At 44.8% G+C, this 288,358-nt stretch overlaps 9 protein-coding genes, 3 long non-coding RNA genes and 2 pseudogenes across 18 annotated transcripts; 4 read left to right on the top strand and 10 right to left on the bottom strand.

Annotated features, from left to right (window-relative positions):
* Positions 1-87,860: 87,860 nt before the first annotated feature.
* Positions 87,861-92,434, bottom strand: LOC108160048 (protein lap1). Its single transcript, XM_017293792.2, has 6 exons — positions 92,110-92,434; positions 91,815-91,986; positions 91,617-91,752; positions 91,264-91,553; positions 89,423-91,204; positions 87,861-89,358 (listed from the first exon to the last, which is right to left on the bottom strand). The coding sequence occupies exons 2-6, from the start codon at positions 91,926-91,928 to the stop codon at positions 89,182-89,184; spliced, it is 2,499 nt and encodes an 832-aa protein (XP_017149281.2). The 5' UTR covers positions 91,929-91,986; positions 92,110-92,434; the 3' UTR covers positions 87,861-89,181.
* Positions 92,435-108,515: 16,081 nt separating this feature from the next.
* On the top strand, positions 108,516-111,456 carry LOC117193810 (alkyldihydroxyacetonephosphate synthase-like). The gene is made up of 5 exons (XM_033398524.1): positions 108,516-108,986; positions 109,342-109,428; positions 109,490-110,660; positions 110,731-110,835; positions 110,900-111,456. Exons 1-5 carry the CDS (start codon positions 108,859-108,861, stop codon positions 111,296-111,298), a joined length of 1,890 nt encoding a protein of 629 aa, XP_033254415.1. The 5' UTR covers positions 108,516-108,858; the 3' UTR covers positions 111,299-111,456.
* A 1,789-nt stretch (positions 111,457-113,245) lies between these two features.
* On the top strand, positions 113,246-150,916 carry LOC117192204. 4 transcript variants are annotated; one of them, XM_033396875.1, is made up of 5 exons: positions 113,246-113,728; positions 114,522-115,056; positions 144,346-144,389; positions 149,609-149,652; positions 149,732-150,670. In XM_033396875.1, coding segments are annotated over exons 2-5 (402 nt in total). In that variant the 5' UTR covers positions 113,246-113,728; positions 114,522-115,054; the 3' UTR covers positions 150,044-150,670. The 4 variants fall into 4 exon arrangements, with proteins under 4 accessions (XP_033252766.1, XP_033252767.1, XP_033252768.1 ...); XM_033396876.1 differs by having other exon boundaries at positions 113,256-113,426; XM_033396877.1 differs by lacking the exons at positions 113,246-113,728; positions 114,522-115,056 and adding an exon at positions 139,597-139,892 and having other exon boundaries at positions 149,732-150,916.
* Positions 133,737-134,173, bottom strand: LOC117192205. Its single transcript, XR_004474247.1, has 2 exons — positions 133,898-134,173; positions 133,737-133,789 (listed from the first exon to the last, which is right to left on the bottom strand). It is a non-coding gene; the product is annotated as an uncharacterized LOC117192205 (long non-coding RNA).
* A 1,928-nt stretch (positions 150,917-152,844) lies between the features above and the next one.
* Positions 152,845-194,010, top strand: LOC117185687 (KN motif and ankyrin repeat domain-containing protein 1-like). 4 transcript variants are annotated; one of them, XM_033396868.1, is made up of 11 exons: positions 152,845-153,258; positions 154,817-154,860; positions 158,242-158,528; positions 158,623-159,127; positions 189,607-190,013; positions 190,075-191,459; positions 191,903-192,364; positions 192,420-192,666; positions 192,729-192,941; positions 193,041-193,241; positions 193,302-194,010. In XM_033396868.1, exons 1-11 carry the CDS (start codon positions 153,158-153,160, stop codon positions 193,467-193,469), a joined length of 4,020 nt encoding a protein of 1,339 aa, XP_033252759.1. In that variant the 5' UTR covers positions 152,845-153,157; the 3' UTR covers positions 193,470-194,010. The 4 variants fall into 4 exon arrangements, with proteins under 4 accessions (XP_033252759.1, XP_033252760.1, XP_033252761.1 ...); XM_033396869.1 differs by lacking the exons at positions 152,845-153,258; positions 154,817-154,860 and adding an exon at positions 157,476-157,590; XM_033396870.1 differs by lacking the exons at positions 152,845-153,258; positions 154,817-154,860; positions 158,242-158,528; positions 158,623-159,127 and adding an exon at positions 189,476-189,542.
* On the bottom strand, positions 193,549-215,191 carry LOC108159878 (probable cytochrome P450 317a1). The gene is given in 3 exon segments (XM_033396872.1): positions 193,549-194,075; positions 213,313-214,053; positions 214,055-215,191. Coding segments are annotated over 3 exon segments (1,752 nt in total). The 5' UTR covers positions 214,927-215,191; the 3' UTR covers positions 193,549-193,936.
* LOC117192206 lies at positions 197,935-198,356 on the bottom strand. Its single transcript, XR_004474248.1, has 2 exons — positions 198,290-198,356; positions 197,935-198,222 (listed from the first exon to the last, which is right to left on the bottom strand). It is a non-coding gene; the product is annotated as an uncharacterized LOC117192206 (long non-coding RNA).
* On the bottom strand, positions 206,510-208,284 carry LOC117192203. The gene is made up of 2 exons (XM_033396873.1): positions 206,813-208,284; positions 206,510-206,742 (listed from the first exon to the last, which is right to left on the bottom strand). The coding sequence occupies exons 1-2, from the start codon at positions 207,893-207,895 to the stop codon at positions 206,713-206,715; spliced, it is 1,113 nt and encodes a 370-aa protein (XP_033252764.1). The 5' UTR covers positions 207,896-208,284; the 3' UTR covers positions 206,510-206,712.
* LOC117192207 lies at positions 211,439-211,823 on the bottom strand. The gene is made up of 2 exons (XR_004474249.1): positions 211,787-211,823; positions 211,439-211,728 (listed from the first exon to the last, which is right to left on the bottom strand). It is a non-coding gene; the product is annotated as an uncharacterized LOC117192207 (long non-coding RNA).
* A 23,847-nt stretch (positions 215,192-239,038) lies between the features above and the next one.
* On the bottom strand, positions 239,039-244,816 carry LOC117193940 (annotated as a pseudogene).
* Positions 244,817-245,743: 927 nt separating this feature from the next.
* LOC108160594 (probable cytochrome P450 6a23) lies at positions 245,744-247,285 on the bottom strand. The gene is given in 2 exon segments (XM_033396878.1): positions 245,744-246,181; positions 246,235-247,285. Coding segments are annotated over 2 exon segments (1,473 nt in total). The 3' UTR covers positions 245,744-245,759.
* A 5,583-nt stretch (positions 247,286-252,868) lies between these two features.
* Positions 252,869-254,564, bottom strand: LOC117193381 (probable cytochrome P450 6a13). Its single transcript, XM_033398105.1, has one exon. It carries the CDS (start codon positions 254,526-254,528, stop codon positions 253,050-253,052), a length of 1,479 nt encoding a protein of 492 aa, XP_033253996.1. The 5' UTR covers positions 254,529-254,564; the 3' UTR covers positions 252,869-253,049.
* A 77-nt stretch (positions 254,565-254,641) lies between these two features.
* LOC117193382 lies at positions 254,642-256,442 on the bottom strand (annotated as a pseudogene).
* A 9,486-nt stretch (positions 256,443-265,928) lies between these two features.
* On the top strand, positions 265,929-281,778 carry LOC117193939 (proteoglycan 4-like). The gene is made up of 3 exons (XM_033398602.1): positions 265,929-266,183; positions 266,277-267,019; positions 281,763-281,778. Exons 1-3 carry the CDS (start codon positions 265,929-265,931, stop codon positions 281,776-281,778), a joined length of 1,014 nt encoding a protein of 337 aa, XP_033254493.1.
* Positions 281,779-288,358: the final 6,580 nt, after the last annotated feature.

Genomic DNA, 288,358 nt, shown 5'->3' with positions numbered 1-288,358 from the left:
CGAGGACATTACGGCAGCGCACTACCATAAGTGGCCCTCATGAGCTCGCGGTTTTCCTGGTGCTGGGGTCGTCGTCATCGTTGTCTTCGTTGTCTTCGCTGGTGAGTGTGTGCTCGTTGTCGTGGTAGGCCTTGCGGTCGGCTAGTCCGGCCGTTCGTCGTTGTCTTCCCGGATGCTTCTAGAGTCGTGCTATGGTGGGAGAAATAAATTTAATTACTTTGTAAGGCCCCTCATATTTGGGAGCCAGTTTGGCAGCGAAGTTGTCCGCCGCTTTGGACAGGTGATGTTGGCGTAGCATCACGAGCGTCCCGATCGTGGGTCTCCATTCGCGTCGACGTAGGTTGTAGGTCCTGCTCTGCGTCTGTGATGCCTGCTGGGTATTTTCTTGTACGATGGCGAATATTTCCTTGAGTCGCTTCCTCTTCGTACAAGGCTCCAGGCAACCGAGGTTCCCGGCCGAGTACGATGAATGCTGGGCTGAAGCCTGTGGTGTCCGATGTGCTGCTGTTGATGGCTAGGCTGAGTTCGGGCAGCAGCTCGTCCCATGTCCGCTGGTCTCCATCGATGTACTGGGCGATCATGGTTTTGATCGTCCTGTTGGCTCGTTCCGTGGGGTTTTGTTGTGGCGTATAGGGCGCCGTATACTCCAATTCCATGCCTGCTAGTTTGCAGAACTTTCGGAACGAGCGACTTGTGAATTGGGTCCCGTTGTCGCATACGAACTTCCGTGGGGTTCCGAATCGGCTCAGGATCCGTTCCCGGAAAGCGGTCTCCAGTAGTGCGGTGGTGGCCTTGCGTAGTGGGACCAACTCCACCCACTTGCTGAAGGCGTCGAAGAACACCAGCAACATAGTATTGCCGTGTTTGGATCGGGGCAATGGTCCAATGAAGTCGGCGCAGACGATGTCCAGTGGTTCTTGGGCTTGGCGGGGGGGCATCTTCCCTCCTGGTTTGGTTTGACTCACCCTGTAACGCTGGCCCTTGGTGCACTGCTGGATATATCGGGCGATATCTCGGTGCAGTTCGGGCCAGTAGTACCTCTGGGCTATTCGTGTCGCCGTCTTCCTGATTCCGAGGTGCCCTGCTGTCGGATGATTCGACGGCTTGCGTAGGCGATGACTCTTTCTGCTCCGTCGATCTGTTGTGTCAATACTGCTCCGAGGCCATACGAACTGGCGTCCGTTTGGAGTACGAATCGCTCGGCGAAGTCGGGGCATGCCAGGACTGGTGCTTGCGTGAGTCTATCCTTGAGAGTCTCGAACGCCTGATGTTGTTCCTCTGTCCACTCCCACTTTTGGTCCTTTTTGAGCAGGTTTGTCATGGGCTGGACCACCGTGGCGAAGTTGGGGACGAAACGTCGGTACCAGGATGCCATCCCGATGCAGCGTCGCAGTTCTTTCAGTGTGGTGGGCGGTGCTAGTTTCTGGACTGCGCTGACCTTGTCTGGGTCCGTGTGGATGCCTTGTTCGCTGATGACATGGCCGAGGTAGACTAAACTCTTCCTGAAGAAGCTACACTTGTTTCTGTTCAGTCGGAGGTTCGCCTCTCGCAGCCTCCTGAAAACCTCGCGAAGGTGGTCGATGTGTTCTTCTAGCGTGGCTCCGATGATGATGATATCGTCGAGATATGCGAACGCGTACGGCTCCATGGTGGGTCCGATGACGCTGTCCAACGCTCGCTGGAACGTCGCTGGGGCTGAGTGCAGGCCGAAAGGCATGACCTTCCACTGGAAGAGTCCTCTGCCGGGGACGGTAAATGCTGTTGCCTCTCTGCTGCCCTCGGCCACCGGGATCTGCCAGTATCCGTTTTTGAGGTCCAGCGTGGAGATGTAGCGAGCGTGGCGAAGTCTCTCGAGAATGTGGTTAATCCGTGGCAGCGGATATGCGTCCGGCACCGAGCGGGCATTTAGTTGGCGATAATCCACGCACATTCGCATTTCTCCGGTCTTCTTTCCTACCAAGACGATTGGGGCGCTGTGGGGACTGTGGGATAGCTCGATCCTTTCGTCCCTTAGCAGCTCGTCCACCTGCGCGTTGATGATCTTCTGCATGGCCGGGTTCTTCGGGAAATAGCGTTGCTTCACAGGCCTGTCGTCTCGCATTTTTATCGTGTGTTCGGCGATGTGGGAGACTCCAGCTAGTCCGTCGAATTTCGCCAGTTCTTCTTCCAGAAACTTGCCTGCCCACGGCGTGGGGGTGGTTCGGGGTCTGGGTCTTGCTGCCACGGCGATAGGTCCTCCAGTTCCCGGGCGGTAATGGCGGCCAAGATCTCGTTCTCGTCATCCGAGTCGGCTGGGCGAAACGGGTTTCGTTCCCGGGCTATTTCGGCGTCGGCTAATGGCTCCAGTTGGTAGTCCGTCGTCGAGGTCTCCCTGATCTCGTCCTGTGGTGTCGGGGTTCGTGGCTGGCGTGATGTCTGTCGTGCTGGGTTACTTCGTGGTGACTCCCGGTTCGATGAGCTGGCCCTGGAGTGGTCCCGCGGGGCCGCAGCTATCTTTGCTGGAGTATTCTGGTTATTCCTTGTTCCTGTTGCTGGCTCCCGGTTCGATGAGCTGGCCCTGGGTTGGTCCAGCGGCGCCGAAGCTATCTCTGCCGAAGTTTTCTGCTTTCTGCTGTGTCCTGTTGGTGACTCCTGGTTCAACGAGCTGGCCCTGGGTTGGTCCAGTGGAGCCGTAGCTGTCTCTGCCCAAGTCCTTTGTTTCCTGCTGTGTCCTGTTGGTGACTCCTGGTTCGACGAGCTGGCCCTGGATTAATCCAGTGGGGCCGTAGCAGTCTCTGCCAAAGTCCTTTGCTTCCTGCTGTGTCCTGTTGGTGACTCCTGGTTCGACGAGCTGGCCCTGGATTGATCCAGTGGGGCCGTAGCTGTCTCTGCCCAAGTCTTTTGCTTCCTGCTGTGTCCTGTCAGTGACTCCTGGTTCGACGATCTGGCCCTGGATGGATCCAGTGGAGCCGTAGCTGTCTCTGCCCAAGTCCTTTGCTTCCTGCTGTGTCCTGTCGGTGACTCCTGGTTCGACGAGCTGGCCCTGGACTGATCCAGTGGAGCCGTAGCTGTCTCTGCCCAAGTCCTTTGCTTCCTGCTGTGTCCTGTCGGTGACTCCTGGTTCGACGAGCTGGCCCTGGACTGATCCAGTGGAGCCGTAGCTGTCTCTGCCAAAGTCTTCGTTTTGTTGCGTTGTCCTGTTGGTGTCGGGGTTCGTGCTGGGGAACTGGCCATGGTTGGTTCCATCGGTGTCGCAGTTCTTTCCGTCGTAGCTTTCTTCGTGTCCTGTTGTGGTGGCGTAGTCCTGTGGTTGTTGCTTGATCTTGTCTGGTAGGGCTTTGTTGTCATTGCGGTTGGATAGTTCGTGGTTGGCTGTGGGGTGTTGGTCTGCGGCTGGTCTCGGATGGCAGTGGAGTCCGCAAACGTGACAGACCGTGGGCTTGGGGATGGTGCATGATGGTATCGTCCCGGCGGGTTTCTGCTGCAACTTCAGCTGTAGATATGCCCGTCCGCAGTGGATCCTTGCGCGGATGCCACAGAGGAAGTCGAGCCCCAAGATGAAGTCGTCTAATACCGTGGAGAGTATAAGAAGAGATACCTGTGTTTTTTGCTGATCCAGGCGCACTGTGACTGCTATCGCTTGGTTGATCTCCTTCCTGGTTCCATCTGCCAGGCGGATCCTGGTCCTCACCTCTCGCCTGTTCTCGGTCGTCCCTATCTCCTTCGCCAGCCGCTCACTGATGAAGGATCGTGTGGCTCCCGTGTCGAGGGTGGCCGCAAATGCTCTCCCATTGATGTCCACCAGGGCAGCGATCCTTCCTCCGGTCATGCTTAATGGGTGGGTTTCTCCTGTTCCGGGGTCCGCGCCTCCGTCCATGTCCCAGTTGGGCGGAGACCCGATCCGTTTCCCGATGCTGGCTTTCGGCAGCAGTTGATGGTCCGGACCCATCGGTGGCCACATTCCCAACAGAACAGCTTCTGTCGGTTTGTGCACGCACCACTGAAATGGCCGTTTCCCCCGCAGTTCCGGCAGGCTCGTTGTACATCGATCGCCTGCTCTTGCTCCTGGCCGATTCCTCGGTTGGTGATCTCGGTTTTCCCGGGTGTCTCGTGTGTGTTGCCTCGTTGTGGGTTGGTTCCATTGCCGGGATAGGCGGCACGGGGTCGATGGTTCTGCGTGGTCCCGATGCTGCGGAGTGCGTCTCGGTCCCGCGCGGTTTCGTAGGCCGAGACGAGCTGGGTCAATTCCGTGAGTGATCGGAAATCTTGTCTGCGCGTGTACATTTGATACTCCGGACGGAGATTTTCGTAGATCCGCTCGAGTTCCTGTTCCCGAGTATACTGGGCTCGCTGCATCATCAGACGCAACTCGATAAGGTAATCCCGAAAGGATTCCTTGGGCTTCTGTTCCCGACTTCGTATGGTGTCTTCCAGTCGCTGGAAGTATCTGGGGGGCAGGAAGAATTCTAGGAATTCTTTCCGAAAGTCTGTCCAATTCTGTCCCTGCATCTGAAAAGTTCGGAACCATCCTTCGGCCTTACCTGTAAGGAGACCGGAGATGGCTCGCGGCAACTGCTCGGGGCTCCCGCCGTATGATTCCACTCGCTGCTCGAGCCTTTCTTTGAACGCTAGTGGGTCCGCGTGGCCGTCGAAAGTAAATCCCCATTTCCGGAGTTTGTCCGCCAGTAACGAGTACGAGTCTGGTGGCTAGGCGTGGCCAGGGGTCCAGTGGTAGTAGGGTAGGGTAGGTAGGGCCATGGCTCGTGGTTCTTGCTGGACGCCTCTGGTCTGGTTCCTTGGAGTGGTCCTTGGGTAGCTCGTTGTGGTTGCTCGTCCTGGGCGGCCGGTGTCTCGGTTGCTGTCTCGCGGTATCCGTGGGTGGATCCTCCACCGTCCCGGTTTCTCCTAGTCCAAACTCCTTAGCCAGGCTCTGCAGCTCGTCCTTCCTGCGGGACGCTATCCAGCGGATGTTCATCCTGATCCTGTTCCACTAATCGGGCACCGGTGTGAGTCGTTATCAGCACGGTACTGGGTCAGGGCTCCTATACTAGGATACACGGCACTGAGGTGGGGGTCCTGTTCGAAGGAACCGCGGCACGGTACTCGATTGATGATCCTGTACTAGGATACACAGGACTGGGTGAGGGATCCTGTTCGAAGGGCACGTGGCACGGTACTCGAAAAAGGTTCTGTCTGACTGCTCGGTGGTAACTGTGTGACTGCTCGCTAACAACTACCTGACTGCCGGTAATGACTGTCTGACTGCTCGGTAACAACTGTCTGACTGCTCGGTAACAACTGTCCTGACCGGTGTTCCTGCTCCGCCTTATATTGGCCGTGGCCATGGCTTTGTGGCCGAGGGCTCCTCTGCCATGTAGCTGCTCCTCTGCGATCGCCGGCTGTCCCTCGCTGCTCCGTTGTTCTACCGCTGCTTCGCTGCTTGGCTGCTCTGTCACTGCTTGGCTGCTCTGTCACTGGCTCGCTGCTCAGTCACTGCCTCGCTGCTCTGTCACTGCTTGGCTGCTCTGTCACTGTCTCGCTGCTCTGTCACTGCCTCGCTGCTCTGTCACTGCCTCGCTGCTCTGTCGCTGCCACGTTGCTCTGTCGCTGCTGCTTCTCCGCTCTGCCGCTGCCTCGTTGCTCTGTCGCTGCTGCTTTGCTGCTCTGCCGCTGCGCCGCTGCTGCTGCTTTGCTACTCTGTCGCTGGTGCCGCTTTGTCGCCGTCGCGTGCCAAAGTTTTAGGCGCCGTCCGCGGCCATTTTCTCACGGCACGCGGTGCTGTGTCTTCGGCGTCTCTCCCCGTCTCTTTCTGTCGCGTAGGTGGCTGGCCGCGTGGTTTTTCGCGTCTCTCCCCGTCTCTTTCTGCCTCGTAGGTGGCTGGCTGCGTGGTTTTTTTTTTTTTTTCGCGTGGTTTTCGCCGGCGCGTCTGGGACACGTGCCGGCGGCTGTTGCTTGGGGGGTATTAGAGAAACCAGCCTCAGCTGTACATAAGTCGAGGGATCAAAGATTGGTGCTGGCTATTCGCCGGGACTCTGATTTTTGGCTGCTAATCACTGATTTTAAGTTTTCCTTCCTTTTCTCCTGCTGCTTTTCCTGATCCGTGGCTCCTAAGCATCGTTTGCTGTTTTGCTTTTGTTGGTCTTGCCTTTTAATTGTTGGCTGCTGCTTGGTTCCCTTTTCACTTCTAACTGCTTTTCACTTATTCCCTATGCTCACCGACTCTCCCCTCGTGTCCCTGCTCGGGCGCCATCTGTAAGGAAGTTCTCAGGCCGAGGTACAGCTTCTCAGTCTGTCCAGGGCCCGGTCCCTCCCCACAGCAAAATTTGTTGTGTGAGGACCTAAGGGGAGAGCCGTTCGCAGCGAAAGCGCACCCGTGGGGTGGATCGAGGCGCGGGTGAACCCGTGCTTGGGGAGCTGCCGAGACGTGTGCTGGGGGTCATGCGAGGCGGGAGGAGGGGGTTTGGGTCAGGGGTCGGAAGGGTAGGGGAGAGGGGAGCCCAGCTTAGCAGATGCCGCATGATCCACGACTCACATCTGCGTCGCCGGGTCCCCAGGGCGAGGTTGTAGGAGAGGGAACCCAGCTTTGCGGATGCCGCGTGAATCCACGACTCACATCCAGCATCGCCGGGTCCCCCAGGGCGAGGGTGTAGGAGAGGGAACCCAGCTTTGCGGATGCCGCGTGAATCCACGACTCACATCCAGCATCGCCGGGTCCCCAGGGGAGACAGGTATGGGGAAGGGAAGCCCAGCTTGGGGGATGCCGCATGATCCACGACTCACATCCCCTTCGCCGGGGCCCCAGGGAATAGTGAAGAGAGGGGGTGGGGCTGAGGGACTCCTACGGGCGAACGTTCTGAAACCGGTGGGTTGAGGTGGGTGTCTTTATTTTGGGGGAATAAATGACAAAAATTTACAACATTTTCGGGAAAACTTCTGGTTCCCTGCCTACTGCACCGATCTATCCCCCCCAGAGCTCACATACGTGAGGTGGCTCACCCTTGCTTTCCCTTCCTTGGGTCCGGCGGCCGGTCCTCGTCACGTCGGTGGCTTCCTTTGCACACCGCGGTCACAGCTGGTTTTTATTCACCGCGTCCGGCTTATTGCTTACACGGCGCGGTCACGGCTAGTTTTTAAATCTATTTTGGCTTCCGCCGCACAACCGGTCTGGCTCAGCCCTCCGAGATCACTCCCGAGCCTGGCCCGCGCTGGACCATGCCAGGCCTCTGCTTTTTCTTTTTGCAGCTTCTCCGCCGCTTCGTGGCTGCGCAGCTTTCGGCTGTCGGCCTCGGCTGCGTGGGCGATCGGCGGCTTCTCTGCCGCTTCGCTCTCTTGCATGCTGTTCCTTTGCCTTCGGCCGTTCTCTCTCTTGCTTTGGCTGCGTGGGCGTAAGAGCGACCGGCGAGTCTCTTCGTTTCCTTCTCTTCCATGTCGGCTCTCTTTGCTGCGTGGCCGTAGTAGGCGTCTCTCTTTCGTGTTGTCTCTTCGCTGCTAATAAGTAAAACGCCTCACTATTTTAGGGGTTTTCTTAGCCTGTTTCTTATTTTAATTGGGGAAACTAAGGATTCATTGTTCGTTGTCTAAGTTATACTAATTATAATAGAAGTAATAAGAATCGGATAAAAAGTGATAATGATATAATGAAATTAGATAACCAGCCGTCGGGGCGGTCCCTCCAGGGGATGGTGTCGTGGTTAGTGCTGTGGAGGCTTATGCCTTCACATATGTCACTGCTACAAATATATTTCAAAACTTCGCCCCGCCCACTTCCGCCCCCACAAAGGACGAAAATCTGTGGCATCCACAATTTTAAAGATATGAGAAAACCAAAAACGCAGAATCGTAGTGAATGACCATATCTTTTAGACTGCAGAATTTGAATTGGATCGTATTATTATTATAGCCAGCATCAAGAAAACAATTTCATTTTTTCTCGCCCTGTCTCTCTCTAACACACACGTAGCATAGGCGGCTTTGCTTAGAGTAAACCATTAGCGCCTAGATCTCAGAGACTACAAAAGCTAGAGCAACCAAATTTGGTATCCACACTCCTAATATATCGGACCGAGACGAGTTTGTTTCAAAATTTCGCCACACCCCCTTCCGCCTCGCAAAGGATGAAAATCTGGGGATATTCACAAATCTCAGAGACTATTAAGGCTAGAGTAACCAAATTTGGTATCCGCACTCCTGTTAGATCTCACTATAAAACATATATCTCAAAATTTCGCACCACCCCCTTCCGCCCCCACAAAGGACGAAAATCTGTTGCATCCACAATATTGAAGATATGAGCAAACTAAAAACGCAGAATTGTAGAGAATGACCATATCTTTAAGACTGCGGAATTTGAATTGGATCGTATTATTATTATAGCCAGCATCAAGAAATCGATTTCATTTTTTCTCGCCCTGTCTCTCTCTAACACACACGTAGCATAGGCGGCTTTGCTTAGAGTAAAACATTAGCGCCTAGATCTCAGAGACTACAAAAGCTAGAGCAACCAAATTTGGTATCCACACTCCTAATATATCGGACCGAGACGAGTTTGTTTCAAAATTTCGCCACACCCCCTTCCGCCCCGCAAAGGACTAAAATCTGGGGATATTCAAAAATCTCAGAGACTATTAAGGCTAGAGTAACCAAATTTGGTATCCGCACTCCTGTTAGATCTAACTATAAAACGTGTATCTCAAAATTTCGCCCCACCTCCTTCCGCCCACACAAAGGACGAAAATCTGTTGCATCCACAATATTGCACATTCGAGAAAACTAAAAACGCAGAATCATAGATAATGACCATACTGACTTAGTATCGGGTATAACCGTAGAGTTGCGGTGTCCGCAGCAACTCACAACGTTCCCCCTCGTTAATTATCTTATTATGTTTTATATACAATGTTAAAAGGAATTGTAAAACACTGACAATGGTTAAAATCTGGTTAACCAGAGTGCATTGAGATCATCCCTGTGGTCTATTATTTTGACATTATTGACCACATTGGCCGTATTGTCTTTGGTCTGACTATCGTCAGAACCGAACCAACCCATGGTGATGATTTTCTCTCAAAAATTGGTTTCTACAATGTTGGGGGGTTTTTTTTTTTAAATTATCTGCTATTCGTTTATTCTTTTCAATAATAAAAAAATTATAAAATTTTTTTTTTTTTTTAATATACATATCTATATACCCTTTCTTTTTTTTCTATACTCTTTAAAATTTTATCAATATAATTTTTTTTTTTTTATATATATATATATTTTTTTTAATATTTGACCAAAATGGAGGAAGGAAAAAAAAATGTTAAGGGACATGTGATCGATTTACAGGTTTTTCATTATATAATTCAACATCGATCATATGGTTTTAGTTTTTTATAGCCAATAGGAACAAATCAATTTGCAATGGCTACGCAGCGCCCGACGTCACGCTCAGACTAATTTTCTGTCTCTCTCGCACGCACTCTTTGTCGTGTCGTTTAATATTAGCGGCGTCTGCCGGAGGAGAGCCATACTGACTTAGTATCGGGTATTACCGTAGAGTTGCGGTGTCCGCAGCAACTCACAACGTTCCCCCTCGTTTTGTATTTATTTTTGCACACCCTAAGCTCCGGTTTGTTTCCTTTTTATCTCACTTTTTCTTATCTAATATCTCACATTCACTCCGCGTTTTTATATTGAAGGATTTATTCCATTAATTAATTGTCCTTCGGGTTTCGGCACGACGCAACACCAATTAATTGTTGAAGAATGACCATCTCTAGCAATGCACGCATGTATTGACAGACATATGAGTATGTAGACGTATGTATGAGTGAGAGACGTAACGAAGCGATGTTCTCTTATCTCCCTTTTTGTTCTCCCTTTCGTTCGGTCTCTATCTGCCTGCGAGCAGAGCATTTATTAGTCACAAATAAACCTTACATATGAATGGTTGCTTTTTTACTTTTCGGTACAAGAACTTCCCTTGCAACGGCAGCGAAATTCTGTCCAACAGGTTATGGGCCCAGGTTCGGATTTTGTAAATTAAAAGTAAAGTGATTGTTTAAGTTAAACGATAAACAGCAATGAGCGGGATGTATCAAATAGACAAATTAGAGGAGGGAAATTATGACTCCTGGTGTATTCAAATGCGGTCTGTGTTGGTGCACGCTGAATTGTGGAGTGTGGCATCTGGTGACCTGCTACCAACGAATGTTCCCGAAGGTGTGAATTGGCAGGCCAAGGATGAAAAGGCGCTGGCCATGATCACATTGAGTGTGAAAACTTCACAGTTGGGATACATTAAAAATTGCAGTAAGTCGTCCGAAGCATGGAACAAATTAAAGAGTGTTCATCAACCAAGTGGACCTGTACGAAAGGTTCAACTGTACAAGAAATTGCTAAGCAAGCGCATGGACCAAAGGCAAAGCGTTTCAAGCTACATTAATGAGTTCGTGGACATTCTTGATGGCCTTGGGTCAGTAGGAATCGAGCTAAATGATGAACTGCGCTCAATTGTTTTGTTGTCAAGCCTTCCAGAACAATTCGAAAATTTCGTTGTCGCCATAGAGACGCGCGACAGTCTGCCGACATTCGATGTTCTATGCGTAAAACTGAAGGAAGAAGGCGAACGAAAGGGAAACACAGAAGATCAAAAGGAATACGCAAAGGCATATACCGCAGTACATAAGCCGGCCGCGCACAGAGCGCTAAAGAAGAGAAACAATACAATGATATGTTTCAAGTGTGGTGAGCGCGGGCATATGAAGGCTCAGTGTAAGAAGGAGAGCGCAAATGTGGAAAGGGCAGCAAGAGTGGAGAACAAGCAGTGCAGTCTATTAAATGCGTTGGACGCAGATAATTTGAAAAAGAGTATGTGGTGTTTGGATAGTGGTGCCACAAGCCACATGTGTTGTGAGAAACAGTTATTCACAAAGTTCGAGAAACACACAGAAATGATTGGTCTGTCTGACTCCGGTTTCCTAAAAGCTGAAGGAAAAGGGGAAGTAGAGCTGAAGACAGAGATATGCACGCTGCTGTTAAAGAATGTTCTCTATGTGCCCGAAATGAATGGAAATTATTTCTCGGTGAGCAGCGCTGTACAGAATAAATGTGTCGTCACTTTTGGACAAGAATATGCACGAGTTATCCAAAATGGCGAATGCATTGTAAAGGCGAACAGAGTTGGAAACTTGTATATGTTTCGAGGAAAACAAAACAACTGTTTTGCGGCGGTTAAGGCTGATGGTGCCCTGTGGCATAAACGGTACGGCCACTTGAACATCAGTAGTATGAAAGATTTGATCAGCAAAGGAATGGTGCGCGGCATTGAAAATATGGTTTTCCCGGCGAATATGAATTGCAAAACATGTATGGTCAGCAAGATTCATGCGCAACCATTTCCTGTTGCAACCACCAGTAGAGCTCAAGATATATTGGAACTAGTTCATGCAGATGTGTGCGGGCCCTTTGGCACACAGTCGCTTGCTGGATCAAAGTATTTTCTAACCTTCATCGATGACAAATCAAGGCGTATATTTGTGTATTTCCTGCGGACAAAGGATGAAGTCTTCCAGAAGTTCGTCGAGTTCAAAACCCTGGTTGAACGGCAAACGGGAAAAAGTCTCAAATGTATCCGGAGCGACAATGGCGGTGAATTTGTCAACAAATCGTTTGATGAATTTCTGAAAACTAATGGGATTGAGAGGCAGCTGACAGTGGCGTACACTCCACAGCAAAACGGCGTTGCTGAGAGGGCAAACCGCACTCTGGTGGAAATGTCAAGATGTATGCTGGTCCAGTCAGGATTAGGCGAATCCTTGTGGGCTGAGGCAGTCAACGCAGCTGTGTATGTACGGAATCGATCACCGACCAAGGCGCTGACCAGTATGACGCCTATGGAAGCGTGGACTGGTAAGAAACCTTTTGTTGGTCATCTAAAGGTTTTTGGCTCCGTTGCAGTAGCTTTGGACAAGGGTCCAAGGAAGAGTAAACTTCAACCAAAAGGCAAAGAATATCGCATGATTGGATATTCAGTAGCGGCTAAGGGCTATCGACTGTATGACCCTGTGTCTCATCAGGTGATTGAGAGGCGAGATGTTCTCTTTGACGAGATCCAAGACGACAAGGATACAGTCACATTCGAACTTCCGAAGGCAGAAGTTAGCATGCAGTCAGGCGGAGATACTGATGACATTGACAGCAGCGGTGGAGACAGCAGCGTTGACGGGGAGAATCCCAGTAGCAGCGGTACTGATGGGTACGAGAGCGCAACAGAAAAGGTTGAGTCAGATGAGCCAGCTCCTCGCGCAGACCAAGGCTGATTCGGACCGGCAAACCTGGCCGTCCGAGAAAGGAGTACAACATTCTTGGTGCTCTGGTTGCCAGCGACGTAAAGATTCCAGTATCCTACGAGGAGGCGTTGATCAGTATTCATGCATCACATTGGTCCGAAGCGATGCAACGCGAATATGAGGCATTAATGGCAAACGAGACATGGCAGTTGGCAGACTTACCGGCAGGACAACGAGCAGTTGGATGCAAATGGGTATATAGCCTGAAACGCGACAAAGATGGTCAAATCGAACGATTCAAGGCGCGGCTGGTGGCAAAAGGTTGCTCCCAGCAGTACGGCATAAACTATGCGGAAACATTTTCTCCAGTCTGCAGACTGGAGAGCGTGCGATTTATTCTTGCGCTAGCAGCAGAATTGAAATTATATGTCAACCAAATGGATGTATGTACGGCATACCTCAACAGTGACCTGAGCGATACGGTGTACATGAAGCAACCACAAGGGTACATTGATCGAGCTTATCCAGCGAAGGCTATGCTGCTTAAAAAGGCAATATATGGATAGAAGCAGTCAGGAAGGGAATGGAATTCGAAGCTGAATGGCGTCCTGACTAATCTGGGTTTTGTTTCCTGTGACAACGAGCCGTGCCTCTACCAGCAGAGAGGGAAAGATAACTTATCGTTAATCTTGGTATATGTTGACGATTTACTTATAGCATGTCAGTCCAAAGAGGACATGCTCGGTATCAAATCGGCTATTTCAAATGCGTTCGAATGTATCGACAAAGGTGTTCCAGAGCTGTTTTTAAGCATGGAGGTGCACCGTGAAGGTGAGCTTGGGCCTATCACCATAGGCCACTCGCAATACATCAAGGAACTATTGCAAGCTCACGACATGGAGAAATGTAGACCAGTGGCTACTCCGTTGGATGCGGGGTTCCAGGTGGATTGTACTAATGAGCAGTGTCAAAAGGTTGATCCTGTCATGTATCAATCCATGATTGGTGAGCTGATGTGGCTGACACTCACAACCAGACCGGACATTTTGCATTCAGTTGCAAAGTTGGCCCAGAGGAACAAAGATCCGCACGCAGAGCATCTGGCTGGTGTGAAGCACGTTCTGAGGTACTTGGCAGCGACGATGAACTTCAAACTACACTACAAAGGGTGTCACCAGCCACTTACTGGATATGTGGATGCGGATTGGGGCGGCGATCGAACTAACCGGAAGTCGTATACGGGCTATGTTTATTTTTTGGCAGGTGGCCCAATTTCTTGGCGATCTGAGAAACAACGCAGCGTGGCACTTAGCAGCACGGAGGCAGAATACATGGCACTGTCGGCTGCGTGTAAGGAGTCCATATTCTTACGTCGCTTAATCATTGAAATTGGCTGTGGAGATGAAGCTACCTCAACTACCTTATATGGCGATAATCTGAGCGCACAAGAGCTGGCTAGGAACCCAGTGCATCACTCAAGGACCAAGCATATTGATATTAGATATCACTTTGTACGACAGATTGTAGAAGAAGGTCAAGTTAAGTTAAAGTATGCTAGTACAACAGATATGATTGCAGATATCTTGACCAAGAATCTCCCTAAGAGAAAGCATGTCGAATTTACAAAATTATTAAGTTTAAATTGAGTTAAATGGAAGCATGCACGCATTGAGGAAGGGTGTTGAAGAATGACCATCTCTAGCAATGCACGCATGTATTGACAGACATATGAGTATGTAGACGTATGTATGAGTGAGAGACGTAACGAAGCGACGTTATCTTATCTCCCTTTTTGTTCTCCCTTTCGTTCGGTCTCTATCTGCCTGCGAGCAGAGCATTTATTAGTCACAAATAAACCTTACATATGAATGGTTGCTTTTTTACTTTTCGGTACAAGAACTTCCCTTGCAACGGCAGCGAAATTCTGTCCAGCATTAATTGGGCGCCAATTAAATAACTGCGGTAGCGGATTGCGTTTTTAAAAAGTTTTTATTTAACTTCTAAGTTTACAGATATAGATTTAAGTTGAGGGTCACAAAGGATTCCGGACAAAGGGTTTGCGCGATCTTAGTTTTTAGCTCGACTTTTCGGTGTCGCTTCTGGATCAAGACTGACTTGAACTTTTTGATCTTTGCATCGTGGATCCCTTTCGGGAATAGTTTTTCTATAAACATCTCAATTGATTTCGCCATCCCGAGTATTGGATTTCGTCATCCAAAGAGAGAACTGTAAAATGCCCAAAATGCAGGATCTGCAGAAAGCCGTGTGTGAGATTGTTTATGGGAAGCCGGGTGTGGGCAAACATTGTTTTTCCATTTAGGCGAGTGTCAAAGATTGGGATTGTGGCGGGAGCCATTGAGATTGTACATCTTAGAAATCAATTAGGTGGTGGCCCAAGATTGAAATTGTTTTCGTTTTAGAAAGCCAAAGATTGTTTACAACTCGTATAAGAGCTCAATAGAATTGGGTACGTTAACTTGCATAGACACATATATGTATCTTCCCTCGCGCTCTCGCTGCCAACAGCGCTGAGCATATTCACACATATACATACTAACATATAAGAGATAAGAACACATAGTTCTGCCGCTCCGATGCCGGCGTCACTGGCAGCGCAGCTCCGCGGCTTTTGGCTTATGAAAGCCCAAACAAAATTGTTAAATTTAATCAACAAGAACCAACAAATCAGATCGGAGGGATAACTCCCGAAAGATCAAAATAAAGAAATACACATATATTTTTACAAAGAATTATACTTCTTTCCACATGGCGACCGTGACAGGACACTTTGTGAAAAATAAATTAGTGAAAAATTATAAATACGCAACCGGAAGGAGCACACGCCAATAACCATTCTTTAAATACAATGGAACAATTAACCAATGGACAATTAAAATTAAAAGTGAATTAAAAGTGCGACAAAAGAAAACGGAAGAAGATAAAGACCTCAAAAGGCACCGACAACGCTAGAAGTCACTTGAAGCACCTGTGCGATGACCAGCACCGGCACCGCCTGAGCTCATAGGCCTAAAAGAAGAAAATAAACTACAAACATAACATACAAATATATAACTTGACCTGTGCGATGACCGGCACCGGCACCGCCTGAGCCCATAGGCCCATGGAAAAGGAACCAATGAAAAATGCTGTTCCTATTGAACAAAGGGACGCACCGACGCTGAAAGAGGCGCTTGAGGTGTGTCCAGCTTATGGACCACGCCCACTCACAATAGCTGAGTACAGGGCAAGACACGAAAAAAGGCCAAGGAAGATAACAAAGAGGGGCGGCCCGATCAAACGGCTGCTTCAACAACGACATCTGGAGCGGGACATGGAAAAAACCTTCACAAATGAAGAGGACCGACAACGCTGCCAAGAGCGCATCAAGGAAATTAATAAACAACTTCGCCAATAAAAGAGCGAAGTAACGCAAATGAGCTGCAGAAATGCCATGCCTCATATTGCCAATAATTATAATTTTCTAACTCAAGTTGAAGCACCCTTAAAGTGCAACTTGAAAATACTAACCTCTGTTAGGCTATTACTAAAACCATATGATCGATGTTGAATTATATAATGAAAAACCTGTAAATCGATCACATGTCCCTTAACATTTTTTTTTCCTTCCTCCATTTTGGTCAAATATTAAACAAAAAAAAAATATATATATAAAAAAAAAACAATTATATTGATAAAATTTTAAAGAGTATAGAAAAAAAAGAAAGGGTATTTTGGTCAAATATTAAAAAAAAAAAAAATATATATATAAAAAAAAAAACAATTATATTGATAAAATTTTAAAGAGTAAAGAAAAAAAAGAAAGGGTATATAGATATGTATATTCAAAAAAAATTAAATTTAATAATTTTTTTATTATTGAAAAGAATAAACGAATAGCAGATAATTTAAAAAAAAAAACCCCCCAACATTGTAGAAACCAATTTTTGAGAGAAAATCATCACCATGGGTTGGTTCGGTTCTGACGATAGTCAGACCAAAGACAATACGGCCAATGTGGTCAATAATGTCAAAATAATAGACCACAGGGATGATCTCAATGCACTCTGGTTAACCAGATTTTAACCATTGTCAGTGTTTTACAATTCCTTTTAACATTGTATATAAAACATAATAAGATAATTAACGAGGGGGAACGTTGTGAGTTGCTGCGGACACCGCAACTCTACGGTTATACCCGATACTAAGTCAGTATGGTCATTATCTATGATTCTGCGTTTTTAGTTTTCTCGAATGTGCAATATTGTGGATGCAACAGATTTTCGTCCTTTGTGTGGGCGGAAGGGGGTGGGGCGAAATTTTGAGATACACGTTTTATAGTTAGATCTAACAGGAGTGCGGATACCAAATTTGGTTACTCTAGCCTTAGTAGTCTCTGAGATTTTTGTATATCCCCAGATTTTAGTCCTTTGCGGGGGCGGAAGGGGGTGTGGCGAAATTTTGAAACAAACTCGTCTCGGTCCGATATATTAGGAGTGTGGATACCAAATTTGGTTGCTCTAGCTTTTGTAGTCTCTGAGATCTAGGCGCTAATGTTTTACTCTAAGCAAAGCCGCCTATGCTACGTGTGTGTTAGAGAGAGACAGGGCGAGAAAAAATGAAATTGTTTTCTTGATGCTGGCTATAATAATAATACGATCCAATTCAGATTCCGCAGTCTTAAAGATATGGTCATTCTCTACAATTCTACGTTTTTGGTTTTCTCATATCTTTAAAATTGTAGATGCCACAGATTTTCGTCCTTTGTGGGGGCGGAAGTGGGCGGGGCGAAGTTTTGAAATATTTTTGTAGTAGTGACATATCACAGAAGTCTGGGTCCAAAACATCGTTGCTCTAGCTCTTATAGTCTTTGAGCACTAGGCGCTGAAGGGGACGGACAGACGGACGGACGGACGGACGGACGGACAGACAGACATGGCTCTATCGACTCGGCTATTGATGCTGATCAAGAATATATATATACTTTATGGGGTCGGAAACGATTCCTTCTGGACGTTACACACATCCACTTTTACCACAAATCTAATATACCCCAATACTCATTTTGAGTATCGGGTATAAAAAGAGATATATGAGTAGGGCAAACAATTTAGATAGAGTCTAAAAAATTGGTCTCAACGACCCCTAGGAGCATAATAGAGCTCGAATACATGTACATGGGTACATTTTAGGTAGAATTCCCGCCTTTAATATAGTGTTACAAAGCCAAAATAAAATGTCTTGTAGAACAGCAGCAGCCATTAGGGCTACCCACGATAAAAATGAAAATTTCGAATATAGAGCTAAAGCAATCTTAGCCGTATTCCCCAATCCAATTAGCATATACGAGTTCGAATACTCATATATGAACGAATATAATATACCTTTTTCTCCACTAATTCATTGTGATGCCACACAAAAGGGTATCGTATTATCAACCATACCCGGCATCCTCGTAAACAGCCAAATAATAGAAAATGAATTTCTAGGAAGAATTGTGGTTGCTAATGTTAGATTGTCTTCAAATCGGAATGGACAACATTAAAAAACACATATGGACTGGCTTACGATCTGCGCTAAAGTTTGCACTCTAAGAGCAGAATTCGATATGTCATATAAATGCTTAACGCAGAACAGATCTACTCAAAATAGTACGGTCATTAAACATAGAACTAATTTGGTAAACAAATATAATGAGGTCAGAGAAATTTTTCTAGAGAACAAACAAAGACTGATATACATTGGTTTCAAGCTACAGACATTTTCAAACGTCTAAGGGAACGATTAGTATTCGTTAGAGAAAAACTCAATCTAGACATACACATACAAAATCTTCTAAACACAGCTGCGACATATATACCAGCTGTAGAATCGGAATCAAGGCCAATAAGTCCCAGGCCCCCGAATGTAAAAAATATTATCATCATATCGGAAGACGATTCTCGATCAAATAGATCGAACCATCCCGTAAACGACGACAAACCGTCGACTAGTTCAGCAAACAGCGTGGTTGGGAAAGAACCAACCACAATGGCAGACGAAACAATTGCCCAACGGGCATATATCAAAGATATTTCGCACGCCATTCCGGAATTTAATGGACAAAAACTCCATTTACAAAGATTCATTACGGCAGTCAAATTGGTCAATCTAACGAAAGGACCATACGAAAATTTAGCTATAGAAGTAATTAAATCAAAAGTAATAGGAACTACATTGTATAAAATACAAGATGAAACCACCATTATCGCAATAATAAAGAAATTGCAAGACACTATTGTCGGTGAGTCATCAGATGTTATAAAGGCTAAAATGGCAAAAGTATGCCAAAAAGGCAAAACAGCCGCCCAATTCACAACAGAGATTGATGATATGAGAAAACTTCTAGAAGCATCATACATTGATGAGGGTCTGCCAGCGGAACACGCTGATAAGTTCAGCTGCAAAGAGGCCATTAGTACAATGGTTAAAAATTGCGAACACGGCAGACTAAAAACAATACTAGAAGCAGGCACATTCCCAACAATGAATGATGCCGTAACAAAATATATACAGCAGGCAAAAGTATGCCAAAAAGGCAAAACAGCCGCCCAATTCACAACAGAGATTAATGATATGAGAAAACTTCTAGAAGCATCATACATTGATGAGGGTCTGCTAGCGGAACACGCTGATAAGTTCAGCTGCAAAGAGGCCATTAGTACAATGGTTAAAAATTGCGAGCACGGCAGACTAAAAACAATACTAGAAGCAGGCACATTCCCAACAATGAATGATGCCGTAACAAAATATATACAGTGTAGTACAGAGATGACTGGTAGTGCAAGTTCAATATTGTACACCAGACAAGGACAATTCTGCCGCGGTAGTAACTTTCGAGGTAACTATCGTGGTAGCGGAAATGGTCGTGGTTACAACCACAACCATATTTACAACAAAAATAATTATAATAACAATAGAGGTCGTGGTGGCTATAGGGGAAATAACCGTAATAACGGTGGAACCTATAACAACCAAAGATACAATAGCAATGGAAACACACGACAGAACAATGTTCGTGTTACCCAGACAGCTTCGGGAAACTCCCAAGATCCTTTAGATACACAAAATTAAAAAATCCAGCGGTTCACGCAATCAACCTCAAACTCAATATATTCGTGGCATTCCTCAATTCTAAAACAGGAAAACAACTTACATTCCTTATAGATACAGGTGCCAACATATCACTATTAAAAGAAAATTCAGATGTCTTTAACGACATTCAAACAAAAAATACAATAGATATTCAAGGAATAGGGGAAGGTATAATAAAATCCCAAGGCCTTGCCCTAATAGAGCTACAGACAGATAAGTACATAATTCCACACAATTTCCATTTAGTTAATCAGCATTTTGCAATTCCGTGTGATGGAATAATAGGCATTGATTTCATAAAAGAATTAAACTGCCTAATAGACTTAAAACCTTGAGAGGATTGGTTAATAATACGACCAAATAATATAAGAATTAAAATTTATGTTCCAATAACATACAGTTCTGGTAACAATACAATTCTTCTACCAGCAAGATCACAAGTTGTCAGAAAAATAGAATTAACGTCCGAAACCATATTAATCCCAAACCCGGAAATTCAACCTGGTATTTATGTAGCAAATACAATAACTTAAAAAATAATACATTTGTCCGATTCATACAATATGAATCACTTTCGAATTACAAGGTAATTCAAACAACTCAAAAAATCCGAGAAAAAACTGTCATAGCTGAATGTACAATCCAGTACAATTCAAGAAGCAATTAACTAAACTATGCACCAATTTTAGTGACTTATTCGGGCTTGAAACCGAATCAATCACAAAAAATAATTTTTATAAACAGAAATTGAAATTGAGGGATGATGAACCTATATATATAAAGAACTATCGGATCCCGCATAGCCAAGTTGAGGAAATTAAAAAACAAGTAGGAAAATTAATAAACGACAATACTGTCGAACCGTATCATCCGTATCAGAATACAACAGCCCACTTCTACTTGTCCCAAAGAAAGCCCTTCCGGGTTCAGAACAAAAGAAATGGCGATTAGTAGTTGACTATCGTCAAATAAACAAAAAACTCCTGGCCGACAAATTTCCACTACCTAGAATTGATGACATTTTTTATGCATGAAGTGACCTTTCTTGGTCATAAATGCACAGATAAAGGAATCTTGCCCGATGACAAGAAATATGACGTCATCAAAAACTATCCAGTCCCACATGATGCGGACAGCGCTAGACGATTTATTGCATTTTGCAATTATTATAGACGTTTTATTAAAAACTTCGCCGACTATTCCCGGCACATAACTAGATTATGTAAAAAGTCCCCTTTGAGAGGTCAACTGAATGTCAAAATGCATTCCAATATTTAAAAGATAAACTTATGGAACCCACTCTGTTACAGTACCCAGATTTTCAGAAAGAATTTTGCATAATCACCGATGCTAGTAAACAAGCATGTGAAGCGGTTTTAACTCAAAACCATAACGGACTACAACTCCCATTAGCATATGCATCACGTTCATTCACAAAAGGTGAAAGTAACAAAAGTACTACAGAACAGGAATTAGCAGCAATTCATTGGGCAATTACCCATTTTCGACCATATATCTATGGTAAACACTTTACAGTAAAAACGGATCACAGACCACTAACATACCTATTTTCAATGGTCAATCCCAGCTCAAAACTCACACGCATGCGGCTCGAATTAGAAGAATACGACTTTACAGTCGAGTATCTAAAGGGTAAAGACAATCATATAGCAGATGCGTTATCAAGAATAACCATCACAGACCTGAAAAACATACAAACAACGAATAAAGTCCTGAAAGTCACTACCAGGCAACAGAGTAGACAGAACTCCTGCGCAGGAAAAGAACAAATAGAATTGCCTAGGCAATTGTAGTGGCGCCTGTCCAACCAAAAATATCGGATAACCGTCCCACGGTTTCTCCTTCCCTTAGACATGCACCTTGCACCTTTTGGGCAGTTACGCGCAAGAAAAAATGACATAAGTTAACAGCGGCTACTGTCAAGGTGTGGTGAGAAAAGGGGAATGAGAGAACCAAGGGCTCAAGCGGAAGGAGAGTGGCTTGGGCATGTTCTTTCCAATTTTACTCGCGATCCCAGACGGACGTCTGATGAAAATACTCAAGTAGTGCAGTGAAAGGAAAAAAACCTCGACCGTAAATACCGCGTGTCCATCGTGGCTAAGATCTAGTCAAAAGATCAGCCGACCATTCCTACGTTTATTAAGCGAAGGCCGAACCCATCGGGTGAGTGAAAATTGTTCCCCAACTGCCGGCCAACAGAAAATTAAAGTTCGTTTTTTTTCTTAAAAACCTAACCATAGGTTTGGCCGTACGTATTACCGTACGAAACGCCGGTCGTAGTGCCGTAAGCCGTACTCACTACCGTCTCGTCACCTTACCACACATATAAATACCCAGCGTCCCGATCGACTACAGTATGTGTTAGCCGTCTTCGACCCCAAATCTTCTTTCGGCTTGGCGTCTGCATACATGTGAGCATCACTGTATTTACCGCAGCGTGTACCGGCGTGGGTCCACACACATACAAGCATTGCTCGGCCTACACCAGTGAAAAACGGTCGATGGGCTTTTATCTACGCGTGCAGTGACATACATATGTACATATGTGTGAAATTGACTATTCCCTCTTCAGTGACTTTCGTCATTGTTAAGTCGCTTACGCCGCCTGCATACGAACAGTAACGCTAAAGGAGAAGACAATTACCGGTGCCGTAATACGGTTTGCGTTGCTGATGAAGTCATTCGGTGTCTCGATCATGATGGCTATGCCCATGCATTTCTTCATATTAGAATAATACTTTGGAACCCCACTATTGTACTGACCCTAGGATTAACATTAAAAGTTAATTTCGTGTGATTCGGTTTGTTTGGCTTATCATAAAGAAATGTGCAGCTAGAAGGAAAGGAACTAAAACTAATACTCGCGTATCGCCTATCTACTCTGACACACTGATATTTACAAGTTTTCAGCCACCCTCATCGACCACATGGAAGCGCTTTCATCGTTGGATTTGATCGTAATGTGAGTGATAACCTGTGAACGTCTGCTATATGTGAATTCAAAATTTTACGCAAGTCGAAGCTACATTAAAGATTCCATGCCTCGACCGTAAACTTCCGAGCCGTACTGTAACGCTGACCAATCCAAGTGTTCACGTGTTTGTTATACCCGATACTCAAAATGAGTATTGGGGTATATTAGATTTGTGGTAAAAGTGGATGTGTGTAACGTCCAGAAGGAATCGTTTCCGACCCCATAGGTTAGGTTAGGTTGAGGCGGCTGCCGGGCTCGCTCGGAACCCGTCACACTTAGGCCGGTTTCGGCCCGTTGTGATACCGCATAGGATCATTTCCTTCCTGCGTTGTGAGACTTCCTGTCAGCAATTATCCCATCCAGATGCTCTCACAAAGTTCGCTATCATCCTGGGACATAGTTTGGACATCTCTGAGATGTCGTGTAGAAAGGCTGAGCCCAGGTGCTGTAGCCTTCTTCTGCTGAGAGCTGGGCAGGAGCAGAACAGATGTTCCACTGTCTCCTCCTCTTCCTCGTCTCTACAGCTGCGACAAAAATCGTTATGTGGGGCCCCCCAGCCTGTTAGCGTGGGTGCCTATTAGCCAGTGTCCCGTGAGGGAACGTGTGACTACGCTGCACCTTTTCCTGTTTAACTTGAGGAGCTCGGAGGTGCGCTTCATGTCCATGGTCGGCCATGTTTGCCGAGTTGTGCGACATCGTGGCACTGTTTGCCACATATCGTTTTTTAGTCGCTTGTATTGCTCCCTTATAATGAGCTTACAGGTGGCCATTGGCATACAGATATCCTCCTTGTCTTGGAGAAGGGGGATTGTAGTGCCAGATCTGGCCAGCTCGTCCGCTATACAGTTGCCCTCGATGTCCCGGTGGCCCGGAGACCCAAATCAGGCTAATAGCAAATTGCTGAGCCATCTCGTGCAGAGATTTGCGGCAGTCTGCCACGGTGGCCGAGTTCGAGGAAATCGCGCTTAGCGATTTGATCGCAGCCTGGCTGTCGCTATAAATGTTTAGCTTGGTTGCCGTGACGGCAGCCGCTTGTAGGCAGTCTAGAGCCTCCCTGATTGCTATGACTTCCGCTTGAAAGGCACTGCAATGATCTGGGAGTCTGAAGGAATGCCTTATGCTTAGCTGTTCAGAGTAGATTCCCCATCCGACTCTGTCGTCCAGCTTTGATCCATCTGTGAAGATGTTTATGGCCCCATCTGGGCCTGGGAGTCCCTCGAGCCATTCGTCTCTGTGAGGGATGATTGTGTCGAAGGGAGTGTCTGTGTACTCTCTTGGAACTTGGTAGTCTGTTTTTGAGGGGACGGTACTGCTATTATTTGATCTGAGTCTCTTAGACGTATTGCTGCTGCTTCTGCCCGTTCCTTTCCTGCGAGGTCAAGGCTCTGTAGGCATAGGATGGCATTTAGCGCATCATTTGGGGTGGTGCGAAGAGCTCCGCTGATGCATAGGGCGGCAGTCCGCTGGACTTTGCCCAGTTGCTTGGTGATCGCCCTTTTTGATAGGGCCGGCCACCACACCGTAACTCCGTAGAGTAGTATTGGTCTAACTATAGCTTGATATATCCATTGGACTTTGCTTGGGATCATACCCCATCTTAGCCCAATAGCTTTTTTGCATGTGTAGAGTGCAGTCATTGCCTTCTTCACTCTGTCTTTGACAGAGGGTATTTCCCCCGACCCAAAGGCCACGACTTTGCAGCCCCCCCCTTCTAGGTCACATAGAATCTTGTTGACTGCTATGTTCCACAGAAGAGGAGACAGGACACCACCTTGCGGGGTGCCTCTGTTGACATACCTTGACTGGGCGGACGATCCCATCGATGGTGTCACCGTCCTGCATGTGAGCAATTGATCAATGAGCATCACCAAGTGACGGTCCACCCCCAGGTCAGTCAGGGCTTCTGTAATGGCGCCCGGTACAACGTTGTTGAAAGCTCCCTCAATATCGAGAAAGGCTATGAGTGAGTACTCTTTGTGATGCAGAGATTTCTCTACCGCTGAGATCACTTCATGAAGAGCCGTTTCCGTGGATTTTCCTTTCCGGTAGGCATGCTGTGCGCCTGACAGCAACTGAGGGTGTATAGTTGTCCTCAGTTGCAGCCCGACGAGTCTCTCAAAGGTTTTGAGGAGGAAGGACGATAGGCTGATTGGTCTAAAGTCTTTTGCAGCTGAGTGCGAGGCTTTCCCAGCTTTGGGAATGAAGACTATCTTTGCCTTAAGCCATGTTCGCGGGATTGTACCCACAGCCAGTATCTTCCTGAAGATACCTTGTAGCCAGTTGATGGCCGTATCCCCGGCCTTCTGAAGTTGGGCCGGGATTACCTGGTCTGGGCCTGGCGATTTGAACGGGTTGAAGCTGTTTATTGCCCAGCTTATGTTACGTTTTGTGAGGGTGTGATCCATCGAGGTTACCGGTCCCTCTCCTGGAAGATGTACCGTCTCGATGGTTGTGCACCCTGGAAAATGTGTGTCTAGTAGAATGTGCAGGGACTCCTCACTGGAGTTAGTCCACGTGCCGTAATTCCTTTTAAGATACCCTACCGAGGGGTTAGTTTTTGAGAGAATCTTGCGAAGCCTTGCGGCCTCTGACGTTTCCTCAATTTCCGAGCAAAATTTTTGCCAAGAGGCCCTTTTTGCTTTCTTTGTTTCCTTTTTATATAGTGACAGACTGATTTTGTAGTCTGCCCAGTGGCTCTCCTCGTTCGCGCTTTTGGCCCTGTTAAAGAGGGTCCTGCAGCTTTTACGTAGGATGTCTATTTGTTTTGACCACCAGGGGGTTTCTTTTTCCCCCTAGGTTTGCTAGAGGGGCACGCTGCCGCGAAGGCTTTGTTGCATGCCTCTGTGAACCTGTTCACTAGGCGATCTAGGTCGTCTTTTGTGTCAGGGCATGATGGTGCTTTGGAGGGGAGTAGGTCCTCCAGGGCTGAGCTATATTTTTCCCAGTTGGCTTTCCTGGGATTAATATAGTCCTTAGGTTTCGGACACTCGAGGGATAGTGTGGTCTCGATGTATCTGTGGTCAGAGAAAGAGTGGTCATCAAGGACTTGCCAACTCTTGACTATGTCTAACAGGTTGGAAGACACTAGGGTGATGTCAATAACCTCCTGTCGATTTTTAATTATATAAGTGGGGTCGTTGTCCCGACCCCATAAAGTATATATATTCTTGATCAGCATCAATAGTCGAGTCGATTGAGCCATGTCTGTCTGTCCGTCTGTCCGTCCGTCCGTTCAAAGACTATAAGAGCTAGAGCAACGATGTTTTGTATCCAGACTTCTGTGATATGTCACTGCTACAAATATATTTCAAAACTTCGCCCCGCCCACTGCCGCCCCCACAAAGAACGAAAATCTGTGGCATCCACAATTTGAAAGATACGATAAAACCAAAAACGCAGAATCGTAGAGGATGACTATATGTTTTAGAATGTAAGATCTCAACGAGATCGTATAGTTAGTATAGCCAGAATCAAGAAAACAATTTCATTCTTTCTCGCTCTGTCTCTCTCTAACACACAGGTTTCATGGTCGGTTTTGCCAATTGCAAAATATGAGTTCAAGGATCTCAGAACCTATAAGAGCCAGAGCAACCAAATTTGGTATCCACACTCCTGTGATATCGGACCTTGACCGTTTCGTGTCCAAATTTCGCCACACCCCCTTCCGCCCCCGCAAAGGACGAAAATCTGGGGCATCCACAAATCTCAGAGACTATTAAGGCTAGAGTAACCAAATTTGGTATCCGCACTTCTGTTAGATCTCACTATAAAACGTATATCTCAGAATTTCGCCCCACCCCCTTCCGCCACCACAAAAGACGAAAATCTGTTGCATCCACAATATTGCACATTCGAGAAAACTAAAAACGCTGAATCATTGATAATGACCATATCTATCAGATTGCTGAATCTGGATCAGATCGGATCATTTTTGTAGCCAAAAGGAACAAATCAATTTGCAGTGGCTACGCAGCCCCCGACGTCACGCTCAGACTGATTTTCTGTCTCTCTCGCACGCACTCTTTGTCGTGTCGTTCAATATTAGCGGCGTCTGCCGGAGGAGAGCCATACTGACTTAGTATCGGGTATATATGTAGAGTTGCGGTGTCCGCAGCAACTCACAACGTTCCACCTCGTTTTGTTCTGCTCTTTCGCAAGCCATGTAACTTTCTGCAATTCCAAAGCTATCGACAACCGAACTTATGATTGGGATTACCCCACAAGCAATTGCTGTGCACTTTAAAGATGCATCCATCCGTCCCTTGTTTTTGCATTTAAACTGAAAACCATTCGAATATATTTCTATTTGTGTAACGTAATTACCATTATTCCTAAATATACTCTTTATAATTAGTTGACCCTAGTCTAATAAGATCTTTCATCATGATATTTTTATATATATAATTAATCTTAATTGCAGCTTATTTGAACATATTATCCTTATTACTTTAATAGCCTTTATACATATATATCTACCCTCTTAGCAGCCATGAGAGCTTGTAGGAAAGTTTAATGAATAAACTGTTTGTAATGAATTCCCGTTAATTGTTGCCGTTATTAAGGATCACGTAACCTAGCAGAAGTAGAGCGTTTATTTTAGGGATCGTTACCCATTACTCAGCCTATTTGGACCGGTGCGATCAAGGAAGGGTGGGCATACCGAGTTGCAATGACACCGCAAGCAACTCCCGCTCGAATTAGTTCCGCTGACTCATCTCCCTACACTGTCATTTCTCTGTAAATTTCTTCCGTCCGAACCTTGAACCGCACGCGACTCTTATTTTTATTGTCTTTGCTCCTAATGCTCGAGCTCGTGACGCGATCTCTCCCTACCCCACCCCCACTCTACCCGACTAACCATGAGACCGGCAGCAACGCGTGCATGAATCTCGATCATACCCTCCATCTGCTCGTCTACCGTTTCAGATCCTAGCCTCCTGCTTCGCTATCTGTTACAGTATTAGCAATATATATTTATATATATAATAAATTTAAAAGAAAAATAAAAATAATTGGCGCACAACGTGGGGCCCGAGCTGTCACAGCCCCAGTAAATGTCCGAAAGACAGTCAACTACACCCGACTGGAAACTCCTTATCCTTCTTGGTTCAGACAACCTTGCTAACTTCCTCAATATCGGTTGTGAAGGTATAGTGTAGCGAGAGAGACTGTTGAAATCCTGATGTTTTCCATTAAGCTCTTGGTCCAGTCCACTTAAGCTGCATCTGACTTAACCACTGCTGGTATATCGATCGAGTGCAAGTAGATATTCCCTCCGTCGATCGAAATTGGGTTAATTTATGGCGACAAGCTATAACCTATCTCGCGGAGTTGAGAGTATACGCAAGGAAGTTTAATTGCAGCTTTTTCTATTTTCCATCATCCTCCCAACTATAAAGAGCGTCGTCGACTGTCGACATCCTGAAGCTTTTATACTAAGCTCTTGGTCCAGTTGATGCAAAGTAAGACCTACTTGGTCCATTTTTTTGGATAGGATTCAGCCGTTGATAGAAATCAGGTGTATGTATGGCAAAAAGCTATCGCCTGCCTCGCGGTAGAAAGAACCTGTCCGACTCAGTATCTTTGTTTTCTACACGAATTCGTCTCTTAGACAGTGAGATTAGATAGCGAACGAGATTCAGTCTATCTCTTATGTGCATCGAAGCAGAATCATGATCCTTTTATTTAAAAACATTTTGTCGTTTGTATTCCTTTGCCTTGATATATAAATTAGTCCGTATTTAGTGTCGTAATTATCTATAAAAGATCGTCGGGTAAGAGATTATGTACGATAATCATGCCCCTAAGTCGTAGTCCCGAGAATTTCGCTCAAATAGAGAATCAGGGAATAATTTGTGGCACGTGCGCCAAGGAAGTTGACTACCTAGCTCAGTTAATTACCACCAGCTGTGGACACCAATTCCACCGAGTCTGTTTTAACCGTAAGGCTGGAGCCAAAAAGATTTGTCCTGTCTGCCACGTTAGCTTGCATGCATCGGCTTTGAATTTAGCTGAGGAGATTGATGCAGTCCAGACTGCAAGCCAAGACCCCAGCACAACCATGCACCAGACTAGGTCCCCCTCATCCGATGGTCCGACCTGTGCGTAGCACTCAAGACTCAATTCAAAGACGGACGTACCGACTTGGATATCCGCTCAGCGATCACGCAGCGGAAACAGTAGCCAAATGAACCGTTTGATTTATTTTATGAAGCAATAGTCGCATTGGCAGACAAACTAGTACAGCCAACGACTGAGCCCTATCTGTTAGAAGCTCTTAAAGCCAATTTAGTTCCAGAAATTCAACACGAAATCTTGTATGTACCCATCAAGAGTATCGCAGAGCTACGTCATATAGTTCGTACTCGCGAGCGATTCTTGCAGAACTTGTCCAAATCTACGACGACGTTGCAGCGTGCTGCGTCTAAACGACATATTAATGAGATGCATCAAACGTTCAGTGAGACGGATGACGATGCTGATGGTGTAGATGATGCAAGTATTGATGCCATGACCCTTAACTGTTGGAATTGTGGGAAGTTAGGTCACCGTTACCAAGAATGTACTGGAGAGCGGAGGGTTTTTTGTTATGGGTGTGGGAAAGCTGACACTTACAAGCCCTCTTGTAGAAAATGCAATCCAAAAAACTTGGCAGCTCGTGCACCGTTGATCAGTGCACGCAGACAGATGGTATCGAAAGCCACCAATACGGAGTAACGAGCTCAAAAACAAACTCGCTACCACTTCAACCGGCCATGTCACAAATAACAGACTTACCAACCAGGACAGAGATAGAGAATGGTAGCCAACGCTCCCTACGAATGAAGTTGCGTAGATGTGCGTATAATGTAGCACGAAAGCAAGAACGAAAAGTTTTGTTATCCGCCGTAGTTGGGAATGCACAGGACATAAGACCGTATGCAGAGGTCCAACTATTGGGGAGAACAGTCACTGGTCTTTTGGATACAGGAGCAACAATCAGTTGTATAGGAGGGGAGTTAGCGTTGAAAGTTAGTCATGCGACCGTCAAAACCGTTAATGCATCTGTGCGAACTGCTGTTGGAGCTGCGCAGAAAATTGTAGGCAAGACTCCACTCCCGTGCTGTTTCGAAATGAAACTAAGCCCATAACATTGTATTTAGTACCATCACTCGCTCAAGAATTATCCCTTGGCATGGACTTTTGGGCTGCATTTAAATTGTTACCTCCAGGTGTAGTAACCCAGAATGCCAAGCCCGAAGTTGCTGCCTTAGCCAAGGATGACCATATGCATATAAGCCTAACGGATTCGCAACAGGCCATGTTGTCAGAGGCTATCCAAAAGTTCCCGTCATTCGCCAAAGAAGGTCTAGGTCGAACCAGCTGGATAAGTCACGATATCGATATAGGGGATGCAAAGCCAATTAAACAGCGGCACTATTCGGTATCTCCTGCCGTCGAAAAGGTCATGTTTGAGGAAGTAGATAGAATGATAGCGCTTGGCGTTATTGAGGAGCCCGATAGTCCATGGTCGTCACCAGTCGCTCTCGTTAGGAAACCTGGAAAGGTGAGAATATGTCTCGATAGCCGTAAGGTCAACGAAGTCACGGTAAAGAGCGCATATCCCATGCCTTTGATCGATGGAATATTAAGCCGACTACCAAAAGCTGAATATATTTCCAGCATCGACCTGAAGGATGCCTATTGGCAGATCCCATTGACTTCAGACGCTCGCGAAAAGACCGCGTTCACCGTCCCGGGGAGACCCCAGTATCAATACACAGTGATGCCATTTGGACTAACCAACGCTCAACAAACCATGTGTAAATTAATGGATAAAGTTATACCCTCTCAGTTACGACATGAAGTGTTCGTCTATCTAGATGATTTGCTCGTTGTATCTTCTACTTTCGAAATCCATGTGCGTGTGTTATCCGAGCTAGCATCTCGGTTAAAACAAGCTGGGTTAACAATTAATGTCGAAAAAAGTAAATTTTGTTTGAAGGAAGTAAGATACCTTGGCCATGTCATTGGGGATGGAACTATTAAAACCGATCCAGAAAAAGTTTCAGCCATTCGGGAATTCCCAACACCTCGTTCAGTCAAACAGGTACGAAGGTTTTTAGGAGTAACTGGCTGGTATCATAAATTCATTCGAAATTATGCCGGTCTGGCCGCTCCATTGTCGGACACGTTGAAACAGAAACGTACGTTTGAATGGACGAATGAGGCCGAACTTGCATTTGAAGACCTGAAAAGTAAACCTGGCAGTGCTCCCGTTTCGCATAGTCAAAATTTTCGGATTCCATTCGCTATTCACTGCGATGCGAGTCATACTGGCGTGGGCAGAGTACTTATGCAAAAAGATGTAGAAGGTAACGAGGTTCCGATCGCATATATGTCTAGAAAGCTTAATCAATGCCAACGAAATTACTCGGTTACAGACAAAGAGTGTTTAGCAGCTGTACTGTGTGTTAAAAAGTTTCGCGCCTACATCGAAGGGCATGAATTTGTCATTATTACCGATCATGCTTCGTTAAAATGGCTTATGAGTCAATCGGATTTGAGCTCTAGACTCGCCAGATGGTCGTTAAAATTACAAGGTTTTGACTTCCAAATTCATCACCGAAAAGGAGTCAACAACAAAGTGCCAGACGCCCTGTCCCGAGCCTATACTGAAGACCTGTCCGAGCTCCAAATGGACAGTCTGCTAGATCTCAGTTCACCACAGTTTCACTCAGTTGAGTGAAAATAACCGCCAACCAGACGAAAATGCCTGATGTCAAAGTAATTGATGGTTTCATTTATCGTCGTGCTGAACATACAGTAGGAGAAAAAGTATCTGATGACCTCTGCTGGAAGTTATGGGTACCATCCGCCCTAACGTCCGTTGTGCTGAGGCAAGCACACGAACATCCTCTCTCCTCACACGGTGGTATCCACAAAACGCTGGAGCGAATACGGCGATACTACTATTGGCCGAAGTTGGTCACCGATGTGAAGGCATATGTTAATCAGTGCGAGGTATGCAAATGTTCAAAACATCCAAGTTATTATTTACGACCTCCCATGGGAAAAACTCAGGGAACTAACAGATTCTTTCAGAAACTGTATGTAGATTTCTTGGGACCGTATCCGCGTAGTAAGTCAGGGAACATAGGCATCTTTATAGTCCTGGATCATTTCGCCAAATTCCCATTTCTCAAACCCGTAAAGAAGTTTACAGCAGATTCGATCATCCGATTTATCGAGGAAGAGTTGTTTCACTGCTTCGGCGTACCCGAGACGGTAGTATCGGATAATGGAGTTCAGTTTAAATCACAGGTATTCCAGAGCTTGCTGCAAAACTACGGTGTCAAACATATGTTTACAGCCGTGCATGCACCCCAAGCCAATGCGTCAGAACGTGTGAATCGTTCGGTCATTGCCGCGATAAAGGCCTATATAAAACCAGACCAGTCCAATTGGGATGAAAAGTTGAGCCATATTGCCTGTGCACTACGTTCGAGCACACATACCGCCATTAATTCAACCCCGTACAGAATAGCGTTTGGTCAACATATGGTTACCAATGGCTCTAGCTATCAGCTATTAAGACAGCTAGAAATGCTGGAGGATCGAACAGTACAGTTTTCGCGAGACGATTCGTTCAATATCATTCGGCAAAAAGCTATGCACTCAGCTCAACAGCAGCATAGTCGCAACGAAAAAGTATATAATTTGCGTAGTCGAGACGTCTCGTTTGTCGTTGGTCAGGAAGTGTATAAAAGAAACTTCCAGCAAAGTAACTTTAGCAGAGGCTTTAATGCCAAGCTGGCACCTACTTTCGTGAAAGCCCGGGTGAGAAAATGACTTGGTAATAGTTACTACGAACTCGAGGACCTACAAGGACGAATCCTAGGGAAATTCCATGCTAAAGATATAAAACAATGAGGTTTCAGGCATGGATCACTCTTTTCAGTGTATCACTGCCAAGTGTGATCTTGGTAGGGGGGTGTTGTAGTGGCGCCTGTCCAACGAAAAATATCGGATAACCGTCCCACGGTTTCTCCTTCCCTTAGACATGCACCTTGCACCTTTTGGGCAGTTACGCGCAAGAAAAAATGACATAAGTTAACAGCGGCTACTGTCAAGGTGTGGTGAGAAAAGGGGAATGAGAGAACCAAGGGCTCAAGCGGAAGGAGAGTGGCTTGGGCATGTTCTTTCCAATTTTACTCGCGATCCCAGACGGACGTCTGAGGAAAATACTCAAGTAGTGCAGTGACAGGAAAAATTCTAACCTCGACCGTAAATACCGCGTGTCCATCGTTGCTAAGATCTAGTCAAAAGATCAGCCGACCATTCCTACGTTTATTAAGCGAATGCCGAACCCATCGGGTGAGTGAAAATTGTACCCCAACTGCCGGCCAACAGAAAATGAAAGTTCGTTTTTTTTCTTAAAAACCTAACCATAGGTTTGGCCGTACGTAATACCGTACGAAACGCCGGTCGTAGTGCCGTAAGCCGTACTCACTACCGTCTCGTCACCTTACCACACATATAAATACCCAGCGTCCCGATCGACTACAGTATGTGTTAGCCGTCTTTGACCCCAAATCTTCTTTCGGCGTGGCGTCTGCATACATGTGAGCATCACTGTATTTACCGCAGCGTGTACCGGCGTGGGTCCACACACATACAAGCATTGCTCGGCCTACACCAGTGAAAAACGGTCGATGGGCTTTTATCTACGCGTGCAGTGACATACATATGTACATATGTGTGAAATTGACTATTCCCTCTTCAGTGACTTTCGTCATTGTTAAGTCGCTTACGCCGCCTGCATACGAACAGTAACGCTAAAGGAGAAGACAATTACCGGTGCCGTAATACGGTTTGCGTTGCTGATGAAGTCATTCGGTGTCTCGATCATGATGGCTATGCCCATGCATTTCTTCATATTAGAATAATACTTTGGAACCCCACTATTGTACTCACCCTAGGATTAACATTAAAAGTTAATTTCGTGTGATTCGTTTTGTTTGGCTTATCATAAGGAAATGTGCAGCTAGAAGGAAAGGAACTAAAACTAATACTCGCATATCGCCTATCTACACACTGATATTTACAAGTTTTCAGCCACCCTCATCGACCACATGGAAGCGCTTTCATCGTTGGATTTGATCGTAATGTGAGTGATAACCTGTGAACGTCTGCTATATGTGAATTCAAAATTTTACGCAAGTCGAAGCTACATTAAAGATTCCATGCCTCGACCGTAAACTTCCCAGCCGTACTGTAACGCTGACCAATCCAAGTGTTCACGTGTTTGTTTTGTTCTGCTCTTTCGCAAGCCATGTAACTTTCTGCAATTCCGAAGCTATCGACAACCGAACTTATGATTGGGATTACCCCACAAGCAATTGCTGTGCACTTTAAAGATGCATCCATCCGTCCCTTGTTTTTGCATTTAAACTGAAAACCATTCGAATATATTTCTATTTGTGTAACGTTATTACCATTATTCCTAAATATACTCTTTATAATTAGTTGACCCTAGTCTAATAAGATCTTTCATCATGATATTTTTATATATATAATTAATCTTAATTTCAGATTATTTGAACATATTATCCTTATTACTTTAATAGCCTTTATACATATATATCTACCCTCTTAGCAGCCATGAGAGCTTGTAGGAAAGTTTAATGAATAAACTGTTTGTAATGAATTCCCGTTAATTGTTGTCGTTATTAAAGATCATGTGGCGCCGAGATGACGTAACCTAGCAGAAGTAGAGCGTTTATTTTAGTGATCGTTACCCATTACTCAGCCTATTTGGACCGGTGCGATCAAGGAAGGGTGGGCATACCGGCAATAAAATATTACGAACAATAAGAGTAGCGCTACTCAACCCGGTGACCCTAATTCAAAATGAAAAAGAAAAAGAAGCAATACTGTCTACATTACATGATGATCTCATACAAGGAGGACATACAGGCATAACAAAAACCTTGGCCAAGCTCAAAAGACATTATTTTTGGAAAGGATACGATCGGTCCACTTCGTAAATCAGAACAAGGAAATGAATATGCAGTCACCTTAATATGTGACCTGACAAAATACCTTGTTGCCATACCTATTAGAAACAAAAGTCCGAATACAGTAGCTAAAGCTATTTTTGAAAATTTTATTCTAAAGTACGGTCCAATGAAGACGTTCATTACGGACATGGGAACAGAATATACAAATTCAATAATTGAAGACTTATGTAAAAATCTAAATATCAAAAACATAACTTCTACTGCACATCATCACCAGACTGTAGGAACCGTAGAGCGAAGTCACAGAACATTTAAAGAGTTCATACGCTCATACATCTCAGCTGACAAATCAGATTGGGATATATGGCTGCAATACTTCGTATATTGTTTTAATACAACCCCCTCTATGGCACATGATTACTGTCCATATGAGCTAGTTTTCGGTAAGACTTCAAACTTACCAGTTCAATTTAATACTATAGATAGAATAGCACCTCTATATAACATAGATGATTACTCTAAAGAGAGTAAATATAGATTAGAAATATCATATAAACGAGCAAGGATTATACTCGAGGAGCATAAAATTAAAAATAAACAGCTATATGATTTAAAGTTAAAAGATTTAAATTTTGCTGTAGGAGATAAAGTTTTATTGAAAAATGAAACAGGTCATAAGCTATATTTTATATATAAAGGACCATATAGAGTAGAAATTATCGGAGAAAGAGATAGCGTCATAATCTCCGATAATAAAAAAAAAACTCAGAAAGTCCATAAGGATAGGTTAAAGATATGCAATTCTTAATCATTTTTAGTATTGCCATACATAAATATAAACCATAAAAATATATTATTCTGCATTTATATTCAAATAACTTTTAAATTTTATCAATATTAATTCAGGTTCAATACTCTAATAATTAACTTAGAAAAAAAATATATATATAAATGTAGTAGTTTAAGTTGCTTGATGGCAACGAGTAACATTTATTTGATAAGTATGTTGGACTTAAAATTATAACAGCTCCAAGTTTTACAAGTATGTTTGTGAATAATTATATGCGTGTACGTCTGATGCGTGGCTGAACTGACAACTGACTGATCTCTCTCTCTTGCTATCGGCTCTCTCAGAGCCGATTACTGCTCTATCCCGACGACACGACGAAAACACGACCGCTTCGTGTCTCTCTCTTTCCTTCGTTTCCTACATTCGGCTGTCCTGACGGACCATTCGCCTCGGATGGGTCTAGCCAAGGTTTCATATATTCTGAAACTGTAGAGGTCTTATAGGGACCCTCAGTATCCCCAATCTTCTCGACTTCGTACCTTCCATGATTCTTTACCCTAACCACCTTATACGGCCCTAGATACTTTCCTTTTAGCTTTAATCCAGTACCATACTGAGTACGCTTGATAGCTACTAGCTCATTAACCTCATACTGTCTATCTAGTTTCCTTTTTAAGTCAAAACTCTTCTTGTTTTCCTGCTGTAACCGTGCAATTTTTTTAACTACTTCCTTTCTAATTTTTTCGCGGTCCTTGTTCAACTCTTCGATAAGTGATTCTTCCAATATTTCTTTTATTTTTGGATCCATTCCTATACGCATGTCTAGCCCAGTCAATATCTTGAAAGGTGTTACCTTGGTACTTCGCGGCTCAACACTGTTGATCATTTGCTGTACTTTTCCTAGATGCTTATACCAACTACCGGAATTACCCTGACACAATTTCGACAACATAGGCACCACTATCTTGTGCATCCTTTCGACTTGACCATTCCCACGTGGAACGCCTGTGGCAATCATTAAATGCTGTATTTTCTCTCTCTCACAATATTCACGAAACAAATTGGACATAAACGCTGCACCCCTATCCGTCACTATTCTGTTCGGATTACCAAAACTAGTCCCCTGAATTTCCAAACACTTAACGACCTCTTCAACACCTGTACTACGTGTAGAATATAACCAAACAAACTTAGAAAATCCATCAACGACAACCAGTATATAATTGTACTGTTTTTTAGTCATTTCCATTGGTCCAACGTGATCAATGTGATACGTTTGTAACGGCCTATCACCCTTGTCTATTGGTTGCAAATAACCCTCACGTTTTCCTGTCTTTTCATTGACAATGATACACTCGACACAACTATTTATTACGCGCCATACTTTGTCTTTTAACTTCGGAATATAATACGACTTTTCAATGATATCTTGTGTCTTTTTAACTGAAAAATGTCCTTGCTTATGTGCTATTGATATAATCTCATTTTCCAACTGAGCTGGTACTACGATAAGCTCCTTATCCGGATCCTTAAACAAAATCTGATTCTGAATATAATAATCCTCATATTCCTTGTCCTCCACAATACTTTTAACAGCCTTAACCCAATCGTCGGTTAGCTGAGCTTCTTTCAAACGATGAGCTATACTTTCGGTCACCATAAAACAAGATACACGACTCAACGCGTCAACGTGCCTCATCTTCGTTCCTGAGCGATGTTCTATAACATAATTAAAATCTTGTAGGTACATGGCCCAACGTGCTACTCTCAAAGGAACGTCTTTCTTTTTGATCGTCATTGTAAATGCATTACAATCTGTGACAATTTTGAACTTTATACCCAAAACGTATACACGCCATTTCGCTAAAGCTTCGATAATTGCCAGAACCTCAAGGTCATAAGCAGGATATTTCTCTTCACATGGCTTAGTCCTACGGCTCATATATTGAACTGGATGGAATTGGCTGTCTTCCAAACTCTTTTGCAGTAACACGGCTCCATACCCCCATTTTGATGCATCAGTATGGATTTCTGTCTCCAACTTCGGGTTGTACATTTCTAAAACAGGTCTACTAATCAATGCTACCTTTAGTTGTTCAAACGCAACCTGATGTATCTCCTTAAATTCAAATTTAACATCCTTCCGCAGCAGATCTGTCAATGGTTTTGCAATAACAGCATAACCCTCAATAAACTTTCGGAAATAAGAAGTCAATCCTATGAAACGCTGCACTGTTTTTTTATCAACTGGCGCTGGGAACTTTTCGACTGCCCTCGTCTTCTCATCACTTGGTCTTATCGTGTTCTTTTCTATTATATACCCCAGAAAATTAACCTTTTGTCGTAACAGCTGACACTTTCTCCAATTTATACGTAGCCCATTCATTTCCGCTATCTTCAGTACTTTTCTCAACTTTAACAAACCCTCTTCTATATCTTGACTACAAATAATAACGTCATCCATATAGACTGCTGCTTCATTATTCTTTACCAAATCTCTCAACACAGCCATTATAAATCTGGTAAACACCGCTGGAGAATTTGAAATTCCAAATGGTACATATAAAAATTCGAACTGACCATTCTGAGTCACAAAAGACGTATATTTTTGAGACTCGACTTCTACAGGCACATGGAAAAAACCATTCGTTAAATCCAACGTGGTGAAATACTTTGCACCCTGCAGTTTCTCCAACACTGTATCCATATGTGACATTGGAAAGTTATCGCGAACTATTTTCTCATTCAGCTTTCGGTAATCACAGCATAGTCTCTTGCTACCGTTCTTTTTCGGTACCAACACTACTGGTGATGCATACTCCGATGTACTTGGCTTTATAATCTTCTGAGCCAGCCACTCTTCCACTTGCTTGTCCACGATTTCCTGTTCACACAACGGTAATCGTCTGGAAAACTGGTATCTCATCCACTAATACAATTTTCATTTTTATCGGCGCATCTACATTTCTCTGAGGTTGGTACTTTCCTACCATACCCCTAACCTCTCTAGCATGTACTTCACTGAGATGACCAACATCAATTGAAAACTCCTTCTCAACTTCGTCAATACTTGACATGCAAATGCCTTTATATTCATTAAACAATTCCACGCATGAGGACGATGCTACCTGATCAAGTTTCTTATCTTTATCCTCGCCACAAACTCTACGAACAAATCTTGTTCCTGTCTTAGAAACTTGCATGTCCACATGATCCAGAATAGTCCTTCCTAAAATGGCTTCAAAACCAATATCCTCGTCTGGAATGACATGAAATTCTACCTCCATTCCAATCTCATCGATTTTCACTGGTATCGAAAAGCTACCAAAAGTTACAACTTGACTATCTCCAATACCTGTTAAACATTTCTCCTGGCCGATCAGTTCAAGATTTCCAAATTTCAAAAATACCCTCCTGCGAATTAAACACAAATCTGCTCCAGTATCAATCAAACCTTGGAATACCAAATTCGCCTACTTAATATCCTTTAATTCCAAACCTGATGGAGTGAAAATACCTGACGGCTTATTGACGACTTCCTTATCTCGAATAATGTTCGTATTCGATCTCTTTTCTTGTCTGGTTTCGACCTTGACATTACAGCTTGCAGCACGGTGTCCTGGTTGGCCACATTTGAAACAACAAAAATCATTTTTGGGACAATCTTTCCTCAAATGCGATTTGTCTCCACACTTAAAACATTTCCTAAAATTCTCTGCCATCGACCCTTTCACCGAACTCTCACTTTTATTACTCAGCGGCCAATTCTTACTCATCGGCTTGGATCCGCCTCTAGCTTTCTGGTAAACATCGATCTGAAATTTAAGCTCCTTTAAGTTTCTAGCTTGGTACAGCATTGCCTTACTTGCCCTAGCGTCTGGTATACCATCCACAAAATATTCGATTAAACTCTCATCATCTAGTTTAATTGGCTTGGCTATCTCCATTAACGCATACAAAAACTCATGCAACGACTCTCCTTTTTTCTGCTGGCGCTTTTGCAACATTCTATGTACTTCTACGGACGACAGTTTAACACTAAACTCATCCAACAGAGTTGCCTTCAACGAATTCCAGTTACGAATATCACGCAAACTACGAACGAAAGATTTTGCTGCGCCAACTAACAACTGCTTGGCATAAATGAATAATTGTAATTGACTCCATTGAACAGTAGCTGCGCATTCTTCTAATTCCTCTATCCATTGATTGATGTCGGGGTTATTAGAACCAGAAAATTGTGACACACTACCTTCCACGTCTTTTAGCGTAAACCAAGATTTATACTCTGCCTGTCGCGTACCTGGTTGAACTGCTACGGTATCATCCACTGCTGTTACTACGGACTCATTCTCTGACTCTTCTTCATCCTCAACTGGAAAGCCGTGATGTATTAATAGTCTATCTTGCAAATCGCGCTTTCGTCCCGTCGTCTGCAACGCAAGCTCTCTTAACTTCTCTCGCAAATGTGCGACTCTCAGTGTCATTATCTCTTCAACTTGCATCGTGACGATTTAAATACAAAATAATTGATATTAGCTTATATCTAAGAAAATGTAATTAAATCAACTTAAACAACCTTATTACTGCTGGCCTGTTAACAATTTTCCAGTTAACATCGACTCCGAAAACGCCTTTAAAGTCGTCACTGTTAACGATCGCTTCTCTGTTAACGCTCACCTTACTATGGGTTTACCCTTGTTAACTCTCGCTTCTGCGCAGAACTTTCCAGACTCCAAATTTGACGCACACACACCACCACATCCAGATCTCGCTTGCCTGTCGATGTCGCTGTTGCCGTCCTCTCTTTGTTGCCTTGCCTTGCTCTCGCCGTTCGCCGATAACTCGTTGTCGCTTCCCGAATCGTCGCTGCTTCTGCTGTTACAAAATGAACTGCTGCTTGTCTTTTCTTGTAGTTGTAGTCTCCGTCCGACGCAGTGCAACACAACAACAATCAATGTTCTTTGATTCTTGCTGTTTGCTGCCGTCGTTTTGTCGCTTCTGCTTCCTTTGGAACGAACGCACTCAGATTGTCGTCTCTGTGCCGCTTGTCTCCTTGTAGCTCTAGCCTCTCAGACGCAATGCACAACAACAACAACGAAGGTTTTGATTCTTGCTGTGTTTGCTGCCGTCTGCCGTGGTTTTGTCGCTTCTGCTCTCTTTGGAACGAACGCGCTCAGATTGTCGTCTCTGTGCCGCTTGTCTCCTTGTAGCTCTAGCCTCTCAGACGAAATGCACAACAACAACAACGAAGGTTTTGATTCTTGCTGTGTTTGCTGCCGTCTGCCGTCGTTTTGTCGCTTCTGCTCTCTTTGGAACGAACGCGCTCAGATTGTCGTCTCTGTGCCGCTTGTCTCCTTGTAGCTCTAGCCTCGTGTTCGCCAAAATTTCCAAATACACGCACAAATCTCACTTGCAAATGTTGTTGTCTTGGGCTTATTTTCGGACGAGCCCCCAATTTGTAGTAGTTTAAGTTGCTTGATGGCAACGAGTAACATTTATTTGATAAGTATGTTGGACTTAAAATTATAACAGCTCCAAGTTTTACAAGTATGTTTGTGAATAATTATATGCGTGTACGTCTGATGCGTGGCTGAACTGACAACTGACTGATCTCTCTCTCTTGCTATCGGCTCTCTCAGAGCCGATTACTGCTCTATCCCGACGACACGACGAAAACACGACCGCTTCGTGTCTCTCTCTTTCCTTCGTTTCCTACATAAATTTTCTTTTCAAGAATACATAACTACATACATAATCCCTGAATGGTTATGAATTAAAAAAATTTGATAAATTTGAACCAAAGGCCATTATTTTCTTATCCAAAGTCAAAAAATTTAATTTATTTTCAGTGTGTAAAGAGTTTCTTGACATACTGTATATACAAAAAGCTAAAAATAAAATAACTTCATTAGATTACGTTATTTTTTCAAAAGGAGGGAGATGTAGTATGCTCATATTAAATTAAATATAATATACACATTCACATAAAGTATTCATTATTTCGAATACCCACTGTACCGACGGTACTTAAAGAATACACACTGTAACACTTTGTTGCAGTGTTTACGTAACAATAAAGTCCCAGACATTCTGGGTGATCGTATTACGATTCACTCAAGAATGCCTCGAGCGACCCAAGTGCAGCGTCAGCATGTTCCCATGACTTGACGGCACTAATATACATGCATACACACATATATCTTTCCTCGCGCTCTCGCTGCCAACAGCGCGGAGCATATTCACACATATACATACTAACATATAAGAGATAAGAACACATAGTTCTGCCGCTCCGCTGCCGGCGTCACTGGCAGCGCAGCTCCGCGGCTTTTGGCTTATGAAAGCCCAAACACAATTGTTAAATTTAATCAACAAGAACCAACAAATCAGATCGGAGGGATAACTCCCGAAAGATCAAAATAAAGAAATACACATATATTTTTACAAAGAATTATACTTCTTTCCACACTAGTTTCGTTTTACGGGTCAACAGTGTAACGTGTAACGCTCGTCTACGTGAGACAAAGTGGAGGGGCGATCTGCAAAGGCGGGGCACGCTTTAAATGTTCCGGCTCAAGCTCGTCGGCTTTGGGGTGGTGGTTCTTGCTCGTGCAGATCGTCTCCACTTTTCAACGTTATCACACGACAATTTCAACGATTTTCTTGTTTTCCCAAGAATTGAGCGTGCTGCGACGATACAGTGCTAGAAAACTATCGGTAGAACGATTAAAAAGATAAAAAGGATTCGAAAAGGATAGGGCAGAGAGGGGAGGGGGAGAGGAGAGAGCGAGAGAGAGAGAAAGAGAGAGAAAAAAAGAGAGAAAGGAGAAAGAGGGTGAAGAGTGAGAGGAAAAGGAGGAGAGAGAAAAAGGGAGGAGATATCGGTTGCTATCCCACGGATGTCAGTGTGGTAGCCCATTTTGCCCACCCAACCTATGACCATCTTCCTCGAAACTGGAAGTTTCAGACGGCCCCTTTAGCTAGATCGCGGCTACACGCACGCCGGCACAGAGTTCATTCTACCTTATCTTTATCTGAATTTATTTATATATTTGTTCGAGAAACGGTTAAAACTAATATAATCGGAGATGGCATCATTTTCTAATGCTAGGTCTTTATATCTATATGCATGTGTATGAGAATTCTGAGGCGTATATAACGTGATATGGGGTGAAGTTAATGATTAAAGGTCGTCTTATTGTAAGCAGGGTATTCCTGGCATAATTTTCTAATTCTAGGTATTTTTATCGAGTATATGCACATGTATACGCATGTGTATGAAGATTCTGAGGCGTATATAACGTGAGATGGGGTGAAGTTAATGATTAAGGTTCGTCTTATTGTAAGCAGGGTATTCCTGGCATAATTTCATTTACATTTTTCGTTACTTCGGTCGTTTGTACACGACGGGTAATATGGGATATAGTGAGGAAAGTGTAAGGTGGTAGCTATTCATTAGCGATTTTATCTTATGTTCAAGTCTTATTTTCTTTTCTGAGAGATTAGGATCGGGCGCAACTACCAGAATCAAACGAAAGGCGCAGGATTGTACTCACGCAGTCATGCTCCTCCATCGGCGAAAGATCGATCTCCCGGCGACTCTGAAATAGAACATTATCCTTCCTTCCGTTTACATTATTATTTTTCGCAACCTTTGACTTTCCTCATACGGAGTTAGTCCTAGAACCATTAAATTTCTGTTTTTCCTTTTCTTCTCGGTACTTCTTAGGTTTCTCACAATTTCCTCTATCTATTTTCCATACTTTATATAAATTCTTAATACGAACGGGCCATACTAATAATTAAAGCTAAATATTAGGAACTTCATTGGTCTGTTTTGGAATTGATAATTGGGAAACTGGCATCTGGTCTCCAAAAAAACGTAACTATTAATTTTAATTATTCAGGGCATCTCTCGGGCCTTAGTTTTTTCCTCACCACCGGCTTTAATGCGCCATTTCTAACCACGGACCGAGATCTTTTTATATGTCGACGAAACTCTATTAATACAGGGCTCTATAAGCGGGAACGGTATATTGGCAGTGGCAGCGGAATCCGTGGATGTTCACAGATTAATCCAGCCTCTGGCGTTCCTCTGTGTTGGAACGCCCACAGAAGAGGTTGTTCCAGCAGAAACGGCTACACTTATACACCTTCCGGCACTGCACACACTTTTTACTTTAGGTAGTGTAATTCGTCGCGGATGGCAAACTTTTCACTGTTTAAAAAACACGTCTTGTTGGCTTGATTGTTGGCTTCTTCTTGGGCCGACGAAGTAGACGCGATTTGGTTGGCTTTTGAATAAAGCCCGAAACTGCCACAAAACCGCAAGAACGAACCGCACGTTGGTAGCGCCAATGGCACACTAAACAACATACAATATAAGCCAAAAGGAGGAACTGAGGAAAAACTAGTTGGCCGCCTGCCTTTTGGCTTTGGGCTCTTGGCTCTTGGCTTTTGGTCGAGTCGAATCGCGTCGCGGTCGCGTTTGTCGGCCTTTGCTGCTTCTGCTGCTGGAAAAGCATAAGAAAAGTGCATAGAGCTGAGAACTGAGTACAGTAGAGCCAGCAGACGACGCCGTATGGCGCCAAAACTGAGTTGATTTGTTGCCCCTAGCCCTGGGTGTGTGTATCCACTCCTCAATAGCCCCCCACTAGCGTCGTTGTTCGCATAAAAATAAACTTTGCGCCAAGTATGCAATGGTTTTTGCATTGCAATTGCCATGCCCATGCCCAGGCCCGTAGCCGTGCTTCTGGGCTCCAATTGAGCGGATATACCCCTATGTACGAGTATGTACATATTTTATTCTAGATGACAATTATATGGCCCAGGGGGATACATTTCCACTCAGTCGTTTCCAATCGTCGCAAATTTGTCGCATTTTGTTTTGTTCTCATGTCATAAATACACGCCGGAAATGCTAATGACTGATAGGATGGGGTAGGCAGGCTCAGGGCACGAGAGGGTTCGGAGGGAGGGGTACTGCCACATTCCGTGGCAGCAGCAGCAGCAGACGATGTGAAAGATGAGTTGGTGCCTCTGGCTGGCATTTCAATCGACCAGATCCGATATTGATAAATGTATTTGGGCCAGATTGTATAGGGAACTGAAAAGAAACTGGCAGCACATCATATGTCAAATCGAACCAAGGGTTCACAGTGGGGTAACAAAAACATATGCCATCTCCCCGTCAGAGTTGCAACACGCGAAGGTCACTGGCAAAGCGCCGTTTGGAGTCTCTCGCTGTTGTAGTTGAATGTTAACACTATCCAACGGCGCTGGTGGAGAGGGCGGGGTGTATGTGGCAACAGCAAAAAGACACCAACCCACACAGATAACGAAACATTTGACAAGGACAAGGCCCGACACCCACCGAGCAGATGATAGATGATACAGATAGTTTGAGTTTGAGTTTCCAAGTGCGGTCGTGTTTGCAAGCGAGCTCCGAGCTTTCTACAAACAAAATCCGTATCACGCCTGGAATCAAAACAGAAGACGGTTCAAGTCAGGCTTTCAGCGTCCCGTACTCACTGCGCATGGTGGCTGGCGGCGGAGACTTCCCAGTTGGTTGCAGGGGCAAACGCAGACGAGCAGATAGGCCAGGGGGGGGTGATCGTTGGTTTTGGCGCATTTCTCTATCCATCGTGTTGGTGGTAGGAAAAATAAAAACAACTTTCACTCAAATCGCTTCACTTGCCTCGATTTATATTCACGGATCAGCTGATCGAGCAGACGTGCTTACAGCACGGAGCTGCCGGACAGCGTAGGACAGTCATAGGGTTGCTAGATAGGGCCAACCAGTTTGAAAGTTGAGCGCCAACCGGAAAATCGCGCGGGCCCCAAAATTTTAAATTTTAAATTTTAAATTTCTAATTTCAAAATCGAGTATTTGGCAGTTACAAACAGGAAGAATGGAGGAGGAGGAAAAGCGGGTCTTTGAGAGGAGAACTAGCCTGCAGCGTTCCCCACCACAGTGGCAGACGCCCCGAGGCATTTGGCCCAGGGAGCAGGCAGTTGAGAAGCCGGCCCAGCTAAGCCTTGGTACCGGAACTCCACTTAAGGCGCCCCTTAGAGTGTGCCAGCACTGACTGTGTCTGCACCAGCAGAAGTCCCTGTCAATCCCTTTGACTTCAGCAGTGCTTCCACAGACAAAAGCGGTACAGGACCAAAGGCCGACGGAGATCTGCGGTCGATCCTGGCTTCGCTGGTAGAAAAGTCGACGGAATTGTCGAAGATGCTGAGGGACGCCCGTTATCTCAACAAGGAGATGAAAGAGTTGGCGCAGAACGTGGTGAGGATGCAAAAGTCCGCGCTTCACAGCTTCGACGCAAAGTTTCAGAGGAAGGAGAGGGTGGAGCGGAGTGATCAGGAGACGCAGTGCTCCCCTCAACACGATGCGCCGAAAAGGAAGCTGGACAAGCCGACGAGGAGCTCGCCGAAGCGGAGAAACAATATGAGTGGCCATCCCACGTTGCAGTCCCGCGAACAACCGGCAAGGAAGACCGAATCAGCTGCACCTACCGAACGTGAATGGGAGAAGGTGAAGAGCAGAGCGCACGCCCGGAAGCCAAGGCCCCGTCCGGATGTTATTATCATCGAGCCAAAAGGGGAAATGACTTACGCGGAGATCCTTAGCCTCGTCACCCGCAACCAGAGCGAGAAGATGAAGAAGGTCGGCGAGAGTGTGAGCAGAGTGAAGCGAACAGCCAAAGGTGCTCTTCTATTGGAGCTCAAAGACGCCTCGAAGGAGACCGCGCAGCTGCTTCGCGAGGACATAGGCACTGTCCTAGGAGACGAGGCTAGAGATGCTCGACTTGGATGAGATGGCTACCTCGGAGGACGTGAGGAAGGCCTTCAGCGAGCAAATGGGGATTACACTCGATGTGGACGCCATTAAGAGTTTGCGCCCAGGCTTTGGTGGTACCCAGCGGGCTATTATTTGCCTGCCGGCGACCCTTGCGACGAAGGCGCTATCCGTTGGTAAGGTTAAAGTGGCATGGTCCGTCTGCCGCATACGGGAGCGAAATCTGCCGTTAAAGTGCTTCAGGTGCCTTGAGATCGGCCACGTTGCACTTAATTGCAAAAGCTCTGTAGACAGAAGCGGGTGGTGCTTCCGCTGTGGGTCTGAGGAGCACAAGATAAGCGACTGCCACAATGAGGCAAAATGCTTCCTTTGTGTCGGAAAGGGCAAGCCCCACTCACACGTAGCTGGTAGCCACAGGTGCCCAATGGCACCCAAAGAGAAGGCAAGTCAAAACGCTGGACATGGTTAGGTTTTACCAAATAAACCTAAACCATTGCGAGGCTGCCACAGATCTGCTCTCTCAGTCGGTGCGTGAAATGAGATCGGACGTTGCAATAATTAGCGAACCATACATTTCCCCCGAGGATGGATTCTGGGTCCAAAGCTCCTCAGGAAAAGCAGCAATATGGGCTTGCGGTAAGCCTCCTCTGCGGCCCTCAGTGTGCGCTGAGTTCCGACATTTCGTCAGGGCAAAACTGGGGAACTTATGGATTTATAGCTGCTATCTCCCCCCAAGCTTGAGCCGTCATAGCTTCGCTGCGGCGATGGACGAATTGGCCGACGACGCCAGGCACCACAAACCAAATGTGATTGCTGGCGACTTCAATGCTTGGGCCCAGGAGTGGCGCAGTGACATCTCCAGAAGCAGCAGCTCGGACGCCATATACAAGGGACACGCACTGCTTGAGGCCTTCGCTGCGTTGGACGTAGCATTGTTGAATCAGGGGACCGCGAATACCTTCAACAGGGGTGGCTCTGGGTCAGTCATCGACCTTACATTCGCCTCTAGCAGCCTTTCCCCTCTGTCCACCTGGCGCATGGGGAACCACTATACGGCCAGCGACCACGAGGCAGTGGTGTTCTCGATAGGCGGAGAAGGTGGTTGCAGACTGACCAGGGCAACGCAGACAAGCCGGAGAGCAGCCTACAATCCCGAATCAATGCGGATTCCAAGGTTCTTGGAGGCGCTGAGGAATATGGAGGTCGGAGGCTCAGCTCAACAGATGGTCAACCAGCTTCTGGAGTCCCTACTGCTCGCATGCGATGCCAGTATTAATCGCAAGAGGCCATTCAAGGGTAAGCAATCGCCGACCTATTGGTGGAATGACGAGATCCAGGAGGCCAGACGCACTTGCCTGTCAGCTAGAAGGCGATATCAACGGGCTCGCAGAAGGAGTGGCACTAGCTGGGCAAGGCTACAGGCGGAGTACTGCGGAGCTAGAAAAGCCCTAAAGAACGCCATCAAGGAGAGCAAGAGGGAGTGCTTCCTGCAGCTTTGCGACTCAGCAGAGAAGGATCCGTGGGGACGTGCCTACAAGACGGTAATGAAGCGAATTCATGGCAGCAACGCGGGGTCGCCGTCTGACCCAGACCAGTTGCGGACGATTGTTGAGGCATTGTTCCCATTCGGGGCTCACGGTCTTGCCAGCAGTGCCGTCGCACACCAGCCTGCATACTCGGTCGAACCGGTCACGGAGGACGAAATCGTCGCCCTGGCCCAAAGCTTAAAGGCCAAGAAGGCTCCAGGCCCTGATGGAATCCCCAACCGTGCGGTAAAACTGGCGATGGCATACAACCCGCACGAGTTTGCTAAGGCATTCACGCAGTGCCTGCGGGAAGGACTATTTCCGCCGCAGTGGAAGTTGCAACACCTGGTGCTCTTGCCAAAGCCAGGAAAGCCGCCGGACGATCCCTCCTCGTTTCGACCGATTTGCTTAATCGACTCGCTGGGGAAGACTCTGGAACAGATAATCCGTAGAAGACTAGACAACGCCGTCGAGGATGCTGGGGGACTTTCACCAAACCAATACGGCTTCAGGAGTGGGAGGTCAACGGTGGACGCCATAGGCAGGGTAGTTGACATAGCCTCCAAGGCAGTGGAGCGTCGATGGAAGGGCGGCAAGAAGGAATACTGCCTGATTGTCACCCTTGACATCAGGAACGCCTTCAATACGGTGAAGTGGGAGTGCATCCTGGACTCACTTAACCGGCGCGGTGTACCCCAATTCCTTCAGGCAAACGGAAGGAGCTACTTCGCGGGGAGACTGCTGGAGGATAATACGGAGGCCGGCGCGCAGACTCACGGCATAACGGCAGGAGTTCCCCAAGGATCAGTGATGGGTCCCCTATTATGGAACATTGCCTACGATGGAGTCATGAGATTAGCTCTTCCAGGCGGATGTCAGCTAACCTGCTACGCAGATGATGTCGCCCTGACGGTGGTGGCCAAGCACCTGGACGTTGTCGAAGCAAATTGTGACACCGCAATCCAGCTGATTGCAGACTGGCTCCGCTCTGCGGGACTAGAGATAGCCGCTCATAAAACCGAGGCAGTATTGGTGAGCACCCGTTCGACTGTGGAGACCGCTCACATCAGGGTTGGCGACCAGAGACTATCGTCGAAACGAGCCATTCGGTATCTGGGCGTGATGATCGACACCAGGCTCAGTTTCCGTGAACACCTAAGCTACGTCCAGGAGAAAGCGGCAAACACGAGTCGGGCGCTGTTCCGAATACTGTTGAACACCCGTGGCCCGAAGCAGGAGAGGAGGATTCTGCTGACCAGTGTAGTCCGCTCAGAGCGCACGCCCGGAAGCCAAGGCCCCGTCCGGATGTTATTATCATCGAGCCAAAAGGGGAAATGACTTACGCGGAGATCCTTAACCTCGTCACCCGCAACCAGAGCGAGAAGATGAAGAAGGTCGGCGAGAGTGTGAGCAGAGTGAAGCGAACAGCCAAAGGTGCTCTTCTATTGGAGCTCAAAGACGCCTCGAAGGAGACCGCGCAGCTGCTTCGCGAGGCCATAGGCACTGTCCTAGGAGACGAGGCTAGAGATGCTCGACTTGGATGAGATGGCTACCTCGGAGGACGTGAGGAAGGCCTTCAGCGAGCAAATGGGGATTACACTCGATGTGGACGCCATTAAGAGTTTGCGCCCAGGCTTTGGTGGTACCCAGCGGGCTATTATTTGCCTGCCGGCGACCCTTGCGACGAAGGTGCTATCCGTTGGTAAGGTTAAAGTGGCATGGTCCGTCTGCCGCATACGGGAGCGAAATCTGCCGTTAAAGTGCTTCAGGTGCCTTGAGATCGGCCACGTTGCACTTAATTGCAAAAGCTCTGTAGACAGAAGCGGGTGGTGCTTCCGCTGTGGGTCTGAGGAGCACAAGATAAGCGACTGCCACAATGAGGCAAAATGCTTCCTTTGTGTCGGAAAGGGCAAGCCCCACTCACACGTAGCTGGTAGCCACAGGTGCCCCATGGCCCCCAAAGAGAAGGCAAGTCAAAACGCTGGACATGGTTAGGTTTTACCAAATAAACCTAAACCATTGCGAGGCTGCCACAGATCTGCTCTCTCAGTCGGTGCGTGAAATGAGATCGGACGTTGCAATAATTAGCGAACCATACATTTCCCCCGAGGATGGATTCTGGGTCCAAAGCTCCTCAGGAAAAGCAGCAATATGGGCTTGCTGAGTTCCGACATTTCGTCAGGGCAAAACTGGGGAACTTATGGGTTTACAGCTGCTATCTCCCCCCAAGCTTGAGCCGTCATAGCTTCGCTGCGGCGATGGACGAATTGGCCGACGACGCCAGGCACCACAAACCAAATGTGATTGCTGGCGACTTCAATGCTTGGGCCCAGGAGTGGGGCAGTGACATCTCCAGAAGCAGCAGCTCGGACGCCATATACAAGGGACACGCACTGCTTGAGGCCTTCGCTGCGTTGGACGTAGCATTGTTGAATCAGGGGACCGCGAATACCTTCAACAGGGGTGGCTCTGGGTCAGTCATCGACCTTACATTCGCCTCTAGCAGCCTTTCCCCTCTGTCCACCTGGCGCATGGGGAACCACTATACGGCCAGCGACCACGAGGCAGTGGTGTTCTCGATAGGCGGAGAAGGTGGTTTCAGACTGACCAGGGCAACGCAGACAAGCCGGAGAGCAGCCTACAATCCCGAATCAATGCGGATTCCAAGGTTCTTGGAGGCGCTGAGGAATATGGAGGTCGGAGGCTCAGCTCAACAGATGGTCAACCAGCTTCTGGAGTCCCTACTGCTCGCATGCGATGCCAGTATGAATCGCAAGAGGCCATTCAAGGGTAAGCAATCGCCGACCTATTGGTGGAATGACGAGATCCAGGAGGCCAGACGCACTTGCCTGTGCGATATCAACGGGCTCGCAGAAGGAGTGGCACTAGCTGGGCAAGGCTACAGGCGGAGTACTGCGGAGCTAGAAAAGCCCTAAAGAACGCCATCAAGGAGAGCAAGAGGGAGTGCTTTCTGCAGCTTTGCGACTCAGCCGAGAAGGATCCGTGGGGACGTGCCTACAAGACGGTAATGAAGCGAATTCATGGCAGCAACGCGGGGTCGCCGTCTGACCCAGACCAGTTGCGGACGATTGTTGAGGCATTGTTCCCATCCGGGGCTCACGGTCTTGCCAGCAGTGCCGTCGCACACCAGCCTGCATACTCGGTCGAACCGGTCACGGAGGACGAAATCGTCGCCCTGGCCCAAAGCCTAAAGGCCAAGGAAGGCTCCAGGCCCTGATGGAATCCCCAACCGTGCGGTAAAACTGGCGATGGCATACAACCCGCACGAGTTTGCTAAGGCATTCACGCAGTGCCTGCGGGAAGGACTATTTCCGCCGCAGTGGAAGTTGCAACACCTGGTGCTCTTGCCAAAGCCAGGAAAGCCGCCGGACGATCCCTCCTCGTTTCGACCGATTTGCTTAATCGACTCGCTGGGGAAGACTCTGGAACAGATAATCCGTAGAAGACTAGACAACGCCGTCGAGGATGCTGGGGGACTTTCACCAAACCAATACGGCTTCAGGAGTGGGAGGTCAACGGTGGACGCCATAGGCAGGGTAGTTGACATAGCCTCCAAGGCAGTGGAGGGAACTCGATGGAAGGGCGGCAAGAAGGAATACTGCCTGATTGTCACCCTTGACATCAGGAACGCCTTCAATACGGTGAAGTGGGAGTGCATCCTGGACTCACTTAACCGGCGCGGTGTACCCCAATACCTTCAGGCAATCGTAAGGAGCTACTTCGCGGGGAGACTGCTGGAGTATAATACGGAGGCCGGCGCGCAGACTCACGGCATAACGGCAGGAGTTCCCCAAGGATCAGTGATGGGTCCCCTATTATGGAACATTGCCTACGATGGAGTCATGAGAGTCAGCCATGACCTACGCAGCAGACGTATGGGCGGATGGAATTAAAGTTGCCAGCTACGCTAGGGGCGTAAAAGCCACTCATCGCCTCTGCGCGCTCCGGATCTGCTGCGGCTTTCGGACCATATCCGACGACGCTGCCCTAGTCCTGGCGGGTGTCCTTCCAATTGACCTTCTGGTGCTTGAGGAGAGGGCCGTGGCCGAGGCCATCCGGGCCGGCGCGGCAAGGAGAGACGCGCGCAAGCAGGCCCGTGAAGGAAGCCTCAGAGCATGGCAAAGCCGCTGGGACGGCTCTGATAAAGGACGGTGGACACACCGCCTGATTCCGGATGTCCGATATTGGATCAGCTTCTGAGCGGACACGGCTGCTTCAGCCATTACCTTTGGAGGTTCGGCCACGAGAACTCGCCGAACTGCTCGTGGTGCGGCGACGCCACTGAAGACGCTGAGCACATCATTTTTCAATGTGGGCGCTTCTCACTTATTAGGGAGGAGTTGTGGCGAGCCGCCGGCGGGCAGCTCAAGCCGAACAACCTGATCGAGAAGATTGTGGAAGACCCCATGGTATGGTCGGCCTGGAGCAACTTTGCAGCCGGCGCCATGAAGGAGCTGCGTAGGTGCGAGCGCCGAAGGAACGAGAGTGGCTAGGAGGAACCATGGTCCCTGCGAAGCAATGCTTTGCGGCCGTCCCGCAGAGACCCGGAACTTCTTGCCGGTCTCTCCAACTCAATACAGCTCCCTGTCTAGCTTTAGTTAAGTCCCAGACTTATAAAATTTAATAAAATTAAGAGTTAATACAGAAAAAAAAAAAAACACTCTATCATCCCGGAGCTCAAAGTGTCCGTGTGTGTCTGTGCCTCCTTCTCTCTCTCTCTCTGTGTGTGTGTGTGTAATTATTATTATTAGTGATATATAAAAGAAATGTGTATGTGTGCACACAGTCATCCTTTTTCCAGGCGCCCGCCAACGGCTTCTTCGACTCGATGCACAGTGGGTGCCGACAGAGTTTTTTGGAGTAAAATCTATGGATATCAGTCGTCGATAGGGAGATGAAGACTTGCTACAAAAGAGATTTTGAAAGCATCTTCCGACAAGGTTTGCTTATTGGATACTTTGGTGGTAATTGGTTTCCTTGAAAGTGTCTTTATTATTAGTTTAGATATTTGAAGTATTGGCCCAGCGAATAGTCTGCCAAAGTATCACTCATTTAACCTTTCGATCACACTGTACAATATTCGGATGCGCTTTTTCGTTGCCTACTTTCCAGTTGAATTTGCCACCGCGCTGTTTGCACAGTCTTTATGCAAATATATTCTCCAAAAGTGCTGCAACAGACAACATTCGTTGACGCTGATGATGTTGTTGTGGGCTGGGCACGTGGGGATTAGTGGTGTCCATACCCCATCTCGGAGTCCACTGCCGGATTGCGTGCCTCCCTGGGTGTCGGGCTGGCTGGCACACAACAAATGTCGCCGACAATTAATTTCCATAGATAATTGCCTGTCGATAACGACAGCGGCAGCCCGGGGACATCAATCATTAAGCCCGGCCGTTAAGTAGCTGGTTGTGTTCTTGGTCTTTTCCGGCTCTGTTGTCTGCCGGCGGCTCGATAAGATTTAATCAAAACTATGGCGAAATGACAAAGTGAAAGTTGTATTTCAGTGATTTGTTGTAACGCTCTTAAATCAAATTGAATTGGCAAAATGTGTGCGCTGGCTTAAGTTAGCTAGATTTGTATGCATGTAAGTTAACGTACCCAATTCTATTGAGCTCTTATACGAGTTGTAAACAATCTTTGGCTTTCCAAAACGAAAACAATTTCAATCTTGGGCCTCCGCCTAATTGATTTCTAAGATGTACAATCTCAAGGGCTCCCGCCGCAATCCCAATCTTTGACACTCGCCTAAATGGAAAACCAGTGTTTGCCCACACCCGGCTTCTCATAAACAATCTCACTCCCGGCTTTCTGCAGATCCTGCACTTTAGGCATTTTACAGTTCTCTCTTTGGATGACGAAATCCAATACTCGGGATGGCGAAATCAATTGAAATGTTTATAGAAAAACTATTCCCGAAAGGGATCAACGATGCAAAGACAAGAAAGTTCAAGTCAGTCTTGATCCAGAAGCGACACCGCAAAGTCGAGCTAAAAATTAAGATCGCGCAAACCCTTTGTCCGGAATCCTTTGTGACCCTCTACTTAAATCTATATCAGTGAAGTTAGAAGTAAAATAAAAACTTTTTAAAAACACAATCCGCTACCGCAGTTATTTAATTTGTATGTGTGTGTGGTGTGGGGTGTGGAGGTGTTTGGTGTTCTATATGCTAGAAGAAATGTTCTAGATGCTAGGCTTATCATAAAGAAATGTGCAGCTAGAAGGAAAAGAACTAAAACTAATACTCGCGTATCGCCTATCTACTCTGACACACTGATATTTACAAGTTTTCAGCCACCCTCATCGACCACATGGAAGCGCTTTCATCGTTGGATTTGATCGTAATGTGAGTGATAACCTGTTAACGTCTGCTATATGTGAATTCAAAATTTTACGCAAGTTGAAGCTACATTAAAGATTCCATGCCTCGACCGTAAACTTCCCAGCCGTACTGTAACGCTGACCAATCAAGTGTTCACGTGTTTGTTTTGTTCTGCTCTTTCGCAAGCCATGTAACTTTCTGCAATTCCGAAGCTATCGACAACCGAACTTATGATTGGGATTACCCCACAAGCAATTGCTGTGCAGTTTAAAGATGCATCCATCCGTCCCTTGTTTTTGCATTTAAACTGAAAACCATTCAAATATATTTCTATTTGTGTAACGTAATTACCATTATTCCTGAATATACTCTTTATAATTAGTTGACCCTAGTCTAATAAGATCTTTCATCATGATATTTTTATATATATAATTTATCTTAATTGCAGCTTATTTGAACATATTATCCTCATTACTTTAATAGCCTTTATACATACATATCTACCCTCTTAGCAGCCATGAGAGCTTGTAGGAAAGTTTAATGAATAAACTGTTTGTAATGAATTCCCGTGAATTGTTGCCGTTATTAAGGATCATGTGGCGCCGAGATGACGTAACCTAGCAGAAGTAGAGCGTTTATTTTAGGGATCGTTACCCATTACTAAGGCTATTTGGACCGGTGCGATCAAGGAAGGGTGGGCATACCGAGTTGCAATGACACCGCAAGCAACTCCCGCTCGAATTAGTTCCGCTGACTCATCTCCCTACACTCCCTACACTACATCTCATTTCTCTGTAAATTTCTTCGGTCTGAACCTTGAACCGCACGCGAAACTTATTTGTATTGTCTTTGCTCCTAATGCTCGAGCTCGTGACGCGATCTCTCCCTACCCCACCCCCACTCTACCCGACTAACCATGAGACCGGCAGCAACGCGTGCATGGATCTCGATCATACCCTCCATCTGCTCGTCTACCGTTTCAGATCCTAGCCTCCTGCTTCGTTATCTGTTACAGTATTAGCAATATATATTTATATATAAAATAAATTTAAAAGAAAAATAAAAATAATTGGCGCCCAACGTGGGGCCCGAGCTGTCACAGCCCAAGTAAATGTCCGAATGACAGTCAACTACACCCGACTGGAAATTCCTTATCCTTCTTGGTTCAACCTTGCTAACTTCCTCAATATCGGTTGTGAAGGTAAAGTGTAGCGAGAGAGACTGTTGAAATCCTGATGTTTTCCATTAAGCTCTTGGTCCAGTCCACTTAAGCTGCATCTGACTTAACCACTGCCGGTATATCGATCGAGTGCAAGTAGATATTCCAACCGTCGATCGAAATTGGGTTAATTAATGGCGACAAGCTATAACCTATCTCGCGGAGTTGAGAGTATACGCAAGGAAGTTTAGTTGCAGTTTTTTCTATTTTCTATCATCCTCCCAACTATAAAGAGCGTCGTCGACTGTCGAAATCCTGAAGCTTTTAGAGTAAGCTCTTGGTCCAGTTGATGCAAAGAAAGACCTACTTGGTCCAGTTTTTTGGATAGGATTCAGCCGTTGATAGAAATCAGGTGTATGTATGTAAGATTAATAATAATGTATCGTTTATTAATAGTGTTATTCGAAAAAGAGTACAAAGTGTATGATTTAAGATGTGCAATTAATGAGTCTGTTCTTCCGACTTTTTGCTAAACTTTCTGCTTCTACTTCCAACAACCGACTCCCATATCGATAACCCCTTATCGGTTAGGTCTTATCGATGGTATTTTAAGTTCAAATGTTAATTTAGATGGGATAGTGTTACTGCTTGATACACTGTCCTTTACATTCGGCCCTCCTGCTCATCTTCATCTGTCCCAGATGATAATATATCATCGTTCTCTGAGACAAAACGCCATAGCTTCATATTGTCACTGCTCGTTGCTGTGATATTTGGCCCCTCGACTTGAGCAACCTTTCTGACGTCGTAGCGACCGTTCCGCTTTACCTTGGTGACTTCATATGGGCCTAGATACTCGCTGGCCAACTTGCGTCCTGCGACGAACTGCGTCCTCTTGATCGCGACCATGTCTCCTAGTCTGTAGCCGTGCTCAGGTCGTCGTTTTTTATCATAATTGCGCCTTCTCAATGTTTTGTTTCGCTTGGTCACGCAGTTCTTGGCGCTCGTTTTTAAACTGCGTAACCAACTCCTCGTTGAGCACCTCCAATAGTCGACTTTCAGCTTGTCTGTGCATCTTTGTCCCAAACATGACCTCGAATGGCGACGACTTCAACGTAGAATGCACATGCGAATTAATCGCCATCTGGACCTGTGGCACATGCTTGTACCACTTCGTTGACTCCTGAGCTGAGAGCTTTGCGATGATACCCAAAATTGAACGGTTCACCCGCTCAATCTGACCGTTGCCTCTCGCCACACCTGTCGTTGTACACACATGTTCGACTTTGTTCTCGTTGAGAAACTCGCTGAATGCGTTGGATGTAAACGCTGCTCCTCTGTCGCTGACTATGCGCTTGGGAAAACCAAACACAAATGACCAATCGCTCAGCCTCTTCACAACTTCTTCGTGACCTGTTGACTTAGTTGGGAACAGCCACACAAACTTGGAGAATGCATCTACCACAGCAAAATGTACTTTTATTGCTTGGCTGTCGCATCCATTGGTCCCAAATGATCAACGTGCAGCGTGTATAGTGGTGTGTCACCCTTGTCAATGCAATGAAGATTGCCTTCTTGTTTGCCCAACTTTTTGCTGAAAATTATACAACTGATACAATTAGTAATCAACTTATTTACTTTCCGTTCAAGGTGCGGAATCCAGTATTGCTGCTGAACTGAGTGCATTGTCTTCGCTGTGGAGAAATGACCAACTTCATGCGATCCTTGAATGATTTCCCTTTCCATCAGCCTTGGAACCACCAATACGTCATTGCCATTTACAGATTTGAAGAGAAGACCTCCTTTAAGCTTGTAGTCTTGATATGGGTGCTGCTTTAGGATCTCAACTGTGGCTTTGATGAAATCGTCATCCTGCTGTGCTTTCTTTATCCGAGCTGTTAGCTCCGTCGTCACGAACATGCATGTCTGCGGAAAACGACTGAGACAGTCCACGTGTCTCATTCTGTCCCCTGGGCGGTGTACTGCTTTGAATGTAAAGTCCTCCATATACAGAATCCACTGGGAAACTTCTCTGGGTATATCTGCTTTCGTTGTTGTCTGCTTAAACGCCGCACAGTCAGTGGCAAGATCAAATTTGATCCCCAACAGGTAGTGACGAAACTTCTTGAGTGCGAGGTATGCAGCTTTGACCTCCAAATAGTAACTGTGACGTTTGGACTCGGCTTGTGTAGTCTTTTTACTCCAATAGTAAATCGGGTGGAAATTGTCATCAAACTGCTGCAACAAAACTGCTCCGAAACCTTCTTTGGATGCATCCGTGTGGGGTTCCGTTGGCGCTTCTCGTGAGTATAAATGTAATACAGGTGCGATTACATGCAGATTCTTTAAGGTTTGTAGCGACTGTTGCTCTGCTTCGCCAATGTTGAAAACTGCTTCCTTCCTGAGTAGATTCGTGAGCGGCCGGGCAATTTGTGCATAGCCAGGGATGAACTTTCTGAAAAAGCCTGTGAGTCCCAGAAATGCTTGAACTGCTTTAATGTCTTTGGGCGTAGCAAACCGACTGACAGCTGCTGTCTTCTCTTTGCCGGCCCAGATTCTCCCGTCCTCAATGATATGGCCCAGAAAGCTAATGCGTGGCTGCATGAAGCTACATTTCTTCCACTTGATCTTTAGGCCAAACTGCGCAGCTGTCTCCAGAACCAACTTCGTCTTCCTCATGCATACCTCGGGCGACGCGGCGTAAACAATTATGTCGTCCATATAAAGCTGCATAATGTCAGAGTTGATTAATTCTTGAAAAATATAGCTTACGAACCGAATGAACGCAGCTGGCGAATAATTAAAACTCGAATAATCCCTCCTTTGTGACGAAGGCCGTATACGACTTGCTTTGTTCTTCCATAGGCACATGGAAAAATCCGTTTTCAAGGTCCATTATGGTAAACCACTTAGCCGACTGCAGCTTTTCCAAGACTTCCTCCATGATCGGGACTGGGAAGCAGACCAGCAATACCATGCTGTTTAACTTCCTGTAGTCTACGCAAACTCTAAGTGTACCATCTTTTTTCTTCACGACGACAACTCTGCTCGCTACATTTGAAGACGACTTGCGCACGATTCCTTTCTCGATCCATTCTTCGACTTGCTTCTTTACGGCACTGGCTTCGTCTGATGAGTGATGAAACGGCTTGATTACTCCGTCGGGAACTATCTTCAGTTGGATTGGAGACTGCTTTGCAACTTCTGTGGGCATTTGGTAACTGTTTCTTATCATCTGTTCAACGTCTTTTCGATATTGCGGCGGAGCTACAAAGGATGACTCTTCAGTTACATTATATATAAGAGCATGCTCATCTGTTGGCACAGGATCTGCGTCATGCTTCAAAAACGTGTATCCTTGCATATCAGCGACGAAACGGAACTTTTTAATGAAATCATGCCCCAAAAGTGCGTCGAAATCAATCTGGCTACTGGGGACTACTAAAAACTTCTGTGTGGTCTGCAACTTATCCACGGTAACTTCTGCATTAAAGTATCCAACAGGCTTTGTTGATATCTGACCCAGATCGCGCAACATAGTTGTGCACTTCAAAAGTTTAACGTTTTTCATGGTCTTCAACATACTCTCTTTGATTATGGTTCCATCTGACCCTGTATCCACAAGACAGTCAACAACAATGCCGTTTATTTGAATTTTTTTCATGCGACTGCGATCCAAAATGACGCGAACTTTATCAACTTTATCAGCTTCATAAGGACAGTTACGCGAAATGTGACCATTCTGATTGCACTTAAAACACTTTGTTTCGGCTTTGCAGTCTTTGCGTTTGTGTTCTCCTGATCCACAGTTATAGCAATATTCTTTTTTACCGCTTTGCCCACTTTGCTGCTTGAAACTCGTTTTATGCTGTTCGTTATTGCCCTTCTTCTCCGATATGTTCAAACGATCATAGATATCGAACTCTTCTTTCAAGGCCCTGAAGGTCTTACAGCGATACATGGCATACTTATACTCGTTTCTTATGTCCAGACCGTTCACAATATGGCTTATAACAGCCGCGTGTTCAACATGTCCGACTGCTGCTATTTTTCTCATCTGCTCTTCCTCTTTCTTTCTTGCAGCAGCTTATGAATGTCTGCACTGTTATAGCTACATGTGAATTCATCCAATAATACGTTCTTGAGTTCCTCATAGGTGCACACGCATTCAGCTTCAAGGAAAAGCTTAGCTGCACCGGTCATTTTTCCTCTGGCCTGCACATACTTTTGCTTTTCAGTAAGCTCATATGCGTCGGCATTTTTTTCGAATATCTCAAACCATTTTTCTATGGGAACCGATTTTCCATCACAATCGCTCACAACTTTTGTAAAATTATCTGGAGCGATCTTCATTTCTCGTTGCTCATCGCAAAGCAGTTTCAAACTTAGCAACTTTATCATTTGATCAATCTTGTCATCAGTATTGTTTTCTGCATTTTCTAAATCTTCCATCTCGTTTGCACTCGGGCGCGACGTTCCTGGTACAGCTTCTTCCTTCTCTCTCTCTTTCCAGTGCAACGGCGGCGGTGTTTGCATCATTTTGCGGCTCTTTTCGACTTGTGTCTGTGTACCCGACGAGTGCTTGTCTTTTCTGTTTATAAGTGTGTATCACACACAACGTGTCTGTGCGTGTTTTTTCTGCTTGTGTACGTACTGCGCACGGACAAGGCGACGCTGCGGCGCGACAATGAATTTCACAATTTTCCAACCGAATTAAACGACCGATCTTTTATTAAACTCCGTTTCTACTGTTAGGCTCACAGAATTTGGATTGTTCAACTTAATGTTTATAGCCACCAACAACAACTTTACAACTTTATGTAGCTACAAACAACAACTTTAACAACTTTTCAACAATCCTCTTCTTGCATCAGCTTCTGCTTTCTTCTGTTTTTCTTTTTCACACACTCCGAGCTCTGTATTCGACGCGGACGAGCCCCCAAATGTAAGATTAATAATAATGTATCGTTTGTTAATAGTGTTATTCGAAAAAGAGTACAAAGTGTATGATTTAAGATGTGCAATTAATGAGTCTGTTCTTCCGACTTTTTGTTAAACTTTCTGCTTCTACTTCCAACAACCGACTCCCATATCGATAACCCCTTATCGGTTAGGTCTTATCGATGGTATTTTAAGTTCAAATGTTAATTTAGATGGGATAGTGTTAACTGCTTGATACACTGTCCTTTACATGTATGGCAAAAAGCTATCGCCTGCCTCGCGGTAGAAAGAACCTGTCCGACTCAGTATCTCTGTTTTCTACACGAATTCGTCTCTTAGACAGTGAGATTAGATAGCGAACGAGATTCAGTCTATCTCTTATGTGCATCGAAGCAGAATCATGATCCTTTTATTTAAAAACATTTTGTCGTTTGTATTCCTTTGCCTTGATATATAAATTAGTCCGTATTTAGTGTCGTTATTATCTATAAAAGATCGTTGGGTGACAGATTTTGTACGATAATCATGCCCCTAAGTCGTAGTCCCGAGAATTTCGCTCAAATAGAGAATCAGGGAATAATTTGTAGCACGTGCGCCAAGGAAGTTGACTACCTAGCTCAGTTAATTACCACCAGCTGTGGACACCAATTCCACCGAGTCTGTTTTAACCGTAAAGCTGGAGCCAAAAAGCTTTGTCCTGTCTGCCACGTTAGCTTGCATGGATCGGCTTTGAATTTAGCTGAGGAGATTGGCGCAGTCCAGACTGCAAGCCAAGACCCCAGCACAACCATGCACCAGACTAGGTCTAAAGGTGGGGCAACCGATCCCAACGCAGACGCCCCAAGCGGGTCAACTGTTAGTGAGACTAATTCGGAAGTACAAATGGAAGCAAATGCCGCTTCGAACAATGCAGGTCTACACCAGGTTATTGCCGATGCTTTGGCAGCTGCTTTGGCTCAAACCAACATATTAGCGCATACCATAGAAACTGGCCTGCAGAAATTATCGATTCAGCAAACGGCGTCCCGTGAAAGTATGGAAAGTATCACAACCAATCAATACACAAACCATCGACGAAGTAGAACAACAAACGTTTCAGCAACTGTTCGGGGGTAGTTCGGAAAGACAGACGGCCAGAGAGCCACCAGCTAGATATAGTCTAGGAGGGACCCCGCCAGTCTCAGAGCTACGAGCTGATAGAATAAGCCAAATCATTTCAAATTGGAAAATACGGTTTTCAGGTCATTCCTCCATTGGCGTGGACGACTTCGTTTATAGGGTAAATGCCATGACCAACCAATCCTTAAATGGAAATTTTGAACTGTTAGCCAGATATGCGAGCAACCTGTTTGAGGGCAGTGCCGTGTGTGGCGATACCACAAGAGTGTCCCCATAATCCGATGGTCCGACCTGTGCGTAGCACTCAAGACTCAATTCAAAGACGGACGTACCGACTTGGATATCCGCTCAGCGATCACGCAGCGGAAACAGAAGCCAAATGAACCGTTTGATTTATTTTATGAAGCAATAGTCGCATTGGCAGACAAACTAGTACAGCCAATGACTGAGCCCTATCTGTTAGAAGCCCTTAAAGCCAATTTAGTTCCAGAAATTCAACACGAAATCTTGTATGTACCCATCAAGAGTATCGCAGAGCTACGTCATATAGTTCGTACTCGCGAGCGATTCTTGCAGAACTTGTCCAAATCTACGACGACGTTGCAGCGTGCTGCGTCTAAGCGACATATTAATGAGATGCATCAAACGTTCAGTGAGACGGATGACGATGCTGATGGTGTAGATGATGCAAGTATTGATGCCGTGACCCTAAACTGTTGGAATTGTGGGAAGTTAGGTCACCGTTACCAAGAATGTACTGGAGAGCGGAGGGTTTTTTGTTATGGGTGTGGGAAAGCTGACACTTACAAGCCCTCTTGTAGAAAATGCAATCCAAACGAGGGGGAACGTTGTGAGTTGCTGCGGACACCGCAACTCTACTCTCCGGCAGACGCTGCTAATATTAAACGACACGACAAAGAGTACGTGCGATAGAGACAGAAAATCAGTCTGAGCGTGACGTCGGGCGCTGCGTAGCCAGTGCAAATTGATTTGTTCCTTTTGGCTATAAAAATTATCTGATCTGGTCCAGATTCAGCAATCTGATAGATATGGTCATTATCTATGATTCTGCGTTTTTAGTTTTCTCGAATGTGCAATATTGTGGATGCAACAGATTTTCGTCCTTTGTGGGGGCGGAAGGGGGTGTGGCGAAATTTGGACACAAAACGGTCAAGGTCCGAAATCCCAGGAGTGTGGATACCAAATTTGGTTGCTCTGGCTCTTATAGGTTCTGAGATCCTTGAACTCATATTTTGCAATTGGCAAAGCCGACCATGAAACCTGTGTGTTAGAGAGAGACAGAGCGAGAAAGAATGAAATTGTTTTCTTGAGATTTTACACTCTAGAACATATAGTCCTCCTCTACGATTCTGCGTTTTTGGTTTTATCGTATCTTTAAAAATGTGGATGCCACAGATTTTCGTCCTTTGTGGGGGCGGAAGTGGGCGGGGCGAAGTTTTGAAATATTTTTGTAGCAGTGACATATCACAGAAGCGTGGATACAAAACATCGTTGCTCTAGCTCTTATAGTCTTTGAGCACTAGGCGCTGAAGGGGACGGACAGACGGACGGACGGACAGACGGACAGACGGACAGACAGACATGGCTCAATCGACTCGGCTATTGATGCTGATCAAGAATATATATACTTTATGGGGTCGGAAACGATTCCTTCTGGACGTTACACACATCCACTTTTACCACAAATCTAATATACCCCAATACTCATTTTGAGTATCGGGTATAAAAACTTGGCAGCTCGTGCACCGTTGATCATTGTACGCAGACAGATGGTATCGAAAGCCACCAATACGGAGTAACGAGTTCAAAAACAAACTCGCTACCACTTCAACCGGCCATGTCACAAATACCAGACTTACCAACCAGGACAGAGATAGAGAATGGTAGCCAACGCTCCCTACGAATGAAGTTGCGTAGATGTGCGTATAATGTAGCACGAAAGCAAGAACGAAACGTTTTGTTATCCGCCGTAGTTGGGAATGCACAGGACATAAGACCGTATGCAGAGGTCTAACTATTGGGGAGAACAGTCACTGGTCTTTTGGATACAGGAGCAACAATCAGTTGTATAGGAGGGGAGTTAGCGTTGAAAGTTAGTCATGCGACCGTCAAAACCGTTAATGCATCTGTGCGAACTGCTGATGGAGCTGCGCAGAAAATTGTAGGCAAGATCTCCACTCCCTTGCTGTTTCGAAATGAAACTAAGCCCATAACATTGTATTTAGTACCATCACTCGCTCAAGAATTATACCTTGGCATGGACTTTTGGGCTGCATTTAAATTGTTACCTCCAGGTGTAGTAACCCAGAATGCCAAGCCCGAAGTTGCTGCCTTAGCCAAGGATGACCATATGCATATAAGCCTAACGGATTCGCAACAGGCCATGTTGTCAGAGGCTATCCAAAAGTTCCCGTCATTCGCCAAAGAAGGTCTAGGTCGAACCAGCTGGATAAGTCACGATATCGACATAGGGGATGCAAAGCCAATTAAACAGCGGCACTATTCGGTATCTCCTGCCGTCGAAAAGGTCATGTTTGAGGAAGTAGATAGAATGATAGCGCTTGGCGTTATTGAGGAGTCCGATAGTCCATGGTCGTCACCAGTCGCTCTCGTTAGGAAACCTGGAAAGGTGAGAATATGTCTCGATGTCAACGAAGTCACGGTAAAGAGCGCATATCCCATGCCTTTGATCGATGGAATATTAAGCCGACTACCAAAAGCTGAATATATTTCCAGCATCGACCTGAAGGATGCCTATTGGCAGATCCCATTGACTTCAGACGCTCGCGAAAAGACCGCGTTCACCGTCCCGGGGAGACCCCAGTATCAATACACAGTGATGCCATTTGGACTAACCAACGCTCAACAAACCATGTGTAAATTAATGGATAAAGTTATACCCTCTCAGTTACGACATGAAGTGTTCGTCTATCTAGATGATTTGCTCGTTGTATCTTCTACTTTCGAAATCCATGTGCGTGTGTTATCCGAGTTAGCATCTCGGTTAAAACAAGCTGGGTTAACAATTAATGTCGAAAAAAGTAAATTTTGTTTGAAGGAAGTAAGATACCTTGGCCATGTCATTGGGGATGGAACTATTAAAACCGATCCAGAAAAAGTTTCAGCCATTCGGGAATTCCCAACACCTCGTTCAGTCAAACAGGTACGAAGGTTTTTAGGAGTAACTGGCTGGTATCATAAATTCATTCGAAATTATGCCGGTCTGGCCGCTCCATTGTCGGACACGTTGAAACAGAAACGTACGTTTGAATGGACGAATGAGGCCGAACTTGCATTTGAAGACCTGAAAAGTAAACCTGGCAGTGCTCCCGTTTCGCATAGTCAAAATTTTCGGATTCCATTCGCTATTCACTGCGATGCGAGTCATACTGGCGTGGGCGGAGTACTTATGCAAAAAGATGTAGAAGGTAACGAGGTTCCGATCGCATATATGTCTAGAAAGCTAAATCAATGCCAACGAAATTACTCGGTTACAGAAAAAGAGTGTTTAGCAGCTGTACTGTGTGTTAAAAAGTTTCGCGCCTACATCGAAGGGCATGAATTTGTCATTATTACCGATCATGCTTCGTTAAAATGACGTATGAGTCAATCGGATTTGAGCTCTAGACTCGCCAGATGGTCGTTAAAATTACAAGGTTTTGACTTCCAAATTCATCACCGAAAAGGAGTCAACAACAAAGTGCCAGAGGCAACGGCCACCTCACACGGTGGTATCCACAAATCACTGGAGCGAATACGGCGATACTACTATTGGCCGAAGTTGGTCACCGATGTGAAGGCATATGTTAATCAGTGCGAGGTATGCAAATGTTCAAAACATCCAAGTTATTGTTTACGACCTCCCATGGGAAAAACTCAGGGAACTAACAGATTCTTTCAGAAACTGTATGTAGATTTCTTAAGACCGTATCCGCGTAGTAAGTCAGGGAACATAGGAATCTTTATAGTCCTGGATCATTTCGCCAAATTCCCATTTCTTAAACCCGTAAAGAAGTTTACAGCAGATTCGATCATCCGATTTATCGAGGAAGAGTTGTTTCACTGCTTCGCCGTACCCGAAACGGTAATATCGGATAATGGAGTTCAGTTTAAATCACAGGTATTCCAGAGCTTGCTGCAAAACTACGGTATCAAACATATTTTTACAGCCGTGCATGCACCACAAGCAAATGCGTCAGAACGTGTGAATCGTTCGGTCATTGCCGCGATAAAGGCCTATATAAAACCAGACCAGTCCAATTGGGATGAAAAGTTGAGCCATATTGCCTGTGCACTACGTTCGAGCACACATACCGCCATTAATTCAACCCCGTACAGAATAGCGTTTGGTCAACATATGGTTACCAATGGCTCTAGCTATCAGCTATTAAGACAGCTAGAAATGCTGGAGGATCGAACAGTACAGTTTTCGCGAGACGATTCGTTCAATATCATTCGGCAAAAAGCTATGCACTCAGCTCAACAGCAGCATAGTCGCAACGAAAAAGTATATAATTTGCGTAGTCGAGACGTCTCGTTTGTCGTTGGTCAGGAAGTGTATAAAAGAAACTTCCAGCAAAGTAACTTTAGCAGAGGCTTTAATGCCAAGCTGGCACCTACTTTCGTGAAAGCCCGGGTGAGAAAAAGTCTTGGTAATAGTTACTACGAACTCGAGGACCTACAAGGACGAATCCTAGGGAAATTCCATGCTAAAGATATGAAACAATGAGGTTTCAGGCATGGATCACTCTTTTCAGTGTATCACTGCCAAGTGTGATCTTGGTAGGGGGTGTTGTAGTGGCGCCTGTCCAACGAAAAATATCGGATAACCGTCCCACGGTTTCTCCTTCCCTTGGACATGCACCTTGCACCTTTTGGGCAGTTACGCGCAAGAAAAAATGACATAAGTTAACAGCGGCTACTGTCATGGTGTGGTGAGAAAAGGGGAATGAGAGAACCAAGGGCTCAAGCGGAAGGAGAGTGGCTTGGGCATGTTTTTTCCAATTTTACTCGCGATCCCAGACGGACGTCTGAGGAAAATACTCAAGTAGTGCAGTGAAAGGAAAAATTCTAACCTCGACCGTAAATACCGCGTGTCCATCGTGGCTAAGATCTAGTCAAAAGATCAGCCGACCATTCCTACGTTTATTAGGCGAAGGCCGAACCCATCGGTTGAGTGAAAATTGTACCCCAACTGCCGGCCAACAGAAAATTAAAGTTCGTTTTTTTTTTTAAAAACCTAACCATAGGTTTGGCCGTACGTAATACCGTACGAAACGCCGGTCGTAGTGCCGTAAGCCGTACTCACTACCGTCTTGTCACCTTACCACACATATAAATACCCAGCGTCCCGATCGACTACAGTATGTGTTAGCCGTCTTCGACCCCAAATCTTCTTTCGGCGTGGCGTCTGCATACATGTGAGCATCACTGTATTTACCGCAGCGTGTACCGGCGTGGGTCCACACACATACAAGCCTTGCTCGTCCTACACCAGTGAAAAACGGTCGATGGGCTTTTATCTACGCGTGCAGGGACATACATATGTACATATGTGTGAAATTGACTATTCCCTCTTCAGTGACTTTCGTCATTGTTAAGTCGCTTACGCCGCCTGCATACGAACAGTAACGCTAAAGGAGAAGACAATTACCGGTGCCGTAATACGGTTTGCGTTGCTGATGAAGTCATTCGGTGTCTCGATCATGATGGCTATGCCCATGCATTTCTTCATATTAGAATAATACTTTGGAACCCCACTATTGTACTGACCCTAGGATTAACATTAAAAGTTAATTTCGTGTGATTCGGTTTGTTTGGCTTATCATAAAGAAATGTGCAGCTAGAAGGAAATGAACTAAAACTAATACTCGCGTATCGCCTATCTACTCTGACACACTGATATTAACAAGTTTTCAGCCACCCTCATCGACCACATGGAAGCGCTTTCATCGTTGGATTTGATCGTAATGTGAGTGATAACCTGTGACCGTCTGCTATATGTGAATTCAAAATTTTACGCAAGTCGAAGCTACATTAAAGATTCCATGCCTCTTTGGACGTTGACATGCAATGACTGCATCTTTCAAGAGGCGATGCAGTTATTGCACCGTCAAGTGGCCCGTGTGACACCAGCAGAAGGCTGTTACGCGCGGATCCCAGGCAAAACGCAGCCCTCCTCCCGCCCAACCGACCGAGGGGCGCTGCCGCATGACGCGCGGTGCGTAGCCGAACCAAACGCGAACATGCAAGAAAGATACCTATTAGACTAACATTCGAGGAAAATTAGTACTAAACTTACTAAGAAACTAAGCATGCAATCAAAGTACAAATACCACTACAGTTACTAATTAATAGAAAGGTGTGTAAGGATTAATAATTTAATAAGAGGAAGAGAATTAGTGGTGGATATAATATGGTAGAGGGAATTATAATCCGAGCATAAGACCCTAAACGGTTCATGCAAGGAATAATTCGATCTACAAAGTGGAAGGAACAACGGTATAAAATTTCTAGTCAGTCTAATAGGAATCGTGAAGTTTATGCGGCTCAACAGATCAGGGCTGTCTATGTCACCCCTGATCAAGTTGTGCATAAATATCACACCAAGCATTTTTCTACGGTTAACTAAGGATGGGAGGTTTACTAATAGTAGTCTACTAGAGTAAGATGGGAGTCTTACACCCGCATCCCAGTTAAGGCCCCGCAGAGCAAAGAGTAAAAAGTTTTTCTGTACTGATTCTATACGGTCCTGGTGTACTTTGTACTGAGGGCACCATACACAGGAGCCGTATTCTAAGATCGGACGAACAAGCGAGGTATAGAGAGTCTTTGTTATATAGGGGTCGTCAAATTCCTTTGACCACCTCTTTATAAGCCCAAGCACGCCCATGGCCTTATTTACCATGTGTGTTCGGAAAACTTTAACTTGGGGTCTAACTTAACACCCAGATCATCCACCAGGGTAATTCTCTCAAGAGAACCACCAAATAGGGTGTAGGGAGCCAACAAAGGGCTAGAACGATGAAATGTCATAACTTTGCATTTCGAGGCATTAAGGTGTAACAAGCTTGCACAACACCATGACTGAAAGTTATTGAGATCGGATTGCAAGCGAGAATGAAATGAAATGTCCTTGTACTGGACACAGAGTTTAACATCATCCGCATACATAAGTACTCGAGAGTATGTTAATACTGAAGGTAAGTCATTAATAAAGAGTGTGAAGAGTAAGGGCCTAGATGGCTGCCTTGTGGTACTCCCGAAGAAACCTTTACTGGTAAAGAGAGGGAGTTTTTGAAGAGGACTCTTTGAGACCTAGAACAAAGATAGCTAGAAATCCATCTCAGCAGGTTGGGCGGAAACCCTAAAATGTCAAGTTTATGCGCTAAAAGGGAATGGTTTACAGAGTCGAATGCTTTACTAAAGTCGGTGTAAATAACATCCGTCTGTAAGTCGGATGCCTCGACCGTAAACTTCCCAGCCGTACTGTAACGCTGACCAATCCAAGTGTTCACGTGTTTGTTTTGTTCTCCTCTTTCGCAAGCCATGTAACTTTCTGCAATTCCGGAGCTACCGACAACCGAACTTATGATTGGGATTACCCCACAAGCAATTGCTGTGCACTTTAAAGATGCATCCATCCGTCCCTTGTTTTTGCATTTAAACTGAAAACCATTCGAATATATTTCTATTTGTGTAACGTAATTACCATTATTCCTGAATATCCCCTTTATAATTAGTTGACCCTAGTCTAATAAGATTATTCATCATGATATTTTTATATATATAATTTATCTTAATTGCAGCTTATTTGAACATATTATCCTTATTACTTTAATAGCCTTTATACATATATATCTACCCTCTTAGCAGCCATGAGAGCTTGTAGGAAAGTTTAATGAATAAACTGTTTGTAATGAATTCCCGTGAATTGTTGCCGTTATTAAGGATCATGTGGCGCCGAGATGACGTAACCTAGCAGAAGTAGAGCGTTTATTTTAGCGATCGTTACCCATTACTCAGCCTATTTGGACCGGTGCGATCAAGGAAGGGTGGGCATACCGAGTTGCAATGACACCGCAAGCAACTCCCGCTCGAATTAGTTCCGCTGACCATCTCCCTACACCGTCATTTCTCTGTAAATTTCTTCCGTCTGAAACTTGAACCGCACGCGAAACTTATTTTTATTGTCTTTGCTCCTAATGCTCGAGCTCGTGACGCGATCTCTCCCTACCCCACCCCCACTCTACCCGACTAACCATGAGACCGGCAGCAACGCGTGCATGAATCTCGATCATACCCTCCATCTGCTCGTCTACCGTTTCAGATCCTAGCCTCCTGCTTCGCTATCTGTTACAGTATTAGCAATATATATTTATATATATAATAAATTTAAAAGAAAAATAAAAATAATTGGCGCACAACGTGGGGCCCGAGCTGTCACAGCCCCAGTAAATGTCCGAAAGACAGTCAACTACACCCGACTGGAAACTCCTTATCCTTCTTGGTTCAGACAACCTTGCTAACTTCCTCAATATCGGTTGTGAAGGTATAGTGTAGCGAGAGAGACTGTTGAAATCCTGATGTTTTCCATTAAGCTCTTGGTCCAGTCCACTTAAGCTGCATCTGACTTAACCACTGCTGGTATATCGATCGAGTGCAAGTAGATATTCCCTCCGTCGATCGAAATTGGGTTAATTTATGGCGACAAGCTATAACCTATCTCGCGGAGTTGAGAGTATACGCAAGGAAGTTTAATTGCAGCTTTTTCTATTTTCCATCATCCTCCCAACTATAAAGAGCGTCGTCGACTGTCGTCGTCCTGAAGCTTTTATACTAAGCTCTTGGTCCAGATGATGCAAAGTAAGACCTACTTGGTCCATTTTTTTGGATAGGATTCAGCCGTTGATAGAAATCAGGTGTATGTATGGCAAAAAGCTATCGCCTGCCTCGCGGTAGAAAGAACCTGTCCGACTCAGTATCTTTGTTTTCTACACGAATTCGTCTCTTAGACAGTGAGATTAGATAGCGAACGAGATTCAGTCTATCTCTTATGTGCATCGAAGCAGAATCATGATCCTTTTATTTAAAAACATTTTGTCGTTTGTATTCCTTTGCCTTGATATATAAATTAGTCCGTATTTAGTGTCGTAATTATCTATAAAAGATCGTCGGGTAAGAGATTATGTACGATAATCATGCCCCTAAGTCGTAGTCCCGAGAATTTCGCTCAAATAGAGAATCAGGGAATAATTTGTGGCACGTGCGCCAAGGAAGTTGACTACCTAGCTCAGTTAATTACCACCAGCTGTGGACACCAATTCCACCGAGTCTGTTTTAACCGTAAGGCTGGAGCCAAAAAGATTTGTCCTGTCTGCCACGTTAGCTTGCATGCATCGGCTTTGAATTTAGCTGAGGAGATTGATGCAGTCCAGACTGCAAGCCAAGACCCCAGCACAACCATGCACCAGACTAGGTCCCCCTCATCCGATGGTCCGACCTGTGCGTAGCACTCAAGACTCAATTCAAAGACGGACGTACCGACTTGGATATCCGCTCAGCGATCACGCAGCGGAAACAGTAGCCAAATGAACCGTTTGATTTATTTTATGAAGCAATAGTCGCATTGGCAGACAAACTAGTACAGCCAACGACTGAGCCCTATCTGTTAGAAGCTCTTAAAGCCAATTTAGTTCCAGAAATTCAACACGAAATCTTGTATGTACCCATCAAGAGTATCGCAGAGCTACGTCATATAGTTCGTACTCGCGAGCGATTCTTGCAGAACTTGTCCAAATCTACGACGACGTTGCAGCGTGCTGCGTCTAAACGACATATTAATGAGATGCATCAAACGTTCAGTGAGACGGATGACGATGCTGATGGTGTAGATGATGCAAGTATTGATGCCATGACCCTTAACTGTTGGAATTGTGGGAAGTTAGGTCACCCCAATACTTATTTTGAGTATCGGGTATAAAAATCCAGCGGTTCACACAATCAACCTCAATCTCAATATATTCGTGGCATTGCTCAATTCTAAAACAGGAAAACAACTTTCATTCCTTATAGATACAGGAGCCAATATATCACTTTTAAAAGAAAATTAAGATGTCTTTAACGACATTCAAACAAAAAAACGAGGGGGAACGTTGTGAGTTGCTGCGGACACCGCAACTCTACGGTTATACCCGATACTAAGTCAGTATGGCTCTCCTCCGGCAGACGCCGCTAATATTAAACGACACGACAAAGAGTGCGTGCGAGAGAGACAGTAAATCGGGCGGGTGACATATCACAGAAGTCTGGGTCCAAAACATCGTTGCTCTAGCTCTTTTCAGATTTTCGTCCTTTGTGGGGGCGGAAGGGGTGTGGTGAAATTTTGAGATACACGTTTCATAGTAAGATCTAACAGGAGTGCGGATACCAAATTTGGTTACTCTAGCCTTAATAGTCTCTGAGATTTTTGAATATCCCCAGATTTTCGTCCTTTGCGGTGGCGGAAGGGGGTGTGGCGAAATTTTGAAACAAACTCGTCTCGGTCCGATATATTAGGAGTGTGGATACCAAATTTGGTTGCTCTAGCTTTTGTAGTCTCTGAGATCTTGGCGCTAATGTTTTACTCTAAGCAAAGCCGCCTATGCTACGTGTGTGTTAGAGAGAGACAGGGCGAGAAAAAATGAAATTGTTTTCTTGATGCTGGCTATAATAATAATACGATCCAATTCAGATTCCCCAGTCTTAAAGATATGGTCATTCTCTACAATTCTACGTTTTTGGTTTTCTCATATCTTTAAAATTGTGGATGCCACAGATTTTCGTCCTTTGTGGGGGCGGAAGTGGGCGGGGCGAAGTTTTGAGATATTTTTGTAGCAGTGACATATCACAGAAGTCTGGATCCAAAACATCGTTGCTCTAGCTCTTATAGTCTTTGAGCACTAGGCGCTGAAGGGGACGGACAGACGGACAGACGGACGGACGGACAGACGGACAGACAGACATGGCTCAATCGACTCGGCTATTGATGCTGATCAAGAATATATATACTTTATGGGGTCGGAAACGATTCCTTCTGGACGTTACACACATCCACTTTTACCACAAATCTAATATACCCCAATACTCATTTTGAGTATCGGGTATAAAAAAGAAAAAGAAGCAATACTGTATACATTACATGATGATCCCATACAAGGAGGACATACAGGCATAACAAAAACCTTGGCCGAGGTCAAAAGACATTATTTTTGGAAAGGTATGACTAAAGAAATAACCAATTACATACAAAAATGTCCAAAACATGCACACAATAACTCCATTGACCATTACAGAAACACCATACATACATGGCTTTTGATAGGGTAATAGTGGATACGATCGGTCCACTTCGTAAATCAGAACAAGGAAATGAATATGCAGTCACCTTAATATGTGACCTGACAAAATACCTTGTTGCCATACCTATTAGAAACAAAAGGCCGAATACAGTAGCTAAAGCTATTTTTGAAAATTTTATTCTAAAGTACGGTCCAATGAAGACGTTCATTACGGACATGGGAACAGAATATACAAATTCAATAATTGAAGACTTATGTAAAAATCTAAATATCAAAAACATAACTTCTACTGCACATCATCACCAGACTGTAGGAACCGTAGAGCGAAGCCACAGAACATTTAACGAGTTCATACGCTCATACATCTCAGCTGACAAATCAGATTGGGATATATGGCTGCAATACTTCGTATATTGTTTTAAGACAACCCCCTCTATGGCACATTATTACTGTCCATATGAGCTAGTTTTCGGTAAGACTTCAAACTTACCAGTTCAATTTAATACTATAGATAGAATAGCACCTCTATATAACATAGATGATTACTCTAAAGAGAGTAAATATAGATTAGAAATATCATATAAACGAGCAAGGATTATGCTCGAGGAGCATAAAATTAAAAATAAACAGCTATATGATTTAAAGTTAAAAGATTTAAATTTAGCTGTAGGAGATAAAGTTTTATTGAAAAATGAAACAGGTCATAAGCTTTATTTTATATATATAGGACCATATAGAGTAGAAAGTATCGGAGAAAGAGATAGCGTCATAATCTCCGATAATAAAAACAAAACTCAGAAAGTCCATAAGGATAGGTTAAAGATATGCAATTCTTAATCATTTTTAGTATGGCCATACATAAATATAAACCATAAAAATATATTATTCTGCATTTATATTCAAATAACTTTTAAATTTTATCAATATTAATTCAAGTTCAATACTCTAATAATTAACTTAGAAAAAAACGAGGGGGAACGTTGTGAGTTGCTGCGGAGACCGCAACTCTACAGTTATACCCGATACTAAGTCAGTATGGCTCTCCTCCGGCAGACGCCGCTAATATTAAACGACACGACAAAGAGTGCGTGCGAGAGTGACAGAAAATCAGTCTGAGCGTGACGTCGGCCGCTGCGTAGCCAGTGCAAATTGATTTGTTCCTTTTGGCTATAAAAATGATCTGATCTGATCCAGATTCAGCAATCTGATAGATATTATCTATTATTATCTATGATTCTGCGTTTTTAGTTTTCTCGAATGTGCAATATTGTGGATGCAACAGATTTTCGTCCTTTGTGGGGGCGGAAAAGGGTGGGGCGAAGTTCTGAGATATACGTTTTATAGTGAGATCTAACAGAAGTTCGGATACCAAATTTGGTTACTCTAGCCTTAATAGTCTTTGAGATTTGTGGATGCCCCAGATTTTCGTCCTTTGCGGGGGCGGAAGGGGGTGTGGCGAAATTTTGAAACAAACTCGTCTCGGTCCGATATATTAGGAGTGTGGATACCAAATTTGGTTGCTCTGGCTCTTATAGGTTCTGAGATCCTTGAACTCATATTTTGCAATTGGCAAAGCCGACCATGAAACCTGTGTGTTAGAGAGAGACAGAGCGAGAAAGAATGAAATTGTTTTCTTGATTCTGGCTATAATAATTATACGATCTGATTGAGATTTTACACTCTAGAACATATAGTCATCCTCTACGATTCTGCGTTTTTGGTTTTATCGTATCTTTAAAATGTGGATGCCACAGATTTTCGTCCTTTGTGGGGGCGGATGAGGGCGGGGCGAAGTTTTGAAATATTTTTGTAGCAGTGACATATCACAGAAGTCTGGATCCAAAACATCGTTGCTCTAGCTCTTATAGTCTTTGAGCACTAGGCGCTGAAGGGGACGGACAGACGGACGGACGGACAGACGGACAGACGGACGGACGGACAGACGGACAGACGGACAGACAGACATGGCTCAATCGACTCGGCTATTGATGCTGATCAAGAATATATATACTTTATGGGGTCGGAAACGATTCCTTCTGGACGTTACACACATCCACTTTTACCACAAATCTAATATACCCCAATACTCATTTTGAGTATCGGGTATAAAAACTTGGCAGCTCGTGCACCGTTGATCAGTGTACGCAGACAGATGGTATCGAAAGCCACCAATACGGAGTAACGAGTTCAAAAACAAACTCGCTACCACTTCAACCGGCCATGTCACAAATACCAGACTTACCAGTTAGTTAGTCATGCGACCGTCAAAACCGTTAATGCATCTGTGCGAACTGCTGATGGAGCTGCGCAGAAAATTGTAGGCAAGATCTCCACTCCCGTGCTGTTTCGAAATGAAACTAAACCCATAACATTGTATTTAGTACCATCACTCGCTCAAGAATTATACCTTGGAATGGACTTTTGGGCTGCATTTAAATTGTTACCTCCAGGTGTAGTAACCCAGAATGCCAAGCCCGAAGTTGCTGCCTTAGCCAAGGATGACCATATGCATATAAGCCTAACGGTTTCGCAACAGGCCATGTTGTCAGAGGCTATCCAAAAGTTCCCGTCATTCGCCAAAGAAGGTCTAGGTCGAACCAGCTGGATAAGTCACGATATCGATATAGGGGATGCAAAGCCAATTAAACAGCGGCACTATTCGGTATCTCCTGCCGTCGAAAAGGTCATGTTTGAGGAAGTAGATAGAATGATAGCGCTTGGAGTTATTGAGGAGTCCGATAGTCCATGGTCGTCGCCAGTCGCTCTCGTTAGGAAACCTGGAAAGGTGAGAATATGTCTCGATGTCATCGAAGTCACGGTAAAGAGCGCATATCCCATGCCTTTGATCGATGGAATATTAAGCCGACTACCAAAAGCTGAATATATTTCCAGCATCGACCTGAAGGATGCCTATTGGCAGATCCCATTGACTTCAGACGCTCGCGAAAAGACCGCGTTCACCGTCCCGGGGAGACCCCTGTATCAATACACAGTGATGCCATTTGGACTACCAACGCTCCACAAACCATGTGTAAATTAATGGATAAAGTTATACCCTCTCAGTTACGACATGAAGTGTTCGTCTATCTAGATGATTTGCTCGTTGTATCTTCTACTTTCGAAATCCATGTGCGTGTGTTATCCGAGTTAGCATCTCGGTTAAAACAAGCTGGGTTAACAATTAATGTCGAAAAAAGTAAATTTTGTTTGAAGGAAGTAAGATACCTTGGCCATGTCATTGGGGATGGAACTATTAAAACCGATCCAGAAAAAGTTTCAGCCATTCGGGAATTCCCAACACCTCGTTCAGTCAAACAGGTATGAAGGTTTTTAGGAGTAACTGGCTGGTATCATAAATTCATTCGAAATTATGCCGGTCTGGCCGCTCCATTGTCGGACACGTTGAAACAGAAACGTAAGTTTGAATGGACGAATGAGGCCCAACTTGCATTTGAAGGCCTGAAAAGTAAACTTTGCTCCCGTTTTGCGTAGTCCAAATTTTCGGATTCCATTCGCTATTCACTTCGATGCGAGTCATACTGGCGTGGGCGGATGCAAAAAGATGTAGAAGGTAACGAGGCTCCGATCGCATATATGTCTAGAAAGCTAAACCAATGACAACGAAATTACTCGGTTACAGAAAAAGAGTGTTTAACAGCTGTACTGTGTGTTAAGAAGTTTCGCGCCTACATCGAAGGGCATGAATTTGTCATTATTACCGATCATGCTTCGTTAAAATGGCTTATGAGTCAATCGGATTTGAGCTCTAGACTCGCCAGATGGTCGTTAAAATTACAAGGTTTTGACTTCCAAATTCATCACCGAAAAGGAGTCAACAACAAAGTGCCAGACGCCCTGTCCCGAGCCTATACTGAAGACCTGTCCGAGCTCCAAATGGATAGTCTGCTAGATCTCAGTTCACCACAGTTTCACTCAGTTGAGTATGAGGATCTAAAAACCAAAAAACCCGCCAACCAGAGGAAAATGCCTGATGTCAAAGTAATTGATGGTTTTATTTATCGCCGTGCTGAACATGCAGTAGGAGAAAAAGTATCCGATGACCTCTGCTGGAAGTTATGGGTACCATCCGCCCTAACGTCCGTTGTGCTGAGGCAAGCACACGAACATCCTCTCTCCTCACACGGTGGTATCCACAAAACGCTGGAGCGAATACGGCGATACTACTATTGGCCGAATTTGGTCACCGATGTGAAGGCATATGTTAATCAGTGCGAGGTATGCAAATGTTCAAAACATCCAAGTTATTGTTTACGACCTCCCATGGGAAAAACTCAGGGAACTAACAGATTCTTTCAGAAACTGTATGTAGATTTCTTGGGACCATATTCGCGTAGTAAGTCAGGGAACATAGGAATCTGTATAGTCCTGGATCATTTCGTAGTCGAGACGTCTCGTTTGTCGTTGGTCAGGAAGTGTATAAAAGAAACTTCCAGCAAAGTAACTTTAGCAGAGGCTTGAATGCCAAGCTGGCACCTACTTTCGTGAAAGCCCGGGTGAGAAAAAGACTTGGTAATAGTTACTACGAACTCGAGGACCTACAAGGACGAATCCTAGGGAAATTCCATGCTAAAGATATGAAACAATGAGGTTTCAGGCATGGATCACTCTTTTCAGTGTATCACTGCCAAGTGTGATCTTGGTAGGGGGTGTTGTAGTGGCGCCTGTCCAACGAAAAATATCGGATAACCGTCCCACGGTTTCTCCTTCCCTTAGACATGCACCTTGCACCTTTTGGGCAGTTACGCGCAAGAAAAAATGACATAAGTTAACAGCGGCTACTGTCAAGGTGTGGTGAGAAAAGGGGAATGAGAGAACCAAGGGCTCAAGCGGAAGGAGAGTGGCTTGGGCATGTTTTTTCCAATTTTACTCGCGATCCCAGACGGACGTCTGAGGAAAATACTCAAGTAGTGCAGTGAAAGGAAAAATTCTAACCTCGACCGTAAATACCGCGTGTCCATCGTGGCTAAGATCTAGTCAAAAGATCAGCCGACCATTCCTACGTTTATTAGGCGAAGGCCGAACCCATCGGTTGAGTGAAAATTGTACCCCAACTGCCGGCCAACAGAAAATTAAAGTTCGTTTTTTTTTTTAAAAACCTAACCATAGGTTTGGCCGTACGTAATACCGTACGAAACGCCGGTCGTAGTGCCGTAAGCCGTACTCACTACCGTCTTGTCACCTTACCACACATATAAATACCCAGCGTCCCGATCGACTACAGTATGTGTTAGCCGTCTTCGACCCCAAATCTTCTTTCGGCGTGGCGTCTGCATACATGTGAGCATCACTGTATTTACCGCAGCGTGTACCGGCGTGGGTCCACACACATACAAGCCTTGCTCGGCCTACACCAGTGAAAAACGGTCGATGGGCTTTTATCTACGCGTGCAGTGACATACATATGTACATATGACCTATGCAGCAGACGTATGGGCGGATGGAATTAAAGTTGCCAGCTACGCTAGGGGCGTAAAAGCCACTCATCGCCTCTGCGCGCTCCGGATCTGCTGCGGCTTTCGGACCATATCCGACGACGCTGCCCTAGTCCTGGCGGGTGTCCTTCCAATTGACCTTCTGGTGCTTGAGGAGAGGGCCGTGGCCGAGGCCATCCGGGCCGGCGCGGCAAGGAGAGACGCGCGCAAGCAGGCCCGTGAAGGAAGCCTCAGAGCATGGCAAAGCCGCTGGGACGGCTCTGATAAAGGACGGTGGACACACCGCCTGATTCCGGATGTCCGATATTGGATCGGCAGGCGACACGGTGTGGTCAATTTCCATTCCACACAGCTTCTGAGCGGACACGGCTGCTTCAGCCATTACCTTTGGAGGTTCGGCCACGAGAACTCGCCGAACTGCTCGTGGTGCGGCGACGCCACTGAAGACGCTGAGCACATCATTTTTCAATGCGGGCGCTTCTCACTTATTAGGGAGGAGTTGTGGCGAGCCGCCGGCGGGCAGCTCACGCCGAACAACCTGATCGAGAAGATTGTGGAAGACCCCATGGTATGGTCGGCCTGGAGCAACTTTGCAGCCGGCGCCATGAAGGAGCTGCGTAGGTGCGAGCGCCGTAGGAACGAGAGTGGCTAGGAGGAACCATGGTCCCTGCGAAGCAATGCTTTGCGGCCGTCCCGCAGAGACCCGGAACTTCCTGCCGGTCTCTCCAACTCAATACAGCTCCCTGTCTAGCTTTAGTTAAGTCCCAGGCTTATAAAATTTAATAAAATTAAGAGTTAATACAGAAAAAAAAAAAAAAACATATGTACATATGTGTGAAATTGACTATTCCCTCTTCAGTGACTTTCGTCATTGTTAAGTCGCTTACGACGCCTGCATACGAACAGTAACGCTAAAGGAGAAGACAATTACCGGTGCCGTAATACGGTTTGCGTTGCTGATGAAGTCATTCGGTGTCTCGATCATGATGGCTATGCCCATGCATTTCTTCATATTAGAATAATACTTTGGAACCCCACTATTGTACTGACCCTAGGATTAACATTAAAAGTTAATTTCGTGTGATTCGGTTTGTTTGGCTTATCATAAAGAAATGTGCAGCTAGAAGGAAATGAACTAAAACTAATACTCGCGTATCGCCTATCTAATCTGACACACTGATATTAACAAGTTTTCAGCCACCCTCATCGACCACATGGAAGCGCTTTCATCGTTGGATTTGATCGTAATGTGAGTGATAACCTGTGACCGTCTGCTATATGTGAATTCAAAATTTTACGCAAGTCGAAGCTACATTAAAGATTCCATGCCTCTTTGGACGTTGACATGCAATGACTGCATCTTTCAAGAGGCGATGCAGTTACTGCACCGTCAAGTGGCCCGTGTGACACCAGCAGAAGGCTGCTACGCGCGGATCCCAGGCAAAACGCAGCCCTCCTCCCGCCCAACCGACCGAGGGGCGCTGCCGCATGACGCGCGGTGCGTAGCCGAACCAAACGCGAACATGCAAGAAAGATAGCTATTAGACTAACATTCAAGGAAAATTAGTACTAAACTTACTAAGAAGCTAAGCATGCAATCAAAATACAAATACCACTACAGTTACTAATTAAAAGAAAGGTGTGTAAGGATTAATAATTTAATAAGAGGAAGAGAATTAGTGGTGGATATAATATGGTAGAGGGAATTATAATCCGAGCATAAGACCCTAAACGGTTCATGCAAGGAATAATTCGATCTACAAAGTGGAAGGAACAACGGTATAAAATTTCTAGTCAGTCTAATAGGAATCGTGAAGTTTATGCGGCTCAACAGATCAGGGCTGTCTATGTCACCCCTGATCAAGTTGTGCATAAATATCACACCAAGCCTTTTTCTACGGTTAACTAAGGATGGGAGGTTTACTAATAGTAGTCTACTAGAGTAAGATGGGAGTCTTACACCCGCATCCCAGTTAAGGCCCCGCAGAGCAAAGAGTAAAAAGTTTTTCTGTACTGATTCTATACGGTCCTGGTGTACTTTGTACTGAGGGCACCATACACAGGAGCCGTATTCTAAGATCGGACGAACAAGCGAGGTATAGAGAGTCTTTGTTATATAGGGGTCGTCAAATTCCTTTGACCACCTCTTTATAAGCCCAAGCACGCCCATGGCCTTATTTACCATGTGTGTTCGGAAAACTTTAACTTGGGGTCTAACTTAACACCCAGATCATCCACCAGGGTAATTCTCTCAAGAGAACCACCAAATAGGGTGTAGGGAGCCAACAAAGGGCTAGAACGATGAAATGTCATAACTTTGCATTTCGAGGCATTAAGGTGTAACAAGCTTGCACAACACCATGACTGAAAGTTATTGAGATCGGATTGCAAGCGAGAATGAAATGAAATGTCCTTGTACTGGACACAGAGTTTAACATCATCCGCATACATAAGTACTCGAGAGTATGTTAATACTGAAGGTAAGTCATTAATAAAGAGTGTGAAGAGTAAGGGGCCTAGATGGCTGCCTTGTGGTACTCCCGAAGAAACCTTTACTGGTAAAGAGAGGGAGTTTTTGAAGAGGACTCTTTGAGACCTAGAACAAAGATAGCTAGAAATCCATCTCAGCAGGTTGGGCGGAAACCCTAAAATGTCAAGTTTATGCGCTAAAAGGGAATGGTTTACAGAGTCGAATGCTTTACTAAAGTCGGTGTAAATAACATCCGTCTGTAAGTCGGATGCCTCGACCGTAAACTTCCCAGCCGTACTGTAACGCTGACCAATCCAAGTGTTCACGTGTTTGTTTTGTTCTCCTCTTTCGCAAGCCATGTAACTTTCTGCAATTCCGAAGCTACCGACAACCGAACTTATGATTGGGATTACCCCACAAGCAATTGCTGTGCACTTTAAAGATGCATCCATCCGTCCCTTGTTTTTGCATTTAAACTGAAAACCATTCGAATATATTTCTATTTGTGTAACGTAATTACCATTATTCCTGAATATACCCTTTATAATTAGTTGACCCTAGTCTAATAAGATTATTCATCATGATATTTTTATATATATAATTTATCTTAATTGCAGCTTATTTGAACATATTATCCTTATTACTTTAATAGCCTTTATACATATATATCTACCCTCTTAGCAGCCATGAGAGCTTGTAGGAAAGTTTAATGAATAAACTGTTTGTAATGAATTCCCGTGAATTGTTGCCGTTATTAAGGATCATGTGGCGCCGAGATGACGTAACCTAGCAGAAGTAGAGCGTTTATTTTAGCGATCGTTACCCATTACTCAGCCTATTTGGACCGGTGCGATCAAGGAAGGGTGGGCATACCGAGTTGCAATGACACCGCAAGCAACTCCCGCTCGAATTAGTTCCGCTGACCATCTCCCTACACCGTCATTTCTCTGTAAATTTCTTCCGTCTGAAACTTGAACCGCACGCGAAACTTATTTTTATTGTCTTTGCTCCTAATGCTCGAGCTCGTGACGCGATCTCTCCCTACCCCACCCCCACTCTACCCGACTAACCATGAGATCGGCAGCAACGCGTGCATGGATCTCGATCATACCCTCCATCTGCTCGTCTACCGTTTCAGATCCTAGCCTCCTGCTTCGTTATCTGTTACACAATCTCTAACAAAAGCTTCAAAGCCCAACGAATATGAAGTCATCAACAATGACGAAGTACGTAAAGTAGTGACCTTGCATGTAAATAATAATTTATGTTTTTTCAAACATGGAAAAAAAATCACTGCAAGATATGATGTTAGCGATTTGTATACTAATGGAACCCTTGACTTAGGTCAGTTTTTCCAAAGGCTTGGAACGCAAGCCGGTAAACAAAAAATCAGCCAACTCAAAGTGGCACCGTGGTAAAATATCTTTGAATACATTTCAATAGATAATTTTAAAAATATGGGCAATAAAATATTACGAACAATAAGAGTAGCGCTACTCAACCCGGTGACCCTAATTCAAAATGAAACGAGGGGGAACGTTGTGAGTTGCTGCGGACACCGCAACTCTACGGTTATACCCGATACTAAGTCAGTATGGCTCTCCTCCGGCAGACGCCGCTAATATTAAACGACACGACAAAGAGTGCGTGCGAGAGAGACAGAAAATCAGTCTGAGCGTGACGTCGGGCGCTGCGTAGCCACTGAAAATTGATTTCTTGCTTTTGGCTACAAAAATGATCCGATCTGATCCAGATCTGATAGATATGGTCATTATCTATGATTCTGCGTTTTTAGTTTTCTCGAATGTGCAATATTGTGGATGCAACAGATTTTCGTCCTTTGTGTGGGCGGAAGGGGGTGGGGCGAAATTTTGAGATACACGTTTTATAGTTATATCTAACAGGAGTGCGGATACCAAATTTGGTTACTCTAGCCTTAATAGTCTCTGAGATTTTTGAATATCCCCAGATTTTCGTCCTTTGCGGGAGCGGAAGGGAGTGTGGCGAAATTTTGAAACAAACTCGTCTCGGTCCGATATATTAGGAGTGTGGATACCAAATTTGGTTGCTCTAGCTTTTGTAGTCTCTGAGATCTAGGCGCTAATGTTTTACTCTAAGCAAAGCCGCCTATGCTACGTGTGTGTTAGAGAGAGACAGGGCGAGAAAAAATGAAATTGTTTTCTTGATTCTGGCTATAATCATTATACGATCTGGTTCAGATTTTGCACTGTAGAAAATATGGTCATCCTCACCGATTCTGCGTTTTTGGTTTTATCGTATCTTTAAAAATGTGGATGCCACAGATTTTCGTCCTTTGTGGGGGCGGAAGTGGGCGGGGCGAAGTTTTGAGATATTTTTGTAGCAGTGACATATCACAGAAGTCTGGATCCAAAACATCGTTGCTCTAGCTCTTATAGTCTTTGAGCACTAGGCGCTGAAGGGGACGGACGGACGGACGGACGGACGGACGTACGGACGGACGCACGGACGGACGGACGGACAGACGGACAGACAGACAGGGCTCAATCGACTCGGCTATTGATGCTGATCAAGAATATATATACTTTATGGGGTCGGAAACGATTCCTTCTGGACGTTACACACATCCACTTTTACCACAAATCTAATATACCCCAATACTCATTTTGAGTATCGGGTATAAAAAAGAAAAAGAAGCAATACTGTATACATTACATGATGATCCCATACAAGGAGGACATACAGGCATAACAAAAACCTTGGCCGAGGTCAAAAGACATTATTTTTGGAAAGGTATGACTAAAGAAATAACCAATTACATACGAAAATGTCCAAAACATGCACACAATAACTCCATTGACTATTACAGAAACACCATACATACATGGCTTTTGATAGGGTTATAGTGGATAGTGCACCGATCACTTCGTAAATCAGAACAAGGAAATGAATATGCAGTCACCTTAATATGTCACCTGACAAAATACCTTGTTGCCATACCTATTAGAAACAAAAGTCCGAATACAGTAGCTAAAGCTATTTTTGAAAATTTTATTCTAAAGTACGGTCCAATGAAGACGTTCATTACGGACATGGGAACAGAATATACAAATTCAATAATTGAAGACTTATGTAAAAATCTAAATATCAAAAACATAACTTCTACTGCACATCATCACCAGACTGTAGGAACCGTAGAGCGAAGTCACAGAACATTTAAAGAGTTCATACGCTCATACATCTCAGCTGACAAATCAGATTGGGATATATGGCTGCAATACTTCGTATATTGGTTTAATACAACCCCCTCTATGGCACATGATTACTGTCCATATGAGCTAGTTTTCGGTAAGACTTCAAACTTACCAGTTCAATTTAATACTATAGATAGAATAGCACCTCTATATAACATGGATGATTACTCTAAAGAGAGTAAATATAGATTTGAAATATCATATAAACGAGCAAGGATTATGCTCGAGGAGCATAAAATTAAAAATAAACAGCTATATGATTTAACGTTAAAAGATTTAAATTTAGCTGTAGGAGATAAAGTTTTATTGAAAAATGAAACAGGTCATAAGCTTTATTTTATAAATATAGGACCATATAGAGTAGAAAGTATCGGAGAAAGAGATAGCGTCATAATCTCCGATAATAAAAACAAAACTCAGAAAGTCCATAAGGATAGGTTAATTCTTAATCATTTTTAGTATGGCCATACATAAATATAAACCATAAAAATATATTATTCTGCATTTATATTCAAATAACTTTTAAATTTTATCAATATTAATTCAAGTTCAATACTCTAATAATTAACTTAGAAAAAAACGAGGGGGAACGTTGTGAGTTGCTGCGGAGACCGCAACTCTACAGTTATACCCGATACTAAGTCAGTATGGCTCTCCTCCGGCAGACGCCGCTAATATTAAACGACACGACAAAGAGTGCGTGCGAGAGAGACAGAAAATCAGTCTGAGCGTGACGTCGGGCGCTGCGTAGCCAGTGCAAATTGATTTGTTCCTTTTGGCTATAAAAATGATCTGATCTGATCCAGATTCAGCAATCTGATAGATATGGTCATTATCTATGATTCTGCGTTTTTAGTTTTCTCGAATGTGCAATATTGTGGATGCAACAGATTTTCGTCCTTTGTGGGGGCGGAAAAGGGTGGGGCGAAATTCTGAGATATTCGTTTTATAGTGAGATCTAACAGAAGTGCGGATACCAAATTTGGTAACTCTAGCCTTAATAGTCTCTGAGATTTGTGGATGCCCTAGGTTTTCGTCCTTTGCGGGGGCGGAAGGGGGTGTGGCGAAATTTGGACACGAAACGGCCCAGGTCCGATATCACAGGAGTGTGGATACCAAATTTGGTTGCTCTGGCTCTTATAGGTTCTGAGATCCTTGAACTCATATTTTGCAATTGGCAAAGCCGACCATGAAACCTGTGTGTTAGAGAGAGACAGAGCGAGAAAGAATGAAATTGTTTTCTTGATTCTGGCTATAATAATTATACGATCTGGTTGAGATTTTACAATCTAGAACATATAGTCATCTTCTACGATTCTGCGTTTTTGGTTTTATCATATCTTTAAAAATGTGGATGCCACAGATTTTCGTCCTTTGTGGGGGCAGAAGTGGGCGGGGCGAAGTTTTGAAATATATTTGTAGCAGTGACATATCACAGAAGTCTGGATCCAAAACATCGTTGCTCTAGATCTTATAGTCTTTGAGCACTAGGCGCTGAAGGGGACGGACGGACGGACGGACAGACGAACAGACAGACAGGGCTCAACCGACTCGGCTATTGATGCTGATCAAGAATATATATACTTTATGGGGTCGGAAACGATTCCTTCTGGACGTTACACACATCCACTTTTACCACAAATCTAATATACCCCAATACTCATTTTGAGTATCGGGTATAAATATATATAAATTTTCTTTTTAAGAATACATAACTACATATATACAAACAGCTAAAAATAAAATAACTTCATTAGATTACGTTATTTTTTCAAAAGGAGGGAGATGTAGTATGCTCATATTAAATTAAATATAATATACACATTCACATAAAGTATTCATTATTTCGAATACCCACTGTACCGACGGTACTTAAAGAATACACACTGTAACACTTTGTTGCAGTGTTTACGTAACAATAAAGTCCCAGACATTCTGGGTGATCGTATTACGATTCACTCAAGAATGCCTCGAGCGACCCAAGTGCAGCGTCAGCATGTTCCCATGACTTGACGGCACTAATATACATGCATACACACATATATCTTTCCTCGCGCTCTCGCTGCCAACAGCGCGGAGCATATTCACACATATACATACTAACATATAAGAGATAAGAACACATAGTTCTGCCGCTCCGCTGCCGGCGTCACTGGCAGCGCAGCTCCGCGGCTTTTGGCTTATGAAAGCCCAAACACAATTGTTAAATTTAATCAACAAGAACCAACAAATCAGATCGGAGGGATAACTCCCGAAAGATCAAAATAAAGAAATACACATATATTTTTACAAAGAATTATACTTCTTTCCACACTAGTTTCGTTTTGCTCCTTGCCTTCTTCTTGGGCCGACGAAGTAGACGCGATTTGGTTGGCTTTTGAATAAAGCCCGAAACTGCCACAAAACCGCAAGAACGAACCGCACGTTGGTAGCGCCAATGGCACACTAAACAACATACAATATAAGCCAAAAGGAGGAACTGAGGAAAAACTAGTTGGCCGCCTGCCTTTTGGCTTTGGGCTCTTGGCTCTTGGCTTTTGGTCGAGTCGAATCGCGTCGCGGTCGCGTTTGTCGGCCTTTGCTGCTTCTGCTGCTGGAAAAGCAAAAGAAAAGTGCAGAGAGCTGAGAACTGAGTACAGTAGAGCCAGCAGACGACGCCGTATGGCGCCAAAACAGAGTTGATTTGTTGCCCCTAGCCCTGGGTGTGTGTATCCACTCCTCAATAGCCCCCCACTAGCGTCGTTGTTCGCATAAAAATAAACTTTGCCAAGTATGCAATGGTTTTTGCATTGCAATTGCCATGCCCATGCCCATGCCCGTAGCCGTGCTTCTGGAGAAGCTCCAATTGAGCGGATATACCCCTATGTACGAGTATGTACATATTTTATTCTAGATGACAATTATATGGTCCAGGGGGATACATTTCCACTCAGTCGTTTTCCTGCCCTATAGCCGCCCCAGGCCAGGGGCAATCGTCGCAAATTTGTCGCATTTTGTTTTGTTCTCATGTTTATGGCGCAACATTTTCTGGCCATAAATACACGCCGGAAATGCTAATGACTGATAGGATGGGGTAGGCAGGCTCCGGGCACGCGAGGGTTCGGAGGGAGGGGGGACTGCCACATTCCGTGGCAACAGCAGCAGCAGACGATGTGAAAGATGAGTTGGTGCCTCTGGCTGGCATTTCAATCGACCAGATCCGATTTTGATAAATGTATTTGGGCCAGATTGTATAGGGAACTGAAAAGAAACTGGCAGCACATCATATGTCAAATCGAACCAAGGGTTCACAGTGGGGTAACAAAAACATATGCCATCTCCCCGTCAGAGTTGCAACACGCGAAGGTCACTGGCAAAGCGCCGTTTGGAGTCGCTCGCTGTTGTAGTTGAATGTTAACGCTATCCAACGGCGCTGGTGGAGGGGGCGGGGTGTATGTGGCAACAGCAAAAAGACACCAACCCACACAGATAACGAAACATTTGACAAGGACAAGGCCCGACACCCACCGAGCACCACACTCTATCATCCCGGAGCTCAAAGTGTCCGTGTGTGTCTGTGCCTCCTTCTCTCTCTCTCTCTCTGTGTGTGTGTGTAATTATTATTATTAGTGATATATAAAAGAAATGTGTATGTGTGCACACAGTCATCCTTTTTCCTGGCGCCCGCCAACGGCTTCTTCGACTCGATGCACAGTGGGTGCCGACAGAGTTTTTTGGAGTAAAATCTATGGATATCAGTCGTCGATAGGGAGATGAAGATTTGCTACAAAAGAGATTTTGAAAGCATCTTCCGACAAGGTTTGCTTATTGGATACTTTGGTGGTAATTGGTTTCCTTGAAAGATAAGTGTCTTTATTATTAGTTTAGATAGTTGAAGTATTGGCCCAGCGAATAGTCTGCCAAAGTATCACTCATTTAACCTTTCGATCACACTGTACAATATTCGGTTGCGCTTTTTCGTTGCCTACTTTCCAGTTAAATTTACCACCGCGCTGCTTGCACAGTCTTTATGCAAATATATTCTCCAAAAGTGCTGCAACAGACAACATTCGTTGACGCTGATGATGTTGTTGTGGGCTGGGCACGTGGGGATTAGTGGTGTCCATACCCCATCACGGAGTCCACTGCCGGATTGCGTGCCTCGCTGGGTGTCGGGCTGGCTGGCACACAACAAATGTCGCCGACAATTAATTTCCATAGATAATTGACTGTCGATAACGACAGCGGCAGCCCGGGGACATTAATCATTAAGCCCGGCCGTTGAGTAGCTGGTTGTGTTCTTGGTCTTTTCCGGCTCTGTTGTCTGCCGGCGGCTCGATAAGATTTAATCAAAACTATGGCGAAATGACAAAGTGAAAGTTGTATTTCAGTGATTTGTTTAAACGCTCTTAAATCAAATTGAATTGGCAAAATGAGTGCGCTGGCTTAAGTTAGCTAGATTTGTATGCATGTATGTGTGTGTGGTGTGGGGTGTGGAGGTGTGTGGTGTTCTATATGCTAGATAAATTGAATGGATATAGGAGTGCAGTGCTCAACTTTGAATAACCAGCTACAATAGAACATAATACTGATCACAACGCCAATAGAATAGAACAATAGAATAGAATTCGCTCACTCGCTACTTTCGTTTCGTTAACAATTTTCCACGGAAAATAATGGTTGGTTCGATACATTTCTCTGAATTGGACAATAAATATGGAGTACGCGTATTTGTAAATAGATATATATATATATCGAATTTATATTGCTGCACCATAACAACTAACATAAACAGCAACTATCCTTTGTTCGTAATCAATCGAGTAATTCGTCTATACATATACTTAATTTTGGGGCACAAATTTGAATAACGCTGGGCGTAGAGTAGGCGCTAGTTGTAGGTATTTTTTGTCTGATTATCGTGTCTATATACTTGTTAATGTGCGTATATATACTTATAATCGACGCTAATTGCACTATTTCAATAAATACGAGTATTTAGTGCCGTCAGTGCCTCCCAGCTTGAGATACAAATGCGTTATACATTTTAGCTAGTTATTTCCGCTATGGGATCGAAGAAGTTCTAAATGTCTATAATTCATAATTGACACAACTAAATATTGACTTTGCTGATCGCTTACATAACTATTTGCAAAAAATACTGAGTAGCTAAAATTAGTTTTGGATAAATCAAAGCAAATACAGTCATTTAAAGTAACAAATTCATAGAACCACATACGGAATCAAGCTTAAGTGTAAAATAAAAATGATGAGTATACATGTTACAGACTATAAATACAAATATCATCCATATCATGAGGTTCTTCATCTATTTGTCGAGTAGTTACTTCATCTAGGTATGTGGAAAATGGCAGTTTGGATGCACCTATCTATCAAATATGAAAAGCTTAGGCTCTGTTAGCTGGCAATAGTTTCCTATGACTGATCGGTGGATAGCCAGGGCGGAAGAGGGCGCGATTTATCAACTAACATTATGGTAGATCCAAGCGGTTTGATCCTATATCGGCTATTTAGCTCATTTGAAAAATGCTGTAGAAAAATGGACAAAAAGTCTTCGGTCTCGTGATGGGAATCGGGTTGGGCTTAGAAACAAATGGTCCATCATTTTCTTGACAACATTATATTCATGACAGTGCCACTGTTAAGTAGCACCCGTTTGGCATCCTTTAGATTGGCATTGGTCAGGTCGTAGCCGTCTATCTCAAGCAACTTGTCGTTGAGGCTCAACAGGCGAGCGGCGTTTGTATTGGGCGTAACGGCACTCACAAAGATGCCCACCTATGAAAAACAACAATTAGAGTTCATTTCGTCTCGTAAACAGAATCGACATGAAAATACTTACGTGATTGAGCAGCTCAGCTACTTCAAAGCCCATGCTGTTCTCCCATTTGAGGGTAACCTGCTTGACCGTCGGATTCTTGTGGACGCCAAAGATCCAGGTTGACTTTTTGTGACTTGCTCTGGAAGTGTTGTTGGTGGCCGTGGAGTTCATCGAGTGCTGCGACAAGCTATCATCCAGCTCTTCCTCGTCGTCCTCGGGGCTCTGCTCCAGATTGCTGACATTGTTTTGGTAGTCCAGCTGTTCGATGGGCTCATCTTCCTGGGCACCGATCGCCGTGGTCTTAAAGTTTCTATTCAGAGCATCCTGATAGATCGTTTGCTCCAACTGCTGCTGCTGCTGCTGTTGCTTGCGCTGTCTCATGGACTCGTAGAGATTAAGATCCTCTGGCGTTTTCTTGGTATATACTCTAGCTATATGGTAGGGTGGCGGCTCTAATCGAGGTGGCGGCACTGCCTGCTGCTGCTGCTGTGGCTGCAAGGGCTGCAATTCGTAGTCCTGCTCACCGTTCAGATGTGTGGTGGGTAAGGTGTTGGCCTCGACGTACAACTGCTGATAGTGCGCCTCGTAGTTGACCAGGGGCAGGCCGTAGTACTCTTGTGTAGGAACCGGAAGCTGCTGCGTCGTAGCCGGCTGCTGATAGACACCGTAGATGTGGGCGTTCTCCGGCGCAACACCGTATATTGCACTTGCCGCGGCCTGATCCACAACATCTTGCTCGGCATTGGTATGGTCGGTATCACAGTGAACTTGGCCATTGGGCACTACGCGGGCCTCCCTCACCTCATTGGCGTTTGCCGACGTCGCTGCTGCCTGGGCTTGCCTAACGTATTTCGCCATTTGGCGCAGCTCCTTGGGATACGGAGTGGGCGATCGCATCAATCGAACCGACCCCGCCATCTGTTCCGGCGTTGGTGTTGGCGGTGCAGCTACGTAGCTGGGATAACTGGGCGCCGGCTGCGTTTTGGCATTGCTCAATATGGTGGCCTCCTCGGTAAAGCAGATGCGCCGCGAAGGACTCGCCTGCGGATGCTGCTGATTGGCGTACACAAACTCGTACTGCTCTTGGGCCTGCTGCTGGGCCTGCATACTGTTCATCTTGAAGGTGACCTGGGGCAGCATGAAGCAGGTCAACTGTGTCTTTGTACTGTCATCCAAGTATTGCAGAGGCACCAGGGGCTGCGACTGATTGTCGCTTAGCCACAGTGAGGTGAGATTCACTAGGTTCAGCATGGAGACGGGCAGCGCATTGATATAGTTGTTGACCACGTTGATGACCTTCAGCTTTCCCAGGTTTCCAATGTTTTGGGGCAGCGCGGACAACTGATTGTTGGCCATACTCAAGACACTCAACTGCTGGCAGCTGCAAAGCTCGTCGGGCAACTGGCGGAGCTTATTCTCTTCGGCGAAGAGAAACCGCAGGCTTCGCAGCATCCCAATGGTGCTGGGCAGCCGGATCAACTTGTTGTGGCTGAGGACCAGCTCCTCCAGCTGCTCCAAGTAGCTGATGGTATCGGGAAGCTCTGTCAGCCCGTTCGACTCGCACTTGAACTTGAACAGCATGCCGACGCTGAAGGGGAATGCTTCCAGGTTGTTGGAGCAAATTGATAGAACTTCCACATTCCGCCAGTTGCTCAGCTCGCTGGGCAGTGTGTCCAGAAGATTGCCGTTGGCCTCAAAGTGCTGTAGTTCGCGCAGTTTACCAATGTTCGCGGACACGCGGCAAATTTGATTGAAGTCGATCCACAGCTCTCGCAAGGATTTCAGCTCCCCAACGACTTCGGGCTGCAAATGATTTAAAATTTATGTGGTTCTTAATGAGGTGGTTCTGTGTGTTCACTCACAAGCTCTGTGAACTCATTGCCCCCAATGTCCAGTCGCTGTAGATTCACTAGCCTCACCATGTACTTGGGCAGCGTGATTGGATTGTTGAGACGTAGCTCGAGAATCCTCAGATTGACCAGCCGTCCAAAGTTGGCTGGAAGAAACTCCAGGTACGTTTCGTTCAACAGCAGCTCCTGCAGGGATATGAGCGAGGTAACTGCATCTGGAAGACGTTGTAGGCTGTTGCAACTCAGATCCAGTCGGGTTAAATGCTTGCAGGCCTTGATTTCATCGGGTACATTTTCAATCACTGAAAGGACACAAATATCTATGAGCATCTTTTGGGGGATAGAGAATTCTTATTCTCACTCACGATTCCGATTGAGATCCAAATTCTGTAGCTGGCGCAGACTGCCAATGGCCTGGGGTATGTTCTCCAGATTGTTGCTGTTCACGTGGAGCACACGTAGGCTCTGGCAGTAAAACAGCTGCGGGGGCAATGATTGCAGCTGAAAAAGGCAAAAGGAAGGTTAGCAGGAAGCAGTCTCCAACAAAGTGGCTCTGGACTCACCCGGGTGGTGCTCAGGTAGAGCTCCTCCAGCGGTGTATTGCTATAGTCCAGCTTGTGAATTACCTCCTCGTGTTTGAATTTGAAGCAAGGAAAGCATTTGCTCAGGAGCGGCATCTTTAGTTGTACATATGTATATTGCTAGTCGTTCGATATGAAGGCACGGTTCGGGTGGCTGCAAAGGAAGAAGAGCAACTGTCAGATATGTACATATGTATGTACACACCGCATGCATATATGGTGCGGTAAAGCAGGCTGACCTAATGGGGTCGAGCCGAGGGGTTGGCGCATAGCTCACCTATGATTCATCGCCGAAGTTGGAGCATTACTGTGGGTCCTGCTCCATTACATTTCAAAGCCATTGACATTCTTCTCTTTTTTCGGCTTGTTATTGTTCTGTCCACCAACACTAACATGCACACACACACCCACACTGGCATACACAAAAGAGACTTCTTAAGCCTCTCCTTGTTGCTTGTGGTTTCCCATACTAATTACTAGTCCCATACTGGTTTCATACTAGTTAAATATTATTCGTTTTTTTTTTTAAACCATTTATTGCGGTTTTATTTAATGTTTTTCACTTAAAACGGCAAGCAGTGTGACCGCGGACTTAGCGACCAAATATACGGTCTGACCCTCAGAAATATACCAAAACATACCATCTCATTTTAAAAATATACCGTAAATATACTGACGAATTCAAGTTCCAAATATCGATGCTGTTATTGATTATAAAATTATTGTTATCGATGCTGTTATTGATTATAAAATTGATATATCGATTTTGTTACTATCGCTGGCTTAGTTCAGAAGTTGGCAAATAGATGTCGCCAGAAAGTAGCCGTTTGGATTCAAAAAAAACGAAGCCAAAAGAAAAAATAAGCTTAGCTTCAAAAACGCAGTGCATTTGCTAACAAAATTGTTGTACCATTTGCTAATTTAATATTTGTTTTCCACTTCCTGGCTGCGTGCGCGTGTGCTCACTTTTGATAACGAAGGTATGAAAACTTTGCAATAAAGTAAGCAACCAATTAGGGAAAAAAAGCATTTTCGAAGTTTCAAAGTACAAATAGGTTAATGCGAATACCGAATAGCCGCCAATTTGTTACACTTGGCTTGTTTCCCAGAGGGCAATGCCGGCTAGCTGTCGACCCCAGGGCTGGGTAGTCCCCCTTGCCCGCCAAATGTAGACAAAAAAGAAGACATACTACTTCTCGGGACATCAAAACTAACAACAACCTAACAACAACAAAGAAAATCATAAACAGACGGCTATCAAGTGGGTGAAGCTTGGGTGTTATCACTTCGCGCGCCCGCCCTACCTGTGACCAAACACAACGTTCATTTTGGCCACCCTCTGCTGGAACGGTAACGGCTGGCCTAATCCATGGCTTACGCCACGCGTCCTCCCTCTATTTTAAATTTAATGCATCATGCTTCAATATATATCCAAGCTTTTGTAAACTTTTAATAGCACGGTTTTATTATATGTTCTTCTTTCTTGATCGGCGTATTCGAATGAATGTGTGTTGATATATCGATACTTGTCCTCGGGTATTTCTTATAATACTATCGATGAGTAAATCTTAAACTAATATTCAAATCTTATAAACTAATATTCATATCTTACATTCGGGCAACCTGACTACAGATCGCCCACGATCTACACACTAAGGCATACAGTTGGTTAAACATTTCTTATTCGGTATTGTCTTACTTAACATACTATTTCATCGATTATCAACATGAGACCATAGTTTTATCCTTGCACTCTACCCAGGGTTTAAGCCTTGCTGGTTCTAATATACTTCGGAATGGTATTTGCGTCAACTGACAGTCCTCAATGTCGACAACCTCATAACGATCATTATCCAATACTCTATTGATCCTGTACGGTCCTCGATACTTTGGTGCGAACTTCTTATTGATCCCCGGTGTTGTGTCCACATGCCGGACTGCTACATAGTCACCAGGTTCATACTTTAATGGGGCTCTATGTTTATGGGCATACATCTTCTCATTTCTTTTCTGCGACAACCGTATGTTCTCACTTGCTATTTCTCTTATAGTTTCCAACTCTCTAAGTTCTGACGCTAACTTCTCCTCTAGGTATTCGGTTAATTCATCTACAACGGGTCCTTTCTGGGGTATTCCAAATAACAATGTGCTAGGTGTCTTTTTCGTACTGCTGTTAACGGAGTTATTAATGGCGTGCTCTACCTTGCTCATCAACCTATACCAATCGGCTTGCTCAAGGGGCTCTGACAGTTTTCCTAACATAGGAGTAAGAACACGATTCACCCGCTCCACTTGGCCATTCGCCTGCGGTGCACCTGTAGCTACCTTAATGTGCTCTATCCCTCTCTCCTGCAGAAAACTAGAGAACTCTAACGAGGTGAAACAGGTCCCACGATCTGATATTATCCTAGTAGGGCGACTATAGAAATCAAAATATTTACTTAAAGCATCCTTCGCTTCCCGCGTGCTGGTACTATTAACCGGGAACAATTTGACAAACTTAGTGAATGCACCTATTACCACAAGGAGGTGTTTTCGCTTAGATCTAATACTCGGCAACGGACCCAAATGATCAACATGTAGGGTATGAAAAGGAACACACGACTTTGGGATACTATGGAGCGTTCTGTTATGGATTGTTTTAGGCATCGAGTGTAGTATACACGGTAGACAGTTTCTGATGAAACTTGCCACTTTACTTCTCATTGACGGAAACCAGTAGGTCCTCAAAAGGTCACTCACGCACTTCTCTGCGGCCAGATGTCCTAGTTTTTCGTGTGACCGCCTTATCAACTGCTCTTCCATACACATTGGTACATAGAAACATAGTTTGTTTTCACAACTCCTCTTGTAAACAATACCATCTATCATTTCAAAATCTACTTCAATTCCATCCTCTAGCATTTTTCGAATCCTAACTACTTCCTTGTCTCGCATCTGTTCTGTTTGCAGTATCAAATCAACATCTTCTGGCGTTGCACCTACTACCCCCACTATCAATGATTTTAGTAATCTTTCCTCCTGAAACTCTAACTTGTCCCTCTCTACTGTATCCTCAACACATTTTTTCTCTTTATCTGAATTCCTACTACTAATGTACTTTACTCCCCCACCAAATCGTTAACGCTTCCTCTACATTGGCTCAAATCTCTAATTTCAATCTTCCATCCATCCTTTTCCCTATATTCACTATTCTCTATGTTATCTCTACAATCACCACCAAGGTTCTCTCTATCATCAGACTTCCACCTATTTCCCAATCTACTTCCTACTGCACTTGATTCTCCACACTCAATCGCAGGGTTCTGTACGGTACTACTACGCTCTCTATTGATATTTAATTCTCTACACTTAATCACAGGGTTCTCTACGGTACCTCTATGCTCACTACCTGTGTTGTCTCTACTTACACTATTCCTTGTATATTGCTTTCTACTCCCATCTTTTTCTAAATTATACTTATCTAAACCGTATTTGACTCTATAACCATCCTCTAACATATTCGTCACTTGATCTTGTCTGCTCAGCGCATCAACGTGCGCCATACTGGCCCCAGGTCTGTGCATAATGGAATAATCATAGTTCTCTAACTCTAGGGACCACCGTGCTATCTTAGGACTAAATGACTTTCTGGTTAACGTCTGTACTAACGAATTACAATCCGTGATTATTTTGAAGGACCTATGCTCCAAATATGCTCTAAAACGCCTCAATGCATAAATTATAGCCAATGTCTCTAGTTCGAAACTATGATAACGTGATTCTCTTTCTGTTGTTTTGCCGGAATAATAGGACACAGGGTGCATCTTCCCATCATCTTGTCTTTGCATCAGTATTGCGTCATAACCGTATGAACTTGCGTCTGTATGTAATTCCGTTTCTCTATTTGGGCTAAAAATGGCTAATACCGGAGGATTTGCCAACGCATTCTTAAGAATTTCAAACGTCTTCACCTGTTCTCTATTCATGGGAAACGGACCACCTTCTTTTAACAACTGCACCAAGGGCTTAGCTGTCGTCGCAAATGACAACATGAAACGTCGAAAATACGAAAAGAATCCCAAGCATGAGTGCAGTGCTTTTACATTTTGAGGGACTGGGTATTTTTTCAAGGCCTCAATATGGGAATCACTAGGAACTATTCCGTTTTGATTAACTTTATACCCCAGGAAATCGATGTTTCGATTGACAAACCTACACTTTTTTAGATTTATCTCTCAATTTTGCTCGCTAAACCGAATGCATAGTCTTTTTAATATATCCATGTGTTCTTCAACTGTTTTAGTCGCTACTAATATATCATCCATGTACACTACAATGCTTTTGTTCCTAATAAAGTCTCTCAAGAGCTCCGAAATAAATCTCTGAAAAATAGCGGATCCATTTTTTAACCCAAAGGGCATTCTCAAGTACTCATACTGTCCTTGCGGTGTCACAAACGATGTATACGGAACTGATTTTTCTTCTACGCCTATTTGATGATACCCACTTTTCAAATCTATAATGGAAAAACAGCACTTGTTTTCTAAAAACTCAAGACAGTCCTCAATAAGGGGCAATGGGAAATTATCTTTAACAATTCGTTTGTTCAGACCACGGTAATCGACACACATTCGAAGTTCTCCTGATTTTTTTTTTTACTAGGACCAACGGGGAAGCATAAGGAGACTCACTATGACGGATTACTTTCTTTTCTAACAGATCATCTACTATTTCAGCTACTTTCTCTCTCTCATGGTAGGATAAACGACGCGGAGTACAATGAAATGGTGGAGGAGACTCACTATGACGGATTACTTTCTTTTCTAACAGATCATCTACTATTTCAGCTACTTTCTCTCTCTCATGGTAGGATAAACGACGCGGAGTACAATGAAATGGTGTTGTTTCTGTTACACGAATCTGTATCTGATACTTTGGTGGTGCTTTAAAGTCAAATTCTTTGTGTAAATAGTATGTCTTAATAACTTCCCTACACTTTTCTGCAAGAGTGAGGCCAAATTCGAAACCTACGTTAATATGTTCCTCTTCATCAATCTCTACCGACGCACTAAAGTTACTGAATTCGTCACCTTGATTCATATTCTCGATGGCCATTTTGTCATTCCTTGAGTTTTCTTGTGTCTGATTTTTAAATGGATTAGAACGTTTGATTAGCTCGCTTCTTTCTGATTGATTACCATCTAACTTATCATATAGTCTTATGTTAATATTATTTTTACGTTCGGTGAATAAAGACGCGCAGGTTAAACTACTAGCTTTTTGCTTTAACGAACTTAATGATGTGTGTTGCTTCGCATTGATATATTTCTTATGAACTAATTTTACTTCAATAACTTTAAGGGAATCGCGTCCCAACAATACCGGCAAAGGCAGCATGTTATCATCTACGATGTTTAATAAAACGATATATTTCTTTGTGCAAAATTCAATATGGCACTTAAATTTTCCCCATATGGGAATTGGTTGTCCTCCTAGTCCATAGTATTTCCTAACTTCATTATAGGCTTCAACTATAGCCGACTTCGGTATCAAAGACTTATGTATAAAACTTACAGGGCTTCCTGTATCAAATAGACTAAAAATACTGACGCCTCTTTGTTCACCAAACGGAAGTCATAAAGTGATTAACTGGACAGCCGCTAAATCGTCGTTGTTTTTTTCTCCTGGTCGCTCCTCATCTTGAACTGCAGCTACCCTAGTGGCCATCTTTCGTTTCGGGCACTGCGAATATAGGTGGCTGGTACTCCAACAGTTAAAACATGCCCCATCCGGTCTCTTTGGCTGACTGCATTCATTCATAACGTGCCCAAATTGCCGACAGTTGTATCAACGCATTGCGCCACCACCTTGCTGCTGCCCAACTGCCATACTCACATTTAGTTTTCCCTTTGTCATACCTTCGCTACGAATTGCTACGACGCCAGGAGCTCTTCTGACCATCTTGTCACGCAACTCGTTGAGTGTGCTGCAATATAGCATGGATGCTGCCATGCCCGTCTTGTCCTGCAGTCCCTCTACGATGAATTTGACCACATCGCTCGTGGCCATGTCTGCTTGCGACGCTATGCTGCACATTGCGACGAAATATTGCAATGCGCTTTCATTATTTGCAATTTTCCGTGCCTCCAGTCGCTTTCCAATGTCCCACGCTGTCACTTTCTGCTCAAAGACGTTGAGCAATTCTGCTCGCATCAATTGCCAAGTCAAAGGCGCCACATGGTCGATGTACGCCTTCGCCGATCCGCCTAGCAGCCGCTTCGCTAATATCCAGCATTTGGACTCGGATACACCATGGAAATTCATAATGTCCTCAAAGTTACTTATCCAACTGGTTACAGCCTGGTCGTCATCTCCAGAAAATGGACGCATCAACGCCTCAATGTGTGTCAAGTCGATGCAATCTCTCGGCGTTTCCAACTCCATAGCCTCTTTCTCCGTTTTCAATATGCTTAATTTGAGATCAGCTAAGCGCTTGCGAGAAACGTACAATTGTTCCAACTGCTGCAAACGGCGCGGTTCTTCTTCGTGTTCATCTGATCGCATGGTCAATTTCGAACAAGCGTTGTCTTGTCGCGGCATGAATGCTTCTCGAGCCTTCTGCACATTTTCACCATATTCTTCTGGCGCCGCTTTTACTGCGTGTTGTGCACTACGGTTGTCTCTATCTATCTCGCGCTCAACCGGGACTGCAAAAATGTCTGCCTGCATAGTCTCGTCTGCGCTTGGCGCCGTATTTCCTAGCTCATGCGTGTCTTCCATGAGTTTTTTCACTGCTGTACGTAATTGGTGTATGTTGGCATCTTGATCAAAATATACGTTATGTCGCTAAGTTCACTTTTGGTTTTCGCTCTTATGTCTGCATTGTTCATCGCAGAGTTTTTTTTTTTTTTTTTTTGGGCAAACCCCACACCTGATATGTAAACTTTTAATAGCACGGTTTTATTATATATTCTTCTTTCTTGATCGGCGTATTCGAATGAATGTGTGTTGGCATATCGATACTTGTCCGCGACAAGTATCGAGTACATTGGTATTTCTTATAATACTATCGATGAGTAAATCTTAAACTAATATTCAAATCTTATAAACTAATATTCATATCTTACACTTTAATAATCGTAAATTGACAATTTCATCTTTCTCATTAATAAATAGCTATACTCAAAATTATCACTAACCACTAAGAAACACCAAAACGTTCGACACACAGGCAAACAAGGGAATAACTGCTGAAATTTCGTTCAACCAACAGGGATACCCTCCCCCATACGTCATGGAATATGTGTAGATGGGTGGATCCAGTTTTACGGGAGTTAATTTAACTCGGGCCCCTACGGAGACTTAACCTACCAAGAGCTCTTGTTAAGGGTCCCCGGGACATAAACAATAAACAATATTTTTCCACAAATCGCTCGACCAAATACGGTGGACTGATGGGACCCCCGCGTCACCCACTAAGGGTTAATCTTCTGGCACTGAACAGCTTATCGCAGATTTAGGTTCGTGAAAGGTGTTGGGGTTTTTACATATTTTTTTTCAATGTACGTTAAACGGTTTAAGCTAATACTAATTACTAAATAAAGGACAACACACGGAACAAAATAACATTTAATGTGGAACGGTATTTGGAGTGCGGATTATGTTTTTTTTCCTTAAGTTCAAACGACGTGGGCGATCGCTGGCCGTGGCCGGTCAGCCCTAAATTTATATAGGTCCGTGTATACGTGAGCGCGTGTGTGTGTGTGAATAGGGTTTCGGGGTTGTTACTTGGTGAATGAGACCAAACGTGTGGCACGCACTGGAAGGCGATGCAACGATCGTGCGGTGTGGCTAGAATCGCCCTGGCAGCTAAATCGTCCTCTTTCACCCTCCCCCTTCACACGTCCCGCGCTACTTGGCTCACACACGCGCAACTGGAACGAACTCACTCAGGTTCCGTTGGGCAGTCTTCTTCTCTGCAGTCGACTTTCTCGAACTCCAGTGTCCCTCTCCAGGAAACCTTCTGGCCCGGTTCTGGTGGCTATATTCCTTGCCGGCTGTTAGTAAAATTTTCTGCATTACAACCTATTTTATCGCCCGCCTTTTCTGTACTCACTTCACTCTTTCTGTTTTGAGCACAAAATTTCAAATTTCGACGTTACTCCGTCCACGCTCCTCATTATCCATAATCCAATCCACGTTTTCTAATATTTTCACTCCTATTTATCCCCTTTTTCCCTTACTAATACATATAACTAATCCTATTCTCTTCCTTATATCCCCAGTAACGGCTCCAGCTCCCCCCGATGTCCGCATACACCATCGAGCCTCCCTTGACTTCCGCTAGATGGCGCGTCGCCCTCAGCCCTGGCCACCTATCGTTCAGGTGGGACTGGAACACCACCACGAGTATGTCGTCAGTCCCAGGAGGGACAACATACGCGTGGGCATGCCCACCGGATTCCGGAACACTATTGAGCACACGCCGGCGTGCCCTGCATTCTTCTGCCGCGCCCAACGTAGGCCACACCCACACCTCACTACATTCTCCTTTTCAGGTGGTGGCATCTCCAACCTCGACGCGAGCTTTCTCATGACATGGAAAAAGTCTTCCACACTCTCGTTTGACCGCTGCATTCTTTCTCGCAGTTCTCTCATGCGGTCGAACTCGGACGCCGTGCCTCGGAAACGAGCAATTAAGTCGCCCCTTAGTTCCTGCCAAACACCACCGCCATGATCACGGATGTACTGCCAGTACCATTCCCGCGCGTTTCCTGTAACCAGGTGATGAAATCCCTTTAGAACTTCATCCCACGGACAGCGGCATTGGGCTTGTAGGAATTCAATTCGGAACACAAAATCCTCGACTGTCATTTTGTTGCTGTCTCCGTCGAACGTCACGTCCCATTTTTCGACTCGGCACCACCGTCGCCAAGGTCTATAACCCGGGGGATTTGGATGCGGATCTTCTCTAGGAATCCCACCAGCTCTCCTACCCTCGCCACGACCCTGACCCGAGTGTCTGAGTGCTATCGGGTTTCGCCAATTTCGCGCTTGATGCCCACCCCGTTGATGCTGCTCACTGGATGCGGTGGGTCCTACTCCTGAAGACGGTTCCGGACCAATACCACCTCGCCCCGAGCGAGCCAAAAATGGTTTTGGTGGCGGAATCGGCGCATCAGTCGTGCTAGACGGCTTCCTTTTCGGGATTGCTCCTCGATACTCCTGCTCGTTGTGAACCTCCTCCCGCTGCGGTTCCTTCTGCTGCTGCAGCTGTCTAACCGGCTGGAGTACCTCGTTGAGTTGGTGCATCATCTCGATAAACCCCTTACGCAACTCCTCCTGCAACACCCGACTAATCGAGTCAGTGTTCGCTGCCCTGTGTGTCGCATGAGCCTGAGCCAACGATACGTTGACTGCTGATGCCAGTTCGGAAGCAAGCGTGGGTGTAGGATCGGACATTGGCCATTCTTCTGACCTGGCCTGGACCGGTGTTCTTGGCAACCCACCCACAGCTCCAAGTTCCTCCCGATCTAGATCAAACATCGCCCCTGACACTTCTCCTATCTGGTCCACTGTTGTGTTTACGCGTGATCGCGTATGATACTGTCGACTACCCCCTTCTTGTGGCATCTGCACCGAGCAACACCAATATTAAAAAAAAAAAGGGAAACTCCTAAACTAAGATAATATATATAAATAAAGAAATAAATACCCAAAGAAATAACTAGTAAGAATAAATAACACCACGCTTCGGACCAAAAAATACTCCGATAAATAAATAAATAAATACCGATATAAATATTGCGCCAACCAGCGCCGTTAACGAGATATATGCAATTAAATATTTGAATAAATAAATAATAACATACATGTATATTCGATCGACACCTAAGACACTCAAACTTCAAACACATTCAACACAACACAAAACCTAACAACAAAAATTCCTAACAGTTCTTCTTCTTCTTACAAGATTCATTAAGAGGGGGACACGTGACTAGCCGGGACCAGCAACCGCTCCAGTTTCTGCGCTCCACTTGACAGTCGCCCTACGGATATCCTACAATTAGGAACACCACCTTTGTGTGGCCTGTCATCTACTCTAGTCATCGCTCTAAGCGATGGCCGATAAACGAGAAGCCTCACGGTGCATGAGCTCACTTTGCTTGTGATTTGTTCCTGTCATCCATCATACCGATCTGCCATGACAACAGATGCATCGCGGGTTGTCTTTACGACTCCCGGGCCACCTACTCCTCACCCCCTCTCGGCAGACAGACAACAGGTTCAAAAACACGAAAGCGGCTTTGTTTTAAACAAACAGGTGCGAAACTACAATGAACATTTACCTACATGACTTACTCTAACTTATTCCAATATCACATTCCATCACAGATTTATTCGATATCACAGTCCACCAGGCAATGTGTCCGTCGCAAACTCCCTGTCCATTTTTTTGTTGAACGGCAGTGACTTACGTTCACTTGCGACATCGAATAGCGACAAAATGTTCAACTGTAATTCGTAAGTCCCTATCACAAATTTTATATATCCGTTAACTGCCTCCGTCTATCCATCCCTAGCCTCAATCACCCCGCGCCATTAAGGACCAGCTTTACGCTCACCTTAAGCCTGCAGCAGCGACTTCCGCCGGGACAGCTAAACTGCACTTCGCGAGCTGTCGTCTTCTCCACTAAATTTATTATTTTTTTTCATTCCTCATCTGCCTTTACCAGCCTGAGTGACATTTCTTGTAATACCACCCGAACCTGCGTCAGTCCAGATGCATGCGAATTCGAAAATAAATTGGGCGCCATTTGTTACACTTGGCTTGTTTCCCAGAGGGCAATGCCGGCTAGCTGTCGACCCCAGGGCTGGGTAGTTCCCCTTGCCCACCAAATGTAGACAAAACGAGGTGGAACGTTGTGAGTTGCTGCGGACACCGCAACTCTACAGTTATACCCGATACTAAGTCAGTATGGCTCTCCTGCGGCAGACGCCGCTAATATTGAACCACACGACAAAGAGTGCGTGCGAGAGAGACAGAAAATCAGTCTGAGCGTGACGTCGGGCGCTGCGTGGCCACTGAAAATTGATTTCTTGCTTTTGGCTACAACAATGATCCGATCTGATCCAGATTCAGCAATCTGATAGATATGGTCATTATCTATGATTCTGCGTTTTTAGTTTTCTCGAATGTGCAATATTGTGGATGCAACAGATTTTCGTCTTTTGTGGGGGCGGAAGGGGGTGAGGCGAAATTCTGAGATATACGTTTTATAGTGAGATCTAACAGAAGTGCGGATACCAAATTTGGTTACTCTAGCCTTAATAGTCTCTGAGATTTGTGGATGCCCCAGATTTTCGTCCTTTGCGGGGGCGGAAGGGGGTGTGGCGAAATTTGGACACGAAACGGTCAAGGTCCGATATCACAGGAGTGTGGATACCAAATTTGGTTGCTCTGGCTCTTATAGGTTCTGAGATCCTTGAACTCATATTTTTAAATTGGCAAAGCCGACCATGAAACCTGTGTGTTAGAGAGAGACAGAGCGAGAAAGAATTAAATTGTTTTCTTGATTCTGGCTATAATCATTATACGATCTGGTTCAGATTTTGCACTGTAGAAAATATGGTCATCCTCACCGATTCTGCGTTTTTGGTTTTATCGTATCTTTAAAAATGTGGATGCCACAGATTTTCGTCCTTTGTGGGGGCGGAAGTGGGCGGGGCGAAGTTTTGAGATATTTTTGTAGCAGTGACATATCACAGAAGTCTGGATCCAAAACATCGTTGCTCTAGCTCTTATAGTCTTTGAGCACTAGGCGCTGAAGGGGACGGACGGACGGACGGACGGACAGACGGACAGACAGACAGGGCTCAATCGACTCGGCTATTGATGCTGATCAAGAATATATATACTTTATGGGGTCGGAAACGATTCCTTCTGGACGTTACACACATCCACTTTTACCACAAATCTAATATACCCCAATACTCATTTTGAGTATCGGGTATAAACAAAAATTAACAACAAAAGTGGCCGTTATTTGTACAATTTTCTCACAACGACACATGAAAACCTGACGACACTGACCGGTCAAAGTTTATTGTGGGCTGGGGCATCGGGCAGGTCTTCAATTTGTTCCAGTCCCACCTGAACGATAGGTGGCCAGGGCTGAGGGCGACGCGCCATCTAGCGGAAGTCCAGGGAGGATCGATGGTGTATGGGGACATCGGGGGGAGCTGGAGCCGTTATCGGCTATTGATGCTGATCAAGAATATATATACTTTATGGGGTCGGAAACGATTCCTTCTGGACGTTACACACATCCACTTTTACCACAAATCTAATATACCCCAATACTCATTTTGAGTATCGGGTATAAAAAAGGAGACTTACTACTTCTCGGGACATCAAAACTAACAACAACCTAACAACAACAAAGAAAATCATAAACAGACGGCTATCAAGTGGGTGAAGCTTGGGTGTTATCACTTCGCGCGCCCGCCCTACCTGTGACCAAACACAACGTTCATTTTGGCCACCCTCTGCTGGAACGGTAACGGCTGGCCTAATCCATGGCTTACGCCACGCGTCCTCCCTCTATTTTAAATTTAATGCATCATGCTTCAATATATATCCAAGCTTTAATAATCGTAAATTGACAATTTCATCTCTTTCATTAATAAATAGCTATACTCAAAATTATCACTAACCACTAAGAAACACCAAAACGTTCGACACACAGGCAAACAAGGGAATAACTGCTGAAATTTCGTTCAACCAACAGGGATACCCTCACCCATACGTCATGGAATATGTGTAGATGGGTGGATCCAGTTTTACGGGAGTTAATTTAACTCGGGCCCCTACGGAGACTTAACCTACCAAGAGCTCTTGTTAAGGGTCCCCGGGACATAAACAATAAACAATATTTTTCCACAAATCGCTCGACCAAATACGGTGGACTGATGGGACCCCCGCGTCACCCACTAAGGGTTAATCTTCTGGCACTGAACAGCTTATCGCAGATTTAGGTTCGTGAAAGGTGTTGGGGTTTTTACATATTTTTTTTCAATGTACGTTAAACGGTTTAAGCTAATACTAATTACTAAATAAAGGACAACACACGGAACAAAATAACATTTAATGTGGAACGGTATTTGGAGTGCGGATTATGTTTTTTTTCCTTAAGTTCAAACGACGTGGGCGATCGCTGGCCGTGGCCGGTCAGCCCTAAATTTATATAGGTCCGTGTATACGTGAGCGCGTGTGTGTGTGTGAATAGGGTTTCGGGGTTGTTACTTGGTGAATGAGACCAAACGTGTGGCACGCACTGGAAGGCGATGCAACGATCGTGCGGTGTGGCTAGAATCGCCCTGGCAGCTAAATCGTCCTCTTTCACCCTCCCCCTTCACACGTCCCGCGCTACTTGGCTCACACACGCGCAACTGGAACGAACTCACTCAGGTTCCGTTGGGCAGTCTTCTTCTCTGCAGTCGACTTTCTCGAACTCCAGTGTCCCTCTCCAGGAAACCTTCTGGCCCGGTTCTGGTGGCTATATTCCTTGCCGGCTGTTAGTAAAATTTTCTGCATTACAACCTATTTTATCGCCCGCCTTTTCTGTACTCACTTCACTCTTTCTGTTTTAAGCACAAAATTTCAAATTTCGAAGTTACTCCGTCCACGCTCCACGATTTCCATAATCCAATCCACGTTTTCTAATATTTTTACTCCTATTTATCCCCTTTTTCCCTTACTAATACATATAACTAATCCTATTCTCTTCCTTATATCCCCAGTAACGGCTCCAGCTCCCCCCGATGTCCCCATACACCATCGATCCTCCCTGGACTTCCGCTAGATGGCGCGTCGCCCTCAGCCCTGGCCACCTATCGTTCAGGTGGGACTGGAACAAATTGAAGGCCTGCCCGATGCCCCAGCCCACAATAAACTTTGACCGGTCAGTGTCGTCAGGTTTTCATGTGTCGTTGTGAGAAAATTGTACAAATAACGGCCACTTTTGTTGTTAATTTTTGTTTATACCCGATACTCAAAATGAGTATTGGGGTATATTAGATTTGTGGTAAAAGTGGATGTGTGTAACGTCCAGAAGGAATCGTTTCCGACCCCATAAAGTATATATATTCTTGATCAGCATCAATAGCCGAGTCGATTGAGCCCTGTCTGTCTGTCCGTCTGTCCGTCCGTCCGTCCGTCCGTCCGTCCGTCCGTCCGTCCGTCCGTCCCCTTCAGCGCCTAGTGCTCAAAGACTATAAGAGCTAGAGCAACGATGTTTTGGATCCAGACTTCTGTGATATGTCACTGCTACAAATATATTTCAAAACTTCGCCCCGCCCACTTCTGCCCCCACAAAGGACGAAAATCTGTGGCATCCACATTTTTAAAGATATGATAAAACCAAAAACGCAGAATCGTAGAAGATGACTATATGTTCTAGATTGTAAAATCTCAACCAGATCGTATAATTATTATAGCCAGAATCAAGAAAACAATTTCATTCTTTCTCGCTCTGTCTCTCTCTAACACACAGGTTTCATGGTCGGCTTTGCCAATTGCAAAATATGAGTTCAAGGATCTCAGAACCTATAAGAGCCAGAGCAACCAAATTTGGTATCCACACTCCTGTGATATCGGACCTTGACCGTTTCGTGTCCAAATTTCGCCACAAACCCTTCCGCCCCCGCAAAGGACGAAAATCTGGGGCATCCACAAATCTCAGAGACTATTAAGGCTAGAGTAACCAAATTTGGAATCAGCACTTCTGTTAGATCTCACTATAAAACGTATATCTCAGAATTTCGCTCCACCCCCTTCCGCCCCCACAAAGGACGAAAATCTGTTGCATCCACAATATTGCACATTCGAGAAAGCTAAAAACGCAGAATCATAGATAATGACTATATCTATCAGATTGCTGAATCTGGATCAGATCGGATCATTGTTGTAGCCAAAAGCAAGAAATCAATTTGCAGTGGCCACGCAGCGCCCGACGTCACGCTCAGACTGATTTTCTGTCTCTCTCGCACGCACTCTTTGTCGTGTGGTTCAATATTAGCGGCGTCTGCCGCAGGAGAGCCATACTGACTTAGTATCGGGTATAACTGTAGAGTTGCGGTGTACGCAGCAACCCACAACGTTCCCCCTCGTTTTTTTTGTTTTTGTGTCGGTGAAGCATTGACGAATTTACACTTCAGACAATTGTTAAACTATACAGCATAGTGCAAATAACTACGTAATAAACCACTGACAGGCCAGCTATTTGCAAGAGAAAACATTGTGCGAGACAGTGTGGGTCGGTAAGTGAAGGTGGAGATCGGAGATCTCTCAGTTTCGGTTTAAAAGCTGTACGCTGCAGTTGATTCCCTTTCCGCCGGATAAGTCGTTGTGAGTGGATATGGATTGGATTGTGAATGGATTATGGTTCCGTATTGCACCGAAATGTTGATTAAAGTGCGTCCCACTAAGGTTCCTAAATACATATAAGGTAATCTCGCCTATTGCATAAATTGGACCCAATGCCCACTGCTGTTTTCCCACAGTTTACCTAGTGGATTCGATTTACATGAAAAATTAACAAACATCTGCTATAGCCTTCACAACCAATTATCACCGTTCCGCGGCATTCTGTATATACCACACATATCTTTAATATAGTTCTCGTAGGACGACATGTACAATTAAAACCACCTGTCGGTCTCCATTTCATTGAAATAACTATTCCATGATTCACACTGGCACACGCACCATAAAGACGATAGCAGTGCGATACGGAAACGGCTAGTACAACCCCCAAGCCGAATCCACCCCCACTTGGGCGGACACACATACGTACATACTTATATCAGACTCTCCCTGGGCTCTTGTCAGGGCAGGTTCATCCCCAATAAGAAAGAGAGTAGTGTAAGAGAGCGAATCGGTTTGATATCGGTTTTTATTGCATCTTTTCTGTAATTCTAATGAGTCTTCAATAATATCTTCTGGGACTTGAAGACAGAAGATCTTGATTAACTTTGATTTGAACACCACTACTTCTTCGTGCCCTTGCCCTTCTTAGAGCCCTTCGACTGCTTCACTGGTGACGTCTCCGATGCTGATGCAGTGGAGGTGGCCAGTGCCGGATCGATACTGGGGGCTTCCTCTTGGGCCCCCTTTTTGGAGCTCTTGGCCGAATCTTTCTTCTTGGACGGCATGCTGCAATGGATAGACTATGAATTTTTGCGTTGAAACAATAGTTATTTTTGATTTTTTATACCTTCAATTAATTTTGAAAAATGCAAAACAAAAGTTTGTTTTCGTAAAACCGATAGCACAAAAATTGATGCGTAGCTCTCGGAATTTAGGCAAGAACTGATTTTACAAATGCTTATGATTATGCTTCTTAGAAACATACTAGTTCAGGATTGCTTTGTTTTGGATTTTCTTTTGAATTCGAACCGTTTCGTGAATCGGTTGACGACTCAATTTAATTCAACCGCCGCCCTCATTTGGCGCCTGCCACGGGGGGCTGCTATTCCTGCCTTGCGCAGTGGGACTCCCACTCTCTCTCTCTCTCTCTCTCTCTCTCTCTCTCTCTCTCTCTCTCTCTCTCTCTCTCTCTCTCTCTCTCTCTCTCTCTCTATGAGTTTCCGGGTCCGTGCGACCAATGCTTCCATTTTCCTGCATTTGTGAAAACGAAGCCAAAGAGCGTGCACCAAGACCTAGGGCCGCCAAAGTTTTCAAGTGCAACTTCTGTTTAAGTAATTTTAGTTATTAGCGCAAAAGTACAACTAATTTTGATACCTAAGGAACCCCAAGCAATCATTGGCGCACAATACCTAATAAATAAATCATTTTACAACACAAACAAGCAGGTGATATTTATTCCGACATCACACTACGTCGAATAAAACATAATATCGATTTTGGGCTCACGTGAAAGCCGGATAACGTTTTCAAAACTCCGACGGGCTGTGCGACTTGTGTCTGAAAGTATTATAAATTAACTACGCCAAGTGCAATAAACTTGAAAAGAGAATAATGTCAGCCAAACGGAATAATGTCACCACAGACGTGCCGGAATCATCTGTGGCGCCGGCCGAAGGAACCGCCCTCACCCTGGACACACGCGTTTCGCTTCGCGTGGATAGTGTCATACCCAAAAAGCGGTGAGTCCATTGTTCATACTGGAATACCCTTACAGGGGATACGGGCCTGCTTTGGACACTGTATACATACAGGCATTAGTCTTGATTATATGAAAAATGCATTCTCTATAGCCATGTTCGTCTGTCTGTTTCCATGCGTGTTTAAAATATATCTTTCTGAAGTTTTGAGCTGTCAAAAGTATTGTCTATGAATTGACTAAAAACTAGTCCACCAATAATTAGTTATAGCATAAAAAACACCGATTTGTTGGCTCTTCTGCGAGAGATAGACTATATAAGACTAGTTTCCAAGGAATTTCCATCTTTCTTACCAATAATTACTGATTCTTGATCCATATAATTCTTCCTAAAACAGACAAGAAGCGTTGAAGTGGTTTGGCTGGGGCTACAACGACTCCCTGTTCTATGGCCAGGATGGCATCATCTGTTTTCGTGGTGACAAGTGAGTATCCATGGCAAAGGTAGTAGACTAAATTCTGAGCCGTTTAATCTCTCTGAAATAGATACCCCTTGGGTGGATGCGAACTGCGGAACTTTACCAAATGGGTGGAGAAAAAATTCGAGCTTTCTGTGGACCCCAGCATGCCGTATCCCCAGCTGCCGCAGACGTATCCAAGCCCCGTGGAGAATGCGCCCTTTCTGACCGAGCTGCGGGGTAGCACCAAGGTGGAGCACTCGCTGGAAGGAATAGACCGTCTGATTCGATGCCACGGCCAGACCCTGAATGACATCTACAGCCTGTGGCACAACAAATTTCATCGCATACCCGACATAGTGGTGTGGTCACATTGCCACGACGAGGTGGTCCAGCTGGTGCGTCTGGCCCACAAGCACAATGTGATGATGGTGCCCTACGGCGGGGGCACGAGTGTATCTGGAGCAATCACCTGTCCGCAGGAGGAGAAGCGAACGATTTGTGCCTTGGATACGTCCCAGATGAATCGGCTGATGTGGCTCAACCGGGAAAACCTTACCGTCTGCTTTGAAGCGGGCATTGTGGGCCAGGATTTGGAAAGGGTCCTGCGCGAGCAGGGACTCACGGTAGGCCACGAGCCCGACTCCTACGAGTTCAGCACCCTCGGCGGCTGGGTGGCCACCCGGGCCTCGGGCATGAAGAAGAACGTGTACGGCAACATCGAAGATCTCGTGCTGCGGGTGCGCATGGTGACCCCGACCGAAACCCTGGAGCGTGAGTGCAGTGCCCCGCGCGTGAGCTGCGGCCCGGACTTTAATCACGTCATCCTCGGATCGGAGGGAACGCTGGGTGTGATCACGGAGGTAGTGTTGAAGGTGCGTCCCCTGCCAGTGGTCAAGCGCTACGGCTCCCTTGCCTTTCCCAACTTCGAGCAGGGAGTGCTTTTCATGCGGGAGGTGGCCCTACGCCGCTGCCAGCCCGCCTCCGTCCGGCTGATGGACAACGAGCAGTTCATGTTCGGCCAGGCCCTCAAGCCGGAGAAGAGCTGGTGGACCAGTCTGGTGGATGGACTGAAGCAGCGCTATGTCACTGCCTGGAAGATCTCTGCCGCCACCCTGCTCTTCGAGGGCGACCTCAAGGATGTGCAGCGGCAGGAGGCCATCATTTACGAGATCGCAGCAAAGTTCAAGGGCTTTCCTGCTGGCGGACAGAACGGCGAACGTGGCTACATACTGACCTTTGTGATTGCCTATATCAGGGTGAGCCACAAGCAGTCCCTATTTAATCTTCGTTCCCGAAAAACTTAAGCAACTTCCGGTTTCTCCTTAGGATTTTGGCCTGCATCAGGGAATTGTGGCGGAATCATTTGAGACATCGGTGCCTTGGGATCGTTGCAGTCTGCTCTGTCGATCTGTCAAGCAGCGTGTGGTATCGGTAAGCAAATGTCATATCTGTTATGCAGACTCTTCTTAATTCATTCGTTGTCTATGCCATGCAAGAATGCCACAAGCGTCGAATTACGTTCTACACGATATCGTGTCGGGTGACCCAGACCTACGATGTCGGGGCCTGCATCTACTTCTACTTCGGCTTTCGATGCGTGGACGTGGCCAATCCCGTGGAGCTGTTCGAGGCCATCGAGCACAGTGCCCGCGATGAGATCCTCTCCTGCGGTGGCTCGTTGTCCCACCACCACGGTGTGGGCAAGATCCGCAGTAGCTGGTATCGCAAGGCTGTCACCGATACGGGCAGCTCCCTGTACTCGGCGACCAAGCGGCATCTAGATCCGAAGAATATCTTTGCTTTGGGCAATCTCCTGCCGCTGGAGGAGGATATACAGAAGGCAGCAGCACCATCGCCAGCATCGCCAGCATCACCACCGAAAGCCAAACTTTAGAGAATTGTTCGTAGAGTTGTGTCCTTAGTCTTTAGTCCTTGTACTATTCTGAATCCCATCACTGATTTCCTATTAGCTTTTGTGGTTTGTGTTATTTTTGTAACGGGCTCATGTTTTCAATGGGTTTTTATAAATAAATGGAATATTTGTAACTTGTAGATCGGGTGCACTGAGAGAAACTACAAATTGTCCTCGCCCGAGATGCGTCTGCAGAGATTGTCATTGATAAATGTCGTTTTTACCAGTGCAGGCTCTGCAGGAGAGGCTCACTTAAGCCAGTTCCAGACATGGCCCATCCCCATGTGTGTGTGCGTGTCATGGCTTCAGACCAAATTCAAATTGTCGATCATTGTCTTCTCATCTGCTCATCGAAGTCATTTGCGGCTGACGGAGCAGCGTCCGCGCCAGGAGATCAAATGTCATCAAGTTGTCAACTTCGTTAGCATGCCACAAGGCACAAGCAAGCAGGCAGCAAGCATCTCCCTCTTGGCGCACTCCTTGGAACATGGCTAATGGGAATGTGGCAGGCAGGCAGGCAAGCAGGCAGGCAGCTGCTTATTGATGGTCGGAGAGGAGTCGTCGTCGACTGTCTGGGCTTGTTACCCTGGCCAGTGGGTATCCATGTCCATGTGCATGGCCCCTAAGCGCCTTTTGGACACGCAAATACACACACACGTACTATACATGGGAGGACTATAAATAAAGATTACAATCAACCAAAAGTTGGCCAAAAGGAGTCCCATCTAAGCAACGGGACAGCCGCCTGGAAATTGTCAGCAATTAACCCGTGGGTCAGTCGCAGTCGCATTTGCAGTCCTTCCCGCCGTGATTTATGCCCCCAAGCAGCCTTAAAGTCACACACAATCCAGGCAGGCCAAGAGAGAGTACGATAGAGAGAGGGAGGGAGAGAGCAGATAAATGCCATCCTGACACTTTCTCAGATAATAAAACAAAGTCGGATGCGGCCTGATGGATTTGCTACCTAAGTGGAAGAGGGAGGGAGATGTGCATACCTCATTTGCATGGAGTGATCTGCAGAGAGAGGGAGAGAGAGATCAGTTCTGTTGCATCCAATGTGTAAGTTAATTTTATCCTTATTCGAAGGACAAAATGAAAGATTATTTTGATTCTGTTCACTTTAGCGAAGTGCTTTTATTGAATATCAGAATGTGACTGCTTAAATCTAGAATTAAAGAAACCTATCGATGAACGCGGCAGAGGAACTTCGGCAGAGGCCGAATTTTTGGGGTCTTCAGAATTATTGTAGGCGGCGGCGTCAGTGGCGACAGCGGAGTTGCAGTTATTGACCGGCAATAGGAAGTCAATGTTGCTGGTCGATGTTGGGGGTGAAGAACAGCGGAGTCATCAGAAATGCATTGTCGACATTATCGCAGTCGCGACGTCGAAGACGGCGTGGGGGCGATGGTTTCTCGTGAAGTGCTGACTTGAAGTGGAGCGCATAAGCACTTCCAGAAATAAAATGTTTCGGTTCTTGTTTTAGGCAGGAAATGGTTTTTACTTTTTGTGTAAATTGTGACAGAATTCTTGCGCATTGTTATTACAATTGGGTAATAAACTATTAAGCAAGAATTTTTATACTTTTTTCTGTTTTAATTGGAAATAAGAGTATTGAACTCTTAGGGTTTTAACTTGTGTTCAATAAAGGTGAGGCCTTCAAGAGTTTGTTTAAATTAATTTCTCCTTTCCTTGACTTTTATTTATATTAGCGCTGGCATACACTGTCCTACAAAGGCAAACAATTAAATAACTCAGTCGATTCCCGAGAGCACTCTCTGGAAATGCCTTACCTTCTATTAACACACTTTGTATGCAATGTAGAAATTCCGAAGAGAACACACTGCCTTGCTCTTACCAACAACAACAGCAACAGCAGCAGCGTTTAAGCCAAGCTAACCCATTGAAGCCGTCTGCCCACGCTCGGCTGACGTCGGCGTCGCCGTCGCTGCCTTGGTTTCCGTTGCCTCGGCAGCGGGCCGAGTCGCACCTGGCGCTCAGTCGCAACTTTGGCGACCGAGCAACAACATCACGTCGCAGGAAACGAACCACTCGCGTGACATTGCACAGAAGTTGTAGTTTTTATTAGAACTGTTCTGCGAGAGAGCGTGCAGTAAGTGTGAGAGCAACTCCGAAAGAAAGAGATCTCCTCCCAGCTTCAGTCGGCGGCACCACTTCACTTGTTCGTGCTGCATTTGCTCTTCGTATGTGTTGCCTGCAACATCGTGGCGCGGCTTTCGATTTCCTATTACTGTTTTTGCCGTTGCATTCGTCTGTAAACGTGCGTACGTGTGTGTGTGTTGTGGGAAAAATGCAACAAATTATATGGCCGCTGGTTTTTGTGTTTTTTGTTAATTAAACACGTTTTGTCGCTTGTAATTGAGCCTCTAATGGGCCGCAAAAACAGTGAAACAGGTGCGTGAGCATCAGCCAAAACGGGTCTACGCTAAAGCGAGTCACTAAAGAAAAAACAACCAGAAAACATAGAAAATAAATCCATTAAAAGTGCATTAGAAACATGATCAACCTTTCCACTAAGTCCCAGAGAGAGACAGGCATTCTAGCGGCCTTTCATCAGTCAACCCATCAGTCAGGCATTCATTCACTTTGTCAGTTTTAATGCACCTGCCCTGACTCGTCATAAGCCAGAGATGCCCCTTAATGCGTCTAGAACTCTCGAGCAAACCGGCCTTTGGAGTCATTAAAAAGAAACAATTTCGCACTAAAAATTCAACCCACATGGGTCGGGTTGCTCGAGTGTTTTATAAGAGTAGACAACCATAAACTGATCTCAAAAAGAGCATAATAATAAAATCAGGCAAAAGGCAAAGACATTTGGTTGGGGCTTTGCTTTTGACCAATTTAAGTTTTCGTGGCTGCAACGCCAACGCGAAATTCTCAGTTGCGATATTTGGTTTATGAGTTCTTGCGGCTTGTGTGGGCTTATTGGGGAAGGCTTTAAATTTGGGCTTAGTACTGGTGGCCTTGGAATGCCTCAGAGGAAACCGCTTTTGGGTGGATTTGTGGATTTTGAATGCATATCAGTTGGAAATTCCTGAAAATGTTCCACCAGGCAGAATTCCCATGCTCAGAGAAGAGCATTCTCATATATCGCCCCCAACTATCCCCCTCTCTTTTTGCATACTTATACGCGTCATGACAACTCTGGACAGGGATTATAGAAACGTGTCTTTAATGTATCCCATAGATGTTTGTTTGAACTGCTCATCAGTTTGACGTTGAACAAATGTTAGCCTGCACGGTCAGTATAAATGAGGCATTAAGCCACAACTGCCAATGAACCCCAACAACAGAATCGGAGGCAGGTGCAGTCAAGGCGGGCTTAATTAACATGCAACTGGCAACGTTCCCGTCAGCAACAACAACAACCTAACGACAACAACACGTTGGAAAAAAGTGCTATCCCAAGCTATCAAAAAGCGAAAAAAGGTTTCCCTTTTGGTTTTTTGCGCTGTGTGCTTTGGCTAGAAGGTGACGAAGACGTCGAGCAGTCTTTGTTTTGCCCATCACAAGACTAATGATGCTGGGACCGCATGCAAGGCCTGCGCCCTGCAGCTGTTATTTAAACTGCAACGGCAAAACAGAGGAAGAGGAGGAAGAACTGCAGCATCCAAAAGCAATTACGGTAGCAGAGGCAGATATACAGTGGCAGAGACAGCGGCAGCGGCAGTAGAAACAACAAGCATCAACGGCAGACGCAACAGCAACAAACAAAGCAACATGTAAGTACGGACAAACACTCAAAATTATGGGAGTTAAGATTTCTAGATCGAAAATTCCAATGAAATCGTCCCTTTCCTTCTTGAGCTCCATGGAATAGCTCTAGCCACCCATTTTGCTGAGTGCCTCAGAGTGCTGCTGCCTCTGGACTTTCTTTCAGGCTTCTGCCAAAGCAGGAGCTGTGACAAAAGCAGCAGCGGCAGCAACAGTAGCAGCCTCCCCATCGACTTTCTAAGCCACTTGCCAATTTGGTGCATTTCGCCGATTTGGCAAGAGTCAGCCATGGACAGTGGTTGTCGTCAATTGTTTACCCGGTCCCCGCCACTGAGAAAACGACTGCAGACGCCAGACAAAGATGCAGTCGTAGTCCCAGGTCAACGTCGAAGTCGAAGACTGGGTCGCGTGTTTGACACAAATGCCGCGAATAGTTTTTAAGGCGGTTTGGCCTCACTGCGACTTATGGTCAAAACCACCGCTGACTTGTGTGTCCGTCTGTCCGTCTGTTCGTCCGTCTGTCTGGGTGTGTACATATCTGTGTGCCGGCTTCGACTTCCTGTGACTCTGCTGATTGCGTTTTAATAAGCCGCCGAGAGTAGTTCCGAGATACTTTTCAGCGGACCAATGTTGCATGTTTGCTTAAAGTAGCCGCTCAGCAGACGCCCAAAGAACCAATAATCAGGCAACGACAAGAGCACGCAAACTATGCCATGGGGCTGGGCATTTGACTCGCGTGCCATTCCAGGCAAACGGTGGGTCACCATGGGTTAAAGTTGCTCGTGTTGGCCCCCAGGCTATCTGCCCACGGGAATCTCTTTTCGATTGTCTTTTTTCATTCATTGAACTCGACGCGTATTTAATGAATACTTCCAATCTCATCAGAGATGGTCTTGAAGGCAGCTAGAATAAAATACCTTTCTTTGTCCATGGATTTGTTTTCTATTCTTTGAAAATTCCTAAACTACATACTTGGATATGCATAAATAATTACCAGTGAAGTACGAATTGTTTAGAGCTAATCAATAAAAAAACAAAGCTTTGGATAATAGTTCTACAAAATCGAAAATCCATAAATTGCTTGCTGATGGACTAATGAAACCTTTTGAGGCCATCATTAGGTCTGCATAATACAATAATCGCTGTATCCGTAGATCGATCACCCATCCCAATGGAAACAATGGGAAAACTTTTATTGTCCAGCAGCAACAATTTCCATTTATCTGGCCATTGTGCGGCGGCGGCGGCTTTGAAGCCAAGATCCATGAAATCGGGCTTGTGGTTGTTCCGACTCCCGCTTGGGGCATTCGTATTTGCCATTTGGCAATTTGTCGTTGAAATACGGCAAGTGTTCGAGTGTCGGACGGACTGAGATGCCAGGCATGCTCGTAAGTGGCCAAGTATCCTTTATCCATAAGCCGGGCTTTACTGTTGCAGCGGCGCATTGCCTAAGATCGATTGATTTCGGTTCGTAATAGGCTTAAAGTGGTTGGGAAATGCAGTCGCTTGAAGTCCATTGAAGTCCATTCATTAGCCATTGGCCACGCCTCGTTATGGTGACCCTCAGACACATTAACTTGGTTAATAAAATAAGCAAACAAATAAAAGCGAGCTCAAAAAACAACACGCACTCAACAAGACAGCCAATAAATGTCCGACAGTGCAAAAGGCCATAATAATAAACGTAAATAGACACACAAAAAAGCCACCGACTTAATGCTAACAAATTTGAGGCAACAACAGCTGCAGCAGCAGCAACAGCAGCAACAAGTTGGCCAAGTTTTTGCTTTGTTTTAGTGGCACTCATTAGCCAAGTTATGAACACCATTCAGCGGCTACACAGTAGCTGCAAAAACAAACAAATAAAGATTCGAGCACGGCGAAATATGGTTAAAACGTTTTAAGTCGAATGCAGCCCCAACACTGCCGGCCAGAAGTGCTCGCATGTGTGCCTGCAAAGGTACAGCTCCACCTTTGTACAAAAACTGTTGGCTTGCAGTGTAGCTGAAATTTGATTCGTTTCTATTAGTGTTTTGCCCCGTTCCCATGGCCCACCCAATCGAGTGTTCCCAACGATCTGTGATCCGATCTGTGGGCTCGCTAATACCCCAACAAACACCAATTCTTAGACCACAAAGTTGCACGAGTCGTGTCGCAGTCGAAAGAGAATTGCTGTCTCATTTTCATTGTGTTGTTTTTATGCCCGATACTCAAAATTAGTATTGGGGTATCTTAGATTTGTGGTAAAAGTGGATGTGTGTAACGTCCAGAAGGAATCGTTTCCGACCCCATAAAGTATATATATTCTTGATCAGCATCAATAGCCGAGTCGATTGAGCCATAGCTGTCTGTCCGTCCGTCCGTCTGTCCGTCTGTCCGTCCGTCCGTCTGTCCGTCTGTCCGTCCCCTTCAGCGCCTAGTGCTCAAAGACTATAAGAGCTAGAGCAACGATGTTTTGGATCCAGACTTCTGTGATATGTCACTGCTACAAAAATATTTCAAAACTTCGCCCCGCCCGTTTCCGCCCCCACAAAGGACGAAAATCTGTGGCATCCACATTTTTAAAGATATGATAAAACCAAAAACGCAGAATCGTAGAAGATGACTATATGTTCTAGATTGTAAAATCTCAACCAGACCGTATAATTATTAAAGCCAGAATCAAGAAAACAATTTCATTCTTTCTCGCTCTGTCTCTCTCTAACACACAGGTTTCATGGTCTGTTTTGCCAATTGCAAAATATGAGTTCAAGGATCTCAGGACCTATAAGAGCCATAGCAACCAAATTTGGTATCCACACTCCTGTGATATCGGACCTTGACCGTTTCGTGTCCAAATTTCGCCACACCCCCTTCCGCCCCCGCAAAGGACGAAAACCTAGGGCATCCACAAATCTCAGAGACTATTAAGGCTAGAGTTACCAAATTTGGTATCCGCACTTCTGTTAGATCTCACTATAAAACGTATATCTCAGAATTTCGCCCCACCCCCTTCCGCCCCCACAAAGGACGAAAATCTGTTGCATCCACAATATTGCACATTCGAGAAGACTAAAAACGCAAAATCATAGATAATGACCATATCTATCAGAATCCTGAATCTGGATCAGATAAGAGTATTTGTATAGCCGAAAGGAACAAATCAATTTTCAGTGGCTACGCAGCTCCCGACGTCACGATCATACTGATTTTCTGTCTCTCTCGCACGCACTCTTTGTCGTGTCGTTTAATATTAGCGGCGTCTGCCGGAGAAGAGCCATACTGACTAAGTATCGGGTATAAATGTAGAGTTGCGGTCTCCGCAGCAACTAACAACGTTCCCCCTCGTTTTTTTTTGTGTTTTTGGTTTCTCATTTTTTGTGGCATTGTTTGAGCGATTTGTTTGAATTTCGCCGCCCGACACAGTCTGGCTTGGGGTCTTGCAGAAGATGCCTCGCCAGCTTTTTGGGTATTTTGACAACATTTTTTTCGAGCTGTGGGCTGTAACAGATAACGAAGCAGGAGGCTAGGATCTGAAACGGTAGACGAGCAGATGGAGGGTATGATCGAGATCCATGCACGCGTTGCTGCCGGTCTCATGGTTAGTCGGGTAGAGTGGGGGTGGGGTAGGGAGAGATCGCGTCACGAGCTCGAGCATTAGGAGCAAAGACAATAAAAATAAGTTTCGCGTGCGGTTCAAGGTTCAGACGGAAGAAATTTACAGAGGAATGACAGAGTAGGGAGATGAGTCAGCGGAACTAATTCGAGCGGGAGTTGCTTGCGGTGTCATTGCAACTCGGTATGCCCACCCTTCCTTGATCGCACCGGTCCAAATAGGCTGAGTAATGGGTAAGGATCCCTAAAATAAACGCTCTACTTCTGCTAGGTTACGTCATCTCGGCGCCACATGATCCTTAATAACGGCAACAATTAACGGGAATTCATTACAAACAGTTTATTCATTAAACTTTCCTACAAGCTCTCATGGCCGCTAAGAGGGTAGATATATATGTATAAAGGCTACTAAAGTAATAAGGATACTATGTTCAAATAAGCTGCAATTAAGATTAATTATATATATAAAAATATCATGATGAAAGATCTTATTAGACTAGGGTCAACTAATTATAAAGAGTATATTCAGGAATAATGGTAATTACGTTACACAAATAGAAATATATTCGAATGGTTTTCAGTTTAAATGCAAAAACAAGGGACGGATGGGTGCATCTTTAAAGTGCACAGCAATTGCTTGTGGGGTAATCCCAATCATAAGTTCGGTTGTCAATAGATTCGGAATTGCAGAAAGTTACATTGCTTGCGAAAGAGCAGAACAAAACAAACACGTGAACAATTGGATTGGTCAGCGTTACAGTACGGCTGGGAAGTTTACGGTCGAGGCATGGTATCTTTAATGTTGCTTCGACTTGCGTAAAATTTTGAATTCACATAAAGCAGACGTTCACAGGTTATCACTCACATTACGATCAAATCCAACGATGAAAGCGCTTTCATGTGGTCGATGAGGGTGGCTGAAAACTTGTAAATATCAGTGTGTCAGAGTAGATAGGCGATACGCGCGAGTATTAGTTTTAGTTCCTTTCCTTCTAGTTGCACATTTCTTTATGATAAACCAAACAAACCGAATCACACGAAATTAACTTTTAATGTTAATCCTAGGGTCAGTACAATAGTGGGGTTCCAAAGTATTATTCTAATATGAAGAAATGCATGGGCATAGCCATCATGATCGAGACACCGAATGACTTCATCAGCAACGCAAACAGTATTTCGGCACCGGTAAATGTCTTCTCCTTTAGCGTAACTGTTCGTATGCGGGCGGCGTAAGCGACGTAGCAATGACGAAAGTCACTGAAGAGGGAATAGTCAATTTCACACATATGTACATATGTATGTATGTCACTGCACGCGTAGATAAAAGCCCATCGACCGTTTTTCACTGGTGTAGGCCGAGCAAGGCTTGTATGTGTGTGGACCCACGCCGGTACACGCTGCGGTAAATACAGTGATGCTCACATGTATGCAGACGCCACGCCGAAAGAAGATTTGGGGGCGAAGACGGCTAACACATACTGTAGTCGATCGGGACGCTGGGTATTTATATGTGTGGTAAGGTGACGAGACTGTAGTGGGTACGGCTTACGGCATTACGACCGGCGTTTCGTACGGTATTACGTACGGCCAAACCCGATGGGTTCGGCCTTCGCTTAATAAACGTAGGAATGGTCGGCTGATCTTTTGACTAGATCTTAGCCACGATGGACACGCGGTAATTACGGTCGAGGTTAGAATTTTTCCTTTCACTGCACTACTTGAGTATTTTCCTCAGACGTCCGTCTGGGATCGCGAGTAAAATTGGAAAGAACATGCCCAAGCCACTCTCCTTCCGCTTGAGCCCTTGGTTCTCTCATTCCCCTTTTCTCACCACACCTTGACAGTAGCCGCTGTTAACTTATGTCATTTTTTTCTTGCGCGTAACTGCCCAAAAGGTGCAAGGTGCATGTCTAAGGGAAGGGGAAACCGTGGGACGGTTGTCCGATATTTTTCGTTGGACAGGCGCCACTACAACACCCCCCTACCAAGATCACACTTGGCAGTGATACACTGAAAAGAGTGATCCACGACTGAAACCTCATTGTTTTATATCTTTAGCATGGATTTTCCCTAGGATTCGTCCTTGTAGGTCCTCGAGTTCGTAGTAACTATTACCAAGTCTTTTTCTCACCCGGGCTTTCACGAAAGTAGGTGCCAGCTTGGCATTAAAGCCTCTGCTAAAGTTACTTTGCTGGAAGTTTCTTTTATACACTTCCTGACCAACGACAAACGAGACGTCTCGACTACGAAATGATCCAGGACTATACAGATTCCTATGTTCCCTGACTTACTACGCGAATACGGTCCCAAGAAATCTACATACAGTTTCTGAAAGAATCTGTTAGTTCCCTGAGTTTTTCCCATGGGAGGTCGTAAACAATAACTTGGATGTTTTGAACATTTGCATACCTCGCACTAATTAACATATGCCTTCACATCGGTGACCAAATTCGGCCAATAGTAGTATCGCCGTATTCGCTCCAGCGTTTTGTGGATACCACCGTGTGAGGAGAGAGGATGTTCGTGTGCTTGCCTCAGCACAACGGACGTTAGGGCGGATGGTACCCATAACTTCCAGCAGAGGTCATCGGATACTTTTTCTCCTACTGCATGTTCAGCACGGCGATAAATAAAACCATCAATTACTTTGACATCAGGCATTTTCCTCTGGTTGGCGGGTTTTTTGGTTTTTAGATCCTCATACTCAACTGAGTGAAACTGTGGTGAACTGAGATCTAGCAAACTGTCCATTTGGAGCTCGGACAGGTCTTCAGTATAGGCTCGGGACAGGGCGTCTGGCACTTTGTTGTTGACTCCTTTTCGGTGATGAATTTGGAAGTCAAAACCTTGTAATTTTAACTACCATCTGGCGAGTCTAGAGCTCAAATCCGATTGACTCATAAGCCATTTTAACGAAGCATGATCGGTAATAATGACAAATTCATGCCCTTCGATGTAGGCGCGAAACTTTTTAACACACAGTACAGCTGCTAAACACTCTTTTTCTGTAACCGAGTAATTTCGTTGTCATTGATTTAGCTTTCTAGACATATATGCGATCGGAACCTCGTTACCTTCTACATCTTTTTGCATCCGCCCACGCCAGTATGACTCGCATCGCAGTGAATAGCGAATGGAATCCGAAAATTTGGACTACGCAAAACGGGTGCACTGCAAAGTTTACTTTTCAGGCCTTCAAATGCAAGTTGGGCCTCATTCGTCCATTCAAACTTACGTTTCTGTTTCAACGTGTCCGACAATGGAGCGGCCAGACCGGCATAATTTCGAATGAATTCATGATACCAGCCAGTTACTCCTAAAAACCTTCATACCTGTTTGACTGAACGAGGTGTTGGGAATTCCCGAATGGCTGAAACTTTTTCTGGATCGGTTTTAATAGTTCCATCCCCAATGACATGGCCAAGGTATCTTACTTCCTTCAAACAAAATTTACTTTTTTCGACATTGATTGTTAACCCAGCTTGTTTTAACCGAGATGCTAACTCGGATAACACACGCACATGGATTTCGAAAGTAGAAGATACAACGAGCAAATCATCTAGATAGACGAACACTTCATGTCGTAACTGAGAGGGTATAACTTTATCCATTAATTTACACATGGTTTGTGGAGCGTTGGTTAGTCCAAATGGCATAACTGTGTATTGGTACAGGGGTCTCCCCGGGACGGTGAACGCGGTCTTTCCGCGAGCGTCTGAAGTCAATGGGATCTGCCAATAGGCATCCTTCAGGTCGATGCTGGAAATATATTCAGCTTTTGGTAGTCGGCTTAATATTCCATCGATCAAAGGCATGGGATATGCGCTCTTTACTGTGACTTCGTTGACCTTACGGCTATCGAGACATATTCTCACCTTTCCAGGTTTCCTAACGAGAACGACTGGTGACGACCATGGACTATCAGACTCCTCAATAACGCCAAGCGCTATCATTCTATCTACTTCCTCAAACATGAGCTTTTCGACGGCAGGAGATACCGAATAGTGCCGCTGTTTAATTGGCTTTGCATCCCCTATATCGATATCGTGACTTATCCAGCTGGTTCGACCTAGACCTTCTTTGGCGAATGACGGGAACTTTTGGATAGCCTCTGACAACATGGCCTGTTGCGAATCCGTTAGGCTTATATGCATATGGTCAACCTTGGCTAAGGCAGCAACTTCGGGCTTGGCATTCTGGGTTACTACACCTGGAGGTAACAATTTAAATGCAGCCCAAAAGTCCATTCCAAGGTATAATTCTTGAGCGAGTGATGGTACTAAATATAATGTTATGGGCTTAGTTTCATTTCGAAACAGCACGGGAGTGGAGATCTTGCCTACAATTTTCTGCGCAGCTCCATCAGCAGTTCGCACAGATGCATTAACTGTTTTGACGGTCGCATGACTAACTTTCAACGCTAACTCCCCTCCTATACTACTGATTGTTGCTCCTGTATCCAAAAGACCAGTGACTGTTCTCCCCAATAGTTGGACCTTTGCATACGGTCTTATGTCCTGCGCATTCCCAACTACGGCGCATAACAAAACTTTTCGTTCTTGCTTCGTAGGGAGCGTTGGCTACCATTCTCTATCTCTGTCCTGGTTGGTAAGTCTGGTATTTGTGACATGGCCGGTTGAAGTGGTAGCGAGTTTGTTTTTGAACTCGTTACTCCGTATTGGTGGCTTTCGATACCATCTGTCAGCGTGCACTGATCAACGGTGCACGAGCTGCCAAGTTTTTATACCCGATACTCAAAATGAGTATTGGGGTATATTAGATTTGTGGTAAAAGTGGATGTGTGTAACGTCCAGAAGGAATCGTTTCCGACCCCATAAAGTATATATATTCTTGATCAGCATCAATAGCCGAGTCGATTGAGGCATGTCTGTCTGTCCGTCTGTCCGTCCGTCCGTCTCTCCGTCCGTCCGTCTGTCCGTCCCCTTCAGCGCCTAGTGCTCAAAGACTATAAGAGCTAGAGCAACGATGTTTTGGATCCAGACTTCTGTGATATGTCACTGCTACAAAAATATTTCAAAACTTCGCCCCGCCCACTTCCGCCCCCAACAAGGACGAAAATCTGTGGCATCCACATTTTTAAAGATACGATAAAACCAAAAACGCAGAATCGGTGAGGATGACCATATCTTCTACAGTGCAAAATCTGAACCAGATCGTATCATTATTATAGCCAGAATCAAGAAAACAATTTCATTCTTTCTCGCTCTGTCTCTCTCTAACACACAGGTTTCATGGTCGGCTTTGCCAATTGCAAAATATGAGTTCAAGGATCTCAGAACCTATAAGAACCAGAGCAACCAAATTTGGTATCCACCCTCCTGTGATATCGGACCTTGACCGTTTCGTGTCAAAATTTCGCCACACCCCCTTCCGCCCCCGCAAAGGACGAAAATCTGGGGCATCCACAAATCTCAGAGACCATTAAAGCTAGAGTAACCAAATTTGGTATCCGCACTTCTGTTAGATCTCACTATAAAACGTATATCTCAGAATTTCGCCCCACCCCCTTCCGCCCCCTAAAAACGCAGAAGCATAGATAATGACCATATCTATCAGACTGCTGAATCTGGATCAGATCGGATCATTTTTATACCCAAAAGGAACAAATCAATTTGCAGTGGCTACGCAGCGCCCGACGTCACGCTCAGACTGATTTTCTGTCTCTCTCGCACGCACTCTTTGTCGTGTCGTTTAATATTAGCGGCGTCTGCCGGAGGAGATCCATACTGACTAAGTATCGGGTATAACTGTAGAGTTGCGGTGTCCGCAGCTACTCACAACGTTCCCCCTCGTTTGTATTGCATTTTCTACAAGAGGGCTTGTAAGTGTCAGCTTTCCCACACCCATAACAAAAAACCCTCCGCTCTCCAGTACATTCTTGGTAACGGTGACCTAACTTCCCACAATTCCAACAGTTAAGGGTCATGGCATCAATACTTGCATCATCTACACCATCAGCATCGTCATCCGTCTCACTGAACGTTTGATGCATCTCATTAATATGTCGTTTAGACGCAGCACGCAGCAAAATTGTCGTAGATTTGGACAATTTCTGAATCGCTCGCGAGTACGAACTATATGACGTAGCTCTGCGATACTGTTGATGGGTACATACAAGATTTCGTGTTGAATTTCTGGAACTAAATTGGCTTTAAGAGCTTCTAACAGATAGGGCTCAGTCATTGGCTGTACTAGTTTGTCTGCCAATGCGACTATTGCTTCATAAAATAAATCAAACGGTTCATTTGGCTTCTGTTTCCGCTGCGTGATCGCTGAGCGGATATCCAAGTCGGTACGTCCGTCTTTGAATTGAGTCTTGAGTGCTACGCACAGGTCGGACCATCGGATGAGGGGGACACTCTTGTGGTATCGCCAGAACCATTCACTGGCACTGCCCTCAAACAGGTTGCTCGCATATCTGGCTAACAGTTCAAAATTTCCATTTAAGGATTGGTTGGTCATGGCATTTACCCTATAAATGAAGTCGTCCACGCCAATGGAGGAATGACCTGAAAACCGTATTTTCCAATTTGAAATGATTTGGCTTATTCTATCAGCTCGTAGCTCTGAGACTGGCGGGGTCCCTCCTAGACTATATCTAGCTGGTGGCTCTCTGGCCGTCTGTCTTTCCGAACTACCCCCGAACAGTTGCTGAAACGTTTGTTGTTCTACTTCGTCGATGGTTTGTGTATTGATTGGTTGTGAACGACCACTTTCCATACTTTCACGGGACGCCGTTTGCTGAATCGATAATTTCTGCAGGCCAGTTTCTATGGTATGCGCTAATATGTTGGTTTGAGCCTGCATTGCAGCTGCCAAAGCATCGGCAATAACCTGGTGTAGACCTGCATTGTTCGAAGCGGCATTTGCTTCCATTTGTACTTCCGAATTAGTCTCACTAACAGTTGACCCGCATGGGGCGTCTGCGTTGGGATCGGTTGCCCCACCTTTAGACCTAGTCTGGTGCATGGTTGTGCTGGGGTCTTGGCTTGCAGTCTGGACTGCGCCAATCTCCTCAGCTAAATTCAAAGCCGATCCATACAAGCTAACGTGGCAGACAGGACAAAGCTTTTTGGCTCCAGCTTTACGGTTAAAACAGACTCGGTGGAATTGGTGTCCACAGCTGGTGGTAATTAACTGAGCTAGGTAGTCAACTTCCTTGGCGCACGTGCTACAAATTATTCCCTGATTCTCTATTTGAGCGAAATTCTCGGGACTACGACTTAGGGGCATGATTATCGTACAAAATCTGTCACCCAACGATCTTTTATAGATAATAACGACACTAAATACGGACTAATTTATATATCAAGGCAAAGGAATAGAAATGACTAAATGTTTTTAAATAAAAGGATCATGATTCTGCTTCGATGCACATGAGAGATAGACTGAATCTCGTTCGCTATCTAATCTCACTGTCTAAGAGACGAATTCGTGTAGAAAACAAAGATACTGAGTCGGACAGGTTCTTTCTACCGCGAGACAGGCGATAGCTTTTTGCCATACACCTGATTTCTATCAACGGCTGAACCCTATCACAAAAACTGGACCAAGTAGGTCTTACTTTGCATCAACTGGACCAAGAGCTTAGTATAAAAGCTTCAGGATGTCGACAGTCGACGACGCTCTTTATAGTTGGGAGGATGATGGAAAATAGAAAAAGCTGCAATTAAACTTCCTTGCGTATACTCTCAACTCCGCGAGATAGGTTATAGCTTGTCGCCATAAATTAACCCAATTTCGATCGACGGAGGGAATATCTACTTGCACTCGATCGATATACCGGCAGTGGTTAAGTCAGATGCAGCTTAAGTGGACTGGACCAAGAGCTTAATGGAAAACATCAGGATTTCAACAGTCTCTCTCGCTACACTATACCTTCACAACCGATATTGAGGAAGTTAGCAAGGTTGTCTGAACCAAGAAGGATAAGGAATTTTCCAGTCGGGTGTAGTTGACTGTCTTTCGGACATTTACTGGGGCTGTGACAGCTCGGGCCCCACGTTGGGCGCCAATTATTATTATTTTTCTTTTAAATTTATTATATATATAAATATATATTGCTAATACTGTAACAGATAACGAAGCAGGAGGCTAGGATCTGAAACGGTAGACGAGCAGATGGAGGGTATGATCGAGATCCATGCACGCGTTGCTGCCGGTCTCATGGTTAGTCGGGTAGAGTGGGGGTGGGGTAGGGAGAGATCGCGTCACGAGCTCGAGCATTAGGAGCAAAGACAATAAAAATAAGTTTCGCGTGCGGTTCAAGGTTCAGACGGAAGAAATTTACAGAGGAATGACAGTGTAGGGAGATGAGTCAGCGGAACTAATTCGAGCGGGAGTTGCTTGCGGTGTCATTGTAACTCGGTATGCCCACCCTTCCTTGATCGCACCGGTCAAAATAGGCTGAGTAATGGGTAACGATCCCTAAAATAAACGCTCTACTTCTGCTAGGTTACGTCATCTCGGCGCCACATGATCCTTAATAACGGCAACAATTAACGGGAATTCATTACAAACAGTTTATTCATTAAACTTTCCTACAAGCTCTCATGGCCGCTACGGTCGAGGCATGGTATCTTTAATGTTGCTTCGACTTGCGTAAAATTTTGATTTCACATATAGCAGACGTTCACAGGTTATCACTCACATTACGATCAAATCCAACGATGAAAGCGCTTCCATGTGGTCGATGAGGGTGGCTGAAAACTTGTAAATATCAGTGTGTCAGAGTAGATAGGCGATACGCGCGAGTATTAGTTTTAGTTCCTTTCCTTCTAGTTGCACATTTCTTTATGATAAACCAAACAAACCGAATCACACGAAATTAACTTTTAATGTTAATCCTAGGGTCAGTACAATAGTGGGGTTCCAAAGTATTATTCTAATATGAAGAAATGCATCGGCATAGCCATCATGATCGAGACACCGAATGACTTCATCAGCAACGCAAACAGTATTTCGGCACCGGTAAATGTCTTCTCCTTTAGCGTTACTGTTCGTATGTGGGCGGCGTAAGCGACGTAGCAATGACGAAAGTCACTGAAGAGGGAATAGTCAATTTCACACATACGTACATATGTATTTCACTGCACGCGTAGATAAAAGCCCATCGACCGTTTTTCACTGGTGTAGGCCGAGCAAGGCTTGTATGTGTGTGGACCCACGCCGGTACACGCTGCGGTAAATACAGTGATGCTCACATGTATGCAGACGCCACGCCGAAAGAAGATTTGGGGCGAAGACGGCTAACACATAAGGTGACGAGACTGTAGTGGTTTCGGCTTACAGCACTACGACCGGCATTTCGTACGTTATTACGTACGGCCAAACCCGATGGGTTCGGCCTTCGCTTAATAAACGTAGGAATGGTCGGCTGATGTTTTGACTAGATCTTAGCCACGATGGACACGCGGTAATTACGGTCGAGGTTAGAATTTTTCCTTTCACTGCACTACTTGAGTATTTTCCTCAGACGTCCGTCTGGGATCGCGAGTAAAATTGGAAAGAACATGCCCAAGCCACTCTCCTTCCGCTTGAGCCCTTGGTTCTCTCATTCCCCTTTTCTCACCACACCTTGACAGTAGCCGCTGTTAACTTATGTCATTTTTTTCTTGCGCGTAACTGCCCAAAAGGTGCAAGGTGCATGTCTAAGGGAAGGGGAAACCGTGGGACGGTTATCCGATATTTTTGGTTGGACAGGCGCCACTACAGGGCTTGGCATTTTATCCCAGTCACGCTGCAAGTTATTTGCGCCGTCTCTGGTCTGAGGTCGTGCAGGGACCAAGTTCTGTCTTCTCTGTTATTATGCCAGCCGGTTTCATCGTCATAAAGGGGTTCAAAAGAAAGAAAAAACGGAACATTAGCTGCAGGGGTCGAAGCGTTGTATACCCTCAAAGATCCATTGTTTCCAAGGAAGCTTTTTTGTGTTTGATGAGAGCAGAAGAGTCTTAGAGTCCTAGTTGTGTTCGGAATAGTATCAGCAATTGGCACTCCTGCCAAATTTCTCTACATATATCTGTTCAAAATCGTTGTATCCTCTGTTAGGGTATACAAAACTAAGACGAAAAGGAAAGGACCCGAAATGAAAATGTCATGGGTCTGCAGTTTTCGTTGGGTAATCCGAGCTCTGAGCCTTTTGATTTATGCAGTTGCAGTCTCTACTCTTTCGAGAGGGTATTCCTTGGGAGAGGGTTCTACTCGCATCAGGTTGGGAGGTGGAACTGTCATGACATCATGATTGATTTGAGAGCCTCAGGAATAGTAGATTTTAATTAAATTTTGGAATAATTTATCTAAATTCAAGATGAAGAGTATTTGCCGTTCTTCTTTAGAGTTTTGCCGTGAGTTTTACTCCAAGTTACTGCATACTGTTTTTTTTTTTGGCTCCACTCGATGCCCCGCACTTGTTGAATTTTGATATCTGGTGGGAAAACTTTGCTAAATTGGTTGGCCAAAGAATCTTCTGGCAGCTGCTTTGGGGCGACTCTCCCAGTATCGAATTATTCACCGCTCGTTTTGTTTTGCCGAAAAAGTAAGTCAAAAGCTCGTTATGCAGGCAGCCAGCGTCACGGAGATCTGTGTGCCGTGCCTGCAATTTGCAAGTAATTCAAGCCGCGTCAAGTGGCCTTTTGTACGTTTCATATTTTCGGCGACGAATGAAATCGGCTCTCGACTGAGCGACACCCTTGCGAATGCTCGGCAGAGCTTCCGCTGCCGGGGACCGTGTCTATTATGTGTCTCTGTCCAATTGTATGTACAATAATTTGTACAACAGCAAATCGTGGCCACTCCAATGGAGCAAGCCCCTCCGAAGGTTGAACTTTGTGCGAATCATTTGGCCCCAGGGCAAGTGGACTTCAAGTGTTAAAAAACATAAAAATTACTTCATTTTCATTGTGGATGGAGTTGATGTGGTTTCCCATTGTGGCGGCGGTCAAGTGGGCTAATGACTGCCGGTAATTGAGACTCTTGGAGATCACAGATCTCTGTGCTTGTGGTCGCAAATTAATTTCTATCCCTTGGACAGCCAGGGGGGACTGTCAACAGCATTACTGCTGTTGTTTCACACCCTGGCATCTTCTATGCTATTTTTTTGGGGCTATCGGATTACAGTGTGCATAATTTTCGTAGAATCGTTACTCCTCCACTTGCTCGCCAAACTAGCGGCCAAATGCGCAGTTCAGCCGGGCTGAAAGCTATTTTTAACTTTTGTCTATATGCTCACGGTTTGGCCATAAAGTGGCAGCCACGAAGCTAGCCATTTACTCGTACTCCAACGCCGCACACATTTCAAATTGAAATTCAATTATGAAACCCAATATGCCCAGACCCAAGTGGAAGGCAAACCCATCGCTGAAGGGGGAAATCAATGCGAAAAGCGTTAATATTTTATATGTTAATTGAAGAAGTGGCAAAGCTAACCCTAGGCCATACTCACCGATAGGTGATACTTGAATGCTCTTCGTGGGAATCGTTTTGTATTTCATGGTTTTCTCTTCGCTTTGATTTGATTGTGCCATTTTTCATGGCACATTTCTTATCAGCAGACTCTGACTAATGTTGAAATCCGTGCGATCAGTGCTCGGCATCTTTAAAGCCAAGTTAATTAACAAGCTCGAATCATCCGAGATCGGATTATAGCCAGCCATTTGACCTCGTTTATAAAAATGTATTTGGACAATTAAGAGGCGGGGCTGGTTCATTTATCTGTGGCATCGTTAGCGTCATCGTTTTCGTGTCGTTCTGTTGATTGTCGTATGCAAATGACGTATACGCCCCGATGTCAGGGCTGGGGGAAAAATACTCACTATTGCCGGCCAAATGTCAGGCGAAATCTGTGAATCTGTCACTGACTTGTCGTCTATGTTGTATATACATATCCTCTCCGCTCAACGAGCTCTGTCCGGTGTGGAAATATTTTCGTAGTGATACAATAGCGCGACTTGGCTCTGATTTACAGTCAAGATACATACGTGCGATAACCTCACATTGAAATTGCATTAGGATTTGCTGTGGACAGTGTGAGGCATGATCCCTGAGTCGTTGAGACGTGGGTGGGTGTTGGCCGGGGAGATGCGATCGTCAAAGGCGATCTTCTTTTCTCTTAACGATTACAAACGCTTGCAATTAACTCAAGTTATATATTTACAGGCAGCAAACAGCCCCGTCCACTGCACCGATCCATGGCCATAACATGCTATATCATAATTTACAACTTTGACGTATCTGCCGGCTGCAGAGTCAGGCGTCAGCGCACGCGTTCGCCGCAATTCTGTTTTCGATTATGCGGTTCATGGCTCCCGGCAGTCGTAAGACTTCATCTCTAGCTATACATATCTCTGCCTCTGTCTCTGCCACTCCTTCCCTACCTCCCAGTTCTGCTCTATCTCCCTGCCCGACTTCGACTCCGACTACTTCTCTGGCCTTGATGGCTTGCCCCTGGCGGCGTTTTGTATCTTGCGCTTGCATCTTGTATCTGTTGCTGCCACACCACGACCACATGGGGCGGTTGCAACAAAATTTGTTAGCCTGTCATAAACTGCGCCAAATCGCATAAATTACAGCCGCCATAGACCGTTTATCGGTATGCAAAAAAATATCCAATTTTTATCGTCTTGCGCCGAGCGAAAGTGTCGATTGCCTTCGCCTGAGAACCGTTTCGAGTGCCTTCTGGCCAAGCAATTTCTTTTAATTGATTTTCAACAGCCGTGTGAGATTCTCTACCCCACTTGCAGCCTCTTGTCTAGACCCAACGTCATCGACAGAGCTAACGCCAACGCACGAGATGCGGCGTCCCTGTTGACAGGTGTTGATCGAAATGACCCAAAAAAAACAACAACAATTAGAAATAGGAACAAGATACAATACGTTGAAGATGGATACATGCGTCTAACACTTTTGCTATGTTTATAAACAGCTGGCGAAAACATTGCGGGAAAAAGAACTCAATCAACTTGATGGGGTGCTCGTCCAAAAGGAAAATATCCAATAACTGGCAAGGGAAAAACAAATGCTGCATTTAGATGAGAGATAATTCTCTTGGAACGGTAAATCTTTTTGTGGTGGAGCTTTCCGAAGACAACAAAAAGAGTCTGAGAGGAGAGTGACCGACTGAAGGACTACATGAGCCAATCCATTTCCAGGCAAAGAACTTTCTCGTTCAACCACTTAGTGGTGGCGGTACTCGTAAAAAAAACACAAGAAAAAGCACCTACAGACTCGATGTTCATTGTCAATGTTCAAATGCAGTTGTCTACCCGTCAACTCTGTTAACAGAAAAAAACTGGGTGCTGCTGGGTGTCGGTGTACGACACTTTAGATATATTTACCGACAATCAATATCTACTGACGAGATGAGTTCTGAAGAGTGTGCCCAGCAAACCAAACGCTCACAAATGATATCGCATACGAGTCAAATGCGAGACTTAACCCGACAAAACGCTCGCATTCGGACCCGCATATGATAGAAATATGATACTTGTGTCGTTCAGTTTGTGGCTGTGAAAGTATCATTTAAGATAGCTCGCAAAGGAATCGTTTGCGAGCCTTTTGCGATATCATTTATGAGCCTTTTGCGATATCATTTGTGAGCCTTTTGCGATATCATTTATGAGTCGTTTTTGATATAAAATAATATCAAAAGAAATATTTTGTTCGAGCCCATTGCAGTATCAAACGAGGGGGAACGTTGTGAGTTGCTGCGGACACCGCAACTCTACAGTTATATCCGATACTTAGTCAGTATGGCTCTCCTCCGGCAGACGCCGCTAATATTGAACGACACGACAAAGAGTGCGTGCGAGAGAGACAGAAAATCAGTCTGAGCGTGACGTCGGGCGCTGCGTAGCCACTGCAAATTGATTTCTTGCTTATGGCTACAAAAATGATCCGATCTGATCCAGACTCAGCAATCAGATAGATATGGTCGTTATCTATGATTCTGCGTTTTTAGTTTTCTCGAATCTGCAATATTGTGGATGCAACAGATTTTCGTCCTTTGTGTGGGCGGAAGGGGGTAGGACGAAATTTTGAGATATAAGTTTTATAGTGAGATCTAACAGGAGTGCGGATACTAATTTTGGTTACTCTAGCGTTAATAGTCTCTGAGATTTGTGGATGCCCCAGATTATCGCCCTTTGCGGGGGCGGAAGGGGGTGTGGTCAAGGTCCGATATCACAGGAGTGTGGATACCAAATTTGGTTGCTCTAGCTCTTATGGGTTCTGAGATCCTTGAACTCATATTTTGCAATTGGCAAAACCGACCATGAAACCTGTGTGTTAGAGAGAGACAGAGCGAGAAAGAATGAAATTGTTTTCTTGATGCTGGCTATAATAATAATACGATCCAATTCAGATTCCGCAGTCTTAAAGATATGGTCATTCTCTACAATTCTACGTTTTTGGTTTTCTTATATCTTTAAAATTGTGGATGCCACAGATTTTCGTCCTTTGTGGGGGCGGAAGTGGGCGGGGCGAAGTTTTGAAATATTTTTGTAGCAGTGACATATCACAGAAGTCTGGATCCAAAACATCGTTGCTCTAGCTCTTATAGTCTTTGAGCACTAGGCGCTGAAGTGGACGGACGGACGGACGGACGGACGGACGGACAGACGGACAGACAGACAGGGCTCAATCGACTCGGCTATTGATGCTGATCAAGAATATATATACTTTATGGGGTCGGAAACGATTCCTTCTGGACGTTACACACATCCACTTTTACCACAAATCTAATATACCCCAATACTCATTTTGAGTATCGGGTATAAAAAGACTCATAAATGATATCGCAAAAGGCTCACAAATGATTCCTTTGCGAGCTATCATAAATGATATCGCAAAAGGCTCGCAAACGATGTCGCAAAAGGCTCGCAAGAAATAGTTTTTGCGAGAGTTTTTTTTTGACCCGTTCCCATTTTGATCCGTAATAAAAAATATTTTTAAACTTTAATATGAAATGAATTTAATGTATGTATGTAATATGTATGAACTATGTTCTAAAATTTAAGTTTTTTTGCATCACTTTTTTCCAATCTGGCCTTCCGTTCCTGAGCATACTGGAAATATTTTTAGTTGTATGGTCGAAATCCTGATCGTCGAGCGCAAACTTCTGTTTAAATGCATCTGAAGAAAATATAAAATATATTAAAAATTGGAGAATTACATGTGCGATATATGTTCGGCTTTTTCTTTTGTAAGACATTTTATTTCTTTTATTAATAATGTACTTACCGATTGGCAGAAATTTCTTTTAAATGCGTAAGAGATGGTAGAGATTTTTAACTTAGCACTGCACAGTTCGACGAAAATAATTGAAATGACGGCGCAAGGAACGCACGCTTTATTTGCACTTGTTTCTAATGCTCGACACATGTAAAAAAAGAAAAACCCGAATGACTTTTCGACCACCAATCTGGCGACACGTCATCTGTCGAGACGTGAATACAAAGCCGAAGGAGAATTGCCGGACCGAAGGCACACGAAGGCTTGCTTTTTTTTTGGCTTTCGACCGGCAACACGGTCGAAGCGCACTTTCCTATTGTAAAACTCCCGCTCGCGAGCTCGTTTGCGAGCGTTTTGCGACACAAGAAGTAGTGCTCATTTTTGGCTCGCTTGCGAGCTCGTTTGCGAGCGTTTTGCGACACAAAACCATATCGCTCGTACACAAGCTCGCTTGCGAGCTCGTTTGCGAGCATTTTGCGGAACTCTCGCAAAAGGCACGTTAGTTAGTTTGCTGGGTGGATGGGCAATCAATGAGCCAAATCCATTGGGATAAGAGTAAAGCAGAAATTAGGCGGAGCATCAGGAAAGTTCTGTCTGATTTCCAAAACCCATCGTCACATGAACTGAACATACATACAATCTGTACATATGTAAGTACTACTATTCTATAATCAAATTGTTTATTCAAATTGTAAGCTTAATTAAATGTTTACTCCGTTGAAAACAATCATCAATTGATTATTATTTACACAATTGCCGTCTTACGGGGCAGGCATCGATGTCAAGCCGCCTGCCTGCCTATCAGGCGGTCGTCTATTGAACTCCGAGTGCCAGTCCATGAAATGATATTTTTATTTCATAATTAGTATTTCCTCTGGGCATTGATTTTGTAATTTATGTTAATTCCTCCGTTCATCTGTTTTCTATGGAAATATGAATATTGTATACAAAATTTCATGCTCTATTTCAATCGCAGGGGCAGAGGCGACTGCGTTTTGGGGCTTTTGAACAAAAATTCAACTTTAGTTAAGTGAGCCGGTTTCGGTTTCTGGCGAACTCTTTTCTGCCATTCATACTCGTATCTACGAATTCATAAACAAGTTTTCTGTTTTAGCCAGCGGTTGGAGCCAGTGGTCTTCGCGGCTTTTAATTAAGCGTTATTGGATTCGCTCATTGCTCAAATGTCGAAATAAATTGCTGCAATTATTTATGCGTCACACCCAATAGATTTCTACTTGCCGGAGGGTCTTGCCCACGCTTCTCTCAATGGAATTCATCAGTAAATGCTTTATTGATGGGTTTTCCCTCGACGATCCAAGGGCTTGAGCTGCCCACTGAGTGGTCTTTCGGCAATCGCGACTCGACCATAGAATTCATTGGGTGTCTTGGAGCTTGGGCCATTATCCTCTCCATAGACTTCTGCCTAATGGCTGACATGTCACAGAGATGTCTTCCTCAGCTCGTCATCTATGGGAACTATATTTTCCCAGCCAGCTTCCGTGTAAAATAATGATGCCATCGCTAGAAGATCAAACAGATCAGGAGCCAGGCAGGCAGGCAGGCAGGCAGGCAGGCGGACAGGCAGCAGGCGACACTGAGGCGACACCTTTCGAATTTCATCAATCATTGCAAATGCTTCCGCTGCCAGAACGCTGAGCCACAGCCCACCCCCATACCGAAAAGTATCTACACAGCGGATGGATACTCGCACAGAGATACTTGTATCTCTTATCGGGCATGTGTGGAATCGGGTTTGTTACGATACTCGCGCGAACTGGTTTCGGGGCTGGCTGCTAAGCAGTCACTTACTTATATTTATTAATTATCGTATCGATAGCTCGGCTTGGCTTGGCCCCGGGCCCAAATCAGAGTCTCAGTCCGAGTCTGAGTCTAGCAACAGCTGAAACCCACTTGGCATTGTGCTTTTTATACCCGATACTCAAAATGAGTATTGGGGTATATTAGATTTGTGGTAAAAGTGGATGTGTGTAACGTCCAGAAGGAATCGTTTCCGACCCCATAAAGTATATATATTCTTGATCAGCATCATTAGCCGAGTCGATTGAGCCATGTCTGTCTGTCCGTCTGTCCGTCCGTCTGTCCGTCCCCTTCAGCGCCTAGTGCTCAAAGACTATAAGAGTTTTGGATCCAGACTTCTGTGATATGTCACTGCTACAAGAATATTTCAAAACTTTGCCCCGCCCACTTCCGCCCCCACAAAGGTTGAAAATCTGTGGCATCCACAATTTCGACGATACGAGAAAACTTAAAACGCAGAATCGTAGAAGATGACTATATCTTCTAGAGTGCAAAATCTGAACAAGATCGTGTCATTATTATAGCCAGAATCAAGAAAACAATTTCATTCTTTCTCGCTCTGTCTCTCTCTAACACACAGATTTCATGGTCGGCTTTGCCAATTGCAAAATATGAGTTCAAGGATCTCAGAACCCATAAGAGCTAGAGCAACCAAATTTGGTATCCACACTTCTGTGATATCGGACCTTGACCGTTTTATGTCAAAATTTCGCCACATCCCCTTCCGCCCCCGTAAAGGCCGAAAATCTGGGGCATCCACAAATCTCAGAGACTATTAGCGCTAGAATAACCAAAATTAGTATCCGCTTTTCTGTAAGATCTCACTATAAAACGTATATCTCAAAATTTCACCCAACCCTTTTCCGCCTCTACAAAGGACGAAAAAATGTTGCATCCATAATATTGAGGATACAAGAAAACTAAAAACGCAGAATCATAGATAATGATCATATCTATCAGATTGCTGAATCTGAATCAGATCAGATCATTTTTATAGCCAAAAGGAACAAATCAATTTGCAGTGGCTACGCTGCGTAGCCTCGTTTAATATTAGCGGCGTCTGCCGGAGGAGAGCCATACTGACTTAGTATCGGGTATAACTGTAGAGTTGCGGTGTCCGCAGCAACTCACAACGTTCCCCCTCGTTGGGTATCGGTTCGCTGGGGTTCTGTGATTGCCAGTGCGCCGCTCTTTTATGGTCGACAACCAAAACAAACACAAAAGATACGGCAACGCACACCCATGCAGCGAGAGACCTACACAAAACAAATACACACAAACACACGGACAGCTGACAGGGGGACAGGGGGGACATGCGTTACTGAGCATAAAGTTCATTCAGTTCGATTCGGGCGATTTTCGAGCGCGGAGCGCCTAACTCGCACAGAAACCAGCAACCAAAAAGACGTAAAATACGTATATCTGAACGAAGTACGGGCAACTAAAAATGTCCAGCTCTGAGTCAGCCGAAAACTGAACTAAACCAGAGTGCAGCGAGTGTGTGTCGTGTCGTGTCGTGTCGTATCGTTCTGTTGCCTTAAAGTTAATTAATTTCGGCATAGAATTTCCATTAGCTAAAAATAGGTGCATTAAAGGCGAAATGCGAAGCCAAATGCTAATTAAATGCCATCCAATAAATGCCACTAGCACATTACGTATGCCGGCGATATGATTCTCTCCAGCCAGCCGCAGTACAATGAGTCAGAGTTTGCCGAAAAGATAAGAAACCTGACGCCCACCGAGCAGGAAGCAGTCAAGCGCTTCTGGAGGTAATGATAATGCGACCCGATCCGCCCAGATCGATATCATCAGAGCTCCAAAAAAGGGATCAACTCCCACGCCGAGTGTGGGAGAATCGTGGTAGCGATCTCTGATTATGAGCCTTTTGCTATATCATTTGTGAGCCTTTTGCGATATCATTTATGAGTCGTTTTTGATATAAAATAATATCAAAAGAAATATTTTGTTCGAGCCCATTGCAGTATCAAACGAGGGGGAACCTTGTGAGTTGCTGCGGACACCGCAACTCTACAGTTATATCCGATACTTAGTCAGTATGGCTCTCCTCCGGCAGACGCCGCTAATATTGAACGACACGACAAAGAGTGCGTGCGAGAGAGACAGAAAATCAGTCTGAGCGTGACGTCGGGCGCTGCGTAGCCACTGCAAATTGATTTCTTGCTTATGCTAGAAAAATGATCCGATCTGATCCAGATTCAGCAATCAAATAGATATGGTCGTTATCTATGATTCTGCGCTTTTAGTTTTCTCGAATCTGCAATATTGTGGATGCAACAGATTTTCGGCCTTTATGTGGGCGGAAGGGGGAAGGACGAAATTTTGAGATATACGTTTTATAGTGAGATCTAACAGGAGTGCGGATACTAATTTTGGTTACTCTAGCGTTAATAGTCTCTGAGATTTGTGGATGCCCCAGATTTTCGTCCTTTGCGGGGGCGGAAGGGGGTGTGGTCAAGGTCCGATATCACAGGAGTGTGGATACCAAATTTGGTTGCTCTAGCTCTTATGGGTTCTGAGATCCTTGAACTCATATTTTGCAATTGGCAAAACCGACCATGAAACCTGTGTGTTAGAGAGAGACAGAGCGAGAAAGAATGAAATTGTTTTCTTGATGCTGGCTATAATAATAATACGGTCCAATTCAGATTCCGCAGTCTTAAAGATATGGTCATTCTCTACAATTCTACGTTTTTGGTTTTCTCATATCTTTAAAATTGTGGATGCCACAGATTTTCGTCCTTTGTGGGGGCGGAAGTGGGCGGGGCGAAGTTTTGAAATATTTTTGTAGCAGTGACATATCACAGAAGTCTGGATCCAAAACATCGTTGCTCTAGCTCTTATAGTCTTTGAGCACTAGGCGCTGAAGGGGACGGACGGACGGACGGACGGACGGACGGACAGACGGACAGACAGACAGGGCTCAATCGACTCGGCTATTGATGCTGATCAAGAATATATAAACTTTATGGGGTCGGAAACGATTCCTTCTGGACGTTACACACATCCACTTTTACCACAAATCTAATATACCCCAATACTCATTTTGAGTATCGGGTATAAAAAGACTCATAAATGATATCGCAAAAGGCTCACAAATGATTCCTTTGCGAGCTATCATAAATGATATCGCAAAAGGCTCGCAAACGATGTCGCAAAAGGCTCGCAAGAAATAGTTTTTGCGAGAGTTTTTTTTTGACCCGTTCCCATTTTGATCCGTAATAAAAAATATTTTTAAACTGTAATATGAAATGAATTTAATGTATGTATGTAATATGTATGAACTATGTACTAAAATTTAAGTTTTTTTGCATCACTTTTTTCCAATCTGGCCTTCCGTTCCTGAGCATACTGGAAATATTTTTGAGTTGTATGGTCGAAATCCTGATCGTCGAGCGCAAACTTCTGTTTAAATGCATCTGAAGAAAATATAAAATATATTAAAAATTGGGGAATTACATGTTCGATATATGTTCGGCTTTTTCTTTTGTAAGACATTTTATTTCTTTTATTAATAATGTACTTACCGATTGGCAGAAATTTCTTTTAAATGCGTAAGAGATGGTAGAGATTTTTAACTTAGCACTGCACAGTTCGACGAAAATAATTGAAATGACGGCGCAAGGAACGCACGCTTTATTTGCACTTGTTTCTAATGCTCGACACATGTAAAAAAAGAAAAACCCGAATGACTTTTCGACCACCAATCTGGCGACACGTCATCTGTCGAGACGTGAATACAAAGCCGAAGGAGAATTGCCGGACCGAAGGCACACGAAGGCTTGCTTTTTTTTTGGCTTTCGACCGGCAACACAGTCGAAGCGCACTTTCCTATTGTAAAACTCCCGCTCGCGAGCTCGTTTGCGAGCGTTTTGCGACACAAGAAGTAGTGCTCATTTTTGGCTCGCTTGCGAGCTCGTTTGCGAGCGTTTTGCGACACAAAACCATATCGCTCGTACACAAGCTCGCTTGCGAGCTCGTTTGCGAGCATTTTGCGGAACTCTCGCAAAAGGCACGTTAGTTGGTTTGCTGGGTGGATGGGCAATCAATGAGCCAAATCCATTGGGGTAAGAGTAAAGCAGAAATTAGGCGGAGCATCAGGAAAGTTCTGTCTGATTTCCAAAACCCATCGTCACATGAACTGAACATACATACAATCTGTACATATGTAAGTACTACTATTCTATAATCAAATTGTTTATTCAAATTGTAAGCTTAATTAAATGTTTACTCCGTTGAAAACAATCATCAATTGATTATTATTTACACAATTGCCGTCTTACGGGGCAGGCATCGATGTCAAGCCGCCTGCCTGCCTATCAGGCGGTCGTCTATTGAACTCCGAGTGCCAGTCCATGAAATGATATTTTTATTTCATAATTAGTATTTCCTCTGGGCATTGATTTTGTAATTTATGTTAATTCCTCCGTTCATCTGTTTTCTATGGAAATATGAATATTGTATACAAAATTTCATGCTCTATTTCAATCGCAGGGGCTGAGGCGATTTCGTTTTGGGGCTTTTGAACAAAAATTTAACTTTAGTTAAGTGAGCCGGTTTCGGTTTCTTGCGAACTCTTTTCTGCCATTCATACTCGTATCTACGAATTCATAAACAAGTTTTCTGTTTTAGCCAGCGGTTGGAGCCAGTGGTCTTCGCGGCTTTTAATTAAGCGTTATTGGATTCGCTCATTGCTCAAATGTCGAAATAAATTGCTGCAATTATTTATGCGTCACACCCAATAGATTTCTACTTGCCGGAGGGTCTTGCCCACGCTTCTCTCAATGGAATTCATCAGTAAATGCTTTATTGATGGGTTTTCCCTCGACGATCCAAGGGCTTGAGCTGCCCACTGAGTGGTCTTTCGGCAATCGCGACTCGACCATAGAATTCATTGGGTGTCTTGGAGCTTGGGCCATTATCCTCTCCATAAACTTCTGCCTAATGGCTGACATGTCACAGAGATGTCTTCCTCAGCTCGTCATCTATGGGAACTATATTTTCCCAGCCAGCTTCCGTGTAAAATAATGATGCCATCGCTAAAAGATCAAACAGATCAGGAGCCAGGCAGGCAGGCAGGCAGGCGGACAGGCAGCAGGCGACACTGAGGCGACACCTTTCGAATTTCATCAATCATTGCAAATGCTTCCGCTGCCAGAACGCTGAGCCACAGCCCACCCCCATACCGAAAAGTATCTACACAGCGGATGGATACTCGCACAGAGATACTTGTATCTCTTATCGGGCATGTGTGGAATCGGGTTTGTTACGATACTCGCGCGAACTGGTTTCGGGGCTGGCTACTAAGCAGCCACTTACTTATATTTATTAATTATCGTATCGATAGCTCGGCTTGGCTTGGCCCCGGGCCCAAATCAGAGTCTCAGTCCGAGTCTGAGTCTAGCAACAGCTAAAATCCACTTGGCATTGTGCTTTTTATACCCGATACTCAAAATGAGTATTGGGGTATATTAGATTTGTGGTAAAAGTGGATGTGTGTAACGTCCAGAAGGAATCGTTTCCGACCCCATAAAGTATATATATTCTTGATCAGCATCATTAGCCGAGTCGATTGAGCCATGTCTGTCTGTCCGTCTGTCCGTCCGTCTGTCCGTCCCCTTCAGCGCCTAGTGCTCAAAGACTATAAGAGTTTTGGATACAGACTTCTGTGATATGTCACTGCTACAAGAATATTTCAAAACTTTGCCCCGCCCACTTCCGCCCCCACAAAGGTTGAAAATCTGTGGCATCCACAATTTCGACGATACGAGAAAACTTAAAACGCAGAATCGTAGAAGATGACTATATCTTCTAGAGTGCAAAATCTGAACAAGATCGTATCATTATTATAGCCAGAATCAAGAAAACAATTTCATTCTTTCTCGCTCTGTCTCTCTCTAACACACAGGTTTCATGGTCGGCTTTGCCAATTGCAAAATATGAGTTCAAGGATCTCAGAACCCATAAGAGCTAGAGCAACCAAATTTGGTATCCACACTTCTGTGATATCGGACCTTGACCGTTTTATGTCAAAATTTCGCCACATTCCCTTCCGCCCCCGTAAAGGCCGAAAATCTGGGGCATCCACAAATCTCAGAGACTATTAGCGCTAGAATAACCAAAATTAGTATTCGCACTTCTGTAAGATCTCACTATAAAACGTATATCTCAAAATTTCACCTCACCCCTTTCCGCCTCTACAAAGGACGAAAAACTGTTGCATCCATAATATTGAGGATACAAGAAAACTAAAAACGCAGAATCATAGATAATGATCATATCTATCAGATTGCTGAATCTGAATCAGATCAGATCATTTTTATAGCCAAAAGGAACAAATCAATTTGCAGTGGCTACGCTGCGTAGCCTCGTTTAATATTAGCGGCGTCTGCCGGAGGAGAGCCATACTGACTTAGTATCGGGTATAACTGTAGAGTTGCGGTGTCCGCAGCAACTCACAACGTTCCCCCTCGTTGGGTATCGGTTCGCTGGGGTTCTGTGATTGCCAGTGCGCCGCTCTTTTATGGTCGACAACCAAAACAAACACAAAAGATACGGCAACGCACACCCATGCAGCGAGAGACCTACACAAAACAAATATACACAAACACACGGACAGGTGGACAGGGGGACAGGGGGGACATGCGTTACAGAGCATAAAGTTCATTCAGTTCGATTCGGGCGATTTTCGAGCGCGGAGCGCCTAACTCGCACAGAAACCAGCAACCAAAAAGACGTAAAATACGTATATCTGAACGAAGTACGGGCAACTAAAAATGTCCAGCTCTGAGTCAGCCGAAAACTGAACTAAACCAGAGTGCAGCGAGTGTGTGTCGTGTCGTGTCGTATCGTTCTGTTGCCTTAAAGTTAATTAATTTCGGCATAGAATTTCCATTAGCTAAAAATAGGTGCATTAAAGGCGAAATGCGAAGCCAAATGCTAATTAAATGCCATCCAATAAATGCCACTAGCACATTACGTATGCCGGCGATATGATTCTCTCCAGCCAGCCGCAGTACAATGAGTCAGAGTTTGCCGAAAAGATAAGAAACCTGACGCCCACCGAGCAGGAAGCAGTCAAGCGCTTCTGGAGGTAATGATAATGCGACCCGATCCGCCCAGATCGATATCATCAGAGCTCCAAAAAAGGGATCAACTCACACGCCGAGTGTGGGAGAATCGTGGTAGCGATCTCTGATTATGGCTTGGTTTGTGGCGGCGGTGTGGAGGGTGTGATCGAGGAAATACTCCAAAAATATGAGACTCATGTGTGTTCAGGCCATTCCGGCCAGTCGGGGGGAACTATAGTGGAGATGAAACTTTTATTATTTGGCAGCCAGCTCCACAACTTTGTCTGCCACAAAATCGAAGCCAATTATCTTAATTTATAATTATGACAACGCTCCACGCTCAACCAGGAACAGTCACAACAAATTGTGGCTAGACATCAGCACCGAACTGATCCAGGCAGGGTGGGGAATAGGAATTGGAATAACCCAACAAGATGGGTGTATCATAATCATAAACACGCATATTAATTTGGTCTGCAATCCCAAAAAAACGCGATGCGGCAACTCGTTCCCCATGAATGCACCGGGGCAACTGGGACTGAGATGGGGATAGGGATGGGGATGTGGAGTTGGGGGAGTGTGTACATGTCAGGCCTTTTCCATTCATGCAACAACATACCAGCCGCATAAATCAGATGACGCATAAATTTTCATTTTACATAAATTTTCAATTCGCCCAAAAGATGGAAACATGAAAAATGACTCAAAAATATGTCAGCAAATTGCAAGACGGCTTTCCATTCGGTATTCTTTATGTACAAGTAGTATTATTTTTATATCAGCAAAACATGACAGGTAATTAATAAAATATTACACAAAAATTAAAGGCAAAACATTGCCATTCTCCTGTTTTGGGGGGATTGGCTAATTGCATGAGGATTTTTGGATTGGATCCCCATTCGCCGTTCCCCGTGCCCCGTTCCTTGTGGACCCAAACAAATTATAAATAACTGCAGTTTCCGTTTCCAACGGAAAGAGAAAGAAAGAGCAGCAAAGTTCACTAATGAGTTCTGGGGATGGGATATGGGATGCCATACCGTGGAGTCGTATCCTGCTCTCCTCCGATGGCATGGCAAACAGATTATTGTGGATTTTGTAGCACGCGCATATTTCCAAAGATGTTTCCAAATACCGAACAAAGGGGGCGACAACAAGAACTCAAAACGCTGACAGCTTGATATATTTTATTATAATTTCCTCCCTCCGGCAAGGGTGGCTCCTGTCCATCCATCCACTCGGGTATTTTTGTCTATATCTGCTAGTGTATCTGTGCCTTTGCCGCATTCTGTGTCGTGTGTGTGCTGCACTGAATTATTTTTAAATGACAATTGTCTCAGCCAAAGCACTGTGACTCGAGGCGATGCGAAACGCTTTCCGGGCGTTTTCCTAGCGTTTCGCAAGCGACTTTACTCGCCGCTGGTTGTTTGGTTAGCCCTAAGCTCCATAAACTCTATGTGTTTACGTTTTCTTTGGCTCTAGATATTACTATTTGCTTTTCCATTTGCCAATTTCCTAACAAGAATTTCTTTTGTCCGATTTGTGTCTTTCCAGGTCGCTGGTTTTGCGAAGTCAACGCGCCTTCATTGAGGAAAATGGTAAGTTAAGACCTGGCGTGGGCCCCGGCTTTAAAGCTAGAAACGTTTCTTAGACCCCCACATGACTGGCATTCTACAGGCAACAACAACAGCCACATCGGATGTGGGTCAACGTGATGCCCGCACAAGGCCGCCAGTGCGGACCAGGCCAACACCCACAATTGTGGTCTGTGTTGCAGATACAGTGTTAAAGACACACTTAACTTGGCCGAAAAGGCAAATTTGTCACTGCATCACTCGGACTGGGCGCCGCAACGCACTTTTCCAACGTCCAGACGCGATTCGACCCACGCCCGCGGCTAAGAAAATATCTTTCGACTCCCTAATGGAAATCACTTTTGGCAAGACCCATGCTCCACCAGCCGATCGATCCTCCGACTGCGACGTTTAATTAAGCCCAAAGGCAAGACACAAACTGGTTTCGGGCTTAAACTGAAATATTTACCGCGGTATGAAATAATTTGGTCTCTTTCTCGTTTGCCAATTTATGACAGGCGGATGTGAGGTGACAGCTCAGGCTGTGGGCGTGGCCCGTGTTGATAGCTCATGTGCCATTCGCTCATTCGGCTCTGGCGTTAATTGCGACAATTAAAATGGGAAATGTAAATGTCACCTGGCCGCCGAAATCCACTCATTAGCCACACACGAACTTTATGACACGTTCAAAGAATCATAAAAAATAAAACCAGAAACATCCGCTACAATGGCCACAGGAGGCACTCGACTAGGGTAGGGCCAGCATTAATTGGGTAATTAAAAGTCAAGAAATGAATACCCCGCGACGCGTCTGGGGAGCATTCTAAAGAAAATAAAAAGGAAAATCTAATGTCTGAAGAGAAAATAAACCGAAGGAATGGGGAATGAGTTCAAAAAGTCTAAGCGATATAAAAAACACTCGAAATTGTTAAATATTGAATTACAAACAAAATGTTAGAAAAATCTATAGGAGGGCGAGGCGTATCTCTCCAAACTCGAAAACACTTGATTTTCATTTAGTCGTTTTCTATGGAAATATGAATATTGTATACAAAATTTCATGCTCTATTTCAATCGCGACTTCGTTTTGGGGCTTTTGAACAAAAATTCAACTTTAGTTAAGTGAGCCGGTTTCGGTTTCTGGCGAACTTTTTTCTGCCATTCATACTCGTATCTACGAATTCATAAACAAGTTTTCTGTTTTAGCCAGCGGTTGGAGCCAGTGGTCTTCGCGGCTTTTAATTAAGCGTTATTGGATTCGCTCATTGCTCAAATGTCGAAATAAATTGCTGCAATTATTTATGCGTCACACCCAATAGATTTCTACTTGCCGGAGGGTCTTGCCCACGCTTCTCTCAATGGAATTCATCAGTAAATGCTTTATTGATGGGTTTTCCCTCGACGATCCAAGGGCTTGAGCTGCCCACTGAGTGGTCTTTCGGCAATCGCGACTCGACCATAGAATTCATTGGGTGTCTTGGAGCTTGGGCCATTATCCTCTCCATAAACTTCTGCCTAATGGCTGACATGTCACAGAGATGTCTTCCTCAGCTCGTCATCTATGGGAACTATATTTTCCCAGCCAGCTTCCGTGTAAAATAATGATGCCATCGCTAGAAGATCAAACAGATCAGGAGCCAGGCAGGCAGGCAGGCAGGCGGACAGGCAGCAGGCGACACTGAGGCGACACCTTTCGAATTTCATCAATCATTGCAAATGCTTCCGCTGCCAGAACGCTGAGCCACAGCCCACCCCCATACCGAAAAGTATCTACACAGCGGATGGATACTCGCACAGAGATACTTGTATCTCTTATCGGGCATGTGTGGAATCGGGTTTGTTACGATACTCGCGCGAACTGGTTTCGGGGGCTGGCTACTAAGCAGTCACTTACTTATATTTATTAATTATCGTATCGATAGCTCGGCTTGGCTTGGCCCGGGCCCAAATCAGAGTCTCAGTCCGAGTCTGAGTCTAGCAACAGCTGAAATCCACTTGGCATTGTGCTTTTTACACCCGATGCTCAAAATGAGTATTGGGGTATATTAGATTTGTGGTAAGAGTGGATGTGTGTAACGTCCAGAAGGAATCGTTTCCGACCCCATAAAGTATATATATTCTTGATCAGCATCATTAGCCGAGTCGATTGAGCCATGTCTGTCTGTCCGTCTGTCCGTCCGTCTGTCCGTCCCCTTCAGCGCCTAGTGCTCAAAGACTATAAGAGTTTTGGATACAGACTTCTGTGATATGTCACTGCTACAAGAATATTTCAAAACTTTGCCCCGCCCACTTCCGCCCCCACAAAGGTTGAAAATCTGTGGCATCCACAATTTCGACGATACGAGAAAACTTAAAACGCAGAATCGTAGAAGATGACTATATCTTCTAGAGTGCAAAATCTGAACAAGATCGTATCATTATTATAGCCAGAATCAAGAAAACAATTTCATTCTTTCTCGCTCTGTCTCTCTCTAACACACAGGTTTCATGGTCGGCTTTGCCAATTGCAAAATATGAGTTCAAGGATCTCAGAACCCATAAGAGCTAGAGCAACCAAATTTGGTATCCACACTTCTGTGATATCGGACCTTGACCGTTTTATGTCAAAATTTCGCCACATTCCCTTCCGCCCCCGTAAAGGCCGAAAATCTGGGGCATCCACAAATCTCAGAGACTATTAGCGCTAGAATAACCAAAATTAGTATCCGCTTTTCTGTAAGATCTCACTATAAAACGTATATCTCAAAATTTCACCCCACCCCTTTCCGCCTCTACAAAGGACGAAAAACTGTTGCATCCATAATATTGAGGATACAAGAAAACTAAAAACGCAGAATCATAGATAATGATCATATCTATCAGATTGCTGAATCTGAATCAGATCAGATCATTTTTATAGCCAAAAGGAACAAATCAATTTGCAGTGGCTACGCTGCGTAGCCTCGTTTAATATTAGCGGCGTCTGCCGGAGGAGAGCCATACTGACTTAGTATCGGGTATAACTGTAGAGTTGCGGTGTCCGCAGCAACTCACAACGTTCCCCCTCGTTGGGTATCGGTTCGCTGGGGTTCTGTGATTGCCAGTGCGCCGCTCTTTTATGGTCGACAACCAAAACAAACACAAAAGATACGGCAACGCACACCCATGCAGCGAGAGACCTACACAAAACAAATATACACAAACACACGGACAGGCGGACAGGGGGACAGGGGGGACATGCGTTACAGAGCATAAAGTTCATTCAGTTCGATTCGGGCGATTTTCGAGCGCGGAGCGCCTAACTCGCACAGAAACCAGCAACCAAAAAGACGTAAAATACGTATATCTGAACGAAGTACGGGCAACTAAAAATGTCCAGCTCTGAGTCAGCCGAAAACTGAACTAAACCAGAGTGCAGCGAGTGTGTGTCGTGTCGTGTCGTGTCGTATCGTTCTGTTGCCTTAAAGTTAATTAATTTCGGCATAGAATTTCCATTAGCTAAAAATAGGTGCATTAAAGGCGAAATGCGAAGCCAAATGCTAATTAAATGCCATCCAATAAATGCCACTAGCACATTACGTATGCCGGCGATATGATTCTCTCCAGCCAGCCGCAGTACAATGAGTCAGAGTTTGCCGAAAAGATAAGAAACCTGACGCCCACCGAGCAGGAAGCAGACAAGCGCTTCTGGAGGTAATGATAATGCGACCCGATCCGCCCAGATCGATATCATCAGAGCTCCAAAAAAGGGATCAACTCACACGCCGAGTGTGGGAGAATCGTGGTAGCGATCTCTGATTATGGCTTGGTTTGTGGCGGCGGTGTGGAGGGTGTGATCGAGGAAATACTCCAAAAATATGAGACTGATGTGTGTTCAGGCCATTCCGGCCAGTCGGGGGGAACTATAGTGGAGATGAAACTTTTATTATTTGGCAGCCAGCTCCACAACTTTGTCTGCCACAAAATCGAAGCCAATTATCTTAATTTATAATTATGACAACGCTCCACGCTCAACCAGGAACAGTCACAACAAATTGTGGCTAGACATCAGCACCGAACTGATCCAGGCAGGGTGGGGAATAGGAATTGGAATAACCCAACAAGATGGGTGTATCATAATCATAAACACGCATATTAATTTGGTCTGCAATCCCAAAAAAACGCGATGCGGCAACTCGTTCCCCATGAATGCACCGGGGCAACTGGGACTGAGATGGGGATGGGGATGGGGATGTGGAGTTGGGGGAGTGTGTCCATGTCAGGCCTTTTCCATTCATGCAACAACATACCAGCCGCATAAATCAGATGACGCATAAATTTTCATTTTACATAAATTTTCAATTCGCCCAAAAGATGGAAACATGAAAAATGACTCAAAAATATGGCAGCAAATTGCAAGACGGCTTTCCATTCGGTATTCTTTATGTACAAGTAGTATTATTTTTATATCAGCAAAACATGACAGGTAATTAATAAAATATTACACAAAAATTAAAGGCAAAACATTGCCATTCTCCTGTTTTGGGGGATTGACTAATTGCATGAGGATTTTTGGATTGGATCCCCATTCGCCGTTCCCCGTGCCCCGTTCCTTGTGGACCCAAACAAATTATAAATAACTGCAGTTTCCGTTTCCAACAAAGTGAAAAAATGAAAAATGCAGCACGAATGTTACATTTTCCCGGAAAGAGAAAGAAAGAGCAGCAAAGTTCACTAATGAGTTCTGGGGATGGGATATGGGAGGCCATACCGTGGAGTCGTATCCTGCTCTCCTCCGATGGCATGGCAAACAGATTATTGTGGATTTTGTAGCACGCGCATATTTCCAAAGATGTTTCCAAATACCGAACAAAGGGGGCGACAACAAGAACTCAAAACGCTGACAGCTTGATATATTTTATTATAATTTCCTCCCTCCGGCAAGTGTGGCTCCTGTCCATCCATCCACTCGGGTATTTTTGTCTATATCTGCTAGTGTATCTGTGCCTTTGCCGCATTCTGTGTCGTGTGTGTGCTGCACTGAATTATTTTTAAATGACAATTGTCTCAGCCAAAGCACTGTGACTCGAGGCGATGCGAAACGCTTTCCGGGCGTTTTCCTAGCGTTTCGCAAGCGACTTTACTCGCCGCTGGTTGTTTGGTTAGCCCTAAGCTCCATAAACTCTATGTGTTTACGTTTTCTTTGGCTCTAGATATTACTATTTGCTTTTCCATTTGCCAATTTCCTAACAAGAATTTCTTTTGTCCGATTTGTGTCTTTCCAGGTCGCTGGTTTTGCGAAGTCAACGCGCCTTCATTGAGGAAAATGGTAAGTTAAGACCTGGCGTGGGCCCCGGCTTTAAAGCTAGAAACGTTTCTAAGACCCCCACATGACTGGCATTCTACAGGCAACAACAACAGCCACATCGGATGTGGGTCAACGTGATGCCCGCACAAAGCCGCCAGTGCGGACCAGGCCAACACCCACAATTGTGGTCTGTGTTGCAGATACAGTGTTAAAGACACACTTAACTTGGCCGAAAAGGCAAATTTGTCACTGCATCACTCGGAATGGGCGCCGCAACGCACTTTTCCAACGTCCAGACGCGATTCGACCCACGCCCGCGGCTAAGAAAATATCTTTCGACTCCCTAATGGAAATCACTTTTGGCAAGACCCATGCTCCACCAGCCGATCGATCCTCCGACTGCGACGTTTAATTAAGCCCAAAGCCAAGACCCAAACTGGTTTCGGGCTTAAACTGAAATATTTACCGCGATATCAAATAATTTGGTCTCTTTCTCGTTTGCCAATTTATGACAGGCGGATGTGAGGTGACAGCTCAGGCTGTGGGCGTGGCCCGTGTTGATAGCTCATGTGCCATTCGCTCATTCGGCTCTGGCGTTAATTGCGACAATTAAAATGGGAAATGTAAATGTCACCTGGCCGCCGAAATCCACTCATTAGCCACACACGAACTTTATGACACGTTCAAAGAATCATAAAAAATAAAACCTACTAGGGTAGGGCCAGCATTAATTGGGTAATTAAAAGTCAAGAAATGAATACCCCGCGACGCGTCTGGGGAGCATTCTAAAGAAAATAAAAAGGAAAATCTAATGTCTGAAGAGAAAATAAACCGAAGGAATGGGGAATGAGTTCAAAAAGTCTAAGCGATATAAAAAACACTCGAAATTGTTAAATATTGAATTACAAACAAAATGTTAGAAAAATCTATAGGAGGGCGAGGCGTATCTCTCCAAACTCGAAAACACTTGATTTTCATTTAGTCGTTTTCTATGGAAATATGAATATTGTATACAAAATTTCATGCTCTATTTCAATCGCGACTTCGTTTTGGGGCTTTTGAACAAAAATTCAACTTTAGTTAAGTGAGCCGGTTTCGGTTTCTGGCGAACTCTTTTCTGCCATTCATACTCGTATCTACGAATTCATAAACAAGTTTTCTGTTTTAGCCAGCGGTTGGAGCCAGTGGTCTTCGCGGCTTTTAATTAAGCGTTATTGGATTCGCTCATTGCTCAAATGTCGAAATAAATTGCTGCAATTATTTATGCGTAATAGATTTCTACTTGCCGGAGGGTCTTGCCCACGCTTCTCTCAATGGAATTCATCAGTAAATGCTTTATTGATGGGTTTTCCCTCGACGATCCAAGGGCTTGAGCTGCCCACTGAGTGGTCTTTCGGCAATCGCGACTCGACCATAGAATTCATTGGGTGTCTTGGAGCTTGGGCCATTATCCTCTCCATAAACTTCTGCCTAATGGCTGACATGTCACAGAGATGTCTTCCTCAGCTCGTCATCTATGGGAACTATATTTTCCCAGCCAGCTTCCGTGTAAAATAATGATGCCATCGCTAGAAGATCAAACAGATCAGGAGCCAGGCAGGCAGGCAGGCAGGCGGACAGGCAGCAGGCGACACTGAGGCGACACCTTTCGAATTTCATCAATCATTGCAAATGCTTCCGCTGCCAGAACGCTGAGCCACAGCCCACCCCCATACCGAAAAGTATCTACACAGCGGATGGATACTCGCACAGAGATACTTGTATCTCTTATCGGGCATGTGTGGAATCGGGTTTGTTACGATACTCGCGCGAACTGGTTTCGGGGCTGGCTACTAAGCAGTCACTTACTTATATTTATTAATTATCGTATCGATAGCTCGGCTTGGCTTGGCCCCGGGCCCAAATCAGAGTCTCAGTCCGAGTCTGAGTCTAGCAACAGCTGAAATCCACTTGGCATTGTGCTTTTTATACCCGATACTCAAAATGAGTATTGGGGTATATTAGATTTGTGGTAAAAGTGGATGTGTGTAACGTCCAGAAGGAATCGTTTCCGACCCCATAAAGTATATATATTCTTGATCAGCATCATTAGCCGAGTCGATTGAGCCATGTCTGTCTGTCCGTCTGTCCGTCCGTCTGTCCGTCCCCTTCAGCGCCTAGTGCTCAAAGACTATAAGAGTTTTGGATACAGACTTCTGTGATATGTCACTGCTACAAGAATATTTCAAAACTTTGCCCCGCCCACTTCCGCCCCCACAAAGGTTGAAAATCTGTGGCATCCACAATTTCGACGATACGAGAAAACTTAAAACGCAGAATCGTAGAAGATGACTATATCTTCTAGAGTGCAAAATCTGAACAAGATCGTATCATTATTATAGCCAGAATCAAGAAAACAATTTCATTCTTTCTCGCTCTGTCTCTCTCTAACACACAGGTTTCATGGTCGGCTTTGCCAATTGCAAAATATGAGTTCAAGGATCTCAGAACCCATAAGAGCTAGAGCAACCAAATTTGGTATCCACACTTCTGTGATATCGGACCTTGACCGTTTTATGTCAAAATTTCGCCACATTCCCTTCCGCCCCCGTAAAGGCCGAAAATCTGGGGCATCCACAAATCTCAGAGACTATTAGCGCTAGAATAACCAAAATTAGTATCCGCACTTCTGTAAGATCTCACTATAAAACGTATATCTCAAAATTTCACCCCACCCCCTTCCGCCTCTTCAAAGGACGAAAAACTGTTGCATCCATAATATTGAGGATACAAGAAAACTAAAAACGCAGAATCATAGATAATGATCATATCTATCAGATTGCTGAATCTGAATCAGATCAGATCATTTTTATAGCCAAAAGGAACAAATCAATTTGCAGTGGCTACGCTGCGTAGCCTCGTTTAATATTAGCGGCGTCTGCCGGAGGAGAGCCATACTGACTTAGTATCGGGTATAACTGTAGAGTTGCGGTGTCCGCAGCAACTCACAACGTTCCCCCTCGTTGGGTATCGGTTCGCTGGGGTTCTGTGATTGCCAGTGCGCCGCTCTTTTATGGTCGACAACCAAAACAAACACAAAAGATACGGCAACGCACACCCATGCAGCGAGAGACCTACACAAAACAAATATACACAAACACACGGACAGGCGGACAGGGGGACAGGGGGGACATGCGTTACAGAGCATTAAGTTCATTCAGTTCGATTCGGGCGATTTTCGAGCGCGGAGCGCCTAACTCGCACAGAAACCAGCAACCAAAAAGACGTAAAATACGTATATCTGAACGAAGTACGGGCAACTAAAAATGTCCAGCTCTGAGTCAGCCGAAAACTGAACTAAACCAGAGTGCAGCGAGTGTGTGTCGTGTCGTGTCGTGTCGTATCGTTCTGTTGCCTTAAAGTTAATTAATTTCGGCATAGAATTTCCATTAGCTAAAAATAGGTGCATTAAAGGCGAAATGCGAAGCCAAATGCTAATTAAATGCCATCCAATAAATGCCACTAGCACATTACGTATGCCGGCGATATGATTCTCTCCAGCCAGCCGCAGTACAATGAGTCAGAGTTTGCCGAAAAGATAAGAAACCTGACGCCCACCGAGCAGGAAGCAGACAAGCGCTTCTGGAGGTAATGATAATGCGACCCGATCCGCCCAGATCGATATCATCAGAGCTCCAAAAAAGGGATCAACTCACACGCCGAGTGTGGGAGAATCGTGGTAGCGATCTCTGATTATGGCTTGGTTTGTGGCGGCGGTGTGGAGGGTGTGATCGAGGAAATACTCCAAAAATATGAGACTGATGTGTGTTCAGGCCATTCCGGCCAGTCGGGGGGAACTATAGTGGAGATGAAACTTTTATTATTTGGCAGCCAGCTCCACAACTTTGTCTGCCACAAAATCGAAGCCAATTATCTTAATTTATAATTATGACAACGCTCCACGCTCAACCAGGAACAGTCACAACAAATTGTGGCTAGACATCAGCACCGAACTGATCCAGGCAGGGTGGGGAATAGGAATTGGAATAACCCAACAAGATGGGTGTATCATAATCATAAACACGCATATTAATTTGGTCTGCAATCCCAAAAAAACGCGATGCGGCAACTCGTTCCCCATGAATGCACCGGGGCAACTGGGACTGAGATGGGGATGGGGATGGGGATGTGGAGTTGGGGGAGTGTGTCCATGTCAGGCCTTTTCCATTCATGCAACAACATACCAGCCGCATAAATCAGATGACGCATAAATTTTCATTTTACATAAATTTTCAATTCGCCCAAAAGATGGAAACATGAAAAATGACTCAAAAATATGGCAGCAAATTGCAAGACGGCTTTCCATTCGGTATTCTTTATGTACAAGTAGTATTATTTTTATATCAGCAAAACATGACAGGTAATTAATAAAATATTACACAAAAATTAAAGGCAAAACATTGCCATTCTCCTGTTTTGGGGGGATTGACTAATTGCATGAGGATTTTTGGATTGGATCCCCATTCGCCGTTCCCCGTGCCCCGTTCCTTGTGGACCCAAACAAATTATAAATAACTGCAGTTTCCGTTTCCAACAAAGTGAAAAAATGAAAAATGCAGCACGAATGTTACATTTTCCCGGAAAGAGAAAGAAAGAGCAGCAAAGTTCACTAATGAGTTCTGGGGATGGGATATGGGAGGCCATACCGTGGAGTCGTATCCTGCTCTCCTCCGATGGCATGGCAAACAGATTATTGTGGATTTTGTAGCACGCGCATATTTCCAAAGATGTTTCCAAATACCGAACAAAGGGGGCGACAACAAGAACTCAAAACGCTGACAGCTTGATATATTTTATTATAATTTCCTCCCTCCGGCAAGTGTGGCTCCTGTCCATCCATCCACTCGGGTATTTTTGTCTATATCTGCTAGTGTATCTGTGCCTTTGCCGTGTGTGCTGCACTGAATTATTTTTAAATGACAATTGTCTCAGCCAAAGCACTGTGACTCGAGGCGATGCGAAACGCTTTCCGGGCGTTTTCCTAGCGTTTCGCAAGCGACTTTACTCGCCGCTGGTTGTTTGGTTAGCCCTAAGCTCCATAAACTCTATGTGTTTACGTTTTCTTTGGCTCTAGATATTACTATTTGCTTTTCCATTTGCCAATTTCCTAACAAGAATTTCTTTTGTCCGATTTGTGTCTTTCCAGGTCGCTGGTTTTGCGAAGTCAACGCGCCTTCATTGAGGAAAATGGTAAGTTAAGACCTGGCGTGGGCCCCGGCTTTAAAGCTAGAAACGTTTCTTAGACCCCCACATGACTGGCATTCTACAGGCAACAACAACAGCCACATCGGATGTGGGTCAACGTGATGCCCGCACAAAGCCGCCAGTGCGGACCAGGCCAACACCCACAATTGTGGTCTGTGTTGCAGATACAGTGTTAAAGACACACTTAACTTGGCCGAAAAGGCAAATTTGTCAGTGCATCACTCGGACTGGGCGCCGCAACGCACTTTTCCAACGTCCAGACGCGATTCGACCCACGCCCGCGGCTAAGAAAATATCTTTCGACTCCCTAATGGAAATCACTTTTGGCAAGACCCATGCTCCACCAGCCGATCGATCCTCCGACTGCGACGTTTAATTAAGCCCAAAGCCAAGACCCAAACTGGTTTCGGGCTTAAACTGAAATATTTACCGCGATATCAAATAATTTGGTCTCTTTCTCGTTTGCCAATTTATGACAGGCGGATGTGAGGTGACAGCTCAGGCTGTGGGCGTGGCCCGTGTTGATAGCTCATGTGCCATTCGCTCATTCGGCTCTGGCGTTAATTGCGACAATTAAAATGGGAAATGTAAATGTCACCTGGCCGCCGAAATCCACTCATTAGCCACACACGAACTTTATGACACGTTCAAAGAATCATAAAAAATAAAACCAGAAACATCCGCTACAATGGCCACAGGAGGCACTCGACTAGGGTAGGGCCAGCATTAATTGGGTAATTAAAAGTCAAGAAATGAATACCCCGCGACGCGTCTGGGGAGCATTCTAAAGAAAATAAAAAGGAAAATCTAATGTCTGAAGAGAAAATAAACCGAAGGAATGGGGAATGAGTTCAAAAAGTCTAAGCGATATAAAAAACACTCGAAATTGTTAAATATTGAATTACAAACAAATTGTTAGAAAAATCTATAGGAGGGCGAGGCGTATCTCTCCAAACTCGAAAACACTTGATTTTCATTTAGACGCCAAATATGAATATAGCCATTATTCATTTATGCTACAATATATCTGGTTGTGTTTTTGGTTCGGGCATGCAATTAGATCGAACAGCGTTGGCAGACACTGCCAGTGCGACTGCAACTTCCACTGCCGCCTACCTGTGTAGCAACACCAGCCCCAGCCCCAGCCGCCATACTAGCAAATTGTAGACATGTCAGTCGAACAACCAGTTTGGTTTCGGTATTTTTGTATACCCTTTGACCAGGGTATGCCTGTTATGGTATGGAAATTCATCTTCGATGTGTTTTAAAGATCTGAGATGGACGGAAATTCAATTCTCCGGAATGGAACTATGGCAGGATGACAAATGGACAGATCGAAGGCCCCATAAATATCTTCTCAGATTTCTAAGCAGGCATCCCAGCTATCGGCTAATGGAAGACTATCTAAAGATATATTTTTAGCAATTTTGGCAGTGTATTCCCATATCGAAGATATATGTCTTTGGTTTTTGGTGGGCTTTTTACGAATTTCATTCACAAGTCGAGTTCATTTGTATGCCGGACAGCATCCGTGCATCATTCAGTAGCACGCCTACGCGAAAATGTAGTCATTACAGAAGACCGATACGCCGGAGAGCGATCATGATAATGATAATTGGAACGGGTACAGCGACTGGGACATCGAGCATGGGACGTGGGACATGTGGAGACCCAACATCGGCTACGTGCTCGGCCTGAGCATGATCGTAACTTAAGTGCTGGGCTAATTTCTTAATTTTTATGTGAGTCGGGTGCCGGAATACGATTTATGTAGGCGCCCTTACATGGATAACAGATTGTGTGCAAATAAAGTTGTTAACTTTAAATTTAACTTGAAATGATTGCGGATTGAGTTCAAAGACTTGCAGTTGCAATTACACGCCAAAGTGAAAGTTAAACTTTGTGTTAAACAAATCAGTACTACATTAAAGCTACATGCTCTTAATATGGATGCAAACTGCATTCTCGGCACGCCCACCAAAGCCAAAATCCCATTGAATGCCAAAAACGCGGCACTGATTGAGTGGTTGAGTGGGTGGATGTGTGGCTCTATCGGTGATAATTAAGCTGGTGAACAGCTTTGGCCATGGCCCTGTAGCCGCCTGCTAATTACGGCTGCTGAAGCTCATCAATATGCGGTCTCTTAACGTGGTCCAACACGTATACGTCGTGTGGTGCAGCGCCAACACTTTCCCAAGACATGCCCACGCCCACGACCAACGCCCACCGTCGTCTGGTTTGCTTTTTGTGAATGAAAAGTGAAAAGTGGCAGAGAGATTCGATCGGAACTAATTGTAGTTCGCCAAGAGATGGCGCTGCCGTAAAGTCGCGAACTGGGTGCGCTCTCTTCGACCTGATAAGCAATGCTAAATGGCCGCGTATCTTATCGGGTCTAATTTGCTGCATGATGATGAATATAGTGAGAATATGACACCGCCTAACCGCCCAGTTGGGCGTAGACGTGCGGTGGGAGTAGAACGAATTTTTTAAATATTTCTTAGCCTCTTAGATACTTGCTATCGTTGGTGGGTCGCAATCCGAATTGGAATTGGAGGTCTGCCGCTGAGCTGCAAGAATTTCAAATGTTTTAAGTGCAAACCCAAGTAACCATTTAAATGTTGTGGAATCTGTTCTGGTGTGGGGTCTTGTGGCTCTGGTATGAGGCTAAGAGGCCGCAGCCCCAACCTCAGTCAGAGGCGGTTGTTGACCAAGAAAGTCAGTGAAAAGTGGGAGGGATAAATGCGAAAGACCTTGTAGATAAAAAATGTATAAATATATCATAGGGAACTTAGTGGTGAGGTGATCCATCCAACGAGTAAAAAATCATTTATTTAAAGATACAATTATTTCCACTACGTAATTTGTCCTTCAACTTGTGCTAAATGCAATCATCAAATGCTTGAATCATTATTTAATTATTATTTTCCTTGATTGCTAATTGTTTCAATCAATGCCAGAGCAGATACACACTCGTACGAATGTATATTGTATCTGAAAGTGCTGCGGGCTGCACATGCCATTCAAAGTGATTCAGCTGGCCAAAAGTGGTTTATCTAAATTAACCAAATTAGTTATTATATGCCGCAATTAAACATAAACAAGGCACGCATTTATCTTACGGATACACAGCCGAGACGACTGCGTTCCGAGAAGAGCGCCTTTGTGGACGCTCAGATTACCAAAGCCGAAACATGTTTGGCGGCGAAGAGCAGGTGTGGCTCTGGCTGCGACGCAGATACACCTTTTGTTCGAATGTGGTCGCCAATACCGAGAATCGGCTGCTGACTTGACCTTGATAGTGACATTTAGATACATCTTGAATTCCTTTGATTCCCATCTCCCTCTTTTTTTCTCCATCTCTCGCAGCTCGTCAGGTGGCTGGCGGCAACACCAACAGCTCCATCTCCAGTCCCGAGTCGTTGGGGATGAACCACTCGGTCCGCAGCTGCAACTGCTGCCCCTATGGCTACCACATCGACCTGGACTTTGTGCGCTACTGCGAGGCGCTGGCCCAGTCCAAGCCCAGCGAGGAGGAGCAGCGGCGCAGGGATCGCCGTCGCTCGCGGAAGTCCATGGAGGTCATGCTCGGCTTCGAGAGCCTCTTCGGCGGCGACTGGCAGGCGGAGTCACGTGTCCAGGGCCGGCTGGCGGATGTTAGTGCCGTCTCCTGGTTGGACCCAGATGCCGCTTTGATCTTGCCCAGCCCCACACTCAATTAACTTGTCACCTTTTGTGTTCCGCTTGCAGGTCGCACATGAAAGCGATCCAGATTCGCCACGCGGAGTCGGAGGAGCAGGTCTGTCGCAGTCCTATACCAAAGCGCCGTGCTATCGGCCACGCTCATCGTCTGTGCCTCGCTTCACTTACGGCAGCATCCCGCCAAGAGCCGAGTCGCCATTCGGCACCGCCTCCTCCACGTGCTCCTCCTTGCGCGGGGGCGTCGAGAGTGATGCGGGGATCTATCAACAGCGCCATCAGAGCTACGGTCGGCCGGCCATCAGTCCGCCGGAGACGCGGGCCTTCCTGCCCGACGCCCTGGACGAGGTCTGCAGCGATTTCGAGCGCACTCTCGAACGGACATCGGTCAAGCGGCGCAAGGCGGGTGCCCCCTATGCGGGAGGCTCCCTTTCCATGGACAGGAACAACAATAAGTTGATGTTGAACCTGAGTCCGCGCAACGGCTATGGCCAGACGGAGGCCCGCGATCGGCGCCTGGGAAACAGCACGTGGGACCGGTACTTTGATGTGGCAGGTGAGTGAGCGATGAAGATGTCCCCGAAAATAGCTCCCCAGAAAGAACTCAATTTATCAGCTTCCCGCTCTGCTGATGATGACGACGGTGATTCATAGAACAGGGTGCTGATAGTTGTACTGCCGCCCTGGCAGATACTTTTGCTTTCTTTTCTTGGCAATTAGCGCTGCTCTGCTGCGGCACATGTGACATTTCCACGCACGAAAGTGTGAACAATTTCGCACAAAGAGGGGAAAGACTGTACAGTGGAATGAAAAATGAAAGCCAGGAACTTATTTGAATGGAAAGATAATGAAAGATTTCCCTGCTCGTAGTTTTTTATACCCGATACTCAAAATGAGTATTGGGGTATATTAGATTTGTGGTAAAAGTGGATGTGTGTAACGTCCAGAAGGAATCGTTTCCGACCCCATAAAGTATATATATTCTTGATCAGCATCAATAGCCGAGTCGATTGAGCCCTGTCTGTCTGTCCGTCTGTCCGTCCGTCCGTCCGTCCGTCCGTCCGTCCGTCCGTCCCCTTCAGCGCCTAGTGCTCTAAGACTATAAGAGCTAGAGCAACGATGTTTTGGATCCAGACTTCTGTGATATGTCACTGCTACAAAAATATTTCAAAACTTCGCTTCGCCCACTTCCGCCCCCACAAAGGACGAAAAGCTGTGGCATCTACATTTTTTAAGGTACGATAAAACCAAAAACGCAAAATCGTAGAGGAGGTTTATATGTTCTAGAGTGTAAGATCTCAACCAGATCGTATAATTATTATAGCCAGCATCAAGAAAACAATTTCATTCTTTCTCGCCCTGTCTCTCTCTAACACACACGTAGCATAGGCGGCTTTGCTTAGAGTAAAACATTAGCGCCTAGATCTCAGAGACTACAAAAGCTAGAGCAACCAAATTTGGTATCCACACTCCTAATATATCGGACCGAGACGAGTTTGTTTCAAAATTTCGCCACACCCCCTTCCGCCACCGCAAAGGACGAAAATCTGGGGATATTCAAAAATCTCAAAGACTATTAAGGCTAGAGTAACCAAATTTGGTATCCGCACTCCTGTTAGATCTAACTATAAAACGTGTATCTCAAAATTTCACCCCACCCCTTTCCGCCCACACAAAGGACGAAAATCTGTTGCATCCACAATATTGCACATTCGAGAAAACTAAAAACGCAGAATCATAGATAATGACCATATCTATCAGATTGCTGAATCTGGATCAGATCAGATCATTTTTGTAGCCAAAAGGAACAAATCAATTTGCAGTGGCTACGCAGCCCCCGACGTCACGCTCAGACTGATTTTCTGTCTCTCTCGCACGCACTCTTTGTCGTGTCGTTTAATATTAGCGGCGTCTGCCGGAGGAGAGCCATACTGACTTAGTATCGGGTATAACTGTAGAGTTGCGGTGTCCGCAGCAACTCACTACGTTCCCCCTCGTTATTATAGCCAGCTTCAAGAAAACAATTTCATTTTTTCTCGCCCTGTCTCTCTCTAACACACACGTAGCATAGCCGGCTTTGCTTAGAGTAAAACATTATCGCCTAGATCTCAGAGACTACAAAAGCTAGAGCAACCAAATTTGGTATCCACACTCCTAATATATCAGACCGAGACGAGTTTGTTTCAAAATTTCGCCACACCCCTTTCCGCCCCCGCAAAGGACGAAAATCTGGGGATATTCAAAAATCTCAGAGACTATTAAGGCTAGAGTAACCAAATTTGGTATCCACACTCCTGTTAGATCTTACTATAAAACGTATATCTCAGACATTCGCCCCACCCCCTTCCGCCCCCACAAAGGACCAAAATCTGTTGCATCCACAATATTGCAGATTCGAGAAAACTAAAAACGCAGAACCATAGATAATGACCATGTCTATCAGATTGCTGAATCTGGATCAGATCGGATCATTTTTATAGCCAATAGGAACAAATCAATTTGCAGTGGCTACGCAGCGCCCGACGTCACGCTCAGACTGATTTTCTGTCTCTCTCGCACGCACTCTTTGTCGTGTTGTTTAATATTAGCGGCGTCTGCCGGAGGAGAGCCATACTGACTTAGTATCGGGTATAACTGTAGAGTTGCGGTGTCCGCAGCAACTCACAACGTTCCCCCTCGTTTTTAATAATCTCAGAGATCTATCCTGCAAAATCTCCCACATATGTATAAGTCTGTCGATTGTTTTCACCATAACGCCAGCGATTTTAACCATTTGATCCCATTGTTGCCCATCCAGTTGTCAGCTCCGCAGCTGTGTTAGATCAAAGAATATTCCAATTTCCGAGGACTCAATAAACAAGATCTCGCCGAAACTCTGAAATCAGAAATGTATTGCACAAAATGCAGTTTCAGCTTTAGCTCCACAGACATAGCTGCAGATTCAGATGCAAATGCAGATACAGATACTGTAACAGTAACAGTCGGTTTTCATCTTTGGCATTTGAGACTCAATTGGCCTAGGCTCTTGCAACGTGCGGCAACGTGGGGCAACAACTTCAAGGCAATTTTTGAGGCGTTCGTATCTTAAATCAATTTGAAATGCGCATTTGGCGCTCAATTTGCATGCAAATGTCGCTCCGTCTCGTTTTTCTTGTATTTTTGCATGCCATAAATTTTCGATAGAGTGTGCAAAAAAAATCAATGCAAATAAACAAATAAAAATGTCGCGTTTTAATTATTTTTTCGCTGTTGTAGTTCGAGTACGAATACGAGGACCTGGACCTGGACCAAAGAGTTGTCATTGATTAATGGCCAAATGGCCAGAGAGCCTTGGTAATTGCCGGAGTATGTGCCTTGAATAAATGGCTTTCAAATTGAAATAAACATGGCCAAAATGTTTGCCACAAAACATTTCCAACAGCTGAAAAAACGTGCGTGTAAAGCGGTATTTCGGAACCGCGGGACCCAGCCCATTCCCAACCCCAAACTCAGCACCAAACACATTTATCATTAGATAAAAACTGTCTAGAATCATAATTAGTATACATATACCAATATGCTGGCTATTTATAGGGAATCCAATTGGTTAGGGTTTGAAAACCAATCAGATTTCAATTTCGCCATAATTAATTGCAAATAGATAAGATATGAAATACTCCCATTGAATACCAATATAAACCATATGCCATCCACACACACACACACACACGAGTATGTGTTTGATGATTTATTCCACATTATTCATGAATCAATAGGCCATAGATCTTCATGGCCTTGACTGAGAGACCACATTGGCATCAAAGCCAGGCAAACCCTGAATGCAAATTGATATGCAAACCGACAATAAACGAGGTGGAACGTTGTGAGTTGCTGCGGACACCGCAACTCTACAGTTATACCCGATACTAAGTCAGTATGGCTCTCCTGCGGCAGACGCCGCTAATATTGAACCACACGACAAAGAGTGCGTGCGAGAGAGACAGAAAATCAGTCTGAGCGTGACGTCGGGCGCTGCGTAGCAACTGCAAATTGATTTGTTCCTTTTGGGTATAAAAATGATCCGATCTGATCCAGATTCAGCAGTCTGATAGATATGGTCATTATCTATGATTCAGCGCTTTTAGTTTTCTCGAATGTGTAATATTGTGGATGCAACAGGTTTTCGTCCTTTGTGGGGGCGGAGGGGGGTGGGGCGGAATTCTGAAATATACGTTTTATAGTGAGATCTAACAGGAGTGCGGATACCAAATTTGGTTACTCTAGCCTTAATAGTCTTTGAGATTTGTGGATGCCCCAGATTTTCGTCCTTTGCGGGGGCGGAAGGCGGTGTGGCGAAATTTGGACACGAAACGGTCAAGGTCCGATATCACAGGAGTGTGGATACCAAATTTGGTTGCTCTGGCTCTTATAGGTTATGAGATCCTTGAACTCATATTTTGCAATTGGCAAAGCCGACCATGAAACCTGTGTGTTAGAGAGAGACAGAGCGAGAAAGAATGAAATTGTTTTCTTGATTCTGGCTAAAATCACTATACGATCTGGTTCAGATTTTGCACTGTAGAAGATATGGTCATCCTCACCGATTCTGCGTTTTTGGTTTTATCGTATCTTTAAAAATGTGGATGCCACAGATTTTCGTCTTTTGTGGGGGCGGAAGTGGGCGGGGCGAAGTTTTGAAATATTTTTGTAGCAGTGACATATCACAGAAGTCTGGATCCAAAACATCGTTGCTCTAGCTCTTATAGTCTTTGAGCACTAGGCGCTGAAGGGGACGGACGGACGGACAGACGGACAGACATACAGGGCTCAATCGACTCGGCTATTGATGCTGATCAAGAATATATATACTTTATGGGGTCGGAAACGATTCCTTCTGGACGTTACACACATCCACTTTTACCACAAATCTAATATACCCCAATACTCATTATACCCGTCCGTCCGTCCGTCCGTCCGTCCGTCCCCTTCAGCGCCTAGTGCTCAAAGACTATAAGAGCTAGAGCAACGATGTTTTGGATCCAGATGTCTGTGATATGTCACTGCTACAAAAATATCTCAAAACTTCGCCCCGCCCACTTCCGCCCCCACAAAGGACGAAAATCTGTGGCATCTACATTTTTAAAGGTACGGTAAAACCAAAAACGCAAAATCGTAGAGGATGACTATATGTTCTAGAGTGTAAGATCTCAACAAGATCGTATAATTATTATAGCCAGAATCAAGAAAACAATTTCATTCTTTCTCGCTCTGTCTCTCTCTAACACACAGGTTTCATGGTCGGTTTTGTCAATTGCAAAATATGAGTTCAAGGATCTCAGAACCTATAAGAGCCAGAGCAAACAAATTTGGTATCCACACTCCTGTGATATCGGACCTTGACCGTTTCGTGTCCAAATTTCGCCACACCCCTTTCCGCCCCCGCAAAGGACGAAAATCTGGGGCATCCACAAATCTCAGAGACTATTAAGGCTAGAGTAACCAAATTTGATATCCGCACTTCTGTTAGATCTCACTATAAAACGTGTATCTCAAAATTTCGCCCCACCCCCTTCCGCCCCCACAAAGAACGAAAATCTGTTGCATCCACAATATTGCACATTCGAGAAAACTAAAAACGCAGAATCATAGATAATGACCATATCTATCAGATTGCTGAATCTGAATCAGATCAGATCATTTTTATAGCCAATAGGAACAAATCAATTTGCAGTGGCTACGCAGCGCCCGACGTCACGCTCAGACTGATTTTCTGTCTCTCTCGCACGCACTCTTAGTCGTGTCGTTTAATATTAGCGGCGTCTGCCGGAGGAGAGCCATACTGACTTAAAATCGGGTATAACCGTAGAGTTGCGGTGTCCGCAGCAACTCACAACGTTCCCCCTCGTTTTTATACCCGATACTCAAAATGAGTATTGGGGTATATTAGATTTGTGGTAAAAGTGGATGGATGTGTGTAACGTCCAGAAGTAATCGTTTCCGACCCCATAAAGTATATATATTCTTGATCAGCATCATTAGCCGAGTCGATTTAGCCCTGTCTGTCTGTCCGTCTGTCCGTCCCCTTCAGCGCCTAGTGCTCAAAGACTATAAGAGCTAGAGCAACGATGTTTTGGACCCAGACTTTTGTGATATGTCACTGCTACAAAAATATTTCAAAACTTCGCCCCGCCCCCTTCCGCCCCCACAAAGGACGAAAATCTGTGGCATCCACAATTTTAAAGATATGAGAAAACAAAAACGTAGAATTGTAGAGAATGACCATATCTTTAAGACTGCGGAATCTGAATTGGATCGTATTATTATTATAGCCAGCATCAAGAAAACAATTTCATTTTTTCTCGCCCTGTCTCTCTCTAACACACACGTAGCATAGGCGGCTTTGCTTAGAGTAAAACATTAGCGCCTAGATCTCAGAGACTACAAAAGCTAGAGCAACCAAATTTGGTATCCACACTCCTAATATATCGGACCGAGACGAGTTTGTTTCAAAATTTCGCCACACCCCTTTCCGCCCCCGCAAAGGACGAAAATCTGGGGATATTCAAAACTCTCAGAGACTATTAAGGCTAGAGTAACCAAATTTGGTATCCACACTCCTGTAAGATCTTACTATAAAACGTTTATCTCAGACATTCGCCCCACCCCCTTCCGCCCCCACAAAGGACGAAAATCTGTTGCATCCACAATATTGCAGATTCGAGAAAACTAAAAACGCAGAACCATAGATAATGACCATATCTATCAGATTGCTGAATCTGGATCAGATCGGATCATTTTTATAGCCAATAGGAACAAATCAATTTGCAGTGGATACGCAGCGCCCGACGTCACGCTCAGACTGATTTTCTGTCTCTCTCGCACGCACTCTTTGTCGTGTTGTTTAATATTAGCGGCGTCTGCCGGAGGAGAGCCATACTGACTTAGTATCGGGTATAACTGTAGAGTTGCGGTGTCCGCAGCAACTCACAACGTTCCCCCTCGTTTTTAATAATCTCAGAGATCTATCCTGCAAAATCTCCCACATATGTATAAGTCTGTCGATTGTTTTCACCATAACGCCAGCGATTTTAACCATTTGATCCCATTGTTGCCCATCCAGTTGTCAGCTCCGCAGCTGTGTTAGATCAAAGAATATTTCAATTTCCGAGGACTCAATAAACAAGATCTCGCCGAAACTCTGAAATCAGAAATGTATTGCACAAAATGCAGTTTCAGCTTTAGCTCCACAGACATAGCTGCAGATTCAGATGCAAATGCAGATACAGATACTGTAACAGTAACAGTCGGTTTTCATCTTTGGCATTTGAGACTCAATTGGCCTAGGCTCTTGCAACGTGCGGCAACGTGGGGCAACAACTTCAAGGCAATTTTTGAGGCGTTCGTATCTTAAATCAATTTGAAATGCGCATTTGGCGCTCAATTTGCATGCAAATGTCGCTCCGTCTCATTTTTCTTGTATTTTTGCATGCCATAAATTTTCGATAGAGTGTGCAAAAAAAATCAATGCAAATAAACAAATAAAAATGTCGCGTTTTAGTTATTTTTTCGCTGTTGTAGTTCGAGTACGAATACGAGGACCTGGACCTGGACCAAAGAGTTGTCATTGATTAATGGCCTTGAATAAATGGCTTTCAAATTGAAATAAACATGGCCAAAATGTTTGCCACAAAACATTTCCAACAGCTGAAAAAACGTGCGTGTAAAGCGGTATTTCGGAACCGCGGGACCCAGCCCATTCCCAACCCCAAACTAAGCACCAAACACATTTATCATTAGATAAAAACTGTCTAGAATCATAATTAGTATACATATACCAATATGCTGGCTATTTATAGGGAATCCAATTGGTTAGGGTTTGAAAACCAATCAGATTTCAATTTCGCCATAATTAATTGCAAATAGATAAGATATGAAATACTCCCCATTGAATACCAATATAAACCATATGCCATCCACACACACACACACACACGAGTATGTGTTTGATGATTTATTCCACATTATTCATGAATCAATAGGCCATAGATCTTCATGGCCTTGACTGAGAGACCACATTGGCATCAAAGCCAGGCAAACCCTGAATGCAAATTGATATGCAAACCGACAATAAACGAGGTGGAACGTTATGAGTTGCTGCGGACACCGCAACTCTACAGTTATACCCGATACTAAGTCAGTATGGCTCTCCTGCGGCAGACGCCGCTAATATTGAACCACACGACAAAGAGTGCGTGCGAGAGAGACAGAAAATCAGTCTGAGCGTGACGTCGGGCGCTGCGTAGCAACTGCAAATTGATTTGTTCCTTTTGGGTATAAAAATGATCCGATCTGATCCAGATTCAGCAGTCTGATAGATATGGTCATTATCTATGATTCAGCGCTTTTAGTTTTCTCGAATGTGTAATATTGTGGATGCAACAGATTTTCGTCCTTTGTGGGGGCGGAAGGGGGTGGGGCGAAATTCTGAGATAAACGTTTTATAGTGAGATCTAACAGGAGTGTGGATACCAAATTTGGTTACTCTAGCCTTAATAGTCTTTGAGATTTGTAAATGCCCCAGATTTTCGTCCTTTGCGGGGCGGAAGGCGGTGTGGCGAAATTTGGACACGAAACGGTCAAGGTCCGATATCACAGGAGTGTGGATACCAAATTTGGTTGCTCTGGCTCTTATAGGTTATGAGATCCTTGAACTCATATTTTGCAATTGGCAAAGCCGACCATGAAACCTGTGTGTTAGAGAGAGACAGAGCGAGAAAGAATGAAATTGTTTTCTTGATTCTGGCTAAAATCACTATACGATCTGGTTCAGATTTTGCACTGTAGAAGATATGGTCATCCTCACCGATTCTGCGTTTTTGGTTTTATCGTATCTTTAAAAATGTGGATGCCACAGATTTTCGTTTTTTGTGGGGGCGGAAGTGGGCGGGGCGAAGTTTTGAAATATTTTTGTAGCAGTGACATATCACAGAAGTCTGGATCCAAAACATCGTTGCTCTAGCTCTTATAGTCTTTGAGCACTAGGCGCTGAAGGGGACGGACGGACGGACAGACGGACAGACATACAGGGCTCAATCGACTCGGCTATTGATGCTGATCAAGAATATATATACTTTATGGGGTCGGAAACGATTCCTTCTGGACGTTACACACATCCACTTTTACCACAAATCTAATATACCTCAATACTCATTATACCCGTCCGTCCGTCCGTCCGTCCGTCCGTCCCCTTCAGCGCCTAGTGCTCAAAGACTATAAGAGCTAGAGCAACGATGTTTTGGATCCAGATGTCTGTGATATGTCACTGCTACAAAAATATCTCAAAACTTCGCCCCGCCCACTTCCGCCCCCACAAAGGACGAAAATCTGTGGCATCTACATTTTTAAAGGTACGGTAAAACCAAAAACGCAAAATCGTAGAGGATGACTATATGTTCTAGAGTGTAAGATCTCAACCAGATCGTATAATTATTATAGCCAGAATCAAGAAAACAATTTCATTCTTTCTCGCTCTGTCTCTCTCTAACACACAGGTTTCATGGTCGGTTTTGTCAATTGCAAAATATGAGTTCAAGGATCTCAGAACCTATAAGAGCCAGAGCAAACAAATTTGGTATCCACACTCCTGTGATATCGGACCTTGACCGTTTCGTGTCCAAATTTCGCCACACCCCTTTCCGCCCCGCAAAGGACGAAAATCTGGGGCATCCACAAATCTCAGAGACTATTAAGGCTAGAGTAACCAAATTTGTTATCCGCACTTCTGTTAGATCTCACTATAAAACGTGTATCTCAAAATTTCGCCCCACCCCCTTCCGCCCCCACAAAGAACGAAAATCTGTTGCATCCACAATATTGCACATTCGAGAAAACTAAAAACGCAGAATCATAGATAATGACCATATCTATCAGATTGCTGAATCTGAATCAGATCAGATCATTTTTATAGCCAATAGGAACAAATCAATTTGCAGTGGCTACGCAGCGCCCGACGTCACGCTCAGACTGATTTTCTGTCTCTCTCGCACGCACTCTTAGTCGTGTCGTTTAATATTAGCGGCGTCTGCCGGAGGAGAGCCATACTGACTTAAAATCGGGTATAACCGTAGAGTTGCGGTGTCCGCAGCAACTCACAACGTTCCCCCTCGTTTTTATACCCGATACTCAAAATGAGTATTGGGGTATATTAGATTTGTGGTAAAAGTGGATGGATGTGTGTAACGTCCAGAAGTAATCGTTTCCGACCCCATAAAGTATATATATTCTTGATCAGCATCATTAGCCGAGTCGATTGAGCCCTGTCTGTCTGTCCGTCTGTCCGTCCCCTTCAGCGCCTAGTGCTCAAAGACTATAAGAGCTAGAGCAACGATGTTTTGGACCCAGACTTTTGTGATATGTCACTGCTACAAAAATATTTCAAAACTTCGCCCCGCCCACTTCCGCCCCCACAAAGGACGAAAATCTGTGGCATCCACAATTTTAAAGATATGAGAAAACAAAAACGTAGAATTGTAGAGAATGACCATATCTTTAAGACTGCGGAATCTGAATTGGATCGTATTATTATTATAGCCAGCATCAAGAAAACAATTTCATTTTTTCTCGCCCTGTCTCTCTCTAACACACACGTAGCATAGGCGGCTTTGCTTAGAGTAAAACATTAGCGCCTAGATCTCAGAGACTACAAAAGCTAGAGCAACCAAATTTGGTATCCACACTCCTAATATATCGGACCGAGACGAGTTTGTTTCAAAATTTCGCCACACCCCATTCCGCCCCCGCAAAGGACGAAAATCTGGGGATATTCAAAAATCTCAGAGACTATTAAGACTAGAGTAACCAAATTTGGTATCCGCAATTCTGTTAGATCTCACTATAAAACGTGTATCTCAAAATTTCGCCCCACCCCCTTCCGCCCCCACAAAGGACGAAAATCTGTTGCATCCACAATATTGCACATTCGAGAAAACTAAAAACGCAGAATCATAGATAATGACCATATCTATCAGATTGCTGAATCTGGATCAGATCGGATCATTTTTATAGCCAATAGGAACAAATAAATTTGCAGTGGCTACGCAGCGCCCGACGTCACGCTCAGACTGATTTTCTGTCTCTCTCGCACGCACTCTTTGTCGTGTTGTTTAATATTAGCGGCGTCTGCCGGAGGAGAGCCATACTGACTTAGTATCGGGTATAACTGTAGAGTTGCGGTGTCCGCAGCAACTCACAACGTTCCCCCTCGTTTTTAATAATCTCAGAGATCTATCCTGCAAAATCTCCCACATATGTATAAGTCTGTCGATTGTTTTCACCATAATGCCAGCGATTTTAACCATTTGATCCCATTGTTGCCCATCCAGTTGTCAGCTCCGCAGCTGTGTTAGATCAAAGAATATTTCAATTTCCGAGGACTCAATAAACAATATCTCGCCGAAACTCTGAAATCAGAAATGTATTGCACAAAATGCCGTTTCAGCTTTAGCTCCACAGACATAGCTGCAGATTCAGATGCAAATGCAGATACAGATACTGTAACAGTAACAGTCGGTTTTCATCTTTGGCATTTGAGACTCAATTGGCCTAGGCTCTTGCAACGTGCGGCAACGTGGGGCAACAACTTCAAGGCAATTTTTGAGGCGTTCGTATCTTAAATCAATTTGAAATGCGCATTTGGCGCTCAATTTGCATGCAAATGTCGCTCCGTCTCGTTTTTCTTGTATTTTTGCATGCCATAAATTTTCGATAGAGTGTGCAAAAAAAATCAATGCAAATAAACAAATAAAAATGTCGCGTTTTAGTTATTTTTTCGCTGTTGTAGTTCGAGTACGAATACGAGGACCTGGACCTGGACCAAAGAGTTGTCATTGATTAATGGCCAAATGGCCAGAGAGCCTTGGTCATTGCCGGAGTATGTGCCTTGAATAAATGGCTTTCAAATTGAAATAAACATGGCCAAAATGTTTGCCACAAAACATTTCCAACAGCTGAAAAAACGTGCGTGTAAAGCGGTATTTCGGAACCGCGGGACCCAGCCCATTCCCAACCCCAAACTAAGCACCAAACACATTTATCATTAGATAAAAACTGTCTAGAATCATAATTAGTATACATATACCAATATGCTGGCTATTTATAGGGAATCCAATTGGTTAGGGTTTGAAAACCAATCAGATTTCAATTTCGCCATAATTAATTGCAAATATATAAGATATGAAATACTCCCCATTGAATACCAATATAAACCATATGCCATCCACACACACACACACACACGAGTATGTGTTTGATGATTTATTCCACATTATTCATGAATCAATAGGCCATAGATCTTCATGGCCTTGACTGAGAGACCACATTGGCATCAAAGCCAGGCAAACCCTGAATGCAAATTGATATGCAAACCGACAATAAACGAGGTGGAACGTTGTCAGTTGCTGCGGACACCGCAACTCTACAGTTATACCCGATACTAAGTCAGTATGGCTCTCCTGCGGCAGACGCCGCTAATATTGAACCACACGACAAAGAGTGCGTGCGAGAGAGACAGAAAATCAGTCTGAGCGTGACGTCGGGCGCTGCGTAGCAGCTGCAAATTGATTTGTTCCTTTTGGGTATAAAAATGATCCGATCTGATCCAGATTCAGCAGTCTGATAGATATGGTCATTATCTATGATTCAGCGCTTTTAGTTTTCTCGAATGTGTAATATTGTGGATGCAACAGATTTTCGTCCTTTGTGGGGGCGGAAGGGGGTGGGGCGAAATTCTGAGATATACGTTTTATAGTGAGATCAAACAGGAGTGCGGATACCAAATTTGGTTACTCTAGCCTTAATAGTCTTTGAGATTTGTGGATGCCCCAGATTTTCGTCCTTTGCGGGGGCGGAAGGGGGTGTGGCGAAATTTGGACACGAAACGGTCAAGGTCCGATATCACAGGAGTGTGGATACCAAATTTGGTTGCTCTGGCTCTTATAGGTTATGAGATCCTTGAACTCATATTTTGCAATTGGCAAAGCCGACCATGAAACCTGTGTGTTAGAGAGAGACAGAGCGAGAAAGAATGAAATTGTTTTCTTGATTCTGGCTAAAATCACTATACGATCTGGTTCAGATTTTGCACTGTAGAAGATATGGTCATCCTCACCGATTCTGTCCGTCCCCTTCAGCGCCTAGTGCTCAAAGACTATAAGAGCTAGAGCAACGATGTTTTGGACCCAGACTTTTGTGATATGTCACTGCTACAAAAATATTTCAAAACTCCGCCCCGCCCCCTCCCCCCCCCACAAAAGACGAAAATCTGTGGCATCCACAATTTTAAAGATATGAGAAAACCAAAAACGTAGAATTGTAGAGAATGACCATATCTTTAAGACTGCGGAATCTGAATTGGATCGTATTATTATTATAGCCAGCATCAAGAAAACAATTTCATTTTTTCTCGCCCTGTCTCTCTCTAACACACACGTAGCATAGGCGGCTTTGCTTAGAGTAAAACATTAGCGCCTAGATCTCAGAGACTACAAAAGCTAGAGCAACCAAATTTGGTATCCACACTCCTAATATATCGGACCGAGACGAGTTTGTTTCAAAATTTCGCCACACCCCTTTCCGCCCCCGCAAAGGACGAAAATCTGGGGATATTCAAAAATCTCAGAGACTATTAAGGCTAGAGTAACCAAATTTGGTATCCACACTCCTGTTAGATCTTACTATAAAACGTATATCTAAGACATTCGCCCCACCCCCTTCCGCCCCCACAAAGGACGAAAATCTGTTGCATCCACAATATTGCAGATTCGAGAAAACTAAAAACGCAGAACCATAGATAATGACCATATCTATCAGATTGCTGAATCTGGATCAGATCGGATCATTTTTATAGCCAATAGGAACAAATCAATTTGCAGTGGCTACGCAGCGCCCGACGTCACGCTCAGACTGATTTTCTGTCTCTCTCGCACGCACTCTTTGTCGTGTTGTTTAATATTAGCGGCGTCTGCCGGAGGAGAGCCATACTGACTTAGTATCGGGTATAACTGTAGAGTTGCGGTGTCCGCAGCAACTCACAACGTTCTCCCTCGTTTTTAATAATCTCAGAGATCTATCCTGGTGGTGTTGTGCAAACTTGTTACACCTTAATGCCTCGAAATGCAAAGTTATGACACTTCATCGTTCTAGCCCTTTGTTGGCTTCCTACACCCTATTTGGTGGTTCTCTTGAGAGAATTACCCTGGTGGATGATCTGGGTGTTATATTAGACCCCAAGTTAAAGTTTTCCGAACACATTTCTACCATGGTAAATAAGGCCATGGGCGTGCTTGGGTTTATAAAGAGGTGGTCAAAGGAATTTGACGACCCCTATATAACAAAGACGCTCTATACCTCGCTTGTTCGTCCGATCTTAGAATACGGCTCCTGTGTATGGTGCCCTCAGTACAAAGTACACCAGGACCGTATAGAATCAGTACAGAAAAACTTTTTACTCTTTGCTCTGCGGGGCCTTAACTGGGATGCGGGTGTAAGACTCCCATCTTACTCTAGTAGACTACTATTAGTAAACCTCCCATCCTTAGTTAACCGTAGAAAAATGCTTGGTGTGAAATTTATGCACAACTTGATCAGGGGTGACATAGACAGCCCTGATCTGTTGAGCCTTATAAACTTCACGATTCCTATTAGACTGACTAGAAATTTTATACCGTTGTTTCTTCCACTTTGTAGATCGAATTCTTCCTTGCATGAACCGTTTAGGGTCTTATGCTCGGATTATAATTCCCTCTACCATATTATATCCACCACTAATTCTCTTCCCCTTATTAAATTATTAATCCTTACACACCTTTCTATTAATTAGTATCTGTAGTGGTATTTGTACTTTGATTGCATGCTTAGTTTCTTAGTGAGTTTAGTACTAATTTTCCTCGAATGTTAGTCTAATAGCTATCTCTCTTGCATGTTCGCGTTTGGTTCGGCTACGCACCGCGCGTCATGCGGCAGCGCCCCTCGGTCGGTTGGGCGGGAGGAGCGCTGCGTTTTGCCTGGGATCCGCGCGTAACAGCCTTCTGCTGGTGTCACACGGGCCACTTGACGGTGCAGTAACTGCATCGCCTCTTGAAAGATGCAGTCATTGCATGTCAACGACCACACAAAGAAAGGCTCCCACATATGTATAAGTCTGTCGATTGTTTTCACCATAATGCCAGCGATTTTAACCATTTGATCCCATTGTTGCCCATCCAGTTGTCAGCTCCGCAGCTGTGTTAGATCAAAGAATATTTCAATTTCCGAGGACTCAATAAACAAGATCTCGCCGAAACTCTGAAATCAGAAATGTATTGCACAAAATGCAGTTTCAGCTTTAGCTCCACAGACATAGCTGCAGATTCAGATGCAAATGCAGATACAGATACAGTAACAGTAACAGTCGGTTTTCATCTTTGGCATTTGAGACTCAATTGGCCTAGGCTCTTGCAACGTGCGGCAACGTGGGGCAACAACTTCAAGGCAATTTTTGAGGCGTTCGTATCTTAAATCAATTTGAAATGCGCATTTGGCGCTCAATTTGCATGCAAATGTCGCTCCGTCTCGTTTTTCTTGTATTTTTGCATGCCATAAATTTTCGATAGAGTGTGCAAAAAAAATCAATGCAAATAAACATATAAAATTGTCGCGTTTTAGTTATTTTTTCGCTGTTGTAGTTCGAGTACGAATACGAGGACCTGGACCTGGACCAAAGAGTTGTCATTGATTAATGGCCAAATGGCCAGAGAGCCTTGGTAATTGCCGGATTATGTGCCTTGAATAAATGGCTTTCAAATTGAAATAAACATGGCCAAAATGTTTGCCACAAAACATTTCCAACAGCTGAAAAAACGTGCGTGTAAAGCGGTATTTCGGAACCGCGGGACCCAGCCCATTCCCAACCCCAAACTAAGCACCAAACACATTTATCATTAGATAAAAACTGTCTAGAATCATAATTAGTATACATATACCTATATGCTGGCTATTTATATGGAACCCAATTGGTTAGGGTTTGAAAACCAATCAGATTTCAATTTCGCCATAATTAATTGCAAATAGATAAGATATGAAATACTCCCCATTGAATACCAATATAAACCATATGCCATCCACACACACACACACACACGAGTATGTGTTTGATGATTTATTCCACATTATTCATGAATCAATAGGCCATAGATCTTCATGGCCTTGACTGAGAGACCACTTTGGCATCAAAGCCAGGCAAACACTGAATGCAAATTGATATGCAAACCGACAATAAACGAGGTGGAACGTTGTGAGTTGCTGCGGACACCGCAACTCTACAGTTATACCCGATACTAAGTCAGTATGGCTCTCCTGCGGCAGACGCCGCTAATATTGAACCACACGACAAAGAGTGCGTGCGAGAGAGACAGAAAATCAGTCTGAGCGTGACGTCGGGCGCTGCGTAGCAACTGCAAATTGATTTGTTCCTTTTGGGTATAAAAATGATCCGATCTGATCCAGATTCAGCAGTCTGATAGATATGGTCATTATCTATGATTCAGCGCTTTTAGTTTTCTCGAATGTGTAATATTGTGGATGCAACAGATTTTCGTCCTTTGTGGGGGCGGAAGGGGGTGGGGCGAAATTCTGAGATATACGTTTTATAGTGAGATCTAACAGGAGTGTGGATACCAAATTTGGTTACTCTAGCCTTAATAGTCTCTGAGATTTTTGAATATCCCCAGATTTTCGTCCTTTGCGGGGGCGGAAAGGGGTGTGGCGAAATTTTGAAACAAACTCGTCTCGGTCCGATATATTAGGAGTGTGGATACCAAATTTGGTTGCTCTGGCTCTTATAGGTTATGAGATCCTTGAACTCATATTTTGCAATTGGCAAAGCCGACCATGAAACCTGTGTGTTAGAGAGAGACAGAGCGAGAAAGAATGAAATTGTTTTCTTGATTCTGGCTAAAACCACTATACGATCTGGTTCAGATTTTGCACTGTAGAAGATATGGTCATCCTCACCGATTCTGCGTTTTTGGTTTTATCGTATCTTTAAAAATGTGGATGCCACAGATTTTCGTCTTTTGTGGGGGCGGAAGTGGGCGGGGCGAAGTTTTGAAATATTTTTGTAGCAGTGACATATCACAGAAGTCTGGATCCAAGACATCGTTGCTCTAGCTCTTATAGTCTTTGAGCACTAGGCGCTGAAGGGGACGGACGGACGGACGGACGGACGGACGGACGGACGAACGGACGGACAGACGGACAGACATACAGGGCTCAATCGACTCGGCTATTGATGCTGATCAAGAATATATATACTTTATGGGGTCGGAAACGATTCCTTCTGGACGTTACACACATCCACTTTTACCACATATCTAATATACCCCAATACTCATTATACCCGATACTCAAAATGAGTATTGGGGTATATTAGATTTGTGGTAAAAGTGGATGTGTGTAACGTCCAGAAGGAATCGTTTCCGACCCCATAAAGTATATATATTCTTGATCAGCATCAATAGCCGAGTCGATTGAGCCCTGTCTGTCTGTCCGTCTGTCCGTCCGTCCGTCCGTCCGTCCGTCCGTCCCCTTCAGCGCCTAGTGCTCAAAGACTATAGAGCTAGAGCAACGATGTTTTGGATCCAGACTTCTGTGATATGTCACTGCTACAAAAATATCTCAAAACTTCGCCCCGCCCACTTCCGCCCCCACAAAGGACGAAAATCTGTGGCATCTACATTTTTAAAGGTACGATAAAACCAAAAACGCAAAATCGTAGAGGATGACTATATGTCCTAGAGTGTAAGATCTCAACCAGATCGTATAATTATTATAGCCAGAATCAAGAAAACAATTTCATTCTTTCTCGCTCTGTCTCTCTCTAACACACAGGTTTCATGGTCGGCTTTGCCAATTGCAAAATATGAGTTCAAGGATCTCATAACCTATAAGAGCCAGAGCAACCAAATTTGGTATCCACACTCCTAATATATCGGACCGAGACGAGTTTGTTTCAAAATTTCGCCACACCCCTTTCCGCCCCGCAAAGGACGAAAATCTGGGGATATTCAAAAATCTCAGAGACAATTAAGGCTAGAGTAACCAAATTTGGTATCCACACTCCTGTTAGATTTTACTATAAAACGTTTATCTCAGACATTCGCCCCACCCCCTTCCGCCCCCACAAAGGACGAAAATCTGTTGCATCCACAATATTGCACATTCGAGAAAACTAAAAACGCAGAATCATAGATAATGACCATATCTATCAGATTGCTGAATCTGGATCAGATCAGAACATTTTTATAGCCAATAGGAACAAATCAATTTGCAGTGGCTACGCAGCGCCCGACGTCACGCTCAGACTGATTTTCTGTCTCTCTCGCACGCACTCTTTGTCGTGTCGTTTAATATTAGCGGCGTCTGCCGGAGGAGAGCCATACTGACTTAAAATCGGGTATAACCGTAGAGTTGCGGTGTCCGCAGCAACTCACAACGTTCCCCCTCGTTTTTATACCCGATACTCAAAATGAGTATTGGGGTATATTAGATTTGTGGTAAAAGTGGATGGATGTGTGTAACGTCCAGAAGTAATCGTTTCCGACCCCATAAAGTATATATATTCTTGATCAGCATCATTAGCCGAGTCGATTGAGCCCTGTCTGTCTGTCCGTCTGTCCGTCCCCTTCAGCGCCTAGTGCTCAAAGACTATAAGAGCTAGAGCAACGATGTTTTGGACCCAGACTTTTGTGATATGTCACTGCTACAAAAATATTTCAAAACTTCGCCCCGCCCACTTCCGCCCCCACAAAGGACGAAAATCTGTGGCATCCTCAATTTTAAAGATATGAGAAAACAAAAACGTAGAATTGTAGAGAATGACCATATCTTTAAGACTGCGGAATCTGAATTGGATCGTATTATTATTATAGCCAGCATCAAGAAAACAATTTCATTTTTTCTCGCCCTGTCTCTCTCTAACACACACGTAGCATAGGCGGCTTTGCTTAGAGTAAAACATTAGCGCCTAGATCTCAGAGACTACAAAAGCTAGAGCAACCAAATTTGGTATCCACACTCCTAATATATCGGACCGAGACGAGTTTGTTTCAAAATTTCGCCACACCCCTTTCCGCCTCCGCAAAGGACGAAAATCTGGGGATATTCAAAACTCTCAGACACTATTAAGGCTAGAGTAACCAAATTTGGTATCCACACTCCTGTTAGATCTTACTATAAAACGTATATCTCAGACATTCGCCCCACCCCCTTCCGCACCCACAAAGGACAAAAATCTGTTGCATCCACAATATTGCAGATTCGAGCAAACTAAAAACGCAGAACCATAGATAATGACCATATCTATCAGATTGCTGAATCTGGATCAGATCGGATCATTTTTATAGCCAATAGGAACAAATCAATTTGCAGTGGCTACGCAGCGCCCGACGTCACGCTCAGACTGATTTTCTGTCTCTCTCGCACGCACTCTTTGTCGTGTTGTTTAATATTAGCGGCGTCTGCCGGAGGAGAGCCATACTGACTTAGTATCGGGTATAACTGTAGAGTTGCGGTGTCCGCAGCAACTCACAACGTTCCCCCTCGTTTTTAATAATCTCAGAGATCTATCCTGGTGGTGTTGTGCAAACTTGTTACACCTTAATGCCTCGAAATGCAAAGTTATGACATTTCATCGTTCTAGCCCTTTGTTGGCTCCCTACACCCTATTTGGTGGTTCTCTTGAGAGAATTACCCTGGTGGATGATCTGGGTGTTATGTTAGACCCCAAGTTAAAGTTTTCCGAACACATTTCTACCATGGTAAATAAGGCCATGGGCGTGCTTGGGTTTATAAAGAGGTTGTCAAAGGAATTTGACGACCCCTATATAACAAAGACTCTCTATACCTCGCTTGTTCGTCCGATCTTAGAATACGGCTCCTGTGTATGGTGCCCTCAGTACAAAGTACACCAGGACCGTATAGAATCAGTACAGAAAAACTTTTTACTCTTTGCTCTGCGGGGCCTTAACTGGGATGCGGGTGTAAGACTCCCATCTTACTCTAGTAGACTACTATTAGTAAACCTCCCATCCTTAGTTAACCGTAGAAAAATGCTTGGTGTGATATTTATGCACAACTTGATCAGGGGTGACATAGACAGCCCTGATCTGTTGAGCCGCATAATCTTCACGATTCCTATTAGACTGACTAGAAATTTTATACTGTTGTTCCTTCCACTTTGTAGATCGAATTCTTCCTTGCATGAACCGTTTAGGGTCTTATGCTCGGATTATAATTCCCTCTACCATATTATATCCACCACTAATTCTCTTCCCCTTATTAAATTATTAATCCTTACACACCTTTCTATTAATTAGTAACTGTAGTGGTATTTGTACTTTGATTGCATGCTTAGTTTCTTAGTGAGTTTAGTACTAATTTTCCTCGAATGTTAGTCTAATAGCTATCTCTCTTGCATGTTCGCGTTTGGTTCGGCTACGCACCGCGCGTCATGCGGCAGCGCCCCTCGGTCGGTTGGGCGGGAGGAGCGCTGCGTTTTGCCTGGGATCCGCGCGTAACAGCCTTCTGCTGGTGTCACACGGGCCACTTGACGGTGCAGTAACTGCATCGCCTCTTGAAAGATGCAGTCATTGCATGTCAACGTCCACACAAAGAAAATCTCCCACATATGTATAAGTCTGTCGATTGTTTTCACCATAATGCCAGCGATTTGATCCCATTGTTGCCCATCCAGTTGTCAGCTCCTCAGCTGTGTTAGATCAAAGAATATTTCAATTTCCGAGGACTCAATAAACAAGATCTCGCCGAAACTCTGAAATCTCACTTGTATTGCACAAAATGCAGTTTCAGCTTTAGCTCCACAGACATAGCTGCAGATTCAGATGCAAATGCAGATACAGATACAGTAACAGTAACAGTCGGTTCTCATCTTTGGCATTTGAGACTCAATTGGCATAGGCTCTTGCAACGTGCGGCAACGTGGGGCAACAACTTCAAGGCAATTTTTGAGGCGTTCGTATCTTAAATCAATTTGAAATGCGCATTTGGCGCTCAATTTGCATGCAAATGTCGCTCCGTCTCGTTTTTCTTGTTTTTTTGCATGGCATAAATTTTCGATATAGTGTGCAAAAAAAATCAATGCAAATAAACAAATAAAATTGTCGCGTTTTAGTTATTTTTTCGCTGTTGTAGTTCGAGTACGAATACGAGGACCTGGACCTGGACCAATGAGTTGTCATTGATTAATGGCCAAATGGCCAGAGAGCCTTGGTAATTGCCGGATTATGTGCCTTGAATAAATGGCTTTCAAATTGAAATAAACATGGCCAAAATGTTTGCCACAAAACATTTCCAACAGCTGAAAAAACGTGCGTGTAAAGCGGTATTTCGGAACCGCGGGACCCAGCCCATTCCCAACCCCAAACTAAGCACCAAACACATTTATCATTAGATAAAAACTGTCTAGAATCATAATTAGTATACATATACCTATATGCTGGCTATTTATAGGGAATCCAATTGGTTAGGGTTTGAAAACCAATCAGATTTCAATTTCGCCATAATTAATTGCAAATAGATAAGATATGAAATACTCCCCATTGAATACCAATATAAACCATATGCCATCCACACACACACACACACGAGTATGTGTTTGATGATTTATTCCACATTATTCATGAATCAATAGGCCATAGATCTTCATGGCCTTGACTGAGAGACCACATTGGCATCAAAGCCAGGCAAACACTGAATGCAAATTGATATGCAAACCGACAATAAACGAGGTGGAACGTTGTGAGTTGCTGCGGACACCGCAACTCTACAGTTATACCCGATACTAAGTCAGTATGGCTCTCCTGCGGCAGACGCCGCTAATATTGAACCACACGACAAAGAGTGCGTGCGAGAGAGACAGAAAATCAGTCTGAGCGTGACGTCGGGCGCTGCGTAGCAACTGCAAATTGATTTGTTCCTTTTGGGTATAAAAATGATCCGATCTGATCCAGATTCAGCAGTCTGATAGATATGGTCATTATCTATGATTCAGCGCTTTTAGTTTTCTCGAATGTGTAATATTGTGGATGCAACAGATTTTCGTCCTTTGTGGGGGCGGAAGGGGGTGGGGCGAATGTCTGAGATATACGTTTTATAGTAAGATCTAACAGGAGTGTGGATACCAAATTTGGTTACTCTAGCCTTAATAGTCTCTGAGATTTTTGAATATCCCCAGATTTTCGTCCTTTGCGGGGCGGAAAGGGGTGTGGCGAAATTTTAAAACAAACTCGTCTCGGTCCGATATATTAGGAGTGTGGATACCAAATTTGGTTGCTCTGGCTCTTATAGGTTATGAGATCCTTGAACTCATATTTTGCAATTGGCAAAGCCGACCATGAAACCTGTGTGTTAGAGAGAGACAGAGCGAGAAATAATGAAATTGTTTTCTTGATTCTGGCTAAAATCACTATACGATCTGGTTCAGATTTTGCACTGTAGAAGATATGGTCATCCTCACCGATTCTGCGTTTTTGGTTTTATCGTATCTTTAAAAATGTGGATGCCACAGATTTTCGTTTTTTGTGGGGGCGGAAGTGGGCGGGGCGAAGTTTTGAAATATTTTTGTAGCAGTGACATATCACAGAAGTCTGGATCCAAAACATCGTTGCTCTAGCTCTTATAGTCTTTGAGCACTAGGCGCTGAAGGGGACGGACGGACGGACGGACGGACGGACGGACGGACGGACAGACGGACAGACAGACAGGGCTCAATCGACTCGGCTATTGATGCTGATCAAGCATTTATATACTTTATGGGGTCGGAAACGATTCCTTCTGGACGTTACACACATCCACTTTTACCACAAATCTAATATACCCCAATACTCATTATACCCGATACTCAAAATGTCCGTCCGTCCGTCCGTCCCCTTCAGCGCCTAGTGCTCAAAGACTATAAGAGCTAGAGCAACGATGTTTTGGATCAGACTTCTGTGATATGTCACTGCTACAAAAATATTTCAAAACTTCGCCCCGCCCACTTCCGCCCCACAAAGGACGAAAATCTGTGGCATCTACACTTTTAAAGGTACGATAAAACCAAAAACGCAAAATCGTAGAGGATGACTATATGTTCTAGAGTGTAAGATCTCAACCAGATCGTATAATTATTATAGCCAGAATCAAGAAAACAATTTCATTCTTTCTCGCTCTGTCTCTCTCTAACACACAGGTTTCATGGTCGGTTTTGTCAATTGCAAAATATGAGTTCAAGGATCTCAGATCCTATAAGAGCCAGAGCAACCAAATTTGGTATCCACACTCCTGTGATATCGGACCTTGACCGTTTCGTGTCCAAATTTCGCCACACCCCCTTCCGCCCCTGCAAAGGACGAAAATCTGGGGAATCCACAAATCTCAGAGACTATTAAGACTAGAGTAACCAAATTTGGTATCCGCAATTCTGTTAGATCTCACTATAAAACGTGTATCTCAAAATTTCGCCCCACCCCCTTCCGCCCCCACAAAGGACGAAAATCTGTTGCATCCACAATATTGCACATTCGAGAAAACTAAAAACGCAGAATCATAGATAATGACCATATCTATCAGATTGCTGAATCTGGATCAGATCGGATCATTTTTATAGCCAATAGGAACAAATAAATTTGCAGTGGCTACGCAGCGCCCGACGTAACGCTCAGACTGATTTTCTGTCTCTCTCGCACGCACTCTTTGTCGTGTTGTTTAATATTAGCGGCGTCTGCCGGAGGAGAGCCATACTGACTTAGTATCGGGTATAACTGTAGAGTTGCGGTGTCCGCAGCAACTCACAACGTTCCCCCTCGTTTTTAATAATCTCAGAGATCTATCCTGCAAAATCTCCCACATATGTATAAGTCTGTCGATTGTTTTCACCATAATGCCAGCGATTTTAACCATTTGATCCCATTGTTGCCCATCCAGTTGTCAGCTCCTCAGCTGTGTTAGATCAAAGAATATTTCAATTTCCGAGGACTCAATAAACAAGATCTCGCCGAAACTCTGAAATCAGAAATGTATTGCACAAAATGCAGTTTCAGCTTTAGCTCCACAGACATAGCTGCAGATTCAGATGCAAATGCAGATACAGATACAGTAACAGTAACAGTCGGTTCTCATCTTTGGCATTTGAGACTCAATTGGCCTAGGCTCTTGCAACGTGCGGCAACGTGGGGCAACAACTTCAAGGCAATTTTTGAGGCGTTCGTATCTTAAATCAATTTGAAATGCGCATTTGGCGCTCAATTTGCATGCAAATGTCGCTCCGTCTCGTTTTTCTTGTATTTTTGCATGCCATAAATTTTCGATAGAGTGTGCAAAAAAAATCAATGCAAATAAACAAATAAAATTGTCGCGTTTTAGTTATTTTTTCGCTGTTGTAGTTCGAGTACGAATACGAGGACCTGGACCTGGACCAATGAGTTGTCATTGATTAATGGCCAAATGGCCAGAGAGCCTTGGTAATTGCCGGATTATGTGCCTTGAATAAATGGCTTTCAAATTGAAATAAACATGGCCAAAATGTTTGCCACAAAACATTTCCAACAGCTGAAAAAACGTGCGTGTAAAGCGGTATTTCGGAACCGCGGGACCCAGCCCATTCCCAACCCCAAACTAAGCACCAAACACATTTATCATTATATCAATTCTGGCTAGAATCATAATTAGTATACATATACCTATATGCTGGCTATTTATAGGGAATCCAATTGGTTAGGGTTTGAAAACCAATCAGATTTCAATTTCGCCATAATTAATTGCAAATAGATAAGATATGAAATACTCCCCATTGAATACCAATATAAACCATATGCCATCCACACACACACACACACGAGTATGTGTTTGATGATTTATTCCACATTATTCATGAATCAATAGGCCATAGATCATCATGGCCTTGACTGAGAGACCACATTGGCATCAAAGCCAGGCAAACACTGAATGCAAATTGATATGAAAACCGACAATAAACGAGGTGGAACGTTGTGAGTTGCTGCGGACACCGCAACTCTACAGTTATACCCGATACTAAGTCAGTATGGCTCTCCTGCGGCAGACGCCGCTAATATTGAACCACACGACAAAGAGTGCGTGCGAGAGGGACAGAAAATCAGTCTGAGCGTGACGTCGGGCGCTGCGTAGCAACTGCAAATTGATTTGTTCCTTTTGGGTATAAAAATGATTATACCCGATACTCAAAATGAGTATTGGGGTATATTAAATTTGTGGTAAAAGTGGATGTGTGTAACGTCCAGAAGGAATCGTTTCCGACCCCATAAAGTATTTATATTCTTGATCAGCATCAATAGCCGAGTCGATTGAGCCCTGTCTGTCTGTCCGTCTGTCCGTCCGTCCGTCCGTCTGTCCGTCCGTCCCCTTCAGCGCATAGTGCTCAAAGACTATAAGAGCTAGAGCAACGATGTTTTGGATCCAGACTTCTGTGATATGTCACTGCTACAAAAATATTTCAAAACTTCGCCCCGCCCACTTCCGCCCCCACAAAGGACGAAAATCTGTGGCATCTACATTTTTAAAGGTACGATAAAACCAAAAACGCAAAATCGTAGAGGATGACTATATGTTCTAGAGTGTAAGATCTCAACCAGATCGTATAATTATTATAGCCAGAATCAAGAAAACAATTTCATTCTTTCTCGCTCTGTCTCTCTCTAACACACAGGTTTCATGGTCGGCTTTGCCAATTGCAAAATATGAGTTCAAGGATCTCATAACCTATAAGAGCCAGAGCAACCAAATTTGGTATCCACACTCCTAATATATCTGACCGAGACGAGTTTGTTTCAAAATTTCGCCACACCCCTTTCCGCCCCCGCAAAGGACGAAAATCTGGGAATATTAAAAAATCTCAGAGACTATTAAGGCTAGAGTAACCAAATTTGGTATCCACATTCCTGTTAGATCTTACTATAAAACGTATATCTCAGACATTCGCCATACCCCCTTCCGCCCCCACAAAGAACGAAAATCTGTTGCATCCACAATATTGCACATTCGAGAAAACTAAAAACGCAGAATCATAGATAATGACCATATCTATCAGATTGCTGAATCTGGATTAGATCAGATCATTTTTATAGCCAATAGGAACAAATCAATTTGCAGTGGCTACGCAGCGCCCGGCGTCACGCTTAGACTGATTTTCTGTCTCTCTCGCACGCACTCTTTGTCGTGTCGTTTAATATTAGCGGCGTCTGCCGGAGGAGAGCCATACTGACTTAAAATCGGGTATAACCGTAGAGTTGCGGTGGCCGCAGCAACGCACAACGTTCCCCCTCGTTTTTATACCCGATACTCAAAATGAGTATTGGGGTATATTAGATTTGTGGTAAAAGTGGATGGATGTGTGTAACGTCCAGAAGGAATCGTTTCCGACCCCATAAAGTATATATATTCTTGATCAGCATCAATAGCCGAGTCGATTGAGCCCTGTCTGTCTGTCCGTCTGTCCGTCCCCTTCAGCGCCTAGTGCCCAAAGACTATAAGAGCTAGAGCAACGATGTTTTGGACCCAGACTTTTGTGATATGTCACTGCTACAAAAATATTTCAAAACTTCGCCCCGCCCACTTCCGCCCCCACAAAGGACGAAAATCTGTGGCATCCACAATTTTAAAGATATGAGAAAACCAAAAACGTAGAATTGTAGAGAATGACCATATATTTAAGACTGCGGAATCTGAATTGGATCGTATTATTATTATAGTCAGCATCAAGAAAACAATTTCATTTTTTCTCGCCCTGTCTCTCTCTAACACACACGTAGCATAGGCGGCTTTGCTTAGAGTAAAACATTAGCGCCTAGATCTCAGAGACTACAAAAGCTAGAGCAACCAAATTTGGTATCCACACTCCTAATATATCGGACCGAGACGAGTTTGTTTCAAAATTTCGCCACACCCCTTTCCGCCCCCGCAAAGGACGAAAATCTGGGGATATTCAAAAATCTCAGAGACTATTAAGGCTAGAGTAACCAAATTTGGTATCCGCACTCCTGTTAGATCTTACTATAAAACGTGTATCTCAACATTTCGTTCACCCCTTTCCGCCCTCACAAAGGACGAAAATCTGTTGCATCCACAATATTGCACATTCGAGAAAACTAAAAACGCAGATAATGACAATATCTATCAGATTGCTGAATCTGGATCAGATCAGATCATTTTTATAGCCAATAGGAACAAATCAATTTGCAGTGCCTACGCAGCGCCCGACGTCACGCTCAGACTGATTTTCTGTCTCTCTCGCACGCACTCTTTGTCGTGTTGTTTAATATTAGCGGCGTCTGCCGGAGGAGAGCCATACTGACTTAGTATCGGGTATAACTGTAGAGTTGCGGTGTCCGCAGCAACTCACAACGTTCCACCTCGTTTATTGTCGGTTTGCATATCAATTTGCATTCAGTGTTTGCCTGGCTTTGATGCCAATGTGGTCTCTGAGTCAAGGCCATGAAGATCTATGGCCTATTGATTCATGAATAATGTGGAATAAATCATCAAACACACTCCGCACTCCTGTTAGATCTTACTATAAAACGTGTATCTCAAAATTTCCCCCCACCCCCTTCCGCCCACACAAAAGACGAAAATCTGTTGCATCCACAATATTGCACATTTGAGAAAACTAAAAACGCAGAATCATAGATAATGACCATATCTATCAGATTGCTGAATCAGGATCAGATCAGATCATTTTTATAGCCAATAGGAACAAATCAATTTGCAGTGGCTACGCAGCGCCCGACGTCACGCTCAGACTGATTTTCTGTCTCTCTCGCACGCACTCTTTGTCGTGTCGTTTAATATTAGCGGCGTCTGCCGGAGGAGAGCCCTACTGACTTAGTATCGGGTATAACCGTAGAGTTGCGGTGCCCGCAGCAACTCACAACGTTCCCCCTCGTTGTATATATACCCGATAATCAAAATGAGTATTGGGGTATATTAGATTTGTGGTAAAAGTGAATGTGTGTAACGTCCAGAAGGAATCGTTTCCGACCCCATAAAGTATATGTATTCTTAATCAGCATCAATAGCCGAGTCGATAGAGCCCTGTCTGTCTGTCTGTCTGTCCGTCTGTACGTCTGTCCGTCCGTCCGTCTGTCCGTCTGTCCGTCCCCTTCAGCGCCTAGTGCTCAAAGACTATAAGAGCTAGAGCAACGATGTTTTGGATCCAGACTTCTGTGATATGTCACTGCTACAAGAATATTTCAAAACTTTGCCCCGCCCACTTCCGCCCCCACAAAGAACGAAAATCTGTGGCATCCACATTTTTAAAGATACGATAAAACCAAAAACGCAGAATCGGTGAGGATGACCATATCTTTAAGACTGCGGAATCTGAATTGGATCGTATTATTATTATAGCCAGCATCAAGAAAACAATTTCATTTTTTCTCGCCCTGTCTCTCTCTAACACACACGTAGCATAGGCGGCTTTGCTTAGAGTAAAACATTAGCGCCTAGATCTCAGAGACTACAAAAGCTAGAGCAACCAAATTTGGTATCCACACTCCTAATATATCGGACCGAGACGAGTTTGTTTCAAAATTTCGCCACACCCCTTTCCGCCCCCGCAAAGGACGAAAATCTGGGGATATTCAAAAATCTCAGAGACTATTAAGGCTAGAGTAACCAAATTTGGTATCCGCACTCCTGTTAGATCTTACTATAAAACGTGTATCTCAACATTTCGCCCCACCCCTTTCCGCCCACACAAAGGACGAAAATCTGTTGCATCCACAATATTGCACATTCGAGAAAACTAAAAACGCAGATAATGACCATATCCATCAGATTGCTGAATCTGGATCAGATCGGATCATTTTTGTAGCCAAAAGCAAGAAATCAATTTTCAGTGGCTACGCAGCGCCCGACGTCACGCTCAGACTGATTTTCTGTCTCTCTCGCACGCACTCTTTGTCGTGTCGTTTAATATTAGCGGCGTCTGCCGGAGGAGAGCCATACTGACTTAGTATCGGGTATAACCGTAGAGTTGCGGTGTCCGCAGCAACTCACAACGTTCCCCCTCGTTATACCCTAGCAAAGAGTATATTAATTTTGCTTTCGAACGAATAGCATAAGAAATGTGTGTCTGTCTAGCCGCGTAATAAAGCACGATATTTTAAATGCAAGAAAACACGATTCAACCATAAAAATACGTTTTAAAGGCAGTTAAAAAATTTACGAAATACCTGAAAAAATCTAATTAAAATTCGAAAGCTGCGAAAACGAAAGAAGATAATGAAATAAATCAATCCGAAAAGCATAAATCACATTAGCTAATACATAAATTAAATGGTGTACCCTGTTTTCAATAATATGCTAGCGATTCTAAGAAAAATCAAACACGAACTAGTGCAGAGTGAGTGTGGCTAAAAGCACCGCGCCTGTTTCTGTGGCCGCCACTGTACCCACAGTACACAGCACAACACAGATAGCATGTGATGAGCTTTTCGCTTTGATCTGTACACGCTCTCCCCGATATATGGCTAATCAAATTATACAATATTATCTCTAACAAAACGCTTTAATTAACGCCACCAGAGATTAAAAATAACACAAAAACACAGACTAATTAACAAAATTGTGCGGACAGCCAGAGCAAGTGCAATATGTGCTGCCTTGGCCCATATGCCACATGGTGTGCCAACAAACTGAACTGAAAAATCTTAAATCAATCAAATGTATGCCACAGCCGATGATGCCCTGCCACGGAGACGTCGGCGGCAGGCCCAGAGGAGTCCCAAACACAAGACTGAACCAAAGACCAGTTCGGGCAAGAGCTGGTGGAGCGACTGTAGGTTCATTAGCGGAAAGAGCTGCCCATTTCTGACTCCATTTAGGCCAATTTGCTGGGCCATAAAAATTGATTAATTATGTCCCCGGTCAATGCTACCAAGCGTCAGCCCCTCCGGCTCCCACCCCAATTCGCCTTGACCAAAGTCGTTCAGCCAATTTGGCACCGAGCGCAGAAAATAGAACTCTCTTAGTCTGAAAGTTCACTGCACAGCCGCCAGCATATAAATAAATTAAGTAATAGCAACAAAGTGGGCGAGAAAACACAACACGACCAGAGGGGCAGAGCCACGAGAAATACTTGGCAAGGCTGACAGCCCGAGATGAGTAACAACTTGTTGTTGCAGCGCCGGATGGCGGCAGGGGGCACAGTGCGTATGAACGATATTGGGAAAATGCGGGAACCAAAATATGTTTAGGTATTTTAGATGTAGATTTCTCGTAGAAATATTCAGCCACGACGAATAAAACTATATAAACTTGTCTCTTGTGTAAATACTCGGTTAAGGTATATAGTACCTCCGTGATATTGTGGCGATAAGCAGCAATTAAATAGATAGTCTGTCATCATTACGACCTAAACATACCCTCTTCTACTATCGATGCGTACGTCATAAAATCATTCGAGTATTGATGGTAATTCTTTTACAAAATCGAGCATTTTCGGGAGCATCTAAGTATAGCTTTTAAGCTCTTGGTAGATCCAGGTATGGAGCCTGATTGAAAACAGTATACCCTTCTACCTGAAGTAGAGTAACGGGTATTAAAACTAATATTGAATAATGCCTGCCTCGCTTTCCTTATCACTGCCCATTCGTTTGCTCTCTTGCCCAACACCAGACCCATACAAATGTGGGGCTTTTGTTCATTGTCTTTGCTTTGCTGTGTTGTCTGTGCAAATTATGCGATTGTCTTTGGCACAATTATTAAAACTAGATTTGAGGAGCAAAATGTATTTTATCAGCATGAGCGTTTTGCATTACTATTTCGCCGAGCCGTTGGCGTTTTTTCGGCCAGTCGCTAACGGCCAGCGCTCATGGCAAGTTTGCAAATCAAAATCGTGTTGACCAGGGTAAATGGCAGACCAAGTAATCAGCAGAGCTTTAAGCCAGTATCAACTACTATTTAACGTCGATTTCTTGCACTCCACAGACTCCTGCATATCGGGCAACCGATCGCCGACGAGCACGCCTCACCTCTTCCTGCGCTCCAACACGCTCCCGCTGCAGCAGCGGCCTAGCCCCGCGGAGGTGCAGTATGAGAGCTATGTGCAGGCCACGGTGGCGGCCAATGCCAAGTCGCCGGTGGAACAACTGGAATCGCCGAAGGTCGCAGGAAGTGCACCGCCGCCCCCGCCACGTCGCCATCACCTCCTGGCCACCCCCAAGGAGGGGGAGAAGGAAAATGGGATCGGAGCCAAGCAGTCGCCAGTGAATTCGGAAGCGGGTCAGACGACGGCGGATGCCCAGGCTCTGTTCCAGATTCGCGAGCAGATGGCCTTGAGCCTGAAGCGTCTGAAGGATCTGGAGGAGCAGGTCAAGATCATACCCGACATGGAGGTGCGTAGCTAGCTTTTCATTCCGATATTCCTGAGCTCATATCCCCGACCCCCTTTTTTAGTCGGAACTCAATTCACTGCGCTCGGAGAAGCAGCTTCTGCTCCGGAAGAATGAGGAGCTGGTGCGTGGACAACGGCAGACACCCTCGCCACCGAGTCCGGGTCTGAAGAACGCCTCACCCGTGCAGTTCACGCCACGGCGCATAAGTCCCGTCTCGCTGGAGAGCCTGGGGGCGCGCATGCTTAGCAGTTCTACCTCGGCCTCGCCTTCGCACAGCATCATCCGACGCGATGTGTCCACCCAGGCGGCCACAAGGGTGACAGCCACCCGAGACGTGGCCGTTGGCTCCACGTTGAGCACCCGTCACGTGGCCACCCAAGAGGCGGCGGCCATTTACTCTCAAGCGGAACTGGAGGAGAATATCGATGTGGCCCTGAGCAGCCACCAGCAGAAGCAGCTGAAGAAGCTCATCACAGTGGGCACACAGATGTACGTGCCGAAGCGGGAGCAGCGTGACTCGGGGATGCAGACGGTGGCGGAGCGACCGAAGCTCAAGTACAATGTTGGAGTCAGTGCCAAGCCCACGACGAGGGAGAACTTCACCAGCTGCAAGCCGGATGTGCGCACTGTGGGCAGCTCCGAGCACCGTATCGTCGAAGAGCTCTGCGAAAAGTGTGCCATCAGCAAGCGATCAGTTGGCTGCGGTCAGGAAGTACACCCGGAGAAACCAAAGCCACCGCCACAGATGCCGGGACGCAGCAACACCTTTAGCCTCGGAGAGAACGAATCGCTTACTCTTATCCGGAAGGCGGTGGCCTGTCAGACGCCAGTTACCATGGTGCACAGTGCTGGGAGACAGACGGCGATGACTACGGTCCGTTCAACTGGAGCTCAGGTGACGCCGCAGCAGCAGCACGCGGTGATGCAGTGTGGGGCAGAGCAGAGCACTCGCCAAACGGACACCGACGGCCTGCAGCGCCTCTCGAGGAGCGACACAAAGACGGAACAGGTGGCCGAGTCGGTGCCACGCCCACGGACACGCCACACAGCCTGCAATACGGAGCAGGAGCGGGAGCAGATCAAGGTACCCGCCACCACCCACTCCGCCAGCAACACGGATGAAATTCGCAAACGGGATGTGGGCTGCGGCGAAATTGTGAAGCCCCACATATCGATTGCCTGTGCGGCCAACTACTGTGATTCCTGCAAGGAGACAATCCAGGACCTAGCCAAGGGCTTCTCGAAGGTCAGCCCAGCCACTACCCCCGCACCGTCCAAGGCGGGAACAGTACGTCGCTCCACTTCGGCGGACTCGCGCATACCGCGACCCAAACACATTACTAGTCCCAGTCCGGTGCGGCGGGAGCTCAAGCGGCAGAATACCTACACTCTGGCCACGCCCTCACAGACGCCCAGTCCACAGGTGGAGCAGAAAACGCGACTGAGGTGAGTTGTTCTTCTTCCTAATGTGGCTCTGCTCTCAGTCCCACTGTAAAAGCATTCTTAGAAAAGCTTGTTTCGCTGCGAGCTTTTAGCCAAGACACAACTCAATCGCTTGGATGACACAATGATGTCGCAAAGAGATGGAGGAAAATGTAAACAAAAAATGGACTTGCGCATTTTGGGCTTCCCCGAAATGGGATAATCTCAGAAGGCTTTCAGTCAGGCTTTAGTTTTCGCTTTGGCACATTCGTGGCCTCGCTTCTTTTGTCGCTTATTTTGGTTATTGTTTGGATTTTGAGTTTTCCGAATGGTTTTGCCAATGTTCTCCAGCCTGAGCAGCTTCACGTGCTACCCGCTGCTGGTCAGCGGGTGCTCGGCCCTGGTGCTAACGTGGGTCTTTCTGGCTTTTACTCTGGCCTTCTCAATAACGCAATTCTGTATTCCAGCTCCCTACAGGAGAAGCCACCGACTATGTCGAGCTTCCATTCACCAGATTCGTCCGGAGAGTCACAAAGTTTTATCAGACATCCGTCCAGCAAGCAGAGCCCTTTATTGGACTTCAGCCAGGTGGGTGACGATGAGCTGATTGTGCGTGAGGAGAAGCGCGTCAGCATCAGCTGGTCCCGCGATGTCTCCCCCGCACCACTGATGACATCCTCGGCCCCCACATCGGGCACAAACAAGTCGGTCTCGCCGGAGCAGGGCCAGGAGCAGGAGCAAGCCATGAGCACTTCCTGTGATTCCAGCCCGCCCTTGGATGTACAGATTGCTCAGGGAGCACGCAAGAAGTCTAGCACGCCGCTAAAATCTAGTCAAAGCGAGGAGTCCCAGGTGACTGTCCTCGAGCGCCCGGCCACGAAGGCGCAGCTCCATCAGCTGGCCCAGGCGGAGTCCGAGCGCCGAAAGAAGTGAGTTAGATAAGCCCCCCTTTCGATTGGGATAATCGCAGTAAACCGTTTGCAGAACCGATATACCCAAGAGCCTGGTGGATGCCCTCAAAGTCATCAATGATTCGCTGCTAAAGAGGCTCGGGGCCAAGCCCATCTTCTCGCAGAGCCTCAAGTCAGCCAAGACGACCATTCAGGAGCATTGGTTCCGAAACTCCAGCACTGGAAAGGCCGATCCCCATGAGGTGGAGGACCACTTGGACTTCTTTGAGTGGCTGTCGGTGCCCTTGCTGGAGTATTGCGTTAACCTGTCCGACAACAATGTAAGTTCTGTGCTATTTCCTGAACTAAACAGTCGGATACATGAATCCTGTCTATGTTTTAGGGCAACACAGCCATGCATTATGCGGTCTCGCACGGCAACTTCGACGTGGTATCCATTCTGCTGGATTCGAAGGTTTGCAACGTAAACCAAACGAATAACGCCGGATACACGTGTGTGATGCTAGTATCGTTGGCCAAGCTAAAGCAACCGTCCCATCGGACAGTCGTGGATCGACTGTTCAAGATGGCCGATGTCAACATACGCGCCAAGAAGGTAGGTAAGGGGCCGCACAACCCCAGAGACCACAGATCCAGACATCTGATCGTTGTTCCCCTACTAACCGAACCCCTCCGCCTTCTGGTTCCCCTACAGCACTGCCAGACCGCGCTGATGCTCGCTGTGTCGCATGGTAATGGCGACATGGTAGCCATGCTGCTGGAAGCCGGAGCAGATATCAATATCCAGGACGAGGATGGCAGCACGGCTCTAATGTGCGCCGCCGAGCACGGTCGTGTGGACGTGGTCAAGCACTTGCTGTCCAGTCCAGAATGCGACTCGCTGATACAAGATGTGGTACGTATACGATCCCTAGTGATTCCAAACAATTTGTTCTAAATATACACTTTCCCACAGGATGGCAGCACGGCCTTCAAGATTGCCTGGCAGGCCGGGCACCGGGATGTGGGCCTGCTCCTCTACGTCCACGAGCAGATGCTGCGCAGCAAGCTGCCCAATCGCTGCGAGACCGCCAGGAGCTCGCTCCTCTCAATGGCGCTCCACAGCCGCCAGTCCCCGGAGTAAAGCCATTTCGTATTAGCGGCCAAATTGTCGAACAAACCGTTAGTTAATAAGGTTCTAATTAGCATTTTTCGTAGAGCGGCCCGGACAAACCGTAGAAGTGGCAAAGCAAAACACATTCCATAACGAAACTTGAAGAAAATAATATGAAACTTAAATTAGAATTATAATTAGACTTTAGTTTCGTGTACTTTGAAATATGTTTTATTTATTATTAAATTTTACTTTAGTGCTAACATATAAAACGGATTCTAGCCTAGAACTCTAATTTCGATTAACCAACGAAAGCAGCCAGCTATTTTTAAACAATGTCTTTAATCTACGCTAATAAGCTTAATTCTGCACAGGCCCGAGCCAACAAACAACCATATCAGCAAACGACAATGCAACAAACGATATTTAACTAACAATACTACTTGCGTGTAACTACGAATCAAATGGACAAATATTTTAATAGATCAAGTATACTTCTATTGTAAGACGGCAAAGTTATTTAATGGCAAAGTATTTGCTCTTTCGAAAATAAATAAATGAATAACTAAAACAGTGTACTCTAAACAGAGTATATTAAGTAAGAATGCCATTTGTGTGAGGTTCTGTCTCTCAGGTCTTTGTAACGTGCAACCACAATGTAGGCGAGATGGTCCTCTCAGCTTGGAGCGGCACGCTGTCAATTTTCCGGCTACTGGCTCGTCGGCCACGAGTGTGGTGTTCTTATGTATTTTGCTCCTAAGCTGAGGCCTACCCTATTATTATTTTACATTTAATGCATGTCACTAAGCCATTTGAAACCGGACGGAAAGCACAACACCTAAAACGAAAGACAATAACTGCACTGGTGAACGGACAACGACAAGAATTCCTCAGCTGTTCATGAGGAGTGATGTTCGCCCACCCTACCTTGGTCTTGTTGTGCCCTATAACACATGATTTGCTACAAGACCCCTTATATTATGGGGGACCTACAGGGGCTTGCTGCAGGAGATCAAACACTATTGCCTATACTCACACATTATAAACATTTATTCATTGCTTATGACTAAAATTCTTGATCCCTTGTAATTAAGTTTATTCATTAGAGTCTCCCTTCCCCGAGTATTGGCTACGACTTAATTTTAAATATAATAGAGTGAAGTAATGTAAATAAGTAAGAAGCTTAGATTAGATATGTTTGAGAACAGGTAATTTCAATAGGAATGAAAACAAAAGAAATGTAAGAAATTTTAATCTGAGCATTCGCTGGCATATCGATCCATCAAAAGGGAAGGTGTAATACGCGAGAGACGTAGGGAAAAGAATTAAGAGGAGAGCAATTATCTACGACTTTCCGATGCCCTCTCTTTTCATCCCACCAATTGGGTGTGCTCCCGTGACGAACTTTCAGAGCATTCGCCACACAAAAAAATGGAAGATAATTTGTTTGTTTAATCAAAACCACTTACAGGAACCTCCATCGACGAAGCGCTTCCGACTTGGGTTTCTGAAAAGTTTTAAAAAAAAGAGAACACACACAATTCGCACACACCAAAAAAAAAGTGAGACGACGACCGAGTGGCTCAGGCAGGTCGAGCTAATTTTACTGTGAATTTTTATCTCTCTTCTTCCCGTCCCTCACGCCCCTTCCGCATTCCTCGGCGCTCAGTCTCGCATTCCTCTTTGCGGATCACCGGCGCTTATCGAGCACCGGTATGTGGGGGCTCGCCCTCAGCGGCAAAGTTAGGTGGAGAAAAAGGGAAAGGGATAGAGAGATCAAAAAGCCTAAATGAAGAGGGACAATGAAATAACCCGGGTAAAAATGCTTAGAGCATATGACTGTGTTACGTTATTTTTTTTTTTATACCCGATACTCAAAATGAGTATTGGGGTATATTAGATTTGTGGTAAAAGTGGATGTGTGTAACGTCCAGAAGGAATCGTTTCCGACCCCATAAAGTATATATATTCTTGATCAGCATCAATAGCCGAGTCGATTGAGCCCTGTCTGTCTGTCCGTCTGTCCGTCCGTCCGTCCGTCCGTCCGTCCGTCCCCTTCAGCGCCTAGTGCTCAAAGACTATAAGAGCTAGAGCAACGATGTTTTGGATCCAGACTTCTGTGATATGTCACTGCTACAAAAATATTACAAAACTTCGCCCCGCCCCCTTCCGCCCCCACAAAGGACGAAAATCTGTGGCATCCACATTTTTAAAGATACGATAAAACCAACAACGCAGAATCGGTGAGGATGACCATATCTTCTACAGTGCAAAATCTGAACCAGATCGTATAATGATTATAGCCAGAATCAAGAAAACAATTTCATTCTTTCTCGCTCTGTCTCTCTCTAACACACAGGGTTCATGGTCGGTTTTGCCAATTGCAAAATATGAGTTCAAGGATCTCAGAACCTATAAGAGCCAGAGCAACCAAATTTGGTATCCACACTCCTGTGATATCGGACCTTGACCGTTTCGTGTCCAAATTTCGCCACACCCCCTTCCGCCCCCGCAAAGGACGAAAATCCTGGGCATCCACAAATCTCAGAGACTATTAAGGCTAGAGTAACCAAATTTGGTATCCGCACTTCGGTTAGATCTTACTATAAAACGTGTATCTCAAAATTTCGCCCCCCCCCCTTCCGCCCACACAAAAAACGAAAATCTGTTGCATCCACAATATTGCACATTCGAGAAAACTAAAAACGCAGAATCATAGATAATGACCATACCTATCAGATTGCTGAATCTGGATCAGATCGGATCATTTTTGTAGCCAAAAGCAAGAAATCAATTTTCAGTGGCTACGCAGCGCCTGACGTCACGCTCAGACTGATTTTCTGTCTCTCTCGCACGCACTCTTTGTCGTGTGGTTCAATATTAGCGGCGTCTGCCGGAGGAGAGCCATACTGACTTAGTATCGGGTATAACTGTAGAGTTGCGGTGTCCGCAGCAACTCACAACGTTCCACCTCGTTTGTCTAATTGTTGCTATTTTTCTTTTTTTTTTTTCTTTTGGACCAGGCTAGATCTCTGTGACAATTTCAACTTCGATCAGCCACTAACTGCCGAACACTTTTTCCTCTCTGCCTCCCCCTACGCGCGGGGTATGGACGCATACGCGGAGCGATGAAACAAACCGACGCGGCTGCCGTCTGCTGGGCACTAGCTGGCCTCTCCTCTCTGGCTCGCCGAATTGCTCCAAGGCGACGTCCCAAAGCTCCGTCGAATTTCTATGACCTGCAGCTGGATGTCGTGGAAGACGAGCCTCCTCCAATTTCCAACCTAGGGAAATTTGCACACACAGAACACCTTTACTCGGCTGTTTTTCTTTTCAACTTACCCAAACGGGTGCCCCGTCGAAAGGGTGTATTGCAAGGGTATCACTATACAACGCCTCACTGCCTGAGATATATTTCCTTGTCGTTATTTAATTTAAAAGGTTTCTCTCTCTTTTTTATACCCGATACTCAAAATGAGTATTGGGGTATATTAGATTTGTGGTAAAAGTGGATGTGTGTAACGTCCAGAAGGAATCGTTTCCGACCCCATAAAGTATATATATTCTGGATCAGCATCAATAGCCGAGTCGATTGAGCCCTGTCTGTCCGTCTGTCCGTCCCCTTCAGCGCCTAGTGCTCAAAGACTATAAGAGCTAGAGCAACGATGTTTTCGATCCAGACTTCTGTGATATGTCACTGCTACAAAAATATTTCAAAACTTCGCCCCGCCCACTTCCGCCCCCACAAAGGATGAAAATCTGTGGCATCCACAATTTTAAAGATATGAGAAAACCAAAAACGTAGAATTGTAGAGAATGACCATATCTTTAAGACTGCGGAATCTGAATTGGATCGTATTATTATTATAGCCAGCATCAAGAAAACAATTTCATTTTTTCTTGCCCTTTCTCTCTCTAACACACACGTAGCATAGGCGGATTTGCTTAGAGTAAAACATTAGCACCTAGATCTCAGAGACTACAAAAGCTAGAGCAACCAAATTTGGTATCCACACTCCTAATATATCGGACCGAGACGGGTTTGTTTCAAAATTTCGCCACACCCCCTTCCGCCCCCGCAAAGGACGAAAATCTGGAGATATTCAAAAATTTCAGAGACTATTAAGGCTAGAGTAACCAAGTTTGGTATCCGCACTCCTGTTAGATCTCACTATAAAACGTGTATCTCAAAATTTCGCCCCACCCCCTTCCGCCCACACAAAGGACGAAAATCTGTTGCATCCACAATATTGCACATTCGAGAAAACTAAAAACGCAGAAAATGACCATATCTATCAGATTGCTGAATCTGGATCAGATCGGATCATTTTTGTAGCCAAAAGCAAGAAATCAATTTTCAGTGGCTACGCAGCGCCCGACGTCACGCTCAGACTGATTTTCTGTCTCTCTCTGCCGGAAGAGAGCCATACTGACTTAGTATCGGGTATAACCGTAGAGTTGCGGTGTCCGCAGCAACTCACAACGTTCCCCCTCGTTTTTTTTTTGTTTCTTTTGGACCAGGCTAGATCTCTGTGACAATTTCAACTTCGATCAGCCACTAACTGCCGAACACTTTTTCCTCTCTGCCTCCCCCCTACGCGCGGGGTATGGACGCATACGCGGAGCGATGAAACAAACCGACGCGGCTGCCATCAGCCGGGCACTAGCTGGCCTCTCCTCTCTGGCTCGCCGAATTGCTCCAAGGCGACGTCCCAAAGCTCCGGCGAATTTCTATGACCTGCAGCTGGTTGTCGTGGAAGACGAGCCTCCTCCAATTTCCAACCTAGGGAAATTTTCACACACAGAACACCTTTATACACTTCACTCGGCTGTTTTTCTTTTCAACTTACCCAAACGGGTGCCCCGTCGAAAGGGTGTATTGCAAGGGTATCACTATACAACGCCTCACTGCCTGAGATATATGTATTTCCTTGTCGTTATTTATTTTAAAAGGTTTCTCTCTTTTTTTTTTTAATATTTAAAAACCCCGCTGCCACTTTAGAAAATGAACACCATCCAATGCTGTCGACCAGGCTTGGAATGCTGCAATGGCGTCTAATGACATCTATTTGTAGCCTCTCTTCTCGTCGAACTTCGACTTCGAACCCGCTCTCCTTTCGACGAGGAAGTCTGACCTGGCTCTGACCCACTCTCTGATCCCAGGCCCTCTTTGCCGACTGTTAAAGAGAATTGCTCTTGCCTCTCGTCAGATGGTGCCTAATTTTCGGCGGACCCCCAAAAACCCTAGGCCTCCTCACAGCAGCTACAAGCCTCACCGTACAACTCCCCCCTGCCAAGATCAGACTTGGGGTGCAGAAGGCTCACAAGGATGAACCGCTTGCCGCTGCTATTGGCGGATATCTTTCCCGTGGTATTTCCCAATGATTCGGCCCTGCAGATCTTCCAACTCATAAAGCGAATTTCCGAGCTTTCTCCGAACTCTAGCCTTCACGAAAGCGTGGTCAAGCTTAGGTTGTATCCAGCTTGGAAGTTGCTTTGTTTAAAATTCCTTCTATAAACTTCCTGCCCAACCTGGTATACTACCTCTCTTCATCTTAGATTATACTGCTTTTCATTACGAGCATTTTGCTTATCCATTACTTCACGTGCTTTCTTCCTGACCAATTCCAAGGAATCCTCTTTTGTGAAAGCTACCGCCCTTTCTTCCAACATCTCCAGCGATCTCAGCAAAGAGTAAGTGCCACCAGAAGTGATCATCTGCTGACCAAACACCATGTAATATGGCGTAGCGCCTACTCCCGAGTGGATAAAAGATGCTGCTTAAATTCTCGTCCCAATCTTTTTTATCCGGACGCACATACACTCTGATGGCGGCAATCACTGAGCGATTGACTCTCTCGGAGGCATTTGCCTGTGGCGCGTGTACCGCTGTCAAGGTATGTGAGATACGGTGGATTTTTAAAAGGCCTTGGAATTTTTCAGCCCTGAATTGGGATCCATTGTCGGACACTATGGTTTCGGGCACCCCGAAAGTATGAAAGAGATCCTCCCGCAAGTATTTGATAACTACATCAGCTGTCAGCTTCTTAACGGCTTTGAGGAAAACAAATTTAGAATAATGGTCTAACACGATAAAAATAGCGCCGTGACCACTTCGAGACCTAGGATATGGACCAAGAAAATCAATGTAAAGTCGCTAAAAGAATCTTTGTGATTCGGCCGGCTTTCCCATGGGTGGCCGCAAAGTAAAGTTCGGCGCTTACATTCACTGCAATTGTTCACATAAGCTTTGACGTCGTTAACCAATCCTGGCCAAAAGTAGTACCTACGGACGCGCTCCAAGGTCCTATGAATACCCCCATGCGAGGCTAACGGATCATCATGTGACTGTTTTAAGATCTCGCTGATCAAATCCTTAGGCACCCATAATTTCCAGGCAAACGAGTCATGAAGTAAGTCGCCATTCGCATGCTCAGCTCTTCGGTAAACTAAGTTGTCGACCACTTTTACGTCTGGCAATCGTTCCTGGTTGCTCTCTACACGCTCCACCAATTCACGATACCCTGCCGCTCTGAAGTGAGGAGATTCTAGATCCACCAGAAGCCCATTACTCTTGTCTATCGCTGCGATCGCATCCTGGTGAACCCTTGACAATGCATCTGGGACTATGTTCTGGGTTCCCTCTTGGTGCTCGATGCTAAATCGGAAACCTTGCAATTTTAGTGCCCATCGAGCTAACCTCGAGTGCAGATCATTTTGGGACATCAACCACTTCAGTGATGCATGATCCGTTATCACGGTGAATTGATGACCTTCGACATAAGCTCTGAACTTTTTTATGCACACTAAGGCCGCCAGGCACTCTAGCTCGGTCACTGTATAATTGCGCTGGGCTTTATTCAGCTTTTTAGACACGAAAGCTATCGGCATTTCATCCCCTTCCTCCGTCTTCTGGACTAGTACACCCCCTACTCACGTATTGCTCGCATCGCAATGTATATAGAAGGGCTTTCCAAAGTCAGGACTTCTTAAAACTGGAGCCTTGCACAGCATTTCTTTCAATTTCTCAAAGGCCTCTATTCCACCCTGGGACATGACGAATTTTTTTTTTGTTTTAGCAAGTCTGTTAAAGGGGCGGATAGCGAAGCAAAATCATGTATAAATTTCCTATACCACCCGGCCATTCCAAGGAAGCTCCTCAGGGCTCGGAGAGTTCTTGGGAGCGGAAACTTAGTAATAGCGGAAATCTTTTCCGGGTCTGTTTTAATACCGCCTTCGCCAATTACGTGACCTAGATATTTTACGGATTGGCTACAGAATCTGCTCTTCTCTATATTTATGGTCAGCCCTGCGTGACGGATGTGTTCTGCCACCGAACGCAGTACCTCAAGATGCGAGGGAAATGTGTCTGAAATGACCAGCAGGTCATCTAAGTAGACAAAGACTTGATTTCGAAGAGCTGCGGGTATTACCTTATCCATGAGTCTGGACATGGTTTGTGAGGCGTTGCATAAACCAAAAGGCATGACCTTGTATTGGTAAAACGGCCTCCCTGGTATGGTGAATGCAGTCTTGTCTCTCGACGCCACCTCCAAAGGTATTTGCCAAAACGCATCTTTCAAGTCCAGGCTAGTTACATATTCTGCCTTGGGCAATCTACTCAAGATGCCATCAATTTGGGTCAACGGGTACGCATCTTTTTCTGTCACCGCGTTTACTTTTCGACTGTCTAGACAAAGACGAGCTTTCCCAGGCTTTTGGACCAGAACCACCGGAGAAGACCAAGCGCTTCCTGACTCCTCAATCACCCCTAATCTCAGCATCCTATCAACTTCCCCGTACAGCAATTTCTCAACGGCCGGTGAGACTGAGAAATGTCTCTGCTTTACGGGCTTCGCATTCCCCACATCGATGGTATGACAAAGCATATCTGTCCTTCCCAGAACCGACACAGCGAAAGATGGAAATAGGGAAATCACCTGGTTTAACGCTGCCTCCTGAGCAGAAGTAAGTGAATGAACATCTGAACTCTCGCAAATTTCGGAAATCTTCCATTCGGACGGTAATAATTTGAAAAGGGACCAAAAATCAATACCTAAATATAAATCTTGACTTAAATTAGATATTATGAATAGCTCTATCGTTTTCGACTCCCCGCGGTACTCTATCTTAGTTGTTATCTTGCCTACTATTTGATGCTTCTTTCCATCTGCCGTAAAAGCATTGGACGACACCACTTTAAATGGTTTCTTACTGCATACTACCTCCTTTGCCAATTGACCACCCACGCAACTCATTCCGGCGCCAGTATCTAGCAATCCTACTACGGTTCTATCGAGTAACTTGACCTCGGCATACGGCCTCTTGTCTCCTTCCTTTTTCCTTGTTTTATTAATACATTTGAGAGATTTAAAAATGGGCCTTAATTCTACGTGCATTTCTAGTTAATCTCCTTGACTTAACAATTTCCACTGGAGGTGCTAACTTCTTACCCTCTATCAAATTTATATGCCATCCCACTATCGGTGGCTCCGCCTCCCAAAAATCCCGAGAAGGCTCTTCTTGCGTTTTGCCACTTGCTACATCTACTTTTGTTTCGCCGACCCCCTCTGCGGAACACTGGTCAGCCGACGAGACTCTGCCGTGTTCTCCTTGGTGTTTTTTTGACACTTTTTGCAAGATGGCTTATACGTGTTCGGCGCTCCGCAGCCAAAGCATAATATTTTCCGTTTAGCAACGCAGTTGTGGTAACGGTGTCCTTCTTTTCGACAATTCCAAAACACCAAGGATAAAGCTGCTATCTCCTCCCCAAACTCCGATTCCGAGAATTCTTCCGCATCCTCTCCCAAGGCTTCGTCCATTAGCTCCGAGATTTGCTTTCGAAATGGAGCAGGTTTTTGATAGCCATGAGTCCGACGCACCTCTTCCATAAAACATTCTCGCCTCCGACATATATCCCGTAGTGCTTCTATTGAGTCTATTTTCTGATTCAGGATCTCATGCTGTATTTCCGGCCGCAAATTTCGACGAAAGATCTCGACCGGAGTTTTATGAGAAAGAGGCTGCTCTAACCTGTCAGTGAGTTTTTGGATTGCGTCAAAAAATACCTCGAAAGTCTCTTTTTCTCTTTGTTTCCTATCGCGAATCATCTGTCTGATGTCTACGTCCGTCCGGGAATCCCTAAACTGCTTCCTCAACGCTTCACACAGATGCATCCACCGCACTGAGCCAACTGTCTTGTGATACATCCAATAAAAATCAGATTCTTTCCCTTCAAACAGAGTGTTTGCATTGCTGCACAACAGCATAAAGTTCCCTTCCAACGTTTGATGGGTAAGGGCCTCTACTCGGTATATAAATGAATCCACGCTTAAGGAGTCTGAGGCTCCCGAAAGCGAAGCTTCCAATTATTCATTATATGACCCACCTTGTCAGGTCTCTGAGCTAAGTCAGATACTGCTGATCTAGAGAGCAAAGTCTGGAGTGGAGGGGTGTAAACTGCGCCCTGGTTCCCCTCGGGAATTTCTAGCAATTGGTCCAAAGAAGCGTTCCTATTGAGGCTCCCTACTGACGGCTGCGGAATTTGCGCATTAGAAGCTAACCGAGCTTCGACAGTGGTACTTATCATTTGAGACATCTTCTCCGTCAGGTTGATAAGTAATTCATTCTGCATACCCCTAATAGCCGCCGTGATCTCCCTAGACACTTGATTTGAACTAAACGCTTGATATGAAGTAGACGCTTGACCCTCCGACCCCGCTTGGGATTGCTTACTGCCTCCCGCGAGAACTGACTTTGTCTGCTGTCTCGTCTTGCCAGGCACCAGAGGAGGCTGACCAACCGTTGGGGCAATACAAACCGCATTGCAAACTGGACAGGTTGTTTGGGTCTTAAGGTATGTTCGCATGCATGTTTTATGGAATTCATGCTGACAAGGAGTTCTATAAACATCTTCGGGGGCCATTGTGTCTTTGCACAGCCTGCAACAGATTGCTGAGGCGCTTGCCCCTTCATCATCAGACCGATCCAAGCCCATCTCTCTTTTTTATAGGTGTTTACTAAAAAAAACTATCTGCTTAACTCTGAAATGATATTGTAGGCCGTCTAACCCGGGAATTGTAGTGACCAATATCGGTGCGTGAGTGAACTGTATAGGTATAAAAACACAAACCCGGTGATTTAATGTAACTCTTTTTTATTAGCTGCGCGTCCGTCTCTCACAATCGCCATTTACAAAAAGTGCACTCACTCCCTTCTCGATGTTTCTTATCCGATATCTCACTATTGGTATTTCCCACCGAGTGTATCGATGGTGCGGTAAATACCAATGCGCGCTGTATGCTATTTTAAATACTAGTTGAATGCCTCACTAATTATTACCTTGCTACAATTCGGCCATCCTGACCGGAGTGCTCCTGAACTCCTTACATTTAATTTAGTTTCTAGATAGGTTGATTTATTACAGTTGGGTGTGGTTTACTCTTAATATTCTAAGTTTACGTGTTACAATCATTTTCTTCATTTTGATTCCCTGTGACATTTGCATTATTACCATTTTCAATCCACGGCTTCATATTTGCCACCGCCCAAACTCCTTTATACGGGATCCTTGATTGTTGAAACCCCTCTACATCTTCTAGCAAATACCTATCATTTTTTAACACCTTTGATATCTTATAAGGTCCTTTGAACTTCGGGATAAGCTTTTTAGACACCCCTGTATGAGTGTCGAAATTTCTCACCATAACTAGATCATTATCTACGTACACGTGTGGCTCCCTTCGCTTTGAATTTGTTGCTTGTTTGTTATAAGACTGTATTTTTTCCTGATGAGTGCCTGCTACTGCTCTAATCTTTTCTATATCCCTTGTTGCCCGCTGTTCGGTTAGTTCGTCTAGATGATCTTTTAGTAAATCTGAAACCTTTCCTTTTTGTACGACCCCAAACAACATTCTGCTCGGGTGTTCATTAATTGTTCTTTGAATTGTGTTGTTCATCGCGTGTTCTACTGTTTCCACTACCATATCCCAATGTAATCCTTTTTCCGGGTCAACAAGCTTTGCAATCATGGGTCCCAAACTTCTGTTCACCCTTTCTACCTGCCCGTTGGCCTGTGGCGACCCTGTTGCTATCTTTACGTGTTTAACATTGCTCTGTTCTAAGAATTCTTCAAACTCTTTTGACGTGAAACAGCTTCCTCTGTCTGACACAATGCATCTGGGTCTACTGTAAGCTCGGAAATAATCTTTTATTGCAATTACTGCTTCCTTTGTGCTAGTGGTTTTGGTCGTATAAAGTCTTACGAATTTGGTGAACGCGTCTATTACTACTAAAACATGTTTGTTGGCCCTGCCTTTGTCGACTGGCCCGAAATGGTCGATATGTACTACCTCGAATGGTCCTGACCCTTTTGGTATGTTGTGTAAAAACCCTTCCTCTTTTCCGTGTTTTGCTGAGTACGCTATGCATTTTAGACAGTTTTCAATGTGTCGCTTGGCTTTATACCTTACGTTTGAGATCCAGTAGCTTTTCGATATAGCGTCGGTCATCTTGTCTATACCGACGTGCCCTAGTTCATCGTGGTACTTATAGAGTACGTGGCCTTCCATTTCCTCGGGTACGCAGAATAGGATAGTATTGTTATCTTTTTTCCTGTATATTATTCCGTTTCTCATCTCATAATGTTTGTGTTCTGATTTCTGTAACGTTTCTCTCAGCTCCATCAGTTTGTTATCTCTGTTTTGGCATATAATTAAATTTTCTTCAAAGGTGTTTGTGTCTACCGTGAGTATCTGAACGGCTCTGCTTAGCGCATCTACGTGTTGCATTCTACTTCCTGACCTGTGTTCTAACTTGTAGTCATAATTTTGTAAATCTAACGCCCAGCGGGCAATGCGTGGATTGAGTTCTTTTTTGTTTAGAGTCATAGTTAGCGCGTTGCAGTCTGTCACTATTTTGAAGGGTATGCCTTGCACGTATACTCTAAACCGTTGTAGTGCATAAATTATCGCTAGTGTCTCCAGTTCAAAGCTGTGGTATTTTGCTTCGGTAATTGTTGTCCGCTTGGAGAAATAAAACACCGTGGGCATTCTGCCATCACCCTTCTTCTGCATTAGAATTGACCCGAAACCTAACGAACTTGCATCGCAATGTAATTCTGTCGGATCTCTGGGATTGTAAAGGGCCAAGATCGGTGCTTCCAACAAATTACTTTTGAGTTGTTCGAAACATTCTAGTTCTACGATACCGAATTCAAACTTCCTGTCTTTTTTGACCAATACTATAGGCGAAACGTATTCTGACTCACTGGTTCTGATGTAACCTTTTTCTGTGTATTCGTCTATCATTTTCTGTACTTGGGCTTTTTCGCTATACGACAGTCTTCTAGGTGGGCAATGAAACGGTTTTTCGTGTTCGAAATTCAACTTCATTTCCCACTTGGTTTGTGGTAAGTTTGGTCTTTCTGCGTTTACATACGCTGTCCTAAACATGTATTTAAGTCGTCGTGCGAGTTCTTGGCTACAATCTGTCCCTACTTTCAACTCCCAGTCGTTTTCTTTGTCTGGATACTGGCTTGGTAGTTCGTTGAAATTGGTTTTTACGCTCTCGCAGGTATCGCTGTCTTCCAGACACTCAACCATTGCAGAACACTCATTTTCTACCTTGCCTCCACTTTCTACTTCATGCTTATTCTCTTTATCACCCTCATCTTTAACTTCACATTCATATTCTCCTAAACACTCATTCTCTATTTTCCACTCATTTTTTTCTAAACACTCATTTTCTCCTAAACACTCATTTTCTTCTAAACACTCATTTTCTCCTAAACACTCATTTTCTTCTAAACACTCATTTTCTCCTAAACACTCATTTTCTTCTAAACACTCATTTTTTTCTAAACACTCATTTTTTATTTCACACTCGTTTTTTGTCTCACTCTCCTTCTCCTTGCAAATGTCACTTACAATTTTAAATTTGCATAAATTCATAAAATCCCTACCTAACACAGCCTCATAGCCCATCGACTCGTCTGCCACTACTAGTAATTCAAAGTTGATTCGATTTTTGTTAATAATTACAAAACTGGGTATTTTACCAAAGATGTTAAGTTTGCTATTATTTAGTCCAACATAAGCGTAATCCGCATTTTTATTCAAAATAAATTCAATTTCTCTGTTTTTCTTGTCTTTGTTAAACTTATATAAACTTAAATCATCTTCTTTGATTTCGTTCGAACTTAATCGTGAGCGCTCTTCCACTTTATTTAGGTTATTTTCCGACTGGTGCTCTAGACACGATAACTTCATAAAACTTATTGGGCTCCCTGAGTCGATGAGGCAATCTAAGGACAAGCATTTGTTATTGTAATTGCTAATGTATATATTAAATTTGTATATATAATCGTTATGTACCTTGTACTTCTTTTCGTCACAGTGTGACACCTGGTGACTCATGCTGCCGCATCCGTAGCACGCTCCTCTTTCGCGCTTGGGCTTGCGGCACTCCCCTGCCACGTGGCCCAAAGAGTTGCAGTTGTAGCAGCGAATGGGTGTTGGCGAGGCTCCAGTGTTTGCCCCTTCAGTTGAACCGTACTTCTTTGGCAGCATGATCTTCTCGAACGCCTTGAGTAGTTGATATGGAGCGCCAAAGCATTGCATGTGGGCTTGCCTACGCAGGCCTACATCTGGGATACCTTCGATGACTCCGTCAATAAACTCCTCGTCGTCAATGACTATGCGGGATGCCAGCGACACTTTGGCGTTGAAGTACATCGAGAACTCCTCGCCACGTGCCCATGAACGGGACTCGAACTTGCGACGGAGCAACAGTTTGCTTTCCTTGGGATGGAAAGTGTCTTCCATGACGTTCAACAATTGATCGATTGGCAGCGACATGTGCTCCGGACTCGAATGCAGCCACACCAATGCTTTGTCCTTAAGCTTCGACATTAGCAGCATTAGTAGCTTCTCATCCTTCAGTTTGTTCACTTTTGCGACGGCCTTAAACTGCGCGATCCAAGTTGTGACGTCATCGTTGTTTCCAGAAATGTTGCCATGATATGTTGGCAACATGTCTTTGGCGGCATTTAGCAACATGACGCCAGCGTCATTGCTGGCGGCTGGTGTTGTGTTCTCTCCTCTCCCTTCCTTCTCCCTCTCGCTCTGCAGCTTCAGCAGCTCGATTTGCAGTTTTAACATTTCAACCTCTGCTCGATATTCGCCATGGTTGTTGTTGTGCCCAGGCGCTTGCGGTGCTTTTTCGTTCTTCTCTTTGCGTTCGCTCTTCGTCGAGTCTTGATCTGCGGCCGCCTCATCTTCCCTCTCGTTCTCGCATGTTTCGGCTGCCGGTGGTCCCTGTCCCCGCAGCTCTACTGGTATTTCGTTAAGTCTCGCTGCCATGGCAGCTTTGCTTCCACCTTTTGGTAGATTGAGGGACTCCAGCCATTCGCGCAGCTGGGCGGCCGAGAACTCCTCCGTGCCGACCAAGTCCGACATGTTTTTTTTCAGCGATGGCGTCTTCGACGGACGAGATAATAAAAATTTTCGCTATTTTTCACTGGCGGCGATTGATCGTATCCCACTTCTGAAATTGTAGGCCGTCTAACCCGGGAATTGTAGTGACCAATATCGGTGCGTGAGTGAACTGTATAGGTATAAAAACACAAACCCGGTGATTTAATGTAACTCTTTTTTATTAGCTGCGCGTCCGTCTCTCACAATCGCCATTTACAAAAAGTGCACTCACTCCCTTCTCGATGTTTCTTATCCGATATCTCACTATTGGTATTTCCCACCGAGTGTATCGATGGTGCGGTAAATACCAATGCGCGCTGTATGCTATTTTAAATACTAGTTGAATGCCTCACTAATTATTACCTTGCTACAATATGTATGTATGTTTTCTTATATATATGTAATGAAGAAAATTTAAAAGTGAAATAAAATTTGAATATTAATTAAAAAAATTCTCAACTCAACAGCTTAAACAAAAAAGTATTAAAAAAAAAAATCCTAATGGTTTAATCTCCCAGCTAGCCTGGCTCCCTGCAGAGCCTCTCTTAATTGTCCGAATTAATTCACCAAGTACAGCTAAAGAGAAAAATACTTTCTGGCAAGTTAGAACACCTAAGCCGTGGGCAGTGGTAATTCTACGTTCTGCGCACCTGCGTCCAACAGCGCTTATAGAAGCAGTGATCCAAACTGCCAAACAAAGATAAGACAATGTAAACTGAGGCACTTAATAAAATGAGCCGTGGACAGGAGTGCACTTAAGCTAAATGCATCACCAGTGAATCCATGACGGTTCAGTTATCCTTTGGTCCCTCAGGCATAAAGTTGAGTAGCACTCACAGCGCAGACTGAAATGACATGGACAACAGATAGCTTCTTAAAGCTATTCTAGTAGTGTTCCTATTAATCACGACAATCAGGCTATTTGTACAGAAATAAGTAAAACTCACTCAGAACCCTTAGAATCGTGGCCCGGAAACCTGCCCTGGGGCTTATTTTCTATCGGTATTCCAAAGATCCGTAAGAGAACTGAATGACAGCGGAAATGATTTGGGTTTCTTTGCCTTTAATGAAGACATCGAACAGTCGCCAAGGAAAATTTAAAAAGTGAAGGTTTGTTTTAGGCCATTGCTCGTGAACCACACCCCTAAGTACAAATTTTAATAATTCCTACCTAACAGTGAGGCCCCACGTTGGGCGCCAAAAATAATAATCAATGTAACGTGCAACCACAATGTAGGCGAGATGGTCCTCTCAGCTTGGAGCGGCACGCTGTCAATTTTCCGGCTACTGGCTCGTCGGCCACGAGTGTGGTGGTCTTATGTATTTTGCTCCTAAGCTGAGGCCTACCCTATTATTATTTTACATTTAATGCGTGTCACTAAGCCATTTGAAACCGGACGGAAAGCACAACACCTAAAACGAAAGACAATAACTGCACTGGTGAACGGACAACGACAAGAATTCCTCAGCTGTTCATGAGGAGTGATGTTCGCCCACCCTACCTTGGTCTTGTTGTGCCCTATAACACATGATTTGCTACAAGACCCCTTATATTATGGGGGACCTACAGGGGCTTGCTGCAGGAGATCAAACACTATTGCCTCTACTCACACATTATAAACATTTATTCATTTCTTATGACTAAAATTCTTCATCCCTTGTAATTAAATTTATTCATTAGTTTCTCCCTTCCCCGAGTATTGGCTACGACTTAATTTTAAATAAAATAGAGTGAAGTAATGAAAACAAAAGAAATGTAAGAAATTTTAATCTGAGCATTCGCTGGCATATCGATCCATCAAAAGGGAAGGTGTAATACGCGAGAGACGTAGGGAAAAGAATTAAGAGGAGAGCAATTATCTACGACTTTCCGATGCCCTCTCTTTTCATCACACCAATTGGGTGTGCTCCCGTGACGAACTTTCAGAGCATTCGCCACACAAAAAAATGGAAGATAATTTATTTGTTTAATCAAAACCACTTACAGGAACCTCCATCGACGAAGCGCTTCCGAATTGGGTTTCTGAAAAGTTAAAAAAAAAGAGAACACACACAATTCGCACACACCAAAAAAAAGTGAGACGACGACCGAGTGGCTCAGGCAGGTCGAGCTAATTTTACTGTGAATTTTTATCTCTCTTCTTCCCGTCCCTCACGCCCCTTCCGCATTCCTCGGCGCTCAGTCTCGCATTCCTCTTTGCGGATCACCGGCGCTTATCGAGCACCGGTATGTGGGGGCTCGCCCTCAGCGGCAAAGTTAGGTGGAGAAAAAGGGAAAGGGATAGAGAGATCAAAAAGCCTAAATGAAGAGGGACAATGAAATAACCCGGGTAAAAATGCTTAGAGCATATGACTGTGTTACGTTATTTTTTTTTTATACCCGATACTCAAAATGAGTATTGGGGTATATTAGATTTGTGGTAAAAGTGGATGTGTGTAACGTCCAGAAGGAATCGTTTCCGACCCCATTAAGTATATATATTCTTGATCAGCATCAATAGCCGAGTCGATTGAGCCCTGTCTGTCTGTCCGTCTGTCCGTCCGTCCGTCCGTCCGTCCGTCCGTCCGTCCGTCAGTCCGTCCCCTTCAGCGCCTAGTGCTCAAAGACTATAAGAGCTAGAGCAACGATGTTTTGGATCCAGACTTCTGTGATATGTCACTGCTACAAAAATATTTCAAAACTTCGCCCCGCCCACTTCCGCCCCCACAAAGAACGAAAATCTGTGGCATCCACATTTTTAAAGATACGATAAAACCAACAACGCAGAATCGGTGAGGATGACCATATCTTCTACAGTGCAAAATCTGAACCAGATCGTATAATGATTATAGCCAGAATCAAGAAAACAATTTCATTCTTTCTCGCTCTGTCTCTCTCTAACACACAGGTTTCATGGTCGGTTTTGCCAATTGCAAAATATGAGTTCAAGGATCTCAGAACCTATAAGAGCCAGAGCAACCAAATTTGGTATCCACACTCCTGTGATATCGGACCTTGACCGTTTCGTGTCCAAATTTCGCCACACCCCCTTCCGCCCACGCAAAGGACGAAAATCTGGGGCATCCACAAATCTCAGAGACTATTAAGGCTAGAGTAACCAAATTTGGTATCCGCACTTCTGTTAGATCTCACTATAAAACGTATATCTCAGAATTTCGCCCCACCCCCTTCCGCCCCTACAAAAGACGAAAATCTGTTGCATCCACAATATTGCACATTCGAGAAAACTAAAAACGCAGAATCATAGATAATGACCATACCTATCAGATTGCTGAATCTGGATCAGATCGGATCATTTTTGTAGCCAAAAGCAAGAAATCAATTTTCAGTGGCTACGCAGCGCCCGACGTCACGCTCAGACTGATTTTCTGTCTCTCTCGCACGCACTCTTTGTCGTGTGGTTCAATATTAGCGGCGTCTGCCGGAGGAGAGCCATACTGACTTAGAGACTAACATACTAACTGTAGAGTTGCGGTGTCCGCAGCAACTCACAACGTTCCACCTCGTTTGTCTTATTGTTGCTATTTTTTTTTTTTTTTTCTTTTGGACCAGGCTAGATCTCTGTGACAATTTCAACTTCGATCAGCCACTAACTGCCGAACACTTTTTCCTCTCTGCCTCCCCCCTACGCGCGGGGTATGGACGCATACGCGGAGCGATGAAACAAACCGACGCGGCTGCCGTCTGCTGGGCACTAGCTGGCCTCTCCTCTCTGGCTCGCCGAATTGCTCCAAGGCGACGTCCCAAAGCTCCGTCGAATTTCTATGACCTGCAGCTGGTTGTCGTGGAAGACGAGCCTCCTCCAATTTCCAACCTAGGGAAATTTGCACACACAGAACACCTTTACTCGGCTGTTTTTCTTTTCAACTTACCCAAACGGGTGCCCCGTCGAAAGGGTGTATAGGGAGATATATTTCCTTGTCGTTATTTAATTTAAAAGGTTTCTCTCTCTTTTTTATACCCGATACTCAAAATGAGTATTGGGGTATATTAGATTTGTGGTAAAAGTGGATGTGTGTAACGTCCAGAAGGAATCGTTTCCGACCCCATAAAGTATATATATTCTTGATCAGCATCAATAGCCGAGTCGATTGAGCCATGTCTGTTTGTCCGTCTGTCCGTCCGTCTGTCTGTCCGCGTGTCCGTCTGTCCGTCCCCTTCAGCGCCTAGTGCTCAAAGACTATAAAAGCTAGAGCAACGATGTTTTGGATCCAGACTTCTGTGATATGTCACTGCTACAAAAATATTTCAAAACTTCGCCCCGCCCACTTCCGCCCCCACAAAGGCCGAAAATCTGTGGCATCCACAATTTTAAAGATATGAGAAAACCAAAAACGTAGAATTGTAGAGAATGGCCATATCTTTAAGACTGCGGAATATGAATTGGATCGTATTATTATTATAGCCAGCATCAAGAAAACAATTTCATTTTTTCTCGCCCTGTCTCTCTCTAACACACACGTAGCATAGGCGTCTTTGCTTAGAGTAAAACATTAGCGCCTAGATCTCAGAGACTACAAAAGCTAGAGCAACCAAATTTGGTATCCACACTCCTAATATATCGGACCGAGACGAGTTTGTTTCAAAATTTCGCCACACCCCCTTCCGCCACCGCAAAGGACGAAAATCTGGGGATATTCAAAAATCTCAGAGACTATTAAGACTAGAGTAACCAAATTTGGTATCCGCACTCCTGTTAGATCTTACTATAAAACGTGTATCTCAAAATTTCACCCCATCCTTTTCCGCCCACACAAAGGACGAAAATCTGTTGCATCCACAATATTGCACATTCGAGAAAACTAAAAACGCAGAATCATAGATAATGACCATATCTATCAGATTGCTGAATCTGGATCAGATCAGATCATTTTTATAGCCAATAGGAACAAATCAATTTGCAGTGGCTACGCAGCGCCCGACGTCACGCTCAGACTGATTTTCTGTCTCTCTCGCACGCACTCTTTGTCGTGTCGTTTAATATTAGCGGCGTCTGCCGGAGGAGAGCCATACTGACTTAGTATCGGGTATAACCGTAGAGTTGCGGTGTCCGCAGCAACTCACAACGTTCCCCCTCGTTTTTTTTTTAATATTTAAAAACCCCGCTGCCACTTTAGAAAATGAACACCATCCAATGCTGTCGACCAGGCTTGGAATGCTGCAATGGCGTCCAATGACATCTATTTGTAGCCTCTCTTCTCGTCGAACTTTGACCTTGAACCCGCTCTCCTTTCGACGAGGAAGTCTGACTTGGCTCTGACCCACTCTCTGATCCCAGGCCCTCTTTACCGACTGTTAAAGATAATTTCTCTTGCCTCTCGTCAGATAGTGCCTAATTTTCGGCGGACCCCCAAAAACCCTAGGCCTCCTCACAGCAGCTACAAACCTCACCGTACATCCTCCTGTCCTCCATATTATACCTACATATTTGATAGTTTCGTTAGTAAATAGTTTTAAATTGCTTTCTATACTTTGTTCATGGTTTAAATTCTGTAGATGACTAATTCGGGCGCCGGGCTCGATGACCCCCAAAGGCGTCAGCTGTAGGGCAATGCCATCCTCCAGGCTGACCAGCGGCTTCCTCGAGTTTAGAGTAAATTCGTACTCCATAAGGAGCAATGCCAGAGCCAGGCGCAGTTGCAGCTGGGCAAACTGTGTGCCTATGCAGTTGCGGGCGCCCACCCCAAAGCCGAACCAGGTGCCCTGCTCTTGCAGCGAGTCTCTTGGGCCCCCCCATCGATCCGGCTTGAATTCCTCGGGCTCTGGATAGATATCGGGATCGTGGTGTATGGCATGTGTGGGGATGATCAGGAATAGCTCCTTGACCAGCATATAATTGGGATGGTCGGGCACCTGGTAGTCGGTGAGGGTGCGGCGGAGTATATAGGGCGTGATGCGATGCACCCTGAGGGTCTCGTTGATGACCTGACCCAGATATGCCAAAGATTGGACGCACTCATAGTTCAGGTTGTTTTCGTGGCGCTCCATAGCCTTTTTGATCTCCTTCCGCACCGTGGCCTGCACGTCTGTGTGCATTGCTAGCTCGTAGAGGATATAGGACAAGGTGTTCGCCGTTTGCTCGTATCCCGCCTTCAGAAGTACGACGGCATGGGCCGCCAGCTCATTCTGCAGATGGGTGTGCCTTGATCTCCACCAGCAGCTGCAGGTAATCCTGGTGCCGCACGCCGGAGGACTCGCGTTGCTCCACGATGTCCGAGAGTAAAGTGAGGAAGTAGGTCTCCGCCTGCTTGGGGGTCCGGCGCATTCGCAGAACGCGGCAGAAGTTAGGAAACCTGATCATCATCAGATTCATCAAATAGCCGTGCTTGTGACTGCTCACGGCCATCTCAGTCATTTTCTCAAAGTCCTCCAGGGAGTACTTCAGCCGCTGCTGGGCATCCAGGCCAAAGACGCACTTGGCCAGAGCCGAGAGCACATATCGCCGCATCAGTTTCTGTATGTGGAGCGTGGAATGCGGCTGCTTCATCAGCTTAGAGGTGACGGTAAGCAGAAGCTGTTCCGCCTCCTCGTAGAGACTGCCAAACAGCCAGGACATGCGATCGCTCTCCAGACTGGGGTCCAGCTTCTGGCGCATCTCCTTCCAACTCTGACCGCGCATGGCGAACAGGTCCCCCGAAAGCGGGTCCGTTTTCTGATTACAGTACAGCCCGCGATCATTGAAGTTCCAGAAGTCCTTGATCATTATTTGCCTGATCAGTTCGCGATCTAGGATCAGAGCCCGCGGCTGCAGCAGAGCGTAGAAGCCGCAGAACGGTCCGCTGCCCTTGAATTTAGAGTAGAATGCCGAGTAATGAGCCGTCTTCATCGCCTCGGTACTGAGACTCTGTGTCACTATTTGCCTAACGATGGGCCATAGCTTTTTCGGCCTCTCGTGCGGAATGTTCAGATAGCGCCAATAGTTCCGCTGATAACGCGCTGCCATAATTAGCAGAATCACTAGACCCAGCACCACCAGCCCAATAATGGTGAAAATTATCCACATATTCTGCATAATGAGTGCTTTCCTCTGTTTGGGAGCTCTGGGAGTCTACTTCCTTTCCAGACTCTTTCTGTCCCACTCGCGCGCTAACACTCTCCACTATGTCTCCGTCTCGTTCTACCCGCGGCAGTCATAGTGTCACCGACTATGATCTAATGCGTTCTTACGTTCGTTACGTTCATTACCGGATCGCGTTGTTCGACTGAGTGCGTTGGAGAAAAGTAACTATTTACGATACTCGCTCTCGAGACCCGGTGGGAGCTTTTAATTTGCTGTTTTTTGGAGTGCGCTACACTGAAGCTTATGGACTGCCGCAGACGGTTCGTGGGCGTCTGAGTGAGGCCACACAGACAGATGGATACTCGTATTATTTCTTCATTTTCAATGTTGGTGGCGCAATCAGATACTCTCGTTTATGCCTTGTAAGAGATCTTGATCTGGCACATCTCGTTGCAGATAAACATTTGAAGTAACTATGCACAGTTATTGGCAAAGATCATCACTAAAAAGAACATTTTTGGTTTGGGTTAGACCCTCAAGGTTCTATTTAATGTTCTTATTTACTAAATTGAATGCAAACCTTCATTGTAGGGCGATTTAGTGTTCACCTTGCTAGATTCCCCAATCTGTTATCTTATCAGCTTGCGACTGTATTTTATTAAACATTTTTCTTCAAGTACGGTTGTTTTTACCTGTCTACACTGTGCAAGAAATGTGTGTGGTCTTACGCTTTTCCAACTATTTGTGTAATTTGTATGTGAGAACTAATAATGTTCGTTGCTGGACCTTTCTCCTACCGGCCGAATGTTACGCTCAATTAGCGATTAAATGGCATAACAACAAAATACACAAATAGTAACAAAGAAAAAGCTCATCCGCAAAGCCGAAAAGCAAACAAAACGAGGGGGAACGTTGTGAGCTGCTGCGGACACCGCAACTCTACGGTTATACCCGATACTAAGTCAGTATGGCTCTCCTCCGGCAGACGCCGCTAATATTAAACGACACGACAAAGAGTGCGTGCGAGAGAGACAGAAAATCAGTCTGAGCGTGACGTCCGGCGCTGCGCAGCCACTGCAAATTGATTTGTTCCTATTGGCTATAAAAATGATCTGATCTGATCCAGATTCAGCAATCTGATAGATATGGTCATTATCTATGATTCTGCGTTTTTAGTTTTCTCGAATGTGCAATATTGTGGATGCAACAGATTTTCGTTTTTTGTGTGGGCGGAAGGGGGGGGGGGGGCGAAATTTTGAGATACACGTTTTATAGTAAGATCTAACAGAAGTGCGGATACCAAATTTGGTTACTCTAGCCTTAATAGTCTCTGAGATTTTTGAATATCCCCAGATTTTCGTCCTTTGCGGGGGCGGAAAGGGGTGTGGCGAAATTTTGAAACAAACTCGTCTCGGTCCGATATATTAGGAGTGTGGATACCAAATTTGGTTGCTCTAGCTTTTATAGTCTCTGAGATCTAGGCGCTAATGTTTTACTCTAAGCAAAGCCGCCTATGCTACGTGTGTGTTAGAGAGAGACAGGGCGAGAAAAAATGAAATTGTTTTCTTGATGCTGGCTATAATAATAATACGATCCAATTCAGATTCCGCAGTTTTAAAGATATGGTCATTCTCTACAATTCTACGTTTTTGGTTTTCTCATATCTTTAAAAATTTGAATGCCACAGATTTTCGTTCTTTGTGGGGGCGGAAGTGGGCGGGGCGAATTTTTGAAATATTTTTGTAGCAGTGCCATATCACAGAAGTCTGGATCCAAAACATCGTTGCTCTAGCTCTTATAGTCTTTGAGCACTAGGCGCTGAAGGGGACGGACAGACGGACAGACGGACAGACAGACAGACAGACAGGGCCCAATCGAATCGGCTATTGATGCTGATCAAGAATATATATACTTTATGGGGTCGGAAACGATTCCTTCTGGACGTTACACACATCCACTTTTACAACAAATCTAATATACCCCAATACTCATTTTGAGTATCGGGTATAAAAACGAGGTGGAACGTTGTGAGTTGCTGCGGACAGCGCAACTCTATAGTTATACCCGATACTAAGTCAGTATGGCTCTCTCCGGCAGACGCCGCTAATATTGAACGACACGACAAAGAGTGCGTGCGAGAGAGACAGAAAATCAGTCTGAGCGTGACGTCGGGGGCTGCGTAGCCACTGCAAATTGATTTGTTCCTTTTGGCTACAAAAATGATCCGATCTGATCCAGATTCAGCAATCTGATAGATATGGTCATTATCTATGATTCTGCGTTTTTAGTTTTCTCGAATAAGCAATATTGTGGATGCAACAGATTTTCGTCCTTTGTGTGGGCGGAAGGGGGTGGGGCGAAATTTTGAGATACACGTTTTATAGTAAGATCTAACAGAGGTGCGGACACCAAATTTGGTTACTCTAGCCTTAATAGTCTCTGAGATTTTAGGATGCCCCAGATTTTCGTCCTTTGCGTGGGCGGAAGGGGGTGTGGCGAAATTTGGACACGAAACGGTCAAGGTCCGATATCACAGGAGTGTGGATACCAAATTTGGTTGCTCTGGCTCTTATAGGTTCTGAGATCCTTGCACTCATATTTTGCAATTGGCAAAACCGACCATGAAACCTGTGTGTTAGAGAGACACAGAGCGAGAAAGAATGAAATTGTTTTCTTGATTCTGGCTATAATAATTATACGATCCAATTCAGATTCCGCAGTCTTAAAGATATGGTCATTCTCTACAATTCTACGTTTTTGGTTTTCTCATATCCTTAAAAGTTTGAATGCCACAGATTTTCGACCTTTGTGGGGGCGGAAGTGGGCGGGGCGAAGTTTTGAAATATTTTTGTAGTAGTGCCATATCACAGAAGTCTGGATCCAAAACATCGTTGCTCTAGCTCTTATAGTCTTTGAGCACTAGGCGCTGAAGGGGACGGACAGACGGACAGACGGACAGACAGACAGACAGACAGGGCCCAATCAATTCGGCTATTGATGCTGATCAAGAATATATATACTTTACGGGGTCGGAAACGATTCCTTCTGGACGTTACACACATCCACTTTTACAACAAATCTAATATACCCCAATACTCATTTTGAGTATCGGGTATAAAACCGAGGTGGAACGTTGTGAGTTGCTGCGCACAGCGCAACTCTACAGTTATACCCGATACTAAGTCAGTATGGCTCTCTCCGGCAGACGCCGCTAATATTGATCGACACGACAAAGAGTGCGTGCGAGAGAGACAGAAAATCAGTCTGAGCGTGACGTCGGGGGCTGCGTAGCCACTGCAAATTGATTTGTTCCTTTTGGCTACAAAAATGATCCGATCTGATCCAGATTCAGCAATCTGATAGATATGGTCATTATCTATGATTCTGCGTTTTTAGTTTTCTCGAATAAGCAATATTGTGGATGCAACAGATTTTCGTCCTTTGTGTGGGCGGAAGGGGGTGGGGCGAAATTTTGAGATACACGTTTTATAGTAAGATCTAACAGAGGTGCGGACACCAAATTTGGTTACTCTAGCCTTAATAGTCTCTGAGATTTTAGGATGCCCCAGATTTTCGTCCTTTGCGTGGGCGGAAGGGGGTGTGGCGAAATTTGGACACGAAACGGTCAAGGTCCGATATCACAGGAGTGTGGATACCAAATTTGGTTGCTCTGGCTCTTATAGGTTCTGAGATCCTTGAACTCATATTTTGCAATTGGCAAAACCGACCATGAAACCTGTGTGTTAGAGAGACACAGAGCGAGAAAGAATGAAATTGTTTTCTTGATTCTGGCTATAATAATTATACGATCCAATTCAGATTCCGCAGTCTTAAAGATATGGTCATTCTCTACAATTCTACGTTTTTGGTTTTCTCATATCCTTAAAAGTTTGAATGCCACAGATTTTCGTTCTTTGTGGGGGCGGAAGTGGGCGGGGCGAAGTTTTGAAATATTTTTGTAGTAGTGCCATATCACAGAAGTCTGGATCCAAAACATCGTTGCTCTAGCTCTTATAGTCTTTGAGCACTAGGCGCTGAAGGGGACGGACAGACGGACAGACGGACAGACAGACAGACAGACAGGGCCCAATCAATTCGGCTATTGATGCTGATCAAGAATATATATACTTTACGGGGTCGGAAACGATTCCTTCTGGACGTTACACACATCCACTTTTACAACAAATCTAATATACCCCAATACTCATTTTGAGTATCGGGTATAAAACCGAGGTGGAACGTTGTGAGTTGCTGCGCACAGCCATACTGCTCTCTCCGGCAGACGCCGCTAATATTGATCGACACGACAAAGAGTGCGTGCGAGAGAGACAGAAAATCAGTCTGAGCGTGACGTCGGGGGCTGCGTAGCCACTGCAAATTGATTTGTTCCTTTTGGCTACAAAAATGATTCGATCTGATCCAGATTCAGCAATCTGATAGATATGGTCATTATCTATGATTCTGCGTTTTTAGTTTTCTCGAATGTGCAATATTGTGGATGCAACAGATTTTCGTCCTTTGTGTGGGCGGAAGGGGGTGGGGCGAAATTTTGAGATACACGTTTTATAGTAAGATCTAACAGAGGTGCGGACACCAAATTTGGTTACTCTAGCCTTAATAGTCTCTGAGATTTTAGGATGCCCCAGATTTTCGTCCTTTGCGTGGGCGGGCGGGGGTGTGGCGAAATTTGGACACAAAACGGTCAAGGTCCGATATCACAGGAGTGTGGATACCAAATTTGGTTGCTCTGGCTCTTATAGGTTCTGAGATCCTTGAACTCATATTTTGCAATTGGCAAAACCGACCATGAAACCTGTGTGTTAGAGAGACACAGAGCGAGAAAGAATGAAATTGTTTTCTTGATTCTGGCTATAATAATTATACGATCCAATTCAGATTCCGCAGTCTTAAAGATATGGTCATTCTCTACAATTCTACGTTTTTGGTTTTCTCATATCCTTAAAAGTTTGAATGCCACAGATTTTCGTCCTTTGTGGGGGCGGAAGTGGGCGGGGCGAAGTTTTGAAATATTTTTGTAGTAGTGCCATATCACAGAAGTCTGGATCCAAAACATCGTTGCTCTAGCTCTTATAGTCTTTGAGCACTAGGCGCTGAAGGGGACGGACAGACGGACAGACGGACAGACAGACAGACAGACAGGGCCCAATCAATTCGGCTATTGATGCTGATCAAGAATATATATACTTTACGGGGTCGGAAACGATTCCTTCTGGACGTTACACACATCCACTTTTACAACAAATCTAATATACCCCAATACTCATTTTGAGTATCGGGTATAAAACCGAGGTGGAACGTTGTGAGTTGCTGCGCACAGCGCAACTCTACAGTTATACCCGATACTAAGTCAGTATGGCTCTCTCCGGCAGACGCCGCTAATATTGATCGACACGACAAAGAGTGCGTGCGAGAGAGACAGAAAATCAGTCTAAGCGTGACGTCGGGGGCTGCGTAGCCACTGCAAATTGATTTGTTCCTTTTGGCTACAAAAATGATTCGATCTGATCCAGATTCAGCAATCTGATAGATATGGTCATTATCTATGATTCTGCGTTTTTAGTTTTCTCGAATGTGCAATATTGTGGATGCAACAGATTTTCGTCCTTTGTGTGGGCGGAAGGGGGTGGGGCGAAATTTTGAGATACACGTTTTATAGTAAGATCTAACAGAGGTGCGGACACCAAATTTGGTTACTCTAGCCTTAATAGTCTCTGAGATTTTAGGATGCCCCAGATTTTCGTCCTTTGCGTGGGCGGAAGGGGGTGTGGCGAAATTTGGACACGAAACGGTCAAGGTCCGATATCACAGGAGTGTGGATACCAAATTTGGTTGCTCTGGCTCTTATAGGTTCTGAGATACTTGACCTCATATTTTGCAATTGGCAAAACCGACCATGAAACCTGTGTGTTAGAGAGACACAGAGCGAGAAAGAATGAAATTGTTTTCTTGATTCTGGCTATAATAATTATACGATCAGGTTGAGATCTTACATTCGAAAACATATAGTCATCCTCTACGATTCTGCGTTTTTGGTTTTATCGTATCTTTAAAAATGTGGATGCCACAGATTTTCGTCCTTTGTGGGGGCGGAAGTGGGCGGGGCGAAGTTTTGAAATATTTTTGTAGCAGTGCCATATCACAGAAGTTCGGATCCAAAACATCGTTGCTCTAGCTCTTATAGTCTTTGAGCACTAGGCGCTGAAGGGGACGGACAGACGGACAGACGGACGGACGGACGGACGGACAGACGGACAGACAGACAGGGCTCAATCGACTCGGCTCTTGATGCTGATCAAGAATATATATACTTTATGGGGTCGGAAACGATTCCTTCTGGACGTTACACACATCCACTTTTACCACAAATCTAATATACCCCAATACTCATTTTGAGTATCGGGTATAAGAATAAACAGAGAATTAAAAGTTTTGATAGATACGGGAGCAACTTCCTGTTATATAAAAAAGGGAATTTACGAAAATAAAAAAGAATTATCATTTTATAAGAAAGTTGCTACAGTGAATGGGTTTTCAATAATTAAATATTTCCATAATATAACTATTTTCAACACAAAACAAGTGTTTTATGAAATAGATGGAATGGAGGCAGATTTGCTAATAGGATTTAACCTATTAAAGAAAATCGGAGCTGTTATTGATACAGGAAAGGGGACTTTAAGTTATAAAGACAATGAGGAGAAACAAATATATGACGAGGTCCTTTCTTTAAACAAATTAACCTTTATAGAAGGAAAAACCATCCTTCCGTTGAAGGAATATATAATAAAAAAACATTTTGAAGAAGAAAAAGAAATGAAAAGTGATTCAGTAAAAGTAGAAGGAAGTTTATATAGCTTGGGATCAAAAAATCCTGAGCACGCCGACGAAGAATTATCCGTCAATAGTTTGGGATTCAAATATCCTGAACCCGCCGTCGTTGAATAATCCGACATCCAAAGCTTTAATAGTTTGGGATTAAAATATCCTGAGCACGCCGTCGTAGAATTATCCGACACTAAAAGTTCGAATAGTTTGGGATTAAAGAATCCTGAACACGCCGTCGTTGAATTATCCGACAATGAACAATTTAAAAGTTTGGGATGCAAAAATCCTGAACGCGCCGTCGTAGAAATATCTGACATTCAAAATTATGCAAATTCTGAATTGAAAAAAATGAAATTGTATAACACAATAACCTACAAAGAGGACAATTTAGAAAATCTCAGAGAGAAAATGGTATCTATCATCGAAGAAGACCATGCCAATATAAATTTACAGTTACCGTTCAGAACGGATATAAAAGGACATATTAACACTGAACATGATAGACCGGTATATGGCAAGCAGTATCCATACGCTTATTCGGTTAACGATTTCGTTAATAACGAAATAAGTAAAATGTTAGATGAAGGTATAATCAGACCTAGTAAAAGCCCATATAATTCACCGGTAATAGTAGTACCAAAGAAGGGAGTAAATGAGGACGGAACTCCTAAACATAGATTAGTAATAGACTTTAAGAAACCTAATGAAAACACCATACCGGATAGATACCCTATGCAAGATCCTTCAGTAATCCTTGCCAATTTAGGTAAGGCAAAGTATTTCTCGGCCATTGATTTAGAGTCGGGTTTCTATCAGATTTTAATGAGGGAATCAGATATTGAAAAAAAATCTTTTTCCATAAATAACGGCAAATATGAATTTCTAAGAATGCATATGGGATTGACGAACGCTCCCAGAATTTTCCAAAGGGCAATGGACGATATACTTAGAGAACAAGTTGGGAAAACTTGTCACGTCTATATGGACGATATAATAATATTCTCAAAAACTATAGAACAACTTTATAAAGATCTAATTCATATAATACAGATATTGCAAAACGCTTACATGAAAATTTCCCTAGAAAAGTCTAAATTCTTTCAATTGGAAACCAAATTTCTGGGATACATTGTTTCCCAAAATATCATTAAAACAGATCCAGACAAAATCTCCACAATACAAAACTATCCAATTCCTAAAAATATCAGAGAGTTACGTAGCTTCTTAGGACTAACAGGGTATTACCGAAAATTTGTCCGAAATTATGCTACAATTGCCAAACCATTAACAAAATATCTGAGTGGAGTAAATGGGAAAGTTTCACGAAGGGCATCCAAGAAAACATTAATACAGCTGGATGAACCAGCAAGCATTTAATAATTTAAAGGACAGTTTAATAGCACATATTGAATTAGTACAACCAGATTACAATAAAAAATTCACATTAACCACAGATGCATCGGACATAGCAATAGGTGCAGTTTTGTCGCAAGATGGGAATCCCATAACATTTATTTCTAAAACTTTAAGTAAAACCGAGCAATTATATGCTACTAATAAAAAGGAATTATTAGCTATTGTATGGGCATTAAAAAATTTGCGAAATTATTTATACGGAGTGAGTGGAATTGAAATACATACAGATCACCAACCTTTGTCCTTTGCAATGTCGCAAAAAAATCCAAATGTTGAAATGAAACGTTGGTATTACTTCATAGAAAGTTTCACACCAAAAATCATTTATAAGCCAGGCTCAACTAACGTAGTAGCGGACGCTTTATCTCGGATTAAAATAAATCATATGACAGATAGTGATGTCGACCAGACAGAATCAGAATCAGACATAAATACTCAGCATTCAGCAGAGAGTAGTTTTGAAAACGTCATTCAAGAGACTAGCAAGCCTCTAAACCAATTTAAACAGCAGCTACTATTAGCGCAAGGGAGATTCACAGTTCATGAGTTAGTAAGAGTTTATGAAAATACCCGACATATTATTGAATTTGATACGGTAGACAATCTGCTAATCATTTTAAAAGAATTTATTCAGCCTCACTTAACCACAGGAATACACTGCACTTTAGAAGATTTATACCTTATCCAAAATAAGCTAAAGGAAAACTTCATAAATAAATTTCTCTTCACGAGAAAGTTCCTCCAAGATGTAGTAAATTCAGAAGATAAAGCTATAATTATAGAAGAAACACATTGCAGAGCCCATAGAGGACTAGACGAAAATTACAAACAAATAACTAAGCTGTATTATTGGCCAAACCTGCACAAAAAATTAAAAGAATATATAAAAAATTGTGAGATCTGTAACAAAAACAAATATCACAGACCCCCTGTAAAAATTCCAATTGGGGAAGCTCCCATTCCAGCAAAAGAAGGAGATCAATTACACTTAGACATATACTATGCCCAAAACCTAACATTCATAACTTGTATAGATTCTTATTCCAAATACTTGGTGGTCAAGGAAATTCAAAGTAAATTAAACATTGAAAATAAGGTAATGGAAATTTTGCAACACTTTCCGTTAGCAACATCTTTAATGACTGACAACGAACCAAGCTTTACTTCAGCACAATTTAGATCATTCATACAAAGAAGTAACTTAACAATTTATTATGCTGATCCCAGACATAGCACCTCAAATGGTCAGAAAGAAAGGGTACATTCCACACTAACAGAAATAGCGCGGTGCATCAAGGATGAACTAAATCTAACAGATTATTCAGAAATAATAATAAGGGCGGCACTGAAATATAACCTGACGATACATTCAACGACCAATCAAATGCCATATGACATATTGTATAACAAAATAGAACACAAGCACAATCCAATATTACTTAAGGAAGCTCAGACCAAAATGCTTAAGCTACATAACAAAGATAGAAGAGAAAAAGATTATAAAATAGGAGAAGTAGTTTATGAAAAGAAATTCGGGGAAAGAAATAAACTTCAATCCCGATACAAAAAGCAGGTAGTTAAGGAAAATCGACCGAATAAAATTATAATGAACAATAGAAACAGAATTATACATAAAGATAACATCAAATATTAAATATTTTTTTCCAGAAAATGTATGCGAATATACTAATACTGACTTTTGTTATATTGACGACTTCGGAAGTAATTGACTATACGCATAGTGACTATCTATTGCTCAAAGACGACAGAGACGTTTACACTTATGAAACATACGCTGAACTTTTCCATATTACTAATTTGAGTTTTTATAGAGAGATAGTTGATAAAGAATCCAAATATGTCAACAAATCAATTAATTCAGACGATGAGTGGGAAATATCAATGGACTTAAGTCTATTAAAATTAATGATTTCAGAATTAGTTCCAAAACGGAATGAAAGGGGAATAAATGAATTAGGTACCATTTGGAAATGGATAGCAGGCAGCCCTGATCATGACGACTTTTTGAAAATACAAAATAAAGTAAATGAATTAACTGAAAATAATAATAAACAATTTGTAATAAATTCCAAATTTTTCAAAGAAATTGAATTGCTATCAAATTCATTAAAAAATGTCATCTTCAATGAAGAAACGATACTGAGAAAGCATCGTTTAAAATTAATAACTTTTGACCTACTAAATTTAGTTGATACCATAACCCTCTTAAAAGTAAACATTTTCAATACAAAAATTTTAAATAAAAACGAAATAGAGGACATTTATAAGCATGAAAAACATCCTGTTGAACTGTCTGATCTGCTGGACATTGCAACGGTTAAAATAATTCGAAATGCTGATTTAATAATCATTTACATAAAATATCCTCAAATTAAAGATATTTGCAAGTTTTACCATGCAAGAGCCATCTCACAAAATGATGGAATGTTAGTTATAAGTGAAAAAGTTTGTGAATGTAAGGAGAAATACTATTTAATGAATAATTTTAAAAGTGAAACTTTTAACAATTACGCAAAAATAAATTTAAAGAAGACCTGTTTCACCAATGTACTTAATGGCTTTAAAGCCAACTGCCTTAAAAAATGGAAAAAAAACAAAGAAATAGACATCATTCAGGATGGTGCCATATTAGTTTCAGGCAAAAATATCGTAGACAATACTACTTTGTTAGGATCGTATCTCCTTATATTCAACAACACAATTGTAATAAATAATATAACCCACATAAATGATAAGGGTAAATATCTAAGATATATATCGCATCATAGATATAGCGATTTAGAATTAGTTGATTATATACAATCGAATGATAAGCAATTTTCTTTTGATAATGTTAATATTTTAAATCCCCTTATAACATTAGGTAATACGGCCTTACCATTAACAACATTATTCTTAATCATTTTGATATTGATAATGTTATTTTACTTCGGCTATAAATTAACCAAATTTGTACTTATTAAATCAATAAGAATACCGCAAAAGCAACATTCAAATACTGTCAGAAGAAATTAGAGCTCTATCAGAACTTCAAACATTTAAGAATGGGGGGAGTTAACGTACCCAATTCTATTGAGCTCTTATACGAGTTGTAAACAATCTTTGGCTTTCCAAAACGAAAACAATTTCAATCTTGGGCCTCCGCCTAATTGATTTCTAAGATGTACAATCGCAAGGGCTCCCGCCGCAATCCCAATCTTTGACACTCGCCTAAATGGAAAACCAATGTTTGCCCACACCCGGCTTCTCATAAACAATCTCACTCCCGGCTTTCTGCAGATCCTGCACTTTAGGCATTTTACAGTTCTCTCTTTGGATGACGAAATCCAATACTCGGGATGGCGAAATCAATTGAAATGTTTATAGAAAAACTATTCCCGAAAGGGATCAACAATGCAAAGATCAGAAAGTTCAAGTCAGTCTTGATCCAGAAGCGACACCGCAAAGTCGAGATAAAAATTAAGATCGCGCAAACCCTTTGTCCGGAATCCTTTGTGACCCTCTTCTTAAATCTATATCAGTGAAGTTAGAAGTAAAATAAAAACTTTTTAAAAACACAATCCGCTACCGCAGTTATTTAATTTGCGTATGCACACACATATAAACGTGCATTAATTTGATCATCGACATTCTCTTTGCTTTGTCTTGTTCTTTTCTTTTGCTTGCATTCTTGTGGTTGCACTTCAATTAAATTTGACTTTAAATGTAAAATCATATAAACATATACAGTTATATTAAGGAATATCTTTCCTATAGAATTAATTTCTTTATCATATGTCTTAAGTCCTTTCCTAATCACTCAATGTTAAGCCTTGATTCACTCTGGCAATGTCGGCCAAAATGTCATTCTTTAATTCTTTACTATTTTTATATAACTAACATTGTTCCACAGCTACCGAAGCTGTAACGAGTAACGAAGAGAATCTTCGCACGATGAAGCTGGTGGTCGGCTAACTGAGAAGGAGTACGCGCTCGCTTCCACGGCTGATCTCTGGTCGGAAATGGGGATGGGTTCTTTGGGGTAACCCTCCAGTTAGGTTGCTTCGCTCCTGCTGGTATTATTTTATTAAAATTCGCGTACTCTTTTTGGGAATGGGAGGGGGACAGACAAGGAAAGGATCGTTAGGGGTACGGAAAGTATAGTGGGGCAAAGATAGTGCAGAGAAGGAGTAGGGATCTACCACCGCGGCGGACATCTCTGTTTTGCTGGCACGGAGTCGTGCCACGCCCACCCTACCATGATCCTGAAAGAGCCAAGAATAATATCAGGATCCCTGGAGTGTCCGGTATTGGTCATCCTATTCCGCTCACGAGCGGCATGGTTCCCCAAATGCGGTAACGTCTAGCACATATTCATCTTAACAATCATTATATTAGAAACTATATTCAGATACTATATTCATGTCACAAGAAAAAAAACACTAACCGAGAACTCCAAGACAAGGCTAAATGGACAAAAGGAGGAACGAAAAGCGTCACAAGAGATATAGCTATTATTACTAGGGAATATTTAGATAAATAAATACGATAAGTGAAAATAGTTATAAGTGCATATACGATATTTTATAGTGCGATATAAACTAATGATTTTTCCTTAGATAGAAAGATAATAATATAGCGCAATATAGGTACACATGTCCCAGCACATCGGCTTCAGGAAGTAGTTGGACATACTATTCGTTTTACCAAGCGTATTGTAAAGGCAGAAGGCCAATCAGCTGTGACTACTTTAAAAGTGTGAGGTCAACGACCGACAAACAGCTCTAGCAAAAAAGAACGAAGCTTTTGCCACGCTCGCGGAATTTTGGGAGGCAATAAAATGTAATGTTGTTGGTATATTATAAAGCTCACTCAGTTTTTGTTTGTGTTCCCGCGGCGAAAGATCTTTCGTAGCTGGGCGTGTGGCTGTGTGTGGGTGCATTAAACTTTTACCTGCAAACCAAAAACAAAATCGTACAGCGCGTGCTGCATGGCATAAGCTCGCGGAGGGGACCCGGCCGAGCGGACGCTTTTAAGCTCAAACTTTTAAGCTTTTATCAAATGCATTTTCAAACTTTCCATGGGTTTTTTTTTCTGGTTTTTTTTTTCTGTCTACAATTAACACTAAGTATATCCAACTACACAAAAACAGACATATCAACGGTTCAAGGGAATGCGAGTCACGGTGGGATCTTACTGGCCTCAGTGGCTTTCAGTGGGCGGTGTATACATATGTATGTGAGCACATCTCTTACAGTTTTCATTCAGCCTACATAATGACACTAACGTGCACATAAGACAAGCGCTGGCCTCCACTGCACTTTAAATAAACGTTTGGAACAGCTAGGCCGAATCACGAGAAGAACAAGAGAGGCGATACCACTAGGGGTCGCCGGGAGGTTATGTACACACGTGGTGCACTATTTTTTCCCGCCCGGTAGGAACATTTAAGCGGCTTCGGTCCTACGCTGACTGCAAGCACCGGTTTCCGTTTCTTGGCCCGGTTTTGAATGCGAAACGGTTACGCCAATTCGCCGCACTAAGCCCGTTCAGACGGCTGTCCTCGTCTCGCGCAGCCAAAGTTCACTGCCCGCGACTTGGTGGATCAGCTGGTTCGTAGTGCGGGGGCTTAAAGCTCGGGCTGCAGCTTTTGGATAATTCCCAAACTAAGTGCCGATTCTAATGTGGAATTTGAAAATACTGATCAGGCTACTTTTTCTAACAATTACTCCATGCACATATTTACCCGGTTGGAACTGGCACTGCGAAAATAGGGGGATGGGGTTGAGGTGCTAATTCCTTCTTTCTCCAGGTGTTTTGCTCACCTCCAAGCGGAAGCTACAGAAAAAGTCGGAAAATCTAACTTCGAGGCTCCTAGCACTGTCGAAGGCCGGTACTCACGTTTTCGATTAGAGCCCAATCTGCTTTCTTGGGTTCTTTTTTCCCGATCGAGTGCACTTTGGTTTCACACCACGGTTATTTACGGCGGTTTAATTTTATTTTTATTATTTTTTTTCTCACCGCGCAACTGAATGCTTGTACGGCCACGAGGAGAAAGAAAGACTTGGGCGGATCTACTGACCAACAAAAATTTTGTTCTCCGGATCTGCCTTTGCACGATCCTTCGCCATTCACCTTGAATGGTTATGGACATGGTGGGGAGATTTTTGTTCGTTTTTAAGCATATTCTTAATGTTAACCCTAGATGGCGCTAGCCCCCACACGACCAGGAACATTTAACATGTAACACCACAACAAGAAATTAAGCCAACCTAACTATACACTAACTATGGGGACTAAACTTAATAATTAATAATTATCTCGGTGAGGTGTGATATATACTTGTATAAATAATATAATATATATAAATATATTTATATATATATTATATACATAAATATATAAATTGTACAAATACCATCGGGCATACTTTCAGGCGAAGAACACAAATATGCTTTCCTATCCGCCCGACAAGCGACCACTACAAATCCCCCCGGCCAAGATCACACTTTGGTGTTAATCACATCAAAGGGTGATAGACGCTTGGAGGAAAACCGTTAACCTGTATTGGGATAGTCACTGCTTTATGTCTTTAGTGTGGTATTTTCCGATAAGTCTACCTTGGGGATCTTCCAACTAGTAATAACTGTGACCAAGCCTACGTTTTATTCTAGCTTTTACAAAAGTAGGAGCTAGTTTTGCGCTGAAACCTTTAACGAAATTGCTCTGCTGAAAGTTGCGTCTGTAGACCTCCTGGCCAACTTTGAACGCCACTTCACGACTTCGAAGGTTGTACTGCTGTTCGTTTCGTTGGTGTTGTTTTTGTATTGTTCGGTGGGCTGTTTTTCGAACCACATCAAACGAATCTTCCCGACCAAAACTCACGGTACGATCTTCTAAAGCCTGCAAATTTCGTAAGAGCTGATAGGTGTCTCCATTGGTGATCATGTGCTGTCCAAATGCAACCCGATAGGGGCTGTCGTTTAGGGCTAAATGCAGACTAGATCGTAAGGAACAACTAATAGAACTAAGCTGCTCATCCCAATTAGTTTGATCTGGCTTGATGTAAGCTTTAATGGCGGCAATAACGGATCTGTTAACGCGTTCCGATGCGTTGGCTTGAGGTGCGTACACAGCCGTATAAAAATGCTGCACATTGTACTTTTTCAACAGCGAATTGAAGTGATGGGACTTAAATTGTACTCCATTGTCGGACACAACCACTTCGGGTACCACGAAGCAATGGAATAGGTCCTCTTCCATGAATCGAGTTATCGCCTCCGCTGTAAATTTCTTTACGGGTTTTAAAAACGGATATTTTGAAAGATGGTCCAAAACAACGAAGATACCGATATTTCCGGATTTGCTTCGTGGATACGGACCCAGGAAATCCACAAACAACTTCTGAAACACTCGTTAAGTTTCCTTCACTGGAGCTAATGGGGGTCGTAACGAACGATTCGGGTACTTGGTGCACTTGCAGACCGAACAGCTGTTTATGAACGCTCTCACATCGGTTACTAAACTTTGCCAATAATAATAACGTCGAACTCTCTCCAACGTTTTATTAATGCCGCTATGAGCTGCTAGCGACTGTTCGTGACTCTGTTTTAGTACATCGGACACCAGCTCCGTTGGAACCCACAGCTTCCAACACAGGTCGTCAGCGATCTGATCAGCAGCCGCGTGTTCTGCTCGCCGATATATGAGATTTTCGATCACCTTAATGTCTGGCATCTGTGTCTGGTTGCCTTTAATTTTTCGAATCAGTTCGAAATATTCTGCCGACTTGAAGCAATCAGACTGCAGGTCTACCAATCCATCGCAGCTGAGTGCCGATAGATCTTCGGTGTGCACCCGCGACAGAGCATCTGGGACAACATTTTGGCTACCTTTGCGGTGGAAAATTTTGAAGTTGAACCCCTGCAATTTGAGAGCCCATCTTGCCAATCTAGAACTTAGGTCCGATTGTGACATTAGCCACTGGTCGGTAAGGATGGAGAACTCGTGTCCTTTCACATAAGCTCGAAACTTCTTCACACACATTATGGCTGCCAAACACTCTTTCTCCGTGACTGAATAGTTTCGCTGACACTGATTCAGCTTGTCATTACCATCGCTATCCGTTTGCATTAACACGCCGCCAACTCCAGTGTGGCTGGCATCGCAATGAATGGCAAATGGAACGGTAAAGTCGGGGCTATGTAGGACTGGTGCCTCGCACATTTGGTCTTTTAAACTTTCAAACGCCCTTTGCGCTTCGTTGGTCCATACAAACGATCGACGTTGCTTTAGTGTATCTGATATTTGGGCAGCAATTCCGGCATAGTTTTTAATAAATTTATGGTACCATCCAGTGGTTCCCAAAAATCGTCGCACTTGCTTCACCGATCGTGGCACTGGAAACTCCCGAATAGCAGCAACTTTTTCGGGATCCGTTTGTATCATCCCATACCCTATCACGTGGCCCAGGTATTTCACTGCCTTCAGGCAAAATTTGCTCTTCTCTACGTTTATCGTCAGTCCATCTTGAGACAGTCGGTCGGCCAGCGCTTTCAACACGGACATGTGCTTCTCGAAGGACTCCGAAATCACCAATAAGTCGTCGAGATAAATGAAAATCTCATTTCGCAAAGATGGTGGGATAACTTTATCCATCGGTTTGGACATGGTCTGTGGGGCATTGCATAAACCAAACGGCATCACCGTGAATTGATATAGCGGCCTCCCAGGCACAGCAAAAGCCGTCTTCTCCCGAGCCCTTGGAGTAAGCGGAATCTGCCAGTAAGCATCTTTAAGATCGATGCTTGAAATGAACTGCGCTTTTGGAAGTCTACTTAAAATGCCATCAATGAGGGGCATAGGGTAAGCATTTTTGACTGTTACTCCGTTAACTTTCCGGCTATCAAGGCAAAGGCGAACCTTACCTGGCTTACGCACAATTACTACCGGGGAAGACCACGGGCTATCTGATTCTTCAATCACCCCAAGGCCTAACATTCGGTCCAACTCTTCGTATATACATTTTTCGACTGCAGGCGACACTGCGTAGTGGCGTTGTTTTATGGGCCGAGTCTCGGAAATTTCTATGTCATGTGTAAGCCAGTTTGTCTTTCCTAATCCTTTTTCGGCAAACGAAGGGAACATCTGTACTATCGCTACTAGTTCCTTCTGCTGTAATTCCGACAAAGGTATTTGCATCGGGTTGTCAAAGTTTATAGCCGCCAAACTGTTGTTATTCGCTTTGCTCATTAAGAAGAACGGCAGTAGATTAAAGATTCTCCAAAAGTCTATTCCTAGATATAACTCCTGCGATAACGATGGTACAAGATAAAGGCATATTCGTTTGGAATTTCCACGAAAGCAAATGAGTGTGGAGATCCTACCTAGAATAACTTGCTTTTTCCCATCTGCGGTTCGCACGGCTGACTTCATCGGCTTGACCTCAGGGTTTGTTCGAGATAACTCTTCTGCAAATTTACCCCCAAGGCAGCTGATTGAGGCGCCTGTGTCCATTAATCCACTTATCGTCTTGCCAAACAGAGTGACATTGGCGTAGGGTCGTAGGTCAGTGATATTACTAATAACAGAGGCTAATAATGCTCTGCGCGCATTTTTACTCTGCGTGCGGAACAGCTTCCTACGCTTACGGTCTCGAGTTTTGCTAGGCGCAGGGGTCGTTTCCTGATCGTCGTCCTGTACTGGTATCATAGTGGTCGTTATCATGTCAGGAGGTAGGGGGAGTGAGCTTGACGTAGCCCCGGTTACTCCGTATTCGTTGTCTTCGACACTAACTTGCGTGCACTCGATATCGGTGCACGAGCCAACTCGTTTTTTGACGAGCTACATTTTCGGCACGATGGTTTATATGTGTCCCGCTTACCACATCCATAACAGAATACTTTACGCTCTGCTTCGCACTCTTGGTGGCCTTGTTTATTGCAATTCCAGCAAGAAAGCGTCATCGCGTCGATATCAAAAGCGTCAGCTTCTTCCGAATCGGCTTCTGCCCGACCTTCTGTCTGGATGGACATTTCGTTCACCTGATTGCGAGGAACAAATCGTCGAGTAGCCGGGATTGGCTTAGCAGTATTTTCGATGAACCTTTCACGCTTGCGGACCACTTGTCGCAACTGCACAATGTTCGGTATGGGCACATATAAAATCTCATGTTGTATCTCATTGAGCAGATTTGCTCGCAACACCTCTAACAAGGACTGCTCGGTCATCGGCTGCACGAGCTTGTCTGCAAGCGCCACTATGGCCTCATAAAAACTGTCAAACGGTTCGTTGACTTTCTGCTTCCTCTGGGTGATCGCGGTTCTGATTTCTAAATCTGTTCTGCCGTCCGAAAACTGCGATCTCAGAGCAATACAGAGATCAATCCAGCGCACTCTTGGTACGCTTTTATGATACCTCCAGTACCATTCACACGCGCTTCCTTCGAACAGGTTGCTCGCGTAGCGAGATAACAATTCAAAATTGCTATCTAATGTCTGGCTGGTCAGAGCTTCGACGCGATACAAAAAATCATCTATTGACATAGAGGAGCGCCCTGAGAATCTCAACTTCCAGTTCGCGATTATCTGGCTAATCCGATCCGGGTGGGGCTGGCAAATTAGTCGGTCGCTCGGACGCTGAGTTTGGCAATGCTGCGTTTTCCCTGGCGGATAACCTAAAGAGTTGCTCAAAGGTTTGATTTGACCTAACGGGAGAGGACTGCCTATGGGCTGGGTGTACCCTTTCCGTTGGAACTGGAGCTGCATTCTGGAGCGACAATCTTTGAAACCCCGCTTCAATCGCGTTAGCTAGCATTTGAGTGTGCTGTGCTAGTGCGGCTGTCACTGCGTCCGCAATGGTCTGTTGCAAGCTACCATCCGTGGCTGGCAGACCCGTTCGAGCTGCTGAAGCTGACACCACTGCTGCCGCAGAATTTGGCGGTTGGCCTCTAGGACGATCTGGAGCGGCCATTGGACCGGACACACTAGGCCCTTCGGGTTGGCTAAGACTTCGGACCCCACTCTGCATATTGGCAGCGGATAATTGGTTTTGCTGTGATTTAAGTGTTTTCGAACGGGATCTGGTCACTGCAACTGCCCCTGGTTGGTTGCCTGAGGCTTGAGCTGCTTCTAGTTCTTCTGCCAAATTAAGGGTCGATTTGCTCAGCGCAGTTCTGCACACTGGACAGACTTTCTTATTTCCTGAACGTGCACTAAAGCAGGTGTGATGGAAATAATGGTTACAGCTGGTAGCTAATAGTTGGCCTGGGTATTCGTCTTCTTGCGTGCATACACAGCAAAAGGTTTCGCTCTCTTTTGGCTGAATCCTATAATCCGGGCTTCGGTCTACCGGCATTGTAAAGTTATCCTATATATTAACTAGCTTTAAGCACGTTCCTATAATCTAGTTCAGACAAATATTAAAAAAAAAAGAGACAATAATAACGGGGAAAGCAAAAAAAACGATCTTTGATAGAGAGATTTTGGGGGAAACCATGCAACCCTTTCCCTCCGAAAGGTTGCCAATAACTTTGCGTGGTAGAGCGAAAAAGGGGGAAATAAAGAAAAGGTATCTTCGGCAATCGTGACCCAAGTAGTAGCTCTAGGCCACTTCCTGTCTGCGGCGAACGCCTAAACATAGGGACGGACGACGTTCTTGCCCGCGTGCCCCTACCAGGATCACGACGGTGTTCGTCAGCCGCCCATCGAGGAAACATTACCGAAGCGGTTACGGGGAGTTTGTAATAGTCTCTGCGTGCTACGACCTATACCTTTTCCGCAGCCATTATCGGTCCGGGCCGGAAGCGTAGCACGAAGAAACGCACCAGCACCAGGGGTACCACGTTCGGCCGGCGATAACCTGCTGTATAAATCGGCGCACGAATAGACCAATCACTAGAAAGTAGAGAGAGAAACAAAAGACGGAGGCACCCTAATAACACCGATTCGAGTTGAGCGGCAACAAAAAATAATTTTGATTCTTCTAGCTGACTCCGGCGACAACTGAACCAAAGCTACCCAAGGTACCTGTCAATTTCCAAGGGATACGGGCAAATGTATTCACTAATATGCTTCTGTATAGCGGCAGGTCGTAGATTTACTCCACTAATAACCCTGTGTCCAGCCAACTTCCACATACCAGTGAATCCATCTAGATTTCATGGCTATGGCATATACTGCTCGGCAATAAAGCTATGGTGAAGCTATTATCGATTCCAGAGCAGCTTACCATCGAGCAAGGGTTATGGATCATACTCCGATGCGGGCTAAACGTTATCGGAAACTAATAAGCATCCACCATCACAGGATCCAATTCCAGGACAAAAGGAAGACTTTAAGGAAGGGGGGTGGGAAACAGGGAACAAAAGTCTTAAGCCAGTGCATGACTATGCACTGCTCGCAGGTGTTATGGACTTTCTCAACAATTTTTCTGCTTCGGGGTCAAGTTTGGCTGGGGTCACACACAACCATATAAGTTAATGTAACTCCGCTTTGTAACGTTTACAATTACGTCAACCCTGACCTTCAGGCCTTTCGGCCCCACGTTGGGCGCCAAATAAAATAATTATTACTGTAACGAGTAACGAAGAGAATCTTCGCACGATGAAGCTGGTGGTCGGCTAACTGAGAAGAAGTACGCGCTCGCTTCCACGGCTGATCTCTGGTCGGAAATGGGGATGGGTTCTTTGGGGTAACCCTCCAGTTAGGTTGCTTCGCTCCTGCTGGTATTATTTTATTAAAATTCGCGTACTCTTTTTGGGAATGGGAGGGGGACAGACAAGGAAAGGATCGTTAGGGGTACGGAAAGTATGGTGGGGAAAAGATAGTGCAGAAAAGGAGTAGGGATCTACCACCGCGGCGGACATCTCTGTTTTGCTGGCACGGAGTCGTGCCACGCCCACCCTACCATGATCCTGAAAGAGCCAAGAATAATATCAGGATCCCTGGAGTGTCCGGTATTGGTCATCCTATTTCGCTCACGAGCGGCATGGTTCCCCCAAATGCGGTAACGTCTAGCACATATTCATCTTAACAATCATTTTATTAGAAACTATATTCAGATACTATATTCATGTCACAAGAAAAAAAAACACTAACCGAGAACTCCAAGACAAGGCTAAATGGACAAAAGGAGGAACGAAAAGCGTCACAAGAGATATAGCTATTATTACTAGGGAATATTTAGATAAATAAATACGATAAGTGTAAATAGTTATAAGTGCATATACGATATTTTATAGTGCGATATAAACTAATGATTTTTCCTTAGATAGAAAGATAATAATATAGCGCAATATAGGTACACATGTCCCAGCACATCGGCTTCAGGAAGTAGTTGGACATACTATTCGTTTTACCAAGCGTATTGTAAAGGCAGAAGGCCAATCAGCTGTGACTACTTTAAAAGTGTGAGGTCAACGACCGCCAAACAGCTCTAGCAAAAAAGAACGAAGCTTTTGCCACGCTCGCGGAATTTTGGGAGGCAATAAAATGTAATGTTGTTGGTATATTATAAAGCTCACTCAGTTTTTGTTTGTGTTCCCGCGGCGAAAGATCTTTTGTAGCTGGGCGTGTGGCTGTGTGTGGGTGCATTAAACTTTTACCTGCAAACCAAAAACAAAATCGTACAGCGCGTGCTGCATGGCATAAGCTCGCGGAGGGGACCCGGCCGAGCGGACGCTTTTAAGCTCAAACTTTTAAGCTTTTATCAAATGCATTTTCAAACTTTCCATGTGTTGGTGGGTTTTTTTTTTTCTGGTTTTTTTTTCTGTCTTAATTAACACTAAGTATATCCAACTACACAAAAACAGACATATCAACGGACTGCGAGGTTCAAGGGAATGCGAGTCACGGTGGGATCTTACTGGCCTCAGTGGCTTTCAGTGGGCGGTGTATACATATGTATGTGAGCACATCTCTTACAGTTTTCATTCAGCCTACATAATGACACTAACGTGCACATAAGACAAGCGCTGGCCTCCACTGCACTTTAAATAAACGTTTGGAACAGCTAGGCCGAATCACTAGAAGAACAAGAGAGGCGATACCACTAGGGGTCGCCGGGAGGTTATGTACACACGTGGTGCACTATTTTTTCCCGCCCGGTAGGAACATTTAAGCGGCTTCGGTCCTACGCTGACTGCAAGCACCGGTTTCCGTTTCTTGGCCCGGTTTTGAATGCGAAACGGTTACGCCAATTCGCCGCACTAAGCCCGTTCAGACGGCTGTCCTCGTCTCGCGCAGCCAAAGTTCAATGCCCGCGACTTGGTGGATCAGCTGGTTCGTAGGGCGGGGGCTTAGAGCTCGGGCTGCAGCTTTTGGATAATTCCCAAACTAAGTGCCGATTCTAATGTGGAATTTGAAAATACTGATCAGGCTACTTTTTCTAACAATTACTCCATGCACATATTTACCCGGTTGGAACTGGCACTGCGAAAATAGGGGGATGGGGTTGAGGTGCTAATTCCTTCTTTCTCCAGGTGTTTTTTTTTTTTTTTGTGTTGGGGCTGCTCACCTTCAAGCGGAAGCTACAGAAAAAGTCGGAAAATCTAACTTCGAGGCTCCTAGCACTGTAGAAGGCCGGTACTCACGTTTTCGATTAGAGCCCAATCTGCTTTCTTGGGTTCTTTTTTCCCGATCGAGTGCACTTTGGTTTCACACCACGGTTATTTACGGCGGTTTAATTTTATTTTTATTATTTTTTTTCTCACCGCGCAACCGTGGCTTGTACGGCCACGAGGAGAAAGAAAGACTTGGGCGGATCTACTGACCAACAAAAATTTTGTTCTCCGGATCTGCCTTTGCACGATCCTTCGCCATTCACCTTGAATGGTTATGGACATGGTGGGGAGATTTTTGTTCGTTTTTAAGCATGACCAGGAACATTTAACATGTAACGCCACAACAAGAAATTAAGCCAACCTAACTATACACTAACTATGGGGACTAAGCTTAATAATTAATAAGTATCTCGGTGAGGTGTGATATATACTTGTATAAATAATATAATATATATAAATATATTTATATTTATATTATATACATAAATATAAAAATTGTACAAATACCATCGGGCATACTTTCAGGCGAAGAACACAAATATGCTTTCCTATCCGCCCGACAAGCGACCACTACAAAGCAGTTCATTGGGCCCAACGAGCTCGTCAAGGAAAGTGTTTGAATTTGGTAATGATCATTAGTTTCGTATTGAATGGAAATGTTGACCTTCGTGAGTAAAAAAGGCTCAGTTTTGCTATGAATTGTATTTTATATTCTTAAGTTAATGAACCTTTTGTTATATATGAATCTTTTGAATCTTGATTAATAGAACTATTTTGAATTAACATGAATTTGGAATAAATAACAACCATTCTGTCTAAGTACACATGCCAATGATGCATCGAGTGTAATAATGCAGCGGTAGTTACGTTAGGGGCCATGCCAACATCGTTCCACGCATTGCCGAAGGTAGGGAGGGTATAGAGGAACTAGTGATCTCCTACACCTAGGATCACTTAATTAAATACGCGACTACCGGATTCCTTCTTGCCATCTATGCCGACCGGGGATTGATTACATTTGTTTTTTTTGTTTTGATCAAAGTAGATTCTGTGTCAGTGCACTTAAATTTTTATAATATGGCGAGAACCAGGAAGTATAGGGATAGGAAAGACCCCGACCCCATCCGGCGAGCTGAGCCCAGAGCGCAGTATAGTGCACTAACCCCGATTCCCTTTCCTGCTGAGGCTGCATTGCCAACAAGATTTAACCAGCCCGTAGCCGTAACATTATAAAATGGCGCCCAACGTGGCCCCGAAGACGAAACGACGTGTTATAATCGGAAAAGTGTAGAAAAGATACGATTATTTCCAGATGAGGATAATTCCGAACGGTTGGAGTAACCTTCGTGCTTCACGGTTAAGCTCTGTTAATACATCCATTAGCCTGTTAATTAGAAAATTCGGTATATCGTGTAGACGTGTAGTCAGCTTTTGGAATGGAGATTTCAATTCGACTGAGTAGGGATTGGTCTACCAAGAAATGACGGCGTGAACTGTATAGATGTCTGAAGAAAATATTTTAGTAGAATAAAGATGTTAGTGCCGTGTATCTGAGGTGTGGAATTTGCGATTGCAATTCAGGTTTTTTTATTGATCGACCCAACCAGACGCACGACCACTGTCAACTTTATAGGAACATGACTTGTTCGGTACTTGGAATGGCGGGTCTTAGAGAAACTTTGAGTTCCCGACGACTATCAAACATAGTCTAACAGGAACCTTTAATATCCATTTAATTCAATAATCATAGAGGTAGAAGAGAGGAGTTACACATCGATGTAGAATTGGCATTTGTGGAAAAGACAGAAAATATTTTGCTGATTGGAAAAAAAAAACGAGGTGGAACGTTGTGAGTTGCTGCGGACACCGCAACTCTACAGTTATACCCGATACTAAGTCAGTATGGCTCTCCTGCGGCAGACGCCGCTAATATTGAACCACACGACAAAGAGTGCGTGCGAGAGAGACAGAAAATCAGTCTGAGCGTGACGTCGGGCGCTGCGTAGCCACTGAAAATTGATTTCTTGCTTTTGGCTACAAAAATGATCCGATCTGATCCAGATTCAGCAATCTGATAGATATGGTCATTATCTATGATTCTGCGCTTTTAGTTTTCTCGAGTCTGCAATATTGTGGATGCAACAGATTTTCGTCCTTTGTGTAGGCGGAAGGGGGTGGAGCGAAATTCTGAGATATACGTTTTATAGTGAGATCTAACAGAAGTGCGGATACCAAATTTGGTTACTCTAGCCTTAATAGTCTCTGAGATTTGTGGATGCCCCAGATTTTCGTCCTTTGCGTGGGCGGAAGGGGGTGTGGCGAAATTTGAACACGAAACGGTCAAGGTCCGATATCACAGGAGTGTGGATACCAAATTTGGTTGCTCTGGATCTTATAGGTTCTGAGATCCTTGAACTCATATTTTGCAAACCGACCATGAAACCTGTGTGTTAGAGAGAGACAGAGCGAGATAGAATGAAATTGTTTTTTTTGATTCTGGCTATAATCATTATACGATCTGGTTCAGATTTTGCACTGTAGAAGATATGGTCATCCTCACCGATTCTGCGTTTTTGGTTTTATCGTATCTTTAAAAATGTGGAAGTAGGCGGGGCGAAGTTTTGAAATATTTTTGTCGCAGTGACATATCACAGAAGTCTGGATCCAAAACATCGTTGCTCTAGCTCTTATAGTCTTTGAGCACTAGGCGCTGAAGGGGACGGACGGACGGACGGACGGACAGGGCTCAATCGACTCGGCTATTGATGCTGATCAAGAATATATATACTTTATGGGGTCGGAAACGATTCCTTCTGGACGTTACACACATCCACTTTTACCACAAATCTAATATACCCCAATACTCATTTTGAGTATCGGGTATAATTAAGAGGAAATATGGCCAGTAAAGATAATAGCTTTGAAACTGCATTAACTCGCGAGATCAATAAATACACGAGGAAGGATGCTTACCCCTTACCACATATTGACGGGATCTTAAGCCGCTTACCTCCAGCGCGGTATATAACTGGTCTTGATATGAAACATGCTTTCTGGCAAATACCATTGGACGAGCCATCACGACCGTATACTGCGTTTACCGTTCCGAATCGTCCACTGTACCAATATAAGGTCATGCCATTTGGTCTGACAAATGCACCTCAGACCTTATGCCGCTTAATGGACCATGTCATACCGCCACATTTACGGAATCGAGTTTTTGTATATCTCGATGACTTGCTTGTTCTATCGGATGACATTGATTCGCACTTGATTCTTTTGCAAGAAATCGCACTATGCTTAAGAAAAGCGAATATCACTATCAACGTTCGAAAATCTAAGTTCTGCATGAGAGAGATTAAATATCTCGGTTTCATAATTTCGGATGGTCAGATCAAGACTGATTCATTGAAGATTCAGGCAATCAACGACTTCCCAATTCCAACAACGGTAAAGCAGTTACGACGGTTTCTCGGTTTATCCGGATGGTATCGACGTTTCGTCGAGAATTATTCCTCCGTGAGCTATCCATTGACCGAGATGCTTAAGAACCAGAATACTTCCTTAATATGGAATGAAACCGCAACCAATGCTTTTGAAGAATTGAAACGAAGATTAACATCAGCTCCAATCCTCAGAACTCCTGATATTTCTAAGAAATTCATCCTATTGTGTGATGCTAGTTCTTTTGGTCTCGGGTGCGTCCTAGCTCAAGAGAATGAAGAAGGCTTCGAAATGCCAGTTGGATACATGTCGGTTAAGTTATCCAAAGCTCAACGGAATTATTCCGTTACAGAACTAGAATGTCTAGCAGTTATTAAGGGAATTAAGAAATTTCGAGCTTACATAGAAGGCCAGGAATTCTTAGTAATAACCGACCATGCAGCATTGCAGTGGTTGATGCGACAAAAGGATTTGTCTGGAAGGCTCGCGCGATGGGCTATACAGTTACAGGGTTTTGATTTTCGCATTGAACACCGGAAGGGTTCACAAAATGTTATTGCTGACACTCTGTCAAGGCAAAATGAATCGTCAGTAGATGAGTTTATAGATCTAGGGCCGATCATCGATTTAGAGTCCGAGCATTTCACTTCGTTGGAATATCTTGATTTAATTGAACGCATTCAGCAGAACCAAGAGAAACTTCCAGATTTAAAAATAACAGATGGCTATGTATACAAACGCACCGAAGCTTCGATTGGAGATTCTGAATCTGACCACCAGTCGTGGAAATTATGGGTACCCTCTGGCCTAGTCAGTAGTGTTATCAAACAAGCCCATGATTCTCCTACCACATCACATGGCGGGATGGGTAAAACCGTTAAAAAACTTAAGAGATACCTGTTCTGGCCCAAGATGTTGGTTCAAATCCGAGAGTATGTGAATAATTGTGTCATGTGTAAACAGACCAAAAGTCCCAATATAGTATTACGACCACCATTGGGAAAGCCAATGCAATCAGAGAGACCGTTTCAACGACTCTACATGGATCTGTTAGGTCCATACCCTCGTTCAAAGGCAGGGAATATCGGATTATTAATAATCGTGGATCATTGTACAAAATTCCATTTCCTCTGTCCATTGAAACGATTCACTTCCGGAAAGATTTGCGAGTATTTAGAAAATTTCATTTTCTTTACGTTTGGAGTGCCGGAATCCATCTTAACGGACAATGGTTCTCAATTTTGATCAGGATTCTTTGAGGCTTTTCTAACTCGATTTTTAATTAAACATATTTGTACCGCTTTTTATTCGCCTCAAGCGAATGCAAGCGAGCGCTTAAACCGATCGGTTTTGGCGGCGATCCGTGCGTACGTGGGGAAAGCTCACACTACCTGGGATCAACGACTGAATGAGATTAACGGTGCTATTCGATCCAGTCTACATACAACCACCGGATATTCTCCTTACTTCCTTACGTTTGGGCAAAACATGATTTTGAATGGCAAGGATTACGAATTGCTCAGGAAACTTAACTTGCTATCAGATGATTCTAGAGTTAATTACCCCGATGCTCTGCAGTTGGCAAGGTATGCAGCAACGGTCAACAATGCAAAGGCTCATGCAACCAACGCGAGGGTATACAATTTGAGGAGTAGAAACATACAATTCAACGTCGGAGATCAGGTTTACGTTCGCAATTTCTCCCAAAGCTACGCGTCTAAACAATTCAGCCATAAATTAGCGCAGGTGTTTGTGACAGCAACAGTAATGAAAAAGCTAAGTCCTGTTTATTACGAATTATCGAACGAGAAAGGAAAGAAAATGGGAGTATACCACGTAAAGGATATTCAAACCCGCTAATTCACTGTCCTTCTTTTCTTTTCGATTACGATCCCTGTCGATCACTCCGGGACTCACTCCGGGCACATGCCTGTGCCAATAGTGCCAAACTCTAGTGGAAGTTCACGTGTCCCTGTATTACATAATACATACCAAATTACATAACTGCAAGTCGGCGGAGAATCGACTAAAAAGCAAGATCAAGCTATATTGTGTGGTGAAAGTGCAAAGTGCTACGTAGAGAAAAAGAAGGTGATTATAGAGGAAAGCAGGTTTGGTACATTCACTGAATTCCGAATCTATTACAGAATCTCTTGTTCACTGGAGGTCTGCCGTGCTTTGGCGCTCTCACGCCTAACCCCCCCACGCAACCTCCAGTGTCTTATTTTTGGCCGCTTCGAATTACCAGCGTTTCCGTTGTACGGACGATCTGTATCGACTTTTGAATGCCCTCTAATCGTATCTTGCGAGATGCAACTCAACCATTCTGTCTAAGTACACATGCCAATGATGCATCGAGTGTAATAATGCAGCGGTAGTTACGTTAGGGGCCATGCCAACATCGTTCCACGCATTGCCGAAGGTAGGGAGGGTATAGAGGAACTAGTGATCTCCTACACCTAGGATCACTAAATTAAATACGCGACTACTGGATTCCTTCTTGCCATCTATGCCGACCGGGGATTGATTACATTTGTTTTTTTGTTTTGATCAAAGTAGATTCTGTGTCAGTGCACTTAAATTTTTATAATATGGCGAGAACCAGGAAGTATAGGGATAGGAAAGACCCCGACCCCATCCGGCGAGCTGAGCCCAGAGCGCAGTATAGTGCACTAACCCCGATTCCCTTTCCTGCTGAGGCTGCATTGCCAACAAGATTTAACCAGCCCGTAGCCGTAACATTATAGTACCGCTGAGTGCATATGCGAATCAAATGACCCACAACGGGATTCTTTCGTAAGGTTTCTAAGATGGAAATTAAGAAGAATGTTATGCAAATCGCAGAGTTGATCAATATGAGTCTAATTGATAGACTGACTCACCATCGATGACCTTGTCCATATACGTCAGCTCCCGAATGCTGTCATAGTTCAATTGGCCGTTGTATTTCGCCATCACCGTGTCAATCTCCGTCCTCAGCTTATCCTGGATGTCCTGGTTCACGGCCAGTTCATGGAGAGCGAAGCCCAACGAAGTCGAAGAGGTATCGAAGCCAGCCAAGAAGAAGATAAAGGCCTGGGCAGCCAACTCGTTAAAACTGATGCCATCCTACTTGTTGCCCTTATCGTACTTGATCATCATATCAATCAGCATGTCCATGAAATCGTTTCGTTTGACATTATTCTTTAACCGATAGTCGACGGTTTCTCTAAAGATTTTCATATAGAAATCCTCGACTTTCTGGACGGTTTCCTTCATTCGCAACTTTGCTGCCAGCTTGGGTGCACCGAAAAAGAACAAGTCCGCTGTTTTTCCATAGCGCCGCTCAGTGATGGCAGCCTTGCCCATGGTGACAAATTCTGCATTTGGGTTCCGCAAACTGTTGCACTCCAGGCCGAAGGCACAACTTACGATCACATCAGCGCTGAAGCGGGACATTCAGGCGACATTCAGGGGCTGGGGCCCTCCGGTGATTTTCTCAGCGAATACCCGGATCATCTCATCGCCAATTTCCAGTACTGTGGGGAACATAATCTTCATTTTGCCCGAGGTGAATGTGGGGGTCATCTTTTGGCGGAGCTGTCGCCACTTTTGGCCTTCGATGGCCACTAAATGATTGGTCAGGGGGTCGTCTTTTTTTATACCCGATACTCAAAATGAGTATTGGGGTATATTAGATTTGTGGTAAAAGTGGATGTGTGTAACGTCCAGAAGGAATCGTTTCCGACCCCATAAAGTATATATACTCTTGATCAGCATCAATAGCCGAGTCGATTGGGCCCTGTCTGTCTGTCCGTCCGTCCGTCCGTCCGATACGATAAAACCAAAAACGCAGAATCGTAGAGGATGACTATATGTTCTAGAGTGTAAAATCTCAACCAGATCGTATAATTATTATAGCCAGAATCAAGAAAACAATTTCATTCTTTCTCGCTCTGTCTCTCTCTAACACACAGGTTTCATGGTCGGTTTTGCCAATTGCAAAATATGAGTTCAAGGATCTCAGAACCTATAAGATCCAGAGCAACCAAATTTGGTATCCACACTCCTGTGATATCGGACCTTGACCGTTTCGTGTTCAAATTTCGCCACACCCCCTTCCGCCAACGCAAAGGACGAAAATCTGGGGCATCCACAAATCTCAGAGACTATTAAGGATAGAGTAACCAAATTTGGTATCCGCCCTTCCGTTAGATCTCACTATAAAACGTATATCTCAGAATTTCGCCACACCCCTTTCCGCCCCCACAAAGGACGAAAATCTGTTGCATCCACAATATTGCACATTCGAGAAAACTAAAAACGCAGAATCATAGATAATGACTATATCTATCAGATTGCTGAATCTGGATCAGATCGGATCATTTTTGTAGCCAAAAGCAAGAAATCAATTTGCAGTGGCCACGCAGCGCCCGACGTCACGCTCAGACTGATTTTCTGTCTCTCTCGCACGCACTCTTTGTCGTGTGGTTCAATATTAGCGGCGTCTGCCGCAGGAGAGCCATACTGACTTAGTATCGGGTATAACTGTGGTGTCCGCAGCAACTCACAACGTTCCCCCTCGTTTTCATTAAACTTTTCAATTGGAAACTTTTTCGACCTTAAGATAGATTCCATTTTCGGCAGACAGTAAAATGCTTTTGAGGATTAACTTCATGGGTATTTGCGTCTCCGGAGCGACACTGAACCTGTACCCCTTGATCAGGTATGCCAGGCCTACACAGGTTTGCATTATGCCGAAGCGCAGTCCGATGCAGTTGCTTGGACCCTCGCCAAAGGGCAGCCAGGCGCAGGCGGGTCTGGAGGCGATGGCCTCCTCCGTAAAACGCTCCGGCTTGAATTTCTCGGGTTCGGGATAAATATCAGGATCGTAGTGAATACCCAGAGCCGGGATGACAACTATTGTTCCTTTGGCAATGAAATTCTTCGGATCTTCGGGTGAAAAATCCGCCTGCGTCTTTCGCGTTAAATGCGCAAGAGCCGGGTACTTCCGAAGAGTTTCTGAAAGGGAATTATAAAATATTAGAGAAAAATAAACCAAATGTAATCCTCACGAGTACTTACCCATTACAACCTGAACTGATTGTTGTGCTTGGCCAAAACATCGTTGATCTCCTTTCTCAGCTTATCTTGAGTGTCCTGGTTCTGCGCCAGCTCATAGAGCGCAAAACCCATGGTGGTGGAGCTTGTCTCGAAACCGGCCACAAAGAATATGAATGCCTGTGCCAGGATCTCTTTGAAGGTCAGACCTTCATCAGAGTTGCCCTCCTGCTCTTTCTGGTACATTTCAATCAGACTGTCCATGAAGTCGTTACGCTTTTCCTTAGTCTTCAAGCGATAGTCGATGGTGTCTCTCACAATCTTTGTGTAGAAGTCCTCAACTTCCTGTACATTCAATTTGAGGCGCAGGGAACGTGAAAGCTTCGGAAAGCCGAATATAATGAAATCTAATAGACCCTTATAGCGACGTTCGCTGAGGGCTCGCTTGCCAAATGTGACAAAATCCGCATTGGGATTCTGTTGACTATTGCAATTTAGTCCAAAGGCGCAATTGCCTATGACGTCAGCCGTGTATCGGGCCACCAGATCAACGATTTCAAGAACCTTTTCATCGCCAACCTTGTTGCTGAAGACTTTGTCCATCTCCTCACCCACTTTGACCACAATAGGGAACATGTGCTTCATTTTGCCAGACGTAAATGTGGGTGTCAGCTTGTGCCTCAGATGACGCCACTTCTGACCTTCAATGCTGAACACTGTTGCCGAGAGGGGGTCATCAATCTCATTGTAGAATATGCCTCGGTTTTCGAAATAATTGAAGTCTTTGATGAGCACTCGCTTTACCAGATCCAGATCGGTAACCACAGCGGTTCTTGTAAAAAAGAAGTAGAATCCAGCAAACGGGTATTTCGCACTCTTGTACTTCCGATAGTAATCCCTGAATATAACTGCTATTTGCCGCTTCTTGGGCCAGTCCCCAATGTTCCCGAAAAGTGGGTGGGGCACATCGTGCGGGATACCACGACGCTGCCAATATCCATGACGTCTTGCCGCGAAGAGAACAAGCGACACCATAATGGCAATCAACGCTAGCACCAGCGACATTATACTTTCGGTTTGGAGCTGGTCCCAGCTTGCCGTATCCACTAAGTTTTATAGGTAAAAGCTCCCGCTATCTCTTGGCCGAAACCTTAAACGACATGTTTTATTGTAGCTGAAATTGTACTCCGTCTGCTCGCAATATTTACCCCTTCAAAAACTGTAAATAAACCGCAAATTTTTACAAACAGCTGATTTATTTGTCTAGGAACCATTCCAACAAATAAGCCAAAACAAATTACCATACTCTATTTCGATATTTGTTTGTATAAGATTAATGTAGGTAATTCTTCAGAATTTAAATAATATGATGAAATACGAGTATTAAAATACCAAAATAAAATACCCAGTTACGGCGTTACACTCCTTTAACATTCTTTAATTGATAAACGTATAGATAGTGTTTGCACCCAAAACACGAATTAATCAATATTCGTATAACCACAAACTAGATAGGGAATTTTTTGAGGGTCACGATTATTATTCACGTCTAGAAGGCAGGGTACACAATATTGCCCCGAAACATACCTAAATGATTATTATTTATTTGTAATGTATTGTAAGCTTTTAATAGCACGGTTTTATTATATGTTCTTCTTTCTTGATCGTCGTATTCGAATGAATGTGTGTTGGCATATCGATACTTGTCCTCGACAAGTATACATTGGTATATCTTATAATACTATCGATGAGTAAATCTTAAACTAATATTCAAATTTTATAAACTAATATTCATATCTTACATTCAGGCAACCTGACTACAGATCGCCCACGATCTACACACTAAGGCATACAGTTGGTTAAACATTTCTTATTCGGTATTGTCTTACTTAACATACTATTTCATCGATTAACAACATGAGACCATGGTTTTATCCTTACACTCTACCCAGGGTTTAAGCCTTGCTGGTTCTAATATACTTCGGAATGGCATTTGCGTCAACTGACAGTCCTCAATGTCGACAACCTCATAACGATCATTATCCAATACTCTATTGATCCTGTACGGTCCTCGATACTTTGGTGCGAACTTCTTATTGATCCCCGGTGTTGTGTCCACATGCCGGACTGCTACATAGTCACCAGGTTCATACTTTAATGGGGCTCTATGTTTATGGGCTCTTCTCATTTCTTTTCTGCGACAACCGTATGTTCTCACTTGCTATTTCTCTTATAGTTTCCAACTCTCTAAGTTCTGACGCTAACTTCTCCTCTAGGTATTCGGTTAATTCATCTACAACGGGTCCTTTCTGGGGTATTCCAAATAACAATGTGCTAGGTGTCTTTTTCGTACTGCTGTTAACGGAGTTATTAATGGCGTGCTCTACCTTGCTCATCAACCTATACCAATCGGCTTGCTCAAGGGGCTCTGACAGTTTTCCTAACATAGGAGTAAGAACACGATTCACCCGCTCCACTTGGCCATTCGCCTGCGGTGCACCTGTAGCTACCTTAATGTGCTCTATCCCTCTCTCATGCAGAAAACTAGAGAACTCTAAAGAGGTGAAACAGGTCCCACGATCTGATATTATCCTAGTAGGGCGACTATAGAAATCAAAATATTTACTTAATCTTATTGACCTGCCGTCGTTGCACCATCGCAGAATATGCAATGGCGTAATGTTCGTGCACAAGCTCCTTCTTGGGACTGTTGACTCCCAAACTCTCTTGGGTCAGATTGACTTGGCCGTTCCATCCAGACCTACCCGTACTTTTAGGCCTATCCGTCTACCCATATGTAGGTCTAATTATGCTGATCATGAACCTTTTAGGGTTTTATGCCATAATTATAACTCCCTCTGTCTAACCCTATCCCCTGAACTGTCTCTTAAACTAATTGCATGCAATATTTATAATCATTTAAATTTAGCTAACTTTTAACTTATCTTTTTCTGCCTTTAGTAACTAAGTACCATTATTAACAGATAATTTGTTAATTTAATAAATAAATAAATAAATAAATAAGGCATCCTTCGCTTCCCGCGTGCTGGTACTATTAACCGGGAACAATTTGACAAACTTAGTGAATGCATCTATTACCACAAGGAGGTGTTTTCGCTTAGATCTAATACTCGGCAGCGGACCCAAATGATCAACATGTAGGGTATGAAAAGGAACACACGACTTTGGGATACTATGGAGCGTTCTGTTATGGATTGTTTTAGGCATCGAGTGTAGTATACACGGTAGACAGTTTCTGATGAACCTTGCCACTTTACTTCTCATTGACGGAAACCAATAGGTCCTCAAAAGGTCACTCACGCACTTCTCTGCGGCCAGATGTCCTAGTTTTTCGTGTGACCGCCTTATCAACTGCTCTTCCATACACATTGGTACATAGAAACATAGTTTGTTTTCACAACTCCTCTTGTAAACAATACCATCTATCATTTCAAAATCTACTTCAATTCCATCCTCTAGCATTTTTCGAATCCTAACTACTTCCTTGTCTCGCATCTGTTCTGATTGCAATATCAAATCAACATCTTCTGGCGTTGCACCTACTACCCCAACTATCAATGATTTTAGTAATCTTTCCTCCTGAAACTCTAACTTGTCCCTCTCTACTGTATCCTCAACACATTTTTTATCTTTATCTGAATTCCTATTACTTATGTACTTTACTCCCCCCACCACATCGTTAACGCTTCTTCTACATTGGCTCAAATCTCTAATTTCAATCTTCGATCCATTCTCTTCCCTATATTCACTATTCTCTATGTTATCTCTACAATCACTACCAAGGTTCTCTCTATTATCAGACTTCCACCTATTTCCCAATCTACTTCCTACTGCACTTGATTCTCCACACTCAATCGCAGGGTTGTGTACGGTACTACTACGCTCTCTACTGATATTTAAATCTCTACACTTAATCACAGGGTTCTCTACGGTACCTCTATGCTCACTACCAGGGTTGTCTCTATTTACACTATTCCTTGTATATTGCTTTCTACTCTCATCTTTTTCTAAATTAGACTTTTCTAAACCGTATTTGACTCTATAACCATCCTCTAACATATTCGTCACTTGATCTTGTCTGCTCAGCGCATCAACGTGCGCCATACTGGCTCCAGGTCTGTGCATAATGGAGTAATCATAGTTCTCTAACTCTAGGAACCACCGTGCTATCTTAGGACTAATTGACTTTCTGGTTAACGTCTGTACTAACGAATTACAATCCGTGATTATTTTGAAGGACCTATGCTCCAAATATGCTCTAAAACGCCTCAATGCATAAATTATAGCCAATGTCTCTAGTTCGAAACTATGATAACGTGATTCTCTTTCTGTTGTTTTGCCGGAATAATAGGACACAGGGTGCATCTTCCCATCATCTTGTCTTTGCATCAGTATTGCGCCATAACCGTATGAACTTGCGTCTGTATGTAATTCCGTTTCTCTATTTGGGCTAAAAATGGCTAATACCGGAGGATTTGCTAACGCATTCTTAAGAGTTTCAAACGTCTTCACCTGTTCTCTATTCATGAGAAACGGACCACCTTCTTTTAACAACTGCACCAAGGGCTTAGCTGTCGTCGCAAATGACAACATGAAACGTCGAAAATACGAAAAGAATCCCAAGCATGAGTGCAGTGCTTTTACATTTTGAGGGACTGGGTATTTTTTCAAGGCCTCAATATGGGAATAACTAGGAACTATTCCGTTTTGATTAACTTTATACCCCAGGAAATCGATGTTTCGATTGAGAAACCTACACTTTTTTAGATTTATCTCTAAATTTTGCTCGCTAAACCGAATGCATAGTCTTTTTAATATATCCATGTGTTCTTCAACTGTTTTAGTCGCTACTAATATATCATCCATGTACACTACAATGCTTTTGTTCCTAATAAAGTCTCTCAAGAGCTCCGAAATAAATCTCTGAAAAATAGCGGATCCATTTTTTAACCCAAAGGGCATTCTCAAGTACTCATACTGTCCTTGCGGTGTCACAAACGATGTATACGGAACTGATTTTTCTTCTACGCCTATTTGATGATACCCACTTTTCAAATCTATAATGGAAAAACAGCACTTGTTTTCTAAAAACTCAAGCCAGTCCTCAATAAGGGGCAATGGGAAATTATCTTTAACAATTCGTTTGTTCAGACCACGGTAATCGACGCACATTCGAAGTTCTCCTGATTTTTTTTTTACTAGGACCAACGGGGAAGCATAAGGAGACTCACTATGACGGATTACTTTCTTTTCTAACAGATAATCTACTATTTCAGCTACTTTCTCTCTCTCATGGTAGGATAAACGACGCGGAGTACAATGAAATGGTGTTGTTTCTGTTACACGAATCTGCATCTGATACTTTGGTGGTGCTTTAAAGTCAAATTCTTTGTGTAAATAGTATGTCTTAATAACTTCCCTACACTTTTCTGCAAGAGTGGGGCCAAATTCGAAACCTACGTTAATATGTTCCTCTTCATCAATCTCTACCGCCGCACAAAAGTTACTGAACTCGTCGCCTTGATTCATATTCTCGATGGCCATTTTGTCATTCCTTGAGTTTTCTTGTGTCTGATTTTTAAATGGATTAGAACGTTTGATTAGCTCGCTTCTTTCTGATTGATTACCATCTAACTTATCATATAGTCTTATGTTAATATTATTTTTACGTTCGGTGAATAAAGACGCGCAGGTTAAACTAATAGCTTTTTGCTTTAACGAGCTTAATGGTGTGTGTTGCTTCGCATTGATATTTTTCTTATGAACTAATTTTACTTCAATAACTTTAAGGGCATCGCGTCCCAACAATACCGGCAAAGGCAGCATGTTATCATCTACGATGTTTAATAAAACGATATATTTCTTTGTGCAAAATTCAATATGGCACTTAAATTTTCCCCATATGGGAATTGGCTGTCCTCCTAGTCCATAGTATTTCCTAACTTCATTATAGGCTTCAACTATAGCCGACTTCGTTATCAAAGTCTTATGAATAAAACTTACAGGGCTACCTGTATCAAATGGACTAAAAATACTGACGCCTATTTGTTCACCAAACGGAAGTCATAAAGTGATTAGCTGGACAGCCCTGACTTGCCCGATCCCGCGCCTGGCCCAGTAGCTCAGCCGCGTGCGCACATACCAGAAGCCAATGGCGAGGGTAATCAACAGCAGTGCAATCACATCCAGCATTCTCCACCAGCGTTTCGCTTTCAACTGCACTTAAAATTCGCCTGGTGGCAGTCAGTGGCGATTAGAGAAGCAGCAACTGGGGGCAAAGTCAGCGGCAATGTAAACAACCCAAACGGAGAAGATAACCTCGAACTCAATACTTAGTGCATCGCAATCTAATGAAAACTCTGGCAAAGCTCCGAGCTTTGAGCGATGCGAAAGCGAATGAGAGAAGCAACAAGAGGCGAAAAATCGGCATACTAACATGCCTATCGTTGATCTTTAAAAATTTAATGCAAAGAGGCGGCTAAAAAATTGTTTACGTCCGCTGTCTCTCTGGAGATAACAAGCTACTAACAGCTGATCGATTACACTACAATTTAGAACAATTATTTTTAATTTTTATTTACTCTGCAATGCTCTCTTACATGAATTTCTCTTAATATTCCTATGCTCTTATGAGTGCAATGAGTGCACTGTGAGGGTGTTTGCTTCTTAAAGCGCAGTGCTTTTGTCTGGCTCTCCGCTCACTTTATATTTCGCATTTCTCTCTTGGTGTCTAAAGCTCTTTATTAATCAGATAACGGGCCTTGTGCATTTGTAGATAACATGCAATTTTTGAAGTCACTATCATATATTAGGGTGCGGCCAGTTTTTCCATTATAAGGTGAATACCTTCTTGGGTTCCTATAAGAAACGTCCGACTGGAGAACTTCAATGGGATCTGTGTACGCTCGGATTGGCGGAATTGGAAATCGCGTAGAATGTAGGTAATTCCAATTTTCATCTGCATTTTCCCGAAGCGCTCTCCGATGCAATTACGCGGACCTTCGCCAAATGGCAAGTAGGCCATCGGGTGACGGGCCTTTACCTGATCCGGTTCGAAGCGACTTGGGTCAAAGTTTTCCGGCTCTGGATAAAGCTCTGGGTCGTGCTGTATGCTGTGCACGGGGATCATCACTTTCGTGCCTGGCTCCAAAGTAAGTCTGCTGTCCGGCACATCATATTTTTTGGTAGTTTGTCGCACAATATGCGGCAGTATAGGGTACTTTCGTAGTGTCTCTGCCACAACATGATCCAGGTACGGCATCTCCTGAATAGACTCATATGTCAGCTGGTGATTGTTCTTGGCTAGAACCTCTTGGATTTCACTGCGCAATCTGTCCTGAACATCGGGGTTCAAGGCCAATTCATATAGGCAGAAGGACGTTGTTGTCGAGGAAGTGTCAAAGCCGGCCAGGAAGAACACCATAGCTTGAGCGGCAATCTGTTCGAAGGACAGCCCATCCTTGGTCCCCTCTTCCCACAGATCCATTAGCAGTTGTATCAAATCACTGCGCTGCACATTCTCCCTCTTCCTGTAGGCCAGTGTCTGGCGGACTGTGTCCAAGAACTCGCTCACCTCGGGGCGGAAGAGGCGCATATGAAGCATCCGCGCGAATTTGGGCTGGGCAAACATGAAGCCCTGCACCATGCCCGTGTGAAGCGGATTAGTGGTCACTGAACGGCCCATGCGACGGAATTCCGAATTGGGATCGTTGAGGCTGTTGTACTCCAGGCCAAAAGCACAGCTTCCAATGACATCTGTGCTTAAGCGAGCACACAAGTCCTTGGGCTCTCTTTCACCCACTTGCAGCTCGCAAGCCTGGGTGAGCTTTTCCCCCACGCTCAGCATGGTGGGGAACATAAACTTCATCTTTCCGGAGGTGAAGACCTGCGTCAGGTTCTGTCGCAGCCAGCGCCACTCGGACCCGTCCAGGAATAGAAGGTTTCCCGTCAACGGATCGTCCTTAACATTGTAAAAGAGTCCACGGTCAGCGAAGCTGTTAAAATCACTTATCGTTATTTTTTTAATCAGTTCCAGGTCCATCACAAAGAAAGCTTTGCTAAAGAAGGTGAAGTAGCCGCAGAAGCGTTCTGTTTTGCTGAACTTTTCATAGATTCGACGATTGATGTCTGTCCAGTGTAGCCCCTTGCCAAGGCCACTCATGTTGCCAAGGAAAAGTACAGGCTTTTCCCCGGCTAAGCCCTTGCCACGCCAGTAGTCATAATGCTCAAGCAGCCGGGAATAAATCAGAGCTCCAGCAACGAGAACGAGAGCCAACAGCGTCCACATGCTTCCGTCTACTCGATTGAAATGCAACTGACTCTCGAAACCGGTTCCGTTTTTATGGAAAGCTCTGTAAGTTCTCTCTTGCTAAAATTGTATCTCCCTGCCTACTCGGGTGCTTTCACATATTGCGCATTTATTACAAACGGAATGTTTTATGTATTTCTAGAGTGTAACAAACAAAACTTATCAGATATTAGATACGCTCCAGTCTCAGGTGAATCCCATTCTTCGTCGTTAGAGGGAAAGAGCGAGTATCTGGAATCAGAGGACTTTCGGTACGCTTGGAGATGCCGAACTTAAAGCGCCGAAGCAGTGACACCAGACCAATCTTGGCCTGAATCTTCCCGAATCTCAGTCCTATGCAGTTACGGGGTCCGTCCCCAAAGGGCAAATAGGCCATCGGATGACGAGACTTCACTTGATCCTCCTCGAAGCGACTCGGATCGAAACGCTCGGGCTCCGGATATATTTCAGGATCGTGGTGAATGTTGTGGACAGGTATCAACATGGTTGTTCCTTTGTCAATGGTGATGTCCGTGTTGGGGACTTTGTAGTTCTGATTGGCCTCTCGTATGAGTTGAGGAACAATGGGATGTTTCCGAAGAGTTTCTGTAAACATATGCTGGTTAGAATTGTATGTACTATTTGCACGGATAGGTGCTTACCTGCTAAGACTTTTTCTAGGTAGTTCATCTCTGCTAAGGCATCATATGTTATCTCCCCTCCTTCCACATTCTTGAGAACAGCATCGATTTCCTCCCTAACGCGGCGCTGAATATCGGGATGCTGGGCCAGTTCATACAAACAGTAGGCCATTGTACTCGAAGAAATCTCAAATCCAGCTAGGAAGAATACGAAAGCCTCGACAGCCATTTGCTCGATAGTCAAGCCATGGGAAGGAACAATAACCTTTCCTTGTTTAGCGGCCTCTTGGTTCTCAGCACGCAATTCAATCAACTCATCGAGGAAATCGTTTCGCTTGATACCATTCTTCATGCGATAATCGACGGTGTTTTTTACAGCATCCAAAAAAAACTCCAATAGATCGTCGGGCAAGATTTTCATGCGCAATTTTTTGGCTAATTTTGCATTTGTAAACACAAAAAATTCCACTCCGTCCCTTTGATCGGAATTCCGCCTTGGGATCACTCAGACTGTGGCACTCCAAGCCAAATGCACACGTGCCTATTACATCTGTCGTAAACCTGGCACAGATATCCTTGATCTCCACATCGCCATCGTCCACCTTTGCAGCACTCCCGGCCTTGTCCATGGCTGCGGCCAGACGATGGCCAACCTCAACGACCACTCCAGACATATGCTTGATCTTTCCAGAAGTGAAAACGGGCGTCAGCTTCTGCCTCATCGAACGCCATTCGTCGCCTTCCAGACTTAGCAGATGACCCGTCAACGGTTCATCTCGCACATTATTATACACTCCACGATCTTGAAAGTATTGAAAATCTTTGATCAGCACTTGCTTTATCAAATCCAGATCAATGATGAGACGCCCTTGAATTTATCGTAGATCCTCTGGTTAATGTCACGAAAATGGTACTTCGTTCCGATTCCTTTCACGTTTCCTATAAACGGAAGAGGGCGTTCATTAGGCACTCCCTTTCTTTCCCAGTAGCTACATATAGGTATTTCGGTAGAAATTGTAGGCCAGCGCCAGGGCCATGCCCAGCAAAGCAAATGTTAACATCATGGTGATCGAACCTCACTTGTTCCACTCATAGCAAACACTGTCAGATCTGCCTCAGAGTGTGCGTTATATTAGCACCTTGTTGATGTTGTAGGCGAATGCTATTAGAGATTAATACATTTGTGTGCATATAAACAAAAAGATTCTACTTAATCTTTATTTGTACCTACATGTAAATAATTTGAAATTCATGCAATATGTTTGCCTGCCCCGTAAATACTGATAGACTATCAGCAAAGACTATACAATACCAAGATGTCGCATGAGGAACAAATGCTTTTTCAATTTTCGTTTGACGCTTCTTGGTACGGGCGCGCGGGGCTAGTACTTCAATTCTCTTTTACGCTACCTTCGCCTCCGAAGTGCTACTCGGCTTCGTCAATGCCTCGGTCAGCACGAGCTCGAGCCAACCCAGAAATATGCTTGTAGTTGTGTATATGTGTGTATGTCCTAGGTCGGCACGGCCATAAACCGGTTTCGCCCGCAGCATATACGGCTTTTAGCTTCACACACAAGCGCACTGAAAGCATGTCAGTGTCTGCGTGCCGAAACCGTAGGGCAGCGTGGTCTCTGATGTCTTTGGCGCGGCACAGTGGGGAAATAGTCAAAAAATTGTATAGTATAGTATTGTACATATAGTCTTTGCTATCATAAAGACATATTATTTATATTATGTACGCATATCAGTTTTGTCTTGATCGTCATTTTCTTCGAAGAGCAAGTTCAAAGAGAGAGAGACAGAGTTTCATCTGATAAATGCGCTCTCACAAAACGCTCTACTCGACATGAATACACGCTCCATCAAGTTTTACTGGGTTCATAGAGAGAAGCCGAACCCGCTCCATATGAGGTCATGTCATTGATGGATTCCTTGAATATATATATTGTACGATTTCAACTAAAGTACAAAATCGTATGATTAGACCTAGACAAATAGCTAGCCATAAAAAAGATTAAGATTTCCCAGCCACCTAAAGAAATAAACGATAATATGCTCTAAATATAAATATGTGACATGCACTACTGACCTAAATAAATATACAACGGACAGCTGCATGCATTTGTGTACATACACTGTTAAGATATTTAAGGCACTATCATAAAACACATTCTGTATGACCTGCATGTGGTCAAATCTCACACCATCTGCATGATAACCATTGTGACCGACATAAATATGACCCTTGGAATATTACACTGTTGGATTTGTAGTAATTGCTTAGTCCTAAATAGATATAACACATTTCCCCAGCAATATTATACTCAGAACTAATTAAACATACCTAAGATCCTAAGTAAACAATCATACTCATAGAAATTGTATATAAACCTTGCATTTTACCAAATAAAACGAGGGGGAACGTTGTGAGTTGCGGTGTCCGCAGCAGTCCGGGCGCTGCGTAGCCACTGCAAATTGATTTGTTCCTATTGGCTATAAAAATGATCTGATCTGATCCAGATTGAGCAATCTGATAGATATGGGCATTATCTATGATTCTGCGTTTTTAGTTTTCTCGAATGTGCAATATTGTGGATGCAACAGATTTTCGTCCTTTGTGTGGGCGGAAGGGGGTGGGGCGAAATTTTGAGATACACGTTTTATAGTAAGATCTAACAGAAGTGCGGGTACCAAATTTGGTTACTCTAGCCTTAATAGTCTCTGAGATTTTTGAATATCCCCAGATTTTCGTCCTTTGCGGGGGCGGAAGGGGGTGTGGCGAAATTTTAAAACAAACTCGTCTCGGTCCGATATATTAGGAGTGTGGATACCAAATTTGGTTGCTCTAGCTTCAGATTCCGCAGTCTTAAAGATATGGTCATTCTCTACAATTCTACGTTTTTGGTTTTCTCATATCTTTAAAATTGTGGATGCCACAGATTTTCGTCCTTTGTGGGGTCGGAAGTGGGCGGGGCGAAGTTTTGAAATATTTTTGTAGCAGTGACATATAACAGAAGTCTGGGTCCAAAACATCGTTGCTGTAGCTCTTATAGTCTTTGAGCACTAGGCGCTGAAGGGGACGGACAGACGGACGGACGGACAGACGGACAGACGGACAGACAGACAGACAGACAGGGCCCAATCGACTCGGCTATTGATGCTGATCAAGAATAAATATACTTTATGGGGTCGGAAACGATTCCTTCTGGACGTTACACACATCCACTTTTACCACAAATCTAATATACCCCAATACTCATTTTGAGTATCGGGTATAAAAATTGAGCACAGTTATTTCTCTAACGAATATTTCAAACACACAAAAGAGTTGGTCGTCAGATATAAAGACGAATTTACAAAGCAGTTAGCTGCACTAGAAATGGATATAGATACAGGATCCATTACATCTATGGAGAGTGAGCCTGAAATAGAGCCCATGATCCGAGAACAAAAGGAGCTGCTTGAAAGTCTAGAGCTTATCATGAACAGAGTGACGAATGAGACGCGAAAGGACTTCAAACCAATAATAATCAAATATTGGGATGAGATTAGAGCGATCCACGTTCAAATTTATAAAAAATGCATTGATCCTGTAAAAATGGGATATAACATTAGCAGTTACATTGCAGCTGAAGATGCAGTAGTAACAGTCAAAACAATGACTGAAGCAGACGCTGTTCAACAAATTATCGCTGCTCCACATATGCATAATGCATTACCCCTGCCTAAGGTTGATATCCCTAAATTTGATGGTGACTACTTAAAATGGCAACAATTTCATGACATTTTTAAACAAATGATTCATGAAGCATCGGTACCCGTCATTCAGAAGATGTGCTGTTTAAAAACCAATGTTACGGGAGAAGCGGAAAATTTAATACGCCACCTTTCGTACCTTAATTACACAACGGCATGGAACATGCTTCAAGAGCGTTTCAGCAACAAAAGAGTGCTTAGTAACGCATTAATTCAAAAATTATTGGATCAACCAAGCACTTCCAATGATGCAAAGTCCTTTAAGGCTTTGCACGATAATGTAAAGGAAACATTATCAGCACTCAATAACATAAATATAGAGACAGCTGGATGGGATCCGATTCTTCTATGTGTTTTGACAAAAAAGTTAGATCGTCAGACTCACACTTTGTATGAACAATCCATACAAAGTACAAAGAAATTACAGCCTTTGAGCGAATTAATGAAATTTCTCGAACAAAGGTTCCTTACCTTGGAAGCCATTAGATGGGAAAAAACAAAGTAACCCATCACATGTGCCTCAGCAGGAACTGAAAGTCAGTATGTCTGCTATTTTTGTGAAAAGCCAAATCACGCTATTAGAAATGCAAGCAGTTTTAAAAAAAAACTGTCGCAGAGAGGTTAAATTGGGTTCAAAAGAACCAACTTTGCGTCAAATGTTTCAAACGCGATCACACTGCAAAGAATTGCCAAAGAAGAGATTGTGTTAAGTGCAATAAAGGACACAACACTCTACTACATTTGGAAATCAAGTCTGAAGCCAAAACTGCAGCATCAGCAAATAGTAGTCAAAACACTTATGTAAGAAGGCACGGGCTGGGTCTTGTACTGGTATGCTAATATGCTTTATTGGTATCTTAAGTCTATCTTACGCTATTCCGACTCCGGGGCGGGTTCTCCTCGTGGTTCTCCTCTGTGGTTCGATGAGCGTGTCGCTCCATGGGCCCCCCACGGCGTCGCCGAGCGTGGCACCGACGGCTCTACTGACTGGGGCTAGCGATTCTTGGCACGTGGCCCAAATCCGCCTCTCAGTCAGGCGCCTGACGCGTTCGCTCTCACTCGACTCCCTTGGCTTTGCGGCCCGAGGGTGCCTCACTCCCGGTGGGATGCGCGTCAAGCGTGGCACCGTTGGTTCAAGGGATTGGGGTCTTTGGCTCTTGGCTGCACGCTCGAGTCCGCCTCTCAATCCTCACACAACGTGTTCGCTTTCTAACGCTCTTTTCCCTTCGCTGGGTCTCACTCTTGTCGCTCACTGTGCACTTCACTCTTGCTAGCTCCGTTTGCTGACTGTCCCTTGTTCCTGGTCGCGGCCCTCCTCTTATAGGCTCGCTTCTGCGTCAGCGCCGCCGATGCCGCCTGGCGCTAACGGCACTTTCCGCCATGCGGTGCCCGTATTTTTCCATCGGCGTTCCTTCATTCCCTTGTCGCTTTCCAACGGGACCTGGCTGGTGGCGTGATCTCATGACCATATTTGGTCATGCGCTGGGCCACTGCCGGCCCGATCCCGTCATCCCGCGGCTCTCTCTCCAGGGGTCCTCCCCTCTCATCTTGGGTCCCCGGGAGAGCTCTCCTCGGGAATTCGCCGCCTCCGGATATCCCCTGATAACGGCCGTTAGCGCTTAACCCTGCCCTGCCCCCTACGTGTGGGAATACCTTTCCTCACAATACTATAGTCTTATAGTACAATACAATACGATACTATAGTCTTGTATTAAACTTGTTATCTTGTGAATTAAGCATAACATTGACTCTTGCTTTTGACGTTTGTGTTCGTCCGCCAATTCCATTTATTTGTAGTTCTGATTTTGTGACTTTCAGATCTAATATTTTCAATGCTCTTTCAGAAATCACATTGACTTGAGAGCCTGAATCAAGTAGGGCTCTAAATTCACCGGCGAAACCACTCGAGTTCCTGGAACAGATCGAGTGGTCAGCCGACATGTACGGGTTGGAGTTGAATCTAATTCCGCGAGCCATGCCTGAGCTGCTAAAGGGTCGGGCGCTCATGTGGTTTGTAGCCAACAACAGGCAGTGGCAGACATGGGACGCATTTGCGCGTAGCTTCCAAGCATACTTCCTGCCGAGGGGGTATTTTGAAAAATTACTCCAGGAGGTGAGGTTGAGGAAGCAAAGATGGGGAGAGCCATTCAAGGACTACATGGTGGAGATGCAGACCCTTATGCGGCCACTAAAATGCACGCCCGAAGAGCAGTTGGAGCTCATTAGAGACAACAGCATGCCCGATCTGAGGGTGTTCATCCGGCCACATAGGTGCAGAGACCTGGATCACATGATGACGCTGGCCGACGAGTTTGAGGCTCTGGAGAGGGACCGGCTGGAGTTCCAACGGGAGTGTCCGGCGAATAAGGCAAAAGCAAACAATCCGTTCGCTCGTCCGGCAGTAACGGAGATATGTCGCCGCTGCCAGGGCGACACGACAGCCAGCTCTGATTCGACAAGGGAAAAAAGGCCGGTCCCCACGCGGCGGGACGACCAAGCGAACACGAACATAGAGGCTGGGCTCGTGAAAAACCCAGCCCAGGCGTGTCGACGATGTGGAAGTGACCGCCATTGGGCACAAGCGTGCGATGGCCGACCTATAACATTCTGCTGGAGGTGCGGCAAGGTAGGAGCCCCGACATGGCAGTGCTGCCAGAAAGCGGGAAACGCCCCGCGACCCAAGCCGCGGAGGGCCGTGCCAGGGTCGCAAGACGAAGCCCCCCAAAACTCATAGGAGAACTCACGGAGGAGGATGTCCAGCTGTCGGCGGTAGTGAGGATCGCGGGCAGCAACTGGAAAGCAACGGTCGATACCGGGGCGACAAGCAGTTTTATCAGCTGCGAGGCGGCGAGTAGACTGGGGGAAGAGGGGCGACAGAAAGAGACGAGGAAGCTGGTGCGGCTGGCTGACGGACGCAGCCGGGAAATCAATTCCCAGATCGAGGTGGAGCTGGCCTTCGGGGACAAGATCGTTACAATCCCGCTTCTCGTGTTGCCCGGAGTAATAGATGAGCTGGTTCTGGGATGGGATTTCCTCGCCGCGGTCGGAGCAGAGGTGACCTGTGCGGGACACAGGATTGTGATCCCGGCGAGAGGCCACCGCCAGGGGCGGTTGGAGGAGAAGCTGTCAGTGGCGGTGGTAGCGAACACGGGAAGGTCTGTCGAGCCCGCATCCGACGGAACGCGAGCGGAGGAGGGATCGGTTGAAAACTTCCTGGCAAAGGAGTTGGAAGAGTTCCGAGAACTGAAGGGAGTGTCGAACATAGCTACACACACGATCTCTATGAGTGATGCACAGCCGGTCAAACAGCGCTACTATCCCAAAAATCCCAAGATGCAAGCCGAAATCAACCAACAGGTTGACCAACTGCTGGAAAGAGGGTGTATTGAGCCATCGAAGAGCCCGTACAGTTCACCCATCGTGATGGTCAAAAAGAAGACGGGAAAGTGGAGATTATGCGTGGACTTCAGACAGATAAACGCGAAGTCCATCAAGGATGCGTACCCCATGCCAAGAATAGACTATATTTTGGACCAGCTCAGGGAGGCACGGTTCATCAGTAGCTTGGACTTAAAGGACGGATATTGGCAGATACCACTGGAGGAAGGCAGTAGAAAGTTCACCGGGTTCACGGTGCCCGGCAAAGGGCTGTTCCAGTGGAAGGTGATGCCATTCGGACTCCACTCAGCCTCGGCTACGTTTCAGAGGGCATTGGACCAGGTGATAGGCCCCGAGATGATGCCACACGCGTTCGCGTACCAAGACGACATCATTGTCATCGGCCGTACCGAGGAGGAGCACAAGCGCAACCTCGAAGAAGTTTTTCGACGGTTGAAGAACGCCAACTTGCGCCTAAATGTGGACAAGTGTCAATTTTTTAGGAAGGAGCTAGGAAGGGGAAGGGGCATTTGGTAACGGGAGACGGAATCTGCACCGATCCCGAGAAAGTGGCGGCCATTAAGGAGTTGCAGCCGCCAGCGAGTGTCAAAGAGCTACGACAATACTTGGGCGTGGCCTCCTGGTACCGGCGTTTCGTAAAGGGATTCGCCACGTTGGTGCAGCCCCTCAGCACTTTGCTGAAGAAGAAGGCCAAGTGGGAATGGTCAACGGAACAGCAACAAGCGTTCGAGGACGTAAAAAGTCGGCTGACAGCAGAGCCGGTGTTGGCATGCCCAGATTTCTCAAAGAAATTCGTGCTCCAGACGGACGCCAGCGACTACGGACTGGGGGCGATCCTGACGCACGAGACGGAGAAGGGCGAGAGGGTCATCTCATACGCCAGTAGGACTCTGAATAGCGCAGAAAATAACTATTCGGCGACTGAAAAGGAGTGTCTGGCCATTGTATGGGCTATAAGAAAGCTAAAGCCCTATCTGGAGGGATACCATTTCAAGGTGGTCACGGATCACAAGGCGTTGAAATGGTTGAACAGCATCGAGAGCCCAACAGGGAGGATCGCCAGGTGGGCGCTGGAGCTACAACAATACGACTTCGAAGTGGCATATAGGAAAGGGCAGCTGAACGTAGTGGCGGATGCACTGTCCCGACAGCCATTGGCGGAGCGATGCCTGAGAACCACCGAGGAAGAAGCAGAAAAGGGACACGAACCGGAGGCAGAGTGCGGATGGATTAAAAAGGTCAAAGAGAGGATGAGGACGGAACCGAGGAAATATCCGGATTACGTCGAGGAAGCAGGCCGGATATACCGGCACATCCCGCACCGGGCTGGAGAAGAGGAGATAGCATCATGGAAGTTATGCGTACCGAAGGATCTAAGAGAGAGAGTTATAAGAGAGAATCACGACTCGCCGGAGGCGGGGCACGCGGGCGGCAGAAGGACGATGTAGCCCGAGTAGCCGCCCGATACTACTGGCCGGGGATGCACCGAGATGTGAGGACATACGTGAGAAAGTGTGAAAGCTGCATACGCTACAAACCAAGTCAACTGCAGGCGGCCGGGAAAATGCTGACACAGGTGCCAGAAGAGCCGTGGGCAACGGTGTGTGCCGACTTCGTGGGCCCTCTGCCCAGGTCAAAGCATGGGAATGCCATGTTATTGGTGATGGTGGATCGGTTCTCGAAATGGACCGAGTTGGTCCCCTTGAGAAAGGCCACTGCGGAAGCACTAACGAAAGCGTTCCGAGAGCGCATCGTGTCCCGGTTTGGCGTGCCGAAGGTGGTTCACCAGTAGAGCTTTTAAGAGGTTTTTGGAGCAGATGGGTGTACGGCATCAGTTCACGGCCCCGTACACGCCGCAGGAGAACCCGACGGAGCGAACTAACCGGACAGTGAAAACTATGATAGCTCAGTTCACCGAAGGGAACCAGAGGAACTGGGATGAGAAATGGCCAGAGATAATGTTGGCCGTAAATTCAGGGGTGTCCGAATCCATCGGGTACTCGCCGGCGTTCGTGGTCCAAGGGAGAGAGCCGAGGCTGCCAAAGGCTCTATACGATGACGAAGAGCTGGGCACAGGACAGGGCACGCACACTCCGGACGAGAACGCGGCCAAGTTGAGAGAGGTGTTTCAACTGGTGAGGCGGAATCTCGAAAGAGCGGCGCAGGACCAGGCGAGGTATTATAACCTGAGGAGGAGAGCGTGGAAACCCACGATTGGAGACAAGGTATGGGCCAAGCAACACCATCTATCCAACGCGGCCGAAGGGTTTGCGGCAAAACTGGCCCCGAAATATGACGGGCCCTACACCATAATGGATTTCGTGTCCCCGGTCATTTGTAACTTAAAGAAGGACAGCGAGAAACGGACGCGGACCGCCCATATAGGGGACCTGAAGCCACAACCCGGGGAAGGAACCCCTAAAACAGGCCCGGGAGCCGAAGCGTAGACGCCGCACAAGGAGGGGCAACGGGCGAGGCATACGGAGAAGGGTGGACGAGCACGGAAGACAGAGACTAACGGCAGGGGCAGAAAGGAGAGTCCCAGCTGGATGCCACGCAGGACAAGGTCGTGCGAGATACTCTTACAACTAAGGTTCAATAAAACTAAGAACCACGCGTGTCACGCAGGACATGAATCGCCCACAAGGGAGGAGCGGGTGGCCCAACTTGATGCCACGCAGGACAAGGCCGTACAGGATGCTCTTACAACTAAGGTTCAGTAAAACGGAGCAGCAGACGGCGGCCGGCGGACCAATAAAGCTGGACCTACAAGAAAAAAAAAGGAGGATTAGCTCGTCAGCCAATTGGAACTGATCAAAGGCAAAGAAGGTAGAAGATACCCGGGTTACCACTATCCCAGGGGGGGCGGGTTGCGTGGTGCGTCGACGGACGAGGGGGCGCCCGAGAAGGGGGTTTCGAGATGAGCAGAAGTTCGGGTCCGGGTCCAGGGCATCGAAGCCAGCTGCTAACGTCGGGGATGGCGGGACAAAAGCGGATGCCGCCCGTGCGCGGTCTACCGGCTGGGGAATCGGATGATCCCTGGGTCCGAGGCGCTGCACGGGGGTGACATCCGCGTCTAAGCCGATCCAGAGACGGGCGGAGCTGGTCACGGGGGGCGGGCCGATGTTTGGCAGCACGGGCGAAAGGTCGGAGGACCTATTGGTCACGAGCTGGGAGATCGGTCAGCACCCTGGACTGGAACCCAAGGACGGGCTGGAAGAAAGGCAAGGTGAGATGAGGAACCCAAGAACTCGGGAGGCTTACCAGATCCAAGGCGGAGCCGGGCAACACGTCGCCAGACCTGGAAGTAGAAAGGGCCAAATAAAAAAAAAAAAGGGGAAAAGGAAGAAAAGTGGGAACCGAAGGAAAGCTAAAAAAATCAGGGGGCACCCTAGGGTTAACGCGGCGAGAGGCGCGGATAACTTTAAAAACGGGAGCGAGCGAGAGAGCCAGCTGGAAAGCAAGAGAGAGCCGTCCCACGGGCCCATGTAAGGCACCGTTACAGGGAACGGTGAACACCGGCACGAGCCCTTATAAAGGGGGGAGCAGCGCTCGATCAGGTCTTTTCAAAAGTTGACCGCGTGGAAAAAGGAAAAAGGGTAAGATGCAGCAGCACTTAATAAGGTACATAGCGGAGCAGCGAAAATGGATTCGCCGCGGGTATCAGGCTATGGGTGATACACAAAGTCGGCGGCAGGCGTACCAGGTCGAGCGCGAGGAGCAAAGGGCGAGTAGGAGTAGGTCCCCGGAGCTACAATTGTTGGCCTCACCGCTAGTGTCAACCGCGGGATCCATGGGACCGACGGTGTCCCCCATGGTATCGCCGGGGTACACCGAGGCGGAAAGTGACCTAGAATTGGTGAGCTGGGAGCCGGCGCCACGGAGACAACGCGCACGCGAGGCGAAGCGCGAGGAGCCCCGGACCAGCAGACGCGAGGAGCCCCACACCAAGCGCGAGGAGCCCCGGACCAGCAGTAGCAAGGAGCCCCGCACCAGCAAGCGGGAGGGGCCCCGCACCAGCAAGCGCGAGGAGCCCCACACCGGCAAGCGCGAGGAGCACCGGACCAGCAGACGCGAGGAGTCCCGCACCGGCAAGCGCGAGGAGCCCCGGACCAGCAGGCGCGAGGAGCCCCGGACCAGCAGGCACGAAGAGCCCCGCACCGACAAGCGCGAGAAGCCCCACCCCAGTAAGCGCGAGGAGCGGCCTGAGGGAGGAAGGAGGGGGCGCACGGAGACGCGGAAGGAGGAGCCCAGTGAGCGGGCCTCGAAGCGGGCGTCCACGCGTTCGACGCGTACGGCCAAGGAAGAGGAGTCGTCGGCACGCACAAGGGGGAGGTCGACGGCGCGGCGAGGGGATCAGCGGCCGACAGACCCACAGGTCGAGGAGCCGCAGCCAACGCCGGCCGAAACCGCGGTCAAAGAGCCGCAGACAACGCCGACCGAGACCGCGGTCAAAGAGCCGCAGGCAACGCAGGCCGACATCGCGGAAGATAACGCGGCCGCTGAGGCACGACGCCTCGCGGAATGGCACCGGCGGTTCGCGCTGGCCGCGGCGGCGGAGTTGCGGAGACAACGGCGTGTATGGGAGGACGCCTTGACGCTGGCAAAGAGGCTGAAGGCCACGCAGGAGGCTGAAAAGGCGGCGCAAGAAGCGGAGGCGGAGCGCCACGAGCGAGACGTCGCGCACCAATGGCGGTGCATTAGCCGGGTCGACGCAGCGGAGCGAGGGGAGACGGCGCATCTGCGGGCGGAAGCGGAGAAGGCAAGGGCGACGCGGGCGGAGGGCGGGGCCGGCGGGCTGGCGGTGATCTCCAGCGACGAGGAGGAGGCGGAGTGCCCACCAGCGCCGAAGGCGGCTCGAGTCCAGTCGCCCGAAGAGGAGTGGCAGGAGAGGCTACGACGAGCCGAGGTGGAGGAGGAGGAGCTCTGGCAGCCACCCCCTGAACACGTCGAGTTCGAGGAGGAGCCACGGCCGCAGGCCCCACCGTCACCGGGGCAGAGGAAGAGCTGTTCCGGCGTCGGCCGCCGGCTGACGACGCGCGCGGTCAAGGGGTCAGCAGCAGCAGCAGCGTCAGCAGCAGCAGCATCAGCAACAGCAGCATCAGCATCAGCAGCAGCAGCGTCAGCAGCATCAGCAGCAGCAGCGTCAGCAGCAGCAGCATCAGCAGCAGCAGCATCAGCAGCAGCAGCAGCACTGGCACGGGCCACAGGGAGCCGCCATCGGGCCGTTCATCTCGCAGGAGGTGCGCTCCGCGGTGCGAGACGGCATGATGTGGCACGTGCAAACGCTGCACATATCGTGGGCCTCTGGGCCCGCGCCCCAGCAGCCCGGGCAAGAAGCGAGGGAGGCTCGACTGTGGGAGGAGGCACCACGCGCCAGTGACGAGCGGGACCCGAGGCGGCGGGCACGGCCACAGGAGTCGACAGGCCCAGCGGTGGCACCCACCGCCGAAGAGGTGCCCGAGGAGGCGCCCGGAGGACGGCAGAGGTCGAGACGGAGGGCACGACGAACACGCCAACATCACGGACGGCGGAGGGCCCAGCGGCGGTGCCCGAAGCCGAGGTGGCGGCCGACGGCGAAGCGGATGACGGCGCAAGAGCAACGGCGGAAGCGAAGAAGGACGAGGCCGCGGAACTACACTCACCTGAGCCATGGGAGAGAGGTCCTTGGCGATGGCCGGAACCCGGCCAGGGCGAGCGTCCGGAGCTGGGCCGACAGGCGTCGTGCCCAGGGGAGCGGGCGGAGGCGCGCCGGCCCGAGCTCCAGCGCCAGGCATCGTGGCCCCAGACGAGGTCGGCGGACAACTCACGGTGACAAGCCGTCAACCGCGAGGAGTGGCCGGCCGTCGTCACGCGCTCTCTCGCGCGGATAAAACCCACCGCAAGGAAGGTGAAGCGTCTGGTCAACGACGGGGGCGTCCGGTACCGGCTATTGGTGTCCACCGACCGGCAGGAGGTATTCCGGGCTAGGAATTGAGGAGAAAAGAAGAGTAGAGAAGAAGAATGGAGAAGAAAGTAACTGAAAACAAGAACAAGTAAAAAAGAAAAAAAAAACCAAAAAAAAGGGGTGTTTTAAGAAAAAAAACATGGTCTTACCTTGCAGCAGAGGAACAGCGGGGAATCGGGGGAGCTTGAATGAAGGCGGCGGAAGGAGGGAGGAAAACTGACCCGAAGCATCCAGAGGGCCGGCGGAAAGCAGGCGGCCCAGCGAAGGGTAGTAGGAAAAACCAGACGCGCACAAGGTAAACAAAGAAAACACCCGGCATCGCGAGAAAATAGTACGTTTCCAGTCCATTGAGGAATTCGCGATCCGGAAGTAGAATACGCACGCTGCGACATATCGAGTAGAGCACAGAAACGACCATACGCTGTATCGAGTGGAGCGTAAGGGCAGCGCTGTGTCATATCGAGTAGGTCAGAATAGCGACCTAGGGTACGGTCGCGGGGGCAAAAAAAAAAAAAAAAAAGCTCCTATGCGAACTATTGGTAAGGGGGAATCGAATCGATCGCGCTCATCGGAGAGGTACGGCAACACCGCAAGGCGTGAAGCCGAAAGAGGGCGCCAGGGGGCACCCGGGTCGAGAACAAAGCACGCGCACCGGTCGCGCGGGGCTTTTGAAGCATCCCAAACCTGGGACGCGGAAAACCGGGGTTTTCCGCCAATAAAAGAAAGGGGGAAGTGTGAGGAAAGGTATTCCCACACGTAGGGGGCAGTGCAGGGTTAAGCGCTAACGGCCGTTATCCGGGGATATCCGGAGGCGGCGAATTCCCGAGGAGAGCTCTCCCGGGGACCCAAGATGAGAGGGGAGGACCCCTGGAGAGAGAGCCGCGGGATGACGGGATCGGGCCGGCAGTGGCCCAGCGCATGACCAAATATGGTCATGAGATCACGCCACCAGCCAGGTCCCGTTGGAAAGCGACAAGGGAATGAAGGAACGCCGATGGAAAAATACGGGCACCGCATGGCGGAAAGTGCCGTTAGCGCCAGGCGGCATCGGCGGCGCTGACTCAGAAGCGAGCCTATAAGAGGAGGGCCGCGACCAGGAACAAGGGACAGTCAGCAAACGGAGCTAGCAAGAGTGAAGTGCACAGTGAGCGACAAGAGTGAGACCCAGCGAAGGGAAAAGAGCGTTAGAAAGCGAACACGTTGTGTGAGGATTGAGAGGCGGACTCGAGCGTGCAGCCAAGAGCCAAAGACCCCAATACCTTGAACCAACGGTGCCACGCTTGACTCGCATCCCACCGGGAGTGAGGCACCCTCGGGCCGCAAAGCCAAGGGAGTCGAGTGAGAGCGAACGCGTCAGGCGCCTGACTGAGAGGCGGATTTGCATCAGCTGCATCAGACGGGAAAAGAACGGACCGTTACAGTATATACAATAGTATTGACACACATAGTGGCAGATCAACCAGCACAGTCAATTGATACGTCTCTTTGGAAGCTTCCGAAAAATATCACTTTGGCGGATCCCAACTTTGGCAAGACTGGAAGAATAGACATACTGTTGGGAGCAGAACATTACTTCGAAATCATGCAAGACAAGCATGTATCAATTGGAAAAGGATTGCCCGGCTACAGGAAACGAAACTAGGCTGGATAGTGGCTGGCAAGTTAAGACAGGAGTCAAAGAGCCAAAGCACGTTTGCAGTTTTGACTGAGGAGGACAAGGTGGATCAGCAAATCTCCAAGTTTTGGGAATTGGATTCATTCCCGAGCATTCTAGAGAAGCGATGTGAGCAATATTTTGTTCAAAATATTCAAATGGCATGTGACAAGAAATTCATTGTCAGACTCCCATTTTTGGAAGATGCTTCTTCCCTAGGGGAGAGCCGTGATTTGGCTACACGTCGACTTTTTTGCCTGGATAAACGACTGTCACGAGATCCGGAAACCAAGGCAAGCTATGTGCAATTCATGAAAGAATATGAGGCACTTGGCACTGGCATATGAAGGAAATGCACACTAAGGAAATAGCACGATCACGTTATTTTATTCCACATCACTGTGTGATGAAACCTGACAGCTCTACAACAAAATTGAGAGTTGTCTTTGATGCTTCTGCTGTTACGTCGTCCGGCAAAGCACTCAACGATTTGATGCATAAAGGTCCGACTGTGCAAAGTTCGATATTTTCAATATTGCTTCGATTCCGGATGCACAAATATGTATTTACGGCAGACATCGAAAAAATGTATCGTCAGATCTGGGTCAATCCTGAGGACCAGTACTATCAAATAATTGTATGCCGAAATGATCCATCAGAAGATCTGAGATATTACAGACTCAAAACTGTAACATACGGAACCAAGGCAGCTCCATATTTAGCCACAAAATGCCTACAATATCTTGCTCAAAAGGGCAAGAGAGAATACCCGGCTGGAGCTGATGCACTAGAAAAGGATTTCTATGTGGATGATTGCTTAACAGGAGCAGATTCCATACCAGAGGCCCTCCAGAAACAGAAGGAACTTAACCAACTCCTACAAAATTCTGGATTTAAGCTGAGAAAATGGTGCACAAAACTACAGAACATTCGGAAGGAAGACATGATTCCAAATGTACAACTGGAGGATACCACTTATGAAGACTGCAGCGTGAAGACCCTGGGAATAACGTGGATGCCTAAATCCGACCATTTCTGTGGAAAAACGGAGATTGCCACTAAGGAAACAATATCCAGAAGAGATGTCGTATCCAAAATTTTTAGGATCTTCGATCCGCTTGGATTGTTTTCACCCGTTGTTATGAAAGCAAAAATCTTTATGCAGCATCTCACAAAGGAAGGTTTTGACTACAAAGAAGCGCTTCCAGTTCATCTCCAGGAGGAATGGAAAAGGTACAGGGAGGAGTTAAAATTATTAAACTCCATACAAGTACCACGTCATATATTCCAAGGACAAATTCCGATATCATCGGAGATACATACCTTTGTTGACGCATCGGAGAAAGCATTTGGAGCTGCAGTATATATCCGAGCAATACATAAGGATAAGCGGGCAACGATTCAATTGCTATGTGCCAAATCACATTTAGCGCCCATCAATGCATTAACATTACCCCGTTTGGAACTAAAAGCGGCGGTGTTAGGTGCTCAATTGACAGCAAAAGTAAAGGAAGAGTTATCAATGGAAGATGCAAATAATGCAGCAGATGTACTCTCCAGAGGAATGACGGCGACGAAGTTCATAAAACATAGCATGTGGTTTTATGGACCACTATTTTTACACGGCCCAACATCTACATGGCCACCACCATTTGTAGCTACAAAAGAGGATTTGATCAGTGCAAATCCCCAAAAGATTGGTCAGTCATCAGTTATGACTATCACTCAGGAGGATGACCTAATCTACAAAATAAAGCACAACAACTCATACAACAAGCTATTGAGAATAGTAGCTTACATGATGCGTTTTCGAGGAAAGAAAACGCACACAAGCAAGACTGTCCAATTCAATGAGATGAAAGAAGCTCAGAAAATTGTCATTCGTTACATACAACAGAATGACTTCAAAAAAGACATACGTCACTTAACAAAACATAAGGAAACACAAAAGGGAAGTTCGATTAACTCTCTAACACCATTCATGGATCATGAGGGAATCTTACGAGTAGGTGGTCGACTGGAAGCGGCAAACATTTCATTTGACGCCAAACACCCAATGCTCCTGCCCTACAACGATCCAATTGTGAAGTTGATCCTTGGTAAGATACACAAGGAAAACATGCATTGCGGCCCCCAGGCATTGCTGATAGCATCACGACAACAGTACTGGATACTCAAAGGAAAAAACATGGCCAGAAGTATTGTGCAGAACTGCGTGAAATGCACTAGAGCCAAGCCTAAACTACTAGAACAAATCATGGGAAATCTGCCACCTCTTCGAGTCACCCAAGCACGGCCATTCCTCAATTCTGGTGTTGACTACTGTGGACCATTCAAAATCCACTATAAAATACGAGGAAAGAAGCCTAATACAGCGTACATAGCTATATTTTGTTGTTTCGCGACTAAAGCAGTACATCTGGAGCTTGTCAGTGATCTCACCACAGAAACATTTTTAGCGGCACTTCGGCGGTTCATCTCTCGTCGAGGAAAATGTCAAGTGCTCCATTGCGACAATGCTACGAATTTCGTAGGAGCCAGGAACAAACTTCAAGAGTTAGAAGAAGCCATATTCTCGGAAAAGGCAAAAGAACACATTGTACGAGAGTGCAACAACAAAGGGGTACAGTTTAAATTTATACCTTCTCGCGCACCACACTTCGGCGGCTTATGGGAAGCTGCAGTAAAATCTGCCAAACATCTCCTCTTAAAAAATGTGACGACGGCAAATATAACTTATGAGGAGTTAGAAACGGTTATAGTCGAAATAGAGGCCATACTAAACTCTCGACCATTAACACCGATATCTGACAACCCAAACGACGTAACAGCACTAACGCCAGGGTATTTCCTGATAGGAGAGCCGTTAACCGCACAAGCTGACAGTGAGCCATCCCAGCAGCCAAAAACGCTAGGAAATCGATGGCAAGCAGTTTCAAAGTTGAAGCACTCATTCTGGACACAATGGTCCAATGAATATCTTCAGCAGTTGCAACAGCGTCAAAAGTGGAGGAAGTCTTCGGCTAACATTAAGGAAGGAACATTAGTAATACTAAAGGAAGACAATACACCAGTATTACAATGGCCACTAGGAAGAATCATTCGATTGTTTCATGGCAAGGACAATTTTGTAAGAGTGGTGGAAGTAAAAACGGCAAAGATGATTTTCAAACGAGAGATCCAACATGTAGCTCCACTATTCAACGAAGAGGAACCCACACATAAACATCCGATAGATGATCCATCAGAAAACGAAGAATCATCCGAGGACAGACAGCCTAGGAAAAGGACACAGCCGAATAAATTGTCGTTAACCATGACAATGCTTGTTTTGTTTTTTTTTTTTTTTTTTTTTTTAGTGTGGACGTTGACATGCAATGACTGCATCTTTCAAGAGGCGATGCAGTTACTGCACCGTCAAGTGGCCCGTGTGACACCAGCAGAAGGCTGTTACGCGCGGATCCCAGGCAAAACGCAGCCCTCCTCCCGCCCAACCGACCGAGGGGCGCTGCCGCATGACGCGCGGTGCGTAGCCGAACCAAACGCGAACATGCAAGAAAGATAGCTATTAGACTAACATTCGAGGAAAATTAGTACTAAACTTACTAAGAAACTAAGCATGCAATCAAAGTACAAATACCACTACAGTTACTAATTAATAGAAAGGTGTGTAAGGATTAATAATTTAATAAGAGGAAGAGAATTAGTGGTGGATATAATATGGTAGAGGGAATTATAATCCGAGCATAAGACCCTAAACGGTTCATGCAAGGAATAATTCGATCTACAAAGTGGAAGGAACAACGGTATAAAATTTCTAGTCAGTCTAAGAGGAATCGTGAAGTTTATGCGGCTCAACAGATCAGGGCTGTCTATGTCACCCCTGATCAAGTTGTGCATAAATATCACACCAAGCATTTTTCTACGGTTAACTAAGGATGGGAGGTTTACTAATAGTAGTCTACTAGAGTAAGATGGGAGTCTTACACCCGCATCCCAGTTAAGGCCCCGCAGAGCAAAGAGTAAAAAGTTTTTCTGTACTGATTCTATACGGTCCTGGTGTACTTTGTACTGAGGGCACCATACACAGGAGCCGTATTCTAAGATCGGACGAACAAGCGAGGTATAGAGAGTCTTTGTTATATAGGGGTCGTCAAATTCCTTTGACCACCTCTTTATAAACCCAAGCACGCTCATGGCCTTATTTACCATGGTAGAAATGTGTTCGGAAAACTTTAACTTGGGGTCTAACATAACACCCAGATCATCCACCAGGGTAATTCTCTCAAGAGAACCACCAAATAGGGTGTAAGGAGCCAACAAAGGGCTAGAACGATGAAATGTCATAACTTTGCATTTCGAGGCATTAAGGTGTAACAAGTTTGCACAACACCATGACTGAAAGTTATTGAGATCGGATTGCAAGCGAGAATGAAATGAAATGTCCTTGTACTGGACACAGAGTTTAACATCATCCGCATACATAAGTACTCGAGAGTATGTTAATACTGAAGGTAAGTCATTAATAAAGAGTGTGAAGAGTAAGGGGCCTAGATGGCTGCCTTGTGGTACTCCCGAAGAAACCTTTACTGGGAAAGAGAGGGAGTTTTTGAAGAGGACTCTTTGAGACCTAGAACAAAGATAGCTAGAAATCCATCTCAGGAGGTTGGGCTGAAACCCTAAAAGGTCAAGTTTATGCGCTAAAAGGGAATGGTTTACAGAGTCGAATGCTTTACTAAAGTCGGTGTAAATAACATCCGTCTGTAAGTTACCTTGAAAGCCTTTAATAATGAAAGAGGTAAACTCTAACAAGTTCGTGGTGGTTGATCGCCGCCTTATAAATCCATGCTGAGTTGGAGATATAAGTGACTTGCAGAGATGTTGCAAGTGCGGAGTTAAAACCCTCTCAAACATTTTAGGAATAGCGGATAACTTTGCTATACCTCTATAATTTTTTGCATCAGACTTGCTACCTTTTTTATGGAGAGGAATTATAAACGATTCCTTCCAGATCGGGGGAAGCAAGAAGAATCAATGGATAGGGTGAATAGTTTAAGCAAAGGTCCACACAGAGCCTCGGCGCAGTACCTGAGTACACAACCTGGAACCCCGTCTGGACCCGGTGAAAACACCGGCTTAACTAGTCGAAGATCATGAAGTAGGGAACATTCATTTAACAAGGGACTGAAAATGCCGTTCGACCTCGGTAAACCGTATGGGTACGGATGACCAGAGTAGCTTTCCTCAGAATAGGTGGTTTGGAAGAATTGGGCAAAAAGATCGGCAATTGCCTGATCATTATTTGCCGACGTATTACAAAATGATAGCGAGGATGGGTGTGCGGACGTTCTACGCTTACTGTTTACGAAGCTGTAAAACTGTTTAGGGTCCTGAGAAAAACGTATCCTGCATCGAGATAGGTAGTTCTTATAGCATTGAGCATTAAGAACTGAAAAGTTTGACCGACCTAATACATAGCGAGAGTGAGAAGTAGGAGAACCCACTTCTTGACATTTTTTATAAAGTCTTGATTTTAAGTTTTTTAGACTGGATAACTCTTTGGTAAACCAAGGGGGTTTTCCAGATCTAGTCGGACAAGAAAGCGGGACACAAGAATCGAAAAATGTGCCAAGAGCATTGTAAAAAATGTTTGTGCCTTTTATGATATCAGTGCACAAGTACAAAGCGGACCAATCAAAATCCCTAATGAGGTTATTAAGCTTCGCAAACTCGGCTTTACGAAAGCAGCGGACACGTTCGGGCAGCCTACTCGACCGATCCAATACAGTTGGTCCTATATCTAGCGACACCTCGAAAGTAGGGTGGTAGGCGTCTTCAGGTATAGTGAGCGGAAGGGCTCGGGTTAACAACACTATGGTCGGATCCGATACAAAGCACAGATCAAGCAATCGACCCAAGGAATTATTCACATGGTTGACTTGAGACAGGGATAGGTCAAGCAAGCCGTCAACAAAGTCATGTCGTGACATGGGCACTAGGATACTAGACTCGTTTACCGAAGACCAAACAGTTCCTGGCAAGTTGAAGTCACCAAGAACTATCATACGATCTTTATCAGATAGCGAGGAAGAAACAGCGGTTAAAGCGGACAAGTGCTGCTCATAAATTGAAATATCCGAAGAAGGTGGGATATACGAGCAAGTAATGAATATAGCGAAAGCGGGAAGAATCAGTTTTACACACAGGAATTCCAGTTCCTGTTGAACTTGGACTGTGAAGTGTTCCGACGTGAAGTAAGAGTCCACTGCAATTAGAACCCCCCCTGCCCATCGAGACGAACGGTCCTTTCTAAAAGTTGTGTACCGACCTGCCAAAACCTCGGAACTAAGAATGTCCGGCTTTAACCAGGTTTCAGTAAACACAATAACGTGGGAAGCAAATGCAACACTATCCCGGAAAAGAATGCTGAGCTTACTACGCAAGCCTCTTACATTCTGATAGGTTACTAAAAGAGAAGTTAGTTTTTTGGAAAGGTGGAAGCAAGACGGGAAGTTGAGGAAGAGGAAGTTGAGGTTGAGGTTGAGGGTGGCACACTGGAAAGGTTTGGAAGGGAAAGGTTTCTTAGCCTTAAACTCCTTCACCACCAAATGCTCCGGACAAAATTTGGCGGAGCAAATGGTGTCAAATTGAGTTGGGGAGATGCTTATCTTAAACGAGGCTATCTCCCTGGCATAAGAGAAGTTAAATTTCTCCACCTTTAAACCCACGGCTTTTATTTTGCTTTGAATAAAAGCAATTACATCATTAGATGTGAGGTCAGGGGCCAGCCGTGAAACAAAAACTTGTCGTTTTGGTGGGACTCCCACCAGTGGTTTAGTCACCACAGGCCTAGTACCTGTGGTGGCAATATCCGGAGGTCCGGAACGTCTATTTACTGGTGGGATCGGTATAGACGGGACAACTAGTGAACTTGCGGACACCACGGACACGGACGCTGCAGACGTACTTGGCTGCACATTCTCCGAGGCGATGAATTCGGCTACCGAATCTGCGTCGCCAGCAGCTGTCGTTGCCCTTGGAGTGGCAAACGAGATCAACTGCTGCACACTTGGAGTGGTCGGAGTCAGTTTTTCGGCGGCGCACGGCTGAGTGACGGTTGGCAATTGCAGATCCCGCGGAGTGACCTTTTTGCGCCTCGGAGACTCATTCAGCAGTTTTAAACCGCTAAACTGAGCCTCCATGGCTAGGAGCCGATCGTATTGGTTTTTAAAACCAACGGTCAGCTCCTTAAAGCCACTCCGCGTCTGCCTCATGAAAGCCACCATGTCTTTCTCCACCGCACGGCATGCCTCGCAACTGTAATGCAAGCCATTACGTTTGGCTATAGCATCACTCACGAGGCCAGAAAAAAAAATTTTGCGTGCACTACGCTGTCGCAGAGCCAGCAGGGGACATTCGGCTGATCGTGGGTGATCTGCTTCTTACAGCTTTTTTTGGCACAGACCACAGCGTATTCCATTTTATTTTATTATTTATTTATATATATACTATTATTTGCAAAACAAATTGGTATCAGACCAATGTGCCAGACAACGCTCAAAGCGGAATTGGTAAAAAAAAGAGAGCAGAGTGGAGAGCGGTTATAGCGAGAGCTACTAAGCAGAGAGCGCTATTGCTCAGAAAGTTTAAAGAGCGAGAGAGAAAGAACAGTTATTGAAGTTGAGGTGATAGCGAGAGAGTGATAAAACAACAAAAGCTACCAGACGAGAGCGGACTGCAATGCAATGTAATGCGTACTCACTCACTGCAACAACACAAACACAAGCACAAGCACAAGCCGACGCCGAAAAATAAAAAGTTAAATAATGTTTTAACACAAATCAAAAGGCATGCACTCGCGTAATAGAATAGGTTTCCAGATTGTTGTCTGTTTAGGAAGTAAATTTAGAATTTAGTTAGGAAAACACCGGCTGTTTATTCAAAACAAAAGGAAAAAATGCGGAGCGCAAAACAAAAACACGTCTGATCACTACGAAAGATACGAAAGATCTGTTGTTGCTGGTATCGTTAGCGATGGCACAGTCAATCAACATAACCCAGTTTGGATCAAAACCGGGTATATACTTTGAAAGAGTAGGAACCAGCCAACTTGCGACAACTGACTGGACCATCATTGTCTACTACAATTTAAAGCCCTATTGGAAAGACATGAACACATTCACCATGGGGACTACAAAAATTGGACATCTATGCACACAACTTCAACTAGTAGACGCATGCACCAGTATGTATCAGCACTTCAAACATATAGAAGAGGACCTGCAAGCTGAAAATACACTAATAGCAAGAACACGGAGGCAAAGAGCACCGCTGGACATCATTGGAAACATCGCAAGCAGTCTATTTGGCGTATTAGATTCAACATATGCCCGAGAAATGTCGGAAACTATAGCAAAGGTTAAGGATAACGAAGATCACCTATTAACCTTGCTTAAAAATCAAACATCATTGATTGACTCTACAATCAATGTGATAAAACGGGATGAAATCTCAAATTTCAAACGATTAAGTCGAATTGAGGATTTTATCACCGAGTCAAAGGGAAGGGCTGATCATTTTAGCGCCTTTCAATGGTACACTACGTTGTCTACTCAGCTGACTCTTTTATCTGCAAATCTTCAACGAATGCAAGCAGAGATCATCAATGTCTTGACAGATATCCGACACAATACAATTAGCCCTATGCTAATATCCCCCCGACAACTTAATGAACAACTGGAGCAGATACGGGATCATTTAAGGCCAGGACAAGCACTTCCAGTAACTCCCGACAATATGCTCATGGTGTACCAGATGATGAAAGCAGAAGGCACTATAATAGAGGATCATGCAATTATCAAGGTTACATTTCCATTAGTCTCAGTAAACGAACTGGAAATATACAAATTGACAGCGATTCCGGTGCCAAATAAAAATGGGATAAGCATGTTTGAAATAAAAACACCATATATGGCAATCAATAGTCACCGAGACGAATTCGTTGAACTATCAGAGACTGAATTCAAAAACTGTCATCAAAGAGCAAACAATGACTTTGTTTGCTATAATAAACAAACAATGTTCTCAGCCGAAACAAGTTGTGAATTACAAATGTTTCACAATAAAACGGACTCATCATGTCACCTAGTCAACACAAAAAAATCATTTTTATGGTTGAGCATGCATAAAAGAAATCGATGGATTTTTGCAACAAAGTCATCATTAAAGCTATCAGCGGTATGTGCAGATGGCATTTCGGATATTAAGCTACAACACTCAGGAATATTGATCGCCGAACCTGGTTGCATCATTCGGAATTCGCTAATGACTGTCACAAGTCAGAGCACATTGGAAACTACTCTGCAGTTATCATACGCTCGTTTCGGAGATAGTGACCTCAACGAAACATCAACTGAACGGTCTACAAATAAAGTTTCAAGGAACGATGAAAAGCTGAACTACGAGGAGCTGTATCAAATGGAAACGAATCTGCTACCACCTAAAAATTTCAAGTTACCCCACAATCTTGAAACCATTGATCATCATCATATTGCCATATACATTGCACTGCTCTTCATCATGATCATTGTAATGATTCATCTGGTTAAAAGGTGGTACACAACAAGACTCCCTTCTCAGCAGAGACATACACTTAGCTCATCAGCTAGTGAAGAAAACGCACCAAGGCATCCGTTCACAATCAATATTGATGATGGTTGAGCATACTATGTTCAACGGCCGGGAGGATGTACGATTTCAACTAAAGTACAAAATCGTATGATTAGACCTAGACAAATAGCTAGCCATAAAAAAGGTTAAGATTTCCCAGCCACCTAAAGAAATAAACGATAATATGCTCTAAATATAAATATGTGACATGCACTACTGACCTAAATAAATATACAACGGACAGCTGCATGCATTTGTGTACGTACACTGTTAAGATATTTACGGCACTATCATAAAATACATTCTGGATGACCAGCATGTGGTCAAATCTCACACCATCTGCATGATAACCATTGTGACCGTCATAAATATGACCCTTGGAATATTCCACTGTTGGATTTGTAGTAATTGCTTAGTCCTAAATAGATATAACACATTTCCCTAGCAATATTATACTCAGAACTAATTAAACATACCGAAGATCCTAAGTAAACAATCATACTCATAGAAATTGTATATAAACCTTGCATTTTACCAAATAAAATTAGTACGAAAAAAAACTCTGACGTATTCACATCTCCGAAGCCCAATTTGTTCAAGTACCGATTGCGGCGACCATTTGTTACTGGTACATGAACCGGTAGCATACAAATTTACATTTTCAGCATACGATTGTCATATTGACAATCACCAGAATCAAGTGAATCTACATCAACAGATTCATTTGATTTGTTCATATATTATATATATAGAATAAGCGAAAGAGCTTCCTACTGACAATTATGTGTATTATATTATTAAACAAACAAAATTGCCCTGATCTTTTTTTTTTATGTGGAAAAGTTGTATTTTATGGTAAACAAGTTTTCTGCTACCTCCGTGGCAACTTAACCTAGTTTTACATTTAAGGGGAAAAACAATAGGAGATACATACATACATAGAATTAATGTGACATACATATGTATATGGAAAAGGTACATTATTTACAGTAGGGAGATCCAGTGGATGACACCTTTTAAGTCTTCTTTTTCTTGGCGTGGTAATTAGACATCTGGCTAATACAAGGCATTGCAAGTACCTCGCTGCATGTAGTGTTTATACATGTTATCATCGCCCACTTTGGGAACCTTTGGGTCCCTTTCGATGTCGCTGTTTCGTATATACCATGGAGCATTGCATATTCGCCTCAGAATTTTTGATTGAGCAACTCCAATTTTATTTAAGTTGGTTTTTGCCGCAATGCCGTAAAGTTGAAGTGCGTTTTACGCGCTGATCGTAACGATGTTAAGTCACACTGTTTAGTCTTATACCACCTAAAAGTATGCAACTGACATAAAGAAGAACCAAATACTGTTGTTATTGTAGCAGCCTTTAAGGTGAGCCTCATATGTATGGATGTATGTATGTAGAGCTATTTACATAAAAGTGTATGGGAAAAGCTTTTGGTCAGCTTTCAAAGCACAAATGTAGGGAATTTTGAGCAGAGGTTGATGAATAAACTGTTGGCTAGTTCCAATAACGAGCACTGCTGTTATTTAAGTGGCGCCTGCTGAAGAACTTTTGGTGTAAGAAACGTGAAAAATGTCAGGGGCAGCTGCCTCCAACAGGTGGTAGTGGATGATGACTACCGGAAAATTTGGAGTAGGAGTAGCATGATGGGATGAATTGGGTACAGATTAATGAGACGGATTGAACAGTTAGCAGTGGAGCATGGTAGCTGAGGTACGCAAGTATTTCTTCGATAATGGAGAGTAACCAGTTGACCCACTTCTACTCTTCAGGCTATCAAATACAGAAAGATACAGGTAAGATGACTCCCTTCTTTTTTTCATCGATCTTCTTGCCAGACTTCTGCATAACCTGCAAACGAGCTCTTCTAGAGCGAATTTAAGCCACAAAAGACCATTTTACAAGCGTATACATGGAAAAGCTACTTAGCTATTTACCAATCTTGTTTTCTCGGTGTGTTGGAGGCATTTGAAACCACTTTGCCATCCTGAAGGCAGGCGGAAGGAGAGTCAGGATGATATCCATTGGGGTCAGCTATTGTTGGCATTTTCGTCGCCTTGACGACGCCAGAAAACGGGTCCAGCTGTTAGCCAGTTATCCAGTTGTCCATTTGGCTATGTCCATTCTATGCTCTGTCGTTTCCGTGGCTTCTTCCCAGGTACTCGTACACTTAGCGGAAACTGCTGTTTAAGTTGATGGGCCCGGCAGCAAAGAAAGAAAATGCAGAGGATTTTGGCCATTTTCCCATTTTCGCAGCGGTGACCGGCGGGAAAACTTGGCGGCATTGCAATTTGCTATTTGCATTGCATACTTTTAGGATCAGCCATTTTTCCGCGCCCAAGCACTTAAAAATATAGTGCATATTTTATGGAGCCCAGAGTGAGAGTGGCTGCTACAGTACTGTACTGTGCTGTACTGTAGTTGTAGCTGCAGCAATGGGCGGTTCTTGCCTTAATTAAAACAAATTTAAAACCAGTTAACGCACACTCACGCCCACACAGGCAGGTCAGCGTGGAGGTCAGGGATCTAGACAGCCTGGTCGAGAAGGAGGACATCGCAGCAGCGATAGCTGCATCGATAGACCTGCTGAGCCAATCCATAAGAGAATTGGCAATTGACCTCGCCATCCTCAGCGAGCCATATCAAACTAGGGAGTCCCCTGGGTTCATCTTGGATGCCACCAAAAAGGCCGCGATAAGGCTATGCGGGGCCACGCCATTGCAGCTTTCCCTCTCAAGCGCTGCGGCTGGATTTGTGCGCGCTAAGGTCGGAGGTGTGTGGATATACAGCGTCTACCTCGCCCCAAGCCTGACGCTCTCCGAGTTCGCAGGTACTCTAGACAACCTAGCGGCTGATGCTAGAGGACGTCACCCAGTAGCCATTGGAGGGGACTTCAACGCGTGGGCTGAGGAGTAGGGAAGCGTGGCGACGAATGCGAGAGGAAGAGCTCTGCTGGAGATCATTGCGCCCCTGGACATCGCGCTCCTCAACGAGGGAAACCAGCATACCTTCTCCAGAGCAGGAATAGGATCTGTTATCGACCTTACGTTTGTCAGCAGCTCACTTTTTAATTCATCGGGCTGGAGCATCAGCAGCATCTACACAGGGAGCGACCACAGGGCAATTATCTGGGACATAGGCCAACAGACGTCTAGCGTAGAGACAGCTGCGCCCAGATGGAGATGCTATCGCGCCGAAACGCTCAATACGGCCCTGTTCACGGAGTTTATGTCCAACCTCACGGCGAATGGAAATGCTGAATGCATAGCCAACCATGTTATGGAGCATCTGGAGGCAGCATGCACTGCCACCATGGCGCAGAGGAAGCACTACGGTCGCCACCACCAACCTGTGTTCTGGTGGAACGAGGACATTGCCGCGTTACGCGGGGAACGCAACCAAGCTCGACGCCGCTACCAGCGCTCGCGCGGAAGCACTGCCTTTCCGCAATGGCAATCCACGTTTAGGGACTGCAGAAAGGCTCTCAAGGCGGCCATTATGCGACTCTGCGGAGCAGGACCCATCGGGGAGGGGCGTACAAGTTGATGACGAACAAGCTTTGCGCCAAGAGGCAGGCACCCCCATCGGACCCCGACACGACAAGATCTATCGTGGAGGAACTTTTTCCGTACAGGGCTGACCACATCGGGGATGTCAGTTGCCTCACACTGCAACCGCCCAGTCAGGCAAACATCGAGGAGGTGTCACTCGAGGAAGTCGAACGCGCAGCCAGGAGCATCAGCCCGAACAAGGCTCCTGGGCCGGACTCTATCCCGAACAGAGCCCTCTTGCTAGCCCTCTCCGCGCGTCCGGACATCTTTGCGAAGCTGCTCAATCAGTGCCTTCGTGAAGGAGTGTTCCCTGTGAGGTGGAAAATCCAGAAGCTACTGCTTATTCCCAAGCCAGGCAAGCCGCCGGGGACAGCGTCGTCGTATAGGCCTATCTGCCTGATCGACACTGCGGGTAAACTGCTTGAGAAGGTGGTTTGCGCGCGGCTGTAACGCTCCATCGCGGAGGCTGGCGACCTCTCACCGCACCAATACGGCTTTCGCAAGGCCCGATCCACGATAGACGCCGTTCGTAAGGTGGTGCCTCCGGTGCAATTGCCGGCACTCGGTGGAAAGGCGGCGGGAAAGAGTATTGCCTAGTAGTCACTCTAGACATTAAGAACGCGTTCAACACGGCGAGGTGGAGCTGCATCCTAAGGGCGCTGGAGAGTTTCGAAACACCCAGGTACCTGCAGCGGATGGTACAAAGCTACTTTGAGAGAAGGCTGCTCTTGTACGACACGCAGGCTGGCACGGATAAATACGAGGTATCGGCAGGCGTCCCGCAGGGTTCAGTGCTGGGCCCCACACTGTGGAACGCAATTTACGACGGTGGCTGTCCTAGTGGCGGCAAAAGACCTGTCCGTCGTGGAAACGACCTGCAACCAGACGTTAGCGCGCATCCAACAGTGGCTGGACCTGGTCGGGCTCGAACTCGCACCCCACAAAACAGAGGCAGTGCTGGTATCCAGCCGGAAGAAAGTCGAGACGGCCAACATCTCAGTGGCAGGTACCCTGGTTTCGTCTAAGCGCGCTTGGTACGAGTAACGAAGAGAATCTTCGCACGATGAAGCTGGTGGTCGGCTAACTGAGAAGGAGTACGCGCTCGCTTCCACGGCTGGTCTCTGGTCGGAAATGGGGATGGGTTCTTTGGGGTAACCCTCCAGTTAGGTTGCTTCGCTCCTGCTGGTATTAAAATTCGCGTACTCTTTTTGGGAATGGGAGGGGGACAGACAAGGAAAGGATCGTTAGGGGTACGGAAAGTATAGTGGGGCAAAGATAGTGCAGAGAAGGAGTAGGGATCTACCACCGCGGCGGACATCTCTGTTTTGCTGGCACGGAGTCGTGCCACGCCCACCCTACCATGATCCTGAAAGAGCCAATAATAATATCAGGATCCCTGGAGTGTCCGGTATTGGTCATCCTATTACGCTCACGAGCGGCATGGTTCCCCCAAATACGGTAACGTCTAGCACATATTCATCTTAACAATCATTTTATTAGAAACAATATTCAGATACCCTCATGTTACAAGAAAAAAGAAACACTAACCGAGAACTCCAAGACAAGGCTAAATGGACAAAAGGAGGAACGAAAAGCGTCACAAGAGATATAGCTATTATTACTAGGGAATATTTAGATAAATAAATACGATAAGTGTAAATAGTTATAAGTGCATATACGATATTTTATAGTGCGATATAAACTAATGATATTTCCTTAAATAGAAAGATAATACTATAGCGCAATATAGGTACACATGTCCCAGCACATCGACTTCAGGGAGTAGTTTGACATACTATTCGTTTTACCAAGCGTACTGTAAAGGCAGAAGGCCAATCAGCTGTGACTACTTTAAAAGTGTGAGATCAACGACCGACGAACAGCTCTAGCAAAAAAGAACGAAGCTTTTGCCACGCTCGCGGAATTTTGGGAGGCAAAGAAATGTAGTGTTGTTGGTATATTATAAAGCTCACTCAGTTTTTGTTTGTGTTCCCGCGGCGAAAGATCTTTCGTAGCTGGGCGTGTGGCTGTGTGTGGGTGCATTAAACTTTTACCTGCAAACCAAAAACAAAATCGTACAGCGCGTGCTGCATGGCATAAGCTCGCGGATGGGACCCGGCCGAGCGGACGCTTTTAAGCTCAAACTTTTAAACTTTTATCAAATGCATTTGTTGGGTTTTTTTTCTGTTTTTTTTCTGTCTACAATTATCACTAAGTATATCCAACTACACAAAAAAAAACATATCAACGGACTGCGAGGTTCAAGGGAATGCGAGTCACGGTGGGATCTTACTGGCCTCAGTGGCTTTCAGTGGGCTGTGTATACATATGTATGTGAGCACATCTCTTACAGTTTTTTTCGGGTACATTCAGCCTACATAATGACACTAACGTGCACATAAGAGAAACACTGGCCTCAACTGCACTTTACATAAACGTTTGAACATCTAGGCCGAATCACGAGAAGAACAGGAGAGGCGATACCACATGTACACACGTGGTGCACTATTTTTTCCCGCCCGGTAGGAACATTTAAGCGGCTTCGGTCCTACGCTGACTGCAAGCACCGGTTTCTGTTTCTTGGCCCGGTTTTGAACTCGAAACGGTTACGCCAATTCGCCGCACTAAGCCCGTTCAGACGGCTGTCCTCGTCACGCGCAGCCAAAGTTCACTGCCCGCGACTTGGTGGATCAGCTGGTTCGTATTGCGGGGGCTTAAAGCTCGGGCTGCAGCTTTTGGATACTTCCCAAACTAAGTGCCGATTCTAATGTGGAATTTGAAAATACTGATCAGGCTACTTTTTCTAACAGTTACTCCCTGCACATATTTACCCGGTTGGAACTGGCACTGCGAAAATAGGGGGATGGGGTTGAGGTGCTAATTCCTTCTTTCTCCAGGTTTTTTTTTTTTGTGTTGGGGCTGCTTACCTCCAAGCGGAAACTACAGAAAAAGTCGGAAAATCTAACTTCGAGGCTCCTAGCACTGTCGAAGTACTCACGTACCGGTACTCACGTTTTCGATTAGAGCCCAATCTGCTTTCTTGGGTTCTTTTTTTCGGATCGAGTGCACTTTGGTTTCACACCACGGTTATTTACGGCGGTTTAATTTTATTTTTATTATTTTTTTTTTCTCACCGCGCAACTGAATGCCACGAGGAGAAAGAACGATTTGGGCGGATCTACTGACCAACAAAAATTTTGTTCTCCGGATCTGCCTTTGCACGATCCTTCGCCATTCACCTTGAATGGTTATGGACATGATGGGGAGATTTTTGTTCGTTTTTAAGCATATTCTTAATGTCAACCCTAGGTGGCGCTAGCCCCACACGACCAGGAACATTTAACATGTAACACCAACACAAGAAATTAAGCCAACCTAACTATACACTAACTATGGGGAATAAACTTAATAATTAATAAGTATCTCGGTGAGGTGTGATATATACTTGTATAAATAATATAATATATATAAATATATTTATATATATAATATACATAAATATATAAATTGTACAAATACCATCGGGCATACTTTCAGGCGAAGAACACAAATATGCTTTCCTATCCGCCCGACAAGCGACCACTACAAATCCCCCCGGCCAAGATCACACTTTGGTGTTAATCACATCAAAGGGTGATAGATGCTTGGAGGAAAACCGTTAACCTGTATTAGGATGGTCACTGCTTTATGTCTTTAGCGTGGTATTTTCCGATAAGTCTACCTTGGGGATCTTCCAACTCGTAATAACTATGACCAAGCCTACGTTTTATTCTAGCTTTTACAAAAGTAGGAGCTAGTTTTGCGCTGAAACCTTTAACGAAATTGCTCTGCTGAAAGTTGCGTCTGTAGACCTCCTGGCCAACTTTGAACGCCACTTCACGACTTCGAAGGTTGTACTGCTGTTCGTTTCGTTGGTGTTGTTTTTGTATTGTTCGTTGGGCTGTTTTTCGAATCACATCAAACGAATCTTCCCGACCAAAACTCACGGTACGATCTTCTAAAACCTGCAAATTTCGTAAGAGCTGATAGGTGTCTCCATTGGTGATCATGTGCTGTCCAAATGCAACCCGATAGGGGCTGTCGTTTAGGGCTGAATGCAGACTAGATCGTAAGGCACAACTAATAGAACTAAGCTGCTCATCCCAATTAGTTTGATCTGGCTTGAAGTAAGCTTTAATGGCGGCAATAACGGATCTGTTAACGCGTTCCGATGCGTTGGCTTGAGGAGCGTACACAGCCGTATAAAAATGCTGCACATTGTACTTTTTCAACAGCGAATCGAAGTGATGGGACTTAAATTGTACTCCATTGTCGGACACAACCACTACGGGTACCCCGAAGCAATGGAATAGGTCCTCTTCCATGAATCGAGTTATCGCCTCCGCTGTAAATTTCTTTACGGGTTTTAAAAACGGATATTTTGAAAGATGGTCCAAAACAACGAAGATACCGATATTTCCGGATTTGCTTCGTGGATACGGACCCAGTAAATCCACAAGCAACTTCTGAAACACTCGTTGAGTTTCCTTCACTGGAGCTAATGGGGGTCGTAACGAGCGATTCGGGTACTTGGTGCACTTGCAGACCGAACAGCTGTTTATGAACGCTCTCACATCGGTTACTAAACTTTGCCAATAATAATAACGTCGAACTCTCTCCAACGTTTTATTAATGCCGCTATGAGCTGCTAACGACTGTTCGTGACTCTGTTTTAGTACATCGGTCCACCACAACACAGGTCGTCAGCGATCTGATCAGCAGCCGCGTGTTCTGCTCGCCGATATATGAGATTATCGATCACCTTAATGTCTGGAATCTGTGTCTGGTTGCCTTTAATTTTTCGAATTAGTTCCAAATATTCTGCCGACTTGAAACAATCAGACTGCAGGTCTACCAATCCATCGCAGCTGAATGCCGATAGATCTTCGGTGTGCACCCGCGACAGAGCATCTGGGACAACATTTTGGCTACCTTTGCGGTGGAAAATTTTGAAGTTGAACCCCTGCAATTTGAGAGCCCATCTTGCCAACCTAGAACTTAGGTCCGATTGTGTCATTAGCCACTTCAATGATGCATGGTCGGTATGGATGGAGAACTCGTGTCCTTCCACATAAGCTCGAAACTTCTTCACACACATTATGGCTGCCAAACACTCTTTCTCCGTTTCGCTGACACTGATTCAGCTTGCGAGACATGAATGCGA

This window comes from Drosophila miranda, assembly GCF_003369915.1.
Source record: "Drosophila miranda strain MSH22 chromosome Y unlocalized genomic scaffold, D.miranda_PacBio2.1 Contig_Y2_pilon, whole genome shotgun sequence".
NCBI classification, from domain to species: domain Eukaryota; kingdom Metazoa; phylum Arthropoda; class Insecta; order Diptera; family Drosophilidae; genus Drosophila; species Drosophila miranda.
This window is presented reverse-complemented; position numbering and strand designations above follow the sequence as displayed.

Excerpts from the sequence above, each read along its gene's own strand:
- LOC108160048 (XM_017293792.2), bottom strand. The coding sequence starts at position 91,928 with ATGCCGCTCCTGAGCAAATGCTTTCCTTGCTTCAAATTCAAACACGAG. Across the intron at positions 91,753-91,814 it reads TCTACCTGAGCACCACCCGG|CTGCAATCATTGCCCCCGCA; the intron begins GTGAGTCCAGAG and ends TGCCTTTTTCAG. Across the intron at positions 91,205-91,263 it reads GCAATGAGTTCACAGAGCTT|CCCGAAGTCGTTGGGGAGCT; the intron begins GTGAGTGAACAC and ends AATCATTTGCAG.
- LOC117193810 (XM_033398524.1), top strand. The coding sequence starts at position 108,859 with ATGTCAGCCAAACGGAATAATGTCACCACAGACGTGCCGGAATCATCT. Across the intron at positions 108,987-109,341 it reads AGTGTCATACCCAAAAAGCG|ACAAGAAGCGTTGAAGTGGT; the intron begins GTGAGTCCATTG and ends TTCCTAAAACAG. Across the intron at positions 110,836-110,899 it reads TCAAGCAGCGTGTGGTATCG|GAATGCCACAAGCGTCGAAT; the intron begins GTAAGCAAATGT and ends TATGCCATGCAA.
- LOC117192204 (XM_033396874.1), top strand. The coding sequence starts at position 142,717 with ATGATTCTCTCCAGCCAGCCGCAGTACAATGAGTCAGAGTTTGCCGAA. Across the intron at positions 144,390-149,608 it reads CGCCTTCATTGAGGAAAATG|GTCGCTGGTTTTGCGAAGTC; the intron begins GTAAGTTAAGAC and ends GTGTCTTTCCAG. Across the intron at positions 149,653-149,731 it reads CGCCTTCATTGAGGAAAATG|GCAACAACAACAGCCACATC; the intron begins GTAAGTTAAGAC and ends GGCATTCTACAG.
- LOC117185687 (XM_033396868.1), top strand. The coding sequence starts at position 153,158 with ATGATTCTCTCCAGCCAGCCGCAGTACAATGAGTCAGAGTTTGCCGAA. Across the intron at positions 153,259-154,816 it reads GCAGACAAGCGCTTCTGGAG|GTCGCTGGTTTTGCGAAGTC; the intron begins GTAATGATAATG and ends GTGTCTTTCCAG. Across the intron at positions 193,242-193,301 it reads ACTCGCTGATACAAGATGTG|GATGGCAGCACGGCCTTCAA; the intron begins GTACGTATACGA and ends ACTTTCCCACAG.
- LOC117192203 (XM_033396873.1), bottom strand. The coding sequence starts at position 207,895 with ATGTCGGACTTGGTCGGCACGGAGGAGTTCTCGGCCGCCCAGCTGCGC. Across the intron at positions 206,743-206,812 it reads GTGACGAAAAGAAGTACAAG|ATTGCCTCATCGACTCAGGG; the intron begins GTACATAACGAT and ends GCTTGTCCTTAG.
- LOC117193381 (XM_033398105.1), bottom strand. The coding sequence starts at position 254,528 with ATGTGGACGCTGTTGGCTCTCGTTCTCGTTGCTGGAGCTCTGATTTAT.
- LOC117193939 (XM_033398602.1), top strand. The coding sequence starts at position 265,929 with ATGCAGCAGCACTTAATAAGGTACATAGCGGAGCAGCGAAAATGGATT. Across the intron at positions 266,184-266,276 it reads CGGAAAGTGACCTAGAATTG|CGCGAGGAGCCCCGGACCAG; the intron begins GTGAGCTGGGAG and ends CCCCACACCAAG.